Source organism: Mus caroli, unplaced genomic scaffold, assembly GCF_978045245.1.
Source record: "Mus caroli unplaced genomic scaffold, Mus_caroli_1 scaffold_17, whole genome shotgun sequence".
In the NCBI taxonomy this organism is placed as follows: Eukaryota; Metazoa; Chordata; class Mammalia; order Rodentia; family Muridae; genus Mus; species Mus caroli.
This window is the reverse complement of record NW_028227272.1, coordinates 34,552,576-34,840,933: the sequence shown is the minus strand read 5'-3', so window position 1 is coordinate 34,840,933 and position 288,358 is coordinate 34,552,576. Positions and strand designations below refer to the sequence as shown.

At 42.7% G+C, this 288,358-nt stretch overlaps 4 protein-coding genes across 6 annotated transcripts; 2 read left to right on the top strand and 2 right to left on the bottom strand.

The window, feature by feature from the left end:
• Positions 1–108,028: 108,028 nt before the first annotated feature.
• Positions 108,029–114,852, top strand: Ndufb4 (NADH:ubiquinone oxidoreductase subunit B4). The gene is made up of 3 exons (XM_021185167.3): positions 108,029–108,269; positions 113,288–113,434; positions 114,733–114,852. Exons 1-3 carry the CDS (start codon positions 108,090–108,092, stop codon positions 114,793–114,795), a joined length of 390 nt encoding a protein of 129 aa, XP_021040826.1. The 5' UTR covers positions 108,029–108,089; the 3' UTR covers positions 114,796–114,852.
• Positions 114,853–130,113: 15,261 nt separating this feature from the next.
• On the bottom strand, positions 130,114–180,475 carry Hgd (homogentisate 1,2-dioxygenase). The gene is made up of 14 exons (XM_021184741.2): positions 180,353–180,475; positions 172,343–172,414; positions 171,345–171,433; positions 167,505–167,610; positions 150,968–151,027; positions 148,961–149,052; positions 146,948–146,982; positions 146,057–146,136; positions 145,458–145,557; positions 143,319–143,443; positions 140,090–140,194; positions 137,730–137,856; positions 133,537–133,718; positions 130,114–130,457 (listed from the first exon to the last, which is right to left on the bottom strand). The coding sequence occupies exons 1-14, from the start codon at positions 180,365–180,367 to the stop codon at positions 130,308–130,310; spliced, it is 1,338 nt and encodes a 445-aa protein (XP_021040400.1). The 5' UTR covers positions 180,368–180,475; the 3' UTR covers positions 130,114–130,307.
• Positions 180,476–189,482: 9,007 nt separating this feature from the next.
• Rabl3 (RAB, member of RAS oncogene family like 3) lies at positions 189,483–224,682 on the bottom strand. The gene is made up of 8 exons (XM_021184914.2): positions 224,627–224,682; positions 222,657–222,748; positions 206,584–206,713; positions 203,413–203,527; positions 199,760–199,910; positions 196,072–196,143; positions 192,976–193,014; positions 189,483–192,317 (listed from the first exon to the last, which is right to left on the bottom strand). Exons 1-8 carry the CDS (start codon positions 224,670–224,672, stop codon positions 192,252–192,254), a joined length of 711 nt encoding a protein of 236 aa, XP_021040573.1. The 5' UTR covers positions 224,673–224,682; the 3' UTR covers positions 189,483–192,251.
• Positions 224,683–224,818: 136 nt separating this feature from the next.
• On the top strand, positions 224,819–254,673 carry Gtf2e1 (general transcription factor IIE subunit 1). 3 transcript variants are annotated; one of them, XM_085832182.1, is made up of 5 exons: positions 224,819–224,935; positions 228,388–228,860; positions 241,838–242,039; positions 249,038–249,279; positions 253,187–254,673. In XM_085832182.1, the coding sequence occupies exons 2-5, from the start codon at positions 228,413–228,415 to the stop codon at positions 253,615–253,617; spliced, it is 1,323 nt and encodes a 440-aa protein (XP_085688308.1). In that variant the 5' UTR covers positions 224,819–224,935; positions 228,388–228,412; the 3' UTR covers positions 253,618–254,673. The 3 variants fall into 3 exon arrangements, with proteins under 3 accessions (XP_085688308.1, XP_021041227.2, XP_085688309.1); XM_021185568.3 differs by having other exon boundaries at positions 224,819–225,111; XM_085832183.1 differs by lacking the exon at positions 224,819–224,935 and adding an exon at positions 225,609–225,625.
• Positions 254,674–288,358: the final 33,685 nt, after the last annotated feature.

The following is a 288,358-nucleotide window of genomic DNA, read 5'->3' as shown; positions in this document are numbered from 1 at the left end:
CTTGGATGCATTTGTAATAAGGCAAAACTGTGTCCTCTGGTGGCCTTTTTAAATTAATTTATTCTCTTATATATTACACCTGGACCACAGATTCCCCTCCCCGCATCTCCTTCCACACCAGCCTCCCCATCCACTTCTATGTTTTCCTTCCTAGAACAGAACCAAATACAACTTGCAAATAAAATAAAATAAAATAAAATAAGTCAATGAAATGATTCCTAATGATATTCTGCTATACTCATAGATTGGTGCCTAACTCACCTGTCATAATAGGGGCTTCATCCAGCAACTAATGGAAACAGATACAGAGACCCACAGTCAGACATTACACAGAGTTTGGGGAATCCTGCTGAAGAGGAGGAGGAAGGAGTATAGAAGCCAGATGGGTCAAGGACACCACAAAAAAACTTCCAGTGAACTCTTAAGAAATGTCTTCTAGGCCATTTTCTCTCTGGTGATTCTCTACGGCAGGTCCACTCAGGAGCACACAGGCCACAGAAGAGGCAGAGCAGCTGGGAAGGTCCTATGGGCCTACATCTGCATGCAGTCCTCTGTGCATCTTCCCTGCCAGAGGAGAGCTTGCCTTCACCAAGTGTCTGACCCTGGAACTCAGGTGAGATCTCCATTTTCTCTTCGGTGACTCTCTAAGGTGGGTCCAGTCAGGAGTGTACAGGCCTCAGAAGTAGCAGAGGAGCTGGGACAGGGTTCTATAGGCCTAAATCTGCACCCAGGAGGTGGGGCTATTCCACAGCCCTCTGTGCACTGGTCTTGCCAGGAGAGAGTTGGTCTCCCAGGAGTGCTGACACAGGCTTATAGATGCACAGGAGGAACAAGCTCCATCCAGAGACAGCAAGAACATCTAACACCAGAGATTACCAGATGGTGAAAGGCAAATGCAAGAATCTTACCAACAGAATCCAAGACTACTTGGCATCATCAGAACCCAGTTCTCTCACCACAGCAAATCCTGGATACCCCAACACACTGGAAAACAAGATTTGGATTTAAAATTATATGTCATGATGCTGGTAGAGGATTTTAAGAAGGACATAAATAACTCCCTTAAAGAAATACAGGAGAGCACAGGTAAACAGGAAGAAGCCCTTAAAGAGGAAACACAAAAATCCCTTAAAGAATGACAGGAAAACACAACCAAACAGGTGAAGGAATTGAACAAAACCATCCAGGATCTAAAAATGGAGGTAGAAACAATAAAGAAATCACAAAGGGAGACAAGTCTGTAGATAGAAAATCTAGGAAAGAGATCAGGAGCCATAGATGTAAGCATTACCAACAGAATACAAGAGATAGAAGAGAGAATCTCAGGTGCAGAATATTCCATAGAAAACATTGACACAAGAATCAAAGAAAATGTAAAATGCAAAAAGATTCTAACTCAAAACATTCAGGAAATCCAGGACACAATGAGAAGACCAAATCTAAGGATAATAGGTATAGATGAGAATGAAGATTTTCAACTTAAAGGGCCAGTAAATATCTTGTACAAAATTATAGAAGAAAACTTCCCTAACCTAAAGAAAGAGATGCCCATGGACATACAAGAAGCCTACAGAACTCCAAATAGTTTGAACCAAAAAAGAAATTCCTTCCATCACATATTAATCAAAACACCAAATGCACAAAACAAAGAAAGAATATTAAAAGCAGTAATGGACAAATGTCGAGTAACATATAAAGGCAGACCTACTAGAATTACACCAGACTTCTCACCAGAGACGATGAAAGCTAGAAGATCCTGGACAGATGTCATACAGACCCTAAGAGATCACAAATGCCAGCCTAAGCTACTATACCCAGAAAAACTCTCAATTACCATGAGATGGAGAAATCAAAGTATTCCATGACAAAAACAAATTTATACAATATTTTTCAACAAATCCAGCCCTACAAAGGATAATAAAGGGAAAACTCCAACACAAGGAGGGAAACTACATCTTAGAAAAGGCAAGAAAGTAATCTTTCAACAAACCTAAAAGAAGATAGCCACATGAACAGAATCCTAACTCTAACAACAAAAATAACAGGAAGCAACAATTACTTTTCCTTAATATCTCTTAATATCAATGGACTAAATTCCTTTATAAAAAGACATAGACTAACAGACTGGCTACGTAAACAGAACCTGACGTTTTGCTGCATACAGAAAACCTACCTCAGTGACAAAGACAGACACTACCTCAGAGTAAAAGGCTGGAGAACAATTTTCCAAGCAAATGATCCCAAGAAACAAGCTGGAATAGCTACTCTAATATTGAATAAAATAGACTTTCAACTTAAAGTTATCAAAAAAGACAACGAGGGACACTTCATACACATCAAAGGTAAAAATCCACCAAGATGAACTCTCAATTCTGAACATCTATGCTCCAAATGCAAGGGCATCCACATTCATTAAAGAAACTTTACTAAAGCTCAAAGCACACATTGCACTGCACACAATAATAGTGGGAGACTTCAACACCCCACTCTCATCAATGGACAGATCCTGGAAACAGAAACTAAACAGAGACACAGTGAAACTAACAGAAGTTATGAAACAAATGGATTTAACAGATATCTATAAAAAATTTTATCCTAAAACAAAAGGATATACCTTCTTCTTAGGACCTCACAGTAACCTTCTCTAAAATTGACCACATAATCGGTCACAACAGGCCTCAACAAATACAAAAATATTGAAATAATCTCATGCATCCTATCAGATCACCATGGATTAAGGCTGATCTTCAATAACAACATATATAATAGAAAGCCTACATACATGTGGAAGCTGAACAACACTCTACTCAATGATAACTTGGTCAAGGAAGAAATAAAGAAAAAGACTTTTTAGTGTTTAATGAAAATGAAGCACAACATACCCAGACTTATGGGACACAATGAAAGTAGTCCGAAGAGGAAAACTCATAGCTCTGAGTACCTTCAAAAAGAAACTGGAGAGAGCACACACTAGCAGCTTGACAACACACCTAAAAGCTCTAGAACAAAAGGAAGCAAATTCACCCAAGGGGAGTAGACTGCAAGAAATAACCAAACTCGGGGCAAAATCAACCACATGAGAACAAAAAGAATTAACAAAAAGAATACAAAGAATTAACCAAACCAGGAACTGGTTCTTTGAGAAAATCAACAAAACAGGGTTGATCTATTTAGCTACACTAGTTAGAGGGCACAGGGACAGTATCCTAATTAGCAAAATCAGAAGTGAAAAGGGAGACATAACAACAGAATCTGAGGAAATCCAAAAAAAAATCATCAGATCCTACTACAAAAGCCTATACTCAACAAAACTGGAGAACCTGGATGAAATGGACAATTTTCTAGACAGACACCAGGTACCAAAGTTAAATCAGGTTCAGATTAACAATCTAAACAATCTCACATCCCCAAAGAAGTAGAAGTAGAGTAGCCTCCCAACCAAAAATAGCCCAGGACCAGATGGGTTTAGTGTAGAGTTCTATCAGACCTTCAAAGAAGACCTAATACCAACTCTCCTCAAACTATTCCACAAAATAGAAACAGAAGGTACTCTACCCAATTCATTCTATGAAGCCACTATTACTCCAATACCTAAACCAAAGAAAGATCCAACAAAGAAAGAGAACTTTATATGCCCCAGTACAGGGGAATGCCAGGGCCAAAAAGTGGGAATGGGTGGGTAGGGGAGTAGGGGGGAGGGTATGGGGGACTTTTGGGATAGCATTGGAAATGTAATTGAGGAAAATAAGTAATAAAAATATTTTAAAAAATAAAGGCATTTACATCAGAAAAAAAAGAGAACTTCAGACCAATTTCCTTTATGAATATTGATACAAAAATACTCAATAAAATTCTTGCAAACCTAATCCAAGAATACATTAAAACGACCATCCATCATGATCAAGTAAGCTTTATCCCAGGGATGCAGGGATGGTTCAAAATATGAAAATTCATCACTGTAATCCACTATACAAACAAACTCAAAGAAAATAACCATATGATCATCTCATTAGATGCTCAGAAAGTATTTGACAAAATCCAACACCCGTTCATGGTTAAAGTCCCAGAATGATCAGGAATTCAAAGCCCATACCTAAATGTAATAAAAGCAATATATAGCAAACCAGTAGCCAACATCAAACTAAATGGAGAGAAACTTGAAGCAATCCCACTAAAATCAGGGTCTAGAGAAGGTTACCCACTCTCTCCCTACCTTTTCAATATAGTACTTAAAGTCCTAGCCAGAGCAATTAGACTACAAAAGGAGATCAAAGGGCGACAAATGGGAAGGAAGAAATCAAACTATCACTATTTGCAGATGTATACTTAAGTGACCCCAAAAATTCCACCAGACCCAAGGAGCTGAAGGGGTTTGCAGCCCCATAGGAGGAACATCAAATATGGACTAACCAGTACCCCCAGAGCACCTAGGACTAAACCACCAATCAAAGAAAACACATGGTGGGATTTGTGGCTCTAGCTGCATATGTAGCAGAGGATGGCCTAGTCGGTCATCAATGGGAGGAGGGGCCCTAGGTTCTGCGAAGGTTCTATGCCCCAGTATAGGGGAATGCCAGGGCCAGGAATGGGAGTGGGTGGGTTGGGGAGTAGGGGGAGGAGGAGGGGATAGGGGATTTTCAGAGGGGAAACTAGGAAAGGGGATAACATTTAAAATGTAAATAAAGAAAATATCTAAGAAAAAAAAAAGGAAAAAAATTCCACCAGAGAACCCATAAACCTGATAAACAACTTCAGCAAAGTAGCTGGATATAAAATTAACTCAAACAAATCAGTGGCCTTCTTCTACACAAAGAATAAACAGGCTGAGAAAGAAATTAGGGAAACAACACCCTTCACAATAGACACAAATAATATGAAATACCTTGGTATGACTCTAACTAAGCAAGTGAAAGATCTGTATGACAAGAATATCAAGTCTCTGAAGAAAGAAATTGAAGAAGATCTCAGAAGATGGAAAGATCTCACATGTTCTTGGATTGGCAGGATTAATATATTAAAAATGGCTATCTTGCTGAAAGCAATCTACAGATTCAGTGCAATCCCCATCAAAATTCCAACTCAATTCTTCATAGAGTTAGACAGGGCAATTTGCAAATTCATCTGGAATAACAAAAAAACTAGGATAGCAAAAACTATTCTCAACAATAAAAGAACCTCTGGTGGAATCACCATCCCTGACCTCAAGCTGTACTACAGAGCAATTGTGATAAAAACTGCATGGTACTGGTACAGTGACAGACAGGTAGATCAATGGAATAGAATTGAAGACCCAGAAATTAACCAATACATCTATGGTTACTTGATGTTTGACAAAGGAGCTAAAATCATCCAGTGGAAAAAAGCATTTTCAACAAATGGTGCTGGCTCAACTGTCAGTTAGCATGTAGAAGAATGCGAATTGATCTATTCTTATCTCCTTGTGCAAAGCTCAAGTCTAAGTGGATCAAGGACCTCCAAATAAAACCAGAGACACTGAAACTTATAGAGGAGAAAGTGGGGAAAAGCCTAGAACATATGGGCACAGGGGAAAAATTCCTGAACACAACACCAATGACTTGTACTGTAAGATCAATAATTAACAAATGGGACCTCATAATATTGCAAACCTTCTATAAGGCAAAGGACACTGTCAATAAGACAAAAAGGCAACCAACAGATTGTGAAAAGATCTTCACCAATCCTACCAATCCTTCACCAATAATAGATGGCTAATATCCAATATATACAAAGAATTCAAGAAGTTAGACTCCAGAATACCAAATAACCCTATTCAAAAATGGGGTACAAACAAAGAATTCTCAACTGAGGAATGGCCAAGAAACACCTAAAAGAAATGTTCAACATCCTTAGTCATCAAAGAAATGCAAATCAAAACAACCCTGAGATTCCACCTCACATCAGTCAGAATGGCTAAGATCAAAAATTCAGGTGACAGCAGATGCTGGTGAGGATGTGGAGAAAGAGGAACACTCCTCCATTGCTGGTGGGATTGCAAGCTTGTATAACCACTCTGCAAATTAATTTGGTGGTTCCTCAGAAAATTGGACATAGTACTACAGGAGGATCCAGCAATACCACTCCTGGGCATATACCCAGAAGATTCTCTAACATGTAATAAGGACACATACTCCACTATGTTCATAGCAGCCTTATTTATAATAGCCAGAAGCTGGAAACAACCCAGATGTCCCTCAACAGAGGAATGGATACAGAAAATGTGATACATCTACACAATGGAGTACTACACAGCTATTAAAAACACTGAATTTATGAAATTCATAGACAAATGAATGTATCTGGAGAATATCATCCTGAGTGAGGTAATGCAGTCACAAAAGAACACACATGATTAGCACTCACTGATAAGTGGATATTAGCCCAGAAGCTCAGAATACCCAAGATACAATTTGCAAAACACATGAAACTCAAAAAGGAAGACAAATGTGTGGCTACTTTGGACCTTCTTAGAAGGGGGAACAAAATACCCATGGAAGAAGTTACAGAGATCAAGTGTGGAGAAGAGACTGAAGGAATGACCATCTAGAGACTGCCTCACCTGGGAATCCATCCCATAAATAACCAACAAAACCAAACACTATTGTGGATGCCTACAAGTGCTTGCTGACAGGAACCTGCTATAGCTCTCTCCCGAGAGGCTCTACCAGTGCCTGACAAATACAGAAGTGGATGCTCACAGCCATCCATTGGACAAAGCACAGGTTCCCCAATGAAGGAGCTAGAGAAAGTACCCAAGGTGCTGAAGGGGTTTGCAGCCCCATAGGAGGAACAACAATATGAAATAACCAGTACCTCCAGAGCACCTTGGGACTAAACAACCAACCAAAGAAAACACATGGTGGGACTTGTGGCTCTAGCTGCATATGTAGCAGAGGATGGCCTAGTTGGTCATCAATGGGAGAAGGGGCCCTTGGTCCTACGAAGGCTCTATGCCCCAGTATAGGGGAATGCCAGGACCAGGAAGCAGGAGTGGGTGGGTTGGTGGGAGGCAGGTTTCAGAGAGGAAAGTGGGAAAGAGGATAACATTTGAAATGTAAATAAAGAAATTTTCTAACAAAAAAATAAATAAATTGTAAAGAGAGAAGAAAAAAAAGAAATGTCTTGTATTTATTTTCTTAGGCATATGTATAATTTTAAACTCTGAACCATTATGGAAAGAGACATACACAGTATAGAAATTATTATATAACCCAATCTACCTGTTAAAATAGGAACCCAAACTGTACCCCTAAGTTACCAGTCCCTCCTTCTTTTAGATCCCTTATTAAGTTAAAGACCCTATGCAGCTAGATAGACCCTATCTGGGGCCTATGAGTATTTTCAGTCTGTGATCTGCTACTCTGCTGCAGTATATTCTGCTCTCTCTTATAACCTTGCTTCTAATAAACTGTCCTTGCTACTTTGCAATCTGTGTGGGCTTTTATTTCTTTCTTGAATAAGAGGCCAAGGACCTGGAGACACGTGACCCAGACCACAACCAGCAGTAACAACAGTGAAACCTATTTCAAAACTTTGACTTTTAGGACTTCGGGAGGATAAATTTGTATGTTGCTCAAAGCCAGTGAGTTTGTAGCAAATTGCTGTAAACAATTATACAGGAGGAGAAGGCAATGGAAAGATTAATAGTCTCTTTTGTGGGGGGTGGGACAGAAACACTTTTACATTGAAGTAGGGTGGGGTTAACTGTAGGTAACTGAAGGATGTGAAGGATGTTGATTTTGGAGGAAAAACATATTCCAGGTTTGGAATGATGAATGGCACCTCTATGAAGGCCAAGGCAGGACTGTTGGGTGCAGATGGGCTTGGCAAGTGCCTAGTGTATCAAGGAAGAGTGCCTTGGAACCTGCAGTGGAGCATCAGTTAACCAAATCTGCTCACTGCTTTTACACTGGGGGCCAAGCATGCTTGCTTGGAGAAGGCTTCATAGATCTTAACCTTTGATGCATATTAAAACCACTTGAGCCGGGAGGTGGTGACGCACGCCTTTAATCCCAGCATTTGAGAGGCAGAGGCAGGTGGATTTCTGAGTTCGAGGCCAGCCTGGTCTACAAAGTGAGTTCCAGGACAGCCAGGGCTATACAGAGAAACCCTGTCTCGAAACAAAACAAAACAAAAACAAAAACAAAAAACAAAAAACAAAAAACAAAAAAACAAAAAACAAAAACAAAAACAAAAACAAAAACAAAATACCACTTGGGAAGATTTGGAAAATCTTACTTCTGGGTCTGCACCCATAATAAGTCAGAACCTTTCTGTGGTGGTCATGTGAAGCTACCATTCAGAACCTTTGCTGTAGAAGATGGGTAGGTGAGGATGCTGCCCACACTGAATTTAATGCTAATTCACCTGCTTCTGGACTGGCTATATTTGGCACATGGAGGAGGTGCCTACTCTCTTGGAGGAAATGATGTGGGTGGGAAACCATCACCTGATTACCAACAATTAGCATATGGTAGGGCAAGGAGGGAGGTCTTATGTAGACTGGGACCTGTGCTAACTTGGAGTCCTTGTCACCTTGAAAGGACATTGGCTCACTTAGGGAAGGAGCAGCTGTGTAAGCCCAGAGGGATTGTCTTGATTAGGTTAGTGGAAGAAGGAGCACCCAGCCTAAATGTGGGCAGTGCTGCATCATGTTTGGGTCCTGGATTGAATCAAGAGGAAGGGAACTCAGATTCATCTCTCTCTGCTTCCTGACTCTTGGTGGAATGTGGCCGGCTGGCTTCCTGCTCCTGCTGGCATGCCTTTCCTGCCTGCAGCCATGCCTTCCTCACCATGGTAGAATGCTTACACTGAACAGTAAGCTGGAATAAGTTTTTTCCTCAAGTTGATTTTGCCAGGCTGTTTTATCACAGTAACAAGAGAAATAACCAACATAGACCATAGCGATAGTGCAAGAACCACGAAAGAAAAGATGTGGGGACTGTTTAGCTGAGTATAGGCAAGGCTATTTATCTAAATCTGGGCATCTGGAGAAAGTCACAAAATTTGTGCTTTTGCTCGGCTGTGAGCCATGTGATAGGGAAAAAAGGGAGAAATCTTTAGGAAGCTGTGGACGAATGTAGCCCACATCAGATGGATTCCCATGAGTGCTTCAGGACAGATCCTGAGACACTTCTCCCAGTAAGCTTTCCCTACCCCCAAACTTGAGTTAGGCTCTCCCATTAAGTACTCCTCTCCTTTGTTTGCAAATAGGATCTTTCTCTGAGTCTGGGCTGGCCTCACACTCATGATCCCCCTGCCTCAGCTTCCTGCATGCTGATGTTACAGGCACTATGCCTGACCTTCAAGCCTTTTGTAAAACTAGTTTGAGCTCTACTTGGAGATGCCGGTGTTTGGTAAGTTGTGAAGACCAAAAGTGTCTTGAGACTTTGTCATATGAGACAAAGTCATTATGATTTTGTCATATGTTCCTTGGGGACAAGAACTGCCAATATAGAGTAGCACAAAGTGGCAGGGTAGCACACATGCATGCACGGCATGCATGCCAGGCTCTGTAGACCACATGGCAGGTCCCCCTCATTGCCTCATAGCCTTCCTACCTGCTATCCTTTCTCCATCCAAGCACTTGAATGTTAAAAGTTGCAATAAGTCAAAGGAGGACTTGAGTCTCTGTTGCTTAGTGAGAAATTCTTGCTTTCAGTCCTGTAAAACTGACTTCTTTCCTGGGCCTTGCTCTATATAAGAATGTCTCTTTCTGAAGTGACAGCCACTGCCTGCAGGGCTTCATGGCACTGCAGAAATTCTTGTGGCCTTGTAGAATAGCTGAGACTCTACAGAGAGAACAGATCTGTGTGGAACAGAGATGACCCTGGGGAAGTAGTTGGCTCAGATATCATAAAAGAGATCACTTCTAAGTCCCTACACATCAGCGCTTTTTTTTTTTTTTCCACTTTGGAAAGTATAAGCTGAGAGAACCACACAATAGCTCTTGTTAGGCCAGTGAGTGATGTTTTTCAAGATGATCACTGCAATACTATGCATAATTTGAAATCTCAAGATGAATTCTCTGTGCTTTCCAGGTTGTAGAAACCTGGGAAATAAAGCCATTCAAAGAATTTATGTAGTGACTGTGTTAACCTATGACGATGCTGAGAGGACATTTCCAGGGACCTCTTAGGACCCAGGTCAGAGTGCAGAAGGACTGGTTTCATGCCTCGACCCGGAATCTCTTCCATTATTGTGACAATATGGCTTCCTCTGAGTTTAGAAGATTAAGTATCTGGTTTTCAGTAGATAAAGAAGTAATAATTAAGGTCTAGAGAGGTAGTTCAGCAGTTAAGAGTTCTAAGAGCGCTGGCTGTTCTCCCAGAGGACCTGAGTCCAGTTCCCAGCACCCACATGACAGCTCACAAGTGTCTGTAACTCCGGTTCCAGAGAATCTTCCACCCTTGCACAGATCTGCAAACAGAAAACAAATGCACATAAAAATAAATATATCTTAAGAAGTAGTAATTACATCAAAAAGAAGATCACAGATTGAAAGTAGGCAACACGAGGAACCCAGGAGGTTCTATCAGAATAATAGTACAATGCAAATGTATAGATGTGGGATGTATTAGTGAGGGGTCTCTAGAGTCACAGAACTTATGGAATGTCTCTGCATATCAAGGGAAATTATTAGAATGACTTAGAATCTCCAATTCAACTAACCCAACAGTGAGCAGCTGTGAATGGAAAGTCCACGAATCTAGTAGTTGCTCAGTCCCATGAGGCTAGGTATTTCAGCTGGTCTTCTGTGTAAGCTGGAATCCTGAAGAAGTGGATTGCAACAGATGTGCTGGCAAGTAAGTGCAAGCAGGTGAAGAAGATCAAACCCTTCCTTTTTCCATTGTCCTTAGGTAGGTCTTCAGCAGAGCCATGGCCCATATTAAAGATGTGCAACAACACGCATGGCTTTGGATATTGCTCTGTCCCAAGCTGGCCTTGAACTCAGTGATCTGCTTGCCCCTGTCCCCTTGTGTACTCCCTTGCCTGGGCCTAAGTTTTTCATGGCCACTATGCCTCAAGATCTGGATCAAAAGCATATGTCATCTCATATCAAGATCTGGGTCAAAAGTCTGTGTCTTCTAGCCTCATGATCTGGATCACAAGTATGGCCTCCATTTCTGGGTTGTAATTCATTCCAGATGTAGTCAAGTTGGCAACCAGGAATAGCCATTATAATCCATCCCTTGTCAACTTGATACAAATCATATCTCATGCCTAAATTAAAAAACAACAAGGTCATAAATATGCCTAACATGATGTAACTATCCCTCATACAATCACAAATGCATTGTGAATTTAGAATAGGTCAATGTCTCTTAGGAACATCCCTTTAGTATCTCAACATAAATACTGATTGATACTCTCTTAATTGATGTTTAAAAAATTGGAAGAAAGCACAAATATCTATACAAATGTGTTCTTTTAGGTTTGTTTGCTTGTTTGTTTTTTTTTTAAAGATTTATTTATTTTTATTTATATGAGTATACTGAAGCTGTCTTCAGACACACACCAGAAGAGGGCATCAGATCTCATTATAGATGGTTGTGAGCCAGCATGTGGTTGCTGGGATTAAACTCAAGACCTCTAGAAGAGCAGTCAGCGCTCTTAACCACTGAGCCATCTCCAGCCCTACAAATGTGTTCTTAACAACAACAATGATAGCCAGGCATGGTGGCGCACGCCTTTGATCCCAGCTCTCGGGAGGCAGAGGCAAGCGGAGTTCGAGGCCAGCCTGGTCTACAAAGTGAGTTCCAGGACAGCCAAGGCTACACAGAGAAACCCTGTCTCGAAAAGCCAAAAACAGAGGCCAGCCTGGTCTACAAAGTGAGTTCCAGGACAGCCAGGGCTATACAGAGAAACCCTGTCTCAAAAAAAAAAAAAAAAAAAAAACCAGAAAAAAAAACCACAAAAAAACCCAACAATGATGACAATGATAACAACAACAACAACAAAACAGAAGCACTTGTGCCACTTAAAATCCTTATTTCTGCAACTGATTGTGTGACCTTAGACGGTATTTATAACTACCTTCTTCTACTACCCATTCTGTATTTCCTCTACCCTCTGCAAGCACCTCAGCTGGTCTTGGCTCTTTTCCTGGAGGAGTGACCCTCTGAGGGAAACTGTACCCTATATCGGATGCTGATTCAAAGCATATACTGCCTTCTGTAGAACTCTGCCCCAGCCCTCCATGCTGTTGACACCTAGTTGGTGCTGTAATTGTGTCTTCAAAAGGCATTCCATCTTTCTATCAGACCTGCTGCTTCAGGATGGTGGAAAACATGGTAAGACCAGTGGATTCCATGGTCCTGGGCCCACTGTCACACATCTCTGGCTATGAAATGAATTCCTTGGTCAGAAGCAATACTGTGTAGAATACCATGATGATAGATAAGGCACTCTGTGAGTTCACGGATAGTGTTTTTGGCAGAAGCATTACGTGCAGGAAAGGCAAATTCATAACCAGAATAAACATCTACTGCAGTAAGAGTAAAATGTTTTCCTTTTCCTAGAGAAAGTGGTCCAATGTAATCACCTGTCACCGGGTTGTTGACTGGTCACCTTGAGGAATGGCGCCATATCTGAGGCTCAGTGTTGGTCTCTACTGTTGGCAGATCTGGCATTCAACAGCAGCTGTAGCCAGGTCAGCCTTGGTGAGTGGAAGTCCATGTTGTTGTGCCCAAGCATAACTCCCATCTCTGCCACCATGGCTACTCTGTTCATGTGCCCATTGGTCAATGACAGGAATAACTGAGTAAAGAGGTTGCTTCTGTCTTAGTTAGTGTTTTGTTTTGTTTTGTTTTGTTTTGTGTTGTTTTTTGAGACAGGGTTTCTCTGTGTAGCCCTGGCTGCCCTGGAACTCTGTAGACCAGGGTGACCTTGAACTCAGAAATCCGCCTGCCTCTGCCTCCCAAGTGCTGGCATTAAAGGCGTGGGCCACCACTGCCCAGCTTTTGTTAGGGTTTTATTGCTGTGAAGAGTCACCATGATTAAGGCAACTCTTATAAAGAACAACATTTAATTAGGGCTGGCTTACTGGTTCTGTGGTTCAGTCCATTGTCATCATGGCAGGAAGCATGGCAGTATCCAGGCAGGCATGGCACTGGAGGAGCTGAAGGTTCTACATCTTATTCTGAAGGCAAACAGGAGAAGACTGGCTTTCATATGGTTAGGAGGAGGGCCTCAGAGCCTCCCACAGTGACACACTTCTAACAAGACCACACCTACTCCAATAGGACCACACCTACACCAACAAGGCCACACCTCCTAATAGTGCCACTCCCTAGGCCAAGCATATTCAAAACACCACAGGGCACCTGATGTGATGGTTGGTTAAAATGTCAATTTTACAAAACTTTGAATCACTTGGGAATTCTAAGGGATTGTCTGAGTCAGGTTGCCCCTTAGGCATGTCTGTGGGGAGATTGCCTTGATTACCTTAATTAATATGGGAAGAGCATCTATATTTGATATATATATATATATATATATATATACACACACACATATTTTGATTATATGTGTATGTATATATACACATATTTTATATATTTATATATACACACATAGGTATATATATACACACACACATATATATATATATATATATATATATACCTTATATATATACACATGTGTATGTGCATATATATATATATATGGTATATATACACACACACATATATATATATATATACATATATATATATATACACCTTGAATTTTCTGCAATTGGATGGATTGTAAACTGAAATTGTAAGCTAAATAAACCCTTTCTGTCCTCAATTGCTCTTTTGTTAGAGTATTTTATCATAGCAACAGAAGTGAAACTAGAATAAGACCACCATCAACCATCACTTGTGAGACTTCTACCATCCTCCAGACTCTATGCTAAGCACAAAGAATGGAAAGATGTGAGTTGAGCAACATAATCCAGCTGAAACAAAGGATGGGTCTGTGGGCTCTCCCTATATAAATACAGTGTTAAACATTAAACTTTGAGCCTTGATCAGAAACCTTTGTCTTGGCTTCATCCTTCTCTTGCCCACCTGTCCTTTTTTCATTTCCAGCCTCCCTTCCAGGTATACCCAGTTCAACCAAAGCTGCTAGACAGCTACAGGTACGCTCCACAGTTGAGCCATCTCTTTATCCTCACCATCTAGAACTCTTCATAGAAATTCCATCAAATCGCAGAGCTTGGGAGAATCTGCAGAGCATATTTTCAGACCTTTTCACTTAACAACAGAGGAAGCACAGTTTAGAGGTGAGAGCTGTGGGCAGAGGTGAAAACCCTGCAGTATAACACACCTGAAAATGAGACCCAGGGAAAGGAGCAGATGAGAGACTGGAAGACGTTCAGGATCCTGGGTCCTTTTGCTCTTGGAGTTCATCTGCTCCATTGTTCTCAGACTGTACAAGACTGCCCTGTTCCCAGAGACAAGATACAAACTCCCGTTCTTGCTCTTGTGACCAGGATCAGTTTCTGATACTTGACAGATGCAACGAGTAAGTGTTTGGACCTGACCAAGTTGGCTTTATCCCTGAGATTCAGGGGTGGTTTAACATATGCAAGTCAGGAGAGATGATAAAGCACATAAATGGGCTTAAAGACAGAAATCACATGATCATCTCAAGAGATTTAAAAAAAAAAAAAAAAAAGACTAAGAAAACCCAGCATGCCTTCATGATAAAAGTTAGAAAGAGCAGGACTAGAGGGAACACACCTCATTGTAATAGAAGCTATAAACAGGAGACACAGGCAAACAGGGGAGTGCTTAAAGCAATCCCACTGATGTCAGGAACAAGATAGAGGTATCCACCCTCCTCGCTCCTTTTCAACCTTGTGCTTGAAGTTCACACTGTTGGGACAGTCTCCACAGGCGTGCCCAGAGGCCTGTCTCCCAGGTGATCCTAGAACTCAACAAGTTTCTAATTGAGATTCAAAAAAGTATATATTGCACTAAGTCTTCCCTTCCCTCCCCCTCCCCTCCCCTCCCCTCCCCTCCCCTCTCCTTTTCCCCTTCCCCTCCCTTCCCTTCCTTCCCCTCCCTCCCTTGCCTTCCCCTTCTCTACCCTTCCTTTCCCTCCCTTCCCTTCCTTCCCCTCCCTCCCTTGCCTTCCCCTTCTCTACCCTTCCTTTCCCTTTCCTTCCCTTCTCCTTTTCATCTTTTCTTCTCGGTCTCTCTGTGTCTCTGTCTCTCTCTGCCTCTGTGTTACTTTCTGGTTCTCTGTCTTTCTTTCTCTCTCACCCTCTCTCTCTCACTCTCTTTGGTTTTTCATAGCAAGGAGAGACAGTCCCTTGTTACACAGCCTAGGTTGGACTAGAACTCACTGTCTAACCAGGCTGGGCTCAAACTCACAGCAATCCTCTGCCACTGCCTCCTGAATGCTAGGATGACAAACATGTACCACCACACTTGGCTCATGTATCCTTTATTTTTATTTATTTTGTTAACTAATGTGACATCAAATAATAAATACATACAAATATGCAAATAAGTTTGGTCTTTTTTTCCCATGCATGTTCATTGTGTTGCCAAGTCTGAATTCTACATAGAGTTTTTGTATGAAAATGTTTAGGGTTTGTTGGCTGATATTTCTTCCATATTTATAACTTGTGCATTCAAAAACTGATTGAAAAACACTATTAAGCCGTGAAAATGCTTAAGTGGCACAAACAGAAATTGGAATTAGTTACTAAAAAGAGGCTGTTACGAGTTTTTATTATAAAAAGAATTCTTAGAATATATTAGCTTATTTATGAGAAACACAACAGATAATTCATAAGCACTTGAATTTCATAAGCATATTTAAAAATGATTATAGCAACACACTGATATCTTGGAGGCAAACTGTTTGCTTTAACACAGATAACTCTTACACAAGCTTTGAACCAATGCTGTAAATACTTAAGTCACCCCTTGCTCTTTGTAATGCAAATTTTAATCAACTGAACTTTTTTGCTATAATTTCAGAACCAAGAGATCCTTGGTGAAGAAAGGAGGAAGGGAAATAATTGTGATATTGTTCTGAAAACATATTTCATGTGAATCAGAAAAGTGAACCACAAAACCAACCAGGAATCTCTCCCTCTCCCCTCTCCCCTCTCCCCTCTCCCCTCTCCCCTCTCCCCTCTCCCCTCTCCCCTCTCCCCTCTCCCCTCTCCCCTCTCCTCCCCTCTCCCCTCTCCTCCCCTCTCCCCTCTCCTCCCCTCTCCCCTCTCCCCTCTCCCCTCTCCCCTCTCCCCTCTCCCCTCTCCCCTCTCCCCTCTCCCCTCTCCCCTCTCCCCTCTCCCCTCTCCTCCCCTCTCCCCTCTCCCCTCTTCTCCCCTCTCCCCTCTCCCCTCTCCCCTCTCCCCTCTCCCCTCTCCCCTCTCTGTTGCAGGAAATATTTTCAAAAAAGATTGGTATGTCCTTGCACTTGTGCTGGTAACTCTGCTCTGGTGGCCTGGCTGACCATGCACTGATGAGCAATGGATGACCTGTTTTTATCTCATGAAGACTTTCTGGCCTAGAGCTCCTGAAATTTCGCTAAGTTCTCACTGGTGGTTTGCTACCACCCCAAACCTGTGTTTCAAATCCCCCAAGGCCTTTGTGGTGCATCTCAGGCAAACCCACTCTTAGCTGCCATACCTTTCTCTCTTGAAGAGAAACCCATGAAGGAAAACAACACAAAATTATTTCAGAAACAATGGTAACTCAATCACTAGGCACAGCAACTAAAATCCTAACTTGTAAGCCTTATTAAATCTAAATCCTCTGGTGGTGAATCCTGTCATTGAAATGGGGAGACATTCGTAATTACATCTTGTCTTCACCCTCACGCTATCCCCATCCAAAAAGACCTAACTCTCTCCTGCTTCCTCTCTTCCTCCATCCAACTCGTAAGTCCCTCCTACTCGCCCAGTGATTGGCTCCTTTATTCATTAGGGGATTGGTTCACAAGAAGAGCACCAGATCCATTCACAACATTTATGTGTTTGTGTGTGTTTGTGTGTGTGTGTGTGTGTGTGTGTGTGTGTATGTGTGTGTGTGTACAAGGAAGCCTGGGATCAACCTCAGGTATGTTATCCCTCAGGAGCTGTCCACCTTGTTTTTGAAGCAGGGTCTCGCAGTAGAACTTGGGTCTCACCAGTTAATCTAGGCTGACTGGCCAGCAAGCCACAGAAATCTTCTTGTCTCCCATTTCCCAGCACTGGAAGTCCAAGTGCATGTCACTATACCCAGCTTTTCTTTCTTTCTTTTTTAAAAATGATTTATTTCTTTTTATGTGCTTTGGTGTTTTGCCTACATTTATATCTATGTGATGGTGTTGGGTCACCTGGAGCTAAAGTTACAGACAGTTTGTGAGCTGCCATGTGGTTGCTAGGAAGTAAGCCCAGGTCTTCTAGAAGACTATTCAGTGCTGCTAACTGCTAAGCTATCTCTCTAGCTCATACCTAGCATTTTATATGGGTGCTGGTGGGTACTGATCTTATGTCTTCATGCTTTGCATGCAAGTCCTTTCTGGACAGCTGTTTCCCCTGCACCTCCGTTGCATTTGACTAAGGATTTCTGAACCAGCCCTCAGCATGAATGATAACATTCTGGTATTTTCACTGTATCCTTGTTGCTAGGGAACATAGGTCTAATTTTTCATGAACATGATGGTACATGTTTATAAACCAAACACCCAGAAGGCAGAGGCAGGATTGCTGTGAATTTGAGTTTAGCCTGGTTATAGTGAGTCCAGTCTGGCTTAGACTTGTAACAAGGGACTGTCTCACCCTAACCACTCGCTTCAATCACTTCAACACTCCAAGATGGCCAGCAATTGGTATTGGTTAAGAGCAATTGTCTCTTTCCAATTCCCTGGCTACAGATTAGGAGTGTTGGCTCACAGCTCACTCATCTCTGTTGTCCATATGAGAACTAAGAATATGGAAAGATGCCGCAGGCATTTGTGAGGTCCTGTTTAATGTGAGGTGTATACTCCTTAGTGACTGTTTCAAAAATATATACAGACACGCTGGTGATGCAAATTAGTGAACTGTGGATGACCTCCCCCCCCCCCCCAGAGGCTGTCTTGAGTTTTAGTTCAATTTATATTCAGTGTCAGCTGACTGTTACTCTGTACATCAAATGATGATAAATTCCTTATTCTGTACACAGGGAATAGACAGGAAGACTCATGGTTCCCTAATACACATGTTGTAGGATAGACAGAGAGACAGAGACACAGATAGACATAGACAGGCAGACAGACAGACACACACACACACAGTAACATGTTTGAACCAGGATAAGAGGAAAATGAATGAAGCGCCTTGAACATCCAGTATAGGTGAGTGGTTAAAAGGAGTAACACTGAGACAATGTAATCATCTGCCAATTAACTGTATGTACCAGATTCACTTCAAGTGTGATCTACAAATACATAATGTGGTATATAATGTAAGATTTTTAAATACATAGATCTTGTAGAATGATTAAACAGAGATGATTAACATATACAGTACCTTGTGTATTTACGTCTCATCTGTCATGAAGACTCTGAAAATCAACTTTGTAAGCAAGTTGTCACCATTATTCATTGTTATCAGTTAATACAGGAAGTTTCTCAAATCCTTTAATATTTAAAGGTGATATTTTTTATTATTTCATTTTATAATAAATTGAGGCTTACAGTGGTTAAACAAGTTGTTTAGCACCACATTTAATAACTAGCAGAACCCCAATCCAAACCCTATGAGTTGTCAGATTTGAAAGTCAGCTTTGGTCCTTATTTCTCTTGGAAGTGGGGTAGAGCTGGGAGTGGGGAGCCAGACATGAGAGGATCAGCAATAAAGATCCCGTGGTGGCCTCAGAAAGTGGAATGGGGCTGGGGCTTCCGTAATTCTTGATATTCTCACAGCTGTAGTGTGTATAGGCCTTGAATCTGCAGTTTTTCCCTCTTCCCTAAGAAGCACTTTTATTTCAGGGGAGAAAGCTGGTCTGGGTTCTGTTCTCTGCTGGGGTCTGAAGGGAGTTGGCTGGCTCTCCTTCCTGAGTATACATGACTAAGAGAGCTGGGAGGGCTACAGAGAGAGACCGTTGCCAAGAACATCTTGGGTGGAGAGACTTCTGGGACATTTTTTCCACTCTGCATCAGATGGAGTAAAATTGATTAGCATCTAATTGGTTTCAGCTGCACTTAGAGTAGTGCATAGAAAGCTCCACTGTACTTCACTCAATTCAGTTCCTTACGGTTAACAGATCGAAAGAATAATTAAAACACACACACACACACACTCCAAAATAAAGAAACCAGTGCTTTGGGTCACATTTTACCCATTTGGAATTCAGACTACTTTGAGTAAAGTTAGAAGAAAGAAACCAAAGAAAGAAATTTCTGTCCTGGAAGACTCTTGGGTAGTGGGCTGCCTAGAAATCAAAACATCTGTGCTGGGTCTCGACTTTCCCTGAACAGCCTTGTGGTCTGCAAAACCCTTTTCATCTCCCTGCACTGTGCGCTGGTTCCTAGAATTATTGGGAAATTGAGGAGCTTGGTTTTAGCAATCTCCAAAGTTCCTTTCTTTTCACGTTTCATACTTGGTTCCTGTCAATTGTTCTCATGAGCTGGGACAATCCCAGAATAACATTGCAGTGCAACTGCTTTTGTGAATTAAGGGCCAGAGGCAAACAAAGGACTGGGAAATCTGTTTTACTGGGTGTTTTGAGGGGCAAGGATACCTCAGTCCTTGCCCTTCACATCTCCATCCATGAAAAGTGACAGAGGACACTTTATACGAGTGCAAAGCTCTTTGCTAATAGGTTTGACAGTGCTGGGTGTGTACTTCACTGACCAAAGAGTGTGCTTAGCATACCAAAGGCCCTGGCTTCAATCCTAGCATCCCAACCAAAAATAAAATAAAATTTATTTCAAAAGTATGGTACAAACAAGCTATAGGAGGTGCAGCTTGCCAGCTAAACTGCCTCTCCAATCCCCCTTCCTCTTTTTAACTATCATTTGCTTACATTGTTTCCTCTTTTTAACTATCATTTGCTTACATTGTTTCTGCTCTTTCTTTACCCTTTACTCCCTGCCTCCATTTGCTGTTTTTGTTTGGCTAAGTCTCCCCCCACTGGCCTCAGTTTCACTGTCTCCAAGGAAGAAAAGTTGTGTGTTGTAGGGCTGTTCAGATGATTTTGTACTGCTGTCTTCCAGTCGTGAGATATTCAAACATTTGCAACGATAAAAACCAGTGAATGCTATTATTTTCTTGAATACTTACAATATAAACTATGCTAGCTAGTTTCATGTCAACACAAGCAAGAGTCATTTGGGAAGAAGGAGCCTCAGCTGAGGAAACGTCCCCAACAAGACTGACCTGTGGGCAAATTTCTTATATTGGAGGGCTCAGGTTGCTGTTGGTGATGGACTGGTGATGGTTCTGAATTTTATAAGGAAGCAGGCTGAGCAAGCCAGGAAGTGCAAGCCAGGAAGAGCAAGCCAGTAAGCAGCATTCTCTTTTTTTCTGATTCAGTTCCTTCCTCCAAGTTCCTGCCCTGACTTCCCTGGATGATGGAGTAGAAGCTGTAAGATGAAATAAACCCTTTTCTCTACAAGTTGCTTTTGGTCATAGTGTTACATCACAACAATAGAAACCCTAAGACCCACCATGTGTCACTCCAAATGGGATGGTGATCAGACTGCTAGACTCAGGGCTGCTGCATCCAGAGTCCATGGCTTTCAGGACACAGGCTCCCACTGTGGGTATAAGAACAATGCACTGCTCGAGACCCATTATAAAGAGTAACACTGAAGAACTCTTGGCTTTGGCTGCGGTGGATCACTAGGAGGTTCTGTCCTTTGCTGATGGGGTAGGTTTGTGTTAGCAACGCAAGGATTCGTGAGACTGAAGGTGAGGTAAGACTCTGCAAGTCCCAGGGTGCTTATAAACCCAAGCAGCGTTTTCCCAAAGCAAAACTCCCTTCCAATGATAAATCATGCACTGGAAGACCAAGGTGTGGGAGAGTTTGGGTTTAGACATCATCCATTTGACTGACACATGGGCTTGGGGAAGGCAGCCTTATTAGACTGGAAAGTTCCCTCTGGAAATATCATGTGTCTCCCTGCAAAGGGAAGGAAGGCTGGCAGGCGCAAATGCTTCTTAACACTCTTGGCATCTCTTTTCCATCTGGGCTTACAGCGCGCCTATTCATCAGTGGTTCATGAGAACAACACATCTCTCAAGTCTCCCTTTCTCCAGAGTCAGTTACAGATTCTATGTCCCTGTACCCCCCTCCGGGTCCCCAAAACAGAACAGAGCCCACAGAACGAACCCTTCTAATCAGTGAACCCCACAGTACCACACACGCAAAGCCTTCTTCGCTTGTGGCTTTCTTTACTGGGCCCTGAAACTCGGGGACAGTTCTCTCTCTCTCTCTCTCTCTTTCTCTTTCTCAGCCACCGATCCTCTTGAGTTTAGGAACCTGTGTTTAGGAGTATGGTGGACTCCCTGGAACATAAACGAGAAAAGGAATATCAAGCTGGGTTGTCAGCTCTAAGTATCTGTGCCATTTATTACTGCTATGGATGTATAAACGCCCTTGGTTCCATCTCCTATATGCTGGCTCAGAGAATGCGGTCTTATCATCTGGCGATTTATACGCCAGAGGAGCACAGCCCCATTCTTCTAGCCTTGCCACTCTTGGCAATAAGCCCAGACTCACTTTATAAGGTTCTGATCCTGTGCTTTGTCCCTGCAGCTAAAACAGTACCCAGACGCTGACCCTCCAGGCATTTCCCCTAACTTCCCAGCTCCAGTTCGCCTTGAGTGAGCAAATGGATTCTGGAAGGCCACCTAATTTTAAAACTACTGTAACAAAGAGACAGTGAGGGAGGGTCGTCTCTGGCAGCCACTGTTCCTCAAGCACCTCTCGGCATGGCTGTGGAAGAGGAGGGTGTGGTAGGACTTGTGCCCCCTACCACACTCTCAACATGGACTCTGTTTATCCTCCAGGTCCCTCTCTGAGCTCTCTTGAAGGCTGCTCTTTCTTTCTCTGGCATCCTGAGGCTGAACTCCAGTGAGCTATTTAATGAGCTCAGCTAACCTTATCTGACTTTTATAAATCGACTGATAGAAGTTTATGAGAAAACAAGCCAAGACTGCAGCGAGTGCCACAGATAACAAGTTCTGTGCCATTGCTCTTGCACTGACCTTATTAAAAGCTGATTATAATTCGCCTTTTTTAATAAAATAATTCTTCTGAAATCAAGGATACTAAATACATTAGAAATCGACTTGGGCATCCTAGACTTTGAGAGTTTGCCCATTTCAGTTTTATTTTCAGCCAGAAAAGCTGACACATCTTAAGATCTGTTGTTCCTGCCATAGACCATAGACTATTTTTTGTTACTGCCGAGGACTGCTGTTTAGGTGCAGAAGAGATTTGCTTTTAATCGATCAAATCTACATTGTGAGCGATTGGGTCATCTGGCTAAAACTCATATGCACCCCCTTTAAGAGGTGAATAAAATTGTGAAACTCTTATTTATTACAATTCTATATTTATATACCATTCTGCTAGAACATATAAATTAAGAAAACCCTATCCTTCCCTCGCCACCAGTTCAGCTTTGGTTATTTGAGTGTGAACCCCTTCACTGTTGTCCAAGAGGGTTAGAATTCCCCATTTTTGTGAAGAGAGACTCTTAGGCAATCCTCCCTAACTGGAGATTTTGTGTGCTGAGGTCACTGTGTTCTTGGGCTTTAATCCAGAGTGATTTCATTTCTGCCTGCTGGGATTTAAGTGGGACTGTTAATATAAAAGCCATGGTTTGTAAGCCAAGGATGTCTTTGCTTTTGACTCATGCTAAGTAGGACTTCACTGTATGTTAAGACACTCTCAAGTTTCTCCAAAAAGAGTATTGCAGAACTCTACAGAGTCAAACCCAGGTATAATTAAAACACACATCCCATATCTGATAAGGCTTAATGAATAGGACTGGGGATTGGCATTGTGATGGCATAGGCATAGCTATTGAAAGTCCTAAAATAACAGCTCCCGATCTCATGTTAAATGCATCAAAATGGATTTCAGCTGTATCTATCAGTCAACGTGAGAGTCTTGTCAGGGTGTGTTTATAAAACTGGTTTGAAGGAAACAGTAAAACTAGCTCTAGAATTTCAAATGGGAATCCAGTGTCCACTGATCACAAACCTGTCCATTAGGAAGCACAGCAAGCCTTCTTACCCAAGAGCAGCAGGCATTCATGTAACTGATGCTGCTGGGAACCTGAACAGAAAGGCAGCTCAGAGACCTTGAGAAGAAAATTGGCACAAAAATTATTCCCCCAGTTATTCCCTCCAGCCTTCAGGAAACAAAAATAAGTGTTTCAAAATTACTTTAGAAGATTACTGAGATGTGCAGAAGACTGGGATTGCAGAAGAATGGCTTTGGCAACATTTGTTACTGTGAAAATTTGAGCCAGTTAAATTGCCTTAAAATAGGGAATTGGATACACAAATGATGATACATTGTCAAAATGGAATCCTACTAGAACAATGCAATGCTTTCCTTACGTGGCATTTCCCCAGGATTCTATCCCCCTTCTCCCCAGAAAAAAGAGGCCAATGACAACAAAGATACTGGGCTATGCAACCAGCTTTGTAAACCATTGTGGTTCCTTACAGGAACCACAGCAGCTATACCTGCATAGTCTCTTCCTCTCAGTATTTGCTGACTGCTTATTTGTCCTTGAGGAGTCAGGGCAGAGCCTCAGCTGCCTTCTCACTCCTTCCATAAGGGATAGTAGCAACCGCACTTCAAGACAACAATGATCATATCCAGTCTGAGGAAACAGCCACAGACTAGCTTCAGCAACAAAGTTTTTAAGGAAACTGTGATCTAGTATCTCATATATTTTAAGAGAACAAAGCAGGTTGCAAAAAATTGTAGACTCTAAAGCTTAATGCATATAATATTGACTTGCCAAAAAAGACATGCCCTCTGGTGCCATAGTGGCACAGCTGTTATGGCCTAACAAACAACTTTCTGATTGGATGTGAGGCCAGCTCTGCAGGAAGAAATTCACACCTGGTATTGTAAACGTGTTTAAAAACCCATGGCTTGGAGACCAAAGGCTCTAGGGGAAGCCTACTACTCATTTGTTATTTGATTATGTTGTCAAACTGACTTTTCAATATTTATATTTATATATATAGGTTAATGGTTTTCTCAGTCTTTGGTCAGAAACTTCTTTTTGCAGAGGGCAACAGTTAATACAGAATTTCATAACTGTCAAAGGACTTAAATTAAGTGACTGTCCAGTGCTCAGTCTTAAGTCTAACATCTTTTATCAGTGTCACCAAGGCTCCGGCAACATCACAGAAGGGGAGAGCAGAAAGAATGTATGAAATGTCGTCTGCTAGACATGACATGGCTGTTGTACCCATGAACTCTCCACAGCTCTGGTTACTAGCATCATCCCCGTACAAGAACAGATAAAGCATTCTAGTGACCCCAGGCTGAACTTAGGGTACTAACATGAGCTTCAGGTTTAAATACAATGCAAGAAGTCTATATAATTGAGTAGTCCTGATAATGGTGTAGTCCCAGACATCTTGACACTTCACTGTTTCAGCTGTAATTCTACAAGATGGTTCATTCTGCAAGGCAGTGGAATATGTTGTTAAATTGTTAATTTGCTCATTGCTGAGAGAAGAGCCTCACCTTCATGGACAATTGTCCTCATTTAGGGTGATTTGAGAAGAAAGGTTAAGGACAAAGACTTAGTCTTTATATCTTCTGCCAAAGTGTGGACACAAACAAGACAATGATGCCAAGATTTCACGTGGCTTTTAGTCACTCTCCTCGGTTTGCTTTCTGCTGCTGCAATAAAATACCAGCCACAATCTGCTTGCAGAGGGAAGGGTTTATTGGCTGACACTTCTAAGTGACTGCCCATCATTGAGGGAAGCCAGGCCAGGAACTCAAATGGGAACCTGGAGACAGAAACTGAAGCAGAGCCTGTGGAGGAACACTGCAATCTGGCCTGCTCGCCATAGTTTGCATAGCCTGTTTTCTTATACAACCAAGGACCACTTGTCCAGAGGTGATTCTACCCACAGTGCTCTGGGCCCACCAGTATCTATCAGTCATTGTTTTAATTAAGATTTCTATTGCGGTGATGAAACACCATGACCAAAAAGCAAGTTAGGGAGGAAAGGGTTTATTTGGCTTATACTTCCAGATCATAATCCATCATTGGAGGAAGTCAGGACAGGAACTCAAGCAGAATTGGAACCTGGGACAGGAGCTGATGCAGAAGCCATGGAGAGTGCTGCTTACTGACTTGCTCCCTAATGGCTTGCTTAGCCTACTTTCTTATAGAGCCCAGGACCACCAGCCCATGGATGACATCACACATAATGGCCTAGGCCCTTCCCCTTCAATCAAGAAAATGCCCTACAGATATCCCCAAAGGGCATTGTGATGAAGCAATTTTTCTGTTGAGACTCCTTTCTCACGGGCATCTTTAGTTTGTTGACAAAAGTTGACCAGTGTAGTTTACCTTGGAGCCCAAGTGCTGTTGAGTCAAAGCAGCTTCCAAGTGTGTGTTCCAAAGTTGGTCACATATGTCAGTTATCTTTCGTGGTTACTTACACAATAGCTTACTTAGTCATGATCACTTAAATGGTAGCTTACCTAGACATAACTCTTCGTTGCCTCATCCCTTCCGTGCATGGGAAAAAGTTTTCTCCATTGTTTTGTTGCACTCAGCATTCTTGCTGAGAAGCCTATAGCTGTCCTCCTCTTCCCTCCTCCTCCCTTCCCTCCTCCTCCCATCCCTCCTCTTCCTTTTCCTTCTTCTCCTCCCCATCTCCTCTTCTTTCACCACCTCTTTCTCCATTCCTCCCTCTTCTTGCTCCTTCTAAGTTAATCTCTGCTTTCTTTCTGGCACACTTAAGATTTCACTTTATGGCCGGGCGTGGTGGCGCACGCCTTTAATCCCAGCACTCGGGAGGCAGAGACAGGCGGATTTCTGAGTTCGAGGCCAGCCTGGTCTACAAAGTGAGTGCCAGGACAGCCAGGGCTATACAGAGAAACCCTGTCTCGAAAAAAAAACCAAAAAAAAAAAAAAAAAAAAAGATTTCACTTTATGCCTTGTATTTTATTCTTTGTTTCCTTACAGTGTTCTCAAAGGTGTCTGCTCTTATTTGTCTTTTGGAATCAAGAGTGAACTTACAAAGCACACTTTCCTAAAGTCTTTTGCTCTGAGTAATTCTTGACTGATGCTGTTATTTTTAGTGCTTTATGTTGATTTTCTGTGGTCTTTCCCATTCTTTTTTTCCGGAGTGCATACTATATGGGTAGGACAAAACTGGAATATTTAAACTGGTTTTTTATATGTTGCATAAGGAGTGAACTCTTCTCTGGGATCCCTCAAAATCACCCATTTTCTCTTTGGCGGGCTCATACGTCATTCCATTTGTGAGCATCATAAAAATACCTGGGGTTACAGTTTTGCTTCCCAGAATTCCGGTTGGTTATGCTATGTATTCATCTGCTTCTCCTTCATTGTGCCTGTTTTGCCCCACAATGGCTAGTTCTTTTTATTCACCCATAACTTTCATTCTCTTGTCTCTTTGAGCTTTTTTATTTTAAGCAATTTGTCACAGTATATTAAAATTAATTTCCTTTTGCAGTGAATGTATGTTCTGACTTCATGTTTACTGACTGCATATTTTAAGCTTAGGTTTCCTAATTCTGATTTGCAAGCTAATCTGAAGTAGGAACTGTTTTGCGGTTTGTCTGTGGCCTACTTTGTTTCCTTCTTTTCTGCTCTCCTTATATCTGTTTCTCTAAATCTAATTGGCTCTGGGCTGTGGGATTCTGCTTTTTTGGAACCCAGTACTGAAAAGGCAGCTAAGGATTTATGATAGTTAATACTCATTATCATGTTGTGGGTTTTTTTTCTCCTCCCTCATTTGTAGATATAGTGAATTATTTTTTTCTTCAAACATCCTTAGTGTAATGTTTTATGTTTACACATTTACTGTGCATCGGGGGTCAAACAGCAAGGTCACTGTGTGTGTGTGTGTGTTTACTTTTGCTGTGTTGGAGATTGACCCCCAACCCTGTGAACTTCTGTCGAATTTCATCAGACATTCAGCAGTCATGTTTAAAACTTCACTTGCTATGCATTGCTTTCTGCAACAAATTTGACCATCAGTTGGTGCCTGGGCCATCGATTGCCACACTAAAGAACTAAATGGGAATTTTGTATTGACAAAGTGAAGATGACATGCTGCGTTGACACAGAATGGAGCATACACTTCCATCAAATATACATTTATTCCCACTGAAATAAGAGCTTTGGGTCTAAACTGATTTGCAATGTCTGTGATCTCTAAAGTGCAGGAGCATATAAATACATTCTTTAGAGATCTAAGGTGGATATAAAATCATAGGACTTGATAGTTTCAAGGAATACCAAAGATCATGCATTTATAGGTTACTCATTTCTGAGTTTGGAAGAGCAGCTAAGAGAAATTAAAAGTCCTTTTCAAAGTTACATACGAGGCAGGATTTGTGCAATTGGGTCCCCTTACGTTTGTATTTCTGCAACAAAGCTGTCAATAGCATATATCAAAAGTGACAGAAGTAGAAGGCTTGATAAACGATTTCTACTCTGATGGTTAATTATTTACAAAGTGGAGACACTTCACAGAACAAATCACATCCAGGTTTCTTAAGCTCTCAATTCTAATCTACTCTGCGTTTTAAAACGTTGATATGCGCATACCTGCTTTCCTTGCTCCAGACAGAAAGTTGCACTGGTCAGGATGCTTGTCTGTTTGGATAAACACAGGAGAAAAATTAAGAGTAATTGCAAACATAGAAACACTGTATACTTAATGGCCAATGATCATTAAATGAAAATATGACTCTAAATGACTAGGCAGGAGAGTAATTTATCACAGGAACTTTGTGTGCATCAAAAACTTGTTGAGAAGGCTGGAGAACCAGACTGAGGGTGAGTTTCTAAAAGTGTATTCTGCCACTGATCTATTTCCTCTGCCCTCACAACACTTTAGGCCCAGCCTACAATGGTGTGTCACTACTGCCGTAAGCACTGAGCACTAGAGTAAACTAGGAACTCCCAGAGATATGCCTTTACTGAAATAATCATCATCGCCAGCATGACCACCATTGCTGCTGTAGGTAATACCTCAGAGTCCTGGAGTTCAAGATGGGATCTCTGCTGGGACTGAAGTTAGTCAGCTCTCTCACCACTCTCAGCTGCATGAGAATTCTCCCACGCAGAGCTTGCTCCTTCAAGCAAGATTGCTCTGCTTGGCTATCTCTCATCAGTAGGATCTGGCTCACATCCTAACATGCTAACTGCAGATGAGGGGACATCTTAAGTCTTGAAGGGACAGGGTTCAGGTATACCAGGTAATGAACAAGTTTGCAAGTGTTTATCATATTTAAAAAGTCAAAGTTGTCCTCTTGGAAGTAATTGAGGCAATTCTGGTGTTGCATTTAGGGTAAGATGGTCTTTTGCACCAGACAGTCCCATTCACCTCTCTAAACTCATTCCTTATCATCTCCATCCTGCAAGGTCCCCCATAGGCTGTGTATAAGGGTAGCATTAGCTAGTTTCCTTGGGCTCTGCCTTTGGGTGGGTTTGGGCAGTGGGAAAGACTGACAGGAGTTAGGATGACTGAAGCAAGCTGAAGTCTGGGCATGGGCATCCCCCAATCCCTACCTGGATAGGATGCAAGATGTTTTACTCAGGACAGAGAGCCCTGATGGGTGATCCTTTCCCACAGCTGGAGTTCTGACAACCACTCCACCCTTCCTTTTGCCCTTCAGGTCTAGTGGGTCCCAGTAGGAATCCTTGGACCACTTTCCTCCCTTGTGATAGCCTTTATCCTGATAATCTTTTAAAACTCTTCTCAGTGACCCCATTTCCATGTACTACCAAATCTTGCTTAGTTCCTGGAGAATACATCCGTCCTTCTATGATACACACTTGGGTCTAATTTTCTAATCTCACCTGTCAAAGTGCTGAAACACACTGTTTTCTTCTGAAACGTGAGCCTCTGATTAAATGTATTAAGTGAAGAGGACACTTTTTAAATGTGACTGTTGTCAAGGTTTTAACATTTAATTTTGAGACAGCGCTAACAAATTTCTTCTCAATCCTCGACATATATCAGAAAAACATTCCCCAAATTCTGAATTTAGAGGGCCATTCGGACCAAGGGAAACTAAGACCTCTCTCTGTGTGTCTTTCTCTGTGTGTGTGTCTCTCTCTGTTTCTTTCTCTATCTCTCTGCCTCTCTCTGTTTCTGACTCTCTGTCTGTCTCTGTCTCTGTCTCTGTCTCTGTCTCTGTCTCTGTCTCTGTCTCTGTCTCTGTCTCTCTCTCTCTCAGATGCTAGCTAGTTCTGAGGCAAGCCCAGATGTTGAGGAAGATGGAATCATAGACACAACACAAAACCATGGCTATTTACCCTGCCTGTCCACAGATATGAATATTTAGACACACTGCCTCCATTTGGCACAGAGTGCCAACATTACCACTTTGGGTGGATTTTTTTTTAATGCAGAGGAAAATGGTATGTATCTGAATCTTCATAAAACTCTGACTGGCTTCTTGTTCAATAGCTGCTTCCTCTAGTTCCTTTGATTGATGGACAATTTCCTCTTACATTCTAACATATGTCTTAGCCACTCCTGCCATGTGTAACATAAAATACTGTGTGCGTGAAATTCCTACTAATATAATCCAGCAATGAATCAAAGGAAATTTCTATTGAATTCTGCTCTCCACTCCAACCCTTTCCCCACCCCAAATTTTCATAGTAAAGTAACCGTAAATACTGTCAACTAGAGCAGAGGCTTGGTGGGCCCCGACTCATCCTTTTGGAGTTGAATAATGAAATTACCAAGCTTCAGACTGATGAATATAGGAAGGCATTACTTTAGTCTTAAAAATCACATTATTTTTAACGTTTACTAAATGCCTTTAATTTGCTTCTGTTCCTCTCAGAAATGTGGTGTATGGTGGCTGCTCTCAAACAGCTTAAACTTAAATGTGGATGATGGTGAAAATTAATTAAACCTCATTAAATGCCAAGCTGCATAGCATTTGACAGATACATGTTTAGGGACACTGAATGTGTTCTTGCATACTACAGACGCTAATGTTTCTAGCTGGCTCACTGGCTTGCAACAGTGGTCTTGTATATGACTATGTTTGGTAAGTGTGCTCATATCTTAAAAAACAATTAATTAATTCATTTAATTTTTATGTATATTGGTGTTTTGCCATTATGTATTTCTGTAGGACGGTGTTGGATCCCTCAGGATAGGAGTTACAGACAGTTGTGAGCTGCCTTATGGGTGCTGGGAATTGAACCTGGGTCCTCTGAAAGAGCAGCCAGTGCTCTTAACTGCTAAGCCATCTCTCGAGCACCTCAAGCCTTATCTTAATACAGATTGAAATCTTTATTTGTAGCACCTACATTATAAGCAATTTCTAGAACTTTCACTGTAATGACCTAACAAATTTTTACAACCTGTACTTAAAACAAATTTCATTTTTTTGAACCTGCAAATAAGATTCACATACATACCTATTCAGCTATTCTGACCATTTGCAACCCATAAGTCTAATTTATTAAAATAATTTGAACTCTAGTTCTATTATTCAGTCATTAGCTGTTGTCAAATTGATCATTGGAAGCTTCACCCTTTGTAGGCCTTAATTATATAAAAGTTTAGTGTCCTTGGGAGTTGGTGAAATGTTGCTGTCGGTCTTAATTCGTGTCATCACTGATGTCTCAGAGCTGGGAAGATGGTTCAGTCAGTAACCCAGGCACGAGGACCTAGTTCCAATAGAACACACAAAAAGCTAGCCATGGTGGTGTGCCCCTGACTCCCCTGCTGATTAGGCAGAGACAGGAGAATCCTTGGCTAGCCATTTTCTAGCCGGTAGCTCCAGGTTCAATAAGAGTCTCAAAATTTATAAATAATAATAATAATAATAATAGCAGCAGCAATGTGGAGAATGATGATAAAGACACCTGACATCAACTTCTGACCTCCACCAGCGCACATAAGCACAGCCCTCAACATGAGCGTGTAAGAACACACAGAGACACACAAGTAAATAAAGTCTCTGGGCAGTGGTTGCTTCCTTTCTTATGGGTGAGGCCCCAGATGCTCAGGACAATGAGCTGACTTACCAGCAAGTGAAGATCTGAGAGAAGGGACATGTCTTCAGATTGGAGCTGGGGTATATTCTTTCTTTAAACCAAACCAAACAACAACAAAAACAAACACCACCCACCCACCCCCCAAAACCAAAACACCCACATATTTAAGGGGGCCATTTTGTTTATTTTTCATTTTACAAGTATGTGTTAAGGTCATTATTTATAGATGACAGATTTAAAAAAAAAAAAAAAGCAACACCCCCCCCCCCTCCAGCTTCACCTGGAATGCAGCTCTCTCGAACACTTCCTCACGCTTGGAAAGAGTTCATTCTGTGGGATATAATATTGTATTTATTCTGAAGTTTGCCCTTGTTTGAGCAGGATGTGTTTTAGAGTTCTGTGGTGTGTAGTTTTATGCTCTACCTGCCTTTAGCTCTGGGAAGTAACCACGCTAACAGTCCCCACCCAACTTCCCTTGAATTCTTGGACAAAGACACACACACACATAGTTTGTACCTTTTCAGTTTGCCTTAAGACACAATTGATGGGTGCTACTATCTCCCACCTGGAAAAGTATACTCTTAATAATATTTTTATCTCCACTCCTCCCACCTGCCCTAAACTTTACTGGCTAGTCCCAAACATCCCTGCCTGTGGTAGTGGCCATAGGCCTCAGCTCATCAAGAGACCTCACATGGCTGCTGGCTTCTTCTCCCTCCAAAGCATGGCAGAAACTCCTCCCCTCCTTCCTTGCATTTGCCTTTTCCTCCTGGGACCTGGAAGTCCCACCTGTACCTTCTGCCCAGCAATTGGCCCATGGCTTTCTTTACTGACAGATCTAGAACCAACTGGGGAACAGGACCTTAACATCAGCACCACTCCTACATTCTTCCTCTGTCAGAATGTACCTGTGCCATTCAACCCTCTATCTAACGCATGGTGTTCTGCTTTGAAAGTGTATATATGGCTTATGCCTGATGTGTGATGGCTCAATTTACAGCTCCCTAATTAGGATGGTGTGGCTATGCTGAGCACTTAGTAAAACCACATCTGTAGGTTACTTTCTTATTACTGTGACCAGATCCCTGGCAAGAAGCAGCTGAAGGCTGGAGTGATATACTCTGGCTCACGGCTTGGCAGTATAGTCCACTATAGCAGGGAAGGCATGGCAGTAGGAATGGCTTGTAGCTGCGGCAGCAAGGTTGTGGGGCTGCTTTCTCACAACTTAATGGACCAGGACATAGAGAGTCAGGGCAGGATCACAGCCGGGATGTAAATCTCAACACTCTCCTTACACAGATCCACTTCCTCCAGCAAGTCCCCACCTCCTAAATATTCTATAAATTAAAAATCACCCAAAATAGGAAAAATTCCTGAACAGAACAGCAATGGCTTGTTCTGTAAGATCGAGAATCGACAAATGGGACCTCATAAAACTGCAAAACTTCTGCAAGGCAAGTTGTCAATAAGACAAAAGGGTCAAATAATAGGACAAAAGACTGTCAATAAATAAATAGGACAAAAGACTGTCAATAAGACAAAATGGCCACCAACATATTGGGAAAGGATCTTTACCAATCCTAAGTCAGATAGGGGACTAATATCCAATATATATAAAGAACTCAAGAAAGTGGACTCCAGAAAATCAAATAACCCTATTAAAAAATGGAGTACAGAGCTAAGCAAAGAATTCTCAACTGAGGAATACCGAATGGCTGAGAAGCACCTGAAAAAATGTTCAACATCCTTAATCATCAGGGAAATGCAAATCAAAACAACCTATCTCACACCAGTCAGAATGGCTAAGATCAAAAATTCAGGTGACAGCAGATGCTGGGGAGGATGTGGAGAAAGAGGAACACTCCTCCATTGTTGGTGGGATTGCAAGCTTGTACAACCACTCTGGAGATCAGTCTGGCAGTTCCTCAGAAAATTGGACATAGTACTACCGGAAGACCCAACAATACCTCTCCTGGGCATATACCCAGAAGATGTTCCGACTTGTAATAAGGACAAAGCTCCACTATGTTCATAGCAGCCTTATTTATAATAGCCAGAAGCTGGAAAGAACCCAGATGTCCCTCAACAGAGGAATGGATACAGAAAATGTGGTACTACTCAGCAATTAAAAACAATGATTTATGAAATTCTTAGGCAAATGGATGGATCTGGAGCATATCATCCTGAGTGAGGTAACACAATCACAAAAGAAAACACATGGTATGCACTCACTGATAAGTGGATATTAACCCAGAAACTTAGACTACTCAAAATTCAATTTGCAAAATACATGAAAGGAGAAGACCAAAGACGAAGAAGAAGACCAAAGGGTGGATACTTCGTTCCTTCTTAGAATGGAGAACAAAATACCCATGGAAGGAGTTACAAAGACAAAATTTGGAGCTAAGAGGGAAGAAAGGACCATCCAGAGACTGCCCCACCCAGGGATCCATCCCATATACAGCCACCAAACCCAGACACTATTGAATATGCCAGCAAGATTTTGCTGACAGGACCCTGATATAGCTATCTCTTGTGAGGCTATGCCAGTGCCTGGCAATTACAGAAGTGGATGCTCATAGTCATCTATTGGATGGAACGCAGGGCCCCTAAAGAAGGAGCTAGAGAAAATACCCAAGGAGCTAAAGGGGTCTGCAACCCTATAGGAGGATCAACAATATGAACTAACCAGTACCCCCCAGAACTGTGTCTCTAATTGCATATGTAGCAGAGGATGGCCTAGGTGGACATCAATGGGAAGAGAGGCCCTTGGTCTTGTGAAGATCATATATCCCAGTACAGGGGAATGCCAGGGCCAGGAAGAGGGAGTGGGTGGGTTGGAGAGCAGGGTTGGGGGAGGGTATAAGGGACTTTTGGGATAGCATTCGAAATGTAAATGAAGAAAATATCTAATTAAAAAAAAAGAAAAAAATCACCCAAAATAGAACTACCAGAAGGGGACTTTTAAACCCGTGTGTGTGTGACATTTAAACCACTGCCCCATATTTTGAGTTTTGACCTTCCCCTTAGCTGCAGTCAGTATGACTCAGTACTATCTCCTGACTCCAGATGAGCTTCAGCTCCCAATCAGCTAACTGTCAGGAAGACAAGCAGGCTACACTCACCATAATGTCTATTTAGCTATAGAAAGTGTATTTGTGACAAGACATGGTATCTTCAACTTGATAGGTTTATAAGGATGTGGCCCCAGGAAATGAAAGGAGAACTTGTAACGGATTTAACTTTCTGTGGATAGAAGAAAAGTTGCTTTTTAAAAAATATTTATTACTAACAAAGTGTTGTAGTGAAAATCTTGTTCTCAAATTCTTGGATACATGTGATGCATCCCCTAGGCTGGATCCCTGGAAATGGAATGACTCTCTGAAGAAATATAGTCTCTTTTTAATTATTATTAAAACTGTCTTCCAAAGGCCATAGCAATGTGCATGAAGACAACATTTCCCAGTACCCTCAGTGGTATTATTAGCCCTAACTGGAGTTTCTACTAATTTGAACAACTGATTTACTAATGAAGATGAGCCTCATGTATTTTCTAGCAAAAGGACGGCTTGTTTTCTTGATTCTCTCTCTGTGTGCCTGGGCATATAATTCATGTGGGTGCTGAAGCCTGCTGAAGTCAGAAGAGGGCATCAGGTGCCCTGGAACTAGTCCTGCAGATTTATGAGCCACCACGTGGGTGCTTGGGATGGAGCCTGGGTTTCCTAGAAGAATCCTTAATGGACCAGGACATAGAGAGTCAGAGCAGGATCACAGCCGGGCTGTAAATCTCAATGATCTCCTACAGTTAGGGATCTATGCTGCTCCGTGTTCTTATCTTTTGAGTCTTTCCCACTGTGTGGTTTGTTCTCCTCTATATACCCCTATAAAACAGTCCTGAGCTGTGAATAAGCTTTGGGGACATTGTCCTATGATGGACGTGGATCTGCTGACAAAGGGTTGAATCAAGTTATTCAAGTTATTTCTATCAGATGTCCCTAACCAGCAAGCCAACTGAGCAATGCCTCTCTATCTTGTTCAAACGGATATTAGAAGCGTCTTTGTGAAACACTGCGCTGATACAAACAGAAGGTGCACTACAGCTAGCGTTTCCACATTCCGTGCGTCTTCTAGCTTTACTAGAACATGAAGTGAAGGTAATGTAACTTGGTGGTCAGCTTCTAATACGCCTCTCAGAACCCTGCAGAAAGTGATGCTAAGTTCATGCTATGAGTTCCAAAACCCATTTTCTAAAAGAAAAAAAAAAAAAAACTATCTGTATTCTTGGCATCCGCCCCAGTTTCAATTTCTCTGAGAGGGGAGGCTGTAGTTCTGAGGCCTGTAATCTTTCATCTAGTCTGCAAAGCCTGAGCACAGACTTCTCTCTGACTCTCTCCTCACTTCAATTTACTCCCTGCACGATGTGAGTTACTCTGCCCAGCTTGAGGCTTGTGTTCCTTGCTGGAGAAGAAAGGGATGATTGAACAGCTCTGAGTTCTCTGTGTTATCGGGTTAACGGGATCTTCTCCGAGCCCAGCCTCAGCTTATCCACCCCTTCACGCTCTTGCCTCAAGCTGTGTGAGTGTTGTCAAAGCTCCTTCTGGGGTCCTTGGCTCATATTTTGACTTCTGCATTCTGTCACGTTCTTTAGGGATTTGTGGTACTGATTTTTCATCCTCTTGAGCTGTGTCCTCTCCCTCATGTTATGGGTGTGCCATTTCATCAGAAAACATCACAGAGCATCAGTTTGTTTTCTGCATAGACACTCATGTACAACGTTTAATTGTTTAGCTTTACAATTAAAATTAAATTTATTTTTACTGTTTCTGGGCTTTGAGTCATATTTGTATTTTAGTGAATTTATTTCCTGAAGGCTTCAAGCAGACATCTTATTGTATTCAAACCTCTCTCTCTCTCTCTCTCTCTCTCTCTCTCTCTCTCTCTCTCTCTCTCTCTCTCTCTCTCTCCCTGTCCTTTTTCTATTGTAAAATCTGGTATGACATAGCCGAGTTCATCTTCAGGGAGGCAAGGACTACATTTGATTTTATGGGTTTGCTGAAGTGTAAATTTCTATCGTATAAATGTTGCTAACAGGTCCCGCTGATTAAAACTGGGTGTGGAGTAATCTTTCTAGTATTTTTTTAAATTAAAACGTGTCTCTCTCTCTTTCTCTGTCTGTGTGTGTGTGTGTGTGCATATGTTTGAGTGGGCACAAATGCTACAGCATATGTGAAGATTAGAGAATAATTTTTTGGAACTCGTTCTCCCCACCTACTGCTCCTCAGGGGACTGTCCTCAGGTTGTCAAGGGTCACAATTGTCCCTTGAACCTTTTGAGAAATGAAATCATCAGGAAGGCAGTCCCGAATGTATTAGATTCTAAGACCGTTGTAGAGATTTAGAGCAGATGTCTAAAGAGTTGAAGTAACACATCAATATTCCATATTTCCTCTGTGACATTTTTATCACGTGCCTTACAAAGGCATCTCCCGGCGTCTCTATTTAGCCTCGCATTCTTAGCGTGTCCCCACAAATACCAGCACTCCCTTGCTCTGCTTTAATTCTCTCCACATGCTGTAGGCCTGCATTCCATAGTTTAGTTTTGACACATGGTGGTACTGTAGACCATTTTACCCCCATCGGATCTGTCTAATATTGTAAGAAACACACCACTGAATTGATGAAACCAGTTTCATTTTTCTATTTACATAAATCATTTTTATCTGTCTGCTCAATGCTGCAGTGCATCACCTATCGCCCTAAAGCAATTTTTATAAACTTGAGTTACCTTGAGTGGCACTGAGGCTGGACTGTAGGTTCCATTCTCTTTGGAGATGGTCACGGAGAGAGAGAGAGTATCCTCAGCCCCCAAGGCTGGTCCTCATCTGTTAGTTGACTGGTACATGTGAGAGTTTAGACTAGGTGGCCCTCAATTTAGGACAGATCAGCAGAGTCAGTTCCTCAACTGCCTGGAAACTTTATTTCCCCCTCTGCTCAATCCTGCCTCTTCCCTTCCCTCTCTAAGGATCTCCATCCCAAGGCCATTGCCTAACAAATTTACTATATGCAAATCTCTGTCTTGGATCTTACTTCTTAAAGGCTAGGGTTTTAGCCTGGGACAATCCAATTGTTTAAAAAACCAACCAACCAACCAAACCTGTGTTATATATTGCACACTGAAGTATAAATAATTGAGACGTGTACATTACTGCCAACCCAGCTCTCTGCTATTTTCTTAAAATAACTGGGCTTCTCTTTCTCCCTGTGTGAAACCTCCTTCTGTGCCTCTTATGTTAGCTCCCACTTATGGATTTAGAAGTTTCTTCTTGACTTCCTTCTGTCCTTCCTCCAGACTTTGTGGGAAGCCCTTTTATCACTTCCAAACCATCCCCTCCCATCCTTCCTGCCCCATTAATTTTCCTAACATGTAGGAAATTCTTTGCTTTGTCAGGAAAACGTAGGAGCCACATCTTCTGAGCTACCTTTGCATGTCAGAAATCTTCACAGCTTTTATCTAGAAGAGCCGAGAAAACTGGTGCAATTTGTCCCTTACCTGTAATGGTCCTCTGTCTGAGGGGATTCCAAGAGAGTCACCTCCACTCAGGGGAGACCCAGGAGGCTCAATCCTTGGACTGGTTCTTCAGGCAAGGGTGTCCATGAGCCCTGTGTGTCCGTTTGGGCCTTCGGGGAACATGACAGGAAATATTTAGAGATCAAGAGTTAGGGTCAAGGGGAGGAGGAAACAGGCTAAGGCAAAGAAAGTTTTCAAACCTATTTTGAATCCGGCATTAGTGACGAGAAAGTACAAGGGGGATACAGAGCTGGATAGAAGAACTGCCAACCATGCTGGAGTTCTAACAAGGACTTGGTTAACCCAGGGGAGAGTTTGGAGCTTATAGCAGGGATGGCCAGGCCTTTCCATGTCTACTGTGGGCTGCTGGAAAGGGCATGGCCTGGTGTTGAAAGCTGATCTGGAGCCTGACAGCTGATGGACACATTTCCTTGTGGAGAGATGCAAATGGACCATACTTTGGTGTCTGCACTGTCTCTACTCCTACAGCATCGTCCTCAGACACTTTCTAGGTTTCAAATCTTTCCTCATAAAGAGTTTTACTAGTTACAGTAACTAACATTTAAGTAGTGATGAGCATCTGGGGACTGGCCTGAGCATATCATAATTATACATTAGCCCAGTCTACTCCACAGTAATGAGGGAGGTGCTATTTTCTCTCCCTTGCAGATAGTGGTACTGGGGAACAGAGAAATGTGGTGACATTTGTGAGGTCATGTGCCAGTAGGTAGTGATGCGAGGTTGTGTGTTAGTTTCCTCTTACACTAAAACCTTCCATTTGGGGGCGGGGGGGAGAAGATCGTTAAGAACCAGGATGCTAAAGGGGAGGTGAAACAATAGGGTAGTCTGTGGGGATGTAAAACATTTCATCCTGCAGGAAACTTTAAACTTAAGAAAGAAAGGACTCAAAACAGATCCAGGAAGTCCCTGAAACTGACCAGATTTGCTAGGCCCTCCCCATACATATATTGGTACAAAGGACTTAGACCCTCTCAAACCATCCACACAACCTGAAAGATAGAAACTAGCCAATCTAAAAGATTCTCAGACCAGCCAGGCTGCCTAGAAGAAGCAGAGACCGGCTGTACTGCTCAGAAGGGGCTCAGACTACACAAGTCATCTGAAGGAGACACTCTCAAACCAGCTGAGTTGCCTGCAGGTTGTGCAGTGCGTTGTTTCAGGCTCCCAGCCTTGTCACCCATGCCTGGGGTGAACTTTGGTGATGTAGCTGTCTTCATTTCTGCTTCTGTAAGTAACCCATCATCCATATTGCTGTAAGTAACTCCAATACAATTCCTTGGTATACCAATGTGGACTTTGGTGGTCTCCTTACTTTGGTCTGTTGTTGGTTCCCTCTCTGGGGTGAGTAGATACAATTTAAGCCAAAGATGAGTTTTTGATAGGTCGCATCTCCCACTGTCTTCCCCATGGGTAGCTAGTACTGCTATACTCCAGTCCCTGATTGATTCTGTGACCATGAGAAGGTTCCTTGAATTCCATGGGTTGTTTCATACTGGATGTTGCTACTCTCTTATTCTTCTTTCTGAGGAGACTTGGTCTCTTTGCAGAACAATTAATACCTCAATGGATCCCCACCACCAATCTATAAAAATTAATCTCTTCTTTCCACCTGTTTGCCAAGACTATTTCAAGAGCCTCTTGGCCTGGAACTTGAAAGAGGCCTCTTAATTCACTTTCCTCTTTTCTAAATTGTTGTTTTCTACCCTTAGGAAACAAACAGAGTGATGAACACTTAATAATAAATTAAGATGGAAAGCAACTAAAATATTTTAGGGAGATTATTTTTTTCCTGTAAAGTTTTTTCAGTTAACCTTCCACCTCCCACTACCCAGAAAATTAAATTAAAAGGAAGGTTTAATTCCCCAAGCAAGCTGGTCAATCCATATTTCAGTAGAAAACAAGATTAACATTTATGCTCATTAATCTGATCGTTCTCTAGAGAATTTACTCATTTGATTAATGTTTCTCACTCTTTCTCTCCCTCCCTCCCCTCTACCTTGTTAGTCTCTCCAATAATTTTTGTTTGCGGATGGTTTAACTTAAATGCCCTTAGTTTAAGAAAATTGTGACTATCAGATGGTTTCCATGGGAACTTGAAACCTACATTTTTTTTCTCACGGTCTACATTGGGGCAATTGGTCATCTATGAGTTTCTGTTTTGTGTACCAGCACTGTTTGGACAGCTGTTATTTGCCATTCTATTATGAGGCATATTTTGCCAGCCTTTAGAAATAACCATGCCTAATACTATGTCAATCCATCAATGGCAAGTTTATGTGGTCTCACACTCTGGGAGCATTCCAAAACACTGAGGGGTCAAGTTTTTCAGCTTATGTTCTGTGACCACCTGTCTCAGTTAGGGTTTCTATTCCTGCACAAACATCATGACCAAGAAGGAAGTTGGGGGGCGGGGGGAAGGATTTATTCAGCTTACACTTCCAAATTGTTGTTGGGACTGGAACTCAAGAAGGTTAGGGTACAGGAGCTGATGCAGAGGCCATGGAGGGATGTTTCTTACTGGCTTGCTTGCTTCTCCTGGCTTGCTCAGCTTGCTTTCTTATAGAACCCAAGACTACCAACCCAGAGGTGGTACCATCCACTAGGGGCCCTCCCTCCTTGATCACTAATTGAGAAAATTCCCCACAGCTGGATCTCATGGAGACATTTCCTCAACTGAAGCTCCTTTCTCTGTGATAACTCCAGCCTGTGTAAAGTTGACACACAAAACCAGCCAGTACACCACCCGTATCAGATCACTTTAGGAACAGTCTTTAAAATGGGGATGTCACTTCAAGAACTAAGTCATAATATTCACAGCTGAGCCCAGGATCATGCACTTTCATAAATCCTAAATGCATTAAATTTTAAGAACTGTGGCTAGCCAAAATAGTACAAATTAAGAATTGATCAAGAGTAGAAGTTTTTGTAGATAGCCACAAGCTGAATTCAAAATTTATTCAAAAAGGAAAACAAATTAAAATAGTCAAAATAATCTGTAAAAGAATAACAATGTCAGAAGATTGCTATTCCTTGGCTTCAAGACATACTAAAAAGCTATAGTAATCAAAACTGTATGGTTTTAGCAAAAAGAACATATGTGAGTGAAACAAAATAGACTCTAAAAATAATACACACAAATATTGTCTCTTGAATTTTGTAAAAGTACAAATGCAATTCAAAGGAAAAAAAAACACCCTTTCCAACACATGGTACAGACATAATTGGACAACTGATTGTCCTTAAACATGAAAATGAACCTCAAGCCATACCCCAAAATGACATAGTTTGGTCAGGAGTCTAAACATAAAATGTGAAACTATAACACTTTTAAACCTTTGGAGTAAGATGGCATACGTGAGCTGCCTCATGGTGGCTTGGTGAAAAGAGAATGATGAGAGGAGGTGGGAGAGAGAGAGAGAGTAATCAGAAACACTTGTAATGTGTTTTGAGATTACATTTCACTGCATAAGGCAATTACTGAGAAAAGAAACAAAGAATGCTGGGAAGATGTGTACAAAGAGTACCCTTTACCTACGACTAATGGACTCTAAACTGATGCAGCCACTATGGAAATCAGGGGAGAGCTTCCTCAGAGAGATTGAAAATAGAATTACCATGTAATCTAATTGTACCACTCAAGTGAATTCCTCAAGGACTCTAGGAAATGCTTCTGCATCCATGTTTACCACTGAGCTGTAGTGAAGCCCTAACTCAGAACTATATTCCAAAGAGTATGCGTTTTACTTATTTGAATTAAGTTTTTAATCAATTGAGATATATCTGAATCAAAACTACTACAAGAGTCCAGACAACTTTGATTGAACACCTACCATGGTCACAGCCTGGAAATAAAGCCATACACGAGGGTCTCCCTGCTTGTCCTTCTGCCATCTCACTGAAAAATACAAGAAAGTGCCTAAGCTACTGCACTGGCAAGGAGGATGGAGCGCTGCAAAGGTCCAGAGCACTGTGTCTTACAGTGAACGGTGAGCTTTGAAAGTTGGAAGACCAAGACTTAGCAGAAATCAATCCCATTGTAAACCAAGCAAAATAAAACGGGGAATGTAACAAGCATGGGAAAATGTAGTTATTGATCAGGAAAGGCAAAGTAATTACAAGAAAACTCTAAATGTATTAACAGATGGCACCCTGTTTCAAAAAAGGCAAGCCAAGTAATTCCATATTGAATCCCTCACCCAAGGAAGAAACATAAACGGAGAAGAGCATGCAGTTGGGGTGACTTTAGATGCCATGAAAAAGTTCTTTATACCTTTCTCGCCTTCCATAAAAAGAGGTTTCTACTCTGAGAGCTACTGTTGGAAGAAAAAGTAGGTCTGCCGTAGGGAACATGATGGTAACTGTTCAAGGACACCCTTGTTCTTCCTGGATGTGATGGAATCATCTGGTACCATTGGTACCATTATGTGTGCAGGATGACACTTCTCAAATCATGGCCTATGGACCAGCTACAAGGTACCGTTTGCCACCTGAAAAAATGTACAGTCAGAGGCTATTGACACTGCTACTGAATCAGAAGTCCTGGCACTAGTTTGTGCTTTTAGTAAGTCCTCAGGGTAATTCTGAAGAATATTGAGAAAAAGCTATGTACAAAGAGATCAAAACTATTTGTTGTTTTTGATTATTACAGCTAATGAAGGCATGGGGTCAGCTCCAGCTGACCCTCATCAGGCCTGAAGACTCTGCTTAGGAACGAACACCGGGACTTGCTTTGACCAAGTAAGATTTAGTGCCAGAAACATTGGTTTTCTGTGCTTAATTAGAACAGCATAATGAACAGTGCTCCTGAAGATGATACCCAGGCCTGTGCGCATGCAGTCCCTGCACACACACACACACACACACACACACACACACCATACACACCACATTAAAAAAGATAGAACAACTTTGAATCCCCAGCCCCTTTCTAAATCATTTCCAGAATTTATAAGTCCTTTCCTTAGTAAAATAGTCAATGACTTTTGTTTATAATGGCTGTGTCTTCCTTTTGAAGACATGAACTCTTAGGTCCCCCATGACTTGCATGGCTTTGGGTGGAAAACCAGCCTGCCTTCATTCATCTTATACTAAAGTCAAACTAGGTTCATTCTGTCTATGATTAAATGTCTGTCTCTCAAGGATGGGGCTATGCCCAACCTTTGACCTTAACTATAAATGGTGCTGGACTTCCTGTCCCAGGAAATGGCATCCCTCCTTTTGCTTCAGAAGGTTATTATGACCATCTGTTGTTATGACTACCTTATGACCACCTTGCAATCATAAGCATAACTAACTTGCTATGCTTACTTTCTGTTCCTGTAATCCCACCTATTTTGTCCAACAAAGAAAGACTCCATTTGGAAAACCTCTAATCCTGAGCTATAAAAATCTTGCCTTCCTCAAGTCCAAAGCTGAACTCTTAAACACAGTCTTAGGGGGAGGCAGCCCATGTACACTAATTAAAAAAAAAGTTTGATTTAATTAATTGCTTGCTTTAATTAGAGCATGATGATTTGGGTAAGTGGTATTCTTCCTCATATCTTTGGGATTAACATGGAATTGACCTGACTGGAACATGAGAAGGTGAAGAAAGGACAGACACAGATACATAGACTAGTTGGGATAGGGTGGACCATGAGCTGTGATGGAGACTAACCAGCATCCCAGAAACTCAGTGGGTTTTTCTTATACATCTGATTAGAAGAGTTGAGCTTATTGTACACAGCTGAGGACTAGGAGGCAGGCTTAACCTCAGGAAGAAGTCTATCAGGGATTGGTCTCAGGCTACAGACATCAGGGAGGAGGAAGCTATGGTCTATACTTTCAGCACACACATACTGTCATCTTCTGCACAGACCCTGGAAAGTCTTTGCCATTTCTCTGAGCCTAGTCCAGGAATTCACGTCATTCCCATGAGTCTTTAACAGGGTCATACTAATGCCAATAATACACACTCACTGAGCACTTCATCCACTCCCCACACTTGTCTGTTTGACTTTTGGTTTTTTGTTTGTTTGTTTTGTTTTTTGTTTTTTAGTTTTTGGTTTTTCGAGACAGGGTTTCTCTGTATAGCCCTGGCTGTCCTGGAACTCACTTTGTAGACCAAGCTGGCCTTGAACTCAGAAATCTGCCTGCCTCTGCCTCCTGAGTGCTGGGATCAAAGGCGTGTGCCACCACGCCCGGCTTTGGTTTTGTTTTTTTAATGTTAAAAGTCTGGTAGGTTTTGATCTTTTGCAAACAGCACACAGTTAGCAGCTGAGTGTAAGAGATTAAGTACATAAATCTACTTCTTACTCTTGGACAGTTCTTTAGAAGAATTGTAACACTGCCATCCCAAGCCTTGCATTAGTTTGAATTGCCGGGCAGCCTTGAGCAAGCTACAGAGCATCTCTTAGAGTCAGTTCGCAGATGCTAAGAGCAAGGGGCTAATTATCCCTGTCCACACAATGGCTGTGAAGTTAGTCCAGTAGAAAGAGATGCAGCAGGAAGTGTGCTTGCCACTCAATGAGCTTCTCTCAGTAGGTACTCAATAACCTCCACCCCCACCCCCACCCCCACCCCACCCCCATCATCCGAGCACCCCTGGGGAAAGTCTGCAACCTGGGCATGGCCCAGACTCTTCTGGAAACCCAAAAAACAGCACAACCATTATTGTCGGAACCACTCTGGGCCAAGGGAAGATCAGAAAACATTCCAGCCTGGGGGAGAATGGCTAAAACATTAGGTGGTTACAGGAATACATTAAAGACTTTCCATCAAAACTGGGAAATAGCTTTGCAAATTGGTGTCTGATTCCACAATAAAAACTGCTCTAATCCTTGGGGTGAGCAATTGGCTTAGAGCAAATCTTCTTAGCTTTCCCAAATGTCGATCCCATGAAAGCATCCTGCACGCTGAGTATATTATCACCAGCAAGAAACAGATCGGAAGCAGCTGATGTCAACGTCTAACTGTCCTAGGAGATAAACTGCAGCTTCTGGTAAATGGAGGAAATTTATGCCAGAGTATTTGCTGAAGGCCAAATTGGTCCCTGTGGTACGTGCAGCATTTCTGAAGGAAGAAAAAAAATGTTTTTCTCCCTAAATAATTTCCTGACTTAAGGCAATTATTTCTATAATGTATCTGTTATTGGGATGATCCTGACACTCCCCCAGGACCTGCAGGAATAAGAGGATTTTTCCAATGTGTGCCAACACTGAAAGAGAAGGAAGGTATCTTGGCTTCGGTTAAAAGAGGCAAGCAGAGAATAACTTTTATATCAGAGAAAAGGTAATTTGGGGTTTACCTAACACCCACTGTGTGCCAAGTGCCTGGGTAAACGTTACACATGCTAACCTTATCCTTATAGCGGGTCTGTGAAGAGGAAGTTATCCCTCTCATTTGAGCATCCATGGGCCCTATGGCTCTGAGAAGTTCAATGGTATGCAGAGAGCCCTACAGCACACAGTTGACAGCAGCACAGCAGAAAGCTCTCTTCTAGACAGTAGCAGTGATGTCCCGTGCTAGGTATTTCTTATGTCCCTCTATTTCCTCTGCATTTTTCTTCATTATCCTTTGTATCCAGGGAAGCTGGCCCAACTCACCTTCCTTTGCTTTCTGTTGTCTTTGGTGGGTGAGGAGTCTGGGCAGGAAGGCAAGGGGCAGAGGCTCCTGAGACAACAGTGTGAGTGAGTGCTCCCTGCAACTCCTTCCTGCTCCATCTCTTACTGGCCTGTGCTCCCCACACAGAGTATCTACTCTAGGTCTTGAGCACTCTCCTTTCCTCTGAGAGCCCGACACAGCACTCACATCTCCTCAGAGCCTCAGTTTGAGCGTGCCATGGATTTATCTCGAATTTGGGCTGGCCCAGCTTGGAAGATTCTCAAAGCTTAGAAATGAATTCTCCTCCACATTGTTACTAACTTAAGTAAAATTGTTGAAAAACAGACATGTCCTGATTCTCCTTCAGGGTTCCATTCAGCTAGAGCTTGGTTCAGTGTTGGGAGTGTCTCGGTCTCTACTTCCTGCTCACTGAGAGAAGAGGGTTTTAGGACCAGAAGCACACCACTGGGCCATATGTGTTTCCTGAAAGATGACATTCAGAGCTGAGGAAAAAAAAATAACAAGCTGACATTTGTATAACATTCTATAGCTTTACTTTCATTACTTTCTATTTAAGGATATATTACAGGATGGATGCACATCCAGGAAAAAAAAAGCTGAACACAAATCAACAGTAAGGTTATCTTTTAAAAGGCTGAATTCCTACCAAGGCACAGCCGCCGCCCCTGAACTATCTCATACAGCTAGTGAGACAGGTCTACTTTGGCAGAGCCAGCTAAATCCTGCTTTCTGCGTGACTCATCACAAAAGCTGTCAGGACAATGAGTAGGAACTAGAAGCTACATATTAAAAAGGACAGATCAGAAGAGTATTTTTTCACATATTAATTATATCAGAAGGAATACAACCTCTGATGATCAGCAAATAACAGTCCTAACATTGTCATTCTCTCTGGGAAGTCTAATGCCATGTATAAACAGGCAATGATTTTTTTTTTAAAGATCCATTTTGTCGTGCTTCTAAATTTGAGTGACAAGACATTTTGGAACCATCATATTTCCAGAAGGTTGCCATTCTATTATTAGATAATTACAGTACTTAACATGAGAAAGGATGGTAGGAATGATATTTTAAATATATTTCCATGATTATGAGATGTCTCTTTTCATCTCTAGGAAGCTGTCTTACCTCAATGTCTACTTCAGCTGATATTAATTGTACCATGTCAAATTATGTCGTTATCTGTACTGGAAAATAAGCCTTTTATTTTTAACCTTTCGGTTATGTGTAACTGGAGAGACACATATAGGTGGATCTTACTTTTAAATCAGGCTGACAGATTTTTGTCTTTACATTGGATTGCAGATATGTTTAAAGTGATTAAGGATACAGTTAAGCACAGCATCTTGCTCCTGGGTGTGGTTCATTTTTTTCTCTTTTTTTTTTTGCCTTTTTTTTTATTATGAAAGCATTTTTTATTATTCCTTTATTAGCTTTTTGGCTGTACATTCTTACATAATTCTTTCTGTAGTTACCATAGAGATAACAATATGTAATTTTTTCCCCCTATGCCTTGCAGCTTTATCTCCCATGAGCTATTTGGAGCTTCCTGCTTCTTGGCTACAGCAAGGTCCTCTGTAATGATCTTGCTGTTCTCACCCGCTTCTTACAGTTGCCACTACTAAAACACCAGGGACTGAATTTACATGGTGGTCACAGTCAGCTGGCTTCTATGCGAAGTCACATGCTTACCTTTCGAGGCTGCATGTGAGATCCTTCTTCAGCCTGAACAACTCCCTGGTGCTTCCTCTAAGTCTCTGCCGTTGGTATTGGCTCCTGTGAGGTTTCATTTGTCTGAGAACACCTTAAACTTAACCTTTTAACATCTGTACTGTAGGATGACTTGCGTAAAACAAAATTCACCCATGTTAAATGTGAAATCTGATGAGTTTGTGGGTGTTCGCATAGTCTCGTAGCCACCTCCCCATCAGTGAGGCTCACTAATTTCTCATCACTCTGTGTGTAAGTTTGTGTCCACCGTTTTCCTGCCCATCCTTGCCTCAGGGAACCACTGAGCTGAGGTGCAAGGTGCTGTCATCTTGCCACTTTCAGAGCTTCTTTTCACTGGGCATTAGGCTCCCGCCTTCTGTGACTGGTTTCTCTCAGTTGGCATTCAGTTTCTGAGATTCCTTAGCAGTTCATTCTTTAAAGTAGTGAATGGGTGGAAAAGTAGCTCGGGACTAGAGTCCTGCCTAACATCCTCAAGGCATCAACAGCCCCTCAGACAGTCACCACCACTGTGACAAGTTTCCTTTTCATGCATATACTATCTTTTGATTATCCCACTTACTGGATGGCTGACTGTGGTACAGGCCTGGCCTCTCAGTCAAACAGGTCCATCTTGGGGAGTTCAGCTTTGCTCATCTGTGAGACTCGTTGACTGTTTGCCACCAGACAAGAGCAAGGAAGCTCATGAAACCTTCAGTTGAGCACCCAACCACTCCCTACCACCTATGTGTGCAACTCTGTCCTGACTCCCCATGGCCTGGGGTGGGCCTGGAGTGTATAGCCCAAGGAAGACTAGGGGAGGGAACACAATTTAAATGGAGTCATCATGGAAGTGGAAATTTTTGGTTTCTTTGGAAACTCGGTTGTGTCACATGATGTTTTTCTGGAAGCCGTCTCGTGAGAGGATGTTTGGCTGAAGCAGACATGTGGGAGGATGTTTGGCTGAAGCAGACATGTGAGAGGATGTTTGGCTGAAGCAGATATATGAGAGGATGTTTGGCTGAAGCAGACATGTGAGAGGATGTTTGGCTGAAGCAGACATGTGATGTTTTTCTGGAAGTTGTTTTGTGAGAGGGGATGTGATATTTCGCTGGAGCAGATGCTTGTGAGGGTACATGATGTTTAAAGAGAATATAAATATAACCCCACAGAGGGGGAGCTGACACTCTTGTATTGGGTCACCTTGCAAGGCTTTGCTGGTCTTCTCTCATCTTCACTTGTTATGACATCATAGACACACACACACACACACACACACACACACAAAGAGCTTCTTGTGGTATTCTGGCTATTTCTTGCAACTCCCTCAGACTCTGTAGCAGGAACAGGGACACCTCTATGTAAGCGCTGGGGGCCACACAGCCACAAAAAGCATCTCCTACAGAAGAACCTGAATGATTGCCTGAGAGACCAAAGGTTGCTGGTGCTGACCATGCCAGCCAATTGGGAACTGTTGTTTAGAAGAACTGCTTTCTTGGGACCAATGGGAACTCGGGTAGAGGGACTTGAAGGAATTTGAAGCAGTGTTCAGAGAGCTTGCTGCAGTTTTTCTTACCTGCTAAAGGGCAGGTAGAGTCAGGTGGGTGAGCAGTCCAGGACACAGGCACCCAGCGTGGCCAATGGACTACGTCATCCTCCTCATTATTTGTGGCTGCTTGCAAGCAACATTTTCTGGGGGCTCGTTTTTTTTGTTTTTTGTTTTTTTTTTTTTTTTTTGCCTGTTGCTGCACGAACTGTGCTTGTGGTTCGACCTGCTCTGCTCTTCTTCTCCTCGAGGTGCTGCTGTTGTGGCCCCTTCAGTTGCTTCTTCAATGAGTTGGTCCCTTAGTGTTTTATGTCGTGGGTCCTGTGAAGGTGAATTCATGGACCTCATTTCGGTCTTCTTTGTCTTTTCTGTCTGTCCCACCTCACACACACACACACACCCCAACCCCCGAGGGCAGGTAGGGCCGGGCGGGCGAGTAGTCCGGGGCCAGGCAATAGTACTCACACCAGTTCAGCTGTTCCTTCTGGATTGAACCTCTACTACTGAGCCCTGTTTGGTGACTGCCAATTGGACTGGACTGCTGCTACTGATTTGTATTTGATGTTTTGGACTGGACTGCTGGTATCCTGACAACGAAGATTGAAATCATCTTCCAAAAAACTACGTCTAAACAGGCTCACATCCCCCTGGTCCTATTAACTATCTTCTTCTGCTCCCTTTAGTTGGTGGGAGGTTGAAGTGGTTTGTTTTTTTTTTTTAAAACAACAACAACAAAAAACAAAAAAACAAAACAAAAAAAAAAACCCTAATAAAGTAGGTTTTGACAAAAAATCTAAGCGTACAATTATCCCTGCTGGATAAAGACTTTCCAGTGTGGCCTTCGGCTGGGGAGCATCTGCATGCACGCCAGTAAGTAACCCCTCACCTATGCTCATTGGTTTTCCAGAGTAAACTTTGGTGGATTCGTGTTCAGTTTGCAGTTGGGACCTTAAGAGAGGGGAAGACATTGCTTACATCTCCTCCAGGGAAGGGATTTTAGCAATAGTCCATTTTACTATTAAGAATGCTTCTGTTATGGATATTTGCATACAAACTTTCTGTGGACATATTTTTGTTTTTCTTGTGTATTTACCTAGAACGACGAGTGTAAAATCAACACTTAAAGAAGCCCCAAACTGACTTCAAAGTGACTACTATTTTGCATCCCTTCGTGCAGTGAATCAAAGGTTCCAGTTGCTCAGCGTTGGCCAAGGCTTGCATTGCACAGACATTGCCAAAACTTTTCAATGTCAGTCGCTCAGAAGGTCGCTCAGGTAGGCCTGAGTTGCATTTCCTTGAGTAGTAAGGATATCGGGCATTGTTCTATGTGCTTTTGAGCTGTTAATATATCTACGTTGGTAAATGTCTGTTCAAATCTTTTGTCCCTTTTATCTCTGTCAAGTCTTGAGAGTTTTTCATATATTTTGGATATATGAAATGTCCATAAACATTTTTGCTTTGCAAACGATCCCTGTCACTTGTTTGCTTTATAATTTTCTCTGACTGTTATCATTAATATTATTATCATTACTATTGATGTGTCTGTGCATGCATATGTGCTCTGTGTTTATGTGTGTGTGTGCGCGCGCGTGCGTGCGTGTGCGTGAGGGGATACATATATGTGGAATCAGAACAGTATTCAGGAGTCTGTTTTCTCCCTCTACCAGGGAATTTTGACATTGAACTCAGGTCTCCCAGCTTGTACAGCAAACACACTTGACCCTGAATCATCTCCCTCTGGTCTTTTTTTTCCCCCATTAACACTACCTTTGGCTATTAATATGGAATTATGCTCAATGCTTTACAAATATTGAGCCAACATTGCGCTGTATATTATTGCTTTTATGTACAGTGAGGTGAAATTTGCTAACATCTTGTTGGGGATTTTGTATGTTGCCCATGAGGCTTCTTAGTCTCATTTCTCTTCTAGCACCATGTTTAGTTTTGGTAGCAAAACAATGCTTCCCCTAGAATGAGCTAGGAAGTGGTGCACCTATTCTATTTTCTAGAACTTCCTTTCTTTCTTCCCTTCTCTCCTCTCTCTCTCTCTCTCTCTCTCTCTCTCTCTCTCTCTCTCTCTCTCTCTCCTCTCCTCTCCTCTCCTCTCCTCTCCTCTCCTCTCCTCTCTTCTCTCTCTCTCTCTCTCTGTACAGAAATGTGGTCATTTCTTTTTCAAACATTAGGCAATTTGCTACCGAAACTACCTGGGGCTGAATTTTCTCAGGGAAAATGTAAACAACGGCATTGATTGCTTACATGTTTATCTGTAAACAACGGCATTGATTGCTTACATGTTTATCTGTAAACAACGGCATTGATTGCTTACATGTTTATCTGTAAACAACGGCATTGATTGCTTACATGTTTATCTGTTTCTTCTTTGCTGAGTTTTATAGTTTGCGATTTTGAGAAAAGGACACATGTCATCTAAGCTAGTGAAATTTTACCCTATAGTGTTTATCTTAGTTAGGATTTCCATGGCTGTGAAGAGACACCATGACCAAGGCAACTCTTATAAAGGACATTTAGTTGGGGCTGGCTTACAGGTTCTGAGGTTCAGTCCATTATTGTCATGGCAGGAAGCATGGCAATATCTAGGCAGTCATGGTGCTGGAGAAGGAGCTGAGAGTTCTACATCTTGTTCCAAAGGCAAACAGGAGAAGATTGACTTCCAGGAAGCTAGAAGGAGGGTCTCAAAGTACACCCCCACAGTAACACACTTCTTCCAACAAGGCCACACCTACTCCAACAAAGCCACACCTCCTAATAGTGCCACTCCTTGGGTCAAGTATATTCAAACCACTGCAATATTGTTCATGATATTCCTTTATTATTATTCTCATTCCCCCTCATCCCCTCCCTATCTTTCTTTCTGTCTGCCTGAAGCTTTGTCAGTTTTATCAAACCTTGCTTTTATGAATTTTTCTCTCTTGGCTTCCTATTTCTTATGTCACCGACTTTACGCTGCCCTTTTTCTTCCTTTTGCTGGGTTTTGCTTTATTTTGAGCTCCATCTCCAGTTTCTAAAGTGGAAGTGTAGCTTGTTGACTTGAAGAATTGCTTTGTAGCTAATGTGTTTCCTGAGGCAAGGTCTTACCATGTAGCCCAGGCTGGCTTGGAGTTCATGCTCCTATCTGAGCCTCCTGAATGCTAGGATTGCAGTATACACCACCATACTCTGCACATTCACAAATTTTGACATGTTGAAGATTCATTTTTGTTCACGTCTAAATATTTCCTCAGTTTTTGTTTTTGATAGTCAAATACATCTTAAAGAACTCAGAATAAAGAAGTTCATTTCTTTGATATGCCCGGGTATATGCCACTCTGTCCTATGACTTTGTTCTTTTATTTTAAATTTAATTTTATCTGTAATTCATTTTTTACACTCCATATTCCATTCCCTGCCCCTCCCCTCCCACCCTCCAACTGCTCCACATCCCACACCTCCTCCCCACCACATCTCATCTCCACATGGATGCCCCCACCCTCCACCCCATCTGACCTCTAAACTCCCTGGGGCCTCCAGTCTCTTGAGGGTTAGGTGCATCATCTCTGAATGAACACAGACCCGGCAGTCCTCTACTGTACGAGTGTTGGGGCCTCGTATCAACTGGTGTATGCTGTCTGTTTGGTGGTCCAGTGTTTGAAAGATCTCGGAGGTCCAGATTAATTAAGACTGCTAGTCCTCCTATAGGATCACCCTTCTCCTCAAATTCTTTCAGCCTTCCCTAATTCAATAATAGGGAGCAGGTGCTTCTGTCCATTGGTTGGGTGCAAATATCTGCATCTGACTCTTTCAGCTGCTTGTTGGGTTGTTTGGAGGGCAGTTATGATAGATCCCTTTTTGTGAGCACTCCATAGCTTCAGTAATAGTGTCAGGCCTTGGGACCTCCCTTGACCTGGATCCCACTTTGGGTCTGTTGCTGGACCTTCTTTTCCTCAGGCTCCTCTTCATTTCCATCCCTGTAATTCTTTCAGACAGAAACAATTATAGGTCAGAGATGTGACTGTGGGGTGGCAACCCCATCCCTCACTTAATGTCCTGTCTTCCTGCTGGAGGTGGGCTCTATAAGTTCCCTCTCCCTACTGTTAGGCATTTCATCGAAGGTCTCTCTCTGTGAGTCCTGGGAGTCTCTCACCTCCCAGGTCTCTGTTGCACTCTGGGGGATCCCCCAACCTCCTATTTCCTGAGGTTGCCTGATAACATTCTTTTTTTTTTTTTGAGTTTCCAAAGAAACCAGAAATTTTTATTTCATATGCCAAACACAAAATAGAACATAGTAATATTTAAAACAGGATACACGTTGAAAATAAAAATGTTTGTTTTTTGTTTAACTCAAGTGCGTAGAAATTTCTTATAATACATTCTATAAAAGTTTAATCTGAACAACAGCCTAAGTCTTCTTGGATTCTACTTTATTAGAGATGATATGGAAAGAAAGAAGAACTAACACATGCCAGTTCACACTATCCATGTCATCAGAAGCAGGTTGTCTGAGATTGTGTTTTCTTGTGGATCAAAAGTGCTCCATGCAGAAGTATAGCAGACATAATATTCAAACTGGTATGTGTCTTGGGATGGGGAGCAACATCAGAAGCTATGAAGTTCTTAAAATGTTAATGCAAATTCTATATTTTCTTATTTTCATCTGGGCATAGAATGGTTTATCAATTTAAATCAATAAAATATTACCACTCTGGATGAAGTTTTAGCCTTTAGTTATGTACCTGTTGGCTTATACTTTTTAAAAACTAGTTTAATCAGAGTATATAAATGCTGTAACCTCCTGTTTAGCCCATCATCCAACAGAGGTAATAAACTGGGCAAAAGAGGATTTGGGCCTCTTTAGAAACTGTTTAGAAATAGTTCTTTGGGGGCAATTTACAAATCCGCAATGGCAGTTTGATCCACAAGAAAACACAATCTCAGATAACATTCTTTCTGCAGGCCCTCAGGGCTTCAGTCCTTTTCCCTCACCCAATATGCCTTTGTCCTTGATGCCTTCATTTTCCTATTGGTCTTCTATTAGGTCTTCCATTGGCCAGTTTTTTGTTTCTGTTTCTTTTTTTTTTTTTAAACAAATCTATTATCTTTTTCGTTTTTCTTTATCTGGAAATATGTTTACTTTATCTTATTTTTTCCTGGGTATAAATATCTGGCTTTCCTTTCTTACATTTAGAAACTGTTTCTCTGACATTTGTCATATATAGTTCCAGCAGGCATTCTGCACTTGTTGGAACTGTGGTTTGTTTATAAATAATGTCTTTCCCCAGTGATTGACTTTGCTTTCCTTTGTCTTCATCTTGTAAGTTTTCTTTATACTTAATCTGGACATTGAGGTTTTTTGTGGTTTTCTATGGAGGATGGCTCAACTTTCAGTCAAATTTGGAAAATGTCACTGTTATTTTTCTAAATAATTTTCTGGTCCCAAGGCCTGACACTATCACTGAGGTATGGAGCACTCAAAAAAAAAAAAAGGGGGGGGGCCTATCATGACTGTTCTCCGAAATACCCAACAAGCAGCTGAAAGAGTCAGATGCAGATATTTGCACCCAATCAATGGACAGAAGCAGCTGATCCCTGTTGTTGAATCAGGGAAGGTTGAAAGAAGCGGAGGAGAAGGGTGAGCCTTTAGGAGGACCAGCAGTCTCAATTAATCTGGACCCCTGAGATCTCTCAAACACTGGACCACCAAACAGACAGCATCCACCATCCAACTTCCATTACCATAGAATTCTAGATATTTGTTTTGATCAACCAGGCTGGGCGAAGGAGTGATGTCATCTGTTCTTCTGTGATGTAAAATTTTCTGGTCTTAAAGATTATACAGTGTTATTTTAAATCTGTCTTGCATGCATGTATACTACTAGCAACTTGTCTGGGATCTCCACAGTCATCTCTCTATCCTGTATTTCAGTTTTTGATGGTTAATGGCATCCTGTTGAGGGTCAGGATGCCACTTGGAAATGGAGAACAAGAGCAACTCATGAGGCCGCTTTCCCCCACTCCCTGAAACAATCTCCTAAGAATTTTTACTTTTCCTGGGCTTCTTTTTTATCTCCCAGCCTGGAAGTTATTGCTATATTTATCTACCCTCTTGTATATATATTTTTTCAAAGACATGCATGTTCAGGGCCAAGAAGCAGGGAGGCAGATTGAAGAAAACAACAGTAAAAATATGGCTCCATCTACCTTCTTAGGCTAACATCTCCTCTGACTAGAGATCTGTGTAGCGATAATTTTGGAATTTTCTCTTAAAAAATCATAGAAATATTCTAAGAATATGTTTTGTTTTAATCCCAGGTGTGGGATGAGGGGCTGCTTCAGACGGTCACAGCAGCTGACCATGACTTGCTTCTTGCTCTAGCATCATTTGTCATCAACTATATTCTGTCTTTAAAAGAGTTTGGAAATCTGAATTCTACCAAGTATTCCGTGACATTTGGCTTTTCTGTGCTATCTATTTTAATGTACTTCAGTGGACTGTTAGGAACGGCACTGTAGAAGGACTCCGCCCTTACATTTTTATTGGTTGGCAAATGTATCAGTAAGTGGCACTATTTGGGATACATCTCACTTTCATGAGGCGGGTTTTGAAGGAATTGAAGTGAAGTAGAATTCTGCTTTACCAATTTGAGATACAAATTAGGGACATGGGCTTGGGAGATGGCTCAGTCAGCCAAGTGCTTTCTAGGCAAGTGTGGAGTCTGGAGCTCAACATTCAGCACCTATATGGGTCAGCCAGATGCAGTGTCACACACTTGAAATCCCAGTGCTGGGGACATGGAGACAGATGGATCTCTGGGGCAGTCTGGCTAGCTAGCATAGCCTAATCCTCAAGTCCTGCATCCCACCAAGATACCCTGTCTTCAAAGCAAGGTGGATGGTTCCTGAAAAATACTGCTTGGGTTGCCCCTGGTGTCTACATGCATCTCTATGCACATGCATGTGAACATGGACACACATAGGTATACATACACACACACACACACACACACTTGAGAAAATTGTCCCAGCTTTAGAGACTGATGCTGAGACAGAAAGGAGCCTGAAGCTATCTTTCATCTCTTTCTGATATCACCTTTGGCAGAATATGGAAGCACCGATGGGAAACCTCCACCTCCCCAAATTTGGAGATTAGAGGCATGAGGTCACCTTCTGAGTCAAACTCGTGAAATTCAAAGACAGTGAATGCTGTCGACCATTGTTGGATAAATGGAAGGCTGTCTGAAACGGGCCGACCCAATCAATACACCCACAATCAAGGTGGGAGCTTGTAGGAAGCCAACTCTAAGATGGTGCCAGTTTCCGGTGTGCTGTTGTCATAAACAACACCACTGCGCAGGCGTAAGCCCGAGTCTGGCGCCAACCCCTCCCGAGCTGGTACATGCTAATTAGGTGACAGTGGTTCAACCTATCCCAGGAGGAAACGAAGCCTTTCCCTGTGCTGGGGTGCATATAAGCAGACCTCCCTGGGTGCCTGGGGTCCCCATAGCAGCATCGAGGCATTCCTACAATAAAGGCTGTTGAGAAGAATCCAACCGTGTTGTGTCTTCCTTGCCAGCCGAGGTGGGTACAACAGGAGCTCTGGGTGTAATGAGAGGAAAACAGGTCCAGAGTGCTAATGTCCTTTAAAGACTTTAATCAATTGTAATGTCTATATCCTGCTTAGCAGTAGACCGTGTAAACATAGTGGTGGTGGTAGCAGATGGTAAGGGTTGATTACAGAAAATGAAAGTCCAAAGAACTGTACCATGGCAGTGCCTTCCCAAGCACTGTGTGGAAGAGACCCCTGCCTATTCCTTGTGGTTGCTGGAAGAGAATGCTCAGCTGTGAGTCAACAGTGCCTGCACTGGACTCTCCCTGGCACCCAAGTGCCCTGCACAGTATTCATGATCACCCACTGTCGCCCTGCTGTGTGTGCTTTGGACAATGAACATGAGCTTCCAAGACCATAAGAAGAAACATGAACTAATAAATTTGTGAGTTGACTGTGAAATGAGACCCATAGATATTACTCATCTGAGTGGCCCTGGATTCTACTTTGAGAGTTTCTAAGGTCCTAAGAAAGGAACATGTTAGGAAATGGGAAGTGGTCAGTTCTAAAGGTTACAAGTTCTACCACCTATGTGTCCTCTAAGTAAGTAGCATAGCCTTTTCCCATAACACAAAATGCTGTCATGGGTCCTTTGTGATGTCAAGAATGAGCCCTACAGTGTTCACGGAAGTCAATGACTATCAACGCTATCAGGCCCAACTTTTAAATAAATGTTTCAATTACATCCTCTCAACTATGGAAATCCACAAATAATACCACCACCCACTCATTCCTATTTTTAAAAACTCAATACTCTTGAAATACTGGTGAAAAGGAACAATTTGCAATACAATAATATGCATTGAAGTATGTTGATGTGTGGGGGTGGCTAACAAGAAGCACAATTTGAGAACAGAATGAACACAACAGAGAGAAACGTAGATGAGGACAGGTGGGCGGGTAATGAAAGTGCCAAGAGGGGTATTGCTTCCAGGGAAGTCCTTTTCTGACATTGAGGCTGCTTTGCTAGAGTTCTGAATCAAACAAAGTATAACCTCTTGCTTTAAAAATGTTGAAAGGCCATTTGCCTCAAAATTCTATGTTAGAACTTTACAAAACTAATTTACGTGCCCAAATAAAGTGGGATTGAATTTCATACTCAGGAAATTACAAGCGGTATTTTCAGTCAGAGCTGTGTGACGTTTGAGGTTACAGAGGATATGTGCCATCTGTTGACTGTTGTGCCTGTGCTGAACATGACAGCACATCCTTTGTCCCTCAGTAAATGCCATCAGTGTCACTACCAGTGATTGTGATGATCAAATGTCTCTAATTGTCCAGAACTTTCCCACGGGGAGTGGTGCCACCCTGTTTCAGAGGCTCTGAACTGAGCAAGACTCACTTGAGGGTCCCATAAGGCAGACGTGCCATGTCCTACAGTTCTGTCTTTCCATGCCTTGACATAGCAGAAAAATCCAGGCAAGGGGATGGTATAGATGAGATGGGTCAGGTATAATTTGGAGGGAAACACTGAGTCCCAGGTGGGGCACTGAGTTGGAGCTTGAGACGGGGAACCAGGGTATGAACTGATTCTAAGAACTCGAGCCAACATGTGGCAAGCACCAAACTAGAATATGCTATAGCTCTAGGCCACATGGGTACCCAGGTCCTAGACTGGATCTTGAATGTCCCTCCAAAGTCATGTATTGATGTTCTGGTCATGAGCTTATGGTACTACTGGGAAGTAGATGAAAGATTGTGGGTAGAGCCTAGTAGAAGGAAGTTCAGTCATCCATGAAGTGGGTATCAAGGTGGGCTCCCCTTCTTCTCTCTTTACTTCCTGACCACCCACGGCGAGTAGGTCTCTACTGCCATGTATATGATGTACTGCATTTCCAAGGGACTATGTACTGAAACCGTGAACCAAAATAACCTTTTTCTTCTTATATATGGATTCTCTCAGGTATTTGGAACCAGTGACAGAAAACTGACACACCAGGCTTTTCTTTGGTGTCTAGGAGCCCAGATCAAGCAGCAAGGGAAGGATTAAAGTTTCATGGGAGGGCTGGAGAGATGGCTCAGCAGTTAAGAACACTGACTGCTCTTCCAGAGGTCCTGAGTTCAATTCCCAGCAACCACATGATGGCTCACAACCATCTGTAATGGGATCTGATGCCCTCTTCTGGGGTGTCTGAAGACAGCTACAGTGTATTTATATACATAAAAATAAATAATTCTTTAAGAAAAAAAAGTTTCATGGGAACTTGAAAGCATTAGCTTTCTCCCTGGAACTGAGACCCAAACTTCCTAGTTCGTAGCCCCATTAAAGAATGACTCAGTGTAAGGCATGAATTCAAGCTGCTCACATTGCAACTGAGAACACAGGCAACAGCTTCAGTTTATCAACACCAAGCATGAATCTGGATAGGACATGTCTAATCAGCAACATCTTAGTTTCTTACATTATTTTGGCACAACTGATCAAGTCATTATTCCAACAAAATTATGGTTTACAACCAGATTGGAATGTTGCTAGGAGCATCCCTCACCCACCCACACACCAGTTATCTCTTGGTTTCCTCTGGGTGGACATTAAGCAGCTATTTGGAACTCAGATCTGAGGTTACTTCCAACAGCAGGCCAAGGGAGGTGTGGCTATAAACTCAGGTGACGTTTATACGGAATACCGAATACTCTTACAAGAGTAAGCCCATTGCTCTGGGTTCTGCTTGGAATCCAGACTGAGCTCAGCCCTACAATCCATGCTTTGTGACTCCAAAGCCAAATAGCATTCGCACAAACCCGATACTCCCTGTAAGCCATCTGAATGGGAGAATGCATTGCCTCTTGTCATTCTGCTCTCGAACGCCCATCAAAGACAGCTATCTAATCGCTACTTGGTATTGGAATTACTTCACCTTTCTTGCTCCAGTGGGTTTAGTGGGATTCTTTGTACACGCAGCAAGCGCCTGGAAATGATGTTTTTTTAAAGCTCTTATTTCAATTATGACTCTTTGAGAGGTCTTATTACTTCATCTGCCCCATGTTCATTATTGTGGAGGCTCCTATACAGTGGGTAACTGTAGAAAGAACAAACCCATCTTTTATAGTCCTTGATGGGATGTATCAGCAAGATTGAATCACAGTGAGAAGAGAAAAAGCATTTGGGTCGTGAAAAACAAAAGAGATATTTCCATTTTAGCACACAGAAAGAGGGTAAGAAATAAAAAGACATTATCTACAATTACCAAGTAGTCAAAGCAATAATTTTTTTTCTTCCAGAAGCTTAGATTTCGTCCTGCTTGAGACGTTACTGAATTACACACCATGATTTCACCATTGTATGGCTTCTAGCATGGCCTCTCTACTCCCTCCGCTCTCATTCACCTCCTGTCTTTGCATATACAGCATTCTCTAAGCCTGGCCCTGCCCTGCTGCTAAAGCCCCTGTCTGAGTCCCATCAGGGACCTCTTACCTCTCTCAGTAGCTTCCACTCTACCACCAACCAAACACCCGATTCCTTTGCAATTCAGAGCAAGGCGATCTGTATTATATGTTATATATATTATGTGCTAATACATTTCTCTGTGAATGTGTCTTTCAGATTCTTCTCCCTGTGTACACTGAAATTTAATCAAGATTCTACTTCCATGCTTGGGAATTCTTGATAGGTCCTCTAGTGCCCAGCAAATCAAATCCAACTTTATGAATACAGTGTTCAAGATGCTTAACAATTTGCACCCAACAGGTCTCTAACAAGTCATCTTCACTACTCAGGGTGAGAAAGTCCAAGGCAACATGGGCTGTGTCTTCAGCTTTCTTTCTTTTCTTTACATTTTTTTGTTTTTCTTTTTTCTTTTCCACTCTCCCTCCCTCCTTCCCTCCCTCCCTCCCTCCCTCCCTCCCTCCCTCCCTCCCTCCCTCCCTCTCTCCCTCCCTTCTTCCCTCCTCCCTCCTCCTCTTCTTCCTCCTCCTCCACCTCTTCCACCTCCTTTCTTGGAGACAGGGTCTAACCCTGTATCCCTGACTGGCTTGTAGAGGCTGGCCTTGAACTCACAGAGATCCACCTGCCTCTGCCACCCGAGTGCAGGAATTAAAACTCTGTACCTCCATGTCTGGCTCTCCGATAAGTTTTTCAAACTTCCCTGTACCTCAGTGTCCTCAACAGGGGGAGGACAACAATAGTAATACTTTGAGTTGAAAGAGTCAACTAAATGCTAGGATTTGAGATTAGACTGGAGCACCCCCAAGAGCCACCTGCCTCTGTTCTCACCGCTGCCTTCCCATTGGCTTAGATGTTTCCAGCGCTGTGCCTTTCCCCAGTTTCTAACTTCTGAAATACTCTGGCTTTCTCTCTGAGCTTTTCAAAAACAGTCCTCAACAAATTCTTCCTCAGCCGGGCGTGGTGGCGCACGCCTTTAATCCCAGCACTCGGGAGACAGAGGCAGGCGGATTTCTTAGTTCGAGGCCAGCCTGGTCTACAGAGTGAGTTCCAGGACAGTCAGGGCAATACAAAGAAACCCTGTCTCAAAACAAAACAAAACAAAACAAAAAAACAAACAAATTCTTCCTCTTGCACAGGTTTCCCAGGGTGCTCAGCTCCAATCTTCTCTTCTGGTTACGGGTTGTCCTCGGGACCTTCCCTTGAAACTGGGCGAATAGTCATTTACTTACACCTCTGCACTGTGGTAGTCATCACGAGGGCAGTTTTTCCTGGCCTACCCCGATAAGCTTGGGTTTTTTTTTTTTTTTTTTTTGAAGGCAAAAATCCAAGCCTGGTTTTGTCCACAGCTCCCTGCCACATTGCCCTTTCCAAGGGTCGCTCCCTAGGTGTGCATGCATTTGAACTGATTTGATTGACAGGTTGAGCCAAGTGGCAAGTGTTTTCGGAGTGATGAGCTAAAAGTGTGGCAAAGGCTTCTACTGATTGCTTCTGAAGGGGGGTATGACATCTTTGGACAAGAAGGTCCATTTCTGCCTCGCACCTGATGGGGGCATGCTGCCCTCTCCAGGAGGACTTGCCTGGAGCTGACTCTCATAAGGCTAAGCTCAGGAACTGATTTTAGCAGCTGAAGGGTGTTGTTAGCTAGCAACTTAGCCAGCTGCTGAGAGGAAGGGACAGTCCCTAGGGCTGCCTGCAACAGGAAGAGGTGATCTCAAGAGCAGCTGCTTCAGAAGGAGGCATCACGCATTTGTCGCTTGGCCCACCTTGGAAACCTTAGGCATCTAAGGACCAGGGTCAAGTAAGAAATATGGTGTTCAGCTAGGGCTTCTACATTCTAATACAAATTCTTTCACTGCCTTCCAGGGTGTCTGTAACTATGTATCATAACCTGCAGCTCCCTCAACCTGTTCAAGAGGGTGTTACCACAACGTGTAATCTCCTGGTCTTGCTGACGCCTGCATTCTGTATCCCTTCTTTTCTCCTCACAGTAGACTCAGGAGACTCTACAAAGCAGGAGAGATGGGGACCTCCCCAGGCTGGGGCTCACATTCTTCCGAAGAGTGGGATGTAACCAAATCTCTAGCCAAAGGAGGCTATTGAGTCAGCCCCTAGGGCATAGGATGGGATCCTGTTTGTTAGGAGTGGCCCTGCTTACCAGTATCCTGGAATCTTTTCCCTTCTCCACCCGGTCTGGGAAAGTAAGCACTTGGGAAACATGATGGAGGGAGAGCAAGGCGAAAGTGGGCTAAAGACCTGTATTAGAGTCGCTTGTATTTGATCTAGTGTAGGAGGTTTATTGGGGGATGGGAGAGCAAAGGGCTATCTAGGAGTGGGGACATGAAGGAGAGAGGCAGACAGGCAGGCAGGGGTGGGGTGGGGAAGGCGAGAGATGAGAGAGAAAGAGAGACAGAGAGACATGACAGAGGGGACTGAGAAACAGAGATCTGGGTGGCTGGTGTTCCTTTTATGCACAGCGTACACCGGTGCACCAAGCAGCGGCTGGCGGTGATGTACGCCCCTGTTAGATCTCAGCGAGCAGGCCCGTAGGAATGCCTGTTTGTATTTCACATTCCTGCTTTGCTGTTTCACGTCTTGGAAATGCAACAGCCCTGTGAGGTACCGGACTCTGTGGTATGTGCTAGAGGAGACGGAACGGGAAGAGGAAACACATGTCTGGACCTCCAAAGAGCTGGCAATCAGGTCACATTTGCAAATGCTCACGGGAGCAACAGAGTGGGTTTTACCTCTAGAGTCCACAGAGGTTGTGCACGAAGGCAAATTAGGTTGTTTTTCCTGGAAGATTCATAGTTATCTTATTTCAAAGTCATGGTGGACCTCGAGAGTGCATGAAGAATTGAACTCTAGTTACAAGATCCTCACTGAAACCCTGGATTCCCACTTATCTCTGTGATAACAAATTGCCCAACCTCTCTAACCTGTAGGGAGCTGAGGAACCCCTGAGTGTGTGAGGTCTTGCGTGCATGTGTATTTTGTTTGACACGGGCATGGCCTGTCGAGGACTCAAAGACCAATTGGCCTTTGGGAGATTCGCAAAGCAGTTTGGGCCAGACTCAAGAGAAATGAGGAGGCTTTTCTCTAGGATCAGAGTCTGAGGGTTTATGAATGATAGATCAGTGTGTGCAGACTAGAACTGCAGCCTGAGATGGCTTGTGTACAGAGACCGCCTGCTGAGACCAGCCAATCCCCAAAGACCTTCTGCAGAGACCAGCCAATCCCCAGAGACCTCCTACAGAGACCAGCCAATCCCCACCCACACTGTGCTGTAACCAATAAACACACCGAGGTTCTAAGAGGAGGTAGCTGTAAGAGAAACCCTGATCCCAGCCTTATTGCATATGCGTCTGCAGGTCTTTCTTCTCTTTTCGTTGCTGTCTCTAGCCACGGTTCCAGGACCTAGCTGGTCATACCACTAATCCTTCCTTTCTTCACCCCCAGAATGGGGGGGGGGGTATTTTGTTTCTAGAACATAATATCACAACCTGGTGGTGCAGGCTTTTAATTCCAGATTTCCCAGATACTTGAGAGTCAGAGAGACATGAGGATTATGAGTTCGAGGCCCGCCAGTGTTACAAAGTTAGTTCAAGGTCAGCCTGGGTAACTTAAGGAGTCTGAGGAGCGGGTGTGGCCATGTCCCCAAGATGGCGCCCGGGACTGCTGCCAAATCTTATGACTGGCACCTGACTTCCTCATATCCCTCAAGATAGCCACGTACCTTGAGCTGCATTGCGCAGATGCACCACCACGGATGATGAATGTAGTCCTGAGCCAATGAACTGTGCCTACGTGGACTGGGGTGAGGGGGAGTGGACTGGAGGAGAGAAAGGGGAATGGCTGAGAGAGGTGGGGCATTTGCTTTTTCCTACACATTTGTGAAGTTCCTGAATAAACTGCCTTGAGAAGGAAATCAGTTTCGTTGCTTCTTTTCTGCTGGTCAGAGTCAGTAGCGACAAAGGAGACCCTTCCTCAAAATAAAAGCATTTTTAAAGGTCTGAGAGGAGGGAGGAAGGGCTCACAAGCTCCTACCCATACCTGAGGAGTTATTGACTTTCAAGAGCTGCTGAGGAAGGAAGAATCAGGTTTCTTTCAGGGTGTAGCCCCTGGTACCGGAGTCTATCCACAGCCCAAACTGGATCTGGTGGGTTTAAGAAAAATAAGAGGACATGAAGTAGAGAAGGAGTAAAGGGTAGATCTGGGAAGAGCTGGAAAAGGAGTGTGAAATTAATATGATCAAAAAAATAAAAGTAAGCCGGGCAGTGGTGCCGCATGCCTTTAATCCCAGCACTTGGGAGGCAGGTGAATTTCTGAGTTCGAGGCCAGCCTGGTCTACAGAGTGAGTTCCAAGACAGCCAGGGCTACACAGAGAAACCCTGTCTCGAAAAAAAAAAGCAAAAAAAACAAAAAACAAACAAACAAAAATCAAACAAAAATTAAAAAAATAAAACAAAACAAAATTCCATAAAGCAAATGAATATTTGTGCTTATCGGTTTTATTTTTTATTTAGTCAGGTTGACACAAGCTAGGGTCATCTGGAAAGAGGGAACCTCACTTGAAAATGCCTCCATTACACTGGCCTGTAGGTAAGTCCCCGGGGCACTTTAGTAACTAATGATTGATGTGAGAAGGCCCAGCCCACCGTGGGTGGTGCCACCTCTTGGTAGTCCTGAGTTCTGCAAGAAACCAAGCTAAGGAAGTGAAGAGATAGTCTGGCAGTTAAGAAAGCTCTTGAAAGCTATTCTCTCAAAGAACCTTGGTTCAAATCCTGGCACCCACAGGACAGCTAATGACCATCACTAACTCCAGTTTCTTTAAGTATTGTATATGTGTGACTGCAGCCTGTGTAGGTCAAGAGTCCATACACATGAAGTAAAAATTAAAAAAAATTTTTTTTAAAAAAAGAAAGCAGGCTGAACAAGCCACGGAAAGCAACCCAATAAACAGTACCCCTCCATGGTCTCTGCTCTGCTTCCTGCCTCCAGGTTCCTTCCTTCCGGCTGAAGTAAGCCCTTTCCTCCCCAAGCTGCCTTTGGTCTTGGTGTCTGTCACAGCTGTAGAAACCTAGCAAGGACCATGTTTAAAATCAAAACACAAGGCTAGAAAGAATGACAAAGAACAGGGCTTATCTAAACCCCAGAGATGTCTCATATTTTCCACTCACAGACAATGAAATCAAGACTGGGACGAAGTCCAGGATCAGACAGCTAAGCTCAGGGAGAGCCAAGACCAGAGAACGGCCTCTTCAAAACTGTTCTCCTGGCTGTAGGAAAGACAGCCCCTAAGCATGCAGTCTGTCTGTCTGCCTCTGCAAGCCCTCTGTAGCCTCTCCCCTCTGCTCCGTTGCAGCTTCGTTTCTGTTCCGTACCTCCAGCCGACTCCTGTGAAAATGGTTCTCATTTGAAGTTACATCAATACCACAGGATTGGTGACCCTGTGAGAGAGGCCCAGAGATGAGCTGGGGACAGTTTGTGTGGAAAAGTGAGAGTCTCAGTAGTCAGTCTGAACACCGGAAGTGGAGTTTCTGTAAGAAAGAGCTAAGTACAAGCTTGTGAAACAAATGATACAGAGGTAGCTCAGAGAGTATGTGAGCTGGTGGGTGGTGGGCGAGCACATTCTTCCTCTGCCTGTTTCTCTCCAGATGTTGCCTTCTGGGTTCTTTTGCTTTCCAGTCTAGACAGGACCCTGGGAGCTTGCTGCGGTCATGCCTTCTCCCCCCAACACCGCCTGCCTCTCCCTCCATCCCTGCTCTGTGAGAGATGTTACCTTCAGTGTTTCAGAACATGATTCTATTCTTTAATAAGTGCCGGCAGAGCCAGGAAGGTGCCGGGCCACGCTCTGACCTGGAAGGTAGCCTCACTGTTGATCTTTATAACATACGGCACCTGCTCCCCCCCCCCCGCCTCCCCCAGGCAGTTTTTGCTTAGGTCTTCTGGTTTCTACTGATTAGAGGTGGGAAATGGTAGCCCCTCAAGGTTTCCACTTGGCAGTCGCTGATAAAGATTTAACCGTAATGATCCCCCTTGCCCTACCTATACTTGCCCAGACCCCATAATTTTAGAAACACATCTTATCCACTCGCCTGCTTGATTACATCTTTCCCCAACTGCTCCACTACTTGACCACAGTGCTCCTGTCTCCACGGAGCCCCTTCCCCATCTCTTTTCTTAGAGACCCGCCTCTCTTCCGTCTTTGAATTTGAAACAGCATTTGAAACAGCTGTACAAGGACACAATGTTTAATTTAGGAGCTGTGTCTGTAGGAAGCGATGCTTTGTTAGTTTCCAGAGTGATGCAAAGCTTAATTTAGAATGCAATGTAACTTTCATTGTTGTTCTTCTGGAAGTCAGAGCGATTATGGATTGCGCTGCAGAGGCAGCCTGCCTGATGATGCTCCTATTTGGCAGTACTGGGTGTGTGTGTGTGTGGCAGTTTCATCTTTTATTCTCCTTCAGAGATACTGGAGAGGTGTGCGGTATGCAATGGGAGCATTTACTTCAGGGCAGACATGTCTCATTCAGTCTTTGTAGATGGCCAAGGCCTTGCAAAGGGTGCTGTTAATGCTGGATTGAGTCACATTGCCTGTTTGCCCTCTACCTCCTACCTGGATCTTACACGTAGCCCTATTAGCGTCTGGAACTAGGAAGTGAGAGAGAGCAGCCACCTAGTACTAGCAAGGCAAGGACGTGGTTAGACAAGACCTCAGCTTCCTTCCGTTCTTGGCTCCTGGAGAAAGCTAGCATGCCTAACTTGAAGGGTATCATGCCCTATCCAATCTAATTAGTTTCTTCCTTTCAGGGACTCATGTGACTATTAGTGGAATGGGAGGCGGGGCCATGGGATTAGGAGGGCCATCAATTAGGAGAGCCATAAATTAGGAGGCTGCAATAGCCACACCACCACAGCATCAGATTTGAGAGAGAGCATCCCTCCACAGTGCCTCTTTGAGCTTCAGGCCAAGCTGCTTCTGCTAGTTGACTGGCATACAATCAGCCGGCATTTTACAAACATGCTTAGCCACGTTTTCTAGATTCCCTAGGGTCTAAAAGCCCAGGAAGAGAATGTAATCTCTATTTTCTTCAAAGATACACACACACACACACACACACACACACACAAGTAATTGCAAGTTTGAAGAGAAATACAAGGTTTCCCTAAGAGAAATGTTCTGTAAATAAAGGTAGGTACTTGACCTGGGGTGTGGTACATGCCTTTAATCCTAGCACTTAGGAGAAGGCAGAAAAATCAGAAATGCAAGGATAGCCTTGGATACACAGTGAGTTCAAGGAGGCTAACCTGGGCTATATGAGGCCTTATCTCAAAACAAAATGAAAAGGAAAAAGTTCTGGCCCCCACACACTCAGAGAACCTGAACCTCACAAGTCAAGGGAGAATTAGGCAGAGAGCAAAACTGCTTTTCCACTTCTTATCTGGATTACAGCAGCCCCTAACTCTAAAAATCCCATTGTGCTCTGGAACTGTTCAGGAGACTGTTGTTCAAAAATCAGAAATCCCACAACTGGAGTTATCAGCTTTAAGCTGACAGTGCCTTCTCTAAAATACCCAGGTGACCCAGTCCTGGTAGCCAGCCATTGGAAGTTAGAGACAGACCAAAGTCACTGTGTAGCAAAGGGCCGCTTAAGCAAAGGACTTGAAAGATGCGACCGCACGGCCACGTGGTGGCGGGCTTCGCCATTTTTGCTTACCAGCGTGTTTTAGATTTTATTCAAAGTGCCGGGCTTTGATGTATTTGTCTGGGGGTGGGCTCACCCCTTTGCATTTTTCGTAGGTTTTACTAGTGACTCGAGGATAGTGAAGAGAAACAAGAAAGAAACTTAAGACACAAGAAAGTCAGGAAGACAAAAGAAAGGCACGGAGCCCAGGAGAGCCTGGGAAACCGATGAGAGACTTAGGAGGAGGGGGCGGGGGATTTGAGTCTACAGACTCCGGAAAACCCATTAAGGCGTCCTGGGAGAAGGTCGCTGGGTCCTTCAGGGTGGGGATCAAGCTGCCCGGGTTGAAGCTTCTCGGGATTAAGAGCTGAAGAGAAACCACAAAGGCTCATTGTTTTATTTGTGCCTTGACTTGGCTCCTGACCATCGGATCGCTGGAGTTCTGATAAACGCCCTGAGCTCCCCCTACTGGCTGCCCTGAAGAACGTTACCATCTGGATCCCAAGAGAAATAGGATTACGTAACCCCAGCTTTGACCACTTAAGACTTTTATTTTCTTTCCCAAGGTCTTGGCTTTTCCAAATCCTGCTGCCTAATGCCATAGCTTAAATGCCCTGACTGATTGCCAAGGTCCCAAGGCCCAGAGGAGGCAGTTATGAAGGGGCCATGCTAATGGGAGGGCATGCAGGAGAGTAGCTGAACAGACTTTTTTTTTTTTTCTGAATATGTGTCACGCAAATAAAAGTGCTGCAAAAATTCCTAAAAAGGGGGACTTTTTCTGGACTTTCATCTTCTTGCCTCAAATGTGACGCTGGCATTAAACAAGGCCTCTTTGCTTAGGGGTTGGGCCTGCCCGGTCTAGATCGGTCTAGATCAGAAGCCATCCAAAATAAGCCATCCAACTCCGTAGCAGCGAAGACACACCCGGCTCTCCTTTCCTTCCCTCTCCCCTCAGTCTTCAGCTCTGCAAAAGACAGGAAGAACTGAGAACTGCAAGAGCAGAATGTTCTCTGAAAGAGAGAAGGAAAAAAAAATCTCTCTCTCTCTCTCTCTCTCTGTGTGTGTCTGTCTGTCTGTCTGTCTGTCTGTCTGTCTGTCTGTCTCTCCTCCCTCCTTTCCTCCCTTCCTTCTTCCCTCTCCCCATTATCTCTTCCATTCTCTCCCCTCCCCCTCTTTGTCTCTGTCTCCCCCTCTTCTCTCGTCTCCTCTCCTTAAGGTTGATATTAAACAAGGTAGAAGCCCTGTCCTTCCTAAAGGACACACAGGCTAGCCTTCTGTATGAGAAATGCCAAGTCCAGAGGCCGCGGGCAGCGGTTGAGGGGGAGACAAAGAAGGACCTCCAGCGGTGAAGCAACAGGAACTGAATATAGGAGCTTGCCACTGGGGCAGCCACACCCCTGGGGAGTGGTCCTGGGTTAGCAAGGAAGACCCCTGGGCAATAGGCAGAGGGTATGAGCATCACGTGAAGGAGGGGCAGATTTTCAGATGTGTGACTAGGATGCTTGTTCCCTAGAAAGGACCGTCTTATGCCCCCTCCCCTTCTCTTCAAAACCTCCTCTTCACAAATTAGCAATTTACCGGGAGAGGCACAGTGGCAGAGGCCAGCCTGGTCTGCAAAGTGAGAACCAGTCTCAAAACAAAACAAGCAACTTTCCTTTCATAAAAGAGCTATGCCTCTTTCAGGGCCCCTAAATGTCCCTAAAACATTGTTCAGGGCGGTAGCATGAGGTTATTTTCAAAGGCTCTGGGCACACATCCAAAGGATTCCTTTTCTTTTGTTAACCCGAAGGCAAACAACCATTGGTCCCCAACCTTGCAGGGAGCAGTGCAGCTCTCGGGAAATGGCCACTTGCTCTTTCCTTCCCTCAGGACGAGGTAGCCGCCTTTCCTTTGTCCTTCTTCTTCTGCCAACCTCCACGTTTTCCTCTCACCATCCAGCTGGTTGACACTGGCTCCTCTTCTCTCCAGGGCTGACTTTGTGCTCTGGGTCTGCTTGCAGGGTGTTGATGTAGGAGGAGAAAAAAAAAAAAGAAAAGAAAAGAAAAGTGTTGTCATGTGCTCGTGGGATCCCAACACATCTGACACTCTGCAGGGATCTGGCTAAGCTAAGCATATTTCACAGAAGTCAAGGGGACCCTTTATTCCATCTGCAAGACACCTTTGCAAAATTCCTGGCAAATTGACAGCCTCTAAATTATACCTCCCGTTTTGAACAGCCCTTGCTTATTGTCACCGTTGAAGAGGATTTGGGGGACTTGTGAGACAGACCATGGGAGCAGAATGGCCTTGACAGACACTGCAAAATACAAATAATATTTATTGCCAATGAAAGATTCACAACCGAAACTAGTCAAGCTTTGCTTCTGTTGAAAGGGGGGGGGGGGAGGGGGGCAAAACAGGCAAAAGATAAATGCTCTGAGCATGATGAAATGTCTGTGTTGCAATAGCTGAACTGATTGTAACATTTTCTAACTTGTTAGTCTTAGGGTAGAAGAAACCTACTCAACTGCCCCTGCTATGGGTGCCTGCCGATCATGGCCAGCAGGAGGCAGGTTTCAGTCAGAGATGGGAAATTATGGAGCACACAGCCCTGTTCCAAGGTTGTAGACTGTTTATTTGGTACTATAAATTTCCGCTCTCAGTGTCTGATTCACACACCACCCCCAGGAACCATAATCCAAGGTTCTTCATAGGTTTGGGGAGACTATCGTTCAAGTAACCAGGTCCTTAACATAAAATTGTCTCTGTATATATTAAGAGCTTGGTGAAAAAACAAAAAGGGTGGTTCTGTATCCCCCCACCCCCCACTGGGTGCCACAAGCTGCTGTTACAGTCACTGCAGTGGTTTGTCTCCTGGGTCTAACAATGCCACCCAAAGCCTGTATGTTTGTGCTGGAGTGTTTGACTCAGAAACGGTAGCGCCAGTGTCACAGACCCAGTGGAAGCCTCTTGTGTCGTTCCCTTTGGAAAAATCCTGGGACTGGAGAGAAGGGAAATGTTTCCTTAAGGTCTGGGCCAGCCTCATGCTTCAATCCTAGGTATATATGCTGGAGAACTAAAACTAAAACAAAAACATGTCCACCCAAATATCTCTAAACACAGATGTTCACGGCACCATTGTTCATCATGACCCCAAAGCAGAAATATCCCATCTGTCCCTGGGCCAGTTGCTTATCAGGACAATGAATGTCTCAGTCACAAAAATGGAGTATTGAGCTGTTAACAAGGATGGCCCTTTAACTCTTTAAGCTAATTGAAAGAAGCGAATTAAGACATGTTGTATTGTGTGATTCCATTTATACTTCATAGAAACAGAAACTAAATGTGTGAGTGTCCGGTGAGTGCTTGAGGAAGGGAGAGGGAGACATGGGGAGGAACTCAATGAGAAAAGCAGACTTCTTTCGGGGATGCTGACAATGAAATGACAAAGTGCTGATGCTCGTGAATGTATTAAAAACGGCTGGATTATGCTGTTTAAGAGAGAGAATTCTCCATATAAAAATATTATTTCAGGACCAGGCATGGTGACACACACCTTTAATCCCAGCACTCAGGAGGCAGAGGCAGGCGGATTTCTGAGTTCGAGGCCAGCCTGGTCTACAGAGTGAGTTCCAGGACAGCCAGGGCTACACAGAGAAACCCTGTCTCAAAACACACACACACACACACACACACACACACACACACACACACACACAAATTTTCAGGAAATTAGTAACTTAAAAGAAATGTTTGAACCATAACAGACATTACAGGAGGGAACTCAGAGGAGAAAGCAAGGAGACTACAGAGAGGATATTTGGTGTGGTAGTTTGAATGAGAGTGGCCCCTATAGTGTCATATGTGTACACAACTGGTCCCCAGTTGGTGAACTTCCTGGGAAGGATTGGGAGGTGTGACCTTGTGGGAGGAGGTGTGTCATTTGGGGTGGGCCTTGAGGTTTCAAAAGCTTATACTAGGTCCAGTCTCCCTCTCTCCCTCCCCCTCTCCCTCCCCCTCCCCCTCCTACCTCCCCCTCTCTCCCTCTGCCTTCTCTTTGCTTTACAAAGCGCTCAGCTACTTCTCCAGCACCACACCTGCCTGCCTCTCACCTCGTTCCCTGCCATGATGATAATAGACAAACCCTCTAAAGCTGTAACCAAGTCTTCCAATTAGATGCTTTCTTGTACAAATTGCCTTGGTGGTGGTGTCTCTTTACAGCAATAGAACAGTGACTAAGACATCCGGCTTCTGGGAGAGCCAGGCCCGCTCTCAATTAATTATATAGTTTGGCTGAGAACAGGGTGCAGTTAATGCAGGTTGAAGACAGAAGTGGGCAAACATGGAACAGGAGGCAAGGAAATTGTCCACCATGCTGACTTACGCTGTCTCTTCAGTAATGTAGCTGACTCAAACGCAAAGGGTTTGCAGTCCAATCATGCTGCCTGTGGTGAAGGTACTGTGCCACTCAAGACAGGAGGTCTGCGAATGGGTAATGTCACGGTGTCTTCCCTGTGCAGAGGGAAATAAGGGAGAATCACCCCTCAGGCTCCAGTAACAAGAAAGGCTTTCCAGATCTCAGGACTTGACAAGGAGGGAGGGAGGGAGGGAGGGAGGGAGGGAGGGAGGGAGGGAGGGAGGGAGGGAGGGAGGGAGGGAGGGAAAGAGATAATAAGCCACCAACTCAGCTGCCAGGATCCTTACTGACACACAGTTCCAGCTTTTTCACCACCAAAGGGGTGTGTGGTGATGCTCACCCTGTATCATAGCAACTGGGGAGGCTGGGGAAAGAGAGTTTGAGGTTGCCCTTTGCTACATACTGAGACCTTGTCTCAAAACCAATAATAATAGGAACCCATCCAGACAGATCAGTGGGCAATGGTGCTTGCTGTCCAGCCTGGGCTCCCGTGGTGGAAGGAGAGAAGTGACGCCTACAAGCTGTCCCCTGACCTCCACATGTGTTCTGTGGCCTATGCTTGCCTCCTCCAGCCATGCCAGATAAATAAACAAATGAGAAAACTAATAATGAACTCCTCAGGTATCCCTGTAGCAACAAAGAAATAGGGCAAGGCCTGGGAAGCACCCCAGGCTGTCTGAGTCACAGGCAGGAACACAACAGAAAGAAGTTGGAAGAAGCTGGGAAAAAAGGAATTTTCCCATTTGCTTGCTCTTTGTGAGATCCACCCACCGGACCTGCCTTACTATGTCCAGAGGCATTATCGGGGCTGTGTCTCAGGCACACAAGAAAACATCTTTCCCCTGTAGGATACCCATCTTTCTTACATTCATTCAATTGCTCGATAGAAACAGCAATACATTGATCTCACCATGTACTATCAAATCAATTTTGTTGTTGTTGTTTCTAAAGCACATTGTGAAGAAATTCTGGATAAGATCAGACCTCTGAAAATTCGTGTTTAATTGATTAAAATGAAAAAAAAATCTTGTTTTGTAATTGTGTATGTTGGCTAGGGAGAAAAACCACTTTTAAAGCATGATAAAATATTTTCCAGGCCTGTGTTTTTCTGCAAGTCTTGCCCTCTGGGTAAATGTTGCGCATTCTAGGGACCAAGGGAATATGTCTAACTGTGTCTTACAAACTTGCTTAATTACAGATTCATCCAGGAGACTGGAACTTGGTAGCTAATTATGCAGCTAGATGTTCAAGTGGCTGTTGGCCCTGAGACCCAGCACATTCTCAGCCTTGTATTGAGCTACAAGCAACTGTCCCAATAGCAATTGTTCTGAATAAATTAAGTAGTGGCAAGATTGATCTGGGAGGAGGACAGATCTGGATTTAAACCTGGACTACCCTAAGTCACCATTTTCAGTGACTCTGAGTAAACATGTATTGATCATCCACTGCGGACCAGAGATGACCTCAGGCACAACACTATGTACCTGTTCCTTTAAAAAGTTACTAAACCTCTCTGCATCTAGGTCAATAAAATACAAAATAAAAGAACTTTAAAGGTCATTATAAGGAATGAACCAAGTCCTTTAAACACAGTGCCTGGAACATTGAATTCTAAAATGTTCCTCTCTCCTGTACGTAAGGCACTGGCTTGGAGTCTGGCGCCTAAGAGGGGCTTGGTGAAGGTTGTTGTGTTATTTTTACTTATATAAGATCAGTTTTCAGCGTTATTACCGGCCTTGATTAGTATCGTGGTGGTCAGCATCCCACATTATAAATGAGGAAACTGAAATCCAAAGTACTTGGGCACAGCATTAGCCAGTGTAGAAAGAGGAATCTTGGATTCTTATCGATGTTTCCTGTTTGTCCTTCACATCCCCAAGTGGTTTGACTGGGACATTGCTTACGATGTATTAAGTAAGTGGGTATAGAGAGGAAGCCATATTCCGAGCATCCTGGCAGGCGTAGAGATGCTATAATGGTAGGTGATGCTCTAATGGTAGGTGCTTGTGCACGTCCCTCAAGCTGCGGAAAGCTTGGATCCTGGTGGCAGCCATAGAGGGAGCCTGAGATGCCACATGGTGCTGCCTCACAGAGCAGACCATGGAGCTAGTAGCTGAGAGGATGAATCAGCGATGGATAGGCCTTCATCAGGAATACTTGGTTGTGTATACGTATGTTCCTCTACTTAAACCTAAACTTCATGTTAGGACTTCTTGCGCGCGTCCGACTCGACCAGCAAGAACGACGCTGCAACAGGATCCTTCTACACGCGTTTATTGGGAGAGCTTGATTGCAGAGGCGAAAGACCTTTTGCCCAGCCCTGGTGCTGCTTTATATAGGCCTAGGAGAGGCGTGTCTCACACCCGGATTGTGTTGTGTTTGGTTGATACTTACAACCTCATTTGCATTCTTACATCTGATTGGTTACTTTCTCTCTTATCTGATTGGTTACTTTCTCTCTCTTCTGATTGGTTACTTTCTCTCTCTTCTGATTGGTTACTTTCTCTCTCTTCTGATTGGTTACTTTCTCTCTCTTCTGATTGGTTACTTTCTCTCTCTTCTGATTGGTTACTTTTGGTCAATTCTCAAAACCTCATCTTGGCAAAAAACTTTCCTGCCTATGTATGGTGGCCAGCAGAAGCCTGTGCCACTTTGCAACGGCACATGTGGCTTCCCACATCTCCCCCTTTCTGTTTTAATAAAATGAGACTGGACTAGGCCTGTGCAATTATGTCCATCTGCTGTGGCTCCTGTTTTAGGTCGTTCCTCCAATGTCACAGTCTTTTCCCGTCGTAGGGTAACCCTATCGCCACCGGGCCCCGTGCCTTAGGTTGGTCTGTGCATGAGGAAAGTTGCCCGTCTCTGGATACCCCAGTGCTGTGTGACAGTAACTGCTAAGTGACCTAGGGCGAACTCTGCAAAAGAGGCCAGCCAAAAAATGAATTAGTGGGGAAATCATGATCACCCTGTCGTATGCATCAATGTGCAAGGGCTGATCAATGATTGTTGAGTCTCTCTCATGCGCAAAGGCAGAGAACTCAGATGCCGACTAATTCTTGAGCATAGATAACCAAACTTTGGGGGAGGCGCCGTTTTCAATAGCCAATAGTGCCTGAGATATAATCACCTTGTCACGTTTTTGTTGTGTTCTAAATTTGCATACCAACCAGAGCATGAGCGCCAGTCCACAGCATATGGCAGCACCAAACAAAATCACTCCCACCCATTCCTTAAAGTAAGAGAAAGCAGAGGAAAGCCAAGAGGTAAAGTCTCCAAAGGTCACAGGTTCCACTCTGGTTCCATTAAGGTTCAGGATCTGTATCTGCAGCCTCTTCTGCAGCCTGTCCAGCTCCTGCGACCAGTTTCCCTTCAGATAATTCGATAGGTCTGTACTTTTAATAAAAGAATTATTAATATACCTATTGGGAGTAATGCATACATGCGGAGTGGATGCCACACAACTCATTTGAATGACATCCATCATCTGTTCCATGTTATGCTGTAAAATATCCACTCTCTGATTCACTAACATTAATCCTGAGGCGAGATGGGAATCCACCCTTTGCAGAGTGAGCAATGCCTCAGACGTTTTTTCTGCTATCTGACTTATGGTATCAGCACTATTAACTTGATTGGCCATAGCAATTCCTGCGGTAACTGCTGATGCTGCAGACACTACAATGGCAGTGACAATGGCAGCTGTGATTCCAAAATCTCTCTTCTGTCTAATTAGACTCATTATTGGGAACTTCTCTGGATCTGCCTCAACAGGTACAGGGACCAAGATTGGTAGCTGTACCACTAAGGCTAAGGATTTGGTTCCATTCCAGCATTGCGTCAAAAAACAAGTGATATTTGTACAATCTAACCAATCTGTATCATTTTGAAATTCAGCCAATATAAAGAAAAATGGAGGACTAACACAAACTTCTACTGGAGAGGAAGTCATATTTCTGATAACTCTATTAGTTGTCACATTATCTAAATGAGCAGAGGTATTGGAAAGTGTGGCAGAAACATTAAGTATCTCATGAAAGGTGCCAGTCAGCAGTGCAAAGGCTGACAGACTGGTACTAGCACCTGCCTCATTACTTAAAATCCATTGGTAATATGGCCAAATATTTTCTTTTCCTGTAGCATCTTCCTTATCATTCATTACAGAAAAATCTAAAGGAGGTGACAAAGCAAAACCCTTTGCTATTTCTTTTCGAGGAAAAATTTTTGATTGACAAGGTGAAAAAACTATAGGAAATGTGAGGTCCGGATGACACCAGGGCACGCTGCGTTTAGCAGTAGCATTGCCAACAGGCCATCGTGATCTTTTGGGAATAGTCACCTTTCCCTTTATCATAATAGTGGTGATGTTTATAGGTGAAGTTATATTATTTCCAACATCACCTGAGCCTAATTGCTCTCCTTGGACGACTTGCGTTAAAGCATTAAGTAACACTTCAGAGCTCACTTTATTTTGGATAATGGGGTCTGCCCAATTAGAGATAACCTTTTTCTTTAAAAATATACAGGGTGTAAAAGGTCTATCCACATCATGTACAAAGCATAGTGTATAATTTAAATGAAAACTCGTACTATTATACACCCGTGGCTCTTGAGGTGTTTGTCGTGCACAAGGCGCATCCAGAAAACATTCTGTTGCATAAAACAAAGGCAAGGTGGAAGAATTGGAATGTACCGGTAAAGGTACTGGCCATGATCTTACTATGGCCCACAAAGGTATACTTATCCCGGTCTCAATCATCAGGAGCAGGAATAGCAGGATCATCTTGGGATTCATCTTGCTCTTTCACGGTCCTTGTCAGTCGCGTCGGGACCCAAAGTGGATTTTCTTCACCCTGTGGAAAAACACAAATAGCTCCCCGGGATCTGATTAAGATAGGATCCGGGCCATACCATTTATTATCAAGGACATTTTTCCATTTGACCATTTCATTGGGCGATTGAGGCCATTGTCCGTGCCTTTCGGCTGGTGATCTTCCAGCATCATCCAATTTTAAAAAATTAAGAGTAAATATTGTAAGGGATAGAGCCATCTTTGGCGTCATAGCCTCTATTCCCCCTTTCTGTTTTTGCAAATATTGTTTCAAAGTACGATGAGCTCTCTCAATGATGCCTTGGCCCTGTGGATTATAGGGCAGTCCAGTAATATGTTTCACTTGCATTTGTTTGCAAAATTGGCTAAATTTAGAAGAAGTATATGCAGGACCATTATCTGTCTTTAGCACTAGGGGCTTACCCCATGCAGCCCAAGCCTCTAAGCAGTGAGATATGACATGAACTGCTTTTTCCCCTGACAAGGGAGAGGCATGTAGGACACCAGAACTGGTATCGATGGACACATGTACATATTGTAATTTCCCAAAAGCTGGGATATGTGTGACGTCCATTTGCCAAACATCTAGGGGTCGCAATCCGCGAGGATTAACGCCCACGGAAGGTGCATTAATGAATTCTACACACCTACCACACTGTAGGACAATATCTCGAGCTTCTGTTCGTGTGAGTTTAAACTTTTGTCGTAATGTAGAAGCAGGGACATGATAAAGTTGATGAAAATTTTTTGCACTTTCTATAGAATTTTGTGATAGGAAAACCGTATCTCTGGTGGCTGAATCAGCAATTGCATTACCCTTAACCATAGGTCCAGGTAATGATGTATGTGCTCTAATATGTTGAATATAAAAGGGATGCTCACGCATCAAAATACAATTTTGTATTTTCCTCAAAGTTTCAGTTACTGGACTAGACTGCTTAAAATTTCCAACAGTCTCTAACATTAGTACAGCATTAACCACATAAACAGAATCAGAGATAATATTTATGGGCATAAGAAATCTTTTAAAGACTTCTAAAACCACCAAACATTCTACCAATTGAGGGGCTCCTGGTGTAAATTGCAACCTTACAGCCTTTTCATTAATCACATAACTTCCAATCCCTGTTTTGGATCCATCTGTATAAATATCAATGGCTCCCTTTATAGGAGTGTTAGCCGTTACCTTTGGAAATATAACTGGATGTAATAACAGAAAATGTAATAAAGGATGTTTAGGATAATGATTATCAATTAAACCAGAATAACTGCATCTAAGAATAGCCCATTCATCTATAGTCGCACACAACGTCTGCATTTGTGCAGCAGTATAGGGGACAATTATGCTATCTGGCATTTTTCCAAAGTGAGTGATTGAACTTTTTATGCCTTTATGGGCCATATTTGCCACCATGGTGGGATAATGCTCTATAGTCTTATTAGGGGATATATGTGGATGTATCCATACCAGAGGACCATCTTGCCATAATACAGCAGTTGGCAAGTTTATGGTTCGTAATATGCATAGGCAAAAAGGTTTTTGCTCATTTATACGATTTAGCTGTGCTGTTTGGATTGCTTCTTCTACCTTCCTAAGAACATCAGAAGCCTCAGGTGTTAATTGTCTCAATGAGGTAATATGTGATTCACCTTCTAAAATTTGAAATAGAGGTTTTAATTCCGAAGTAGGGATCCTTAAATAAGGTCGAATCCAATTTATATCTCCTAATAATTTTTGAAAATCATTTAATGTCTTTAGATGATCTTTTCTTATACTAATCTTTTGTGGGGTAACACACTGTAAAGTAATAGTGGCTCCTAAAAATTGACTAACATTAGACTGCTGCACCTTTTCTGGCGCAATAATCAAGCCATTATTTTTTAAAGTTTCATTAAGAAAGCCATAAGCTCGCTGTATACTTTCTTCTTCAGGTCCACAAATCACAATGTCGTCCATATAATGACAAATTTTTAAGGAGGGGAAACCATCTCTAACTGGTTGTAAAGCTTTTCCTACATATATTTGACATATGGTAGGGCTATTTGCCATTCCTTGGGGTAACACTCGCCATTGATACCTTTTATCAGGCTCCATATGATTAACAGAAGGTAGGGTAAATGCAAATCTAGGTTTATCTTTCTCGTTTAACGGAATGGAAAAGAAACAATCCTTAATATCTACTACTATAATTTTCCAATCTTTAGGTAGGGCTGAAAGTAGGGGGAGTCCTCTTTGTACAGGACCCATAACTTGCATTTGTGCATTAATGGCTCTGAGGTCATGTAACAATCTCCATTTACCTGACTTTTTCTTTACAACAAAAATAGGGGTGTTCCAGGGTGATTGTGTGGGTTCTACATGTCCCAAGTCCAATTGTTCTTGTACTAATTCTTTAGCTGCTTTTAATTTCTCAGAGGATAAAGACCACTGAGGCACCCACACCGTGTCCTCTGTACACCACGGAATGGGCAAAGGCTCCTCAGCGGCCCCTAGAAAAAACCCAGCCCTTTCTTATCTGCTTTTACTGTGGCTTTAACTGGTGAAATTCTACCTTGTAAACTTTTTCCTAGACCTAGTCCAGGTATATATCCCATTCCTTTCATCATTTCCTTGCTTTTCTGAGAATAATCATTTGTCAGTATAAAGTTCATGGCTGACATCACATCTCTTCCCCATAGGTTTACAGGTAAAGGGAGTACATAAGGTTGAAAAAACCCTGTCCTTCCTTCTTTATCTTTCCATTGTAAGGATTTTGCACTTATAGTTGGTGTAGCCTCATATCCTAATCCTTGTAAGCTATGTGATGATTGATTAACAGGCCAAGAAGCAGGCCACCAATTACTAGATATAATGCTTTTATCTGCTCCTGTATCCATTATACCTTGAAAGGTTTTTCCTTCTATTTGTAATGGTAAAGTGGGACGATTATCCAAATCTAAAGATATGTATGCCACATTAGTTCCTGTAGAACCAAGTCCCTTATCTCCTCGGGAATCCTGGCTACTAGGGAACATGTTATGCAAACTAGGAAGAATCAGCAGTTGAGCAATGCGATCTCCAGGAGAAATGGCTACGATACCTCGGGGTGCAGAACACATAATCTTAACTTGTCCCTCATAATCTGAATCTATAACTCCAGGGTGTATCATTAATCCTTTCAAAGCAGAAGAGGACCTACCCAACAGTAGGCCCACTGTATCCTTTGGTAAGGGACCTCTAAAATCTGATGAAATAGGTTGGCATCCCATTTGAGGTGTAAGAATTACTCTGGAGGTGGCACAGATGTCCAATCCTGCTGAACCCGGAGTGGCTCTCCTCGGTCTCTGGGTGGTCTCATAGACACTGTGGTCTGGAGTGCCCCATACATTTGGGGGCCCTGGGGACGGGGGCCCCTTACTCCGTTTTTTGGCTGTTGTACTTTAAACTGAGGTATTGGCCTTCCTTTTATATCTCTGACTGATCTACATTCATTTGCCCAATGTTTTCCTTTCCCACATTTTGGACAAATACCTGGTCCTGTCTTTTCAAACCTACTCTTCCTACCCTTTGTACACTGCTTTTGCATATGACCTGTTTGTCCACAATTATAGCAGGTTATTTCTTTTGTTTTTGCCATTAAAACTGCGGCAGCCAGCCCTGCATTTGAAAGTGGACCTCCTATTTCTCTACATGCTTTCATCCACGCCTGTAGTCCTTTCCCTTTCCAAGGCGTGATAGCATTTCTGCATTCTTTGGTACATTGCTCATAAACTAATTGTTCAATAAGCGGCAATGCGGTCTCAGAATCACCAAATATGCGCCCTGCTGCTTCCATCATGCGAGCCACAAATTCAGAGAATGGCTCATTAATTCCCTGAATAATTTTTGTCAAATTACCAGATACCTCTCCTCGATTAGGCAATGCTTTCCAAGCTTTCACTGCTGCCTGATTAATTTGATCATAGACCTGCACTGGGTATCCTAATTGATTGTTTGTCCACATACCCTGACCTGTAAGCATTTCAAAGCTCCATGCTGGTTGCCCTGCAGTAGCATTAGCACGGGCCTGACTCAAACACAGATCATGCCATATAGACTTCCAATCTAGATACTGTCCCATCGTAAGACATGCCTTTACCACACTCATCCAATCCGAGGGAGTCATGGCATTGTGAGCCAGTCTTTCGATCTGGGACTGAGTAAATGAGGCATTAACTCCATAGGTCCTTACTGACTCTACTAACTCTTTCAATTGTTTATGCGATATTGGCTCATAATACCGCTGTTGAGCTTGATCCTGAAAAACAGGAAAAGCCTGACATATTTTTCGCAACCCTCTAGGAGTGCAAAAAGAGTGCCCATTGCCAGTTGCTTTCTTATCTGTATAAGGTGGAGGTGGTGGGGGAGCACCAAAACTCCTCCCTATTGTACCATATCTTTCTACTTCACACTCTGCAGCAGCCTCCTCCAAATCTTCCTCCTCCCCTGCTGATAATTCCGAGTCCTCTGAGCAAGATAATTCTAATGACTCAAAGTCCTCAAGAGGAGGGTAAATTGACTTAATTTTCTGTTCTTTATTTTTTATACTATCTTTTATATCTTTGCTTTTTGGTTTCTTTTCCTTTTCTCCTTTTCTTTCTTTCCCTTTACTTATCTTTCTGCGCGCGCTTTCTTTTTCATACCTCTCTGTCTCTGACATACTTTCCTGTTGCTCCTGTAAAAGTCGCTGCCCTTCCTTAACAGCTAGCTCACATTTCTTATCCTGAATACAAGCCTTAATTAATTTCCATAACGGCCTTGTTCCTGCCTTCACTTTCCCTTCTGCTTCCTCTCTTGCTATATCTCTCCCTAACTTTTCCCAACTAGGTAGCGTCAGCGACCCAGTGGGGGCAAACCAAGGAGCGAGTCTGTCTATCTCTTTTAAAAACCCGCTCACTGTGCTTTCTGAAATCTTTAAACCTCTCTCTTTAAGCAAGGCTTGCACCGGCCCTACTAAAGGAATAGACTGGCCAGTACCCATAATCGTCCTGGACTAAGCGTTATCTGCATGAAATTATTCCCAGCAGATACACTCGTGCCCTGGGCGGTGACAGTTAAGGCAAAGGCAAACTATCAAGGCAAGAAAAAAAGCGAGCAGCACAACCCCAGCTACAACTATCGGATCTATTCCATAGGAAAGCATACCTCTCAGAGACTCATATCAATTTCTTTATACTTACCGGTACCACCGTTCCTCAGCTGAAGAGTTCTGAACCCGTGCAGTCGAATCCTTCTCAGCAGCCTGTTTTGCAGGAACACTTTATTAACACCGCTCCCCAGCTGAAGAGTTCTGAACCCACGCCGGATCCTTCTCAGCAGCCTGTTTTACGGGAACCTTTATTAACCGCTCCTTCCCCGCGATGCAGTTCTGGATCCTCCCTGTAGCAGGGGGTCTTCGCTCGTGCCTGAAGATGTTTCGTCCCGGGTTTCGGCACCACTTCTTGCGCGCGTCCGACTCGACCAGCAAGAACGACGCTGCAACAGGATCCTTCTACACGCGTTTATTGGGAGAGCTTGATTGCAGAGGCGAAAGACCTTTTGCCCAGCCCTGGTGCTGCTTTATATAGGCCTAGGAGAGGCGTGTCTCACACCCGGATTGTGTTGTGTTTGGTTGATACTTACAACCTCATTTGCATTCTTACATCTGATTGGTTACTTTCTCTCTTATCTGATTGGTTACTTTCTCTCTCTTCTGATTGGTTACTTTCTCTCTCTTCTGATTGGTTACTTTTGGTCAATTCTCAAAACCTCATCTTGGCAAAAAACTTTCCTGCCTATGTATGGTGGCCAGCAGAAGCCTGTGCCACTTTGCAACGGCACATGTGGCTTCCCACAAGGACTGAAAAGTAACTCGGGGGTCATCACTGTCCCTCTTCCCCACGTGGGTTCATGGACTAAATCGACCTTCACTCTTCTTCACTGGTGGTTGTCTGTCTCTTTGATTGATCCATAAGGGATCGGTATCCAAGCCTAAGTTATTAGCTCCAGCTCCCCTTTAAGACCTGCAGTAACGATTCCTTTTTCTGGGTCATTCTCTTTATGTACGGGGGGAGTTGGGTAACTGGTTCTAGTCGAGGCATTCTGCCTTCCTTGGGTACATAACTGACCATAACAACCTCATCTGTCCCTTGCCGGTTGTATGTTTTTACCTAGGTCAAGAATATGTACAAACATCTGTGGGGCCCCCCTCTGTGCCTTTTATTACAAGACAACTAACTGTGTCTAAACTTACAGCTTGATGCTCTTTCAGGCTGTACGTTGAAACCTGTTAGGGAGTCTTGAAACTATTTTTAGTGGGTCAACAAATGAAATAAAAGCAACTTTAAAATATCAAAGTGCATTGCAAGAAGTAACAAATATGACTTTGTGAAGTTGACATATATATCATATATGTGTAAATTGATTTATGTACTGTGATAGCACAATTTTAAAAATATTTTTTTAGTGTGAGTTGTTGGAGGCAAAAGACCAACAGTTGCTGTTTTGAGATGAGATCTTTGTGACCTGCATCTGAATCCCCCCCCCTCCCGCCCCCCTATTTTTAACATACCTGTTGATTTGACAAGTATCTGTTGAACACCTACCTACGTGATGCCGGACACTGTTCTAGGCAGTTGAAACGCAGACACAAACAAGACAAGTTTCCTCTGCTATAGGGGGCTTATCTTTCAGCAAGGGTAACACAAGTAAGGCCAAGGTTTGCTCCACTGATCTGGAACTGTGAATAAGGAGAAAGAAAAGGCAGGGGGGGCATTCCTGATCAACAGTACAGAAGAAGCACTGTTAATATTTAGGTTTACCTCCTTGCAGATTTTCTCACACCGACGCTATTTATCTTGCAGTTTCAGGACCTTTGGGACTAAGTGTCACATAAACAAATGTGCAGGGTGACTGAGAACCACCATCTTGCCTTCTTCTTCTGACTCTTGCTTCTCTCTGATTCTGCTTCCTTCTTCCTTCAACTCACCCCAGGGTGCCGTCCGTCTGTCCTGGCCTCTTCTTCCTCTCCTAAGTAATAGGGAACCAGTTTCTCAGCCTTAGGGACTGAGTCCCCTACTGTGCATTGAACGGGCACAGTGGCGGTTTGGCGTTGCTTGCTAGAAAGGTGGGCATCAGGGTTCTATAGAATACTGATCGTTAATGCCTTAGTTGTTCATTATTATTGTATGTAGTTGTATAGTGCAGGCCTGGAAATCCCCAACCTCCAGCCTTAGTCTCTGGAGAGCTGAGATTACAGGGTTGTTGGCAATACCTGGTAACTTTAGAGATTTAATCATTTTACAGATTAATGTGTGCGCGAACACACACATACACACCTCTTCCCCTTGTGTTTTCTGCTGATTTTTTTTTTCTATGTATAGACCTCTTTGCATACCCATCAGCCACACCTACGATATGGATATTTTCTCCATTGACTACTGCTTAACATACATTGTGCCACCTGTAAATCTTCTGGAAAAGGCTCGTTCTACTAATCCTGTCCTGATCCTGTGATCCTGTGTCAGCTGGAAGGGACCATTTGCAGCGGCGCTTTTTGTTGAGCAGGATTAGATTTTTCTTTTTTTTTTTTTTAACTTGCATACTTGCATACTTGCAGGTGTTTGGGTGGGGACGCAATTCCAAAACTGTGGCCTGCTCAGGGCAGCAGGGCAGCAAACCTCAGGCTCCTGCTTTTGTTTCCTGTGGGGAGAAACAGCATGAACTGCACTTCTTAACTGCTCTGCATCCTGCATTCTTTCCTGTACTGTGTGTGTGTGTGTGTGTGTGTGTGTGTGTGTGTGTGTGTGTGTGTGTGTGTGTATGTGTGTGTGAAAAACCATTGCTCTTGGACAGCCACTGCAGTCTGGGCTGCTCCAGCATGTGCCATCATAAGCCCCTCCCCCCTACAGCCTGGCTCTGCTGGCACCGATAACTTTTGCATGCAAAGTATCTGCTTTGCCCAAGGGGAATGGGAAAGAGCAGTGTTCCTTGACAAAGAACTCGTTCGGACCTCGGTCTAAAATTCACGGATGCTAAAAGCAGAGATAAATCAGAGAATATAGCACTCAGCTGGAGGTCAGTGAGTCGAACAACAAGCTGTTGGAGGTCACAGGGATGCGGAAGGGAAAGGGAACGGGAACACTGTGTCTCAGAGTCTCATTTCATCTTTATACAGACCCAGGTGTGACAAAGGAAGACAGGCTAGGAGAGGTGGAACTGCTTGTCTAGACTCCGGGGACAGCAGATGCAGGAATTGAAACTGTGTTCTCGGCACCAAACGCCCCGTTTTTCCCACTGCACTGTACCCATCTTGATGTCTTGATGAACACGCTGACTCACTGGGGCGTTATATAAGCCTGTAAATCACTCTGGGAATCCTAAAGAATGTGTCTCTGTCAAAACCAAGGCATGCCACCAGCTCTAGTGCAGTGGCCAAAGGTTCCAGGCCAGCCTCAGTGTCTTAGAGAGACTGGAGAACAACCGAAGGGACAGGGCTGCACCTTTGGGGCCTATCTAAGCCAGAAGCCACTTCCTGTTTGCCCCTTCCCTTCCTAGCCTGTTGGATCAATAGACAAGATTTTAATTAAAAACACAGGAATCATTCTCAATTAGTTAAAGTCCATTCTAAATTCTAAATGTTGGCCACTTACAGAAGTTGTGTCAAGGCATGTAGGGGCGGGCAAATGCCTTGACAGTCACCAATCAACTGAATAAACAAGGCTGGCCTGAACATCATTCACAGATCTTTATCATTGACTAGGGGAGTGTCATAGTCTGGTTTGCATTGAGAAGGCTATTTCTCAGCCTAGCCCCATGTGGGAGAAAGGGAACGTGGTGGGTGTGGTCAGGGCCCACCCATGTCCCCTTTGAATTTAACCACTCAACTCAGGCAGCTTGTGCCCAGCCACTACCCATCACTGGCAGGAGTGCTGGAATCAGCCTGGAGGCTCTGAAGCACTGATGGGTTGAAGTGTGAATCCCCAGCTTTTGGACATGTTGGGTAGGGGGCTCTGAGGTGTGCTCTAGGGTGACTTTGGAGACAGTGATGGTGCCCAGGGTACCATGTCCTACTTTTCTTTGACCTTGTCCCACCTTCTGATGCAGGCTCCAGGTTTTCTCTCAATCTCTCAGATCATCTTTTAGTCAAGCGCTTGTTTCCAACAAATAAAGACCAATTAATATCACAGTATAGAGACAGGGAATGAGTTAAACTAGAGGAAGCAGATGTGGGAATGGGAAAGAACCGGTGAAAAGAGGACTTCTTATCTTGAAATCTAGGACTTCAAAATGAGAAACTACAGTTGGGTGGGGTGGCTTATTTTATAATAGTATCTTTTATTCTGCTGTAATTTTTGTCTTGGAAGTTTACTGTCTCTGTCTGCTAACCTAGACCCAGTCCTGGAAGCTTCTAGCTTCTATACAATCTTATTTAGGCCTAGAATGTTTTTAGACTCTGAGAATTCTTGCTGCAGAATAAGCTCACCCTTCTAGCTCTTTCTGAATTCTGGCTGCCTGGTCAACTCAGCTGTTAAATCTCCAAACTGATTCAATCTGGCTTCTCACTTAACCTCTGACTTTTTGCTCTGCTTGGCCTCAAACTAACTCTGACAATCTATTCTAATCTTCTGGCTCCTTCTCATTCTCTGGCTCACTCTGTTTTCACCTTTGTCTAGCTTGTTCTCTCTTCAACCTGCTTGTTCTCTCTTCAACCTGTCTCTGTAAAACTCTCCTGGTAAGCTGCCTCCCCTGGCCTCTCTCTCTCGCGCGTGTGTGTGTGTGTGTGTGTGTGTGTGTGTGTGTGTGTGTTTGCTGTTCTCTTTCCTCTCTGTTCTCCTGAGAGTTGAGTACATCCTATTCTGCCAAGTCTTTCTCTGATTCGACAGGGTTAGGGTTACTTTGTCTGCCACTCAATTAGACATCACTTTCAAACATGGGTGCTTCCTTCCACAAACTAACTTTATCTTCATTATTTGGGATTACAGGTATGTATTAAAGGCGAGTCTCTATTCCAGCCAGAGGGATTAAAGATATATGCTAAGGTTGAGCCATACCACAACTAGAAATAGGTTTTTCCAGTAAACAACACAATCTCAGGGTTCACAATATGACCCAATATCCTGTAACATTATGTCTCTAAATTCAGCACTTAGGAGGTTAAAGCAGGAGGATTCCCATAAGACTGGGCTACATTGTGAGTACCAGGTGAGCCTAGGCTAAGGAAAGAGAACAGATCTCAAACACACACACACACACACACACACACACACACACACCAGTAGTGAAAAAAGGAAAAAGAAGAAAGAAAAAAGAAAAAAGTAAAGAAAAGAAAGGAAAGAAAAAAGGAATGGCCGGGCGTGGTGGCGCATGCCTTTAATCCCAGCATTTAGGAGGCAGAGGCAGGCGGATTTCTGAGTTCGAGGCCAGCCTGGTCTACAAAGTGAGTGCCAGGACAGCCAGGGCTACAGAGAAACCCTATCTTGAAAAACCAAAAAAAAGAAAGAAAGAAAAGGAAAGAAAGAAAGAAAGAGAAAGAAAAACTTAACTGAAAAAAATAGACTAGGTGTTTGAACAGATAGTTCTCAAAAAAAAAAGCTCAATATATGTATTTAAAAATGTTCAAATGTAGCCAGCATAGTGTTGGCTTTAATCCTAGCACTCAGGAGGCAAAGGAGGTGAATCTCTGAGTTCAAAGCCAGCCTTCACTACAATGTGAGTTCCAGGACAGGCAGACCTACATAGAGATACCCTGCTTCAAACAAAACCAGACCAGAAAAAAAAAACAAAAAACAAAAAACAAAAAACAAAAAAAAAACAAACCAACAACACAACAAAAGTTTTATATTATGACTAATTACCAGACAAATACAAATTGAAACCACAATGACACATCATGTCACTCTTTTCAGGATGACTATTTTTAAAAACAACAATAACAAAAAACAAACACTACAACAAAAACCCAACCAAACAAGCAGTTCTCCAAAGACTGGAGAGGATGCAGGGGAATCCAGAGTCCTCGCTGCTGTTGGTGGGAATGCAAAATGGTACAGCTGCTATGGAAACAGCCACAGACATTCCTCCAAGAAAATTAAAAAACTGGGAGTGCCATTTGACCTGATAATCCCACTTCTGAATATTCATCCACAAGCACTTTCCAGATCCTGAGTTGATACTCCCAAGGTATGAAAAAAGTTAACTGTCCCTCAGCAGACAAATGGACCACATGTGCACTGTGTACACAGACATGTTGGAATAGGACAGAACTTGACAGAGAAAGGGGATTGTGTAATGTGTAGCAACAGGAGAATGCTTGAAGACATTATGCTAAGTGAAATAAGCCAAACATGGAAAGACATACTGTGTAGATCCATTTACGTGACTATCTAAATAGCCAAGTGTGAAGACCTTGGGTGCCAGGGCCTGATGGAAGGGGTTTATGGGGAATTCCTAACAAGGGGAATGAGTAAATTCATTCTACATCTGATGGAGCATGTTGTAACTATCTGAGATAGTGAAAAGTAATGCTTTGTACACCTGGACTTGTGCCGAGTGCAGATTTTGTTCCCAATACTTTTAGTTTTGACAAAAGCAAATAAAACGGAGCAGTTGCATGGAGTGGTGAGGGAGGAGATGAGAGGGAGGACTCTGTAAGGACTCTGGGTCTCTCTAATCGTCTGGGAAGATGCTGATGCCTTAATCCGACCTAGGGAACACATTTTGAGGTTAAGAATGTAATTCCAATTTCGAATGTGTGGGAAAGTGCCTCTGGGCTGTGATGTCATTTGTCAAAGTGAAGCACCCTGTTTGCTGAAAGCATCTTCCTGAAGCTCTCACCATAGCACAAACCTCTGTATTACTCATTCGTTCAGCTTGCTTTTTCCAGAATCCTATTTTTAAAGTGCTCCTGAGATCATCGGTGCTTTTGTTGTGTGGGATAATGGCATTCGGCGATGCATAAAACGAACCTTCCTAAGTGTCAGAAGTACAGGCCAAGATAGTCAATAAAATGGAATGCTGGCAAGGCTTGATTTCAGAAAAGAGATATCGGATAAGAAATATAGCGTGCATATGTGCACATGTATATGTGGAGACTGATTTTTAAAAAATTTTAATAATTCTCAAAATATTGAAAACTTGAAAAGTTGAGGGTCATGAGTTCGTTATACCATTTCCTGTATTTTTATTATGTTTGAAATGTTTCACAATCAAGAAATAATAGAAATTAGTCAGATATTTTTGCAATGCTTCCAGGAAGATATATTTGCTGTTGCCTTTAACATCTGCGATTAAAAAAACAGCCCTGGGCTAGTGAGATGGCTCAGTGGGTAAGAGCACCCGACTGCTCTTCCGAAGGTCCAGAGTTCAAATCCCAGCAACCACATGGTGGCTCACAACCATCCGTAACAAGATCTGGCGCCCTCTCCTGGAGTTTCTGAAGACAGCTACAGTGTACTTACATATAATAAATAAATAAATCTTTAAAAAAAAAAAAAAAAAAAACCAGCCCTGAGCCGGGCGGTGGTAGTACACACCTTTAGTCCCAGCACTTGGGAGGCAGAGGCAGGGTAGATTTCTGAGTTCGAGGCCAGCCTGGTCTACAAAGTGAGTTCCAGGACAGCCAGGGCTATACAGAGAAACCCTGTCTTGAAAAAACAAAAACAAACAAACAAACAAAAATCAGCCGTGAAGGTGTGTTTTCAAATTGGTTGGGGAGTCTGGGGAGGAGACAAGGACACTTGTGGCATCCTTGTGGGATGCTGGGCTTTCCTTCGATGTTCAGAAGAGGCTGGGCATTAACCTACGAGGTCACTTGACAGTCCAGGAGTCCTCCTTGATGCCATGCTTTTTAAAGAGTAAAGGATAAGATGCTCACATGGAAACAGTGGTGCATGATAGAAAGTGAAGACTATTGTAGAATGTTTTTTTTTTTTTTTTTTCTGCAGCACAAAAACTACAAAGCTCGTGAGTGTCATGGAGAGGCCATGGAATGAGCTAATCAAGGAGAGTGTGCACACTCCTCCACCTCACCTCTTGGGCCAGGGGGAGCCAGGCCCTGCGCAGAGCCTGTGTGCATGGCTGGAGGTTGCTGTTCATGCTGTTTTCTACTAGAAAGAATGTCTAACGACAACATCTTTGTCTAGGTGTATAAAAATAAAGAATGACTTAAGTCCTACGAAAAGCAATGACAATGTGGTTGGGAAACATATATCCAATGGGACTGTGCTCAGCTGTAAAGAAAAATGAAGTTGTGACATTTTTAAGAACTGCGAATCATTATGTTGAGCAAAATAAGCCAGACTCGGAAACACAGATGCTGCACACTTTCAGTCACATGTACAACCTAGATTTAAATTTGTGAACGAGTGTGTATAGGTCATGACAATAGGAAGAGGGGGCCAAAGGAGGAGGGTGGGGGAAGGTAAGGGGACTCCTGTGACATGAAAGCAGAAGAGAGGGGACAGGGTGAGGTGCCGAGGGCCATGCAGAAGGAATGACAAATGCTTAAGAACTCATGGAATGTGGCCCACAGGTTACCATGGCCACATGGGTGAGCCTTGGTGTGGCACAGCCCTGAGAACCACTTGTCCTGAGACTTCATGCTGTTATGGAGCTCTGTTCTGCTTGCTGCCCTCATTATATGAAAACTTTAAGGGGGCTTCTAGCCCCTCACTGGACAGTATCTCTGGCATTCACAATAATAGTGCTTGATCTCCTTCAGGCACTGCTGCTGGAGCAGATGAGTGATTCAGTCACCACCCCAGAGAAGAACTTAGTGACTCAGAGAGTCAGCAATGACCACCACCCTTAAGAAAACATCTGGAAAAATAAAATTGTTAGTGAAGCTAGGTTGAGACGTTTTTACTGCTGGCTCTGAAGTAGAAAATCGTAGGGAACAATATGAAGTTCAGAAAGGCACACTCTTAATAGATAAGCTAGGGACCTTTTTATGGTCAGGGACCAAGAACAATGGCAGCACTGGCTGACGCGACTCTCACTGAGGCTGGGCTGTGATGACTGATTTCTTACACCCATTTTTGCCCTCGGCTTCCTGATATGATCTATTAAGAGTTGCTGATGAATAGATATGCATTCTGAGGATTTAAGATAGATCTGAGTGATTTTTATAAAAAAGTTTAGACTTGCGATTCTTTTAAGATTCTTACAAGATTAAGGATTATATTTTTAAAGACAAATAATAAATAGTTACTCCCTTCTTTGTAACAGCAGATTGCTGCCTGCCAGTAAGAGAAACTGGCTGAGAAAACTACCTTGCTTTCTTACACTTTTTAAAATCTATTTAACAAGTTGCTTAGTTACGAATGTATGTGGGTTTGGGGGAATAATTTTGTTTTCTTTACCTGTATTACATAATGCTATTTCTTGTAGAGGTATTGGAGAACACACTGTTTTTTAATAATAATTTACTAGAAAAAAATAGAACATAATCACATTGTAATTGTATACTGCTTGAAAGATTTTGCTGGGATTTAAACGCTATGAAGGAAGAATAAAGGGTGAAGGGCTGGAACACTGTTCCTTCCATCAGTCGACTATGTGTATATATGTATATATGTAAAGCTTATCTGGGTGTATGTTGGAGCTTGTTCCATCCACCAACTGTGTGTGTGAAATTCTTAGAGCCTGCTTGCTGGAGCTTTGCCCTAACCATTCTATGTGTGAATGTGTCTGTCTATAGTTATGTATGTATGCATGTATATATGCACATATGTATATATGTATATATTTGTGTGTACAAAGTTATTGAACTCTGCCCTTTGCTTTATCCACTCAGTGGTGTGTGTGTGTGTGTGTGTGTGTGTGTGTGTGTGTGTGTGTGTGAATTTTCTCTTTCCTTCTCTTTTTCGCCGGCCCCAAGAAGTTAAAAGAGTTCATAGTTTTCCTGTTGGCTACAGGGAGTGCCAGTCATAGTAAATTAAGCTTTGTTCTCTCAGAGAAAAGTCAGCCGAATCACTTTTCTAAGCACTGGCTTCCATTGGCAGTAGCCCCTGTAGGCATTTGAATCCACCACTGTCAGCGGCTCTAAGCACTGACCCCCAACGACTGTCTGCCTCAGTTTACCCACCACATGGATGTCGAAGCCGGTCGTTGGCAGTGGGGGAGGTGGATGTGTCCTTATAAAATGCTATAATGAAACCCATCACTTTATACAAATGCTAAGTTACAAATCAGTCTTTAGAACCCCCATTTAGATCTAAGCGTGTGTGGCTGGGTTTTAGGTGTTGATAGAGAAAGTTCGTTAGGAGTTGAGTTTTGAAACAGAAGAAATACGGATCATTTTGATATCGCCCTACTCCATGAGAAAGCATAGATGTCCTGCTATGATGTCTTCCATAGCCCCGCATTAGGGACTCTGCAGACATGACCTCACTTTTCTCTCCAAAGCTCTGTCCATAGATGAGGAGTCAGAGGCTGCTGGATGGTCCCATTGTTTGTCAGCTGCCAGTGATTTTAAACTGCAGGGGGATTGAGAAAATAACAATATTCCAAACTCTACATCTCTACATGTTTGTCCCCGATTCTGGTATATTCCACGGTCTTCATACCAAGTCAGAGGGTTGCCCATGGCAGTTTGCCGATCCAAGAAGACGCCATTTATAGACTTCCCCTCACTGAAAGGGTTCCCTGAACACAAGCCTTGCCTAGGTCAATCCTAAACTAAGAGAGGTTAAGAGCAGATGACAGCTCACAGACCAAGTGAGGACTCTGCGGGTAGCATGCAGCCTGCTTAGCCACAGCCTCAAGTGGGTGGGCAGCCCAGAAGGCTGAGGTAGACACGCCTGGCTGAGAAGCACATGAAAAGTGCTTTTAAAAAAGTATCTGTATTTTTCTGTTTTTGAAAAAAAAATAAACTGTAAGGACAAGTAGAGGATTTGGTTAAATAAATAAATTATAATTATTTTCATATATTTCCATATATGTATATTTAAACACAATTATTTTATTTCATTTAATTGTTATTTTTACTGTTTTGAGGATGGAACCCAGGGCTTGGGACATGTGAGAAAACCATTTTACCATGGCGAAATCCCTCAATCTTGGTTGTGATTTTCTAAGACATCTTTTAAAGTGCCATTTTTTAAAACATTTTTCAAAAAGTCTTAAAAAAAAACATTGAAAGAGAAAAATATGATTGCCCACAAGACAAAAATAAAATATTTTTAAATACTTTAATTTTTCATTTTGTTTAAAAATTTTCCTATAATGAAACGCATCACTTTAGGAATATGAATAAAATATTAGCAATATCTTCAAAATAAACCCACGTGACTTCATTTTATTTTTTAGTTCTCATTTGATTTGAATAATGAAGATGTGTACAGAAATAAAAGAAGTTACAGATATTTACAATCCATGTCGGGAACTCAGGCATCATTTGGTAGGAAACTTGAATAAGTCAATAAGACCGACCAACAGTTAACACCCTCCGCCACAGACACATAAGACAAACTTCTCATTGGCTCTCCACCCCTCTGCTTAATCAGGTGGAATAAAACACCAAGGTCTGTTCACCTGAAACCCAAGCACACCCCTAAGAGCAAATAGCTCTCTAGTCATGCTTCTTCCAGCTAGACCTCAGGAGCTTTAATGCATACTCTGTTCTATTGTTGTGAAGGGACACCATGACCACGACGACTTTTATAAAGGAAACGGGTTTTATTTGGTTGGTTTTGGTTTGGTTTGGTTTGGGTTTTTCTGTTTGTTTGTTTGTTTTTTGTTTTGTTTGTTTTGTTTTTTTGTTTTTTATTTTGTTTGTTTGTTTGGTTGGTTTTTTGTTTTTGGTTTTGGTTTTTTGAGACAGGGTTTCTCTGTATAGCCCTGGCTATCCTGGAACTCACTTTGTAGACCAGGCTGGCTTGGAACTCAGAGATCTGCCTGCCTCTGCCTCCCGAGTGCTGGGATTAAAGGCGTGCGCCACCACACCTGGCTCAAGGGCTGGTTGACAGTTTCAGAGGTTTGGTCTATTATCATCATGGTGGTGTCATGGTTTGGATATGCTTGGCCCAGGAAGTGGCAGTATTTGGAGGTGTGACCCTGTTGGAATAGGGTGTAACTGTGGGTGTGGGCTTTAAGACCCTCATCCTATGGGCTAGAGAGATGGCTCAGCAGTTAAGAGCACTGATTGCTCTTCCGAAAGTCCTGAGTTCAAATCCCAGCAACCACATGGTGGCTCACAACTATCTGATCAACCATGAGATGTGATGCCTTCTTCTGGGGTGTCTGAAAACAGATACAATGTACTTACATACATACAATAAATAAAGAATTCTTTGGGCCAGAGCGAGCGGGACCAGGGAGAGAGAGGAAAAAAAAAAAAAGACCCTCATACTAGCTGCCTGGATTCTGCTACGAACCTTCAGATGAAGATGTAGAACTCTCAGCTCTGCCTGCATCATGCCTGCCTAGATGCTGCTCTGCTCCCACTTTGATGATGATGATGGACTGAACCTCTGAACCTGTAAGCCAACCCAATTAAATATTGTCCTTTATAAGACTTGCTTTGGTCATGGTGTCTGTTCACAGCAGTAAAACCCTAACTAAGACAGGTGGGAAGCATGGTGGCATTCAGGGAGACATGGTGCTGGAGAGGAGCTGCCAGTTCTACATCTGGATCAGTGAGCAGCAAGAAAAGAGAGCCACTGGGCCTGGCTTGGACATTTGAAACCCCAAAGCTCAAGCCCAGTGACACACTTCCTCCAACAAGGTCATACCTACTCCAACAAGGCCATACCTCCTAATGCCACTCCCTAGTAAGCACTCAAATATGTCTGTGGGGTCTATTATTCAATATATATTATATACATTATATATACACATTATATAAATTATATTAGTATATGTGGTAACATCTACTAATATTTTTAATTAGCCTTCTTCTTAGTCATTATGATAATAATATGTAATAATTTATTAATTTGAGGGAGGTTACATTTATTTCTTTATTTAGTATATGTGGTTCACTCCTTCTAACATGTGGGCTACAGGGCTCAGAATCAGGCCATCAGGCTTGGTAGCAAGTACCTTTACACACTGCCTGGCCTGATTTTTGTTTTCTGAGGAAGGATATCATTTAGCCCAGGCTGGCCTTGTACTTACTACAGAGGATGGTGGTGAACTCTTGATTCTTTGGCCTCCACCACATAATGGGTTACAGAAAATTGCCACTGCATCCAAGTCCCCTTTATTCTAGTTAACAAAGCCAAACACTGTATACATGATAGTCCCTCAACTGTGATACGTTTAGAAAGCCAGAGTTATTCTAGGAGAACCCTTGAGCTTACTTGGCCAAAGAACTGTTTCCTAAGACTATTAAGCAAGTTGAGCTATACCATATTCAGCCACAGTATATACCCAGCACCCTCAGAGGGAGAGTGGTTTCTTTCTGGCTGACACTAAATGGAAGTGCTGGTGTGTTAGTAAGGGTTTTACTGCTGTGAACAGACACCATGACCAAGGCAACTCTAATAAGAACAACCAACAGTTAATTTGCGCTGGCTTACAGGTTCAGAGATTCAGTACATTATTATCTAGGTGGGAGCATGGCAGCATCCAGGCAGGCATGGTGCAGGAGGAGCTGAGAGTTCTGCATCTTCATCTGAAGGCTGCTAGCAGAACACTGGCTTCCAGGAAGCTAGGATGAGGGTCTTAAAGCCCACATCCACAGAGACACACCTACTCCAACAGGGCCACACCTTCTAATAGTGACACTCCCTGGGCCAAGCATATACAAACCATTACAGCTGATCTTTAGAATCTGATATCCAGTAGAGAGAGAGAGAGAGAGAGAGAGAGAGAGAGAGAGAGAGAGAGAGAGAGAGAGAGAGAGTGTGTGTGTGTGTGCATCTAAGTACCTACATCCATCCTTGTTTATACACATGTAGTGAGTGTGTATAAACTCACTGGTATAAACACCAGCTGGTCCTGTGCAATTACTGTCCATCTCATTCATTTGAAACAGAGTCTCTTACTAAACCTGAGCTAGTCCCAGCAATCCTCCTGTCTCTACCCACACAGAGCTGGGGTTACAGTGAAGTAAAGCTAAGGTCAATCAATGTCTCTTAAGTGTTGTGTTTTTGTCATTCTTTTATTTTACTTGATTATATTCTCCCCTCTATCAGTGGCATCCTATGCCCTCTGTGCTATTTGTGCTGACTAAGATATAAGGGCACTCAGGTGCACTTGAGTGGACAAATACCCTAGAAACCTTTTCATTAAGCACCCAAATGGAGACATTATTTTTTCCCAAGTACGCATCTTATTTCTATTGTCTTACTTGGAATTACAGACAATTTATTATTGCTTCCCTCACCCCCGCCTTCTGTTTAAGAACAGGTTTTGTTTCATGGTAGGCATTCTCCCTAGAATGCAGCCAGGGATGCAGAGGACATGAGAGGCCCTAATGCAGGTTGTATTAGAGAGAAATTCATGTGGACCTGCAAGAGGAGGCAGCTTGGCTGGAGAAAACCCCAGGGCAGACTTGTGGGAACAGAGGTGGTCAGGGTGGGTGTCAGATGAGATCGTTCCCAATGTTATAGAAATAAGAGCCAAGGGGCAGGAGCTGAAGAAGTAGCTCAGAGGTTAAGAGCACTGGTTGCTCTTCCAGAGGACCCAAGTTCAATTCCCAGCACCCGCATGATAGCTCACAACTGCTTATAACTCAGTTCCAGGGAATTTAATGGCCTTTTCTGGCCTATGTAAGCACCGAGCATGTGCATGGTACACATGCACAGACACACATGCAGGCTGAAACACCCATACACATAAAATAACACAAGGAACTCGAGGGAAAAAGAGATTTATCCTTGAAATGTGGAGGCATTTGTTCTGTGATGATTGCCCCCTTCTGTATTCACATCAAATTCTACATTGCCTAGATGCCGCTTGAGACGTAGATTCTGAATTGTGCTCAGAAAGCAGTACTGACAGGAGGGGAGTACTGCTAGGAGTGTATTGGAGAAAGGGGTGGAGGTGGAGGCAGAAATGGAATAGGGGTGCAGAAGCATTAGTTTCGTACTCTCACCTTGAGGCGAGGGAGGGCTCCTCACCCATTCACCACTGCTGAGATGCACTACACACTGTGCTGCTGTTGAGATGTTTGATGTCGTCCCAGTCTCCAAAAAGCCTACATTCTGATGGAGGCTGGTGTGTGTGTGTGTGTGTGTGTGTGTGTGTGTGTGTGTGTATTAACTAAATAACCAAAAATGTCCAAATTGGGGTAATAATTACTATTATGGGGATTGGTCTACAATGCTATGAAAGGTCAGACTGCGACTTGACCTTGTTGGTTGGTTAAGGGACCTCAGAACGGAGTTATGAAGGAAGGGCAGAAGTATGTTATAGAATGTAGGGTTTGAGGCAGAGTGAAGAATCAGAGCAAACAGTTAAAGAAAAATAAGCCAAAGGGCCTGTGGAATGAGTTAGCCGAAGAAAGGCTGGTGAGGATGGAGTAGACAGTGCTGAGAAGTGTGGAGTTAAGTGCAGTGAAGAAGTAGGCAGCAGACTGAACTGAGAGCCATAAATCATAGAAGGGTTTAATTAGAGGCGACAGGATCATGTATATTTAAAAAGGTCACCCTGGCTGAAGCATGGAAAAGAATCAGGGGATATGGCCAATAGATGTATGTGAACATACCAGCTGGGAGACTGTCCCCAAGCAAAGTAGATACTAGGCAATTCTTTATCTCCAAAAAGAAAGCAGGACATAGCCTGAGCTAAGAGGATTAACCTTATTGTATGTTAAGTCGATGACTTGCAAGAAAATGTCATCTTTGGTTGTGTAGGAAAAGCAGTGTTCCTTTCAAGCACAAATATGTGCTCATGTAAGTGACTTTAGTAATAAGAACAGATACATGCTAACACCGAGAAGAGAGGCTGTCTGTGGGAAAAAAGGAATGCAGGATGTAATATTCATAAGCTCTGGGATATGTCTACATGACAGATGTGCTTCCAAGTGTGCTGTATATTTTCGGCAGAAACCTCCTCCCATCCCTGTTGGTTTGTATACAGCACACTAAATGGATAGAGCTAGCAAGCCATTATGTACGAGTTTCTTTTTCTTGTGACAAAAGCAACCTACAGAAACATGCATATTAAAATATTCCATCACCTCTGGTTCACCCCAGGCATGTTAATTTTGCTCAAGGAAAAATTAACAAGCCGCCATTGCATGGAGAGGTTATAATAAAAGTCCATATTGGAAATAGATCTAGTAAACAAAAAACGAATCCAGATGTGAGAGGGCTGAAGAACACAGCACTCAGTCTAACCTTGAAATCAATGAACATAGATGCATATGTGTTCTTTAAAATTCACATGGAACTAATTATTATTGAAATGGAACATATCCGTGACTCCTCAATAACTCATTGAACAGACTATGATTCACACATTTTCTGTCTGTAAATTCTACAGCAAGGCTCTGTCTCAAAAACATGCAGCCAGTCAAAACCCCAACCACCGCCATAACAAAAACAAGCTGAACCAAATCAGACTGAACAAAAGCTAACCACGTATCACTGAGTCTCAGCAAATGTTAAAGGATGGAGTTCTTTAACAGCAATGCAATTAAACTAGAAATTAACAACAAAACCTAATTAGAAGAAAACGTATTTTGAAAAGTAAATAGTGCATATCTGGAGGCCAGTGAGATGCCTCTGTGGGTAAAGGCTCTGGCTGTACATTCTGGTAACCTAAGTTCAATCCTGGGTCCCACGTGGTCAAAGGAGAGACCTGACTCCTGCAAGTTGTCCTCTATCTTTCGCACATCCTTCTGTAACTCTACTTCCAGTGACTCTCATGCTCTCTTCTTGAGGGTACCAGGCATGCAAGTGGTGCAGAGATATACATGTAGGCAAAACTCACACACATATATTAAAAAAAATAGGTGAAAGGAGAATTACTGATAAGGCACAATGAAAACAGAATCCCAATCAAAATCCCAGTATTTGTGTTGTAGGTATTAATAAACTGATTTTTAAGCTCATTTGGAGAGGTTAGGAACAAACTCAGAATACCCACTCTATCATCAGAAGGGAAGAAAGATGACTGATGGTTTCAGCCTTCAAAACTGCATGGTATTGATAGACAGACAGGCCAGTGGGAGATCAATGGAGCAAGATAGGAAGCTCAGGAGCAGCCCTGTATAAATAAAGCCAACTGACCTTTGACAAAGGTGCAAATACAATGTTCAATGGAGCAGGGATGATCTTTTCAACAAAAAGCACAGAAACAGCTAAACATCTTTAAGCAAAGCACAAATCTCCAAAGAGACCACACATCTTTCACAAAAGCACATTGGAAATGAATCTATGTTTAAAACTCAGAGCTGAGCTAGGCATGATGGCACACACCTTTAATCCCAGCATTTCAGAGACAGAGGCAGAGACAGGTGGATCTCTGTGAATTCCAAGCCAGTCTGGCCTATATAGCCAGTTATAGGAGAGTATGGTGACACAGAGACCCTGTCTCAAAAATCAATCAACAAACACACACAAAACTATTAAGTGCTAGAAGATATGTGTAGGAAAAAGATAAAATGCCCTTGGGTATGCAATGGCTGTTTTCATACAATATCAGATATTACATACATATCAGATATTACACTTGAAAGAAGGAACTGATGAGATAGATTCCATTTAACACAAATTTCTGCTCTCAAAAAGACTATTCCAATAGAATAAAAAGACAACCCCAGGGCTGTGAGAAAAAAATATTTGAAAAAGGTATGTCTGTTATTAGAATATACAAACTTATTAAAACTCTGCCAGAAAGATCTCAGTCTGGTTGAAAATGGGCCCTAGAAAGGGGAAGTTAGTGGGATGGTGGGAGTCATGTATGCTCGTGTCATATTGCATGAAAATAGCTTTGCATGACTTAGTATGATATATAAAAAATAAAATCTAAAACTGAGCCCAAAGCCTTAACATATATCTCATTAGAGAAGACACCCAGGTGGGGAAAAAAATGAGTAGATGAGAACCTGCTCCACCCCATGCCACCAGGAAAGTGCAAGTGAAAACAATGTACTGCCCCCCCTCCCCCCCACACACACTTACACAGGAGACTGACAATGCTTAACACCAACAAGGGCTTGGCACCATGGGAGAGAACACTGATGGCTGATGGGAAACTGACGTGGTCCAGACACATTGAAAGACAGCTTGACAGCATCTTACAAAACTAAGCATATATATATATATATATATATATATATATATATATATATATGTATATATACATATATATATATTCAACTCATTTTATGTAAATATACTCAAAAGTAGCAAGAACCAAATAAGACAAAGCTATATATAACTCTATAATATATATTAAATATATAAGATATAAAATATATTATATAATACATTACATATTATATATAATATATTGCATATGAAATATATTATATAATATATTGCATATTATATATTATATATAAAATATATATTATATTACACATTATATATTATATTATATCATATTATATTATACATATAATATATATTCTATAATATATATTATATATATAATATATAAAACTCTATAATATAGAGTCAACTCATCTGTGAACGTGAATGGTAAAGTTAAAAGTAAAATGTTAATTTAATTTATACATATATCAAGAAACACACAGAATGCCCCATGGAGTGAGCTTAACTCTGGAATAAAAAGAAAGTTTCACCTTGGAACTGAAGGACCCCCGAAGAGAGACCCTCACTCAAGTCTCGGGAATAGCACACACCCAGTGAGACACTGAAACCGAACTTGCTGTAATCACACGAGGAAGTTTATTAACAGCGAGAAGACAGGACAAGAGCTCAAACCAGCATGCTGAGGCCGAGACTCATACACCACGCAGGGGTAGAGGAGTTCGACCCTGACCCTATTTTTCAGCAGGCTTATAAAGGCAAAAACCACAAACCAGGGGGAGGATCGGGGAGGAAATAGGGGAAGTCTGGGGGACATTGAAACATTCTGCGGTTGTTTTTCTCAAAAGTTCCGGGTAATTAGGCCATCTGGCAGGGGGCCGGGGCCCATGTTCTCAGGGCAGTCAGTATTTTTCTACACTTCAGAACAACCAAAAGGATTTTTTTCTGTCTTTTTTTTTTAACAGACTAATATAGAGAAAACAGATGATAATGTATCAAAAATATACAAATAGCAAATAACCAACTATATGTTCATTAATGATTTAAAAGGCCATTTTGGCAAGAAATACAAAAGAAATTTCTTAACTCGACAATGGGCTCTGTAAAACCCTACTGGAGAAAATAACATTTAATGATGAAACACCCAAGGACCCTATTAGATCTGGGAACGAGATGGGAGACGATTTCTGCTACTTCACAGCATTACACCGGAAGACATGGCTGATGCAACAGATGAGAGAAGAAAAAAAGTACTGTTTTGGGAATAAAAAGACAATGCTTCCACATGCATAAGGAATGAATGACTTATGTAAAAACTCAGAACAAGGCATAGAATGTGGGAAGCCACAATCGCCATTACAAGATGGCACTGGTTTCAGTAAGCCGACGTCCATGAATATGGGTAAACAACCAATGTGCGCATGTGCCATAGAGTTTTTTGCCGAGTCACTGCCTGGCCCGAGGCATATTAATGAGGTACTGGTAGCATAACCAATCAGGTATGGACACGTCACTCCTAGGCCTATATAAGCAGCGCCATTTCTGGGGCTTGGGGTCTTTCACCTACACAGTCCATGCTCTCCCAATAAATGTGTTGCAGAAGGATCCTGTTGTGGCGTCTTACTTGCTGGCGAGTGGGCGTCTACAATAGAAAAAGGAGTAGGACTTTTTAAAACTGTTATACTGGAACAGCATATGAATTAGTAATATTTCTTCATTCTAGTAAGAAACAGTGAGATAGAAACAAAAGCATTCGTAATAAAATACAACATGGACTGGAGAGATGGCTCAGCTGTTAAGAGCACTGGCTACACTTCTAGAGGTCCTGAGTTCAATTCCCAGGAACCACAGGTTGGGTCACAATCATCTGTAATGGGATCCAATGCCCTCTTCTGGTGTGTCTGAAGACAGGTAAAGTGTATGCACATACACAAAATAAATAAATAAATATTTTTTAAAACCCTACAATGTAACAGGAATGACTCTAATAACAGAGGTGACAGGAGCTGTCACAAGGCAGCATTTAAAGAACATCATGGTGACACGGGACATAAATGAGGAGGGGTGGGAAGATACTCTGTAGGAATGGATTCATGAAGCTCACTTTCTTTTTGTAGAACTTGGCAACTCATCTCTAAAATCCATCCAAAAGAGAAGAAAAACAAAAGCAGATGAAACAGTCTTGGACAATGATACAAGAGTAGCAGCTCTTAGGGAGGAAACAGCCCCAGGGCCTGTAAAGGTGATATCTGGAGAAATAATAAAGTTGTCCTAGTATGGTTTCTGAGTGTTCATCACAGTTTCTGAACACAAAAAAGGGAACAGCATCACTTGCTAAAACATAAGTGAATTTTAATTTTTTCCAGGTCTGGATTCCAAATCTTGGAAGATACGAAGGAGGGAATTTTCAGGTCTCTCTGAAATCTAGTGTTCAAGATAAAATGGGCATTTTATACTCATCTCTTTGTGCCCCAAGCACACAAGATTTTATAAGAACCCTTCTAGGAAACTGGGGTGAATTCTGCCTCCTAAGTTCCTCTACCACAGCAATTTTGAATCTCCAAAAGCAGGAGCTTAGAAACGTGTGTGTGTGTGTGTGTGTGTGTGTGTAAAAGTGGCCACAGAGGCCCATGAGAATCGCTAAACAACACAGACTATGGCTATTGCTCTTGGTGCTTATGATAACTAGATGGCAAGACCCCACAGCACATACTTTGGTTGTAGGACATAGAGCAGTCGAGCTAGACCTGGGCCAGAAGCTTTTCACGGTGCTATATCAATAGTCTTACCCAGCTATGGACCTTGTGTGCTACAATACTGGACTATTTGGAAATATATGCCCACTGGCACACTACGGGATCAACTGTTACAAACTTGAGGTGTGGTATTGTAAACCTAGTCAAAAGGTTGTGACTTGGCGAGTCATGTGTCCTACTGAGGAAGCTACCACTGTTGTTAGTAAACGGACCTGCTGTGCTAGGCAACATGCCTTTGCAATTCATTCTTTGTGTTCATGCCCATAGAGCAGTGCTGTGCTCAGTGTTGGCTGGAGAGGCTTCTTCTTCTCTTTCTCCTCCTCCCCCTCCTCCTTCTTTTTCTTCTCCTCCTCTTCTCTTCTTCCTTCTCCTCTTTCTTTCTCTCCCCTAACCCCCAGTGGCAGAAACATGTAAATCATCAAAGGGCTGATAACTAGTGACTGTCAAATGCTCATCACTAAATGGGACATCTAAATCACTCCCTTAAAGGTTCAGGGAACATCTCAGAGGAGAGAGTGGAAAGAAGGTAAGAGCTAGAGAAAGGTCTGGAGGTGTTGTGGAGCACCGTCTTCTGGGAATAAAAGAGCAATTGCTCTCATGAGTTGGCAGAAGCCGTGATTACCAGCACAAGGCTTGTACAAGATTGGGTCCTTCAGCATTCTAGTATGGTATGGAGAAAGACTCCTCAAGCCCTCGCTCTTCCTAGGGATTTATAGGTGGTCAACTATTGCTGGGGGAGGAGTCAACTCATGAGGCCCCATTTTTCTCAGATGAGCTAATGGCTGCTCATTTTCTGAGCATTCCATTCTGAAAATGGAAGACATTTTCTCCAATGATGTGGCTACTGGTTGTCCATGCTTTTCTAAATAACTCCTCACCCATACTCCTGTATGTAACTCTAATTAGACTCTCTGGACCACCAGTTAAAAAGGACATGAGAGCAGGGGGAGGAGGAGCTGGGAAAAGGGCGGGAATCAGTGGGAGCAGAGGGGCACAAGAGAGTAACAGTGGATGAATACGATCAACATACATTAGACATGTGGATGAGAATGCCCCAGTGAAACCCATTATCATGGAAACTGACAGTGAGAAACTGAAAAGGCATCCCATCATTACTCCAGTGGGAATAATCGGTATTTGAGGACTTGAAATACATAAAACAGAATAGCATGTGATACACAGTAAGCACTCAGTGAATTGTATGTCCCTGCAAAACAAAGCAAAATCCCAGGCCTTTAACAGTCATCTTGAGTCATGGTTATGAGAACTCAAAAGAACAGGAATAACCCCTTAAACTCATGCAAATATTTCACTTTAATAATGCTTCTCTTTCACAAATACATCCCTTTTCAACTTTGTAAATGGGCTTATACTCACATACTCCCTGACTTTCTTTATTCTTTTGACCTTCTCTTCCCATATCAATGTCTTAAAAGGGTTTTTTTTTATCTTATTTATTATTAGAAATTTACATCCTGAACCTGCATCTTTGAGAACAACTTTCTTCCCCCCCGCCCCCGCCCACCTCCTCTTTCCCCTCTCCTCCCCTTCTCCATCCCCGTCCCTCCCGCCCCCTGCTTTAAATTGAGTGTAATAATTTTTTCTACTGCCCTGAAGCAGGCTTTCTTATGAGTCGATTTGGCTTCATATTCATTTGGACATGGAACTACTTTGCAGATAATCCTGCTCTGCCTGTTCACTGCATGATTGTCAGCTACTGGGGGAAAAAAAATAACAAGGATCCAGCTTCCATTTCTTGTGTAATTTCTCTACTGAGCCCAGAAGATTGACTAAGACGGAATGGTGTAAGGTATGCTTCATGCAGGGGTGCTTAATAAATATTTTAAAACAGTATTAAAGTGTTGAATAAATTTGACAGCAGTGCTGTTGCTCATCACTTCAGTGCCAACACTTTCTAGGCCCTGTCACTGCCTAGCAACCATTCCCCCCACATACCTACATGTCCCCGAAGTTTGAGCCAAGTTGAAGCTCCTTTTTTGATCTAGCTTTCCTTGTTGGTGTTATTGTTTCCATTGTTGCCTCCTGAGGAGTGTTTTCTGGGAAGCTAAGGATCCTGCTGTGTGCCTTGAAGTTGATCTTTCCCCTTAGTGATAGTGTGTGGGGGTGAGGGTGGGGGAGAAAGGAGTGTGAGGGGGAGGGGGTAAGGAGGGGTGGTGACAGAGGGTGGAGCATTGGAGGGGGGATGGGAGCAGGAGGTGCAGAGATGCTGAGAGCTGCATGTTACCTTCATTTACTCTACAAATCATCTTTCCTGTTCTTATTCTCTTGAAACAGAGGTTTGTGGTGTACCCCAGGCCGGCCTTGAGCTCAAAGCTCCTGCCTCAGCCTCCCAAGGGTTTGCAGGAATGCACTGTTCTTCTGCTCCTTACTTTCCTATCTGAAAGGATGTCTTTTACTTTCAGCACCTGAGGAGTGCTGAGGATTTAAGAGAGGTGTTTTTGTTTTGTTTTGTTTGCATTTTCACTAAGGTATTTATTCAGGAGTTTCATTCTTTATTATTTTCTGATCTACTACAGCCAGGTAAAACTTGCTCTGTAACCCCACTCTCCTTTTAAACAGTATTTTATGTCTTCAAAAGATAAGCTTATGCTTAGGTGGCATACTGGCTAGTTTTGTGTCAACTTGACACAGCTGGAGTTATCACAGAGAAAGGACCTTCAGTTGAGGATATGCCTCCATGAGATCCAACTGTAAGGCATTTTCTCAATTAGTGATCAAGGGGGAAAGGCCCCTTGTGGGTGGTGCCATCTCTCCGCTGGTAGTCTTGGGTTCTATAAGAGATCAGGCTGAGCAAGCCAGGGGAGGCAAGCCAATAAAGAACATCCCTCCATGGTCTCTGCATCAGCTCCTGCTTCCTGACCTGCTTGAGTTCCAGTCCTGACTTCCTTTGGTGATGAACAGCAGCATGGAAGTGTAAGCCAAATAAACCGTTTCCTCCCCAACTTGCTTCTTGGTCATGATGTTTGTGCAGGAATCGAAACCCTGACAAAGACAAATTGGTACTGGGAGTGGGGTATTCCTGTGACAACCTGACCATGTTTTGGGGAGGACTGTGGAAGGACTTTGGAACTTTGGGCTTGAAGATCCATTCGTTGTTAAGAGCTCTGTCAGATGATGTGTAGGAGCTTGAAAGATAATGTTGAGAACAGTGCAGAAGATGGAGGTCTGGTTTGTGAAATTTCAGAGGGAAAATTAAAGACTATTTTCAGGGCATTGCTGTTTTGATTGTGAAGATTTTGTAGTTCTGGTTAGCTGGGGCTGAAGAATCAGCTGTGGTTAACAAGATACCAGAACTACTAAAGCAAAACTTTGCATTACTGGGACTATTGATGCTGGTTAGCTGGAGCTAAGAAATAAGCGGTGATTAAGAAGAGACCAGCATCATTGAGGTGACATCTTCTGGGAAGTGTTTTCTGAAAGCACAAAGAGGCTGTGTTCCAGAGAGAGCCAAGGTTGTACTCCTGCTGCAGCGGGACTTGGTAATATGTAAGGGTCACCCAGGTGGTACTGATTTTGAAGGCATGAAGGGATCACGCAGAGCAGCTGAGGCTCAGCACTGTGAGAGGCCATGGAAGGCTATTGGTGAAGGTGCAGCCTCAGTTGCAATTGAAGGCCCAGGACTGAAGGGGTCATGCAGTGTTTTGGAGATGCCAGTACCATGAGATGACCACCAAGAGCAGCAGCAGCAGTGGAGTACAGGCATCTGGAGCCCAGAGGGCGACACATGTGCTACAAAGGGCATGGCTGGAGAAGTGACACAAGCCCTTGGAGGAGCCCAGAAGATCGTGAGTTGGATCCCAGACATTGGAAGGTTGGAGATTGATTTTTGCTTTGATTGTGACTGTGCCCTGATATTTTCCCTCTTGAAGGAAGAAACTGTTTTAGTGGAGCCCACAGTTAAGAGAATTTTAATTGTAAAAAGACTTTGGATTTTTAAAGAGATGGATATTTTAAAGAGATTGAAATTTTAAGAATATGTAAAGACTGTGGGTCTTTTAAAGTTATTTAGATCTTGGGGATGAATAAGAATGTAAGGGTTGAGGCTTACTAGTGATGTGTTTGTGTGTCAAGTTGACAAGGGGTCAATTGTACTGGCTAGTTTTGTGTCAACTTGGCACAGCTGGAGTTATCACAGAGAAAGGAGCTTCAGTTGAGGAAATGCCTCCATGAGATCCAACTGTAAGGCATTTTCTCAATTAGTGATCAAGGGGGAAGACCCCTTGTGGGTGGTGCCATCTCTCCGCTGGTAGTCTTGGGTTCTATAAGAGATCAGGCTGAGCAAGCCAGGGGAGGCAAGCCAATAAAGAACATCCTTCCATGGCCTCTGCATCAGCTCCTGCTTCCTAACCTGCTTGAGTTCCAGTCCTGACTTCTTTGGTGATGAACAGCAGCATGGAAGTGTAAGCCAAATAAACCGTTTCCTCCCCAACTTGCTTCTTGGTCATGATGTTTGTGCAGGAATCGAAACCCTGACTAAGACAGGTGGTGAAGAACCAGTCTGCCTCCAGCTTAGGTTTAAAAGCCATCTGATAGTAAAGACAAACTAAGTTAAACAAATTAACTTGATGAATTAAAGCTGTTAATTAATCAAAGATTGGGCTATGCCCCACCTGTAACCTTAACTACAAATGGTTCTGTACTGCCTGTTCCAGGAATAGCAATCGCATTTTGTTTCAAAAAGTTAATGTTTATCTTGCAAAAGGTTTGTATGGGTATCTTGTATGACTACCTGCTGTTATGACTGCCTTTGTGTCTTTGTTTGAGGAGACTAACTTATTATGCCTATATTCTGCTCCTGTAACTCCACCTATTTTGCCACAAATCCCCCATTTAGAACCCCTCTACCTCTGAGCTATAAAAGTCTTCCTCACATCCAATCAACCTTGCCTTAGGAGGAGGCAGGGGGAGGCAGCTCGTGTACACGAATAAAAACCTGACTTTAATTAATCTGGACGAGATGATGTGAGTTGGTGGTCTTTCTCCTCCCATCTTTGGGTTTAACAGTGGATTGGTCCTAAAGTGGTAACCTTTAGAAAGCTTATTCTCTTTTTTTGTTTGGGGTGGGGCGAAGCTAGGGAAATGTTTGAAAAGCAATTTCATTGTTTTCAATGTCTCATTTAACTCCAACAACCTTGCTAGGAGTGCAGAGTCAAGGTCATTTCTTCAGGGTAAGAAAAAGGAAATTTGGGAGACACTAATGACCTTCTACAAGGTCACCCAGGTTGGAAGAACCCACCCTGGACTGTAGGACTTCAGGAGTCACAGACAGCCCAGTTTCCCAGTCTCGTCTAGTCTGCTCAACTTCAGGAAATCAGTTCTGCAAACAAGCAGTAGCACAGAGAGAAAAGGAGTTTACCACCAGACAAGAGGAGGCAAACCGAGAAGCAGTGCGCACGCGCAGAATACGCGGGACGAGGGCGTGAAGGATTGGCAAAGGCTCCACCCAGCCTCGAACTCCACCCCTCTCCCGCCCCTTCCTGCCAGAGCGTCGTGTGTGCGCGCGCAGGCGTACTTCCTGAGCCTGAAGGTCAAACTAGACAGGGCAGCCCTCATATCCGCGCAGGCGCAGATGTGCGCCGGGAGTCAAGATGTCGGGTTCCAAGTATAAGCCTGCGCCCCTGGCCACTCTCCCCAGTACCCTCGACCCTGCCGAGTATGACGTGTCTCCGGAGACCAGAAGGGCGCAGGTCGAGCGCTTGAGCATAAGGGCCCGGCTTAAACGGGAGTATCTGCTTCAGTACAACGACCCCAAACGCGTGTCGCACATCGTGAGTGGGGCCGGGCGGGACTGTGGGCCGGGGCAGCCGCATCTCGCGTGGGCACACGCGGGGCCGCCCAGCTCCATCCGTGTGCTGGACACCGGCCCCGAGCCGCACAGCCCTTGACCCTTCAACTTCGGCCTTCGGCTCAGTGGTCAAAGGGATCGGACGGCTTCCCCCCTGGTTTAGAGAAACTTGTTCCACTCTGCATAGTCTCGGCTTTCTTGTCTGAAACATGGCCATGATATGGTCCTTCATATCTTTTGAGGCAGATTAACACATGACTGACTAATCTAGCACAGTATCTTCCTCGAAAAGGGCGTGCTCAGGCCCGGTACTCCCCAGTGTACAGCATAAAAAGCTGTTGTGTGCCATTCAGCTCCTAACTCTCATGGACACTTCTTTCTTTCTCTTGAGAATAGGGGTTGTTCAAATGAAGTGTGTTACAGAAGCGGAGGCTTGATGGATTCGGCTTTGGAAGCAGACCTCATGGCCCCATATAATAACCAACTATGATCCCTGGGCAATTTACATAATCCCTCTCAAACCATAGCTTTTTTGTGTTCTCGTGGAAAATGGTGTGCATTCGTCATAGATTTGTGAAATCAAACGAGAAAGTATGTAGCATTACTATGTATGTAACATACATCACTAAAAAGATATTTTGGCAAGTGTGCTTTTAGACAGTTTCTTCTGTAAAAGCTGTCTAAATATCTCAAATGGGATTTTTTTTAAATGAAGATTTTCCAACAATTGCATACATGTTCTCTATCATTTTTGAAAGTTAGAATAACCAAGGGAAAGTTACACTAAGTGGTCAGGTACAGTGCTAGTCTCCAGGTGGCTCAGAATGCCAGGTCCTCCAGCCACAGCCTCACATACTGGGGTTACTGCCACTTGAAACCCATGCCTGGTCTGAAAGACATTTAAAAAATTAAATGTCACAATCATTCACAGAGGTTACTGTGTTAGTCTCTTGGCTTTCTAGATGAGGCAGTATGGACAGTGACACCCAGAAACAGGTCACCCACCCTAGTCTGTGTGACTTATATTACCTTCTGCACAAATATAGTATCCTCAAGCAGACCTTTGTTTACAGGGTGAAAGAGATACACCTTGTTCTATACTATGAGCTAGATAGTATGGGATTGTTATTAATAATTTATTTATTTATTTTTTCAGACAGGGTCTGAATATACAGCCCTGGCTGTCCTGGAAATCAGTATGTAGAACAGGCTAGCCTTGAACTCACAGAGATCAACCTGCCTCTGCTTTGTGAGTGCTCACATTAAAGGCATGAACCACAACACGGGGCCCGTTTGTTTGTTTAATTTTTTTAAAGTAACTAGAGTAAGACCTCAGTCAGATGTGAAGTTTGAACTCCCAGTCGTCTGTTTTTTGATCTCTGTAACCCAGGGAAGTTTCCATTTCGAATCTCTAATAGAAATAGAGATACCTTCCTCCTTAGCTGTCCCATTAATCGTTTACCAGCCAAAACTTGTGCACCCTTTGTCTAGTCTTTAGGGGTAACTAATTAGGTCAAAAATAACTGCTCAGGACCTATTATGAGATGAAGATGCTGAGTTAAGAGTACAAAGCCAGCTAGAAGTCCCTGGCCTTGTAGAGCTAGCTGTGTTTGGAATGGGGATGACAAATACTAAGTGCGTTAGAAATCTGAATCATTTGGTGTGTGAGCGGTGGTGGATGGTACAGAAAATAAGGGTGGGGTCAACCCTGCGTGCACCAGGGAAGGAAGCACCTGTTTGGAACAGGGCTTTGGGCATCTTGTTTTTGTTTGTTTGTTTTGTAGTGTTTGGGATCAAATCCATGGTCTCACATGGGAGGGAAGTGCTCTACCACTGAGCCACAATCCCATTCTTGGAGCATGACATTTAAGTAAGGATCTGAAAGGAGTTAGCTTGAGGGAGAGGGAAAGAGCGTGCCAATTAGAAGACACTGTAGGTACAAGGCCAGCTCTAGCATTTAATATATCTCAAACTATACCAGAGAGCTATTTCAAAATATGTTAGCAGACCTAGTACTTTGGAGGTGGAGCCAAGTTTTATTTTATGTCCTTTTAACATGATTGCCTTTTTAAAAATAACATCTTTATTAATTGTATTATTTTATTTTATATTAGATGCATTGGTGAGAATTACATACAATGTATTTCGATGATGAAGTTTTGTTTCTTATGAGACTGTTATGGATAAAATAGTGGGGGTACAGTGACCAACCGAAGTCAAAGAGATCTCTGCGATTTGATCGCATGGACCTTGTAAGACATTGTAAAGATCTCTACTGAGGAGGCAGTCACGTAACGGAGACTTATGTCTTAACAAAATCTCTCAAGTTTGTTTCCTCAAGAATTGTCTGTGACGGGGGAGTGAGGGCAGAGAGGGAGGAGCTAGGAGGCCTCTGGAGCAGTTAAATCTCTGTAGCATTAAATCTCGCGGTTAATGGGCTCTGTGACAGTAGTTGTGAGATGGCAAGGTGTGGTGAGTATAGGATGGGCGGTATTAAAAGCAGATCCAGCGCGCTTCAGCAGGGTGCAACTGTCTGGTGTAGGAGACAAGGGGAGGATGGTTTCCAAGGTCAACAGGAATGTGACAGGAACATGTGGTGGTGGACTGAAAGGAATATTGGCAGATCAGTTTATGGTACTTTTAGGATGTCTGGGTAGATGTTGTGTTTAACATGGAGTTCTAGGGCTAGAGGTAGGCTGTTGGTAGCCATGCCCATATGGGCTTAAAGTCATGTGACCTGATGACCTCTTTCATGGAGTGAACTTATGTAAGAGAGCCCAGCAAAAGCTATAGCCCAATGTTAAAACACTGAAAAACAACAGAAGGAAAAGAGCAAAAGAGATAAAGAGAGAATGGGCAGAGAGGAAGGAAACCAAACAGAGATGGACTCGGGAAGTACAGAGGAAAGTGTGAGGCTTCCCCACACCAGAGGCTGCTGGCATTTCACTGGACATTGAGTGGTGTCATGGAAAACTGCCTCAACCCCCTCCCCCATTTACTTAATTCATTTGTTTGTTTTGTTTTTTTAAACAAGTTTTTTTTTAATGTTTATGTTTGGCTTTTAAAATTTTTATTTATTTAATGTATGAGTGCTCTGCTGCATATACATCCGCAGACCAGGAGAGGGCATCAGATCCCTTTAAAGATGGTTGTGAGCCACCATGTGGTTGCTGGGAATTGAACTCAGGACCTTTGGAAGAGCAGTTGGTGCTCTTAACTGCTGAGCCGTGTCACCAGCCCTACTTAATTCATTTGTATGAGTGTTTTGTCTACATTTCTGTATGTGTACCACATATGTGCCTGATGCCAGAAGAGGCAAGAAGTAGACATTAGATCATTTGGAACTAGATTTAGGGATGGTGGTGAGCCACTGGGTGGGCTCTGAGAACTGAACCCAGGTCCTCTTCAAGAGCAACAACTAACCGCTCTTAACCACTGAGCCATCTCTTCAGCCTCTTTCCCCTGGTTTTGGTCATGAAGTTACTGGTATTTTGTGAAATGAAATGTCTATTCCACAGACAGATCTGGAAGCTGTGAAAGTGCAGAGCAGTGAGTGACTGGTGACTTGAGAGGTCTCATTGTGTGGCATTCAGATGCATTTCATCTCTGGCCTTGCTCTGCTTGTCCGGTTACTATTATGCGACCATACTGTTCATTTCTAGAGCAGCAGGAGGTTAGGTTTAGACTTCTCTGACTGGTAGTGAGCTGATCACTGTTGCAGTTGAGGGATTTCAACCTGATTGAAAGGCTGACTGCATCTCCATCAAGGCTCCCTTACCTTCTGAGCTATAGCTGGTCACCTCAGGGTCGAATTGCTGTAATTCAGCTTAGTTTGAAATGTAAATGTCGAAGTTATTTCAGTCTTGCCAATCATGGCTGCTTGGTGTTGGTTAAGACCTTAGATGTTCATGCTGCATACTGAAGACTAAAGCTGATTTTATTTGCTTATTTTAATCTGCCAGTTAATTGGCGAGAATAATTTTGTAAAATCATTTGGGGATTTAGCTAATTAAGTTTAATTATGTGTTTGGGGTAGATTTTCTATTCTTAGGAGATTATTTTAGTATAAATATATTAAATTACTTTTTTCTTAGCCAAGATAAGCTGATTTTTTTTGACAGTTTTGACCTTTTGACCTTTTTTTTCAAGACTTTAGTAGTATGGAAGGAAACAGTTTGCTTTTCAAACACCAGCCAAGTTAGTTTAGAAACTTAGGGTTCATGGCGAGAGGTATAGCTCAGTGTTAAGGCTCATGCCTTGTTTACATAATGCCCCTGGTTTGATCTTCTGAACCAAAAGAAAGCAAAATCATATAATTCAGGGTTAGGGTAAGCCTGCTTTCATCTTCCTGCAACTGACTTAGCAGGGAAGGCCGCTGTGACAGCGTTAGAAAGGATGTAGAAGCAAAATAGGAAGCTTGATAGAGCATCTGAGGTCTCTCTTCATCAGGGCTGTGGGGTGGGTCTCATGGCCACTTCCAAGAGAGATAGGAGGTTAAGTCTGAGGGACACTTGAAAGTGATGAAGCGAGAGAGGTGGCTTCTCAGACAGTTTAAAGTTAGGAATCTTACATTGGAAATAGAAAGCTAGAGGGGAGAAAAGAATCTTTAAATCATGCAGAATTAGAACAGGATCATCAGAGAGTTGTGCACACCTGTGATCCCAGCACTTGGGAAGCTGAGACACAAGAGGGTTGTCATGAGTTTGAGGCCAGCTTGAGCTATAGGTTAGCCAAGGCTACAGAGCAAGACTGTATTTAATAAAAACCAAAACCAAAAGAAAAGGGAAAAAAAGGAGTGGGGGAGAAAATAAAGTTTCTGAATAGTAGAACCAATCAGGTGAGAGTCATGGCACAGCCCTGTGATTCCAGACTTGGGAGGGAGAGATCAAAAAGCCTGAGTTCAAGGTTGGTGTGCTCCTTCACAGCAGCACCGGTGAATTCTCCCTCTCCCTCAGTGTGACCTCCTTAAAGCTGACGAGTCTTTGTTTGTGTTCCTTTCAGGAGGATCCTGCCTTGATTCGCTGGACCTATGCAAGATCGGCAAATATTTATCCTAATTTCAGACCCACTCCCAAGAACTCACTTTTAGGAGCTGTGGCAGGGTTTGGGCCCCTCATCTTCTGGTATTATGTTTTCAAAACAGACAGGGTAAGTATTAGGGCTAGATGTTTGACTGGTTTGAGAAGTCCCTCCTAGGTGCCCCCAGCAGTTCCTAGTGGTGATGGCTCCCAGTGTCTCTTTTGGTCACATGTCTTTACTCCTTTCTGGGAAGAGTTGGAGTTTTCATTTGGTTTGATACTTTGTTTAAAAAAAACAACAACATGGCAGCCTATGGGTCTTTCAGGTTTAATTTAATGGTGACTTTGCAGTTTAAAAAAAGTAACAGAAGGGTCAGTTTAAAATTTATGAGAGTAGAGTTCAGTTCATGAAAGTCTTCCTGGGTTTTTTTCCCAGATAATATAAGAAATTGTAATGTGATGACTAAGCAAGTAAATACCATAACAACTTTTTAAAAGTTAATTTTCTCATTAGAGGGTATATAGAAACTTGATTTTACTAAGACAGGATTGAGAAGATCTCCCTATGTCACCCAGGCCAGTCTAAAATTTCCAGCCTCCTGAGCACTGGGATTACAAGAATGAGTGAGCCTGTCTGGGTTAAAGCTGAACTTGTTTTGGGTCTGACCTTCGGATACCCTGGAGAAGTCCTTTCGCTTTGCTGGGGCATTTGTTAGAGATGGTGTGTATTGGATGAGCGTTAGCAGAACATACGGCTGGCTCACTTAGCTCTGGTGCTGAGCTCTGCATGTTAGTTACTCTTCAAACACATGAAACCCCAACAACGGAAGCAGAGGTCACATGCCAGTCGCTGTCTTCAGAGGCCTGGCTGCGTGGTCCCAGAGAAGGCTGCTCCATTCCCGTTCCTGGCACAGTCCAGCGCTTGTGTAGCCATGTAGACTAGAGGCCAGCCGCCTCCTCTTCGTGAGCTCTTATCTTTTGATTGCTACATCAGCATGCGTTTCCAGAAGTTGTTTGCATTTACTTTTGCTGTCTGCTTTTGAAGCTAGGCATGGTAGCTCATACCTGTAATCCTAGCCCTGGGGAGCCTGAGGCTGGTGGAACACCATGAGTTTGAGGCCAGCTATGTTAACAACTGAGTTCCAGGCTAGCCTTGGCTATAGGTTGGGATTCTGCCTCAAAACAAAACAGAAATGATTTCTGCTTAAGAATGGGGAAGTTCCTTTCTGACCACTAAAGAATAGGTACTTTTGAATGATGCAGTTTCTTACTGTCCTAACTTTGGCTCCTTATTACTTCCTCGAAGTCCTTGGGCTTTAGGGGATGGGCTTACAGTTACGTTTTTATTCCTGATTTGCCGTTATTCCGTGTACTCATAAGGATGACTTGCTTGTTAATATTTTATCTCTTTTTGTTTTCATCCAACAGGACAGAAAGGAAAGACTTATCCAGGAAGGAAAACTGGACAGAAAATTTAACATCTCCTACTAAGTTTGGCAAGGATGACTATTCTTGCATAAATAAATCTCCTATTAATTAATCACTGAACAGTTTCTTTTTCTTGGATTTATTGCTGAAGCATGTTAATACCTTAGAAAACAGAAGCAAAGGTCAGCTTGTGCTGGGAACCTGTGTGTCAGAATAATGGTCAGTGAAGACACATCTGTTTATTCATTGCATCTGTTAGCAGGCAACTGAGTGTTACCTGTGGCCAGCTGGGGTGCGCCCTGAGGGGACAGTAGTCCGAGTCGGAAAGCACAGCTCGGAGAACCCTGAGCAGCTCAGTGTCTGCACCTTTCCTGCCTGAGTCCTTGCGTGTCTCCAGCCTTCTGTGTGAGCACAGCAGAAGGTGGCAGCGAGCGTGACACACATTGCAGATCCTTGGGAATGTGAGCTGCTGCTGAGGTGCTAGCTCTCTCTGAGAGGCTCGGAGCCGACAGACATTCAGTTTGGTCTCTGAAGTCCCCGAGGCTGACAGGCCAAGCTGGAACGGGAAAGAGCAAGGCCTGCCGGGTTTGTCTGACCCTGCTGCCTCTGGAGTAAGAAAGTGAGGATGGCGAGATCACGCTGAGGAACAGAAGGACGACAGCTAAGGGCACAGGCTGGAAAGCTGGCCTGCAGTAAAAGCTAGCTGGGAGTTAGCAGCTAGGATTCTGGTCTCCATTTTCTTTTTATAGCATGGAGATAGCAATGCCTTTCATCTCATAAAGCCATGAGGATAAAAATGAAATAGTATGAACCAATAAAAACCACCGCCACCCTTCCTGTGGTTCCGTTTGGAACTGGTGCGTTTCATCCACAGCGACAGTAAAGTTGAGCCACCCAGGCAATACCTGTGTGCATCCCAGGTGCCTCAGAATGACTGGCTGAGTCCTTCCTACACGGCGGAGGAAGACATTAGGGCATCCAGCAAGGGCAGTATGGTGCTAAGCCAAGTATTAGCAGCAGTGGGGCTGAGGATGTGGAGGTGGCTCAAGAAGTGTATCATTTCATCGTCAGCACTGTGCCGATCTCTAACCTGCGCACATTAAACAGCATAAAACTACCAAACAGTACAGGAGGGGTAGCCATCGTCCACGCTCCTACAAGCTGGCTGTGGGGCTATGGTCGTCTCAGTCCTGCTTTCTAGATGTCCCTTCGTTGGCCATCACTTTAAATGGCGATTACTTGACTGATGGAATCACTGGCACCTTTGTTTCTAAAGCCAGGGCTATACAGAGAAACCCTGTCTCGAAAAACAAAACAAACAAACAACAAAAAAAAGACAGTCTTAGATACTCTAGATCACTGTCATTGCCATCAAATGGCTACAGGTGCTTTGAGATGGAAGCACCAAGATATTCTAGTGAGTGCCCTGGGCTCCCAACAACCCTCAGTTGTATGGCAATACCGCTAGTGCCCTTGTGGCCACATACCAGTGTTGCCAGTCATGAATCAGGCTGGCAAAGTGCAAACCTTTTTGGTTGACTGACTCCCAGGTACAAAAGCCCAAGTAACCTGAATATAGGTGAAGTGTCTATCAGATTACAGTTTCCCTGGAGGAATGCTTTTCCCTGTCCCCCACGGTGGATCAGGGTATCTTACTCATCAAAGCCTAGATTGGGCCAGTGGGGGCAGTGGGGATGGAGTGGGTAAGGCACTTGCCACCAAGACTGAGACCCATATGGTTGAAGGAGAAAACTGAGTCCGACAAATTTTCGATACGTGTGAGGTGCAGCACACCACTTGCCTACAAGCACACAAATTTAAAAGAGAAACCTAAATTTGGGGATCAAGGATATAGCTCAGTGGTAGAACGCTTGCCCAGCATATGAGAGGCACTGGGTTTGATGCCCAGCTCTAGAAAGGAGAAAAGTAAACCCAATTTATAGGGAAAGAACACGTGTTCCATCCCATCGCTAGGAGGGCAGAAAGGACCAGTCCTACTGCTGGTCGCTCCACCCAGGAAGGCTAGCTGTGGCACTGTTTCCGACCTCTGCTTCACCGGATTACTACAGCATTGATTGTGTGCGTCAACCTCTGGGATTTTGTCGGCAAGCTGACATGGTAGCTAACCTTTAATAGGCCTTGCTGCTGTTCACTTGCATCCTAGCTCTGTGGTGGGCACCTCCCCACACACCTCAGTCCTTCTACCTTTGCAGATCACAACGGGCAGCTCTGAGTAGATTTGGTTTCTCAGTGAAGCCAGCTGCTTTGGGAGCAGAATTGTTCTCTGTCGCAGAAGGTTCTGCCACATTCTCGAGCCTTGGGAGTCTTCATTGCAGTCATTACCAGAGTCCTGCAGAGGAACCCAAGCTCCACTCTTATGTGTCATATATACATAGGATGTTGGCTCAATTGAGTTAGAGATGTAACTGACAGCTGCTACCCTGTAGGCCGAATCTGCTGCAGAGTTCTCTGGGCTTGAGCTTTACAAAGCATCCCATAGTGGGTGAGAATAGCATTCCCAAGGAGGGTTCTTAATCCAGGAAGATTCACCAACCAGGAAAGGGTGTTCAATGAAACAACTTGCTCTTTGTTTTTAAGGGCTGCCCCGGCATGCTGACTATCACAGGGGCCCCACAGTCATTGACAATGAAAGGCTCTGCATCTCGTATGGAGATGATCTTACCCTATCATTTCTCACAGCCTAGAATACCTGACAGTGTAAGGGAGGGAAGATGTATTTTGGCTCATGTTTCACTCCACGGGGGAGGGGTGCTCAGAACAGCCTAGAGCAGGTCATGTCATGGCAGCCAGGACACAAAGCAAGATGATGCACCTAGTGGGTTTTTTTTTTTTTTCCTGTTCCTCTTGTACTGCATCTAGACCCCAGCCTGAGAGGCGGCTGCCATTCCTGCTCAGGGCAGGTCTTCCCACTTTATTAATCTGGGAACATCTTCACAGGCACACCTGTGTATGCTTTACTAGTGTGCACACTTCTCAAACAATCAAGATGACACAATCAAAATCAATCATTGCAAGGCTGGAGAGTGAGTTCAGTCAATAACAAGCATACTGTGTAGGCATGAGGACCTGGGTTCGATCCCTGAACCCACTTAGAAAGCCAGAGGTGGTGCAATGTTTGTAATCCCTGCTCTGGGGAGGCAGAGACAGGTCCCTGTAGCTTACCACCCAGCCACCCTGACCTAACCTAATCAGGACCTCGGGCTGGTGAGAGACCCTGACTCCAAAGCCAAGGTGGTTAGCGCCTGAAGAACAACACCCAAGGTTCTCTGGCCTCATCCATGCACACTCTAGTGCATGTGCATCTGTGCACAAATATGTGTGCATGTGAACACACACACATATACATATACACACGGGGATATTATGGGACTTGGAATAATAAGGAGTCCAATCAATTAGCAAACAGTTTGGGGTCAGAAGTCACCGAAGGTGTGAGAAATGATTCAGAGGGTCAAGCCTGGAAGACATAAGAAGTAGCTGTTGTGATGGAAGAAAGCTCGCTTGAAGAATGCGATTCTGCAAACATGGGCCTGTAAGCCGCTTTAGACCTACAGATGCAAGTAGGGATTGTTTGACTCATGTGATGCTTATTCTCAATTTACATGTCATTCCTAACTTGTCCCTTCTCCCCCCCCCTCCCCCCAACAGCTCTCTGTCCCTACCTCCCCTTAATGTTCCTCCCTCCATTTTCCTTCAGTGCTGGGAACTGAACCTAGGGTCTTTGCACATGCTAAGCAAGAATCTAACATTAACTTCTATCTACAGCCCCACCGCTTTTTTACTTCTTATGAGACAGGGGGTCTCATTAAATTGCCCAGGTTAACCTTGAATTTGCAGTCACCCAGCTCAGCCTCTTGAGTAGTCTGGATTACAGGCCTGAGCTATATTAGATCAGGCTACTGTTCTTGATTTTTGTTTTGGTGGTTCTGAACTTGAACCCAGAGGCCAAGCATGCTAGGAATACACAGAACTACATTACCAGCCTGAAGGTATTCCCTTCCTTATGACCTCCTTTCTCTTTGACAGAGTCTTACTATGTAGTTCATTCTGGACTCAAACTTGAAATCTCCTTGCCTAAGGCTTCCAAGTGATGGGATTAACACCATGCCCTTGGCCACTAAAGGCTATTGTAATTGTTCTCCAGATTATAATGGGCTATGCAGTCTTGTTCTCATCATTTTGTTTTGTTTTGTTTTTGTGTGTGTCTTGACTAAAGTCAGTTATTTTTTTTCCTTTTTTAAAAATTTTAATTAGGTGTTTTCTTCATTTACATTTCCAATGTTACCCCAAAAGTCCCCCATACCCCCCCCCCACTCCCACTTCTTGGCCCTGGCATTTCCCTGTACTGAGGCAGATAAAGTTTGCACAACCAATGGGCCTCTCTTTCCAATGATGGCCAACTAGGCCATCTTCTGATACATATGCAGCTAGGGTCAAGAGCTCCGGGGGGTACTGGTTAGTTCATATTGTTGTTCCACCTATAGGGTTGCAGCTTCAGCTCCTTGGGTACTTTCTCTAGCTCCTCCATCGGGGGCCCTGTGATCCATTCAATAGCTGACTGTGGGCATCCACTTCTGTGTTTGCTAGGCCCGGGCATAGCCTCACAAAAGACAGCTATATCAAGGTCCTTTCGGCAAAATCTTGCTAGTGTGTGCAATGGTGTCAGCGTTTGGAGGCTGATTATGGGATGGATCCCCGGGTATGGCAGTCTCTAGATGGTTCATCCTTTCGTCACAGCTCCAAACTTTGTCTCTGTAACTCCTTCCATGGGTGTTTTGTTCCCAATTCTAAGAAGGGGAAAAGTGTCCACACTTTGGTCTTCGTTCTTCTTCAGTTTCATGTGTTTTCCAAATTGTATCTTGTATCTTGGGTATTCTAAGTTTCGGTCTTGTTCTCATCTTATTGGGCAGCAAAAATAGAAGAAACTCTACTTCTTAGTTAGGGTTTCCATTGTGTTTTAGTCAGGGTTTCTATTCCTGCACAAACATCACGACCAAGAAGCAAGTTGGGGAGGAAAGGGTTTATTCAGCTTACACTGCCATGTTACTTACTGTTCATTACCAAAGGAAGTCGGGACTGGAACTCAAACAGGTCAGGAAGCAGGAGCTGATGCAGAGGCCATGGAGGGCTGTTCTTTACTGGCTTGCTTCCCCTGGCTTACTTAGCCTGCTCTCTTAAAGAATCAAGACTACCAGCCCAGAGATTGTCCCACCCACAAGGGGCCTTTCCCCCTTGATCACTAAATGAGAAAATGCCTTACAGTTGGATCTCATGGAGGCATTTCCTCAACTGAAGCTCCTTTCTCTGTGATAACTCCAGCTGTGTCAAGTTGACACAAAACTAGCCAGTACACATTGCTATGAAAAGTCACCATGACTAAGGCAACTTTTATAAAGAAAAGCATTTGATTGGGGCTGGTTTACAATTTCAGTTCATTATTATCATGGTGGGAAGCATGGCAGAGTGCAGGTAGACACAGTGCTAGAGGTGTAGAGGTTTCTACATCTTGATTCAAAGGCAGCTAGAAGGAGGCCCTCTTCGCCAGACAGTCAGGAAGAGGGTCTCCTCCACACTGGGCAGAGCTCTAGCATAGGACCTCAAAGTCCACCCCCACAGTGACAAACTTCCTCCAACAAAGCCACATCCACTCCAACAAGGACACACTTCTTAGTAGTGCCACTGCCCATGGGCCAAGCATACTCAAACCACTACATCTACCTTGATCCTTAGTTTTCTTTCAACGATAATTTTAGTGTGTTATTTGAGGATGCAGATGTACCAGTCTATTATAAGATAATTAAAAATTACTTAAGTAAAAGAATAAAAACAACCCATCCATTCCATGTAATGATTTTGGGTGTGCATCTGCCATAGTGTTTTCCCCCTCTCTCTGCTTATGCATCTTTTTTTTTTTCTCAAGGAAATGAGAGCCACTGTGTATATAATGATTTGAAAACCTGGGCCCAGTGATTTGTCATGAACATCTTTCCATGTCAAAAAAATGGTATTAGTTACTTTCCTGTTGCTGTAATAAAAGACCATGACCAACACAACTTATGGAAGAAAGATTTTTATCTTGGCTTCTAGTTCCAGAGAGTAAAAGTCCATTATGGCTGGGAGACATGTCAGTAAGCAAACACTGTAGCAAGAGCAGGAAGCTGAGAGATTACACCTTTAGTTGCAAGAGACAGAGAGAGAGAGAGAGAGAGAGAGAGAGAGAGAGAGAGAGAGAGAGAGAGAGAGAGAGAGAGAGAGAACTGGAAGTGGGTGGTGCTAGGAACTCCCAAAACCCCACCCCATCAGCCAGTGATGTCCTTCCTCCTCCAGCAATATTGTATCACTTCCCCAAGCAGTAGTGCCAGTTGTGCAGTAAATGTTCAGATAGGAGCCAATGGGAAATGTTTCTAATTCAAACCACCATGAATTTCCAGCCACGTTTTTAAAGTGACTGTTGATAGCATTCTGTAGTGTGTGTTTATCTCAACCTACTTAATCCTTCTTATAAATGAATACTCCATTTGTCTTTTCATTTTCTCCTTTTATGATGAATGTGATAGTCACCTGTTAGAGAATCTTTGTGTTTGTCCTTAACTCTTTTCATGGGTTACATTTCTAAGAGTGCTGGGCATGGTGCTACACACCTTTAAATCCATACGTATACTATAATAATAAAGGAAAACCAGAGTCTTAAATGAATGTTTATTACAATCATTTTTAAACCCAATGAATAAAAACTATCTTAAATCTACATTTAATTTATTATTGAGACTCAATATTTTCATGTATTTTTGTCCATTTGTCTATTTGCTTACTCAAATTCACTTACTGTCCTTCATATAGAGGCTTTTTCTTAATGATTTTAAGGCTTAAACAAGATAAACTAAAAACTGATCTTGATCATACCAATCAGGATTTATCCTAGCATCCCTTCACATTGGAAAAACACCACATACTCTTGGTGTCTAAATGTTAAAAGAAGACAGTACCCAGAGGAATTTTTGCATAATTTCTTAGCATTGAGAATTATTGAGCAATGTGTTCTTGAGACTTTAATCATTCCACAAGATTTTTTTTTTAACCAGTCAGGAACAATGTCCTAAATCAAACCAAGAAGCAGTCTGATGAGGACACCAATTGCCACTTCCTCTGAGCTCAAATGTGCCATCTGTCTGACTGGTGATGCTAGATCTGGGCATTGGAGCCCACACTGTGGTACTGCTGAGCACAGAGAGAGAGAGAGAGAGAGAGAGAGAGAGAGAGAGAGAGAGAGAGAGAGAGAGAGAGAGAGAGGGAGAGAGAGAGAAGAAGAAGAAGAAGAAGAAGAAGAAGAAGAAGAAGAAGAAGAAGAAGAAGAAGAAGAAGAAGAAGAAGAAGAAGACAACGACAAGGATTTGGATCTTAAGGCTTTTGCTCAGACTTTAGCATGCAGAAAGGTGACAGCAAAGGTCACGGGTGGTGTTAAGGAGGACCAGCCTGTTTATGTTGCATTCCTGGAGATCATGTTGGTTCCTGGGTGGAGCGTGATCACAGGGCAAGAGAGGCTGCAGAAGGACCAGTAATCAGCCTGCTGATTTTTAGTTTTTGAGACAGCCCTCAGCGCAGAATAAAGCAGCCTCTGCCAGTCGCAGGGTGACTTGTATGGATAGGACTCTGTCAGAGCTGTATGGAAGACTATCCATCATTGCTATTAGTTCTCCTTCTGCACACATTGACAGTGCCAGTCTTAACAATGCCTTAGTATTGTCAGTTCCCCTCCTCTGGCACAGTGCACTTCCATCACAGGTTGTTACTGTTTTAGTGCATGATATATTCTCTCACCCTTTTTGTTTGGCTCTTGCTGCAAGATGATGCCTCTGCTCTCTGATTGAGATCCCATTGGGTCGAATCTTTGATTATGTTTTCTGATCCCTAGTGTTCCCCAATGATCTTCTCCTATCTTGGGGTCAAGTAGAGTATTCGTAACCCATCTCTATGCTCCTCAGGATAATTCGTAGATTATTTGAAGAAAGAATTATGTGTAAGAATCTGTTAATGGTTAAATGTGCATGATTGCAGAATATGAACAGGACTTTAAGATGTCTAGAAACACACTCCCGACCCCCACCCCCACCCCCCAGAGACAGGCTTTCCTTGTGTAACCCTGGCTGTCCTGTGTATGAAAAGATAGGGTTTTCAAACTCCTATCTGTATTTTCTGCATCTGTGGAAAGTTTATTGTGTCTACATTTCTCTTTCAGAGTGTCTATTTCTTCCTCTAAGCATGATAGCAACACTTCCATTCACTGCCCTCTTGGTTGCCTGGCAGAGTCAGATGTCTCATCTTGGTACCATGGCCAAGAGAAACACCCACCAAGCCACATCATCTACTTGTAGACCCTTCGTTGGCAGCCATCCCAGAAGTGCTCTGTGAACCTGGACCTCACAGTTAAGCTTCAGACCCTGAGGGTTAAAGAGGGCTCATCTGATTTGTGACTTCCAGGTTTCTCTTGGACATGGGTGACTGGTACAGTGCCAGTTATCTCGAGCAAACCTCACACTGGAGGTCAAGTTCAAGTTTCCACACTGTCATAAGGAGTACTGCCTTAGTTCTGAATCTGTCCCGGCTCATCCTCGTGGTTTGTGTGTGGGCTCCTTTGAGTGCGTGAGTAATTGTGGGTGAGAGTATGTATACAATGTATGTGTGGATGCATGCAAGGCAGAGGGCAACTTGGTGCTCCTGCTTAGGGAGCATCTACATTGCAGTTTGAGACAGTCTCTCCCTGAGTCCTAGCGTTCACTGACTAGGCTAGGCTGGCTAGCCAAGGAGTCCCAGGGACCTACCTGTCTGTGCTGGGTGATCATTTCTGGCTTTTTCATGTTGAGGCTGGGCATTAAACTCAGGTTCTCATGCTTGCACAGCATGTCCATTACCAATGGAGCTATCTTCCCTGCCCTCCAGCCCCCCTCTTTCTTTTCTTTTTTTGAGGCGGGGTTTTGCTATGCATCCTAGGTTGGCTCTGAACTCATGGGCCTCCAACCTCTGTCACTCCCAAGGACTAGGATTAGAGGTATGTTGTCTTACTTGGCTAATTTTGAGTTACTTCTTTGCTTTGTCTCTTATTAGGTTCTAGAAGAATCTTGGACCTTGGAGAAGCTGGGAACAGCCAAGGCCATTTGAGGAATCTGTCTAGGCGGGTCTTGAGGGCTGCCATCTAATATGAAATTATTGAGGTGAAGCTGAAAAAGAGACAAGGCGATAAGCTACTCTTGAAAATTTGCACAAAGACTTAAAAATCATATATAGTTTTTTTTCAAAAATTAAAAACACTGTTTTCTAAAGAGGGTCTTATCAACATTTTCCATAAAATATTGAAAGCAGCAAAGAGTGTGGAAAGAGTGCAGAGTGCCTTGAATGTTTGGTTTTACATCATCATTCTATAGGAAATGTTTGGCCTGCAGAAATTACTTCTCCAATTCTTCAGCACACCCTGCTCATCTGCAGATGAAGATTGCTAGGAACTGTTGCTGCTTGATTTCCTTTTGTCATCTATTTGTGATCACAAGGGACACTGTCAGGACTAGACAATTGCCAGCCAATTTTCTGACCTCATACAAAGAGAAATTTGAGAAGCTGTTTGTAGGTTGGGAGTTGTCTGTCTGCTTGTTGTTTGTGCAAAACCAATATTGACAGATTCATCCCGTACCCCCAATCCTGGAAAAGGAAGGTATTCAAACCCTACTTCTTATTGTCTTGCTGCCCCCTGTCAAGTGAAAGTACCCATGGTAGGCTCTAAGGGTTGCATGTTAGTATCCCTACCCACTTTCTTCTCTTCAAATAGAAGCCTGGTTTCTCAGGAAGCTGTTGGATTAAGCTTCACATCAGACAAGATAAGATAACCCTTGTCTCAGATCAAGATTGCTAGAGGTCGGTGTGGACATGTGCCTGTCTGCTCAGGAAACCAAAGGTGAAGTCTGCAGAAGGTTTCCCTTCCTGAATAGAAAGACAGTATTTCCCCAGGTAAGAGGCCTACCTTTACTCTGTCCACACGCCCTTTCGTCTTCTTCTCTTTGCTGTGTCCTAAATGTAGATGCAAAGGTCAAGAACAAAGATGTCTTAGTCAGGGTTTTATTGCTGTGGATAGGCTCTATGATCACAGCAACTCTTATAAAGGGAAACTTTTAACTGGAGCTGGCTCACATTTCAGAGGTTTAGTCCATTATTGTCATGGTGGCACATGGCAGACATGGTGCTGGAGATGTAGGTGATCCAAAGGAGCAGGAGGAGAGAGTGAGCCACTAGGCCTGGCTTGAGCTTCTGAAACCTCAAAGCACCCCTCCCTGGTAGCACACTTCCTCCAATAAGGCTACACCTACTCCAACAAGGCTATTGCCTCCTAATAGTGCCACTCCCTATGGGCCTATGGGAACCATTTTCATTCAAACCACCACAGAAAAGAACAACATAACATGCCAAGAATAGGGAGCAGAAAAATCAGGAAGGCTATAGGTCCAGGACTCCTCTCTACAGCCATTTTCCCCACCCTGAACTACGAACTTTAGACATCTTCAATAAGAGAAAACAGTAGCTGCTAAACTAATCTTAATTTTCAGATTCTTGAGTTGAGTAAACTCTTAATCAAATCATAATCTTTTATTAAGAGAAACAGAGCATCCTTCGGACGTTTCACAGACTCTAAAATAAATGCTAACGAATGAACAAAATGCCCCCATTTGTCAAATTTCTGTTGCTGGGGTGCTGTGGAATTACACGTGGTTGGCCCCCGATAAGGCATTGCTGTTAATCATGCTGTCGTGGTTTGTACTGAAGCTCTGATATGACTTTCGATTTTAAAAATCTGGATTAGCCTAATGAAACTCCCAAGGGTCTCATGATTAGGCAAGAGTCCCCTGGGAAATGCTCTCAGACACTCACATGGAAACTGCTTTTTATCCAAATCGCTTTAAATCCTTGTCTTCCCTTCCACTTCACTTGATCTATTATTATACCCTGTTGAGTTCTTAAATTAAACCATATGATTTCTTTGCTCTTAGACCTAAAGAAAACAAGGTGTCAACACTCCTGTGCTTGATACATCTGTTTCTCATGGCATCAGAAGTGCACACTTGCCTCTTCAGCCAGATGCTAGTTTATTTAGGCACAAGGACCTCCGCTTAGTCATTCGGGCAGCTCCTACAGCAGAGGGCACCAGAGTCTCCCGGAGGCAGGAGCTGAATACACTCTGAGTCATAAGGGTAACACTAGACGGTGCACATCATGTGGGTGGTTTCACAGCATCATCTCATTTAACCCCCACAAAATCCTAGGGAAATAAATCACTCATTCCTTTTAAGTAAGAACACAAGGTTTAGAGAGGTTGTCACATGCTCAGGTTCATTTGGCTATGAAAGTACAAACTGGATTGCAGAACCTATATTCTTAATGACCTTTCTGAAGCTGAAATGCATATATACTGTTACTAATATCTACCTAATAATTATATTGAAAGCTAGCATATTAAAATCAGCAGTGTCCCCAAGCCCCACTTGTTATACAGTGCTTGTACCGTGATAGGCTTCATTCTGGTATTACAGTTTGTTATGAGTCCCTCACATGGGTGCTGGGAACTGAACTCAGGACCTCTGGTAGAGCAGTCAGTTCTCTTACCACTGAGTGATCTCTCCAGTCCTTCAGTAATTTACTGGTTTTGACTTATATATCTACCTTGGCTGGTGCTGAGAGGTAGATGCTGCCTAAACACTAACGAGTTTCTTACTTCCCAGGTAAACCCTCAACCCATGCCACTGCCTTCATGCCCATTAACATTTACTGGAAAATGAAACTTTATGGTCCATTTCCAAATCTTTTTTTTTTTTAGTTGACCCTGAAAACCTGGTACCAGGATCTCTAGAAACAGAGCTATCTTCATTGCTGATTTTAACTTTCTAAAAACAGTGGACTTCAGCCTGAGGCTCAAGTTCCCATAGTCTTGTTTTATCACTGGTGTTTCTAGTTGGTTGGTCTGAGGTATAACCTGGGCACTGGAAATTAAAGATATGTGAATGATCAAATACACACTTGATGCTGAGACCCAGTGTTTGTTCATGTTTAGCATCTTTGTTGGGTGGGACTGTCCCATGCACTACAATGTACTTATCAGTGGGCCAGAAGCTGATGGTTTTTTTGGATGGGTTGTATTGAGGGTAAAGGAACAAGGTGACCTATTGAGAATCACTAGTCTAGGGACATTTCTGGTAGCCTAGACAGTGAGAAGTCCTTTAGGAAGAAAAATGAGAAGGGTAACTGGTATCACACTCTCTTTTAAATGACAAAATATACAGAAATGCCAAGGAGGTCTTGCTGGAAATCCTCCTTTCACTAGAAGAAATTTAATCAGGGTGCTTTTTTGTTCTTTTGGGGTTTTTCATTCCAAGCAAAAAGACGACAATATTATTTTTGGAGAATTAAGGAAATGACACAAATTTTCCTAGTTGATCTGAGGCACACAGAAGGAAAGCAAATCTTTTTTTATTTTTTAAATTAGTGTGAACAGTCTGGCCTGGGTGAGATCTCGTCTCAGGTTGGGGAGTCGCTGCTGTATGTGGAGAGATAAAGTACAGAGTCCTAGGTGCTAAGTGTATGTATGGAAACCCACGCCATGCATCTGGCTTCAGGAGGAGCTCCGTGCCCAGCTGATATCAGAGCATCGAGTGAGTCAGAGCTGAGGTGCTGGCCGTACAGCGTAGGGTTAAAACCACGTGGGGTTCATAACTCCTTGGAAGAAAGGCTGGGGCTTGTCAGTAGAGGATGTTGGTGGTGGACTTAGTTTGGGACTGGAAGTACTATGAAAATTGGAGAGTGGAGGGGGGATGGGGAATGGGTGCAGTAGTGAGAAGTGCCTCTGTGCCTCTGGGAGGAGCTTATCCTTTCAAGAGTTGCAGGGAACCAACCAGCGCTGACCGCAAACCTCAGAGGTACAGAGCAAGAGCCTCTCCATCTTTATTCACAAAATCCCATTCGTCAGTTGCTTGACTGCTATACCCAAACAGCCATTCTTTTGCTGTGTTCTGATTTGACACCAGCAAGAGTGGCGGGTAACCATGAGCTGAGCAGCCGTCCCAGCCCTGCTCGCAACTCCGCTTTCCAGAAGTCCTCTCAGGTCCACTCAAGACCAGACGTTCTCCGTTCTCTGTTGCTACCTCACTAGTTCAGGACAGTGTCAGGATTTTCGATAGCGTTTATGTTGTTGCTTATTTTTGTTTTGTTTTGTTTTTTGTTGTGTTGGGTTTTTTTGTTTTTGTTTGTTTTTTGTTTTTGTTTTTGCTTCTCTTCTTCTGCCTATAGGCATCTCATTCCGATTCTGCTTTCAGCTCTTTGAACCCAGAAGGTGTTTAGTTGTCATATTTTCCTTCTCATCCCTGCCCCTACCCCCAGTGGCTTCCTGCTTCCTCTTTAGATCTAGCTAAAGGTCACTTCTCCACTGAAGACCTCACATTCTAAAGAAAGGCTTCCTCCAATAGGGGGAAGGATTGAAAGCCAGGAAGGAGATAAGAACTCTGAAGAAAGATCAACTGAGTCTTCTAACCTGGACCCTTGGGGCTCTCAGAGATTGAAGCACCAACCAAAGAACATACATACATTGGCTGGACCTAGGCTCCCTGTACATATTGTAGCAGATGTGCAGCTCACTCTTCATGTGGTTCTGAACAACTGGAGCGAGGGCTATCCCAAAAGCTTTTGCCTGTATGTTGGATATGTTCTTCCAGCTGGGCTGCCCTGTTTGGCCTCAGTGGGAGAGGAAGCACATAGCCTCACAGAAACTTTAAGTGCCTCCGGTGGGGGGAAATAACCAGTGGGGCCCATCTACTCAGAGGAGAAGAGGAGAGGGGATGGAGAGAAGGATTGTGAAAGGGAGTAACTGGGAGGGGGCAGTGAATAGGTTGTAAAGTGAATAAGTAGAAAGAGAGAGAAAGAAAGAAAGAAAGAAAGAAAGAAAGAAAGAAAGAAAGAAAGAAAGAAAGAAAGAAAGGAAAGGGAGAAAGAAGGAAAGAAAGAAAGAGAGACGGAAAGATGGAAGGAAAGTCTTCCATGGTCCAGCTTAGCTGTTGTTATATTTCAATCTCCTTTTTTTTTTTTTTTTTTGGTCTGGCATGCTTTTAATTTTTTATGTCTATTTTCTCTGATTCCCTCACTAGAATACAACCTTTCTACAGGCCAGAATTATGTCCATGTCTTTAATAGCTCTAGTAAGTTTGCCAGATTTAGCAAAGGGAAATATTAGTTTCCTAGTTAATTTTGAAGACAAGATGAACCATGAGTAACTTTTTGGTATAAGGCTGTTCTTGATTACCACGAAAATTATTTATGATTCATCAGAAACTCAAATTTCACTGGGCATCTTGTAATTCATCTGGCAATCTAGCCCCTGGGTCCTCATAGCCCCTGAGTCTTACCAAATATTACTAGAAGAAAACTTAGTGGTAACCAATTTAAGCTGTTGCCATGGCAACAAACCAGAGAGGGTATGCTAATCCTAGAACAATCATGACAGCTATCACTTTCCATATTTCTGTTCTGGTTTGGGTATCTTTTCAACCCAGGCGGACACAGTCAACCTACTTCCAAAGTCTTGGTGAGCCCCATACCAGGAGGGACATAGACCTTATAAAAGAAGTTGTTGGGTTCAGCTTGCGATACAGTTGTGCCTTGTTTTTAGTGTGGCCTCCTCCTTGGGTATAATTTCTATTGTCTCTGTCTTTCAAGACTGAGAGCTCCCTAAGGAGGACTCTGATTCTCCCATTCCAACCATTCATTCCTAGCACCCCTCTCTAGGGCTGATAGTAGGGATTACACACAGGATTATCAAATGAATTGATAAATGAATGAATAGAGGAATGAGCAACTGTCCCAGCTCAAGGAGGCTGATGGGTTTCCTAGAATACAGGACCTTTTCTGTATAAGGACCAGAGCAACCCACATCTGGGCATTCCCAGACAGCTGCTCCGCTGAAGAAGGTGGATTTCAACTTGTCCTTTGTGGCTGGAGTTCTTGTCTCATATCATTGTGCACTGCTACCAGAATTAGATGCCTAGTGTTCTGGATATCCACAGTTTACACTAATGGCTGGTTCTTTGGAGCTCCTTCTCAACTTCCCCATCCCTGGAGTGACCCTAGGCTTGGCTTCAGATTCTACTTCAGCTCATAGTTCTAATGGACCCTTCCTTGTCTGTAGTCTCTGGCAGATACATGGCCTTGTACTCTTTGAGTTAAGGCCCAAGCCCAAGCACATGGGAAATGCCCCCCCAGTACCCCCCCACCCTCAGCTATGGGCTTATCTGGCCTACCAGTTCTGGACACCGAGATCTGAAAATGACCATCTGCAGCTTCCACAGAACACAGATTTATTGAGTAATTAGAAAGCCATAGGCATTTCTGAATGCATATCCACAAACATTCTGAGTTTCTTGACTATGACAAGTGAGCTCTCATTTCAATCGCTGTCCCTGTAGCATCAGAGCTGTGAGGATCTCAAGGAAGCCATGCAAGTCTGTTCTCAATTACAGTAGAGGGCTCCAGTCTCACTTAGGCTCTGTCGGGCTCCTGGAATTGGGGGTGAAGTGGCTCCGGAGAGGCTCCCAACATTTGTAGTAGTTGTCATCCAAACAGCTACAGGTCTTGAGTCCCCACTTGGTGACTGCCAAACTTAAAGAAGATTCAAACATAAACGCCTATAGGAAATAAGAAGGAGACGAGAAAAAAGAAGTAAGGTGACCAAAAAAAGCATGTTAAACTTGATGCCTAAAAGGTATGGGTAGACAAAACATAGGACTTATGTTTATATGTACTGCCGTGATGAAGAAATGAAGCCCAAGCCCTGGGTTCTGGATCTGACTCAACCATAAGCAGACGAAGCTGTGTGCAAGGCTTCTTTCTATCTATACTCAGGGCCCTGAGGTTCACTCTGTGGGGTGGAATTGGGCAGGTAGGACTAACATTGCTCATAGCATTCCAGAGGCAATATTATTTCCAAGGGCAGATGTGAGAGAATCCTGGGATCTTCTTAAGGGCCACCACTTGTGGTGATGTTCTTATATGTGATGAAAGGACCGGACTTAGCACAAGACACCCCAAGACCAAATTCTCAGCACAAAGGAGACTTATTTGCCCCAGAGGGACAAAGGGCATTGAATAAGAAATAAAGACCGGAGACAGAAGAATAAGGGAAAGGAGGAACGGAACAAAGGAAAAGGGGAAGGGATATTTGCCCCAGAGGAACAAAGGACTGCCTCTGGATAGATGAGACAGATGTGGTCCAAAGGCAAATAGCGGTTTGTAATGGGAAAGGGGGAAACTGTGTTAGGATGAGCTGGCTAATTTTACTGGGCATGTTAATTATGTGAACCAAAATGGGGGAGGGACTTTTGATTATTATACTTTAATACTTTGATAGCTGGGCCTTGGTGGTCAGCCTCAGGAGGAGGAAGTGGCCAAAGAAGGAAACAGAGCTTGGTGGCTGGTTTTAGTAAGGTAATCTGATGGCTTTTAGCATGAAGGAGAAGCGTAAAAGGTAAAATCTGTCTGTCAGTGCCGTGTTTACCAGGCTAGAGCCTGTTAGAGCTCATGTGTGACATACTCTTTTCACAAAGTAAGAAGCAAAGTTCAGAGCTAGAAAGTGGCTCATCTATGGTGGTAAGTGATGGCAGATCGGAACTCTTAGCTTCTTCAGGAGCCTGACAAGAGCTCAGCTCAGCAAAGGGAAAGGAAGAGAGAAGAGAAAATGGAGCCGACGCTGCACACCCCACTGTGTTCTGAATGCTTCTGGTACAGTAAAGCGAAGCTGAAAACTATTCTGTCTATCTTAGCCATTTCCACTTCTTACCAGTTGTTGATGTTTCTATCTATAGTGTCTCCTATGAAATAATGATAGCCAACAACGCAAACCTTACAGTTCTTTTTGTTCTCATTAGGAAATCCAAACCACTACAGACAGGCCAAGGGAAATTATGCAATTCTTCCGTGGCACCACACAGAACACCTGTGTTCATGTTTGGGGTGGGTCTCACATACATTAATTTCTCTTTGTCTGTATCAGGGAGTCGTGTGCCTTTGCCTGAATTCTATGTCAGGCTTTGAGGCAGTGTTTTGGATGAGATGCGCGGTACAACGCCCTCTTCACACACGAGGGCAAGTGTCACAGCCATTATTGTTGTTGTCGTCTGCTGACTGCTTCTTAAAAGCTTCTTGGATGTGAGGCTGAGCTGTGAAGGGTCACATGACATTAACCACTTCACACTGGAATAAGGACAGGACAGATTGATCTGCGTCTAAGTTACATAACGGAGGATGTTAAAGGAGACACAAAGTTAAGTCTAGGCAGTTTCCATCTATGTCTGTGTATGAGTATGCGTACGTGCATGCAAGTGCCTGTCCAGGGTGCCCCCAAGATACTCTGGGCCTTCGGATACTGAGTCTCCTACCATCCCAATCCTTTTTCCAGGACAGCTTCATCTCACTAGCAATCCAGGTCTTAGACATTATTCAAGTTCTTACTGTGTGTCAAAACAGCCCTATGCCTTGCTTTGTAGAATACTGCTCCATGGTAGCACAGCTTTCAAAGCCCCATTTGGAGACCCAAGGGTAATTCCGGAACAACATGATGGCGGATTGTGCTTTTTCAAGGGCCGTCAGAGGCAGTAGGCTGAGATTGCCAAACTGTGCCTCGCAGAGGTGTAGGTTCCTATAGATACTTGGAGCAGATTCTTTTAAAGGATTAACAGAGCCAAGGCTAAGGACTAAGGGACTCCATGAAAAGCAACTCTGGCTCTGGACTTGAACTAAAAGCAAAGCCCGGTGGACAAGTGAGCCACCAGTGCTAGGGGATTGACAAGCTAGGCTTTGGGTTAAGCAGGTCTGTGTTATGAGTTTTAAACTACGCAGCACTGAAGGCATTTGTTTTAAAATGTGAAGTAAGTTTGCATGATGCCTCAGCATAAAATTATTTCTTGCGGTTCATTGAGTCTATTTCCAAGAATGCAGAAATAAATAAATAAATAAATAAATAAATAAATAAATAAATAAATAAAAATAAAATAAAAGCAAGTACCGCAGCCAACTGCAATTGTGTTCCGCCTCAGTGTTTACAGCCTGACACAAGAGGAATACAAAATAGGGTCTAAATCCCATCAGCTTCATCCCATGCCAAAGGAGAACAAAGAAAAGGAAAAAGCAGCTGAGAATTGCTGCTCACAAGTCCCAGCTATGGGGAGGCAAAGGCTGCTTGACTCTCCTTGGCTTTAGAAACTGGCTAAAGGTGACATTCTGCCTCCTCCGGGACTGTGGTCCTCAGGATCACTTCCCACACAGAATTCTCTGAGATAGAACACACACACACACACACACACACACACACACACACAGTGCTGCATTTAGATACAGCAAGACCCTTTTAAGTGAATCGACAATGTTTCCTTGAATTTGAAGTTAGTGAACACTCCATAAGGAGTTAAAACTCTGACTGGATAGTGTACCCATTCTACAGATGGGAAAAATGAAACATGGAGATACTGCATAGGAGCTAAGTTAGGATTTGAACTGGTTTCACTCTCAGTTCAATCTCCTTCTACACTGTCACACCAGAAGTGTAGCATGTGCACAATGCTCTATGTATTCATACTTACAACATGCTCATGCAGGCACAAATTTTCTCCTCACTCCACCTCTGTGACTGTGGAGAGTAAAAACTAACCGCTTTTCTCTATGGACATTTGGGGAGCCCAGAGGCAGCCCCTGGAGTATTCACTTGCTTACCATGGTGCCATCAGCTATCCTCTCCGGCTCGAGTTTGGCCTTGCTGGCCTTTTCAAAGCAGTCTGCATCGGGGCCGTGAGGGGTCATGGCACTGTGCAGGCTGCCGCCCCCTGGCAGGAATCCACCTTGCTTTGCCTCATAGTGACCTTTGATGAGTCCCATGAACTCACTCATGCAGTTCCCTGGGAAAGTAGGATAGGCATTATTTTTATTATCCAAGGCAAGACCCATAAAAACATCAGTACCTCCCAAAGAGTATTTCTTCTAGGCCTTCATGTTCCAAATTCATCAACTATTCCACAATAGCACATGATTTCATTACAGGTTCCCAGTCTAGAAAGTAAAGCTCTGTGTGTGTGTGTGTGTGTGTGTGTGTGTGTGTGTGTGTGTGTGTGTAATGATACAGGACAAAACTCCAGACTCACGGTGCATTAATAAGTGATAATCAACAGATAGTTGGTCTCTACCGAAACATAGTTCTTAAATATTTTTTATCATAACAGATAACTGAACACGGCAGGATCTTCTTCTCTTCTCCTGGAACCCTAAGTCTGAACGCTGGAAACGACCCTCACGTCTGCTTCGTACAGAAGACTCTTCCTCAGTTCTTATGGGTGACTCCCCAAGGTCTGCTTGCATACTTTCATGGATGGGCATGCTCTACAGAGCAACCTATCCTGCTACTGAATACCTTATAATATTAAATGGACAGGTTCACATAGCTTTCAAGAGTCCCACCAACTCTGACAAAGCCCGCCACACTTAACATTCTTTTGGTATTTTGTTTCTATTGAAATAAAGCTCTCTATCAACATAGCAATGCCATAAGAGCAAGAAATAAAGAAATCGGACACATGGGTAATTCAGGTACCCTTCCAGCGCCGTCTATCCGTTCACCTGTCTGTTTTCCATCCACTCACTTTCCCATCCATCCATCTACCCATGTATATTCAAAACAGACAATTAGACACCATTCTAACTACTGTGGTATACAAAGGAATAGGGGATAAAAGCTGCTTATTGTCTCTCCTGTGGGAAGATGAGAGTGTTCAGAACATGTGACAACACAGTGACAGCCTCTGTAAAGTCAAACACTTGACAGGCCAGGACCGTGCTCTGCTTCCCTCCTTATGGAATATAAGCAGGTACCCTAATGTTTCTATAACCAACCGAACAGCCACCCTTCCCCCAACACAGCACACTGCACCAGGCCCTAGGAAGTGAACATGCAGAGACCCTGAGAAGTGTGGCCCCGATCATAGCCCCACGTGCATCTCATGAAGCAGATAAAGGAAAGTAAGCAAATGGGAGCCCCAAAAATCTGCATTTTAAGAACAGTTCCTCACATAGCTTCAATCTACAGTCACAATTCTTGCTGCAGTACATGTCACCAAGGTCACCTTCACAGCTTAATTTTAAGAGGAGAGCAAGACGGAATTTGGTTTTGATCTGAATGTGAATTTAGTTAGCAATGAGTTTGGTGCAGATATTCTACATCACTTTTGATATTTCAAAGGACAGCGGGAAGGTAGACTTTGCCTTTCTGATTAAACCTGGACCTTGTTGACTAAGGTGCATTAAAATGACTAGAGGCAATATTTCTACAGAAATAATTCCCCAATTCCCCTTAAAGTCACATCAAAGTAACAAAGATTTTGAGTATTGCTGAAGCAATATTTTTATATCTCCAATAAAACTAATTTCTAACTTGGGGTTCTGTGCTTTTGCTCCAAATCAACTCAGGGTACCATTTCTCTATGAGATGTTATTTGGGGACGAGTCATTAGACACATCATAGGAGGCGCTTCACAAAGCTCACTGTACAGGCAGTCTGCAGTACAAACAGATTAAGGAGTGGGTTGAGAGCTGGGAGCACAGCAGTGCTCTTATTGTCTCTCTTCCCAGGAGGGGAGACAAGCCCTTCACCACTGTTCTCAACATAGAGTCTGTAGACCTTCTGGGTCAGAAGCCTTTGGCTCCCTAGTTCAAAGTGCAGGCACTCAGAGTTTCTACTTTAAAGCCAATGAATTAAATTCTGGGAGAGGGAAGCTGGAGAACAAACTTAAAAGAGAAAGGGTACTCTTGATGGTGACCTCAAAGGGGCAGGCTGGCCGTCACCTGACTGTGAAGTGGCCTTCTTTCATCCTGACAGCCTCAAATCCCCACCCTCTCAAAGCTTACACTGCCTTTTCAATGTGACCATCCACCATTAAGCTCTGGTACCTGGGAACCGTTACAGAAGGTTCTGTAGTGAACTGTGGGAAATGATTTGTTTTCTAAAATGTTCCAGCTGGAAATGCGTGATAGAGGCTTTCCAGACTTCTATGCTCAAAATTGTAAAATTCTCCTGGAAACAGAATTGTACCTTGACCCTCTTTAATTTGCACAATTAAAAATGTGCAAGCTCATTAAATACAGCTGCAATGTACCTTATTCACTCTTGGTGATGTATTCACCAACTGAATCAATATTTCCAGATGTGGATTATGTACAGGTCATGGCACTAGCCATGTCAATTAGTGGTCGCACGTGCCTGCTTTGGCATCAGACAATCTGCAATTAAATCCTGACCCTGCACTTAACTTATCTGTGAGACCTGGAGACCTGCTATCTCCCGGTGCCAGTCTCATCTTCTGGGAAACAGAAAGGGAGACAATTGATATTAGCTCCCTCTTGCTGCTGCTCTAAGACCTGAATAAATTAATACCTTAAAAAAAAACTTATAAAAGGATCTTAGAAACTAGCCAACAATCATTAATCATAATAATACAAATAAAATAAAACCTGATTTGTTCACACTACCTTCTGTGATGTGCTGTTTGGCTGACGGAGAAAAGCCATCGAATGGTCTTACCCATAAGTGAATTCCACCAATTCTACCAACTCTGCAACATCAACCTGTCAGCAAGATATGCCTACATATGCAGTAGTGGCGTGACTATCACAGGGTAGCCAACTGCTCTCTAGACTTAAGGCCTGTGACATGATCTTACGCTTGGTTTTGAAATTCTAATCTTGGGAGGTCAAAGGCCCTGCAAGGCAAATTACTACTGATAATTAGCTACATACACATGATATAACATTTCCTTCTAAACACCTATCCTCATTTCTTAGACAGAAGCTACTTTCTACCTCATTCAAAGAGGTTTCTACTTGCAGTGGACACTGGTGAATTCAGAGTCTCATGGCTGCCCAAAATGAATACGTATAATGTCCCCTCTAAGGTGATGTTGTGGGAAGACAATGAAATAACATAGATGCTCACACATAGGAAGAAGGGCAGCAAACACCATCCTCTAGGTATACCACAGCCAATGTAATTATGAACTCATAGACACTTTGATTAGTTGTGCAGGGACCGCACATGACAGACCCTTCCCTTGGCCAGTGATGGTGGGGGAGGGGCTAACGGGAACTTTCCCCTTGCCATTGAACCTATAGGCCACGTATAGGGGATGCAAGGAAAGGGAGCCATCTATGATGGGCAGCCATTGTCTTTGGTGTGTAGCAACTGGTGTACCTGCCAGACTCCAGTGAACAGTTTTAATCACAAGGCCATAAAGGCAGTCTTGGTCAAACTCAGAGGGATACAAACTAAACAAAAGGAAAGGGATGTGGGAAGGGGCTCCATAGAAATGAAGGGGAATGTGCAGGGCATGGGTGAGAATGAGAAAGGGTAGGGATGAGAGCAACCAGAATGCATTATATATCTACATGCATTCTATATATCTACATGTATATATATGAAATTGTCAAAGAATACATTTAATGAATAACACCTTCATCTTCCAGAATAGTCTATCTCCTAGTTTAGATTGTAATCTGCTTTGTTTTGCCAAAATAATCAAAGAAAGAACATTTTACTTGTTCTTGAAACAGATTTTTGTTTCTCTAAACAAATCAAAAAACACCTTTACTCTCACTACTCCTCACCCTTTTAAAAAAATATCTGAAACGCGTTCTTCCTTCACACTCTCCCAACCTGTCTGGCTCTCTTTAGGCCCAGAGGAAAAGGAGGCAGGTTTAGTCGCTGCATCCCCTGCAGACTCTTAAAGCCCAAGAGCACTGAGAGGCAGGACTTCAAACTCAAGGCAAGGCAGGGGGGTCCAAGAAAAACCCAGCCATTGTCCTCAGAGCCTGGCTGCTTTGCTATTTCTCATTCCCAGGTGTGCTCTGGTGAAAGAGAGACTTACTGTGGTAATAAGGAGGTCTGAAGGTTTTATCTGCAACTCCCCACCGAGGTGGGAAGATGACAAAGTCAGCAATGGCCACCCCAGGTCGGAGGGATTTGGCAGTCAGCACGGTGAAAATGGAAGGATCCTGTGAATACACAAGGGGAGACTGAATGTAGGACAGGATGGGAGGTGACTGAAGAGTGACAGTGTGTCACCTGCACAGGAGGGTGCTTTCAAGTGACAGTTTCTGATTAAGTGACCCGGGTTGGCTTAGATATCTGGGCTCTGGTTGAGGTGCAGTAATCACTCCTGTGACAGTCCTCTTGCTGTGCTTGAAGCAAAATGCATTCACACCAGATCAGAGGACGGATAAGAGGCTGCATCTTTAGCCTACTTGAGTTTACATCAGCGCTGCTTTATTACCCTAAGGCTCTGAGAGCCAGAGTCCTACTTATACTCCCAGACTGAGTGGCAGGGAGGTTGGTGCTGCTCAGAGAATGCTGGGGAACAAGCAAAATACCATCCGCAGCCTGGTGTAGAGGAAGCCAGTGCCTCTTAGGAGGCAGAGCGTCAGAGGTGATGGCCACAGGCAGGAAAAGTCCGAGAGCTGCCTGGCTAATTCTGACTCTTGATTGACTCCTTGATTGACTTCTAGATTCTGAGTATTGCGTTTACATGACGGTAGTGCAGAGGGGGATATGCCGAGGGATGAGATTATGCGGTTTCAAGAACTTTAGATTCTGAGACGGAAAACCCAAGATTCAATTTAATTGATATCCGAGTTCACTTTCAGACGTGGTGCTGACATCTGGAGATTCAAAGATTGGGAATCTATTCTCCACTCCTTTAACTTTAATTGGGGAAAGGAGAGCATAGCTATTTCTTTTTCAAACTAACTCTCTGTTGAATTTGTTGCTCGACAGTTCCCTACTTTATATAGTGCATTCGGCCTACAGCAACCCTTCTCCCTGCCATCACCCATTCTCATCTTCTCTGACAGGACCAGGGAAAGCGTCAAAGAACTATGAATTGAGATAAACCTTTAAAAGTGAACAAAAGAAAGGAGGGGGAGGGTAGAAGAGAAAAGAGAAAGACAGGCCAGGGATTTTATCAGAGAAAATAGAAAAGATATGGGGATACATAGAGACTTTGTAAAGGCATGATAAGGTTAATCTCTGTGGTTGTTTCACACACTCAGTCAGCAGTGCAGTGAAGGACAAAGGAGAGGCAAGATGTGGTCCTGGAGAAAGGAGCCCGGGGACAGATGGAGAAGAGTATCAAATGCCACGCTTCAGAGCTCAGACCTAATCCTAAACCATGGGGAGCCTGCAAAGGGTTTCTAAAGCAATGGTGGGATGATCAGATCTGAATCTGGAGGCAGATAACTACAGTAGTAGTAAGGAGAAGATTGTACATCTGCAAAAAAAAAAAAAAAAAAAAAAAAAGCCCAAAACAAAACAAAAAACCAACCCAGCCTTTCTTGCTGGGAGAATTACCATTTTTTTTTTCATCTGTCATGGGACATGGTCTGAGACTATTAAAAGAAAGAAAACTTAGGAAGGCTCAAATAGAGCTTTACCAAGGTCTCAGGGTGCTTCTTCGTGATGCTTTGGGCTTGGCATCTTGATTTTCTTTTCCCCCTTTTGGTTTTATTAAGATTCGAGGTTGTTCAGAAAGGTAGTTTTGCCCCCCTAGAGAGAAGCTGAATTGGCTCAGAATAATCCTTCTATTTCTGATTCTCTGGCTTCTGCCCCAATTATCCCTCAGCTTGTGGGTTAACTTAATCTATTATGAAGTACACTGCAAAATGAACTCGCCCTCGAGGTCTCAGGCCTAGCACTTTATCAAGCATGTGGGCTCACGGGAGCCTGTACCATAGACCAGGGACCTATTTGTGGCCCCCTAATTGACTGAAAAATATGACCAAGTTCAAACATTAGGCTTTAAAAAAAATCAAGCATTCAACCTTTGAGTGACTTTAGAAGAAGACTCCCTTGCCCTTTGGCCACAAGCTGAGGCTGGTGAGCAGGTGGGCAGCCAGAGCAAGCAGAGTCATGCCCTGGCTTGCAAGGTGCCCAGACCTTCTCCAGACCTGTAAATGAGTTTCCTCCAGACTTCGTTATTATCATTAGCAGCTTTCCCCTTGCCCATGCATGAGAGCTGTGATTACTCTGGAGAGAAGTAAATTGGCTTGAGGATTTCTTGGCTTCCTCATTTGCCAAGTAAAGTACTCCTTCACCAAAGGACACATGATCCGGTTGAGGCTTTGCACGGATGACCTTGCAAACCTTAGATGTGTGCATGCCACAGGTATACACTAGTTCCTTCCCATTCAAGGGTTGTCCCATCCCCACGGTCCCTTCATGGTCTGGACTTACCGCATGGTCAAAGGCCACCGCATTGATGACCATGAAGTTCTCTAGGTTGTATTTGTAGGGTGTGTAGTTTCCATGCCAGGCCACGACATTGAATGGAGAGACATCCTAATCACAGAATCCAGGAAAGCATGCTCTTAGAATGTAATGGTTTTGTAGCTGTGAAGTTATAATACATACTGACATAACCCCTTTTATATGATGTTGTTCTAATTTTTTTTCCTTTTTTTTTTTTTTTTTTAGATAGGGTTTCTCTGTGTAGCTCTAGCTGTCCTGGAACTCACTTTGTAGACCAGGCTGGCCTTGAACTCAGAAATCCGCCTGCCTCTGCCTCCTGAGTGCTGGGATTAAAGGTGTGTGCCACCACGCCCGGCGTTGTTCTAAATTTAATCATAGCATCCTTTGGGAGAATCATAGCTCAACTTGATCTCTCTGTGGTTGCTTTACACACCATCTCTTAGGTCCTGGTTTTGCCACTAACCCCCTTTTCTAGTTCATAAGCTGCAGCCATCCGTCTCATCCCATGAAGAGAAGAAGCCTAGCACACACCCGTCAAGCAGTCCTTTTTCAATGTTTAACGTAACTGTGGGAATCTGTAGAGGCCAGCAATTCTCAAACAATCTGTTTCCTGGTGTAGCAGGCACTTACAGTGATATTTCTCCAGGGCTTTGCAGCCTAAAGGAACTTCTCATAGACACAGTGTCTGCTGTGAAGTTCAGGAAAGAAGACATCTCGAAGAAGAGATCCAGCCTAAATGTTTGAGATTTCAGGATGACGGTAACATCCTTCCTGGTTTTGTCTTGGATAGATCACTTTGCTGCTTTACAGGACTGTGATCTTCCTCACTGATGCTGTGTGTCTAGTCAAGAAAAAGGATCCAGCACAGAATATTCTAAAGCCCAAGGTGCATAGCTGGTCAAACTGCTAAGAATAAGAGAGTTGAGTGCTCAGCCCTGGATGGGATATCTATATCCATCTCCAGTAAGCCAGTCTAAGTCTCAAAGATATCTATATTCATCCCCACCCAGCCAGCCTAAGGCTCAAGGACCATCTTGAAAAAAGAAGAGGCAGAAAGAATGTAAGAGCTGAACTATGGGAAGGAATGCATTATCTTCTACACATGACAGGGCTGTTAAACTACCACACTCACAGCAGCTGAGGTTCCTAGCACATAACGTGCACAAGATCAGGAGAGCCAAAACTCTGGTATAAATAGCATAGATGATTTCTAGGCCTCCAGGAACTGAAGATGTACCCCTGGTAGGATTCCCATGTTCCTGAGGATGGTCCTACACCCCTGCACATGTAGGTAGCACTAACTGTTGAAGGTGGATATGAGAAGAGGAAGGCAGGAAAATGGGGATGTGATATGATCTGTGTCATTGTATTTGTGATATTCTCAAGAGTAAAGGGAAAAGACTTGAGGGAAATGACTACCCACAAGGCATTGTTAAAGCTAAGAGGAATGCCTAGGAGTGTTGAGGTATCTGAGTAACAGGGGGAACACATTGGCATTCCTGGGCCTGAGAAAGAAGAGGGGAAATGCTTCTATAGGACTCCAGCAAGATCTAGAACCATGAAAAAGCCTACATCTGTGAATGTCTATAGCGAGTTCTCTGGAGAAACAATGCTCTGATTTACAGTGTTTGCTGATATCTGGGGTATGAATACTCTCAACTATATTTTATCTTTCTCTCCAATAATAACTTTTTTTTCTGGTAAGAGATACATTGAGTGCCTTCTCTTGGATACTGCGATCTGGCTTTGAGGCTATTATTCAGCAGGAGCCACATCAAGTCAGAAGCACTGAATAGAGAGGGAGAGAAATGCCTCACTATCATCCCCCTCTATTAATTTCCTTCAGGTTGAACCCAACAAAAGATAAAAAACTGGGGAGCTAGGCTACTTTGCAGATAAATTCCTGCCTCCCATGGCACAGACTTAAGCAGAGGAGAATGGACCCCTGTGACCATCACAGGGTCCCATGGGAAGTGGAAAGCTGCTGGTGCTACTGCCAAAATGGATGTTCTCTGTCGATTGTATGCAGAATAACAATAACCTGGGGAACACACTTAACATTTATGTAAATATCTACTTCTAATACCCCAGAGGTTATCTTTTTGCCAGGTGAGAGTATTATTATGGGTAGGAGCATTTTGAACAAGGCTGTCCAAAGGTTTCTAAGATTAATGGTCCCTAAACAACTGTTGAAAAATTCTGACCCAGAGAATATGAAGATAGCACATTGCTGTTTGTTCCAAGGTTTAAGTATAAGTTTCAGACTGGTCTGTCTTTGCTGGCTGGCATGGACTTTTGATGGTGTGCAAGGAAAATAATGAGTGCTAGGCTAATACAGACAGTAAACCAGGCAAATAAAAAAATTAAACAAATAATAGTAACAGAAGGACTATTGGGTGGCATTTATTACATGATTAATCTGTTCTGACATTACACACGCAATATGTTAAATAGTGAGACATAGTAATAACCTGGCCTGATGGTACACAGCTATAATCCTTTCTCTTGGGAGATAGAAACAGAAAGATGAGGGATTCAAGGACAATCTAGCTACAAAGCAAGTTCAAGGTCAGCCTGGGCTTCATGAGACATTGTCTCAAAAAATAAACAAAAGAAGCATATAGTATTATAGCATAGGTTATATATTATATTATTATTTTTATGTGACAGGCCTTCTGTGAAGGGACAAAACGTTGTCATGTCTTAAAATTAATTTTATATTATTGCCTGTGATTTCAAGTCCTCAGTTTACCAGGCCTCTGGTATAGTTGAAGCTAATCAACTAAATTCTTTTCATTTTGTGACAACGATCAATCATCTGTATCTGAAATAAGGTGGTCATTGAGGGATATCAATCTTGGCTTCTCCTTGTGATGAGTCATCTTCTTTTTCAGATCATATTAGGAGGCCTCTATGTTATGTTTCCCACGTCACTCTTAGAGACCCGGACAATGTTAAATTTCCATTGCTAGCTGAGGAGGTGCACAATCTCGAGAGAGTCAAACACTTGGGGGGTTTTAACCCTGGTTCTGCCACATAGCACCATGAAGTAACTATCACCATCTGACCTGTTCCCGTACTATGTAATTGGCAGTACCTTAGTGTATAATAAAGACAAAGGGGTGTATGCAATGTACCTAAGGCTAGCCTTGGCTATCAGCTGGTGCTCCATAACTCTACACTCACTCCCTGGCTACCAACAATCTTACTGTACCTGTTTGCAAGCAAACAGCTTGCCCTGGTATTTATTAATCACAGTGTAACCACCCGGCACTCGACGATCTTCATACCAGGCAACGGGGATCAAGAAATCTCGAGGATTGGCCAAGCCATTTGCTCCTAGAAAACACAGGAACCCAAACTCCACTGAGGTATTTCCAAAGTCAAAGGAAAGAGGCCCACAAAGAGAATCTTCTTTTGTGTCACAAGCCGTTCCACAGATTCCTCTTTTCACCAAAATCCTTGCTAGATTCCCAGGCAGGGCTCTATAGCTCAGTGCCTGTCTAGTGTATGTGAAGTCCTAGGTTCAACCCCAAACACTACGGAATCTGTTGGATTCCAGTTTGGTAGATGTGTAGGAAGAGCTAAGAGATTTGGTTGAAAAAAAGAAAATTTCAAAAGTCCTCATAAGCAGTGTCATGTCCTGGAACTGTAGAGTGATTATGTTCATATGGCTTTTGTAGGTGTGTTACAGGTGAGGAAAAGGGAGAGGGAGAGAGGGGGGATCCAAGGAAACTGCAGACATCCGTCCAAGGAAGCCCTGGGGACTCTCCTACATATCTTCAGACCCTGATCTCATACAGAAAGGTGATTAGCTACTGTCCCAGGCAGGCCTCTGTCAGCGAGCCAGAACTCAAAAGCCAGAACTATAAAGCTGCTGTCCAGCCTAAAAAAGTATCTGCTTGCCATTCAGGGAGGAAGAACTGACGACCTGCCTGCTTAGCTTTGTTCAGGAGCGAGTGTTCCCTCCAGAGAAAGGAAATAAATCAAAAAGACAAAATATGAAAAAGTGTAAGTGCAAAAACATAATTTAACTCAGAGAGGAAAGGCCTGGGGAGTGTTTTATCATTTCCAGCTCCTGGGGTTAAAAAAAAAAAAAGCGCCCAGCTGGTTAGTAAATTATATATATTTTCCAGAGGGTACATGCTCTGTGGAACCTGGAGGCTCTGCTGCCTGCACAGCAGCAGGAAGCTAGACCAAAGTGGGAAGAGTGGGTGGCAAGCAGGATGACAGACGGCCCACCATGGCTCCAGCTGCCTCTCTGCTGCCTCCCACCTTCCTCTGAATATTTGGATCCCCAGGGGAGTGACCAGAAGGCACATGCTGGCCTGTCCTTGTTGCTCTGAAAAGCTGCTGACAGGGAAAGAAAGAACTGGAAGGTATGGCTCAAGCAGAAACCAGTGGCCGATTTCTCCAGCTCTCCTCAAGCGAGGCTTGAGAAAAAGTGCCTCTAAGTTCATCCCTTCCCTCCTGAGTGTCCTCCCTTCAGCTGCTGGAAGACTCGGAACTGGGAGAGCGTGTCTGGAAGTTTTAATCTGTCGCACAGAGACTGTTGTCTGCAGCTCCCTCACAGAATGTAGGAATAAGCTTGTTGCTGTTAAGTGTATGGATTTTGTGAAGTGTGCTCAGAAGGAACGTGATGTTCAAAGGTCATGTGTCACCCAGTTCATTTCATATTTCCAAGGTAATAGACTCCATGACATTTTTTTTTTATGGATGGAAACACACAGCTCATTGACTTAAGAAAACATTATTCACAAAGCTTATTCTTATTTGATACATTTGCTAAGCTGTTCCCTTTCCTCTTTACTTCTCTTTAATAGGCCATCAACAATTAATTGAATCTCAGGGCCAAGGAGCTCAGATGGTAAAGTGCTTGAGTAGCAGGGAGCCCTGGGTTCAGTGCCCTGCACCGCATGGGGCTGGGCATGGTAGCAAACACCTATAATCCCAGCACCCAGGAAGAAGTTCAAGGCTGTTCTTATCTATACAGAGAATTAGAGGTCAGCCTGGACTATAAGAGACTCTGACTTAAAAAAAACAAAAAAGAATTTAATCAAGTCTCAAATCTCATCTTTGGTAAAGCTATTTTTGTGACCCCCTTTTGCATCCCTTATAATATAAACATCTAACCAGAAACCCATTAAATGACTTTATTGCCATTGTTCTATATTATTGTTTTAGAGGAACGTATAATAGATTGGTTTGGACCATTTTCTATTGTTCATATATTTTGTAGGCAGGCATTTTGTCTAAGGAAGTTGTCTGAAGGGGGAAGTTGAAGTTTGAGTGTGAGAGCCAGGAAGAGATGGAAGGAGATGAATCTCAAGCAAGGCTTGAGGTGAAGATTTACCGATGGGTCCCAGGTCAGGTAACTCAAAGTGGACACCATAGACCTCCAGGATGTAGCCCCTGGTCTCCTCGAAGACATCGACGCTGAATCGCATTCCTCTCTGGAGGACAGAAGCATGGCATCATGAATCGTATTCTTGCAGTTATATGCAGAAATAAAGTGCTTGTGTTTCCAAGGATGCTGTTCCAGGTGACCAGATTAAAGATGAGTCACAAAGGAAAAAAAAAAATCTAATTCCTAATCATACCAATAATTAATGTCTTATTGGGTCCAGAGATAACAGCAGCCCCCAGTTAGCCACAACTCAATATATTTGTGAATACCTTCACCATCTCTTGTCTCTGATGCAGCCTGAAGCAGACTACTCACATTTAGGGAAAGGAAGTGGTAACCACTCTCTGCTTGGTGATTGTGCGCTATATTAAACAAAGCAGGCACCAAGCCCGCTTAACCCAAAGCCTTCTGTTTAACTCTGACTCCTCCCTGTGGTCGCCCAGACATGACAGAGACATTTTAGGGTTAGAAATAGCAGCAGCTGAAACATCTGATTGCTCCCAAATTAGGGAGAAGTGGTGGGGAGAGAGGGGCTCAGAACCAACCTGAATGACGCAGATTTCATTGGGCTGCAGGGACATCTTGCCAAACTCGGTGTAAATGAGAAGTTTCCCTTTCTGGGGAACTGGGGGGGGGGGGGGGAGAGGGGAAAAGACCGTGTAATAGTGAGCAATCCTGTTCAAAGGAGAACCCGAAAGCTTAATGCTTGCATTTGCTTGTTATTGCGAATGAGGAGGCCTTCGTTGGGTCTCTTAGGGGTGAACTGTATTCTGACAATGTCAGTTAGCTATTTTACTGTCTACAAGATTTTGAAAATTCTTCAAAATCTCTGTCTTCTTTCCCACTTTGAGGAGCCTGTATATATACACTTTTGTGAATTGACCCAAAAGGGTCCTAGAACTAGCACAGAAAACTACTCTTTTCTGACATTTCAGCCAGAATGCATGTCTGCTGACTACCCGGGAATGTTCACTCCTGAATACTAAAACTAAATGCCACAAAACCTCTCACGGCTCTTATGCTTTAGATGGCCTCATAAAATTTGTACCCGAACTGTGCGTGGTTGTTGATGACAAATGGGCTTTCCTTCAGAGAGTTTAAAAGCAAATAGAAATTTCCTAATAAGTTAGTCACGTTAGGAATGCCATTTCATTCCATTGCCAAGATCTCCCACACGGGAGATGCCCAGCAGAGACAGCCACAGGCAGAAAGCCCAGAACATACATTGGACACTTTGAGGTACACTAGGAATCTTTTCCAGACCACCAGTGGTGTCTGGACCTCACTCTTGTAGGTGGTACTTCATTTCATGAAACAGATGGGGGAATGCAGGCAAACAAGATACAAAAACAAAACAAAACAAAGCAAAACAAAAAACCAACTGGAATATAGCTTGGGGCTAGGTAATCAGTCAGTCTTACCAACCAGGAACTTACCAATCAGGAAATCCCCATCTGAGTTGTAAAAGCATCTGAAATTTACAGAGTACTTTCTGTGATTTTCAGCTTTAACACATTCTGGACAAGTTTATTCATTCCGCAAATTATTATTTAGTGCCTACCACGAACCAGGTGCTGAGTATAAAGTGATCAGCAGAAGCTTCCCTGTGGAGCTTAGAGTCTGACAGACAACGACAGGAAGCACACAATTACGGACTGCCCCAAGGGCAAAGCGCAATGATGCTGCGAAAGTCAAGTTCAGGGGCATGAAGGAATAGGGACCTGAACTGGTTTGGGGAGACAACAAAGGCCTCCTGCCCACTGATGAGGCTTTGGACAAGAGATCTGTTATCATCTAGGCAAGAGGAGAAACTCCTGGCAAAAGAAGCATGTTCAGGCACTCTAGAGCAATGAGGCTAATGGGGCCGCTAGAAAGAAATAAAGGGAAGCCAATGTGGCTTATGTGGAGTTCGTGCGTGCGTGCGTGCGTGCGTGCGTGCGTGCGTGCGTGGGGGATGACCTCATACAAGGCTAGACCCAAAGGGAGGTCTCCAATGCTTCCTATCGGGCTGCGATCTTGGCCTTGATTAATGACTCAAAAGTGGAATAGCTAAGGGAGGAGAGATGGATCTTCAGTTAAGAGCATTTGTTTGTTGTCTAAAGGAGCCAAGTTCTATTCCTAGCACTCCCATGGTTGCTCACAACCGCCCCTATCCCCAGTGCCAGGGGATTCAACTCCCTCTTCTGGTCTCTACAGGCACCAGGCACACATGGTACACAGATATATATGCAGGCAAAATATCGATATGCATAAAGTGAAATATAAATAAAAACAATCTTTTAAAAGTTGAATAGTTCGCCTACGTTCATTAAGTCAGCAAGATCAGAATCCAGCTTGAAAAACAAAAGTGTAGTTCGAGGGCAGTGGTTCTCAACCTTCCTCACGCTGTGACCCTTCAGTAAGTACAGTTCCTCATGTTGTGGTGACCACCAACCATGAAATGATTTCGATGCTGCTTTATAACAGTCATTTTGCTACTGTCATGAATCGTAATGTAATGTATATCCTATATGCAAGGTATCTGATATGCGACCCTCAAAGGGGTCTCAACACATATGTTCACAATCCCTGTCCTAGAGGTTGCATGCAAAGCCGCCATGATGGTCTGCTTCCCAAAGAAAAGGCAGGGGTATCATTTACTTTTTAAAAGAAAACAAAACAGAATAGAAAGGCCAGTGGCACAGCCGGCCATGTAAAGGCATCTGCCACCAAGGCTGAGAATCTGAGTTTGATCCCTGGGACTCACATGGTAGAAGGAGAGACGTGATTCCCCAAGCTGTCCTAGTTTGTGCACATAGGTGCTGTGACATGTGTCCTCCTTAAAGACCTCAGGATATGAACTGACTAGTATGCAGTGCATTAAGCTTGCGCCGAGCTACCAGCTATTAGCAAAAGCCAAGGCTGTTACTTAGCCTTCAGAACTGCTCGTGCAGCGTGGCTTTGGACTTGAACCCTAGGGATCCTTAGACATTAACTCTATTTGTCCCCAACCTGCCTACGTGAGCCGCTCCTTCATCACAAGGCCCTAACCTTTCCTTTTCTGCCTACATGGTTCTTGACGGTCTTGTATATATCACAAGAGTCTGTCAAAATAGAAATTCTTATTTAAAAAAATTTTATTTATTTTATGTATATGAGTACAATGTAGCTGTCTTCAGACACAACGAAGAGGGCATCAGATCCCATCACAGATGGTTGTGAGCCACGATGGGGTTGCTGGGAATTGAACTCAGGACCTTAGGAAGAAGAGTCAGTGCTCTTAACCCATTGAGCCACTTCTCTAGCCCCCTCTTATTTGTTGTTATCAATGAATACATATCGACATTTCTCTGAGAGGGGAATAATTATAAAAGAACTGTGTTTGCACACGAGTTTACTAGGTCTTCACTCTCTGGCTAATAGGTACTTAGGGGATGAGTATGTCATGCCCCAACAGTTGAGCCTCTTACCTGTTCTCCATGGAGGAGTTACACAGAAAAATGTGCACAGCAAGGCCGTTGTTAGACTTGATGTCTCCTGCTCCACATAAGGTGTACAAACCCTGGGAGAGGGGAAACAGAATGACTAGTGCTTCGTAGGCTCAGGCCTGCCCCTAACCCCTGAAGCCTGGTTTTGTATTCTTCCCTTTGAGAATGCCCTAGGGGCCATTTGGAATCAAGGCTGCCTGTCAATAACTTATACTTGGTAGACTGTGTCCCATTGGAGATGATAGCCGAGACCTCTTAACGGCCACATCAGAAGAACTTAGAGAGCATGATATCATTTCTTTAAATGCATTCAAAATGGACATTTCATTATGATTAAGAGAACCCTTCAGGAAAGAGGAGATATCTGGTAGAAGGATTTTGTGGGGAGAGGGCCTGAAGCTTCCCTTGACATTTAGGGCCCCCTCAAGTCCACACTTCCCTGGGAGCAGCCCTCTCTCATGAGGAAGGCCAGGCTACTTTCCCCAGAACAAAGCAGGGGAAGACTTTGTAACTGACTACAAGTCCTTCTGCTCTGGGACCAGATGATACAGTGCAGGGAGGCCTGACATGAGGGTGGGGGTGGGGGAGCAGAGACTTCTTACAACACCACTCTGCCCCAAACCTGCAGGCAGGATGCAAAACCAGAGAGGGTTCTGCTCCTCAGATATCCATATCTCTCAGGAAGCAAGTTTCTTCTTCTTCTTCTGTCCCTTAATGGATCAGTTTGAGGTTTACTGAAGTGAGTCTTCACAAGGTACGGGGAGACTTGTAGGGATAAAGGCTTCAAGGTGATTTAAACAGTTTGGGCTATCACTGGGCACCTGGAGGGCCCCTAAGTAAAACATGAGCCAAGTTGGCCTGCAGAATCTTCCTCTGTCCTCTTGGAGCACTTCTCCCTGACAGCTCCAGTCCCTTCACCCACACACTTCTTGCTGTGGGTGCAGGTGTCCCTGTACTGCCAGCATTTGCAGCTATGGAGAGGGCCTGCCAGTTAGCCCTGTGCTCCTCTGCCTGCCGTCTGAGGTGATGCATCTGACTCCTGGTATCCCTTTCAGGGTCTTCAAGCTCTTGGATGGGGACATTTATTTTTGTATTTATTTTTACTAATCTGTGTGGACATGTATCACTTCCTTCAAGTATTATGAATGCAGGTAGCAAGCCACAGCAGCAGCAAAGGTGCCTGTCACTTTGTCAGTGACTGGGACATTTTTATGTCATACATCATAAGTATCTCAAAATATCATTTGTGCTCATGCTATAGTGGTTGGATTTTCACATAGGTCTTACGATCTAGTATATTAACTAGGAGGCATGTTTCTAACTACAAAACAAATACTATTGATTTTTTTGAAATATTTTTATCATTGCATTTCAACGTAATTGTCTGTGTAATTTGATGTAGTTTATTTTACACAGTCAAAACCACATGCATGGTGGCTCATGGCAGTAGTTCCAGTGCCTGGGTTTGAGGCAAAGGGGACTCTTAGGAGTTCAAGGTCAACATGAGCTGCAGGAGGAGAGCCTATCTCAATTAAACCAAACCAACCCAACCCAGTCAACCCAACCCAACCCAACCAACCAACCAATCAATCAACCAAACACCTGCCCCCACACACCCAGTAATAAAAAAATTTAGCAAAATAAATGAGTGCATAAGTAAACAGGTCTCACCAAACCATCAAAGGCATCATGGGTCAAAGTGGTTGAGACTCGTTCTACCCAGAGAAGAGGCACTTGGGGGAAGGAAGATTTACCCTCATTGGCCTTTCTGTGAGGTAGAAAGCTCCTGGGTGCCCTTTGGTGTCAGGAGCCATATGGTGCCTGTATGGAAGGCATCCCTCAGCCAGCCCCCATGCTACACACAGGTGGCTTTGTCTCTGCCGCCTCCACCTCCGGTTTAGGCTGCTCAGTGTTCAGATCGCAGATGGCTAGATCACTCACCACAGGACAGAGGAGGGCAGTGGGAAATCATGGAGGATATTGACTTACACTCACAAAGTCCACTTTCTTCTCAGACGCTTTTGGAATCTCAAATGGTTTCCATCTTAGCTGGGGGGAAAAAAACCATACAGGGAAATGATTTCACAGGAGGAAACCATAAGTTTATTAAATAGATTCAGTTACACAGGAGAAAATGGACAACTGCTCTCTCTGTGAGGTTCTGGCCATTGGTGATTTTGTTATATTAGAACTAATGATTATTTATCATTTCTCTCTCTGTGTGTGTGTGTGTGTGTGTGTGTGTGTGTGTGTGTGTGTGTACACTAGGGGTGTATGACTCTGTGTATATGTGCTATAAGAGTGTGTATGTACACTGTGGGGGTGTGTATGTGTGTATGCTGTAGGGCTATGTCCCTCTCCTTTTCTCTTTCTTCCCCTCTTTCTTCATCTTTCTCTGTCTCTGTTTCTCTCTCCATCTCTGTCTCTGTCTCTGTGTATGTGTCTGTCTCTGTCTCTGTCTCTCTCTCTCTATCTCTCTCTGTGTGTGTGTGTGTGTGTGCATGCGCGAGAGTGTGCTGTAGGGGTGTGTGTTTAATATGAATATGAAGTGTCTTTGTTCCTAGTCCTTTCAATTATAAAAATGAAGTCAAGCCGCCGCTCCCTCTCTCAGAAGGTGTTTCTTTTAACATTTTGCTCAGGCACATCTGTGAGTTTTGACTGATGCCGCTTTCATGCTATTTATAATCAGCTCCCTTTCCTGGCAAGCCGGCTTCGCTGTGTGGGCTCCTGACACTGCAGGGGAAGGTTCTCCTTCTCCTTCCAGCCCTTGGAGTTTTGAATTATTTCCTTAAGAGAGAGAGAAACGCATCCCGCTGAGACTGGATTTGGTAAATGCAGTGCCAGCCTTGGTTTCTTCCCCAAACCTAGCGTTTGTCCCCAGGCTGCCCAATGGTTCACTCTAAATCGCAATGGTCTTTAATTCAATAATGAACTGATCTAAGGAAGTGGGGAGAAAACTCAGCAGGTGCAGGCCGTGCTCAAAGCACCAGTGCAGTGTCTATTAATCAATGTAGTACCGGGCCTGCCACAGCCAGTCAGAGAGCTCCTCTGCCCAAGAAGCCCAGTGCACATCTGGAGTGACCTGCATCCTGGGGCTAGCTCCATTGGCTGTTATGCCTGGTGAAGGTTGGATGGGCAGACGCTCCATCCAGGTGCTGGAGTCTGCTCATTCTGTGTTTTGAGAAGGCAGCCAGACAGGAAAAGAAGAGCAAATAGGAAGGGCTCTGCTGGGTGTATCACACAGTCAGACAGCTCCCATCATTTCCTAAAGACAAAGACGATGATGACATTCTGAGACCACTACAAAATGATACAAAATGTGTGCTTGAAAAGGACCACTGAAATTGAGCTTCAGAGTGCAGCAAATACTTCAGGACTGATTCTATTCGTGATGAATAGAATCACAAGGGGTTCTATTGGGTCACAAGGGGCAAGGGTCTGGAAAGGGTTTCCAACCCTTGACATACATATGGGACAGTTTGTACTGGGTAATTCTTTGTTGTAAGGCTTATGCATAGAGAGATGCTTAGCACTGCCCCTGGCTCCTGCCCACAAGATACCTGTTATATTCCTTCATGCTATAGCTATCCACCCCCACCCCATTGTCAAAACATTCCTCTATTTCTTTAAGTCAGTATCCTGCTGAGAACTAAAGACCTAGCAGCAAATTCACTTTACAGCAGGAAGGGCCATAGCTCAGCACTGAGCATGTAGGATAGTATGTGTGCTGGCAACCAAACTCAGAACTCTGCATGCACAACACATGCTCTACCATAGAGCTACATCCCCACCCAGGTACTGCTGCAGCTTCAAGGGGTGGCCATGGTCTATTACTAATCACTGCCTACTGTCCCCGTCGCCATAACAGTGGAGAAAAATCACCTGAAAAAGAGTCATCATTGTAGATTTCCCAGAGGAAGATATTTAAGTATCAGATCAATTGTTTCCTTGGCAACCATTCAGGGCTAACCAGAGATTCTCAACCCTGGATACCCATGAGAATCAACTGGATGGCCTTTGAATCCAAGACCAAATTAAATCAGAATCTTTGGAAATGGGACCTAGACATCAGCATTTTCTAAACACTCCAGCACTCAGAGATTCAGTGACTACTGTGTTGCTGAACCAAGCAAGCGTCATGCTTAGAAAATTCTATGCAGTCAATCAAGCAATGAACCACGCAGCCAAACCAAATTGTGGCATCTCAAGCTAGACATGGGGGTTGCAATGCCAACTTCCAGATAGCATTGATTTTTAAATAATACAGGCTTAAGAGTTAGTAAATCTAAGAGGAAAAAATGGCAAGGAGATATTAAGGAAGAAAATCTTCCTTTCTCCGTGTGTCTCTTTCTCTCTCTCACACATAGACTCTCACATAGAGGGAAAGGGAGGGAAGAAGAGAAGTGGGGGAAGAGCGCACATTGGGGCAGGGAGACATCATAGTTGCAAGTGAATTACTACTGGCTACCTAGCTGTTGCTCTAGGACACCGGTGCAATCTGCCTAAAGATTAGATATCTGTTGTGCGTAGCAGTGAAGCCCTGCCTCGGAGAAAAGAGGCTCTTCTGTGAGAGGGAAAAACTGAACCAGAGGCCTGGTGGGTTGTCAAGGTCTGCTGTTCACTCCAACTCTCAAGCCACAAGGAGAGAGAGGTTGAGGTGGTGGGTGAAAATACATCCACATGCTGACATAGGAAAACTGCCATCAATGGGGCCTGCATTCCAGGTGAAGCAATGGCCCTAGGGAGCCTTTCTTCACCAGTGTAAAAAGGATTGCCTTCAAATGACAGATGATACAGGGAGAAGAATAATGTCTCCATTGGGTTGGATGGCACTGGATTGCACAGAGTTCATGTTCAGAATGTAAAAGTGCCTATCTCAAAAGGAATGATAAAGATGCTGAAATTGTTCTGATAAACCCTGAATCCACAAGAGGAATTCAACTTTGGATTCTCAGGCAAGAGATTTTGGTCAAGGAGCTCTGATGTGATGTTTTGGTGAATGTGAAGGGGGCAGACAGGCATTGCCCTTAGAGTGTGGTACAGAACATTCCCTGCTGAGACCAGAAGCTCAGCCTGAAAGACCAAATCTTTTGGGTTCAAACTCCATCTTACAGAACCTGACCTAAGGTTGAACTTGAGTTAACTAACAAACTGGAACCTAGCACCAATTTCCAGGCTACCCACCCCCATAAGACCTGCGTCTGGCACCAGTTTCTAGCTTATTCCCCCTAAAATCTGTACCTCCAGTTTACAAGCCTGCCCCTGACACTTCACTTCCTAACAACCACCAATGAGGAGGAAAACAGAAGTTAAGTTCATGGTTTGGCTCCCAGCACCAGCCAATTATGTTAAAGGCCATAATGACCCCCACCCCCAATCAGATGTGTACCAGGCTAGATACCCCCTTCTTGCCTCTATAAATGCTTACCTAAAACTAGGCAGGGGGCTCCTTCCAGTTCTGCTGTATCAGAGATGGTGATGTGGCCCAAGTTTGAGCATAAATAAAGAGACCCTATAGGCTCCTTGGTGGACTTTTTGGGGGTTCACGAACATTTCCTGGCACAAGCCTAGTACATTTGCTGCAGAAAAGTCACTGTGGTAAGCCCAGGCCAAGAGGGCCATGCATGAGCAAACTGGAAGACTTGACTTTTGTGGGTAAATCATTTCCCCTGTTGGGTTGCTTTTCTTATTGTAACAATGGGGTCTTGGGGGCGGGGCAGGGGTGGGGGTCCTGGAATCCCACGAGCTCTTAGAGAAGAGCATCTGACAGTGAAAGAACACTTTATGACTGAAGAAAACCTCTTGAACTGACCACCCCCACCCCAACACACACACACCAACTCATATACTGAAGCCCTAACTTCCAGTGAAATTGCTTGGGAGATTTCAATGGTAAATATGGTTAAATTAAATAATACAATTTGTGTTTTAGGAGTGGTAGCCTAAGAAGAGTTAGAAAGTTAGAATTCAGGCACTTGGGAGACTGAGGCAGGAGGATTGAAGGTTTTACAGCCCTGGGATATAGACAAAGGTCTTTTGAAAGAAAAAAGAATTGAAACCAGAGTACCAAGACAACAAATCAAACAATTACCTCATTTCCAACAAATAGTCAGAGGAAAGGTTGTGTGAGGACAAGAGGGAAGATGACCCAGATATAGATCCAAGAGAAAGCCATTATCAGACATCACCCTTTTCACCCCTTAATCCTGGACTCTCAGTCTCCTAGCTTTGAAGGTACTGATCCTGTTATTTAGGTGGCTCAGCAATGGCGTAACATAATGTTACAATTTCATAACCATTTATTTTATTCATACTGTATACAATCACTGAATAGCTCCTCCCATCTGGAATTTAATTAAGACGTTAAGACACGATGACATAGATTGCAGTGTCTAATGCAATATCTAGACTATTGTATGCACCAGTGCATATTTATTGAATGGTTGAAGAGATGAATAACTGTAAGCCTGGAGAACATTGCTTATAAAAGTCCAAATGTTACTTCCAAAGTGTAAACCAATTGCTTTTTATTTTTTGCAAATTCTATTGGAGAATAAACTTTTATTCACTAAAAGTGAGGTGGTAAAAGAGTTTGAAAAGTGTTTCTAAGGATGTTCAATGTTTAAATTAAAAATTCTTTAACATTTCCAAAGGAGGGAGACAGAGAATCCTTGTTAACATTTAATGAAAGAGATTCGAAATTCATGCCCAGAGATAAAAAGGAAACAGAAAGAAAAAAACCTCAATATGTCTATAGTTAGGAGGCTGAGATTTGCCTGGATGCTGTGAAGATCTTTCAACATTGAGATGCCTTGATTCATTGACAACATCCAAATCTGCTGTGGACTCAGCTACTCTGGGTGACCTGCATACTCTTCACACTGGCTGGCTGGAGGTGGACAAATTATTACAAGTTGGTAACATCATCCAAGAATGTTAAAGTCACTTGTGGGTAATACTACTTAAGCCAGTGCCAGCCACAGCTCTGGTTGGAGCAGGTTCAGGATGTTCAGTAGTGTTGACTCTTAAACCAAGGAGGGAAGCAGGAGGTGGATGAACTAAAGAGTGAATCACAGAAGTCTTCAGCCAATCTAGCAATCTCAGGAGAGAAGGAACTATAGTTTATGTGGGGATGAACTAGGCTTTGATGGATCCACTGGAGATCCTTGGAGTAATGGGGCTAGAGTGCCATTAAAGAGGATCCAAGGCACGATATACTTAGACTTTCTAAAGTCTTTCATGGGACTTTAAAAAAGAAAGAGTCACTGTGTATGGGAACTTAGATTCCCAATGTGACTTTGCTCCTGAATGCAAGGCTGAGAATTTTATGTTCGTTACCCAGAGTTCTGGTTCAATGTGTTAGTCAGCCTTCCATGCGGTAACGAAATCCCTGAGTCACTTAACTTACAAAGAGAAAAGGTTTCTTTTGGCTCATAGTTTTGGAGGTTCCAGTGTAAGACTGAGAAGCCCCAAGCTTTGGGCCACTGCCATGGGTGGAATATCAAGACAAATTTGAGACTAGACCCCCTCCCACTGACCTAAAGACCCCACTGCCTAAAAGTTCACTACTATGTATCAGTGCCTCTCTGGGAAACAATTCATTTTATACGGTCCTTATCCAAACCAAAGAAAGTGTGTCCTTTAAAAGTTCACATGTGTGGGAAACTTAACCCCATGATTCACATGTCAATGAAGTAAGGATTTAGGTAAATAAGAGGACATGAAGTCATGCAAATGGGGGCTCCATGATGGTATTAGGAGGAGAGAGCCAGGCGTACATAGCCTGTCTCCCCATGAAATATCCTTCACATTATGGTGCAACAAGAAAGAGCTCGCCATATACTCTCACCATGCTTAGGCTTCCCAGCCCCTAGACTTCGTATTAAGCAATCTTCCATTCTTTATAAATTACCTCATCTCTGTGATTTTGTTACAGTAATAGAAAATGGGCTAAGTAAATTGAGAGTTACTTAATAGTAGGACATTTGAATAGTTTGTGTGAGGTTCTGGGTTCAATTCTTAACCCTGGAAAGGTGGAATATGATATTTAGCATCTTGAATAAACTTGAACACAGTTTACCATAAATGTTAGTGGGTGACTTAATTCTCACAGCTCTCTGAAATGCTTATAATTATTGTCTTTTTATTTCCTTTAGGTTGGCACACACAAATGGAGTTTGTTGTGATATTTGCATACATATTTATTATACTTACACCCTCCATCACTACCCTTTAAGCGCTCATCACCATCCTGCTGGTGCTTGCCTCTTGTCTTGCTTCTTCTGTAGCCATGAGAACATGAATAGCTTAGAGAAGTTCAATTTTCCCCATTAAAATTGGCACTGATATTTTACTTCTTAAGTTACACCTTTAGTATTTTATTATCAGCCCCTGTTTTGATTTGCTTTCCAAAGTATTCCTTATCTCCTTGGTCCTAAACCCAAGTCTTTCCCATTTAATAGTCTTTCAAGTTGACCCTTATTTCTGCTCCTCTGATGCTGGGCCACTGTGTCTCAGTCTGACTCCTAGAACACTAACCTAGCTAAAGACCTTCAGTCTCGGTATCCCTGCCCAATCCCCTGAAGTTAATTCACGCATACAATATTTATCAAACATGATTTTATGCTAGGCTTGGAGGTAATAACTCTCTGTACTCAAGGAACGCATTACAGAAGACCCCGAAGCGTGAAGCTTCACCAAGTAGGAAAATAAACAGATAGTGGAAATGACTTTGAAAGGGATCTGTAAACAGAAGCATTCCTTCAGGAATACATCCTGGCACAAGGCCCATTGGACATCCATATACATGGAAATAAGAGATACAAGCAGTGAAATCACTTGGTTTGCAGACAGCTTCAATATCTTTCCAAGGAGTGAAATGTAAGTTGATGGAGATGAACTGTATAAAAGATCAAGCAAGCTGTCCAAAAAAGGGCTGCACAAGGCAATGTGCACTGCAGTGCTGGCCACTGCCAGCAGATGCATTTAGAGAAATGCAATCCTGTCTATTTATAGGATGGTGAGATCTGAGCTACCAGGGAATACATTCAACAAATATTCGCAGTTTTTGGAAATAGGTATGTGCTAGGTGCTGCAGACCAGAGAGAGACCCTAGAGACAGAAGATCCTCTCAGACACCCTAAGAAATGCTCAAGAGTTCAATGGAAGAAAACAGTGTTTTCATTTAAGACCAGCTTTAAATTATTTGTGAGATTTTGATAAATTGATGTTTATTTAAAAATAAAGAGAAAATTCCAGGAAGACAAGAAAGCATGAAATACTCGGGAGGCAGAGGCAGGCAGATTTCTGAGTTTGAGGCCAGCCTGGTCTACAGAGTGAGTTTTGGGACAGCCAGGGCTATACAGAGAAACCCTATCTCGAAAAACCAAAAAAGAGAGAGAGAGAGAGAGAAAAGAAAGCATAAAATGTCAAAGCAAAACAACTTAGCACATTTTCCTGGACTGGAAAGCAGGAGACATAGGAAGTAGAGCTGTGGTTTGCAGCTTGTGGGTCGCAACCCCATTGGCAAACCCTTGTCTTGAGAAAATAGCTAAATTATGATTCATAACAGTAGCAAAGTTGCAGTTATGAAGTAGCAACAAAAATGTTCTGGTTGGGGGTGGGGAGTCACCACAACATCAGGAACTGCATTAAAGGGTTAAGGGAAAAAAAAAAGAGAAAAACCAGAGATAGCTCAGAAGAAATTTCTAGAGGATTTCCTAAAGTGTGATCCATTCTTCAATTTTTTTTAAAGCAAGCTTAGAAAATTCCCCCATTGTTCAAGGAATTCTTCCTGTTGGCTCATCTGACTCAGGCATTTTTCATTCCTTATGTATGTGTGGCAAAGAGAATCCATCATAGGAGCAATTCACTGGTTGATATTTGGAAGGTAAGGATGAGGAAGAATATTATGGTCTGGATTGCCCTCCCTCATTCATAGGTCCTTATCCCCTAGAAAGTGCTAGACTCATTTGTCTATTTGTTTGTCATTTACTTACTTCTTTTGTTTGTTTGTTTGTTTATGAGGCAGAGTCTCATGAAGCTGGCTTCAAACTCAGCATCCTCCTGTCTCTGTGTCTTGAATGCTGGGATTGTGAGCATGTACCACCATGACCAGCTTGGGTAGAATCTTGACAGAGTACATAAATTCCAGTGAGGTCTTGGGGGGTGGGGTGGGATTGGTAATTGAATATGATTTGAGCTCTTACAAGAACAGGCACAAAACAGAAGTGAGAAGACCAAGGAACAAGCTAACCTCTGCAAGCACAGTAGAAGAAACCCGCCTCAGTCTCTAGAGCAGAGCTCTGAGAAAGGAATGCCACAAGATCTGCCTTGGTTTTGTTATAGCACCCTCAGCAAACAACTGTAGAGAGGAAAGGGAAGACAATGAGAAAGGAAAGAGAAGAAGAGAGGTGGGTAGGGAAGGCAGGGAAAGAGGAACCTCCTAGTTCCAGGAGATGGCCACAATGAGGAGGTGATAGTTTAGTTCAGGACCTGGAAACCATTGATTTTTGTGGGTTTTGAGTCACTGTAATGTCATGGTACCCATGGAAGGACAGAGGTTCAGAAGCAAAAAGGGCAGATCAGCATTCATGCTTTGAAGTGCTGGGAAGACGCACACACACATAAGCACTTGTGTGCATACACACACATACACTAGGTAACTTTTATTTTTTAAAAAAACATATCTACCAACAGGAGTATAAGATATGGAAAAGGACACAAAATACAGTTTTAAAAGACTAAAAATAAAACTATTATACCATAGCTAATTGCAGTAGATATAAACAAACAATGTTTTAAAATTATGAATATTCACAGCGTCCCTGCTCAACAATACTCCACGGAGAGTAATCCTGACTTGGATATTCTCACTGGATATCCCTGAACTTCAGTCTCACCATGGGAAGGTATGTGACTAATGCCATTGTCTAGATGCAGGGGATAGAGTGTAGAAACGTTGAATCAAGAACAAGTGGAAATAACGCAAAAATCTAGGGCCAGCTGAGAGAAGGAGAGAAAAGATCTCAGCTCAGAAAGTTAGATGCTGGGTAAAATTGAGGAAGAGGATGTTCACAGAGTGGTGCTTCAGGGCATGTATTAGATAGTTGTTAATGTTTTCAGGAGATCGGGTAAGGATTGACATGGTTTTCAACTACTTTTGGTACCTAGTTGTGTGGGACTTGGGAATTACCTCCTTATGCATACGTACAAGGAACACAGCGAAAGGGATAACCCAAAGCGTTAGATGTGGTTGATTCAGAATCGATGCTTTTATGAAAATTTTAAATAAAAACCTGCTATTTTGGGGGATAAGGCCTAACATAGGGATATAGTTCTATCCGCTTAAGAAACTGAGGCAGAGGATTGCCTGAGCCCAAACTGGGCAAATATAATTGGTCTTCAACTCAAGGACACATGGGAAAAATGGGTGGGGAATATTTCTTTTCCTTATCATCTCTCTCTCTCTTCCTTCTTTCCTTCCTTCCTTCCTTTCTTTTTCTGTTTTTTTTTTTTTTTTTTTTTTTGGTTTTTATTTGTTTTGTTAGGTATATTGCCCATAATGGACTTAAACTCACAATCATGCTTTCTCAGCTTCCTGAGTACAAGGGTAAACTATAGTCAGGACAGGCAACTTACATGGGATGAAGGAGTTAACAGGGGGCAAATTGGATGTGAGGGGTAAATTGCTTTCTTAAAATGTCTGTCAGGACTGGGGATATGACACACATTTAGAATGAATGAGATTCAGGTTCATTGTGCGAAGAGGAGGAGGAGGGTAGGGGAGATGATGGCACCTGATTGTAAAGAAAGAGTTGGATAAAAGAAGGAGGAAGGCCTAAGGTATTCTTGGAGTAAAGAGACTGTCAATATGGCAAGATCTGGGGATTTGGACAAGTTGGACAGCAAAGGTTCTGGGAGGATTTACTGTTTGGCAGCATTTCTGATAATTTGCATGTTCTGGGACAGAATGATGTGACCTTTAATTAATTTGGAAATAATTCCCACATGGCCCAAATCATAGTAGTTGAAAAACAAGTGGTAATTCCCGTAGCCCAAGTTTTAACTGTGTCAAGCATCTGACAATCAAGTTAGGGATCGTAATAAGAAAAATAAATACTGAAAGTTAGGGATGATAAAAAGAAAAATAAATACTGAAAGACTGACTTCTAAAGGGAACTGCTGGCTCAGAATGTGAGTAGGAATCTGTAAACTTGAATTGGATTTAGATTTGCTCATGAAATTATGAGATTTCATAAGTTAGGGGGAAAGACACAATAAACAAAATTAGGCATACTTCTTATATGAGATATCAATGGACTTGAACTAACATCCAAAGGCTGAATTTAAGAACACCCAAGAGGTCCCATTAATTCTGAGATGTAGGATCAAATATAAATTAAAGAATGTGAGGACTGGTCTTCAGCAGAGTATCAAGATGACTGTCATGACTGCCTATCCCATGGTGCTCTCTGTAGGACTGGGGTTAGATTAGAGGCAGTATCTTCAAAGTCTCAAAGATCTTTAATGCGGGAAGTTGGTGAAGTTACTGAAGTATTATACTTGGGCTTTGACAGGTAAAGACACACCTATCACAGAGGCTTCAGCCAGTAAGGGCTGTCAGATAGAAACCTAAATATAATGTTCCCAGACTTCCTTCAAGGGAGCCTGGAGTACATATTTGGAAAAGGTTATGAAGGGGAAGTGATGAATGCAGAATGCTGTGGTTAATTAATGAAGCATAAAATTGGAAAGAGATATTAACTTGTCAAGGAGTAAATGAAGACAAAAGGCTAGATATGTACAAGAATAGCCAGAGTGTATATCAGGCAAGGGGAGCAGATGGCAGGTGACATAGGTCAAGACAATGGTTAGCTGCTATTTCTATGACGCCGGTGTCACAAAGGTACTGTGGAGTTTTAGGGCACATCTCTCCCAGTGTGTGAACAGAGGAGACACTAGAGGAGAAGGCTGTTTGGTCACTGCCATATTCAAAGTGTTCCAGGAATGCAAACCAAGGACAAGGAAACAAGTTCAAGAAGGAAAAAACTACAATGTCAAGCCAGGTGTGATGGTGACACATGCCTTTAATCCCAGCACTTGGGAGGCAGAGGCAGGAAAATCTCTGAGTTCAAAGCCAGCCTGGACTACAGAGTGAGTTCCAAGACAGCCAGGACTACACACAGAAACCTTGTCTCAAAAACAAACCACCACCACCACCACCACCACCACCACCAAAAACAAACAAAAAACAAAGAGGAGAAAGAAAAGCAACAATGTGGTGTTAGAATGGAAAACAAGGGGGGGGGGGAGGTGAGTCAGTGAGTTGGGAGTAAGGAAGTGGCCATCAAATTCCAACACATCTGTTCTGGTTTCTCACCATTGACTCAAGCTTTTAAACATAGTAGCCAGAACTTCTTTGTAAAATGTATGCTAACTAATTATGAAATCATGACTTAGCATAGGCAGCGGAAACCCACATGATTCTTGACTAGGACAAGAGGAATCCACTTTCTATTTTATTAATTCCTACATCAGTTGAGGTTTTAGTATTTAAATACTTGTAAAGGAAGACAAGGCCAGGTGTGGCAGCACCTGCCTATACGCTTAGCATTGAGAGGCAGGGGCAGTAGATTCATGAGTTTGAAACTGTCCTGAGAGAAACACACACACACACACACACACACACACACACACACACACACACACAGAGAGAGAGAGAGAGAGAGAGAGAGAGAGAGAGAAACAGAGATAGAGAGGAGATAGGGAGGGAGAGAGGATCTAATTAGAAGAATTCTACTGACATAAGGTTAATTTTAAAATTCTGATATGTGCCAAATTTAATGACAGTGGTAATCAAAGTGGTAAGAGATAGGAGAATTTAATTCAGAACCAAGAAAATAACCAATAAAAACCATGACTTAAATCCAGTCACAGTGGTGACCAGGAAATCCTATTTTACACACCAATTTTTGTAACCTCAGTCAATCCAAACATGACCACGGCTCTCCATATGGACTGTCTTTCTGACTCAAGAGATTCTCATTAGGTGTCATATTTGACCCCTCCCCATCTATAGCCAGTGAAATGCATTTCTTCCCCTATGTTTATTTAGGAATACCCTCAGCTCTCCTATGCAGGCTGCAGGTGTCTGTGGGAACTTGTCCCGGAACTTCGTCTCTTGTTTTTATGGCTATCGCCTGTTATGGATCCGCAAACATTTTATGGCAGAGATCTATTAGTCTTTACAGCTGTGGCTTCACAGGTTCTATGACACGTGACCTGTATTCCAAAATAACCTTAAGAAGGGATGTAATCACATGAAGTAAAGTGCAGCGCCGTAGTCATGGCAACGACAGGTAGTAAGAGTTGGTTCCCAAGTACCTTATACCTCACACTTGCAGAAGGTTGCACTATCTACGTTCCTTAAAGGTCAGATTTAAAACCTACCCTGCCCCTAGTAAGGTCATACAGAAAAAGTAATGGCCCCACTGATGCCCACACGATGATGATGATGCACTGAAGGTTGATGAAGCTGCTTCTGTGTAATGTGCGCATGTGAGGACCCTGGAGCTCCCAGCCCACCCCATGTACCACAAGTTATGTACTATGATCTATCTTCAGAGACACACTGCTCCAGGCTGCCCAGAAAACATGCCGTGTATACCTTCACTTAGCCTAGCTCAGTGGTTTTCAATTTAGTTTACATAGGAACTTCGTCTTATGGGTAGCATACACAGTACAATATATCCTATACTTTATAGGTGATTAAAGAGACTTTCAGGGATAATTTCATTTGTGCTCAATTTTCTTCATATTTGGTCATTTCATAGCCGCTTTGTTCCTTTGCGTGATAGGAGATTTGGCTCTATTAGAGAAAACTGTCAGAGATATAATTGAGGATTTCCTGTGCCACCTGAAGAAAGAACTGGAAAACTCTCTGTGGGCCAAATACCCTCTCAATCCTCCCACGCTGGCATATAATAAGCACCACACTGGCATTTACAAAACCCATAGGTGCCATGCTTCCTATTTTCCTGGAGAAAATAGAGTCTTGTTGCTAAGCAGACCAGCAACTTGAGGAGAGAACTGGAGATTCTGAAATTTAACTCTAGGGGCTCAGGAAGAGAAACCCCCGAAGTGATGCTTGGGCAGATAAAGTGACTATCGGAGAATCAAGGTTAGCCTCAACCTTGCTTCTTCCTTTCACAGAGAGGGGCTGAAATGCCCTTAATCTGTCTGGGAAGCCATCTTGCTCAAGCAATGCCTCACAGTGTCATCAAAGGAACAGTGAACTGTAGAGAGAGGGAAGAGCTAAGAGTCTTTGTCCTGATCTAGTGCCCGGAGGTTACCTGGGAGAGGTTAGCTACTTGCTAGGAATCTCTGTCTGCAATGAAGTTCCTCATCGCCCGTTCTGCTTTCGCTAACTTGTGATGACGATTTCTAAGCACTGGAACCTGTTGGCTTGTTAAGTAATCATTCCGCCATGACTCCTCCCTCCACACCAACGTTAATCAGCTTGCTTCCCTTTCTCCTGATCCCTGTCTCTTGCTGGTCTTGCTTTCACTTTGCCCATGTCACCCATTTAGAGGTCAAACAGGATCTCAGAGAATGAACGCGGATTTTTGCGGCCCTTTGTCAGATAAGTGGGAAATTGATTACGTGAGGATGTTCTGCGGTGGTTAATTCTCAAATGCTAGAGACAGGGGGAAGCATGAGTGAGGTAAGGAGGATCAGGTAAAGGCAGGATGCTCTGAGTGTGTGTGTGTGTAAATGAAATTGTGTGCTTCATGAGTCTGTCTCTCTTAAGGATGAGGCAGGGGCAAGCCAAAAGTCCTTAATTACGTGGGGCCCTAATCTGAGGGGTTTGGGTTAGAGAGCTGGATCAGGGCCTGACTTTTTCTCCAGTTGTCTGAAAGGAGACGCACAGTAGCAGGGCAGGGAGGACATTTGCTAGACCACTAAACTTCACAAAAAGCCTGGCTTGTGGCACAGGTCCCCAGTTCTAGCTACACAGCATGCTGATGCGGAAAGTTCCCAAGTTCAAGATATGCCCAGGCTTCAGAGTAAGTTCAAGGCCACCCTAGGCAACTTAGTGAGACTGTCTCAAAATAGAAAATAAGAAGAGGGCTGGAAAGATAGTTTAGTGTTAGTTCCCATACCTAGCACATGTGGAATCTTTAAAAAAGAAAATCACACAAGGTTAAGGGTCAGGGACTGCAGCAGCCTGTAAGTGACTGCATCAGGATGGCATATCAGAGTCACGGTTTTTCCTGTCACCTGCCAGGCACCTTGTAAACATGTTTACACCCAGTCTCCTGAACCCTTCCCAGCTCGGCACAGCTCACGGTTTGTTTGTTTATCTAGTTATTTTTGCCTGGCAATAAATATTTTAATTTTTTTTTGCTTTATTCTTAAGATGACAAATACGTTTCAAGTTTATTTCCTTTTTTGTTTGCTATTTAAATACAAAGTTACACCACAAACAGGTACAACCAAGACATTTTTATCTCACAGTTACACCCTCCTGTCAGATCCTCCTCCAAGCCTGACCACTGACAGGGCTAGCAGAGGGTTCAGGGGAGACTTTCTTAGGTAGCACCATCATGAGCCTGGGAGATGGGGGTGTTGGGAACAAGGGTAGGTTCTTATACCTGGCTCCTGAACCCCAGGCTCCTGGACTGAAGGTGAATGGTGAGTCCTCCCCAGGGAGGGAGAAGGAAGTCACTTACTCTTGTTCTCACAGGTCAAAACTGAAGTAGCATTCTGGTTTTCTGCCAGCTGCCAAGTACCCTAGTGCCAAACACATCTGGTGCCTGATGCTCGAAGGGGTCCTAGACTGACAGCTGACAGCATCTTCATGGGAGACCAGGAGTTCTGCCTTGACAGCAGGTAGAGGACTTCCCATGCAGCAGAATTGGGGTTGGGGAGGGGGTATGGGCTTAGTAATTTCTGGTCCCACTACAAAACCTCACTTTTGATTAGAATGGGGGACCATCTCAAATCTTCTCTATGCAAACCAACTGGCCAGGTTCACATTTTTAAGTGAGGCATTATGGCTCAAGGGTAAGTCATGGGGCTTGGCATGCAAACCCAGCCTGTTTTCCTCTGTAGAATTTCACACCTGGGAGCAGCAGAGGCTTGTACCTAAACTCAGACACAAAGGAAATCCTCCCACCTTTCCTTTAAAGGGTCCTGTCCATTATAGTATTGGATCATTGCTACGAACTGAGTTTAAACAACGCTGATCGGATGTACCTGTGTGGGGCAGTGGACCGTGCCACTAAACAGAAGAACTGGTAAGCTTGTAGCTAAGTTCAGAACCCTGATAAAACTTAAAATTGAGAACAGCAGGAGTCCTGACCAGAATCCTGTCCCTGAGCACATGACCATGACACCCCACTAAGGGGACCATGACAACCGGTCGTGTCATATAGTATAGAGCCTAGAGTTCTCCATGCTAATGAGGTGTCTAGCTCCAAGTACAGCCAATGAGCTTCCCTTCCTAGGCATCCCTTCCTGTGAAAGGTATTTCATCTCTGGTTCAACCTGAGTAAGTGGTATGTATCCTCATCTGCCATGAATAAATAAACAGCTTGGACAAGCAAGGACTATCTCCTTCATCAAGGACCTGGGTGGGGGCAGGGGGATCTTTATTATACCTAACCTTGCCTAAGTCTCTGGCAGAAAGTCTCTCTTGACACTCACCCTGAGCTAAGCCTGATTCCCCGCCCCTGGCTCATCTCAGCCCTGCAGCTCCCCCTGCCTTGTTTCCACAGGTTCCAAGTGGGCATCTGGGTGTCCAGGAGGATAGAAACCCCTGCTCTCAACTCTTCACGATTCTTAGTGGTGTCTGGAAGCCTTGGAGTTTGAGAACCACAGCCTCTGTCCCAGCCCCCGCTGTCTCTCACCTGGAGAAACATGGACTGGGACCCCTATCTTAGACTGAGTTTCACCTCCCCTGAGCAGTGTGTTGGTGTCCCACAAGCCTGACACCCCAGCATTGAAGAAGGAATGCAGACCTCCATTCCTGAGGTGGCCGAGAATATGACTGAGGTCACCATGAGACTTAACAGGCAATTCTCTCATTCCTATACCAGACATCAGAAGCCGCTCTTTAAGGATGTCAGTATTGAAGCTGTTGTCTGTATTCTGTGATAAGTGGAGGTTAACAAAAACCTGTGTGCATACAAGTAGTTTGACAGCACATAACTATGTCTGAACCACATCCCTGCCTATCTACATGGTGTTAAAACGAAAAAGGAATATGCTTTGCTCTCCTTGTTCTCTCTCTCTCTCTCTCTCTCTCTCTCTCTCTCTCTCTCTCTCTCTCTCTCTGTCTCACACACTCTCACACACACAACCAATCAAAGCATTTCAAGATCCCTAATATGAGTGACAAACAGATATTTCAGCACTGACTTTTAAAAGCATTCTAAGTTTTCAATAACTTTGGCCCCAGTGTAAGCCCTTCTGTTGAAGGCTCTGACTACACTGTGTGTTTCAGTTTAGAGGGGCAGGTTACCTGGTTAGGATCAGGGCCAACTTCATCCCAGTTGTGAGTGACATGGCCTTGGTCGATGGACTCAAAGGGCTTGTGAGAAACTGAAGGAAGAATCCTATACAGCCAGCTAGGGGGAACAAGAAAAACAGAAAGACACAGCTTTAGGTAATGTTCTGAGGGACACAGACTGGCTCTGGAGGTGCCATCAAGAAGTCACTCAGCAACCATCTGTGGGCTTGGGTGTAAGAGGCAATGTCTCCTGGCTGTAACTCTGGTCTGTTCACTCCTTCCATGATGCCCATTGCTCTTCAGACTGAGGTTCTGGCTCCTACCTACTCACATAGTGCCAAAAAGGGAAGGCTTGCTTTTCCTAACACTGGAAGGGAAAAGGAAACACTATGGGGAATATGTACATGGAGATCCACAGAAGCGCATCACGGGATACTAATTCTTGCTTTCCACATCAGGACAGCACATCCTAGAGAGCCTGAGCGCATACAAGGAGTGCCTTCGTTATTTGTTAAAAATACAAATCAACTTTGTCCTATAAAATGACAAAGTGATTTATGGTAATGGAGAAATAATTTCATAAGTTCAGACAGTCCTGGAGATGATCAGTTTTTCCACAACTTTTTCTATGCTATTAGAGGTCCAGCGCTTAACACTTCTCTCATACATTTCCTCGGATATCTCTAATGCATATATAAGCAAGATTGGCACACTGTCGGCCTACTCTCTTTTCCCATTAGTGATGGAGGAGGGAACACATCTCACATCTTCCCCAGTAAAGGATGGTATTATAATTTCACTTTTTAGAAATATATTTATTTGTTTTTAATTTTCTACATGAGTGTGGTATATATGTGTGAAGTATTGGCATTGTATGTGTACACAGGTACACACGTCTGTGTGCATTCGGAGCCCGGAGAAGGACATTGCTGTCTTGTTCTACTAGTCTCCTTGTGCCTATGAGACAGGGTCTCTCACTGAACCCGGAGTTAGGTTGGCAGCTCGAAAGCTCTGGCAATCCTCCTGTCTCTGTGCTCCACAGATGTGTGCAGCTATACTGGCTTTTTATGTAGGTGATGGGGATTTGAACTCAGGCCCTCATGATTATAGTGTAAGTGCTTTTGCCTATTAAGCCATCTCTCAAGCTCCAATTACTTTAGACTTAAAAGTGAAAAATAGAATCTAATTTTTGAATGTGTCCTTTATTTTGAATAAGGTTGAGTAAGTTTTGCTTATTTATTAGTCATTTGCAATTTTTTTTATAAATTACTTGTATAGTCCCATATTAATTGGGTTTTATTTGGTCTTTTTGGCATTAATTGTGAGAACTTTAAGAATTTTCAGTTCTCTACTATGTAGTTATAAAAGTATATGGCCATGCTTTAATATAGTATATTATGGTTTACTTCAGCTTTTCTAGTCTTTGTTAAGTTTTGCTGTCTATGTATGTCAAGGCCTTAGCTAAAGATCTCTTTTCCAGGATCAGATCTGCCTCAAGGAAGGGAAAAAGAGCCTGTGGAGGTAAGAGGAACACTGTGTCACTAAATCTTTCCAGAGGTTGACAGGGTGAGGAGGGATAAGGACCCTTCTGTGATAAGGGAAGACCTGTTGTGTTCAACAAGCTCCGGTCCGAACTCAAGAGTAAAAATTGCTTGGATAGACAGTATCTGAGCCATAAATAGGCTAGATTTGTTCCATGCTTGTCTGATTCCTCCAGCTCTTGATGCAATGACTTCAGACGCTGGACTCACTAAGCCCTTCCAACTCCCAAGAATCTGTGGACTGAGCACGGATGTATGTCTTAGCATTGGCTGTATGATTCAACTTCCCAGGCCAATTCTCTTCATCTTTATCTCCTAGGATTGTTAGGACTGCAAGCCACCTACCTAAGATGCCAGGCACATAGTAGGCACTCACTTACTGGACAATTATTGAACTGCTCATTCTTTTTGTTTGTTTGTTTGTTTGTTTTTGAGACAGGATTTCTCTGTGTAGCCCTGGCTGTCCTGGAACTCACTCTGTAGACCAGGCTGGCCTCGAACTCAGAAATCCGCCTGCCTCTGCCTCCCAAGTGCTGGGATTAAAGGCATGCACCACCATGCCTGGCTGAACTGCTCATTCTTAATCATTTGGGTTTTTACCACAATTTAAACGTTTCCACATCTGCTGTCTCAGGGATAGGTGGCACCTCTAGTACTCCTAGTGCTTTGGGGCAGTGAGGAGTGACTAGCTGAGAACTTCAAGCTGACCCGCCCATAAATGGGGCGGGACATACTTTTCTGTTAGAGGTCTGAATGTTTTTAGAAAACTCTTGTGCATACCTTTAGGGAGAGTTGTAAGCAGATGGGTGAGCCATGCCTAGTGTCCCTTATTTTTCAACTGAGCTTATAAAACTCCCCAGGCTACACTACATTGCCCTGGACAGAGATTTAATTCTGTTGCAGGGAATGTTGCCAGTTCCTTAATGAAATGCCAGCAACTCCTTTTCAGCCTCCTGGAACAGAGCTCAGCTCCTGCTGGCTGAAGAGACTGCTGAATAATGGGGGCAGGCAGCAGATTCCAGAGACCAGGTGGCCTGTGTATAGATAAACCATGGAGTCAGAAACATAGTCATTAAGGCCAGGCGGTCATAAATTAGAATAGTTTGTAGGTTACCTTATCTTGTCTAGAGGAAGTGATTAAATAACAGTAGAAGCAATCTCTGATTACCTGTCTGATTTTGTTTTGTGTCTTGTTTGCTTGGTTGGTTTGGTGATTTGAGACACAGTACCAGGGTGGCCTCAGATTCTTCATTCTCCCACGTCAGCCTTCCAAGTACTGGGATTACAGGTGTTCACCACAATAACTAGCTTAATCCTTGCTTTTTGGACAAATATAAGATTGTATCTCTTCCTTCACCTACATTGTCTCTCAGGATCCAATTGACCAATGAAGGGGATCTGAAAGGGTAGACGCCGTGTTCAATACCATACAACTATAGAAGAAGAAGCAAGGGCTTAATTGCAGGGGACCTGCTGCCTGTGAAGTGGAATCCTTTCATTATGAAGGGAAGCAAGGTTTAGCACCTATGGGGATCTTTGCGCTGTTGTGCTCACTGGCCCATCTGCTTCTCAGGAAGATCCCATTCAGTGGAGATAAACCCACTTCCTCCTTCTATCTAGGCAGCATAAGGCCCACTCCAACTCTCCTTCAAACCCCCTAAGCCAGCAGCATCGTTCTTTGTACAGACCTGCCCTGAAAGCCCTACAATTAGATGTGATTAATTCAAATCACAACACTTAACTGCCTCCTGGGTCTTCTGCATCTGCATTCAACCTGCTCCATAGAAGTTGATTAGCGAGCAAGTTCACTGAGGCAGCTTGTAGGATTAGGGAGAGCACAGGACATGCCACACTATTCGATGACTGTGCTGGTTTCCAGGAAAGGCAAATTCCAAAGAGGAAAATCCTTATTAATTCAAGCCACAAGGGGCCATACTACATGACCTTTCAAGCACGTCAGCTTGGATTATCAGTTTTCAGGCAAAGAACATAATGTTTCTAGCCCGCCAGGAAAAGAATGTCTGAATCTTCTCTGACTATAATTTGAAGCTATAGAATCCTTAGAGGAAAGTCAGACTGTGGGGAACATTTCCTGTGGCGTTCTAGAGAACCTTTGTAATGGAACTGGACGTGCATGCTTTTGGCCCCTGTACAGCTGTTCCTTAGCTTTTCTCTGCCAACCACTCATTGGGAACAAGCCTGGATGCCCCTGATGTGACTCAGAACGCAGCTCACAAGGAGGACCTTGGGGAGACTGTGGCCGGGGAACAGTTCCCACAGACTGTAAGCCATAGCTTATGTCGCCGACTACCTTCTCTTATTGGTGTTCCGTGGACAAGTGAAGGCTGATCCCGAGAGCTGCTCAGCGTAGAGGTTGTAGGGGCAGACCTGAGGATTATTCTAAAACAGAGGAGGCAACATATGGTATCATTGCAATGCCCAAAGCAGCTTATCTTCCCATTAACCAGTATAGTTGGGGGGGGAGGGGTCTCAGCCTGAATAGGGGAGGCTCTGAACCACTACATGTTACTATCCCTTGCAACCCATGTATAGTTGGAATACCTTTGTGACTTCCCCCAGTTAGAGGAGTAACACAGGCTTATCGTGGAAAATTTATAATATAAATGATGACCCATTACTTTGCCAAACAAAGAAACTCAATATTAATGTCTGTATATTTCTTTCTGTTCTAACCTCAAAAAATATGAGGATCCTATGAGACATACAGGCTTAGAATAACCAGGATTTTTTTTTCTCTTGAAAAGGACATGATGTATCATGAGCATGTCTTTTCTTTGGTTTTGAGAGAGGTCTTGGTATGTAGCTCAACTTGCTCTCAAATTTGAGCTTCCCCTGTTTCTGCCTCTGGAGTGCTGGGATTATTGGTGTAGGCCACTTCGCTCAGTCTATAAGTACTTTTCATATCATGAAATAACCACCCAAAAGTTTTGAAACTAAACCTTTTTAGTGTATTTTTTTTACTACTACAACTGTGCATATATTTCTCAAGAAATTTAGTTTCTCATGTGAAGTTCCCAGAGCTCCCAGAAAAAAAAAATCCTAAACTTTGGGGTATAGCCTTGTAGTTAATCTCACTAATTTGGATTGGATCCTTTGCTGTGACTAATTGCCAATATAAATCCAGTTTTAATATTTTTATTGCTATTATGCTGTAACTCCGTTTTCCTAATGATCTTGGAAATGGGACAGTTCACCTGCTAAATTTGAAGAGAGGTATTGGGTGGAGTGATTGGGCCTAGAGGCGTGTCTTCTGGTTTGAAGCATACCACGTGTTCTGCTCATTCTTACCTGTCCTTTGGGCAGGGAACCTGGACAGCGAGGGTCCTCTGAAGCACACTCATTCCCAAATCCAGAAATGTACTATGTGGGACAGAGATACAAATTTCATTGTTACCGAGCTGTACTTATTTATTTGTGTAGGTGTGTGTGCACACTTGTGTTCACGAATACATGTTTACGTTTGTGGGGTGTGTGTGTGGGTGAAGATGTGGTGTATGTGGAAGACCACAGTGATGTTGGGTATCTTCATTAGCTGCTCTCTACCCTCGAAACTGGAGGCTCACCACCAGGCTGACTAGCCAGTTTGCTCCAGGATTCGCTGACTCTACCTCTTCCAAGTTAGTGCTTCCTGAGAATCCAAACTCTGATCCTGACACCTGAGCTGCAAGTGATCAAGCCATATCCCCAGCCTTTTATAGGATTTAGAGAGCATTTTTACAACACTGGCATTCTACAAAGGCAAGAATAGCCACAAGGGCATATATCTGTGTATGATGTTCTCTGTATGTAATATCTGCTGGGTCTTGGCTGGTGAACCATTTAGGAAGTAAATATGTGTTGTGTGCATTTTAAATATTTGCAGTTAAACCAGAGGAATGCTGGGTATTTCACAGACTGTTCTACCCTTAACTGTTCCTGTCTGGTTTTATAAGCTTGCTTTTAATGATCCCATTTCAAGAATAAGCTCTTTAATTTTGGTTCTGTCTGGAAATTCCTGGGAGGGACATGGATTGGTCATCATTTTGACTCCAAATTAGCAGTAACTTGCTGGGTGTACATTGCAGCGCCTTTTCCTTTGCACGCCCTAAAATAAAGAAATAAACAAGAAACTAAAACCGCAGACTGGAAGGAGGTATGGGGATTTAAAGCAACAGGATCATGTTTGTTAGAAAACTCCTTCCACAGGAGCCAACATCATCTGGGTTATCTATAGTGTGTGTGTGTGTGGGGGGGGTGGCCATTAGGCTATACACAGACAGTCTGGTCTCCAGTTGAGCTGAGGTCTGAACCCTGGAGTGGTGATAATTCACCTACATGGCACGGTAGGCATTCCCTCATGCTCCTGGAACTCAAGGCTCCTGTTACTGCCCCCACAGCCCCCACAGGAGAAGTGTGGCTAGTAGTCATGTAGACAATGTCCCAAGCTTCTGACCTTCAGGCTAGACTTCTCCCAGTTACCTAGCAACAGTAAAGATAACAGCCCACCATAAGAGGGGCTGCTTGGCCTCACCTCGCTCTCTTACTCTCTTATTCTCCTCATCCCCTCCTCACTCTCTCTTTCTCTCTAACCCCTTACTCTAGTCTTTCTTCTCTCTCTCCTTTCTCAACTTCTCTCCTCTTGGTCATGGCCAGTCTCTCTCTCTCTTTTACCTTTTCTCTTTCCCCCTGCCTTTCTACAATAAAGCTCTAAAACCATAGACTGTCTCTGTTCATCAAGGCCTGCTGTGCTTGGATGATGGGATAGGCTTTCCTCTAATGAGTCTCCCAATGGAAGGCCGTCCTGTGCTCCAATCAAGGCATGAACTAAGGACTCTCCCTCTTCCTGGGAACCCCTCTCCCTCAGCCCTTTCTCCCATAATCCTGGGGGCTGAGGGTGTCACCCTAGGGCCCCCAATTGGGGGCTGCTCCTTGTCCATCCTTACCCCCACCCCCGTTGAGTGGGGTCAGTGGTTTAGATGCCCACCTGGGCCGAGTGGAAAGCATCTGGCAGCCCTCCCATGTCTGCCTGCCCAGAGCATAGGAGGAACTCTGGCTGGACATGGGCTATCCTCCCTCCCCCCTCTTCCCCTATGACCCCCTTAGTTCCCAACATGTGTGTGTGTGTGTGTGTGTGAGATGTGTGATGTGTGTATTTGCATTTGTGTGGATACAAGAAAAGAAGGGTTGAGTTAAGGACAGATGGAGAGGCTTTCAGGAGATGTTACAGCCTCCAGTCTTTTCAGAAAAATTCAATGGAGTCTATTGTGGCTGCCATTTCTTAGGTTTAGAACACAGAGGGGGAAATTAAGTTTCTCAACAAGATAACTTACAGCATCCCTTGAAAATTTTAAAACTTCTACGGTAAAGACTGCTTTATTGATGGTAATTGGTAAAGATCTCAGTTATCGGGTTAATGGTCCATAGACCACCGAACTAGGGACCATGTAACTGCTAGTTTGAGTGAAGTCATTCCTGTTTCTTGGGAAATGAGTGCACAGCTGACATTTATATGCTGGCCTACAAACTGTGAGAGCCATGGTGGCTCGATACTTCAGTTGCCCCAAGCCTTAGATGCATCAGAATCCCATTAGCCTCCTTGAACATCTTAATTCCCTCTCTGGAAATTTATTTACGAAATGGTTGCATGAAATCATGCTTCTGATCCTTTGGGTGATTTGAGGATGAGCGGCAGATTCCATAGTCTTGACCCAGTTACTGCTCATCCATCGTGACCCAAGACTCATTCCTGCAATGCTTAGCATACCGGACTGTCACCTGACTGGTGTGTGTCTGTCACTGTCTCTCTTCTTTGTCCTTCCATGCTTCCTGGGTCTGTGCCAGTTTTATTTACCCCTGTGTACCTTGTGTCTCCGCCCATGGAAGTTATCCAGTGAGCATCTGTTGAGAGTTTCTCACACAGGAGGTGTGCATGATTGCCATGGTGGCTGGGACTCGACCTCCCTTTGCTCTAACTTAAACAGGAGTTGATTTTAGCCTAGGATAAGGAGAGCGCAGCCTTACTGGGTGAGTGAAATATCACCATATGAGCACAGTTCTTTAAGAGATATAAGGAGGATGGGTGTGGGTGGAGGGTAGGCCCTTCAAAGTTCTCAGCAGCAAGCGGAAGAATGAGCTGGATGTAAGGGACTTGGCTGTGTGAGCGACGATCAGGCCAGCAGTGTCTATATTTGGAAAGACTATGAAATGTTATGACCTAGAAAGTAATGGGAGTGAAATTATTCATTTGCCATCAGACACAGTTTGGGGGTGGGGTGGGGAAGGGGGGTGTTGCTTGGGGTTGAACTTGAGGCCTCATATGCATACATGCTTTGCCACTGAGCAATACCTCTCAACCCCCACGTTTTTTTTTTAATCTCTCTGAAAATTTATCAGACCCCCCCCCCAACCGCGAGTTCTATTATAATGAGATTTGTTCCAAGCTGCATGCAGTTTGGAATTATAGCTTTGGGGTAATGGCAGAGACCATCCGCTACCCTGAACCTCCACTGAGTACAATTTTCTTCTCTCAAAATGAGCCTCATGCTCACCACCAACAGGACTGAATTCGAGCTGCTGAGACTCAGTAATGACCTCAAATTATCTTCAGTTCTGTGAACAGAATTGTAGATCAGCCGGCGACAGAAGCCGCGGAGGATGACAGAGCCCTCTCTTTTGTTGGGCGGCGGCTTTGTTCCTATCTGCAGGGAGGAAGGGAGGTTTGAGCGCTGTCCGGGCCAGCTGAGCTTTCTGGCAGGCAGGGGTGGATTTTACTGATTAACCTTGCCTGCTCTTTGGAACCGCTGGCCTCTGAACAGAGGTTAGAGGCGCGTTCGAAACGAAGAAAACGAGAGTTAGTGATTCTAAAGCATTTGATTAAGGCTGTCCTCTAAGGAAAAAGGAAAAGAATGCAGAAAGAACAGCTGTCTGTTGGGAAGGCAGCCACCCAAAGCTCTGAGGGGAAGAGTTTAGGGGAGGGAGGAAGGGTGGGACGGAGCAATTTTGAATCCTTTTTTCCCCCCACCTCCTGGAAGTGCACTAGCTTAAAAAGCAGGTGGCAGCTGCTGAGTCACCATTAGCTGGTCGGTCTTCCTAACCCTCCAGGAGCAAAATTAGAGAGGCGTCTGTAAGAGCTTTTAGATAAGGATTTTCGCCGCCGGTGGCTTCGCAGTGGAGAGAGCTGTGTTTTGCAGCTGCTGTCTCAAGGCTTCGGAGTCCAAGGACAGAATCTGAACTCTGGGTTTATCAGCTGTGAAACCCAAGTTGCACTCTAGCTGCCTCTGGGCTTATGTAAAGATGCACTTTCCGAAACAAAACAAAACAAAACAAAACAAAACAAAACAAAACAAAACCCTGACATTAAGCGAGCGTGTTTATGTTTCCTTCAGCTCAGATTCCTGAATAATTTGATGCTATATAAAAATACGATCTTCTTTCTTTCCAAGAGAATCATATGCATACTTGCTAAATGAAAGAATGCATTTCAGGGGCCCATGTGGCTTGGGTACATTCACTTCTTTAGCAGTTCACTGACACACAGCTTTTCCATTCTCCCCTGGTCCCCAGGATGCGATTTACTTAGCAGAGTCATTTAAAGAGGTTCGAAGTCAGGTTCCAGATAACACCTGATGGGGGGAGCTCATGAGCACCTTGTTTCCTTTTACTGGGTGTTATGGAAATAGAGACAAGCTTGGGGGGTAGAGAGGAGGGGGGCAGGCCTAGGGCTCCTCTTAAAAAAAAAAAAAAACCGGAAAGGATCTATGTCTTCGGCTAACTAGGTTCTTAGGGAAATTTGAATGTTGCTGTTGCAGGCTGAGTAATGGTCTGAAATGATCATTGTGTCTTATTTTTTAATGTCTGGAACTAAGAGTCAGGCTTTGAGTAGACATATTTAAATAGGCCTAGAACTTTGAAACCTCAACCTCCTGACAAACCATCCTCAAGCTTAGTTAACAATGAACCAGGAGCCAAGTGGGTGGCTCAGCCCTTGATCTCTGTATTTGGGAGATGCAAGAAGAAGAGGTCCCGGTCGGTCATTCCTCTCCATAATGAGCTCAAGGCCATCCTGCGCTACCCAATACCTTGTTTGGGAGAGACTAAAGACAAAAAATGAGACAGAAGGACCAGCGAAGGGACTTGGGGCTCACAATTGTCAGGTAAAGGAATCAAAGCAGAGTTTAAACTGGTCAGAAAGCTAAGAGGTCAATTAGTGACAATAAAATCAAGTACCCGCCCCTTCCTGTCCCAAAGCAAACAAAAGCTAAAAGGAAAATTCATGGTCAAAGATGCAGTTAGTCGTTTCATCTCAAATACCTTTCCCTGAGTGTGGGGCTGCGCAGAACAGCCTTTGAGTGTGCAGTTTAGAAAGTATCCTATCACAGCTAATTCTATCTTCCTGGGTTGACGTGAGGAAGAAGAGCAGACATTTTTCCCTGGAGGCTCATGTCATGGGGTCAAATGCAGTTTTCAATGCCCATCTTAATAAGAACCTGTCTAGAGGCAGCCAGTTCTTCCTCTGCTCTCTGTCACCCTTGTTACTCTGTCTTCTCTGGTCTCCATTCTTTGAGAAGGAGTCTAAGGAAGGTCTCCCTAACCTCTGGCTGCCTCACCCAAGGCCTGAGGTAGTTTTCCAGTTGTTCCAACATAACTTGGAATGAACTTGGAAACGTGAACAGATATATTCCTTTTGTAGATAGGAATACAGAAGCAGCTTTGGGGGTGGTGAGATTCTAGATTGAGTGAACTCTAAATGTAATCTCACATGTTTTGTTAGGACCAAGGTAGAAGGTAATCTGCAGAGATCTGAAGATAAAGGAGGGGCTTTGAAGATAAAGGAGGGGCTGAGAGCCAAGAAATGTGGACTCTTTAGAAACTGAAACCAGAGAAATCTTCAGAGCCCCCCCAGACAAGCACAACCATGCTCACAGTTTGAGGCTGGCCCCGGTGGGACTGATTTCAAATATCTGTTTTCCCAAAGTGCAGGAGAACGAGTGTGCTGTTTTAACCTGGTAAGTTTATGGCAATTTGGTGTAACCCAATAGGAAACCATAGGTCAATGGGTCCTCTCACAGTAAGAATCATTTCAGACCCAATCTAGTGAGTCAAGGGTTTGCTGGTGGAGCCCGAAGTCCACATGTGAAACCAGCTTTTTATTTGAGGAATGGTCAAACAGAAGTAATGTAGTCCAGAATGTAACAAATTCATCTTAAACATGATGCAATTGTTTTAGCTTTTGACTTTTCTTTCTCTAGCTGTGATTTTATGTAAATATGATTTCGAGGGAGGTTGACATAGCCATTGAAATGATGGAAGGAATGAAAGATGCTAAATTTTTATAATGTTTATTGATTGGGATGGGTCTGCTTTGATCTGGCTTTCTGTGTTTAGATTTCTGACCTCTGAAATAACCTTTCCTTATGGAGATTAGACAGCAGGCTGGGCAAGCCTTTGAAACTGAGAACAAAGGCCAGCATGCCATTTGCATGTGGTAGCGTTTGCATAATAAGTTGCTTAAAAATTGCAGCAGGACAGGATTTTAGATATGATTTATTTATAAATGGTAAGGATGTTTCCTCCCTTGATGAACTTCCTCTTAGGATTTCCATCAGAAAACAAAAACTATTATGAATTCTTCTTCCTCCACATCTTCAACTGGCATAATGGTCCCCATTATCTATGCCCACTCCCCCCTCAATTCTCATCTACATATTGGTCCCCTCTTGGGCACCTCCATCCGTGCAGCAGCTCCAAGACAGCTCTAATACTAGGTTTCTGGGATTCACAGATCTTTCTGTGTATTATGCATCTTCACACAAGACCTTTCCTCTGGTCTAACTAATCCTTTGTCACTTCACCCAGTAATAGCTTCTTTTGAGAAGTTTCTCCCTTCCCAGGCTGGGTTGACTGATGTGTCACAAACTAATACTAAATGAAAGCTAACTCTAAATCTGATGTGAAAACAAAGGAGAAAAACTCCTTATTTGGGAGTTTAGCACCTTCATGGTGTCTACTAATTAGGGACCCTCTAGGTTTACCATCCCAGCCTTTACTGAAAGGCTTCCTGGCCAGATTCAATTCCTGCCTGCCCTACTCAGCTTGAGCCAATGTGCCAGGGCATTCTAGTTATGGTTGTATGCATTGAGCACTAGGACGAGTTTTAGAAACTGGGGACACACTTCTTTTCCCTGACCCAAAGGTCCAACCTAGCAGGTGCCACCAACCCTCTTTTGGGGGCCTGCAATTCAAACTCTTGACTTCTACTACGGCCTCTACCATTTACCAGCAGGGACCTTGGATGAATCCCCTTGTCTCTATGAACCTTGCTTTCCTTATTGGTTTAAAATAGAAAAAAAAAAAAAAGAGCATGTACTCACTAGGTTTAGAATGCTAATGCACCCTTAAAGCACCTAGCACGTGCAGCATGTGACCTACTAATTCTTCTCAATGGCACGCTAAATAAAAAGTACTGTCCAAAGCTGAGTCTGGACTACCAAATGGCTAAGTAGATGAAGCACACTGAGCTGGTGCCATGAAGCAGTCTAGGAGGGTGCAGCCACAAGGATGATAGAGAGCAGTGGGCATGGAGACCCAAGGAGAAATGCATGCATCCATTTAGAAGGTGAGCTCTTAACAGGTCCTCCGATCCACAGGACAATATTAGGAATTAACAAAGGCAAGGATGCTACTGCTTTTTGTCACCTCTTGCTTGTCAACTCAGCTCAGTCACATCTACTACCATTGTGGTGCAGTATCTGATCACGGAGTTTAGGCTGAGCTCTTTCGTGTGTGTGTGTGTGTGTGTGTGTGTGTGTGTGTTTGTGTGTGTGTGTGTATGTGTTGGTGGGGGTAATTTGAGTCCTTCAAGTGTGTGTATGTGTGTGTGTGTGTGTGTGGTGTGTCTTTATGTGTGTGTGTGTGTGGGGGGGGTATTTGAGTCCTTCAAGTGTGTGTGTACATTCACATGAGCCTACAGAAGCCACAGGACCTGGAGTGGGAACTGCTGAATGGGTTCTGGGAACTAAACTCGGGTCTTCTGGAAGAGCAGAGAGTATTTCAACCACTAAGCCATCTCTATAGCCCCCAACCCAAGTCTTTTTCAACTCAGACACCAGGAAACCCCACACATTCTTGCTGAAGAAGGCCAATAGACCTATCAGACATCTCTTCATTCCAGCTCTTCCATCCTCCCTTCCTTTCTCCCCATTTCTTTTCTGTCCTTTCTTTTTCTAGTGTTGGGGCTTGATGTACCATCCAGGTTAAGTGACAGCCCTCCCCTAGAACACTCTCCTGTCTTAATCCAAATCCAGCCAGATGGTTTCTTACCTTTAACTCTGCCATTTCCCTTCTGCTGGAGGGAGACCCAGGCCAAGGAGTTTGTGAGGTACCAATGTTCCCGTGTCTCTTTAAAACTACTCTCCGGACGGATGTTGTTGATTTTACCAGTTCTCTGTGTTTCCTTGGTCAAGAGGTCACTCAGGGCAGAGTTGCTTAATTGACACGCTAGTTAGAAAGTCCAACGTGCTTACATCGAAATTCTTGCACAACCTTTTTTGTTTTTCTTTTCTTTTTTTTAACCCCAGGTCATTTCTGAGAGCTCCCTCCCCCCCAGGAACTGGTCTCTTTCACCTGATATAAACATTGACCAATTATTTGTTCCACTTTAAGGAAGTCTCTTTTTCCCCAAAGGCAGAGGATGTAAAGCTATCTAAGAGTTACTTAAAGCACCTGCCAGATGTAACAGAGAATTCTTTCTTAGTCCTGACTCAGGTCAGGAAGGTGCAGGGCCAGTATCCAGTGCCCATGGAAAAAAACCTGCAATGTGCTTTGACCTGGTGCAAGCAGCCCGAAGAAGGGCACAAGGACTGGATGCTCTCTGCCACTGTCTCCTGTGCATGAGCTCAGCTCCCAGATCATGAACTGCTGACAGCCTCGTGTTGGTTGCATTTAAAGTAAACTGGGATGTTTGCTGTCATTTGTTTTGACTTCTTAAAATGTGTTCATTTAATGCTTACAATTCTTTAGCCATTTGTTTGCTCATGCGTTTACTCCTCTGAAAGCAGAGGAGTCCAGCTGTCTTCTGGACTCCCTTGTCCCTTATCTTAGCCATTCATGGCTATCACTGGATGGTAGCAACTTTATGACTGGTGGTGTTCAGGAAGGAACCATATACGGAGAGACTAGTCTATGCCAGATTTCCCCCACAGACATTACCTCATTTAATTCCACAAAAACAATTTTGAAAAGTAGGTTTTATTATTCCAAACTCAGATGCGACAGCACAGGAAGGAAATACAGCTGAGTCAGTCAACTGAGCTGATTCTCCAGCAGCTAAATCCTAATTTGTAAACCAATGGGCAAAAAGAAGGGAATGATAAATCAGACTTTTGCAAGTAGAGGGTTCTGACAGCAAAGGGCTTATTGATCTGTAAGAGGTAAAGGACCCATCTTGGAACAGAGTCCCCAGTACAGGAATGACACCACTAGAGAGTAGCTAGAGCATTGTTCCTGCCTTACAATAAAATCTGGGGTTAAAGAAATATGAAACATTCACACTGAGCCTATAGATAAGAAGGGCGGGACATACAAGGCCGCAGAGACTACCAATTGGTTGATTGGTTAGTTCCAAAAATCAGATGTAGCGTGCCACTGAAGGCCAGTCTTCAGCATACAGAAGGGGAGTATGAAAGTGGTTTTCTTTGCTGATTAATCTTGAAGTTTGAGCTTCAATGGCCTCCTCTTACTTCTTTACTTTTCTGTTCTCTGGCATGTAACTTCTTACTGTAGGACATCTCAGGATGGAGGGAAGGAAGAAAGAGAGAGAAGGAAGGAAGGAGGGAGGGAGGGAGGGAGGGAAGAGAGGAAGGAGTAAAGGAGGGGGTGGAGCGAGAAACCATCATAGTAACTGCAAACATTGCCTAGATTCTCCCTTATGTGCCCCTTGAACACAACTTTACTGTTCCCTCTGTCAATAGCATCTTTAGCTGGCCACAGTGGCATACACCTGCCACCCCAGCACTTGGGAGGCTGAAGCAAGAAGATTTTGAGTTCAAGGCCAGCCTGAACAACACAGTGAGACTCACTATAAAAAGAGTCAAGAGATGGAGCCTTTTTCTTCTCTGCATCTTGGTAAACATGATGTTGAAAAACATAACACAGTGACTTGAAAAATTGCCCACAGATATGTGTATATTTCCTGCTGCCTCAGACTAAAATGTAAAGAGGTAGAACTAGCTTCCAGGGGCCAGGCAGCAGCTCCACAGCCCATCCTAACTGCCATGTGTGTGGATGAGGCAATCCCGGTACCAGATGGCTGCAGACATGTAATTGATCCCAGGTGAGACCAAAAGAACCATGAGATAAACCCAGCCCAGCTCGGTGGCTGAAAGACTTGGGAGGAAACAGAATGGCATACCCTACATTAATGAGTTTGGGAGTGGTTGGTTAACAGTATAGATAGATAATTTAACCATACAGCTAAAAATTATATGTTCAGGTCCAAAATGGATCCAGACTGCCTATCTGAGTTCATGTCTTTAGATTGTGGGACTAAGCAACCTTCAGAGCTCAGGACTGTGGCATACTGTAGTTGCACTGCAATGGTTTGCTTGTGAATGAGGTTTTCCACACGGAGGGCCAGCCCCGTGGGCATGTTAATAGAAATAAGGGATGTAGGTACAAACTCGTGGACTAATTTCTGGCAGGCAGCTTACAGGGAACCGCAGTGCACGGATATACGACATTATATGGCATATAAACTCTGGGTTTTATATACAAACTTAGTAGTTGATGGAGACCCCTGTATTATTGAGGCTAATTGTACAGTACGCAGACTTGAAACAGAAAGAAGATTCAAGGAAAGGAACTCTTGCATGCCTGAGTTTATGAGAACCTTGGAGCTTCATTACCTACTGCTAACTTGCTCTGGTGGTTAAAAAGACAACACACAGGAGCCTGTGAGTGACAGGGAACAGCCTCAGTGCTGTGCTTTTCTACAGTGCCTGCTTGAAGGCAGGTTTATGTGTTTCACAGCCGAGTGTGGTGGCGCACGCCTTTTAATCCCAGCACTTGGGAGGCAGAGGCAGGCAGATTTCTGAGTTCAAGGCCAGCCTGGTCTACAGAGTGAGTTCCAGGACAGCCAGGGCTACACAGAGAAACTCTGTCGAAAAACCCTATATAAATATTAATAAATAAAATAGAAAAATAAGTGTTTTCCTGTGTGAAAGACAAAAGGAATCAGAAAAGACTGTCTGATAAGATTTGCTTTAGGATGCTGGAAATGTTTAAATCAAAATTAACCTATTAATATGATTTAGGAAGTCCTCCTATGTAGGCTAACTTCATTTCCTGCCTTTTCTACTTTTATAACAATGACTCAATAAATTAAGTATTTGCTTTGCAATTACTATGTCAGGTATTGTGAGGTAAACATCCAGCGGATGAGAATAATGAAAACAAAACAAAACAAAACACAGGTATGGATGGCCTTGATTCTTTGTGTAATGGCTTGCCATTTTAATTAACCGAGAAATGGAGGGCCAGTACACTGTATGTGGGGCAGTGTGGCTGAACTTAGGAGTGGGTTGTGTCTCCTACTGAGAAGCCTTCCAGGAACAGGAGTGTTTGGGCAGACTCTTGAAGCAGAGGATACAGAGGTTAGCTGTATAGGAGAGCCACTTTTAATAACACACCCAGCGGAAGGATGACACTGTCAGTGTTGGGGATATGTGAGCCAAGAAGCAAGATTTGAAGCTTGCAGGCATTCCCTTGCTTTCTCATCTGGCAGGTTGGAGCGTCACTCTCTCTGGAAGCTCCTCAAGACAAGGTCTAAAGGAAAGCACCAAAAGCAAGCATTCTAAATGGTGCTGAGGATGTCATCCTAGGGACTTGGGAGACTGAGCCAGGTGGTTCGCTTTAACCTAGGCTCCAGAGGCTGGCTTTGGGCAACACAGTGTGACCCCTGACCCAGAAAAACAACAAAAACCAAACCCCAAACCCTCAGCCTTCTCCCCTGCCCCCAACTGCACTTTCAGAATCTTCACAGCATGCATTCCTCTTTAGATCCGAGACTGTAAGGTTCTTCTTTAGGTTAGTGGCCAGAAATATGACCTCTTTGGATAACTTGTTAAATATGAGGCACACAATTTCCAGAAATATTCAGTGTATTTTATTTTATTTTATTTTTTTGCTGAGGTGGGGGTGATGGTGGTTGTCACAAGTGCAGCTATGGAGTCTAAGGACACCCTAAGGAGGTGGTTCTCAACCTGGGGTAGTGACCCACTTGGGGGGTCATAGGACCCTTTCACAAGGGGTCTCATATTAGATATCCTGCATATCAGATATTTACATTATGATCTTAACAGTAGCAACATTACAGTGAAATAGCAATGAAATAATTTTGTGTTTGGGGGTCACCACAACATGAGGAACTGTATTAAAGGGTCACAGCATTAGGAAGGTTAAAAAGCACTGGCCTAAGGCATTGGTTCTCTCCTTCTACCATGTGGGTCCTGAAATCAAATTCCATTGTCAGGCTTGGCAGCAAGAACCTTTACCTGTTAAGCCATCGTAGCAGCTCTGAAAATACTTACCCTTACATCTGAAATTGCAAGATTGTATCATTTAATCTTGTTTTCTTTTGTGCTTTTACACATTAAAAATTTTGCTCACATGAAAATAGATATTAATGCAAGAAATTTTTTTATTCACTTCTGAACTCAAAAATCAGTCATTTACCATTAAGTATTACCTCTAATGATCTATAATTCAACACCTTAGGTTTTTGTGTGTGTGTTGAAAGGGAATAATTGGAGGCTTGATTAGAAAGGCTTCATTTCCCAGCTACTGGAAACATGTACTTTACTGAATATTACACATTGTCTGTTTATAGCCAATTTTTAAATACTTTGTTATGTGCTTTGATAGACTAAGAGAAAATCTTTGTCATGAAAGAATGTGACAAAGTCTTGGTTATTTTTTTCCCTTTGTGTTGACATATTAATTATACATAATAATGGGCTTCACTGTGTTATCTTCATACATGAATGTAGCGTGTCCTAATCATATTCATTTCTTGCCTTTACCCTCTGTTCTCCTCCCACCTCTTCTTCCCAACTGGTTTTTCTTCCTCTTTTATGGCTCTGGCTCTGGTTTTTTTTTTTTTTTTGTGCTCCAACCAAAGTTACTTAAAGGAGCACAGGGGAAAGCCTGTTTATAGGTACAAGGACATCTTACTAGAGATGCTGTGACTGTGTAAAAGACCTGGGTTGGGTCTGTGCTCTCTGGCCAAGGAAAGATTTCAAAGTCAGAAAATAAACCAGTCACAGCAAACAAACACGTTTTATTAAAAGCAAAGAGTAAATAAAATTTAAAAAAAAAAAAAAAAAAAAAGCAAAGAGCATGTGTTCACCTGACTGGAATTAGACTACTTCCCATGAGCAGGAAGAGAAGCCAGGTGGAATTTATTTATTTATTTATTTAGTCCTGGAAGGCTGGGGTTTTAAAGGTGGCCTAGGAGGGGCCTCCTGGCCCTCACTTTGGATTGGTCATCGTCCACAGAGAAGAGTGGGCTCTCTGGCACACGGCCCAGTCTGGACCTGCCTAGGACACAGGGAGTTTAGACAGGTCAGTTGAAAGGTGCTTCTCAGGGGTAGGAGCTTCTCAAGGGGAGGAGCTTCTCAGAGGGAGGAGCTTCTCAAGGGGAGGAGCTTCTCAAGAGGCGGTGGTGAAGCCTGTCAAATTTTTGTCCTGGGAGAAGAAGCCAGCGCATGTCATCTTTCTTATTTATGTTTTCTCTGCCTGTCAGAGTGCTGCCTCCCCTCCCCCATCAACCATTAACTGCCAAAATCCTTGGTGGGGGCATGGGTTCATCTCACAAAGAGACAAGGGCGTTGATGGCTTCTGTCTTGTGCAGATCTTATGTAGGCAATCACAGCAGTTGAATTCAAGAGTGTAACCGTCATGTCAAGCTAGAAGCCGGCATCCATCACCACCTCAACTCGTCTCTGTTTTCCCCTCCTATTCCTTCTAGAATGTTCTGTGAGCCTTGGAGGGGATGATATACAGACATTTCATTTATGGCTGAACATCTAGTTGTCTTTTCTTCTCAGCGGTCTGACTAGTTAGACCCTACTGAGTCCCTACAGTAACTGATGACCACTACCAAAGGGTTCTCTGAAGAAAGCTAACAGCAACTGGCTGGCTATTTTTCGCTTTGTTTTTTTATTTTCTTGGCTTTGTTTCCAGGAATTCCACATATACAAAAAAAAAAAAAAAAATACGTTGTTTTAAAGAAACGGTTGATAGTCACTTAACATTTTCAAATTTCATTATTGCATTGTTTTCAAGAGTTCCAAATGTAGAAAATATTTTTTTTAAAGAAACTATTAAAAGTTATTTATCTTGTCTTTGGTTGATTTCTGCTTTTCATTAGTATACATCAATTGTACAAAATAGTGAGTTTCAATGCACATTTTTACAATATGTATTAGGTTTAAATAAGATAGGCTTTTATATTTTAATGTTCACTAGGGAGTAGAACTCTGATAGGGTTAGAAGGATGTGCAGGTGTGGTCTTGTTAGATGAAGTGTGTCACTGGGAGTGAGTGGGCTTTGAGGTTTCGAGAGCCCACGGTAGGCCCAGGTTGTCAGTCTGCCCGAGGATCAGGAATGTTGCTCTCAGCTACATCTCCAGCACTGTGCTTGCCATGCTCGCCGCCCTCCCCACTGTGTTACTAATAAACTACACCTCTGAGACTGTGTAAAAAAGCCACCAATAAAATGCTTCCTTTCATAAGAGTTGCCTTGGTCATGGTGTCTCTTCATAGCAACAGAACAATGACTGCGTCACCTAAGACAGGCATATTAAAAAAAAAAAAGTGGATTGGTAGAGGCCAAGTCCTTAAATAAACTATATAGAATTGTCCCCCCCCCCCACTTTTTTTTTTTTTTTTGGCACCTGGACGATGCGTGCACCTTGGAGAGACGTACCACAGTGCTTTGTTTTCAGGGATTCCACAGACGCAAAAAAAGAAAATTTGTTTTAAAGAAACTGTTGTTAGTTACTTAGCAAGTGAGTTCTTCCTTTGCCAGAGAGGACAAAGGTGGCAATGAAAGCTAAGGTGAGAAGAACTAGCTAAGGGTCACATTCCCAAGCAGCTCATCCTGTTAAAGGTATACACATGGAAATTGAAGATCTGGAAAATGGGTCCCTTAAAATGATCTGCGCCTGCACATCTATGGGATGTGTGTGCTCTTTCATCTTAAGACCACTGATGCCCTTGCCTCACCCTCAAAAAAATGGAAAAAAACCTTCCAGGAAGTTGGGATAATGAGAAGAGCAGTGTGACAGACCCACATAGTCACCACTCCAGGATGGCTGTCACAGCAGAGGGGGCTCAGGGCAGGTGATCCCAAATGAAAGACTGTTCTGAGCAAGTTGTTACATCTTGGTTAGAGGCTACATTTTCTACCTACTGTTTGGAAAAGCTAAGCTGTTAGTTAGCTGAGAAAACAAAACATTGTCAAGAGAAGTGGTGTGCCAGCATGATAGCCAGCAGAGCCCTAGCTAGAAACAGCTGTACCTGGATTAGAAACAGGTATCTCTAGGAAATTAGCATCACCAAGAACGCTCACCATATACCAAAGACAAGTATCTCTTGGTTTACCAGGAGGTGGCATGGCTCTGAGAGGTAAAGAAATGGACTAGATCACTATGGTGAGATGAAAATTGCATGATGGTATAACTTTGTTACAGTGGTACTCATAGAGCACACAATTTATATTCTATGTACTCCACACTTTCTAGTCCAGCTGTCTTCCTGAAATGCTAGGTCCTCACCACCTGCATTAGGATCACATGGACCTGTTAAATATGTAACATGGGGAGGCTGCAGAGATGCTTAGCACTTTAGAACACCTCTGGCAGGCAGCTTACAGCTGTCTGTAATTCCAGCTCCAGTGTATTCAATGTTCTCTTCTGGCCTCTGCAGACAGACACACACAAACACACACACACCACACGAACATTAAAAATGCCAAAAATATAAAATAGATATCTTATTACATATAGAATTAAGGGATGGGAAGGAAAGCAGATGCCACTCTGGAATCTGAATTTAGATCCAGTATTGAAGGGGATTTTCATGCACTTCTGAGTTTGAATGCAACTGAGGGGAGTTCTGTGGATTCATTCTAACTGAAAAGCCATAACCTTTCAATCCTATGGAACAGCCCTGGCAAACTCTGTGTATACACACTGTGCAGAGGCAAGCATACACTGGAATAGTTGGGGTTCAGGGTTGGACTTCCTGGGACACCTCTTTTTCCTGTGAAGTGATTTAGCTGTCTTTCAACTATGACAAAATACATGTTTAATTTCTTCTACTTCTTCCCTCCCAGTGTTTTCTAAATTTTAAGGTAGCAAATCAATGCAGAAATCTCATTGAACCATTAGCTCTCTTAGAACCAAGGAAACCACCATCTATTAAGTATCTATTCACATTTCTACCTATGTTAGCTGCTCTAATGCACACCATTGAAGTGAAGGTAACGGCAGAAATCAGGAATAATTGACCCTAGCCCGATGGCAGAGGATGTCTCAAGAAGTCTATTTTCAAAATGGACAGAAAAATAATAGTAACTACAGAGATGAGTGCCCCAGGGAAGGGAAGACTTTTCTTTTCTCACTCATGGTGAAGGCACTGACAACAGGTGGATTACCAAGAGAAAAGCATACTGATTGATTGAACCTCAAACAGGCAGGGCGTGTCTGGTGGTGAGGCGCACTTACAGACTCTGCTTGGTGTCTCCATCTTTGAGGATAAAGATGTTCCTTTCCTTCTGGGGTGAAGAGCGGGCATGTGGAATAACGGTTTTTGTGACCAGGTTCGGGAAAAGGCAGCTAGGTTCTATAATCCGCTTTGGGGAAGAAGAGATAGGACGAGGGAGTGGAGGTACCCTCTTGGGTTTTGCCTGTTCTACAATGCCAAGGTACTGTAAGAAGGAGTAGTGTGTTTGCATCCCAGCGGCACTGAGATGGAGAGACCATTTAAATCCTCAACTAGGTTCCAAGTAACCATCCTGTCCATGCAAGGGTCAGATGGGTGTCTCCATGCTTTTACATCTGCTTGCCTCTACACCGAGGGAGAATACTGGTCAAAACCTCTAAATTATATAGGGAAAAAACACACACAAAAAGGCCAGAAAATTTGGGAGGCAGAGGCAGGCGAATTTCTGAGTTCGAGGCCAGCCTGGTCTACAGAGTGAGTTCCAGGACAGCCAGGACTACACAGAGAAACACTGTCTCGAAAAAACCAAAAGAAAAAAAAACAAAAAACAAAACAAAAAAAAAAGGCCAGAAAACAATGGCTAACAGCTATCACTAGCAACTTATGCTACCAAGAAGGTAAGATAAGTAAGATTCAATACATTAAACAATAATCCTGGTAGTTGTAATATTTTATTTTTTATATTGTATTAAATTATCATTTACATGTAGCATATATGACTAAGTCTTTAAAAATCATGCTTCAAGAACATTCTTTTGAGGATGTCTACAAATAACACTCATTTGGTAAACAGCTTTATTTGCCGCTATATATACTTGCAATGAATTGACTTTAGATGATAATATTAAAATTTGTTTTTTAGAAACCTATTGGTCAACAAAAGTACACACACACACACACATACACACACACACTTGACTGTAAAAGCATTACACCCACTGTGAAGCCCTAACTGTACAGAAGTTCACTGAGATGATAGACTTGGGTGGGGTTAATTTGGTTGTGTGATGTTTAGTTTGTGTGCCAGCTTTTGCTTTTGTTTAAATAAAAAAGTTTATAAAATTGTAAAGAAAGGCTACAGTTCAAGGAATCAAGCAGGTAGAAAAAAAAAAGAAATGGAATTGAGGGATATTATTAATTTATCAAATCTGACCCTATAGCCATCACTGATAGGTTTTTAGATTTTTAATCCCCTTACACTTCAAATATTTGTATTTTATATGTAGGAGTGCCTTTGCCTTTACGCATGACAAAACACACTGTGTATGCATGTGCTCACGGAGGCCACAAAGGGGGTACTAGGTTCCCTGGAAGTGGAGCTACTGATGGCTGTGGACTGCCCATGTGGGGTGCTGGGAACCAAACCCAGGTTCTCTGCAAGAGCATCAAGTGCTCTTACCTACTAACCTTTTGCTCTGCCGTCCCCCCTTTCCTCCCCCCTCTTCCCCCGCTATTTTTAGAGACATGGTTTCTCTGTATAGGCCTGGTTGTCCTGGGGCTCAGTCTGCAGACCAGGCTGGCTTCAAACTTAAGAGATCTGCCTGGCTCCGCCTCCTAAGCGCTGGGTTTAAATGTGTATGCTACCACACCTGGCCCTTTTATTTCTTAATAAGAAAGAAATGATAGAAATTGGGATGGGCTTCTTAATTACAAAGGAAGGAGAGAAAAGGGAGTGGGTTTTAATGTATGTATTTTTTATTAAAATTTTGATGTTGGGAATCAACCCTAACACCTTGCTCGTGCTAGGTAAGTGCTTACCACTGAGCCACACAGTCCACGCCCCTCTGTGTAACTGAAGAGAAACATGGAGAGGTTAGACACTACTAGCGCTCTGTGTAGCATTTGGGTTCTACCTTCCCAGCCAGGCCTCTGCCACAATACACTTGTGCTAAATTCCACGTGGACAATGGTTTGCATAACACTAATTACATCAGAGAACAAACAAATCAGCTAGCAAAATGAAACAGGGCCTAGGTCCCACCAGTGAGGAAGTGAAGCTAGAGGGCAGCCCAGCTCAGGAGATGCACTTCTCATATCCCCAAGACAGCCTTTCTGAGTTTCTAGCCTTTCTGAGTTTCTAAGTGTCCAGCATACCCTGACTTCTGGAGCCCTTCTGAAGTTTAATTAAAATGGAACAGAAATGTAGTTTTCACCTGGTTTTAAAAGAAATGACACTGTGTATATTCATACCATGATTTTTTAATTAGGTACAAAGCCAGGGAGCGGGGAGCGGGAAGCGGGGCGCTGCTGCAGACAGGAGCATCTGGAAACAAGGTGTTGAACACAGCAGCCAATTACAGCCGTTTTTGGCAACCAATTTTATAAACTAAGGAATTGAGATTAAACCAGCAAAAAAGATGGGCTAAGAAACAATGACGACCAATTATGCAAACAAAGACATACACACCACCGCCAAAAATGCTGCAGCATATGATGAAATCTCAAACACGGGCTCATAATGTATATGAGTTCGTTACTCTGGAACTTAATTGACTTTCTCATAAATACATTGCTAAGACAAGGATAATAGTCTTAGTTTACTGTTCATCGTATTAAGGGACATTCCAGGAATTGGATTTCCTTACAAATAAACAGAACAATAACCAACCAAACTGGGAAAAGAAAATTAAAAAAACAAAACAAAACAAAAACCCACCAAAGAGGCAATAATCTGTCTTACTGGCCTTGTAAGGTCTCAGATTTCACCCAATTTCCAAACAGAAAGCAGAAAGAGCCTTCCGACAGCTGCAACCTTAGAGCAGAGGAGCTGTTGGAGTCTCACAGACCCTTCTCTTCTGGTCTGTTCGCCATGTATTATTAATTTGTATTTCTATTTAACTCCAGCTATTAGTCCATCGCTCTTCCCAGACACTAAGCTTTTTCCCAGAGAGACCAGAGGAGATGGGGTTGCTATTCTTAGGCATCCCTGTGTGTAATGAGGACGGAGAAAATGAAATAACACCATTTGGCTTCTTTAAAATGACAGAGATGGTTTGGGGTGGATAACTCAGGGCTGATTAACATGACCTTTCCCCCCAGGAAGGTAAAACAACACAGATATGTTTCTGAAGTACTTCATTAAGCCTTCAGCAGCTTCAGAGTGTAGGAAAATCGCAGGCCTGTAAAACCCGCTGGTTCCAAATAAGAGTCAGCCTTCGCTGCAGCCCTTGTCTCCAGTTCTTTACTGCATGGGTTTGACAAGCCCTTATGTCGTCACAAGGCTTTTACATAAGCTATAAACAGGGACAGGTGAGGATACAGAGAATGGGCAGAGCTAGGACCTTCCATGCCGCTGTTTCCTTTCAATTTTCCATGAGAGGGTGAGGTAGCATTTTGAGATGTTTTTACCAAAGCCTGAGAAGTTAATGTCCCTACACAGCAAGAGGAAGCTGTGGACACTGCTGCTGTTCCCTTGCTCTTCCAGGGCTGAGGGCCACTCAGTCACAGTGGAAGTTCTTCAGTGCCCCTCCTCCAAACCTCTTCCGATCAGAAAAGCCTGGAATCTGTAGGCAAGAAAGAATCCTGTTATGTTGTAGCAGAAAGAGTCATGTGTTAAAACTAAACTCCTGCTTCACGTTCCTGCACGCCAGCCTGATGCTCTCTGAGCTTCCAATCAGAAAATCACAGAATGATAAATAATAAAAAGAAACTCTACAAATACAGAAAATATTTGCCAACAAATCGGTGGCAGGGCCATCTAGAAAGAATGGATTTCCTGGAATCACCAACTGGACTTTATACGCAGTGTCTGTTATGGAGGACTCTAGACAAAAAGGCTTGAAGCCCCCTTGAGGAAATGGGCTTCTTTACTTAGGTCAGAGCCTCTCCTCATCCCTGGGTTCTTCTTGTCCTGCAGATCCTCATGTTGCCTGTGCCTATAGAGAGCTTTTCCTAATTAAACAAACAAAATCCCGGCTGGAGGAAAAAATAGAAACCATGTTTTTTAAAAGGTTTTTTTTTTTTTTTTTTCCCCCCGAGACAGGGTTTCTCTGTATAACCCTAGCTGTCCTGGAACTCACTCTGTAGACCAGGCTGGCCTAGAACTAAGAAATCTGCCTGCCTCTGCCTCCCCAGTGCTGGGATTAAAGGTGTGTGCCACCACGCCCGGCTGTTTTTCAAAACTTAAGATGTCACTTTATCAAGAAAAAGATAGATACCAACCTGATTACCTTCTCTAAAAAAATATCTCTTCTCTATAACCTGCAAAACACAGACGAAGACTTTAGGGCTCGGCATACTTCCCCAGAAATAGCAATTAATTTATAACTTTCATTAATGCAACATATTGCCAAATTAAAACCGTTTTCAACAGCTCTGGACATTTAATACAGTGAGTTAAGACTCTGATGCTGGAGTTAGAGGGAGGGCTCTGCAGCTGAGCACTTGTGGCTTTTTGAGAGGACTGGAATTTGGTTTCCACCACATACACTGGGCAGCTCACAACCACCTGCAAGTAGCTTCAGGGGATCCCACACCGTCTTGTGGCTTCTGCAGGTACTTGTGGTATATGTCGCACGTGCACGAGTGCATACACACACATACACAGGCACACTTGCATGCATGCAGACAATCTTTAAAACCTGGTGCTAACGGGATTGAAAGAGTGAGATTATTTCCATTACTACCTACTCATTTCTAAAGGAAGGAAGGATTCACCAATGAACAGGATACGGTGTACACTCTGTCCTTAGGAGACTTTGTAGTCAATCCCAGCATGCAGGAAGCAGAGTCAGGGGGAGTAGGAGTTCAAGGCAAGCCTGGGCAACTTGGTGAGTTTCAGACCATTCTGGTTTATGAAGTAAGACTTTGCTTCAAAAGTAAACAAAACTCAGAAATAAGTAACACATGGAAACTAAATAAGGACAGAATAATGTCCCAACAGGTTCCTAGCATATGGCAGCAATTAGGCCAACTTTCCCACCAGTTGGCTCCTAAAGGATCCCTACAGCACTGCTGCAATCCTCAAGATGGGTCTGCATGAAGCAGCGAGGAATTCTGTGCATCCTGCCTGTGGACAAGGACACAGCATCAAGCAGTTAGTGGGGTTTCCCTCACAGGCTTCGCTGCTATTCTTATGCAGTCGTTTCAGGGCTTGCTGAATTTGTCAGGGGGAAGACAGGCTAAAGCAGTGGATGTATCTTATAAAACATCACAGCTCGTGTGAAGAAGCTCATACGACACACGTCCTAACACAATGGGTTTGAGAACCATGCTTTCAGATGATGAAGGAGATTATAAAAAATACTGATTTCCAGTCTATCCCTGTAGACATTGCTCTGGTTGCAGAGGTGCTGCTGCAAGAGAAACACCAAGTAAGTTACAGATTAGGTGCAGATGGACTAAGACAGTTGCATCTGGAGGGATGAAGCTGGGAAGCCTTCTGACACAGAGCACAACCTGTCCTTTCAGGCCTGGGAAGCTTGCCTCACAAATGCCTACGAGACAAATTATTCTGGTTTTCTCTCCTGGAGACTGTGTCTCAGTTAGTATTTGTAGTCATATGAGACCAGGACAAAGATGCATTCACTGGCCTTTGAGGTAGAAAACCTGGTTTCTGGTTAGTATACACCTTGAAAAACTGAGTCCCTGAAGCCCCCAAAGGACTGATGCCTTTCCTCGTTCTCAGCAGGACAGAGTCACGTTATCACGCTGGCATAGACTTATCACCAGCTAGGAAAATCTGGAGGACCCAGCCCACCTCTGGTTGATGCAGCCTTGGCATTCTGAAAGGTTTTCTCTACAGAAAATGGGCCAGACCTGTATTGCCACGTATTTTGCTTTCATATTCAGTACACGTTGTGAAAAACCAGCCAATCGTTTTACTGATGCATTCTTTACTGAGACTTAGACAACAAAGCTAGCTTACTCTTTTGCTGAGAGTTGTTCACCCCCAACTCATGAAGTCCTCTCTTATGCATATTACTCCTTTCTTAAAACCAACCAACCTATTTATTTATTTATTTATTTATTTATTTATTTATTTATGAAGCTTTGCTGATAACTTAGGCTATGCTGGTCTAAAATCCATTGTTTCTCTAGGATGTGACTTAAGAGTTTTTATCTTAAAAACACTTAAAACACGTAAACGTATACTATGTGACCTTTCCAGATCAAACCCAGATCTATAGGATGCTGTTTTAAGGGACAGGGTTTTGTATTAGATGGGGACACGGATCTAAACCAAGCAGATGCTGCAACATTTTAGATTTGAAAACAATATGGAGAGAATATATAGTTCCTTGTACCACTTCCCAAGAAAATGCTAATGTCTGTGCAGCCTAGCAAGGGAGAACAGAGACTGTCACTTTCCTAGGCCCTAGCTAGAGGGTAGGCCATCTGAGAACCATGGGAATCAGTGCCTGTGTAATCTGTCCCTTCTTACCACACTGGATCTATATATTTATATCTATATCTGTATCTATATCTATATTTATATATTCCATAAGGAACATCTATAATTTTAAAACTTTATTTATTTTATGTTTATTTATATGTATATGTGCAGTGTGTGTACCTGCTTGCTTGCACGTGCACCACAGAGGCCAGAAAAGGGTAGTGGATCGCTGGTGCTAGAGTCACAGGTGGTTGTGAGCAGCTCTCTGTGGGTTTGGGGACCTAAATCTGAGTCCTTTGAAGGAGTAGCAACTGCTCTTAACCATTGAGCAATTTTTCCAGCATTGACTAGATCTAACACAGAGATGATTTTTTTCAGTAATTCATGCAGAACAAAGTCCTATATTGCGCTGCTATGCGAAATGAGCAGGAGGTAAGGCAGCTGCATAGCCTGGATGCAGATGAGCAGGGCTCCAGCTCAGTGTCAGGAGGGTGCAGATGCTCCTCACAGGGAAACAACATACTCCAGGAGACAGCTTAGCTTTACAAAGTAATAGCAACATTTACATGGAAAATATTCATAGCTGAGAGAATAAAGGGCTTTAACCTCTGTTCGGTGCCTCTGGAGAGATGTAATTACACAAAGCACTAAAAAACAGGTAACTATAAACTGTTTTGAGGAAGACTCATATCTTTTTAAGAACCCCCACTCAATCCAATAGCCTTTACTCTTTGCTTAGAGAGCGCTAGTGATGGAGTAAGTACGTCAGCAGGCCTTGAGCAATTATTCCAATAGATAAGAGAGATCAAAACAGGTATTCAGGCTGTGAAGTTTTGGGCAAAGGAACAAAAGGACACAGCATTCTACAAAGAGTTTAAGCTATCATATGTTAAGTTTAAAAATAACTTAATTGAAGCCATTACCTTATCAAAAAATCTACTGAGCTTGACAGCATTGGAGGAGCCTGCAGCTGAGGACCGTGGGTTTGTGCAATCCTGGAAGACAAAGGTGCACAGAGAAAAGCCAGAAGTGAGGCTCCAGTGTCATTCTGTATAAGTCATCAGAATGCTCACAAAATACAAAGCAATACTCAGATTATGATACGTGAGCAGGAAGGCAAAGAAAGTGCAGCCATTTAGTCCTGTCATCTGAGCAATATTGGAGGATACTAAGTCAACACACCCATCATTAATTACTAGCATATTGTTAGCAAAACCAAGGGACTGATCAGGTGACCTTCATATGTTAACAAAATCACATAAACAGGATTTATGTAAACACGTATTGCAGACCAGGGACTAAGTGTTCAACGAGTTAAGAACTATGCAGTCTGTATAATAGTTGGAAACATGAAAATAAGATTTAGCCAAAGAACAAACAGTTGTAACGAATTTCTCCCTTTCTTCATATAACACAAAGGCACACTGGTTCTGATAATAATAAACAGATATATTATCTAGGAAGATTCTTCACACAGGAAAGCACAGAGCTCAGAGGAGGCTGCATAGTCTGGGACACTAAGTCATCACAACACCTTGTAAATAACAGTACTGCCATCTTTGTCACCAGTGCTGGCCCTCTCAAGAGACAGAGTCAGCTTTGATCTTTACCTCAAATGCCACCAAGACCAAATTGTACAGGCATCATTCAGACTCCTTGGTAAAGATAAGTGTCTTGCATGCATCTGTGGGCCCTCTGTGTCTCTTGAGCAATCTCTGAAATAATTCTTGCTGTAACAGCCAGGCCCACATGTTTCCTTCTAATACATTTAGTAACAATGTCAACACAGCATTTCAAGGAACGCCCTTTAAACAATGGCAGCAACTATAACAGTTCTCAACACACCCCCTCCATACACACACAGGAGGGGGGAGGTGGGAAAGGGGGTTAACTGCTTCTAATTACAATAGTTTCCAAAGACCATAAAATACTAGGGGAATCAGCATCTTGGAAGCCAGTAATCTCTGTCTTCAAATATCTGTGCCAATGTTTCCAGATTGTGTACCCTGCTTAAGTCATTATGGCTCTAAAGTTGGGCTTACTCATTTATGAAACAGAGATGATTCTATTCAGTTTTGTGAAATGCAAAGAGGTACTGCATGCCTGTCACACAGCAGGCACCAGGGCATCAGTTCTCTTTCTCATTGTTACAAATGCTATCAGACTGAATTTTCAAGCACAGAAACATTTAATTTAATACAGATAATCCCATGTGTGGATTAACTACCCGGGTATCTGACTGTGTACACACTGCTGAATTTGCAATAATGTTTGAACACATTTCTGTACCAGTTGGGACAGATGAGAAATCAACCTTAGACCTGAATTAGATGGTTTTGCGAAATGGTTATTGATCACCTCATCAGAACGTTTAATGACGACTCTAAGTAAGAGTTAAAATTACTAAATAAAAGAAAAAACCCTAAATCAAATGCCAATCAAACAAGTTGCCATCTCCCCCATAAAATTAACTACTGGGCTCCACAATTTAGGTTGAGCAGGAAATCTGAAACTACATCCTTTTTTAGGACAAAAATTTTGGAGCTGAAAAAGCCATCTGCCACTGATCATGGCTGAGGGAGAGCCTGAAAATCAGTAGCTCTAAACAGCTTGTGTGAATGTGGAAAACGACCAGAAACTAAATAAACACACGTGAGAAAATAGACTATATACGTAATAACCCTAGTGCCTACTTTTAGTTAAATAATTTGCATTTACAAAGGCAGAGAGAAATCCTGACTCCACTCTTGATACATGTGTGTTGGATTCAGGCTTCTCTGTAGGCGTAATGGTGAGCTAGCACTAATGCTACCACCATATTAGTCTCAGTCTGAGGTTCTGCGTTTGCTTGTCTGACTCTATTTTCAATTCTCATATTCATCTGCCCTCCTACACTTTAATTTCTTATATCCTCATTAGCCACTTCTAGTATTGTTTCTGTTGTGTTGTGAAAGGACACACTGACAAACTAAAGACATGTCATATGTAAGTCCTTGGGAGACTGTCCTACTGCTTATCTTTTGGTTTTGCTAACAGCTGAAGCTGGCCTAGCCTCTGTAAGATAAGGACAAATAATGTGTCTAGCTGGTTGTCACAGACACCAGTAGGCACTAGTCAAGGATACATTCAGAAACATATTCAAGTTACTACTGGAACTAATCATACATATTTAATGGCAAATAATGTGCACATAAAGCAACAGCAGCACTAGTCTACAGAGAGAGCACACTTTATAATCTATATGGTAGGGATCCTCTTGAGCACCATGGTCCAACACTGACTACCAGGGTATTTAAATTGACCATTCCATGATGGTAAATGCAAACAGGGGGCACATTCCAATGTACAATAAACTATAAAAAACAATGGAGGGCAGGCAGAGACTGAACCAGACAGGTAGGGTCAATCTTTACAGATGTTAATTCACTGAGCAAAAGGTATCAGACTCACCTGAATGATCTGTAGGCTAAAAGTTCTGGCGGAGGCTACAGCTCAGCGGTAAAGTGTTTCTCATGTGTAAGGCTCAGCACCACATTACAAAACAAAGCATTAACAGTGGGCTCCTGCCAGCATTCTGAGCACAAAGCTCTGACTTGAAGAACAGTCATTATAGACATTCATAGGTGCTCTTGGTAATATAACTATGCAGTGAGCTTTGGGTAACTGTTGATATAAATGATTTCAAAGCACCTTCATTTTAAATCTTAGTTGAAGGATAATCAAGTGGGAAAGGGACTTAAGTTGTATAGTCGGAGTGCCTTATTTGACTTCATCTTTAAAATGGAGCTAGAAGTACCTACATTACGTGTGATGTGATACCTGTAAACCTTACAACTGCATCTGGTGAACAGCTGCCCTCCAAGTGCTGGCCACTGGCTCTTGGTCAGCACTGCACACCTGAACAACAGTGTCCTGACAGTGTGGCAATCCTGCCTATGAGCAATGATAACTCATCTCCACCTCCGAGGCTGCGGGCGAGGTCTTGTTCTAGGGAATGGGAATTGGTTTATATGCGTTGTTTCCTAGCTCGCTAGCATTCTGTTCTAATTAAACTAGCTATCACAGAGTTTCTATATGTAAGACTTTATATACATTAGTCCTTATGATACATTCCTAGTTTACAGTTTGCAACTTCCTCATACATCTGTTTGTGTGCCCTTTAAGATAAGCAGTTGTTGTAAGCAGTTAAGAGGTTCTTTCTTTCATTTTACTTATTTTATTTTATTTTGGTTTTCTGAGACAGGCTTTCTCTGTCTCCTAAAGCTCACTCAGAGATCCATCTGCCTCTGCCTCCTGAGTGCTGGGATTAAGAGCTTTTTTTTTTTTCTTCCAAAAACAACAATAACCAATGTATACCTTAATTGATATGATTATTTTGAATTTGGTATGCTTTTTAAGTTTTTTCAAGAAAGAGTCTATGATTTATACTATTAACAGAATATAGTTTGAGGATTCCAACAGCCCAGTGTACAAGTTCAAAGTGAAAGAGACCTTCATGTGATAGTCTAGACAGGCTGTTCTGATTTGTTTTGGATTGGTGAGCTGCTGATTTGAGAATAAAGCTTCTTTGCCTAGGATGTAGCCTAGACACACATTAGTGAAAGTACATACCAAATTAATCTCTTCAGCATTGAAGTCCTCAGCCAAGAAAGCAGTCCTGATTAAAACTTCATGGCGCTTGGTTTCATGAATCTGGTCCAGTTTAGTCCCTATTACCAACAGTGGGATTTGGTTATCAGCAAACTGTTCTCGGTCATAATCCCTGTGATGAATAACCATGAAGAGGAGAATAGAATTTACCTTTCCAATGTAGATGTGTATTCTTTAAATGCAAGGTGCTTACACAACGTTAGTGATATTAACTTACTGCTGCTCATCATCACCTATACATCTTTTTTCTCCTGATATCTTTAATGTATCTTCATGATCAGTCCATCATCTGTTGAATTCCAACTATTCATCTTATTATTCAGTCTGTTTCTGTGTCTCTTTATAGCAGATAACTCTGATAGCTGAGGGCCTACCAAGTACACCATGATCATGTGACTCAAGTGTCCATAATGCACTGTCTTCAGTAGGTAACAGCTTCAAAATTTTTCAGTGTGAAAGAAGGAAGTAGATTTAAAGCTCAGTGTGTGGAAAACCCAGGAGCCTAGCACAGAATGCAGGCACTTCATGCACAAATCCTCCAGCTTGCATATGTATTCCTGGTTATGAGTAATTAAAAAAACCTTTTCAGAGTGAAAAGAGCTGGGGAAGTGGCGCCTGAGTGAGACACAGCTTGGATGGAAGTGGAGAAAAACTGCTGAAATGTTAAAAGCATGATTCTAAAAGGCAAGACGACTAGTACCAAAGAATTATCCTTACATGACAGTCCTAAGAGACAGAGGATCGGCCATCAGAATCTCTTAGTGTTAGAAGGGGGTCTATTATAATTCAGTTTCTTCCCATTTTTACCCAAAAGATTGAGTAGCAATACAAATTATAGTTCTCATTACTGAAAGGAACATAAAGTCCACTGTTGTCAATTAATTGAAATTCTATTTGCCTATTAGAAGCAAAGTAGATCTAGACTTCTAACACGTTATAAGTTCAATTTACAGCAGTCAGCAAACCTGCTTTTGAACAATCAATGCTGTATAATCCAATCAATAAAACCCACTGGAGCACGGCTACTTTTCTGTCTTAGCACTCCTCTGTCTTTTGGAGCACTCTAACTGAGCTGGGCAGAGAGGGTCACTTACTACGTCTCCCCACCTTTCACACTCATCTTGCAGAGCCTCAGCTGTAGTTGTGTCTCAGAACAGAGTTGTTTTGAATTTACATATCTGTTTTATTTGTATGGAAACCAACACAAGTTCAAGGCCTATGAACTAGCACCTGGTTACCTACATACTCCTCACTTGGGAGACATGGTTTGGATTGAAATTTAAATTATAGAGAATGAGGTTTTCAGGGTACCATCCTTCAGGATTATTTCTTTTTCTTATATTCACAAATTCTTTCATGAAAAGTTTTGTGTTTTCTATCAAATACTATCTTTAATATACATAATCTCTGCTATTTAAAATTGTATATACTCTTTTGTAGATTACCATGTAAGTATATATATACCTTGATCTTTCATTTTTCTTTTTAGCTTTTCATTTTTTCAAGAACTATATTCATTGAAACACAGATGTATATAATGACTCACCTCTTAAATATTAATTTTAAAAGAAAATTATACCACATTGTCTCTTATGTTTCTTATCACCTCTTTCACTAAAAATCATACATCCAATTGAAATTAGACCTGGATATAATCCTTATATGAAAAACTGATGGAGAATTTTTATTATGGACAGCTATGGCTAGAACTCTAAAAAACACATAGTTTTATATGCACAATAATTCTCTGAGAAACGAAAACAGCAGCTATGCATACTTTTAATATTATAACTAAAATAAAGAAGGTTTAAGATGCAAGAAATAAACTTAAAAGATACAATAGGGCTTTCGATTTGCTGTTTTATTACTTTTTAAAGTGGTGCTAAGGATGAACCTAGGTCCTTATGTATGCTAGGGAAATGCTCTACTGAGCTAGAGCTACGGCCCTTTTCATGGCTGCTGTATGCAAATACATGCACACGCCTTTACACGCTCTCTTGCACATTACAAGGGAGATGATATATATTCTCTGCACCTTGTTTTGCATTCTCTGTAGATCTCTATTTTCCTACATAGAAACATTCCTGATGCTTTCTTAAATAGAGTATTCCAGAATATAACTAGACCATTATTTATTTAACAGACTTTCTTTTGGACCTCAGAGTTGCTTCCAGATCATTTGCTGTTAAAATAATGCAGCAATAAAGAACCAATGCACTGTTGTTTAATGCGTGTGCAGGTGCAGCTAGAGGACCAAATGAAGCTACAGAGTCAAAGTACAGTTTCTGTATCTGTAACAATTACGCCATCTTGAATTCCTGAACATTGATGTGAATATTTTCTGGTATAAATAAACCATCTCTTACTTGTAATTTAAGAATAAGTTTCTTGAGGAGTAAAAATCAGTGAAACTAAAATATCTTTGAAAAGATTAGAACATCAACAAACTAGTAGCATGTCTAAAAGGGAAGCAAAAAGAAAACACAGGTTAGCAAGATCAGGGATGAAAATGCGCATGTCATTACAGACTCCAGGAAGATAACGAATAATATTACAAACAACCCTGCTCACAGATGTTCAGTAACTTAAAGGAAATGCATGAATCCTCTACAGCTCGAATTTGCCAAATTCACTTGAGACAAAACAAAATACATGTACCATTCGGCAACTATTAAAAAAAGAAATAGAATCTGACATTGAAAACCTTTCAAAATGAAATATGCAAGCCCCAAACTTTCACTGGTAAATTCAAGCAATCATCCAAAGAAGAAATAACATCAAATACATATAATATCTTTCCCCAAACAGGACATAGAGGGACATTGAGGCCAATATTATCCTCAAATCAAACAGGCCAAAGACATTATAGAACAGAAAGTATAACCAATATTCCATATGAACACAGGTTAAAAAAAACCAAAACTGCAAGACAACATTCAATCAAAACCAGCAACATCTAAAATGAAAGAATGAATTCACTGTAACCATGGGATGAAAGGGTGGTTCAGTTTCTGAAAATCAGTCAGGATCTACCACACTAGCAATTTTTGGGTAGCTGCGACCAAGTACCTGACAGAAACTCTAAAATGTCTATGTTAGCTCACAGTTTCAAGGGAGCAGATGCAAACATCAACAGAACAGAGTAAAGAAGTTGGCCTGTACTGTCACTATGTTCAACTGACTTTGTCAAAAGAATGAAGATGATTCAATGGAGAGAATATACTATTGTTACCAAATGATGCTGGGACAGGTGAACATTCAAATTTAAAATTAAGCCCAAATCACATTATTTATATAAAATTAAAGCAGATCATAAATCTAATATAAACCCCATATTATAAAACTTATAGAAGGAAACGCAGGAGAAAACCTGTATGAGATTAAGCAAACAGCTCTTAGATAGGATACCAAGGGAAAATGCAGTAGGAAAACTAGGTAATGAGATTCCATCAAAATAAACACCACTGCCAGGAAAGATGCCATTCAGATAATGGAAAGACCAAGTAGAGGCTAAAACAGGACTCATCACACACCTTCAGAGGAATATTTCATAAAGAGCATTCTCAGGATTGCAATCACACTTAAAACCAATTGTAGAGTAATTCCAGGCTTACCCATTTGTCACGAGGACTCCGGTTGGAACTGCATCCCGATTGAGAACTTCCAAGGACCAGCGATATAAGTTTTGAGATGACTTCTTATTTGTTAAGTCATGTACTAAAATGATGCCTAAAAGAATCAGGTAATGTGATGCCATTAGCGCCTCTTTATAGTCAGCAAGGGCAAGTTTAGCAAGCACACATCTTCGGGGCTTAGTGATCTGTACTCAAGTATGCCTAACAAAGTCAGACAAGCATTCCAAACTGTCCTCATAAATGCTCACAAATAACTAACTAGAAAGCTTTGCCACTAATATACTTTTAAAATGTTCTTTTCTTTCAAAGGCTATCAGAATGTCATAAAATATTCAGAATGTCTTTTTACTCTGCATCTCGAAGCCCCTGAGTGCCTACTTTGTGCTTGGAACTGCTTATAGAAGCACTTCACCAATAAAGAACATTATTTATTAACAGATTACATTACTCAAAAGTTGTACCGTTTCTGCACTGGTGAAATGTATTAAAATGGCACCACTTTAATTTTTATAACTGCTACTTTTCCTTTAAAAAACAAACAAAAGCAGGGTCTTCCTACAAGAGGATATTGGCTTTGCTGACTGTGTAGTGTGCTCTGGCCTAGAATTCGTAACACTCGTGCCTCCTCCTCTCAGATAGGAGATCCAGGCATGTGCCACACGTTCAGCTCAATTGCTATTCTATTCTTAAGTGTGCATTTTTATGCATGTGCATGTGTGTCTCTGCACACGTGTGCAGGTGCCTGTGGAGGCAGAGAGGATATTAGAGCTCCTGGAACAGGGATTACAGACAGTGGGGAGCTACCATGTGGGTGCTGAGAATCAGAGCTGGGTCCTCGCCCAGAGCAGCTAGTGCTCTGAACTGCTGAGCTATCTCTCAGCCTCTTGGTTGTTGTTCTTTAATAGAAAAACACTGTCCTGTAGGTCTTTTGAATGCCATCAACTCAAGAGTTTAACTTCGTTGTTCTTTAAATTCATTGTTCTTTAAATTCATTGCTAGCTACTTTAAGAGATTTGGTTAGCTCACTGCAGTGACACATGCTTTATAAGTCTACACTAGGGAAGCTGAGGCAGGAGAGCTTGAGTTTGGTGCTAGCCAAAGCAATACAGCAAGACACTGCCTTAAAGTGCAAATAAAGGGGGGTGTAGTAGGGGGAAGGGAGGGACAGAGGACAATGAGGGAGGAAAATGAACTGATTTAGGGAAAAGAGTCTGCAGCCATGCTACTGTGAAGATGCCCAATCTCATGTCGATTAGCAAAAAGAGTCTACTAGAGAAGAATAAGAAAAGGGAGGCAAGGGTACATATAGGCTGGAGAGACGGCTCAGCAGTTAGGAGCACTGCCCACTCTTCCAGAAGATCCAGGTTCAATTCCCAGCACCCACATGGCAGCTCACAACTAGCTGTAACTTCAGTTCCAGGCGACCAGATGCCCTCTTCTGGCCTCTGCAGACATCAAGTACACACATGGTGCATCGACATACATACAAGCAAAACACCAATAAACATAAAATAATAAAAAACTATATACAAATAAAAAATAGAAATAAATTTGTAAAAAAAAGAAGTATGAATAGTAGGAAAGATGGGTTTTTTTGAGACTAAAGGATAACAAAATATAAGATGGCTCAAAATCAACTAATATCATGTACAGATAAGCAAAATAGATAATTACATAATAAAATGGACATAAAACAACTTCAATGCCTGTTGGAATTTAGAATATCATCTTGAGATACAAGGGCCAAAGATTTTCAAACTCTTTTCAATTTTTAATTTCTGTTTTTGATTTTTTGAGGTAGGCTTTCTATGTATGTATGGTTGTCCAGGACTCACTTTGAAGACCAGGCCGCTTCCGGAGTGTGGGACTAAAGGCAGGCACCACTATGCCCAGGCCTGAACTCTCTTTTAAGATTAAAATTACTTAAAAATTTCATAATGAGTACATTTATATAATTTCCACCCCTTCTGCTATCCCTTCCAACTTCTCCTGGGTCTCCACTCCCTCTCAACTTCATGGCTCTTCTTTAGTTATTGTTACACATATGCATTTATTGTTACAGCCTGCAGAGTGTATTTAGTGCTGCTTGTATGTTTCCGTGTTTAGGGCTGACCCCTTGAGGTTGAACAACCTAGACAGATCCCTAGAGGAGACTGTTTCTCTTTTGTGGCCTTCAGTCACCGTGTAGCTCGTCACCCAGAGTCAGGGCCTTGTGAGATTTATCCCATCCTCGTCAGAATGCTTCCTGATATTGCTGTTGTGCATGTCTTGCTTAGGTGAGCATACTTTTACAGTCAAGTGTTCTGATAGCACAAGATTAGAGGAAAGCAAAATAAAATCTCACCAGGTCAAAGAATGGAATGTCATGCTGTCACTCACGCTGGCTATTAGATGAACAACAGAAAAATTTAAATTTTATCTTTTGAGGCTTTGTAGGGAAGGTTTTGAGCTCTTAAGGGTGTTTGGGCATTCTTTTTTCTAATTCTTCTTTTTTCCTTTAGGCTGAAGTGTTTTGTTTTGTTTTGTTTTGTTTTTTTAATAGACTATGAGCTAGAAAAGTCAACTGAGCGCCAGATGAAAGCCTGACAGCTGTGAGAATGTATTCTAAGGGGCCACAGACACTTCATCGGCTTTCTGCTGAGATCAGTAGCCTGGGTCATCAGGGTGGGAAGAGGAAAGGGAATTTACTTTCAGGTATATTTCATGTGGGATGCCTACAGAGGCCAGAGAACTATGGAGGGGTGGGTCATGGAGAGGGGGTTTAGAGGGAGATGACATAAGATGAACTGGTTCGAGGGTAAAGGGTGTAATGGGACATGAAAGGTTAAGTCTGGATTGAGGTGGAAGAGCAGGGTTGAGGAGTATGGAGAGGGAGAAATGTCACTAAAGACCTTTGAAAAATATATGGAAGCCTACTACAGCTGAGCTTCTAAAACGGATATATATTACATACGTATAAATAAAAAGTAAGAACGGAATAACCCTGAAACAAGGCAACCATGCCCTGGTTGGCACCAGAGGGTAACACATGGGACTGTGGAATTCAGATTTAAATCTCACGGTAAGATGAGCCCAGCATGTGGTGGCACTTCGTACCAGGTGATCAGTACTTCTAGACCATTAAAACATGGGAGAAATAAGCACACTTACCGTTTACAGAGTTGTAGAACACCGCTCTCGTGCTTTTCACACTGCTGGCACTGCCCACAGAGCCTCCAACATCCCATAGTTCTATATAGTATGTCTTCTCTTCAGGGGTCCCTTCTTTGTAGTCATGAACCTAACAGATTAATTAAAATTGTTATTAAAGCCACGGGACAAACTGGTGAGCACCCACCTTAATCCAGTTAAGCAAGAGCCCTTCCTGTCCCAGCCTGCTCTCTGACTCTGATGGCCATAGCTGAGCTTTCCTGCTTACTCTACAGTTCCAACGCTAACGCTACTCTAGTCTTTCACCCTATGTCAAGTGACCCACACTAGATGTGAATATCTTTATCTCCTCCTAGTTCTGAAGCTTTGGTTCCGTCCCTACTAAGCACAAGTCCCATGACCCAATCTTACATTCTCTATGACTCTCAACCTTTTCTAACACGACATACATCTGACAACACTCCATCTTGGCAATAGCCTCTTCTTTTTCCATTATGAATCCAAAATTCAGCATCCTGAATGTGGAGTTCAGAAAATTACATCCTAGTAGACTGAACTGAATCTCAAATCTAAGTGTGCTCCTGGACATAACTTTCCTTTCCCTGATAATTTCATAGCTTCTCTTCTTCTTGAAATTTCCAGTATCTCTTCTCTAGACTCAAAAAAAAAAAAAAAAAACAAAAAAAACCAAAAAACAAACAAAAAAAACCCACCAAAAACCAAAACAAATAAAAAACCCAAAAGAAAAAACAAAACAAAACAAAACTTTGTTTCCTAGGACAAAATAATGATAATGACTGTGACAATGATAGTGATAGTGACAGAAACAGTGCCAATAGTGATGACAGTGACAATGGCAGCAAGTGTGATTATGATGATAGTGACAGTGAACGTGATGATAGTGACACTGACAATAACAGTGACAGTAATAGTAAGAACTTCCTCCACCTGCTCTTTCTACGTCCTTGAACACTTTCCTGTCTATGCCCCTAAGGCTAAGTTTGAATGCTCTGCACAGTAAACCCCATTCCATTTCCTCATGCAAAGCTGCAGTTACACCAGTTCTTCCTGCTCTCAAGCACTGTATCTCCTCTGCTGGATAATTTTCAACAACATACAATGCACTTTGTTTTCCTCAGCCTCCGTGCTGTTTCTCTGTTCATTTCCATAGAGAAGGCTCCCTAGGTTCTCTATCTCCAGCTCTATTTCCTTACTCTTTTCAATGTAATTTTTTGAGAGTTCAGTCCATGAGTAGCATACTTACATTTCCATCCTTCCCTCTCTGCCTCTCCAATTGCTATTGTGTCTGTCCCCCGACTATTGTTCCCATAAGTAGATCTGAGTAGAGCTGACCACTTGGGGTTGGCTATCCTGCCAGGGGGACTCCCTTCCTTAGCAGCAACTGATTACTTGTAGCTCTTCATCTAGAGGTGGGACCTTGTAAAATTCCCTCCACCCACATTGGCATGTCATGGTAGTATAATGTAGGTCTTGTTTAGGTAACAATATTGAGATTTCACGAGTGCAGCTTATGACTAGAAGATATGACACTTTTTAATACATATGGATATAGCAATTATTATTTGGGAGACACATACCATGATGTACATGTGACAGTCAGAGATCAACTTGTGCAAGAGTGGGTTCCAGAGATCAAACTCAGGTCATCAGATTTAGTAGCAAGCACCTTTCCACACTGAACAATATTACTGGGCCTCACATTCTCTTTCAAATATTTCTTTATTTTTATTTTGTGGGCCTAAGTGTTCTGCCTCTGTGTATGTGTGTACTGTGTACATGCCGGGTAGCCACACAGGTCAGAAGAGGGCATCAGATCCCCTGCCACCACATACTCTTCAGAATTCTTTTCTATTTGGCTTTGCATGATCTCTCTATTAAAGTGCTTCTGATCAAGATCACCAACTATCTCCACATTGCTAACACCAGGGCCAAATGAGTTCATTTTATCTGACCATTTACTTACCCCGAGCTTTGCAATCTTTCTTAGCTTCAATGACACCCCACTCCGTGGGGCCCCTCCCACTCCACTGAAGCAGTATGTTTCAGAGTCCTTAGGTCCCCTTATTCTGTCACTAGAGTGTCCTCCTACTGAGCAGTCTGTTTCAGAGTCCCTTCCCCCCCATCCCCATTCTGTCACTACAGTGCCTTCTTCTAGTTCGTCTGTCAGTCGCTGCTCTTTGGCAATTCCATCTACTCTTGTGATTTCAATGTCATCTGTATGTTGATGAATCTAAAATTTATATGAATCCTGAGAATTTTAGACCATCATATTAACTGGGTTACCATTAGGAATGTTTAATGGCACTTCAGAGTTAATCTATCAAAACTGATATTCTTTTTTTATAAAAAGATTTATTTACTTATTTTATGTATATGAGTGCACTGTATTTGTACAGATGGTTGTAAGCCTTCATGTAGTTGCTGGGAATTGAATTTAGGACCTCTGCTTGCTCTGGTCAGCCCTGCTCTCTCTGGCCCTGTTCACTCCGGCCCAAAGATTTATTTATTATTATTAATAAGTACACTGTAGCTGTCTTCAGATACACCAGAAGAGGGCGTCAGATCTCACTACAGATGGTTGTGAGCCACCATGTGGTTGCTGGGATTTGAACTCAGGACCTTCAGAAGAGCAGTCAATGCCTTTAACTGCTGAGCCATCGCTCCAGCCCCCAAACTGATATTCTTGTCTTCTTCCTAAACCCATTCCCCTCCCAGTTTTCTCATCTTAACAAAGGCAATCCTTTGGTTGAGATATCCTTGATATCTTTTTAGTAACTTAGGTCAAAACCTTAGGATTGAAGTTTGACTCCTTCCCTGTTACATGTCTGATCTGTCCACAAATTCTGTTCCTTTCATCTTTAAAAACATACCCAAGGTTTCATTTGTCACCTCTGAAGCTGTTATCATTTAGATAGATGTGTCTGGTTACTCCTTTTTCTGAATAAATTAACATACAGTCCCTTGGACAGTCTCCCTACTTCGAAGCGTCCCAACCTCATTTGTGTTTTACACAGCTGTGAGAGGGGATTATTTTACAATCTGAGTGAGATCATCTCAACCTTTGGCTCAAACCATCCAGTGGCTTTCTCAGTCATATTACACTTCAGGGTCATTGTTTATCCCTCATGATATAGGCTTTTTTTTTTTTTTTTTTTGTTTTTTTGTTTTTTTTGAGACAGGGTTTCTCTGTGTAGCCCTGGCTGTTCTGGAACTCACTTTGTAGACCAGGCTGGTATCGAACTCAGAAATCCGCCTGTCCCTGCCTCCCAAGTGCTAAAAGGTGTGTGCCACCACCACCTGTTGATCTAGGCTTTTGTTGCCCATTTAGCTATTCAAATATTTAACTATTTAGAAAGATTCTTATATACAATAACCATATGTATGATGATTCAAAGGTATACACCAGAATTTTCTAAGGACCTTAAAAAGTGAGTATCTAGAGGCAGGTAGGTTGAGCACATTTGTAATCTTGGCACTAGAGACATCGAAGCAGGAGGACCATGCATTTGAAGTTGGCCTTGTCTGTACAGAGGGGGCAAGATTCACCACACCTCAGTCCCTCCCTTCCAAAAAGACAAATATACATGCCAGGCTGGCAGAATCGGTTTCTTTGGGGCGAGCACTAGGCATATAAATCTCCACATGATTCTGCTGTAGCTCTGTAGTGGAGAAGGATGATTTTATAGAATGGAGCTATTCTGGGATTAGGCTTAGATGTTCAGACTGCCATGACCTAGCCCCGAATCGCTGAGCCTCTGATGAGGGAGATGCACTGTACAGTTCTAAAGCATCTACTGGCTTTAAGTAATGGTGATGGCAAAGGCAAACTCCATTGTTAAAGAGATGTTGTGAAACCCACTAAACCTCACATATCACACTCAACAGAATGCTTTGTATTTTGCTGTATTCACTTGTTTAGTTCTAAATCTGTTGGACAGGAAAACACTTAAGTACATGTGGTACTCTATAGATAGTCACACTGACATTAAGAAGGTAAGGAACAGACTAAACCAAAGACAACAAGATAGGAAGTGATAATAGCAAGTCACAGAAGTTGAGCACTCTTTTCGAGAATGGAAATTAGCACTGAACACTGCAATTAAAAAACCTGTTAGTGTGCTCCATGACATAAATAACTGACAACATGTGGCTATGTCAGATCATCAAAATAAGAAAGCAGGAGTATATATATGTGAATTACAGACAACTGGAACCCGCCTACGTTCTGCTCCCTCTCACATTTCTATTGAACAACAAATCACGATTAAACATGGGGTCATTTAAATTAAGCACGTCAGTGTAATGTTTAAAAGGAAATAAATTCAATAGGAATAATAATACACATTAAACAAGAATGGATGTTAACAAGTTAGGCTTAGTAACTGTACCTATAAAGTCACCCCTAGAAAGAAGGGGCAGGAGGAATTTTTAGGACAGAGTTTGAAGAAAATGAGAGTTGGGAGACTCTGAACAACTAAGAGATGCAACAGGTGTCCTGGACATCTCAATTAATGGGGTAAAGGTCACTGTCGATTGCTCTCTTTCCACGACTTCTCACTTGCTTTCAGTTGGACTCATTCCTCCATAAAGTAGGTCTTTCCTGTGTTCTGCACCATTCGCTCCTTTTCCCCAGCCTCCAGCCTCCAGCCTTCATAAAAGCCTGGCTTATGATCTAAGCCTGTGTGTATCTTTTCCTGGCTGCCCAGTCACTCACTCCATTTGGTTTTATCACTAACATGAAATCACTGATCCATAGGTAGTGCCTCCTCATTAGAACCCAACGGTTGCATTTTCGTCTCCTCCCCCATCTCAGGCGTTTTCTGGTGAAGTCCAGTACTACCCCTGTTCAGACGCTTCCCATGTTTGCTCATGCAGTAGTTCATTCTTTTGGCTATATCCTACTTTGATCAATCTTTCTCTGACCCTTCTTTTAGGAACTTTAACTCTTTAAAAACAACCTCCCCCAAGGTTTTCTTTTATTTCTCTTTTAAACTCATTGGTTGTCATCATTTTGATCTCTATACACACAGGCAGCAATTCCAAATTATCTGGAACTTAAGCACCTCATTAGCAAATGCTTTCTGGTCGACTTCAGTTAGACAGCTCATAGATACATCGCTTTGCCATGTTTAGAACTTAATTTCTTATCATCTTTTCTACCTATGATGGAACCCTTTGGGAGGAGGGGCAAGTCTGTCTATATGGTAACTCAGGCCACTTGATCATCAGCATCTAGTAGAATCCCGTTTTGCACACACAGCTCATGCTCTTTAAACAGCTATCATCTTCTGCACTAGTGCCACCCTGTTGTGCTGTCATCAGTGATGGGCATGCCCAGGAGCAGCATGTAACTACTAAGGCACTGAGATATGGCTCATGCAATTCAAGTCTGTCACCACACGAAGCCAGTTGTTACCATACTGGGTGCCATCACAGTATTCATTTCCTTACATTCTGGGTCCATTTATTCTATGCAGTAAATAAGAGGTGGTAACACCATGACTAAGAACTACAGACTTATAGGTCAGGCTGTTTGGACTTGAATCCCAAGTCTATCCAATTGTTAGTAACACGACCTTGACAAATCACATAGCACCTCTGTGCCTCACATGCCTCCTGTGCTGAGCAGGGAGGGGCACCACCAACACCCATGTCACAGAATTGTTGTGTGAAATAATCAATGAAGTCCTGTGTATGTGGGCTCCTAGCCACAGCGAGCTCTCAAGAGGTGGTAGCTATCATTGTTCCTATCACTTTAAAGACCATGATATACAAACCTTATCCCTCTAAGTAAATCCACTTCATATCCCTAGTGAGGATAAAAACTATACCTTTTTATTTTTCCCCAGTGCCTGCACATTGTTTCCTTACCCAAAGAGAAATTCAATAAGTATTGATTGTATGCAATGTACAAGTTAGAGAGTTAAAATCCCATTAAAGTGAACTTGAAATGACAAATCAATTTCCTTATTTATAATCTGTGAGAAGATTAAGCTCGAAGCATCTTGTCATTATTAGGAGCAGCCGTGCGCTCGCTCATCAGGCCATTCGATTTGAGGTGACAAAGTCGGAAACCAGGAGAGAGTCAAGAATGCCACAAAATAAAACCCCCTCGTCAATCCAGCTGCGGGCGCTGCGTGGAATCAATGGGCCCAGAGGGTTATAATTATTGAGAAGATTCATTAACTTCACGCAGCACTTGACACCATGCTTTTCTCACCTTCATCTTCTCTATTTTTAGTTGGCTCTTATGATATCTAAACTGAGCTAAAGAGGGCAACTGTGTACAAGAGTTCTGAAGAGCAGGTATTCAGGAATCCACTTTAGTCCTAGAGATCTCCCTCTGGCAGGCTCAGTAACACAGACACTGCAGCTGTACTATAAACAGTGCTTCAGAAGTCAGGGTTCTCCCAAGACATTCATCAGGCCTTTATACGCTTTAATCAGTTTTCTATGGGGAACAATGGCTCACTCTAGTATAATAGTCATGATTTATGTTTCTATGACAAGTTTAGATTATACTTTCAAAATGCCTTTTACCTATGTTTCACTCAGGAAACAGGTTCCTCTTGGATAAGGACGGCAGAAATCAACAATGCGCAGTAATACAAGTTAGGCCTCTTTCAGCCCTACAAGCCTTATTCTTGAAGAACATAATTCAAGTCAGACTGGCTTTATCCAGCACCATAATGATTCCAGTAAGGCAGCCACACTACTACATACGCTCTGTCTACTATAGCCTTTATTCTGGTCTCCCTTTGCACAGTTTCATGCTATCCAGAGGTCTTAGAACTATCTTATAGATTAAACAAAACAAAGCCAAGCCCTTATGGTTCAGCATGACTACAAGGGAACTCTTCTTATCTTGGTAATGCCCAAAACAGAGATGTTTCTCAGAGAATTGCTGTTACTTCAGTAGGTCAGAGGTTTGAGAATTATCGAGTTTGGCTGACATGCTCTAGGACTGACTCCAAATCATCAGCATCCCTCCACATGAAGGGCCCTGCAGAGACAATGCCTGTTTTGGGATCTTTGCTGCTAGTTATACTCAGGACACTGTTTTCTTCCTTGAACACACATAGAGGAGGGGCTTGCCTGGATTCTTGTCCTCTTATCCTTTGTCTTCTTATTTCCTCCCTCCAAGAATTTCCACTTTCCTTCTGGAGTCTGACCTTATAATTACAAAAACCTGTTCCATCTCAGCCTCACTTTTCTGTATAAACAATAACTATCTCTATCCTGAAGAAACGACTCTATGCCTGCTCACATTCTGAAGAAATGACTCTGTATGCCCTCTTAGATTCTGAAGAAATGACTCTGTATGCCCACTTAGATTCTGAAGAAATGACTCTGTATGCCCTCTTAGATTCTGAAGAAATGACTCTGTATGCCCTCTTAGATTCTGAAGAAATGACTCTGTATGCCCACTTAGATTCTGAAGAAATGACTCTGTATGCCCACTTAGATTCTGAAGAAATGACTCTGTATGCCCTCTTAGATTCTGAAGAAATGACTCTGTATGCCCTCTTAGATTCTGAAGAAATGACTCTGTATGCCCTCTTAGATTCTGAAGAAATGACTCTGTATGCCCACTTAGATTCTGAAGAAATGACTCTGTATGCCCTCTTAGATTCTGAAGAAATGACTCTGTATGCCCTCTTAGATTCTGAAGAAATGACTCTGTATGCCCTCTTAGATTCTGAAGAAATGACTCTGTATGCCCTCTTAGATTCTGAAGAAATGACTCTGTATGCCCTCTTAGATTCTGAAGAAATGACTCTGTATGCCGACTTAGATTCTGAAGAAATGACTCTGTATGCCCACTTAGATTCTGAAGAAATGACTCTGTATGCCCACTTAGATTCTGAAGAAATGACTCTGTATGCCCACTTAGATTCTGAAGAAATGACTCTGTATGCCCACTTAGATTCTGAAGAAATGACTCTGTATGCCCTCTTAGATTCTGAAGAAATGACTCTGTATGCCGACTTAGATTCTGAAGAAATGACTCTGTATGCCCACTTAGATTCTGAAGAAATGACTCTGTATGCCCACTTCAGATTCTGAAGAAATGACTCTGTATGCCTGCTCACATTCTGAAGAAATGACTCTGTATGCCCACTTAGATTCTGAAGAAATGACTCTGTATGCCCTCTTAGATTCTGAAGAAATGACTCTGTATGCCCACTTAGATTCTGAAGAAATGACTCTGTATGCCCACTTAGATTCTGAAGAAATGACTCTGTATGCCCTCTTAGATTCTGAAGAAATGACTCTGTATGCCGACTTAGATTCTGAAGAAATGACTCTGTATGCCCACTTAGATTCTGAAGAAATGACTCTGTATGCCCACTTCAGATTCTGAAGAAATGACTCTGTATGCCGACTTAGATTCTGAAGAAATGACTCTGTATGCCCTCTTAGATTCTGAAGAAATGACTCTGTATGCCCACTTAGATTCTGAAGAAATGACTCTGTATGCCCTCTTAGATTCTGAAGAAATGACTCTGTATGCCCTCTTAGATTCTGAAGAAATGACTCTGTATGCCCTCTTGGATTCTGAAGAAACAACTCTACGCCTGCTTAGATGCTGTTTATTCTTTGACGATCTTATTTCTGTGTTGAAAATATGAAATGCTTTGCTTATCTCCAAAACTGCTTCAGTTAATTACTCTACCATTACCTAAGAGATTTGTGTCCTTTGGAGTCTGGACTGCTATTTATACTCCCTTCTCTCTGTTATTATTGCCAGTTGCTAGCAGGTTTTTGGTGAGCATCTAGGGTAGCCATTGCACCTCTACATTCATCTGGAAAACTGATTTAGCATCCCACTTATCTCTACTTAAGTCATCTTAGATGGTTCTTAAAATGCAGATTCCTCAGGGCCAGGTATATCTCTAGATTAGAATATCCAGAACAAGATCTATTGAAAGGACAAAATCTACCGGTCTGACCATTAAAATAAAATTTGTCTCTGTCCTACCTAGCAGGAGACACATTAGAAAGACATGACATTTAAACAGTTAAATGAAAGATGGAAAAAGATGCAGTACAGAAACACTAAAAATAGTTGTTTAAACCATTTCAGGATCAGAGAACTTAAACTTCAAGAAACAAACACTGCCAGACAGAAAACAGACACATTGCAGTGATAGAAAGTTAAATCCAGGGGCCAGTAAGACTGCTCAGTAGGTAAAAGTGCTTGTTGCATAGGTCTGAAAACTTGAGTTCAAACGCCCTGAAATCCTTCAGGCAAAATAAACAATCTCAGGGGCTGGAGAGATGGCTCTACAGATTCAATGCAATCCCCATCAAAATTCAACTCAATTCTTCATAGTTAGAAAGAGCTGCCTAGCAAACACAGAAGTGTATGCTCACAGTCAGCTATTGGATGGATCACAGGGCCCCCAATGGAGGAGCTAGAGAAAGTACCCAAGGAGCTAAAGGGATCTGCAACCCTATAGGTGGAACAACATTATGAACTAACCAGTACCCCGGAGCTCTTGACTCTAGCTGCATATGTATCAAAAGATGGCCTAGTTGGCCATCACTGGAAAGAGGCCCATTGGACTTGCAAACTTTATATGCCTCAGTACAGGGGAACACCAGGGCCAAAAAGTGGGTGTGGGTGGGTAGGGGAGTGGGGGGGGGGGAGGGTGTGGGGGACTTTTGGGATAGCATTGGAAATGTAAATGAGGAAATTACCTAATAAAATAATTTAAAAAAAAAAATAAATAAAAAAGAAAGAGCAATTTGCAAATTCATTTGGAATTAAAAAAAACCAAAAAACCAAAAAAACAAAACAAAACAACAACCCAGGATACCGAAAACTATACTCAACAATAAAAGAATTTCTGGGGGAATCACCATTCCTGACCTCAAGCTGTATTGCAGAGCAATAGTGATAAAAACTGCATGGTATTGGTACAGAGACAGGCAGGTAGATCAATGGAATAGAATTGGAGACCCAGAAATGAACCCGCACATCTATGACCACTTGATCTTTGACAAAGGAGCTAAAACTATCCAGTAGAAAAAAGACAGCATTTTCAACAAATGGTGCTGGTTCAACTGTCAGTCAGCATGTGGAAGAATGCAGATCGATCCATTCTTATCTCCTTGTACAAAGCTTGAGTCCAAGTGGATCAAGGACCTCCACATAAAACCAGATACACTGAAACTAATAGAAGAGAAAGTGGGGAAGAGCCTTGAACACATGGGCACAGGGGAAAATTTCCTGAACAGACCACAAATGCTCTAAGATCAACAATCGACAAATAAGACCTCATAAAATTCCAACGCTTCTGTAAGGCAAAGGACACTGTCAATAAGAAAATGGCAACCAAGAGATTGGGAAAAAAGTCTTTACCAATCCTATATCTGATAGAGGGCTAATATCCAATATATACAAAGAACTCAAGAAGTTACACTCCAGAAAACCAAATAACCCTAATAAAAATATCAGGGAAATGCAACTCAAAACAACCCTGAGATTCCACCTCACACCAGTCAGAATGGCTAAGATCAAAAACTCAGGTGACAGCAGATGCTGGCAAGGATATGGAGAAAGAGGAACACTCCTCCATTGCTGGTAGGATTGCAAGCTTGTACAACCACTCTGGAAATCAGTCTGGTAGTTCCTCATAGAAGCAGGAGGAGGGGGTTTCTGGAGGGGAAACTGGGAAAGGGGATAACATTTGAAATGTAAATAAAGAAACTATCTAATAAAGCAAAATTCAAAAAACAAAAATTAAAAAAACCAAAAACCAATCTCAAACTAGCATATAATATCAAAACAGGCAGAATTAAACAACAACAAAAGACAAATTGACATAGTGAAAGATTTTAACATTTATTCCTTAAAAATGATGAAACGGATTAAAAAAAAGTAATCCAGCAGAGATAATTAAACAAAATGCTTACTAAGCTTGATGTAATGGTCAGAACACTGCACACAGTAATGACAGAGAACGCATGTGTGCTTACTTTCTGACTTAGAAATGAGCTACTTAACAAATAATTAACAAAACCGACCCTAAAACAAGACATAAGGAAATCTCAGTCAAGGAATTATTAAAGGAAGGAATTATATAGTAGATATTCTCCGAGCACAGTGAATGTAAACTAGAAACCAGCAATTACAAGATCATCAACACTGTCAAATGTTTGGAAATTGGAAGCACATTTGAAATAACAAATGAGCCAAAGGAGAAATCACAATGGAAATTAGACAATATTTTGAATTGAATGGTAACGAGGCAGCTGACACTGTGTTTAGACAGCCGTTTGGGTGCCTCAGAGCTCTATAAGAAGATTGAAAGAAATCAATGAAGCAACTACTCATTTCAAGGAGGAGCTTGAAAAGGAGAGTAAATTAAATCTAAAGAGGCATGGGCTTTACTGTGAAAGTCAAAACAAATACAGGGATGGAGAGACTGCTCAGCCGGTGAAGTCCTCGATGGGCAAGCATGAGGGCCGGAGTTCCCTCTCCCAGCACCTGTGTTTTCAAAGCTGGGTGTGGTTGCATGCCCTCATAATCCCAAAGTAGGGTAGGCAGAGACTGATGGCTTCCTGGGGTTTGCTGGCCAGACAGCCTAGCCCACTTGGTGAGCTCCAGGCCAAAGAGAGACCCCGTCTTAAAAGACAAGATGGATGGTTCCTGAGGAATGCCACGCAAGGTTAACTTCTGGCTTCCACATATAAGTTCCCATTTTCCCACGCCACCTTGCATATGTGCCTACACACATGTGCACATATACCCCCACCCCCTAAAAAACACAAAGCATAGAAAGAAAACAACAAAACTGAAACTTGTCTTTGCTAGACCATGGCAAAAGTGATCAAGAGAATACAACTCACTCTGGCTTGCTACTAACTCTAAGAACCTGAGTTCAATTTCCAGATCCCATAGGGGGGGGGAAGAAGAAAACACTCCGGCAACTGGTTCTCTGCCCTCCACATGTGTGCCATGTTACATATGCCCCATATATAAATATACATTTTAAAAGCAAGGCCATCAGTTACTTATACCAGAATAAAAAGAAAGAAAAAGAGAAAATCATCTATACTATAGATACTAACTGGCCTATAGATTTTATAGGATTTGCAGTAGTGGTTGTATTGTTGAATTGTCTCATTAAAAGCAACTAAGGCAGAGAAACAATGTTTAGCAATTTGCTTGATATGAACAAATTCTTTTCCAAACACAAATCTCCAAAATTGACATGGGAAGAAATGCCATCAATTTCTTGTTTTCTTTATTGAACTTAAAAACTTCTCACATAGAATATTAGTTAGTTTCACTTATTATTTAACTCACATAGTTAGTTTCACTTGTAAATTCAAATGATAAATAGCATCAATCTTATAAAGCTCTTTGGAAGAACAGGTTAGCACAGTATCAAAACCCCACAAAGAAACAGAAAAAGGTCACGTAATACTTCTCATGAATTTGGGTGCAAATATCTGAAAAAATCCTAGATAACTGATTCTAGATACTAGAAAACTGTTCTAGACTAATATGTCAAGACCAGCTTGGAGAGGACAGGGCTGGAGAGATGGCTCAGGGTTAAAAGCTCACACTAGCTGCTCTCCCAAAGGACCTGGGTTTGGTTCTCAGTACCCACAGGGCCGAGGACAGCAGGCTGTAACTCCAGTTCATGTGCTACATAGCTATAAAAAATAGGTAAAACACCCTAGACAAATAAAAGTAAGTGTATAAAAGAATCTAAGAGAGACACATGCACACACAGAGAGACAAAGACAGACAGACAGACAGAGAGAAAGGCTTGGAGTTAGTACAGGATGGCAAGGTGTGTTTAATGTATAAAATCAAGAAACAGAGTAAAGCAGGAAAATAATGATTATTATGAAGGCAGAATAAATAAAATTCAATAGCCATTTAGGATACAAACTCTCATCAAAAAACTAGCACAGGAAACTTTTAAAATAATATATATATGTACAAGAAATTCTACATCTGGGCTAGGATATAACTCCGTGGTAAAGTGCTCTTTGGTATGCACAAATCCCTAACACCACAAACCAATATAAATCCTATATAGACTCTGTGCTTACTGTTGTATACTAAAAACCTCCCCTGGGATTGGGAATGAAATACAGGTAATTCTTACAGGCACACCTATTCTAAAACGTCCTGGATTTTAGCCACTTTAATAAGACATAGTCAAAGTGCAGAAGACAGAAGATGATCTCATGAACCTACCTGGCCCTGGGTGGGGACAGGAATACAGGCTGGGCTAGGATAGAAGGAGGGGGCAGAAAACTATGTCAAAGCTAGGTACGATGTAATTTTCTTCTCTCTTATAAATGATATAAGTAGGCCTCAGGAGGTATATTGATTAGTTTAAGGTAACTCTTTAAGTAGAAAGGTAATTGATCCAGGATCTAAGTTTCTTTCTAATGTGCTGTGATCTTTCACAGGAAGGGAGTTAGTAAAGTCTAAAGAAAGGGCTGTCAGAACCTGTCACTGGGTCTCTCAAACCTAAACAAAACTGCATTTGAATTCATTGCTTAGAACCTGGTTTTCTTGCGTAGCTGAGAATGTAAGAACACAGTAAGCTAAAATGATACTGTCCATTTCTACTTCAAACTCAAAGAAATGCTATAGAAGTATTTTGAGAGGGAGGAAGGAGAAAGGGAGAGAGAGAGAACATAAACTAGTGAGAGAGAAAGAGAAAGGAAGGGAAATGTCTAGATGCTGGAAATGAAGAAACACTGTGGAGAGGACATGGATACAGACAGCTTCAAGCAAGTGCCTGGAGTCTCACTGCTGTACAGGAATAGCGAACTCATTTTCCAGCTTTTAAGGATGTGGGGGGGAGTGATAAGGACCCTACTGCCATTTTCATCTTGAAATGGGAACCCTTGATGAGCTCCTCAGTTAGGGGAGGAGGAGGCTATAAGAACTGTCCCCAGAGGTCAGGGACTGTGGGTGGGCTGCTGCAGAATAGATAGAAGATATGCATAAAGTGGAAGCCTCAGGCCTGGGTGGTGGGAAGCCATGAGGCTCAGATGCCACAGGGATGCTGAGATAGAAACTCAGTGCCACTGAAATTGCTAGAGCTCTGGCAGCAACAAAGGCAAAAGGAAACAAGGATCCTTGCACAGAATAGCACACAAGGCTTCCATAAAGAGGCACGTGGGTTCCTTAGAAAAATGTGGACATAGAGCTGGGAAGATGGCTACTGGTTAAGAGCACCGGCTAGTCTTTCAAAGGACCTGGGTTCTCTTCACAGAATCCACACAGGGCAGCTCCATGGTAACTCCAGTCCCAGGGGATCTAGTATCTTCTTCTAGCCTCTGTAGGCACTGCACACATGTGGTACACAGACATACATTTGAGCAAATGTTGATGCTTATAAAAAAAAATCTATAAAGGATAGAACATTTTCCAAGAATTACAAATCATACAAGATGTATTTCTGTATAAAGTAGAATAACTTATATAACAGATAGGATGTTTACCCTAAAAAACCAAACTATAATCTAAAAGAAACTACAAAATGACTGTGAAAAACACATTAATTAAAAATGAAATCCACAAGGAAAACTAAGATTTTGAAAAACTTGAATACTGATAAAAAAGTTGTTATTGAATTTAACGTATATTATTTGAAAAACAGAGTCTATATATTAATATTATATTAAGCACAGTTGAGAGATGTTTAGTCAACTGGAAGGCAGGTATGAATGCATATTCCAGAAGGCAGTGAAAAAAATGAAGAAAAAAAAGGATATATGAGGATGGAGCTCAAAGTTAAAAACAACAAATCTACTAGAAAATGGGTAGAGGGAATGAAGACAGACAGACAGACAGACAGACAGAGGAGAGGGCATCCTGAGCAGGACTTCTGAGTAGAAAACTGAGGTAGACCAAGACATAAGTTAGGTTAGCATTACGGCAAAACAGTACACACACACACACACACACACACACACAATCTCTTAAAAGCAGCTGGAGAAAAGAAATTCCCTTAAGAAGGAATAATAACTAATTGAATAGAAAAATTTTAATCAGTATGTCAGAGACTACACCACACAGCATCAAAGAACAGAGGAAAACAGCTAGTAATATAACTATCACTTCTTAATTTGTTCCCGGGGCTGGAGAGATGGCTCAGCAGGTAAGAGCACTGACTGCTTTTCCGAAGGTCCTGAGTTCAAATCCCAGCAACCACATGGTGACTTGTAACCCTCTTCTGGGGTTTCTGAAGACAGCTATGGTGTCCTTACACATAATAAGTAAATAAATCTTTAAAAAAGAAAAAAAAATGTTCCCATTTCCTTTGTTTACTGTGTGTATGTTTGTGGGAGTGCATGTGCCAGGGCATATATGTGAAAGCCAGAGGACAGCTTGCTGGAGTTGGTTCTTGTTTCCACCATGTGAATCGGTGGGAACTGAACTTGGGTCCTTAGCCTCAACAGCAAGGGTGTTGGCCTGGTGAGGTGTTGTAACAAGGCCCTGTACTTGTTCTTAATTCAATGGTAACAAAACGTGCCAACAGATGACAGACTTCCCCAGAATTAAACATTATGACTTAATTTAGTGGAAACTGTATCGAGTACCTAACTGTGACACAGAACAGACAGTCTGCTCAAGGCTCTGGAAGCTTTTGCCTTTACATGGTGTGACTAGGTCCAAATGTGCAGTGTTAAGAGTTATAGCTTTAGGCAGAACTATTTATGGAAAATACTAACTTTATTATTTATGGAGGATATTAACATTATCACTCCAAATCTAGTGATTAAAATAAAAGCCTGTGCAATCAGACAACTGGGCTCACGTGTTACTTTTGCTTCTCATGAGTTGAATGAATTTGGTTGTTGTTTACTCCTTTATGACTGAGTTTCTGTGTTTGTATTTCATAGTTTGAGAAAGATGAAATAAGGAATGACAGTACTGACACACAGTGGGAGCTAAATCAATCCCAGTTATTAGTGTTAATTGTAATTAAATCCTATAATTTAATCACGGGGTCTGAAGGACTTATGCTTAGTATGATAAAGAAAAACTAAACAAGAACACGTACTCTGATATCCACCGAGCAGCCCACAGTCCATGACGGATTTCCTAACACTTGATTGTGGCACAGAAGATGGACGAGTGAAGATTTCCCAACACCTGTAAAGATACAAGGTCTCTAGTCAACTGAACATAGAACCCTAAATGGGGCATTTATACCACCTCTTCCAAGCCAGGGAACATCTAACAAATTGTTTGAATACCTCCCGTGACAGGATCCATGATGCCATGATACCACACTCATAGGACTTTAGTGCCTACATATAAGTTTGAAAAAAAGCAGCTAACCACATGGTCCCAGACTTATCCTCTGAATGACGATGATGATAATTCCACTATCTTTACTTCATCATGCCTATTACTTTTGAAGCAATGCTTCACCTCCTATTAGATCTCTTGGGCTCAGGCAATCTTTCCATTAACACTAAAGGGCACCACTTCAAGAGCTAGGTGGAGAGGAAAGAGACGAGTCTTCTACTTACATGGCTACGAGTCTTTTATTTATGGGTGTGGCGCCACTCATTCATTTACCTGGCTGTTGTTAATTGTATCAAAAACTTGGGAAATCTCTTTGTTGTGCAATGTTATATATAGACCTATCATTCATATTTAGTTTTTATTATAAAAACTCTATTACCAAAAACTGAGAAAATATAAAAAACAAACAAACAACAACATCACCTTAGACCACTATTGCCAGCCATATGGCTTTTTCTATTACCATGTTGTTATTGTGATCATATACAAAGTGTACTTAAAAACAAACAAACAAAAGAACCGCATGGGGCTCAGTGCTTGCCCTACAAGCATGAGAACCCAAGTTGTGTCCACACACAGCAGCCAGGCAAAGAGGCACACATCTCTAATGTCAGTGCTGGGGAGGCAGAGAGAGGCATTCCCTGATGTTTGCTGGCCTGACAGCCTTAGCCTAGGGGCTCTAGGCCAAGGGGAGAGCTTGTCTTAAAGAAGGTTGGCGGCTGTAGTGGCTATTCCTGGTTGTCAGCTGGACTATATCTGGAATGAACTACAATCCAGAATTGGAGGGTTCACTGTGATCCTGATTTCGAGGCTGAGAGATTCAAGTTTCTGACCTGGATCTTGAGGCATAGTGGCTATGAATCCCAGGAGACTAAGGTAAGGAGATCTCTGAGTTCAATCAAGGTCATCTGGGACAAAGCAAGTCCCAGCACCAGACAGGGTGGCACACACCTTTAATCTGGGCTACACCTTCTGCTGGAGACCTACTTAAGGACATTGGAAGGAGGAAGACTCTTATTCGTTTGCTTGCCTTGTGGGACTGAGCAACTGCTAGATCCTTGGACTTCCATTCACAGCTGCTGCTGACCATTGTTGGGGAGTTGGGCTACAGACCGTAGGTCATCAACAAACTCCCTTACTATAAGAAACTACCCATAAGTTCTGTGACTCTAGAGAACCCTGACTAATACAGTGGCAAAGGCAGGTGTATCTCTTCATTTTAGGCCTGCCTTGTTTATATAGTGAGTTTTAGACCAGCCTGATATACATAGCTAGTTCTACGTTAGTCAGGACTACTTAGTGTGACCAAGTCTTACCCCGCACCCCACTCCCCAGCAACAAAGCTTGCAGTGGAAGGGCTGAAATGTTTCTTGTGGCTCCTGGTAGGAGCACTCCCCTCTCTGGAACCAAAACTTCTAGGCTAGTAGAGCCTAGGGTTGTGGGGACAGGAAGCAAAATTCTTCCTAGAGGGTCACTAGGAGTGATAGTGAGTGGAACTATTCCCTTTTCCACCCCTGGACTCCGCGCCCCCCACCTCCCGCCACGCCACCACGTCGACAAAAGGAGCAAAGTCCTCTGGGAAGTGTAGTTTTAAGGTCTTGAAAGGAATTTCAGCCGTCGACCTAAGCGCTAGGCAGCTTGGGGGTAAACAGCGAAGAGAGAGGGGTGTTGGGAAGCTCGGGCGTGTTGGTTGTCCCAGACGTGGGTTAAGCCGCTCACCTGAGTCTCCCAACACCAGAACCTTCACCCGATCCAGGGACGCCATCTTGCCACGATTTCCTTGAGGTTGACGCCCGTTCCTGGATTCTCACCAATCAGCGCAGGGCTTGTGGGCAGGGCAAATCATCTCATTGGTCGGTCAGAGCATGACTGATCGAAAGCTTCGCGGTGCGGATTAGCGGGCGGTTTCCAAACCGGTCGCAGGAATTAGGCGTTCGTCCTTGTCTCGCAAGTGGCGTGGGCGGGCTGAAGCCGGTAGTTGAGGTGCTGAGGGCGGCTGTAGTGGGAGTGTTCCGAGCATCCACTTGGGTAAACCTCATTCCCCGGTCCTTGTTCCCGGTTTCTGACCCGGCGTGGCATTTCATGGTTTCTTCTATCCGTCCCCTTCCTTGGCTAGTCCCCTCTCCTCGGCCACCTCTTGCTTTGGTCCTCTTCTTAGTCTTCTAAAGAACCATTGCCCCGGAGCGGCCCATGTGCGACCTCGGGTAGGACGGGCTTGGCGGCGTCGAGTGTGGCCCGGGAAGCCCCTGGGCGCGTCTGAGGGACTGTGGGGTCTCGGGGTCTGGACATGTCTGAACACAGCTGGTGGAGGCCACCTAGGTCCGGAGCTGTCTCCGTCGTGGGCCCCTTAAAGGACGAAGGGATGGAGAGTTCGTAAAATACAATAACAGAAAACTGTAGAGGCTCTGTAGGATCCACGTTCTTCTAGAACTTGGGAAGTAGTATTTAAAAATAGTCTAACTAAAAGGGCTTCCTGCACCCACTTTGTTTTTTTTTTTTTAATCCCTTTTCATCCAGCATAGTTTTTTCAAAAATCACAAGTTTAATGTAGTAGCTCCTTGCTTAAAGCAATTACAAGTTAAATTTAAAAAAAAAAAAAAAAGATGGCTTATAGCGCTCATTATTGGGATGCAGGTGTGAAACAAGTGATTTGTGTGGAAGCTGGCAGGATGGATGTGCTACAAGAACACGTGCCCAGAGGATGTATTGAAAGTTCAGGTATCTGAGTAGAATATGCTAGGCGCTAGCATTGATGAACAAGAGGCCATCGAAGTAGAAACTGTACAAATTCTGAGGAAATGAGAGGGAGAGTGTTAGATGCCACTGTTGGGGTTTTGAGAAGGCCAGGAAACATTACCCAAAGCCTAACTACAGTAGGAGAAAGGTTTGGGCTTAGCTTTGAGGGCTGAGGGTGGATATGAGGATGACTTTGCTAAAAAAGCAGAGTGATTTTGATTTTGATTCTCCCAGTTCCACCTCAGGGGCACAGTAGTCCTTAAACGTTTTTACAATTAGAATCTAGATCTGGACTGGGTAAGGTGAAGTTGGGAGATGCCTGACTACTGTGAAGAGAAGAAGATAAATGAAGACCACTAGCTACCACACCAAGAAGCCTCCATAGACAGAGCAGTTACTTAAGTGTCACCTGCCATAGAAACTAGCTAATATAGGAACGTGGGCTTACTTTGGTCATTTACTTCCAATCTGCAAGAGGAATGGGCAGTTGGGATTTATAGGCACCCAAGATTTTAAAAGGTCGACAACCAATTCATAAAGTTGTTGAAAACATTCTGTATGGGCTGTCAGTTTTAGAACTTGATTTAAGGAGCTTTAAGAAGCCCAGAGATTGAATACTCTTGATTTATCTTAATTGGGGATGTGGTGAAGGAGCAAAGGCCCTGTGTGAGAAAGGCTCTTTAAATTATATGTGAAGAAACGAAGGCTGTGGATTTTCTGGGGCTGACACTAAGAAACTGACCTGGGATTTCCAAGCTTCAAACTATTGGCTGGAAGAGTATTGATAACGTTCCTTTGTACTGATTTTCAGGACACCCAGAGGAGTATCAGACAGAGGAAACAGGCTGAATAGCAAGTACTAGTCGTCTCCATGCAGGATGTTCATTCGAAGGATACAAAATGGCCATGGCCATGGGACAGATTAGAGCAATGATCAGGGACTTGTTGCACATTAGAGTAATCTAAAGGGATTTTAAAAGTAGCTGCGTTCCTAATCTGGCCCTTCTATAGTAGCTGAATCAGAACTCTTGGGAATGGGGCCCAGTGTTAGTAAACTTAAAAATGTTGCCTAGGTGATTGCTTTACAGTCAGGGTTGAGAACCAATGGTCTGGAGCATACAGTGTCTGAGGTGGGACAGAGGAGAGCAAAGCAATGGAAAGGAAGTCAGAAAACAATAGGCTGTGCATCTGTCCTTCGGCCTTTTGCGTGTTTCTGAGGCCGTTATGTCCTATTCTGTCAGCTGCTGAGCATGCAGAAAGCAAAACGTGGTTCTTAGTAAGTACACTGTGTAGGTGAAATTGGAAAGGCGGTCAAAGTGTATCTGGTGCTGTGCTTGGGATTCGAGGTGGCAGTGAACCCAGACCTATTTAAATATCTAGGGTGACAAAGACTTTGAGGTTGCCAGGTTTAGACTAGTAAATCCAGGTGTTGCCTTGTTTTCTCTGTGTGTATGTACAGTGCTGTGTCTACAATGCTCTGCCTGGTGTTGTATATGTTGTAACTAACTTTATTTTTCCTTTATTATAGATATGACCTTATAACATACTTGTGTACACTGATTATTTAGGATGTATTGCAGATATTACAACATTTCTTACAGAATAAAGCATTACATCTGATAGGGTTGGTTACTTCAGAGTTCAAATTAAAAGTTCAGTTGAAACTGATATTAATGACAATATAACTTCTTAGAAATAGTTCAGGGGGATGTCTATTAAAATTTTCCTATATCTTAGAGAAATCTGAAGCATAGTCAGTGTGAATAGGCTGGCTAGTTTCAATATGGGTCATACTGAAGTTACATGAAAGCTAGCCTAGTTAATAAGTTCTTTTAGGCCCCCACTGAACATGTTCACTAATCACAAGCACCATGTTTCCTTTTGAGAGTAAAGCGTAGCTTGAACTTGTTTAAGGACTTTTCAGGCTCCTACAGCACCCAAACTGCTCGTCTGACTGGGGTCCAAGTGCTGTGCTGTGTGAGAGACTTGAGAGAACAACTCAGGCCTATGGCCTAGACCTTCTATGTAGTCCGCTTCTGCTGTGCTCTTCAAGGGACCCACTATTTAAGGGTGTCTTACTTCTTCAACTCCCTCCATTTTTTAAAATATAAAAGGTGCTTACTTGATCAGATATGACTTAAAAGTTGGTAATGCACTTTGATCTTAGCATTAATTTCTTTCAGTTATGGCAGTCCTTAATTTTGTTAGACACCCCTCCTGGCTGGCAGTTACTTATGTATTTATTAGTGTGTGTGTCTGTGTGTGTGTCTGTGTGTGTGGTGTGTGAGATCATTGTGAAAGTTGTGAATATGAAAAACATTCTTGAATCTTAGCAGGAAAGTTTTACTGAAGAGAAATGAAATCTAGTGTAATTGCTAGGACCCTCTGGATTTCCAGCCATTTTTAGAGAACATGCCATTAAGAACTGTGAGCACTCCCAGAGCTTTCTTTGTTTCTCTTTGTGAAATAAAGTGGGGTTGATATATAATTGTCAGAAATAACAGATAGATATTTTGGAATCAAGCATATTGTTGAACCTTAAAATAACTATGTCAAGTATTTTAGGTGTACTATAGAGGAAAATCCTGAATTTCTGTTAAATGCTTATGTGCTAGAAGTCTTTTAAAGCCATGTTTGAATGCTTTTGTGGCACTTTAAAAATAATGACAGTAGGAGACTGTTGTAGAATTGTAAATTATTATGTCCTCATGCCTACTAATCCCCTTCCCCTCAATCCAATGTAGTTGAAGGTGAAGCTTACTGTTTAAGATGGCAGACCCAGATGTTCTCACTGAAGTTCCAGCGGCATTGAAGCGGCTAGCCAAGTATGTCATCCGGGGCTTTTATGGCATTGAGCATGTGTTGGCCTTGGACATCTTGATACGGAACCCCTGTGTAAAAGAAGAGGACATGCTGGAGCTGCTCAAGTTTGATCGGAAGCAACTTCGATCCGTTTTGAATAATTTAAAGGGAGACAAGTTCATCAAATGCAGAATGAGGGTAGAGACTGCTGCAGATGGGAAGACCACCCGCCATAACTACTACTTCATCAATTACCGCACTCTTGTTAACGTAGTGAAATATAAGCTGGACCACATGAGAAGGAGGATTGAAACAGATGAGAGAAATTCCACCAATCGGGCTTCCTTCAAATGTCCTGTCTGCTGCAGCACTTTCACTGACCTAGAAGCCAATCAACTGTTTGATCCCATGACAGGTGAGACCTTCCCACATGATGAATCAAAGTAAGCTGTGTACCCTTTTTTAATTTCAGTTGTTCTAAATTGTAAGCCAATCGTAGACTTTCTAGGAGTAAATAGGTTAGTGCGACTCGGCATGCAGTCTTTTGCAGTGCCGTTTTCCTTCAGAAGGTTACTTTTCCATGGAGTTTTCTCACTAATGGCTCTCCTGAGCTCCTCCCTCCCCCATCCCAGATTTTATTTACTGTGGCAGCCTGATCTGAAAGATTGAGTTCTCTACTTCTTTGTGGTTATTCTGACTTTACTTGTGACCTCATTCTTAAGCATATTCTTTTGGTGTCTGTCTATTTATGTCCGTCACTGACAGAGCAGCTCATGAGCATATCACACATAATGAGCTTGAGAGTTGCTCGTGGACATGCATTGTGCTGTTAGGAGTGTGTAACTAGGATGTGTGATCTGCGTGTGGGGAAGGTCTCTAGAAGAAGGACTAGCTGAGACGCAAAAGATTAAATGAGAATTAGCCAGATCAAATAAGAGGGGAACCCTTTTTAACTTAACAAATGGATCAGTAGTACCAATCAATTAGTGGAAAAGAATTGTTAACAACATACATAATTTGCCTCATTTAGACAGATACTTTATTTTTAAGAATTTTCATTACAAGTTTTGAACAGTGTTTTCCAAAAATACAGAATATATGACATTAACACAAGAAACATAAAGTGCTGGGTTAAATGGTTAATTTCAAACTAAGCATGAGGCAAGTTTTGTCATATCCTTGGTGGGACAGTTTTGTCTTATGACCTTGCTTTATCTAGGAGAGGGGTTTTGTTTTTGGTTTGGTTGTTGTCCTTTGCTTTTTGAGACATGGTCTCTCCCTGTTACTCAGACTGGAACGTACTTGAACTCAGTGTTGACCTTGAACTCCTATTGATCCTTCTGCTCAAAGTCTCCAGAATGCTATGATTATGGCTCCCCTGCCTTGCCTAGTACATTGGTTATTTTTGTTACTGTGGTAAAACAGCATGTCCAGTACTGATGAAAGGAAAAGTTTATTTTGGTTGACAGTTCGAGAGGGAGAGCCCATAATGGTGGAGAAGGCATGGTGGCAGGCGGTTGGAATGGCAAGCTAAGATATATCTTCATTTACATGAAACTGGGGCAATTAGCTATAGGTGGACTGATAATATAAACTCTCAAAAGTCTCACCCCAGAGACATCCTTCTCTGGCAAGGTTTCACGTCTTAAAGATTAACCTCCCCAAATTATACTGTCAACAGCCTATGGGGAACATTTCTCATTCAAAGGCCCACACCTAATTAGGAGAAATCTTATTTATTTATTTATTTTTTGTTTTTTTTTTCCAAGCTAGAGTCTACACTATAGTCCAAGATGACCAAGAGCCAATTATGTTATTCAGGCTGGCCTTGAACTCTTGGTAATCAATTCTACCTCAGGCCCCCTAGTATTTATAAGTATGAAGTAGGGTACTTGGCTGCGAGATCTTGACCATAAAGAAAATCTTAATTACCAGGCTGGATGTAACCATTGTTTGATTATACCAAAGGAATTAGAGTGAGGAACTAGTTATAATCAACAGATAGCCTTTGGAAAGGTTGGCCTGCTTTACATGGAGAGATAGAGTTTATTAGAACCAAGGCCTTGAGATAGGGTAAAGGCATGAAAAGATTTTTCTCAGAAAGCAGTCTGAAGCTGAAGCAAGTGTGTTGTAGTCAGTCTGAACAAAGACTGCATTTTCAGTATGAAGTTGATAGTCAGCATGAGTGTGGGAAGAGCGGGTGTGGGAGCGCAAGAAAAGTCACTCACTTAACCGACGGTGTCATCCAGAGCAAGCGCTCTGAAGCTCAGTTGGGACCATTTTGCTCGTGGTGCAGCCTGACTTATCATAGCTGGAAATCTGTAATCAGTTAAAGACTCAAGTTTTTGAGTGCACTTGCCATCTGATAGTAACGTGGCTTTTATTGGGCTTTACCAAAGGACAAGATTGTGCTGATTGGCTGATAGTAGGCCCCAGTCTACTCGTTAATTCACAGATAATAAGCATTTTTTAATCCTTAAACTATTAGTACCCCCCACCCCCATTCTTCCTTTCTCTGTATATCCTCTTTAGAAATTCTTGGTCCCACCCCACCTCCTTCCTGTTTTGCTTACTTTTATCTCTTCTACTTCTCTTATGGAGAAAAGGGGAAGTAAATGTTAGCAGATTGCAGTGTCCTTATTCTGATAATGTTTATGCACTGTTTAAATTTGAATACCGCTTTCAGTCTTCTGCACAGCTCAAAGTTATCCTATTTTCAAGTTGATACTGGAGGGTCTTGATGCCTCTAGTATCGTGATAGGTCTAGTGATAGATATAATCAAAGACCTTCTTTTGTTTGTTTGTGTTTTGAGAAAGGGACTCAGGTAGCTCTGTCTGGCCTTGAACTTGCTATGTAGCTGAGGATGACCTTGAATTCCTGATCCTTCTGCCTCCACCTAGGTCCTAGGTCAGAGGTTCTCAATCTTCCTAAAGCTGTGACCCTATAATCAGCTCCTTATGTTGTGGTGACCCCCAACCATGAAATTTTGTTACTACTTCATAACTGTGATTTTGCTACTGTTATGAATCATAATGTAAATATCTGATCTGCAGGATGTCTGCAGCCTTGGGTGGGCTCGTGACCCACGGGTTGAGAAGCACTGTTTTAGTCCTGTGTCATTCACTAGCCAAGCGAGGGACATGCTGAGCTTCTGTTTCTGTTTCTTCCTCAGAGGCTCTTAGGTTGAACCGTGGTCTATTTTAGCCATCAGGGAACCCTCAGTAGTTGGATTTGGAGCCTCCCATATTGCTTTACTTTTGATAAAAAGTTCTTAACTCAAAATGTATGGGCAGCTGTTTGCCAGTGAACAAAAGGATGAACTCCTAGGTGAACTCCCCAGGAGCATGGGGAGGTCTGGACTCAGTGAGTGGTAGGATTATTTTATTAAGTCACGTATAGGCCAATGATCCTACTCCAGTATCGTTTTTCTCTACCCCTCTCCCCCTTTCCTACAGGTTTGTAGATCCACTTATGCTTTGCCTTTGGTCTTTCTGACTCCACTGTACCTGTGGATGTTTGGTATATGTAGACCTTTTTTTTTTTTTTTTTAATTTCATTTGGAGTAGCTTTCAATATGGCCAACAATTAACTGGCAACACAACTTGGTCATCACAGGGTTCATTGTAGTGCAGTTGCCAAAAAAAAAAAAAAGGGGAAAAAAAAACCCAATCCCAAAAACCAAAACCCTAAAGATGTTTTAAGTAAATTTATGATTTTTTTTTTTGGACTGCATTCATAGTTAGCATATGGCTAGTGGGCTGCAGATTGGACAAGCCTCAGTAGTCTTTGCCCACCAGTTCTGGGTTTCAGAAGTTTAATCAGACAAAAATAGCTGTTTCAGTTCCAGAAATATGGGGAGGTTATATAATTAAAACAGACATGACATGAAATCCCTCAGAGCAGCAGAATAGCATCTTGTGGTTCCTAAGTGCATGGTTCAGATTTAGCAAGCTTTCTAACAATGTAAGTAGACTTAGTATTTCCATCCTGACACTCTCTGCCACATGTGATGCAGCTAATGGCACTTCTGAGTTAAGTTTAGCAATGTGTGTTAGTCTGTTTTTATATGTTAGGGTTAGATGGAGTGGAAATAGCTTTCTGTTTTCCATTTTAATTTAAAAATATGCACCCATAATTTCAGAGAAAAATTTTCAAGGAGAAAAAAAGAAATCACCAACAAAACCACTGGCCTTTTTATATATTACCTATATTTATTATTGTAGCTTAGAATATTTTTGGTCCCTTGGTTCCTTAAGGTACCATATTCTTGGTTCTTTTGATAGTGTTCAGATATAGTTAATAGTCTGGCTTCCCTGCTATATGAGAGTTTCCCCCTACCCTTTGTAAATATGATGCATTGTATTCTTTTGTATATATTGTGTTTTATTCTTTTTTTTTTAAAGAATTATTTATTTTATGTATGTGAGTACACTATAGCTGTCTTCAGACACACAAGAAGAGGGCATCAGATTCCATTACAGATGGTTGTGAGCCACTATGTGGTTGCTGGGATTTGAACTCAGGACCTTCGCAAGAGCAGTCAGTGCTCTTAACCGCTGAGCCATCTCTCCAGCCCCCTTGTGTTTTATTCTTGCTTAAATTTTTTTCATTAAGATTATTGCTAATAGAATGTAGTTTGTGGCTTCTAAAATGTGTATGTGGCACTGTGGTTTTCCTGTAAGTGGAATAAAATTCTCTAGTGTTAGAATGAGAAATGTGTTGGAAGCCTTGATTCCTGATTATTACAATAGTATTACTGATTGGCAGAGACCACCAAAAACCCATTTTAAATTAACTTTGAGATGGGGGTATTGGAAATTCTTAAAGGAATACATATATGTAATAAGATCTTTTTTTGTTTGGTTGGTTTTTTCGAGACAGGGTTTCTCTGTGTAGCCCTGGCTGTCCTGTCCTGGTCTACTCTCTAGACCAGGCTGGCCTCTAACTCAGAAATCCACTTGCCTCTGCCTTCCAAGTGCCGGGATTAAAGGTGTGCGCTACCACCGCCCAGCATGTAATAAGATCTTAACATCAGCAATTAGAGATGATATAGTTAAGTCATCAAATGATGTGCATCTAGGTACCACACATGCATATGTTGTACTGTTGGAGGTGGAAGATCTACAAAGGAATATCACAAGTTTAGGGATGAAAAGACTGCTAGGATGTTCTACACAAAATATCAGAGAGGTGTGTCGTTACCTTTTGTGGGAGTTAGCTTATTTTCTGTGCTTCCCTGGAAAAATATAGTCGATTTTAAAATTAGCATGAAGTGTTTACTAGCTAAATAAAATCTTTAGTTATATAACTCAAAATAGCCAACAGTAATTGAGGATAGAGGTTCACACTTGTAATCTTGGATCTCAGAAGGCCAAGATAGGATGATGGTTGTAAGTTCAAGGCTAGCCTGAACTAGTAAGTTCCAGGCCATCCTAGGCTAAAGAGTAAGAGTCTGTCTCAAAGTCAGCAATGGGAATAGACCTCTCTTGATGAGTTAGGAGTAATTTAGAATGTTCAAGTAAACTTGACATCTAAACTGTTAGGGTTCGGCATTTGTGAAACTTGCTGATGTGTTAATGTTTGCCTTAACACATTAGATGGGACAGGTTACTTTTCCCTGTCTTCATCTCTTACTGCTTGGAGCAGGAGATGGATGTTTTGTAATCAGTGTTTGCTGTCCCTGTCATGAAAGCACAAACTCAGAAGACATCTAGGATTATTTGCTTAATTCCCGAGTCCTTCTTAGAAATCATCCCCAAGTGGTATTAATTAGAGAATTATGTCAAAAAGCTACCGATTGGAAGAAGGGAAGGGATGGGAGAGAATATTTGCTGCAGTGTGAGGACTTGTGTTCAAATCCCAGGTACCCTTGTGAAAGCTGGTGCTGGCTGCACATGTTTGTAGCTTCAACTAGTGTGGTAGGGCAAAGTCCAGGGAACTTGCAGGCCAGCCGGCCAGCATAGCCAAAACAGCAAACTGTTGGTTCAGTAATAGCGCCTCAAGGGAATAAAGCCGTGACAGAGAGGACTATCCAGTGACCTTTTCTCTCATCAGTGTAAATGTGGGTGTGTCTGCCTGCACATACGCACATGCACACATGTACGTACACCATGTACATAAGCACAACACAAAAGTTATGGAAATATGGTAAACAGCAATATTCTAAACTTTACATTTTTTATTTTAAAATTCTGTTCTATTTTTAAAATGATTTATTTATTTTTAATTCTCTCTCTCTCTCTTGCTCACTTGCTCTAACTCTGTGTGTGTGTGTCTCTCGGAGGATATGTGCAAAAGGAGCTATCAGTGCCTCCAGAGTTGGAGTTACAGGGGGTTCTAAGCTACCTAGCGGTATGGAAGCTGGCAACCCACAGTAGCCTCTCAGAAGCAGCAACTGCTCTTAAGCGCTGAACCATCATCCCAGCCCCTCAACTCTACCTTTGATCTTTTGTTGTCTTGTCTGCCTGTTTGTTTTGAGACAGGGTCTCACTATGTAGCTTTGGCTGACCTGCTGTGTAGACCAGGCCTGCCTCTACCTATTGAGAGCCGAGATTGAAGTCATACATGACCACACCTGGCTTTTGATCTTGACAGTTTGAGAGCTCTGTTTAGGTTTTTTTTTTTTTTTTTTTTTGTATGTTGATAACTAACATGTGAAGAGGTGCCTTTTGGTTTTGATTCTGACATAATATTCAGTTGATTATTGTCTTTCAAATATGCCAAAACCTCAGACTTTGTGCCTGCCTACTACATTTTGAGATGAATTTGATTGAGCCTAATTTAGAAACGTGTTGGGAGCTTTGGCAGTCATCTAAGTACCATCGTTTATGTTGTCAGTCTTTTAATTTGTCCTCCAGGCATGCTGCATTTCCCCCTCTTTATAATGAGTTCCAGAACCTAGGAATAATTGTTGGTGAGACTAGCTAAATGTCCATTTGAGGGAGGACCAAAGCCGGCTTCCTTGATAAAATCACTCTGCTGGTAGGCATTGTATTTTGTATATCATCAGTATATTTAATATCTCCTCGGTTTTTAAAAAAAAAAAAGCTAAACCTGTCTTATCTTGGCCTTTTATATATACATTTATTTCTTCAGTGTTGTACAATGAATTGTTAAGGGATGGACTAATTTATTTTTATGATAGGTACAATCATGAAATATATAACTGTTGCTGTCATGTTTGTTAGATATCATCTATTTTCCGATATCCAGTTAAACTGAAACCATTTGCATTAGGAAAGTAGTTTGAAAATTGGACAGAATAAAAGGTGACTTTTTGAGATTTCAATATTTACTTAATATTTTGATATATGTATCCTCCTAAGTGAACTCTTGAATTTAAAGCCTGTAACTGTGACGAAGTGAGAGGGTAAGCGCTATGAAGAAGTAGGTGGTAGCTGATGACTCTTAAAGAGCACATCAGGTCATGGCAATTGTCCTTTCAGAATGCTCCCGATCTTCCATACTCAGAAAAGTCAGTCCTACACAGAGGTCTTGCAGATTTGGGACTATTTCTCCCTCTGTCCCATATTCACAGCAGCCATCTTATTTTAATCTTATGAGTAGTGGGGATGGGCTTGCTTGCCTTTTTGTAAGAGCCATCCTTACTGCCCAAATACCTATGTGACTTTCTCCCCTTTTTTACTTCTTTGAAGTGTCCAGACATGACTCCCTTGAATTCCTTGTATAAGAAATGAAATAATATCCTAGTTCCTTCACTGTTTTTTCTCTATCCTCCTTCCTTTTTTCATAATACTTACGTTATTCCAATAATATATGTTATCTATCTATCTATCTATCTATCTATCTATCTATCTATCTATCTATCTATTTGATCTTGAGTGCCAGGAATAGTGCGGAATAGGATTGGGTAGATTAAGAAAGCATAGTGTGGAAAGGTGTGAGGACCTCAGACCTACTGTTTTTGGTTGAAGTTTATGTGCAGTAGTTATGTGATCTTCTTGTCCAGCCTTGAGGATGTGGGCTGTGTAATGAATGACTCATGACAGCACTGCATTTTATCAAAGCAGCTGGACCTATTTTGATTTTTTAATTTAATCTCTTATTTTATTATTTTTTAATTTAACCTACGAGGTGGGAAGATGGTTAAGTGCTATCCATGTTTGATGGAAACGTTTGATAGATCTTGGACAGTGAGTCCTGGCCAGGGGCAGGTACCCTTTGATTGTCTATACTTGGAGGAAGAGAGAAGATGGTAATCTTCAATAATTAGCTGTCTGAGATTTGACTCTTATTATCTGTCTTGTACCCCTAAGTGTCATCATCTGATATCTCTGCCCCTTTTCTTAATTTTGTATGTCCCAAGCACTTCACTGTCAAAGGAAGGATGGCAAACAGTCTTTTCACTTTGGGTTTGTTTGTGCTTAGTGTTTCCTTGGCTGATTCCTCACTTGATGGGTAGCATTAGTTAAAATGATAATGTGGCACAGCACAGGCCAGCATCACCCTCAGCAGTTGTCTTCTGTTTCCTAGCTTTCGGAGACCTTTTGATTGTTTTTCCTTTACTCCTTTGTTCCAAGTCTCCTGTCTTCTTCACTCCGAATTCAGTTTTGTTCTTATATTTGGAAATTTAAAATGGTATAGATATATCTCTTCCCTTCCTTTCTCACTCCCTTTGAAGTGTGACTTGCCTTCATTACAGAGCTGGGGCATTGCTGTACTATCAAATAGATGGCCCTAAAATCGTTTTGAAATGCCTATTGGTACAAGGATCTTTTTCTCCCTGCTTCAAATGTGTATTTGCAATTGGATTTACTTTGATCCTTCTAGCAAACGTAATAGGTTAATGGTCAGCTAAGTAAATGCCAGCCATGTGACGGGCACTTAATGCTTGTTAAATCGTTTAATACAAGATCTCCTCTTTTCTCTTCCTTCTTAAGAAGAGAGGACTTCATAGCTACATGGGAAAAATTTGTTGGATTAGAGCCGCTAGAGATTGTAAGTTGGAGAAAAGATGCATGGTTCAGATGGAATCCAGGGTTAGTGTAATACTGTTAACTTAGTATCTATAAGTCTTTATTCCCATATATGTCAAACATGGACAGTATTATTATGCAGACTTGTCTCTGGTGAATACATAGGAATATTTATTAAGCCGCTTTCTTCTTTAATAGTTAGTGAGAATAGATACCCCATCTTTTTTTGACAATGTCAGTTCCATCATTGTCCAGCTTTGCCCACAGAATTTGTACAGCTTTCCTTTTCTCTCTGCTCCCACATTGTAAGATCTGTCTTGCATGTTCTCTCTGACATGGCTTTGCTTCAGTAGTTTTGCCTTGGTTTTATATGTGGAAAGATGGAATGGGGCACTGGGTTTCAATTCTAATCTCTTCTCTCGTACTTGGCAGTCTGAACAGCTTAGTACAGAGTGGTTTAGTCATAGCAGTTCTCACTTGATGTCTTTTATCAAAAAAGAGATGTGGGCAAGTAAAGGTATGCTTGTTGAGTTGATTATTCTGGTGGGTTTTGTTGCATGCCTGTTGGTTTGTATGCAGGAAAGTACAACCTCTAGTGTTGGTTCCTCAGATGCAGTATTTTGTTTGTTTGTTTGTTTGTTTTTTTAAGTCCTATGTTTCCCTGGCATGGGACTTGCCTAGGGGATAGGCAGGCTGGTCATTGAGCCTCAGGGATCTGCCGATCTTGCCAGTACTGGAATTAGAGGACATGCTCCATGCCCTGCTTGTTCTTCTGTAAACCTGGGTTATAGAATGGGGCTCTCAGGTCCTCAGACTCTCACTGCAAGCGTTCTGCCTACTGTCTGAGCTCTCCTCCCAGCCCTGCCTACTGCAGTCTTTATGTTGTTCATCAGTCAGATGTGTATATAGCAAACAAACTTATGTTTATGCGTGCTTCTTTAGCAAGAGGAGTTACAGGTCAGGAGGTGTGTTCCCTTTTTTCAGTACATGATGCTTGAAGGACTTAGAGGATATGGGCTTTTATTTGGTAATTTTCTAGAGGATTTAAAAAAAAAATGGGCTTCTCTGTTTGTTGCAAGGCCTAGTGGATAAAAGCACCTGCCTCCAAGCCTGAGAACACTAGTTTGACCCATGGGACCTACATTCTGGGTGGGAAGAGAGAATGGACTTCTCTGTACTCTCACACTCTGGCATGTACGTGTGGATTCACATGTGACTGTACATACACACACATTAAAATAAACCTCATTTACAGTTTTTGAAGAAAAATGGGGGTAATACTCTGATTGGGTATTTTAATAAATTTTATATCTATGGCTAGAAGAGTAAAAGGCTGAAACTAATCAGTAAAGACTCAGTCGTAGTAGCTCATGTTCACTGGGAAATTGGCATGGTTTTACAATGTCCATGCTGTTGTTGTTTCTCAGGTAGGATTCTATGAGGCTCAGTCCTGACTCACTTCCATGATGGTAACATCTGATGTGAGTTTTTTTTTTTTTTTTTTTTTTTCTGACACAAACAACAACAAAACCCACAGCCTAGCTGTAAGTACTGGACCACAACCTCCTAGCTTTGAGGGGCTCCCTGCCTCTCTCCCCAATCTGGGATAGATACAGAAAATCAGGAAGAGTGATGCATGACCAAAGTACTCACTTATTCTTGGATATGGGGCTGGAGGCATGGAAATATATTCAACTGGAACATGTCTGTAGGATTTGGTGTCACATTGAAGTAGAAATGCCTAGTTTGTTTACTCTGTTGCTGGGAAAGAGAGGAGAGGAGGGGCTGGTCCTTGCTATGTGTCCTGCACTAGTACTTAATTATCTTTCTTAATCCCTCAGGTAAATTCTGTAGAAAAGGAAGAATTCATATCCCTGGGAATAAGGCCAAACTGGAAATGCATTTATATTAGTGTGTAGACTGTAAGACAGTAGTTTTAGCATAATAGTTGATCTGATTTGATTCTTCCCCATCACCCACCTTGTTATGTAACCTTGACCCAAAACTGCTGAGGCTGTCAGAACTTGCGTATTTTACACCTTTATCTGGACATAGTAATGCAAATGCCAAAGGTTAATGTTACCCAGTACTTTGTAAACACTCAAGGTACAGTAGTTAAAGGTGCTGTTGTTTTCTTGTATTGCTGTATGACTTTGTATAAATCATAAATCTCTTGAGAGCCTTAGTTCTGCTAGCCCTTCCCAGAATTAGTGAACAGCTCAAAAAGTGCGCGATTGTGCCTCAGAAGCAGCTCTGTTTAAATAATTGTTAATCAGAGCTGTTTGTGGTTGGATTACAGTGTTTTGGGACCAACATTCTGCAGTGTTTGAGTGTAAGTTTAATGTAAGGTGAGAAGTTTAGATATTATTCTGAGGGTGTTAGAGACCAAGCTTTCAGATAGACTTCACTTTAGAGCAGAAGGATAGGGCAATATCAAGGGTGGTACAGGGTCCTGGGCCTGGGGAGGGAGAACCGAAAGATCAAGGAGCACGCTTATGAAGGCTACAGTGGAGCCCACGCTTAGTTAACAGTAGTGATGAAAACTAGGGCACAGTTCTTTGACATCACTCTTCTGTGTTGAATGTAAGGGGTATGGAAACAAAAAATAAGTTCCTCGAACTTTAAGTTTGACACGGAATACATTTCTTTAAATATCAATGGTTTGTAGACATGGAACAGTAGTCCGCAGAGAGGTGGTTCACTGCTTAAGAGGACTTGCTGCCCTTGCAGAGAATCGGAATTTTGTTTCCAGCGCCTGTATCAGCAGGTACAACCTCCTGTAACTTAGGCTTCAGAACCCATTACTGTCTTCTGACTTTGAAGGCACCTGCACATACATATATATGTGTGCATACACAAACACACAGTTAAAAAATAAATTCTAAAAAAGAAGAAAAGTAGAAGAAATAGTACTTTAACAATATGTAGGACCACTAAAAGCTTTTAGTTTTAGCTATTTATTTGGCTTTTTCCAAAATAATAATTAACCAAATGTGCAATGTATGAAGAAAGCTGTTAGAAAGGCATACAAATTGTAGCATGAAATAGTAAAGGCAATCCACACTACGCTGGCAGTGAGTGCCTGGCCGGCCTACTCTCATCTCAGCAAACTCTCTGACCTGGTGCTCCAAAATCTCTCCACCGGCTCGCTAAGTTCCTATTGGCAGGTTGCTACCACGCCAGCCCCATGCTTCTAAATTCTCTCAGCCTTTTGGGGTGCACTTCTTGCAGACCTATGCTTTGCCTCTATACTTTTCTCTCTGGAACCCAAACTGGGCAGCTTGAAGGGCAATATGTAGATCGTCACCAGAGGATTTTTATTTAATATGGTTTATAAGATTAGGATGCTAGTTGTTACGCCCAGAGATTGAGTTACCTGTTGATTCTGAACTAAGTTTGTGTGGTGTTTTCCTTCACGTGGCAGCTCAACTGGGTTCCAGAGAGAAAGGTATGGCGGCAAAGTATGAATTTTCAAGAAGTGCACTCCAAAAGGCTGAGAGAATTTAGAAGTGTGGGGCTGACATGGTAGCGAGCTGCATGGAGAGATTTTGGAGTACCGGGTCAGAGAGTCTGCTGTGATGAGAGCAGGCCAGCCAGGCACTGCCAGCGTAGCATGTATTGCCTTTACTATTTCACGCTGAAAGACCCATAACATGAGGACTCCCCCACGTTCTGACTCATGAGAGGTGACGATACCCCAAATCATTCACTAGAAACAGTCTTGATGCAAACCACAAGAGGACTTTTATTCCAGGTGTGCTCTGGGGCCCACAGTCATACATGACACAGGGTTAGAGGACCGTGGGCCCAGAGTATCTGGGAAAGTGGGTATTTAAAGGAAGAAACCACAACTCAAGGGAGTGGGGAGGGTGTTGTTGGAAAATACCAAAAATACCAGTTAAGAGTCATGAAGATGTGGAAGTTATTTCTCAAGGCAGTTTCTATGAGCCTCTAACAATAGCACATTTGCATAGTGGGTTCCATGACCTGTCAGGGTGACCTTCTTTTGAACAAACACTCCTGAACCCAGGAAGTGGGTGGGTGGAGGAATGTTGCTATCTGTTTTATGATTAGCATGCCTTGGAGCATTGAGTCACAAAGGTCACATTCTCAAGCCTGGACCTAGAGGCCTAGAATTTTTGTTTTTATGTTATACTTTTTCAATGCTATACAAATTCAACAGTAAGGTGTGCATAATTTGCTGTAAGCTAAATGTAAACATGTTAGAAATGTGATTTTCAAAAACTTATTTGTGAGATTTCAGCATAAAATGATGGACATATATAGAGATGGACAGATCTATGATGAATATGACAGAAAATTATAGAATCTTGAAGAAAATCAGTTCTTCTGACCTGTTTGTGTTTGGAGGTTTTACTCAAACATTGGAGGCGTGGAGCTTGGGCTTATCTTGAACATTTCCCTCTTCTGACCTGAGACTTGACTTTTCTGTAGGAACTTTCCGCTGCACCTTTTGCCATACAGAGGTAGAAGAAGATGAATCAGCAATGCCCAAAAAAGATGCTCGCACGCTTTTGGCAAGATTTAATGAACAAATTGAGCCCATTTATGCATTGCTTCGGGAGACAGAGGATGTAAACTTGGCCTATGAAATACTTGAACCAGAACCCACGGAAATCCCAGCACTGAAGCAAAGGTAAGTGGAACCCTTGCACTTTACCAAGAGCCTTTTAAAACCTGTGCTGGCTTTAACTTTGGAGGCTAGAATGAGTATTTACCAGGAGACTGCAGACTCAGATGTCACAGAGGTTCCAGGTTCTGCCGTGCCTGTCTTATTAACTCCTGCCTGTACTCACATTAGTTCGTACTGAATGCAGTGGAAAGTAGGCCTGTGGCAAGAATCTTTAAATAGTCGTTTTCACCTCAGCCACTGCTCTGCTGCCGCCTGCAGCACTTAGCCAATTCATAGCTGGTTCTAAATTAGTTGTGCCTCATGAGAATATTTGAATTTTCCTATTTAACCCACCCTCCTTTCTACTCCTACTCCATCACGGTAGGGCTTCTCTGAGTAGCCCTGGCTACTCTGGAACCAGTTTTGTAGACCAGGGTGACCTTGAACTCAGAGATCAATCTGCCTCTACCTCCTGAGTACTGTGATTAAAGGCATGTGACACCACTGCTGGCTTCTAGTCAACTCTCAAAGGCCAAAACTCTTTCGAGAATTTAGCGTCTTCCTATAGATTTTTGTTTGTTTTTAAATTAGCATGTAAGTTTTGTTGTGGTCTTTGCATGCATACCTTGTATTTTGTTGATCTTCCTCCCTGACCCTGCCTCCAGCACCCACACATATATTCTCACACATACACATATTTAAAAATTAAAAGCTAGGGTTCGTGTATGAGTGTGAATATGCAACATTTTATTCTTTTCTTTTTTTTTTTTTTTTTTTTTTGGTCTTTTGAGACAGGGATTCTCTGCAGCCCTGGCTGACCTGGAACTCACTCTGTAGACCAGGCTGGCCTCGAACTCAGAAATTCGCCTGCCTCTGCCTCCCAAGTCCTGGGATTAAAGGCATGCGCTACCATGACTGGCTTTTCTTTTCTTTTCTTTTCTTTTCTTTTCTTTTCTTTTTTTTTTTGAACATTTTATTCTTGTGAACTATCTTCAACACAAACTTGTTGTCATAGTGTTAAATGCACCTTTGTGGAGGTGCGGTGTTACCTATGGGTTAGGACTGCTTTCCTCCTTCCTTTTCTCCCCAGTGTGTTCTAGTGTTTGAATTAATTGCTAGGCAGGCTTAGTTCTACCATGCCGTAAAAAGTCATTATGTATTTTTAAAAAAAGATTTATTTGCTTTTTCAGTTCATGTCTGTGAGTGTTTTGCCTGCAAGTATGTATGTGCACTGTATGTGTGGCTGGTGCCCACAGAGGCCAGGAGAAGGGGTCAGATTCCCTAGAACTGAAATCATGAATTGTGAGCCACCTTATGAGTGCTGAGAAGTGAATCCAGATCCCCTGTAAGAACAACGCCTTTAACCTCTGAGCTGTCTCCAGCCCACACAGGTTATTCTATTATTTTTTTGGAAAGCATAAAGCCGGGCGTGGTGGCGCACGCCTTTAATCCCAGCACTCGGGAGGCAGAGGCAGGCGGATTTCTGAGTTCGAGGCCAGCCTGGTCTACAAAGTGAGTGCCAGGACAGCCAGGGCTACACAGAGAAACCCTGTCTCGAAAAAACCAAAAACCAAAAACCAAAAAAAAAAAAAAAAAAAGAAAAGCATAAGTGAGAACTGCTTCCTTCTTTCCAATACCACGGTGAGGTCACACCCATCAGCCTCCTCCTGACTATCCCAGGTGTATTTGTGTGGACTTTCGGAGTTTCTATTTTATTTTTTTTACTGAAAATAGATCTTTGTTCATAACAATGTATTGACGCCATTTCCCCTCCCCCATGTTCTTTTAAATTCTTCCTACTTCCTCCCCCAAGTTCTTTTAAATCCTTCCTACTTCCTCTCACAAAAATGCAGACCCTTTCTCTCATTAGGAAACACAGGGATCAAAATAATAACAACAACAATAATAATATAAGATAAAATAAAATCAAACCAGAATAGGACAAACTCGCCAAAGAAAAAGTACAAGAAGCAAACAGATGCTGAGACACATATTTACACACACAGAAAATTCATGAAGCAAAATTGGAAACCACAATATATAAGCAAAAGATTTGTAAGATTAAAAAAAAAAACCCTCCAAAACTATCATTGACTTGGTTTGACCATCTACTGCTGGGCGATGGCTGCCCTAAGATGTGCTTTCCATACCCAGTGAGACTCCGTTGGAGAAAACACATTTTCCTTTGTGAGTGATTATCATTTGGAAATAGTTTCTGGGTTAGGGATATGTCTGCTTGTCCTCTCAGCACTGGGACCCCATCTGCTTGGACCCATGTAGGTTCTGTTCTGTGGGTGTTGCCACAGTCTCTGAGTTCATGTGTGTATCAGACCAGCTGTGTTTAGAAGACAGTTTCCTTTGGTATCTTTCATCTACATTGGCTCTTAAAAATTTTCTGCCTCCTGTTCCACCAAATTTCTTGATCACAGAAGGGAGGGGGTCTGATGGACACATCTCATCTAGGACTGAGTATTCCAAGGTCTCTCACTCTCTGCACTTTGTCTAATGGTGGGTCTTAGTATTTGTTCATTCCATCTGCTGCAGGGAGAAGCTTTTCTGGTGCTGACTGAGCAAACACTGGTTTATGAGTACAGCAGACTATCATTAGGAATCATTTTATTGGTACAATTCTTTAGCAGTTCCCCTAGGTCCATGGCCTATCTAGTCTCAGATTCACCTGGGCAGTGTCACTCATGGGTTCTGTCTCCTAGAATGAGTCTCTGTTCAATCAGAAAGTAGTTGTCTTAGTTTGGGTTTTCTTGCTGTGAACAGACACCATGACCAAGGCAACTCTTAGAAAGACAACATTTCATTGGGGCTGGCTTACAGTTTCAGAGGTTTAGTCCATTATCATCACGGTGGGAAGCATTGCAGCGTCCTGGCAGGCATGGCACTGGAGGAGGTGACAGTTCTACATCTTGATCCACAGGCAGCCAGGGGGAGACTGGCTTTTGTTTCACACGGGGTAGAGCTTGAGCATATAAGACTTCAAAACCCTGCTCCAACAGTGACAAGTCTGCCCTCCTCCAGTAAGGCCACACCTCCGGTAGTGCCACTCCCCGTGGGCCAAGCATTCAAACCCAGGAGTCTGTGGGGCATACCTCTTCACACCACCACAGTGGTTGATTACCTTCACCAACTTTTATACCACCATTGGACCCACGTGTCTTAGGTCACCATTGCAGATTGCTGCATTTGTAGTTGGGTTGGTATTTATCTGTCTTCACTGGTAGTGTACATGGGTTGGTGTTTATCTGTCTTTGCTGGTAGTGTACATAGTTCCTTCCAGGACCATCAACATTGGTAAGTAGTGGTCAGAGTTCTAAGTAAGTACCAGCCTGACTGCTCTGTGGTCAGTGAGTTGTGTGGGTATTGTCTTCAGCAATAGGGCTTTACTGTCAGTTTGTGGAGAACAACCAGTAGCCTTGGGAATAGCCTAGGTTGTTAGGGGGTTTCTATGGGATCCACTTGGCCAACAACTCAATTAAATGTACCTCATTCTCAGTGCTGTAGGTTTCATTTGGTGGCAAGAGATGTCTACTTGGGGCTCTGTCTTCCCTGTTATTTGGTGACTCCATTTAGATTTCTTTTATAAATGTTTATGTTTTAAGAAGCTGCCAGGTGGTGGTACACATTTAATCCCAGTACTCAGAAGGCAGAGGCAGGTGGATCTCTTGGGTTTGAAGCCAGCCTGGTCTACAGAGTGAGTTCTAGGACAGCCAAGGATACACAGAGAAACCCTGTCTCAAAACAAACAAACGAAATCCAAACAAACCAAAAAACAAAACGGAAAAGCTGTCCCTCTCTGTATGTCTTCCTTACCTCTTTTTCCCTTGCTCTCCCCACTTGATCTTCCCATTCAGTCCATCCACAACTATATTCTATTTCCCCTTCCCAGGAAGATCATACTCCACCTCCAAGTCCCTTACTCTATACATAATTCCTTTGGCTATATGGACTGTAGCCTGCTTGTCAAAGACTTAATAGTTAACTTCTGCATGTAAATGAATACGTACTGTATTTATCTTTTTGAGTTTGGATTATCTCACTCAGCATGATTTTTTTTCTAGTGGCACTTTTATTTTTTTTAAATTCCCTCTGGTATTTACTGTTTAAGAATAGCAAGTCCTGAGCTAATAGTATTTCTTCCCAGTTGTACAGAGAATTTTGTAACTTTATCAGTTACTGTGCACTTACCTCCTAACACCATGAGTCAGTTAGAGTGTCTTTCTGATAATTTGTCTTCCATGCCCAGAGGCTCTGACTTAGTACAGTTCACAGCTCAGTTGCATCCTGAAGGGTCTAGATTTCTTCCTTCTCTGTTCTCTCCTGTTGTGTTGGCTTCTTAGGACTGTGAGGGGAACTGCCCTAGGGTAGCCATCTGGGTCTTAAATATTACCTGCAGATGAAAATATCCAAATGTAGAGAGAATAGATAGCATCCTTTCCTTGTGTCTTATTTAAAAATATGACTAAAGAAACGTTCTAGAAAACATACTTTATCCTATCTGTCTGCCAGTGTCTTACTGGCTAGAATTACTCTGTATATTTATTTTAAACCAATATCAGATCATGAGAATGAGATTACATGGTTGGTACTCAGAGCAGCTAGGTGTTACTTTGGCGGGGAACGTTCTTAGAGTTCTTTGGAGCAACTAGCCATCAATATTTAAAGAAAAATGATAAACAAAAACAGAGGAGTCGTGACTAATAGGGAAACTTTGCCATCCACATCACAGGCAGCTTCATGTTTAACTCAGTAAATTAACTCACTGCTGAGACATAAACAGTTCCTGTCATTACTTGATGCCCCAAATAAAATCTACCTTGAATTTCTCAACAACAACAACAAAAAAAACCCCCAAAAAACAAAAGTAAGATTTTACGAGTGGTCTTCTTTATTCATTCTGATTGTCATTTCTGTTTTTCTTGTCTTTCTTCAAAGTACCTCTTATGACTTCTTGAGATAGTCTTCACAGTTAACCCCATGAGTCGATGAGTGCAGGATTATGTGTAGAGAGAAATTGTCTCAGAGAGTCTTGTTGTAAAGACATCATCATAATAAAGTAAATGTAGGTCCGCACTAGAGCACCGCACCTTTCTTCTCTCCTCACTGGAGTTAGCCAACTCAGGAAGGCACATCTGCCCAACAGATGTAAAAAGCAGGCTGAGTCCATCAAGATGAAGATGTTGGCTGAGGAAAGACAAAGCACTGACAGGGTGTTGGGAGAAGACAAGATGAGAATGGAGAATTCAACATGTGATAGATGCACAAAACCAAGGATGGAGCCAGATGAGAAAACAAAAGGAACACGAGTGCTAAGGGTGAAAAGAGTTCACAAAGCCAAGCTACATTGTAGGCAGCCGCACAGGGAGAAAGGTCGAATGTCTAGGGACAGATAATGGCCGAACTGAGTAAACGATGCAAAAAGTGATAGTAAGTGAATGTGGAAAGGAACAGAAGGTAGAGAGAAATCAAGTGCTTGCAATTGTAGCATGAGACATCAAAAAAGCAAGCATAAAGATGGTATGGATATATTTGGACATATCTAGAGCAGGAGCAAGGAGACAAGTAGGGAGGAGGAAAAGAAATGACTAAGACCAGGTAGAACTGGTGCCAGGGAGGAAACTGTGGGCATGAATGGTATAGAATAGCCTTAGGCACAGGTAGGATAATGAAAAGAATGCAGAGGCAGTAACTGGAATACACATTCACCAAGTAGCTGGAAAGAGCTTGTTGCTTGGTTTCAAAAGTATAACCAAAAGCAGGGCAGGGGGATGAGATAAGCCCAAGACTACCTCTAGAGGATGGTCAGAATGGTGTTCTAAGAGACAGGTAGCTTAGACACGGGCACAGCAGGGGAGCCTCAGCTCAGCAAGTGGTGGAAAACCCAAGGAGCTGTGAGGTGGTCTCAGAAAGAAAGGAAGAATGGAAAAAGGAAAAAAAAAGGAAAAAAGGAAGAAAGGGCAAAGCAGCAAACAGAAAAACGAGGACAGGGCCTCCTAGTTGCTCAGGAGGGAAGAGGATTAACAGAAAGTCCGTTAGATTTAGGATGACATGGTTTCCAAACGAACCAACAGATATGGAAGTGCAGGGAGACATTTAGAAAAGTGTGAGAGAAGTCAGGGAAGTCATAAGATGTGAGCACCTGTGGGCTCTGCAAACACTCACAAGCACGGAGGGAGCAGACAGTTGAGGAAACCTCACAGGGCGTTTGGAGCCTCTAAACAGGCACATTAAAGACAGCTTGATAGAGATCAAGATTGAAAATGTTAAAGTGGGGATAATAGGAAGCAGCAGCGAGAAGGAAAACTTGGCTTAGCTCAAAGAAATGGCAAAGCCTAGTGATTGGAGAAAGAGGAGGATTGATTGGGCCTGAAGTAGGCTGACAGGCAAGGAAAGCCACAGAGGTCAAGAGCAGACCCGACCAGGAAATATCTGCACCCCTGCTGTGGGCACAGAGAGTCAGTATAGCTGTAAACAGAAGGATGCAGCTAGGGAGAAGAGCCTGCCTTCTGAAGAGGGATGTGCCCTGGTCAGTGAGGGGCAGGAAGAGAGATTAATTCTACCTTGAGGTCTAGCCCGTGGAGTAATTTCCTAACTTCTTCTATGGTCACATACAAAACCACCCTAGTTTAAAGTTGAATTTAAAAAATATTAAGATACAATACTTTTTATTTTGTTTTAAACAAAATTCTCATGGAAGATAGAGGGAGGGGGTTACCAGACTGGTCTTTTTAAGTAGATTGTCACTGTGTCCTTCCCCTCCCCCGTGCCAGTTAATGGTCACATATCAATCTCTAAAATGCTAGGTGTTCATATATGCGAAAGGGTCCAGTGTTTGAAGAACTTAAATATGATGTAAGCCATATAGCTTTCACGTTGTGTTCTCGAAGAGTTGTTGAGGTATGCCTGCTTCATTGCTAGATAACTTTTGTTCAAACTCCTAATGTATTAGGCCTCTCGCCAGCTGTCCTTCATGTTACATAACTTTCCTCCTTGTTCGTCTCTCTTTTCTACAGCAAGGACCGAGCAGCAACTGCTGCTGGAGCTGCTGGCCTGGCAGGTGGGCACCACCGAGAGGCGTGGACCAACAAAGGCCCCTCGTATGAGGACTTGTATACTCAGAATGTTGTCATTAACATGGATGATCAAGATGATGTGCATCGCCCCTCGCTGGAAGGGAAAGCTGCCAAAGAGAGACCTATTTGGTTGAGAGAGAGCACTGTCCAAGGGGCGTACAGTTCTGAAGAGATGAAGGAAGGTAAGAGTGGGAAGGGGGATAGGTCACGGAGCTGCTGGAAGGTAACTCGGCTTAGAAGGAGAATGCCTGGGTAATTCATTCTTGGTTTGTTGAAAATTCACTGTAGGAGACTGAGCACTAAGCGTTAACACCAACTGTGTTCCGTTGTCTTTCAGCGTAGTCAAGTTAACAGATACGTTTTTAAAGATTTATTTATATTTTTATATGTATTAGTATTTGCCTGTACATTTGTATTTGCACTACATGATTCCTAGTGCCCAAGAAAGTAAGAAGATGGTATTAGATTCTCTGGAACTAGAGTCACAGATATTTTAATGCTTCCACGAGGATGCTGGGAACTGAACTTAGGTCCTCTGGAAGAGTGACAAGTGCTCTTAAACACTACTCCATCTTTCCAGTCCCAGATGTCTGTTTTCAGATTTGAAATACTGCCATATTTTAATTTTTTATTAAAGTACTATAGTGTTGTTTTATTTTCTCATAAGTAACAAGGAACCTTTTGCTGGCTGAAGTGTATAGGAAGATACCACATGATAAAGGATTGAGAGAATCTGTCCAGGAAAATTGATAGAACCTTATTTTGGACAATTTTGTAAGTCTCTGAGCCCCAAAAGGTTAGCAGTTGGTAATCATTTTCTCAAGTTTAAGAAGTGCAGGGTTTTACTTGTAAGTTCAGCTCAGGTACTGGATTCAGCCTTGGCAGATGACAGGGAAAACAGCAGCTGAGATTGAGCAGGCTGGGGGTGGCCTGGAAAGCCGAGGCCACAGGAGTGGACTGTCTGCCCTGCTAGGTTTTGTTATTAGCTTGTCACGTGAATGGGCTCTTCCGTGCAGAAGCAGCTCAGTTACGGAAAGCCCCTCCTATTTTAACCTTCCCCTACCTTCATTCCTAAGATTTGCATCAGTATGCTGGATATACCGGCAGTCGGAGAGGGAGGTGCTGTGGCTGCAGGTAGTAGCTCTCCTGTAATTGACTCCCTTTGAGAGTCCAGTTCCAGTCAGAAAATATTTCTGTGACAACCATATTTTCTTTCTTCCTCACTGATTAACCTGCAATGTTCAGTTATTTGGGTTGAAGTTGTTCTGGGTTATGTAGTAGTTAGGTTATGTAGTAGTAGTATTCAATAGGCTTATTTTCCTCAACTTGGCTTTTTCCCTGTTCTTGAAGCAATCAAATCTTTTTTTTTTTTATGAACTTAGAAATTAAATTAACTCAGATAAAATTATTAACTAACATAATATGCAATTAAGGCAGTAAGTTTAACTTTGAACATTTATAATTCGTAGGATAGTAGAATATGAGTGAGTCATGGGCTTAAATAAGCTAGTCTACCCAAGTTTTCTGTGTGAGATGGATAGTATTTACATCTGTCCTTGCTTGTCATGACATGGGCTGCTCATTGAATTAGTAACAGAGTCGTGTTTGTCCTGAACCGAATTTTCCTCAAACGTGAATTATTTTGTGTCTGCCTGAATTTTTACAGGCCTCGGTCGTGTCTTCATTACACCACCAAAGCTCTGATTGATTCCCTGTGCCCCTGCTTTCCTTCACAGTGACCTCTTTCCCAAAGTCATTTGCAGTCAGAGTTTTTTGTTTTGCTTTATCCAGTCCATCTCTAGTTCTACTATGCATTCTTGAGACCCACTCACCAGAATGGTACCTGTAGCTTATACACAGATCACTAAAGACTGAAGTTTCATTTTCAGTACCGTTTGGTTTTTACCTGACATTTTGTTTGTTACTTTGGTTCTGGAAGCATGCTAAGGCTAGTGTTAGAAACATGGACAGTGTTCTTTAGGACAGATGTTGTCCAACCTTGTATTTAATAACTTAGACTGTGTCATTCAACATAGTTTACATTATTTTCTATATGTAGGTGTTCTTTCTCTTTGACTATGTAAATATCTTTTTGGTGACTTAGGCAAACTTTAGCTTTTCAGTTTTTTTTTTCTACATCTTGGCTATAAAGCCCCCAAATTGCGTAGCAGCATCAGTGACTTTGACAGACAGCATGTGCCTTCTTTGTAACTTTTAGCTGTTACATAGGACTTCCTGGAAGTATTGCCTCTACTTTCTCACCCAGAAACAGGCATATTCATGTTTGTTTTTGTCTTCGGTTTTAATCTGTTAACAAACCAATTCCTTCCCCCCAGACTGTGTCGTCAGACTCTATCCACCATGTGTATGTTTACTTTTATTTTACAAAGTGTATTTCCATTTCCTCATATTTTGTACTTTGAACATTAAAATACCATGTTGGTAAAAGTAAAGTATTTGAAAAAAGCACCCTTTAGAACAGCTTGCCCAGAGCCCCACGAGCCTTTCCTGTCCTTCTTGCTCTGTGCTGCTTCGGCAGTGAGCACTCTGGAAGGAGCGTCTGCCTTCAGCAGCGTTTAGCTTGGATTCTGATGTCCGTGTTATGCAAAGTCTCTTTTCTGTAGTTCTTTTCTCTTTGCCCGGTATCTCACGTAGGATTTCTGGTCTTTCCAAAATACCTAGCTCCAGCTGTGTGCTCAGGGTAGTACAAGGTGATTGTAATTGCACTTTACTCATGGGCAGAATCCATCGTTTCTGAGCCTTGTCATGATGATGGTTGGTAATTTTCCTATATATCAGACCCATTCTGAGTACTTCACATTCCCTGGGGCTCCACAGGAATTCAGTGAAGCAAATACTATTATTTTCTTTCCAATGTTATACTTGGGGAAATTGGAGAAAAGAAAAATAGTGTAACTTTACCCAAACCACATAGCCAATATGTGTTAATATTTGAATCAAGGAGACAGGTTCCAAGTGACTTTGAGTCCTTTTATAATATTTAAAAGGGTGCTCTGTTTGAGTCTAACTAAATGTAAAATACCAACAAATGTGTCACCATAGTGTATCAGTCAAGATGTGTGTATAAAGTGTATATGTGCGTATATGTGATAAGAGAAATTTTATTTCTTAAATTAATGACCTTTTTATAGTGAGTTCAAAGTTTGTATAATTTGCTTCAGGAAGATGACACTGCCATTTATTTACTCACTCAGTAAATTCTTACTCACTGCCTAACTCATGGCAGGTATTGTCCTACTGCTGGGGGCACAGTGAATAAGAGATAGAATTTGTTGTGGCAGATTCTACATCCTTAGAAAGGAACAAAGGCAATAAGCCTAAGTCGCTATGTTGGAAAATGAGCACTGTGAGGAAAAACACAGCCTTGCTAAAGTGACATTTGAGTAAAGACATAAAGACAAAGGGAAGTTAGTTGCATAAAGATCTAGACAAAAAATAATTCCATCAGGGCAAACAGGCAATCCAAATACCTTGAGGGAGTGTGTGTGTTGGAATGTGCTCAGGAGTAGCAACTATAGCCGGCACAGAATGAATAAGCGGGGAGAATGGGTAAGAGGTTGGTGGGCAGGAGGAGTTTGGGATGAGGTAGCACCTTTGGGCATCGGTAGGCCTCTGGCTTTTACTCTGAATGAGGTGAAAGCCATGTTTTCAATCTGTTATACCGGCTGCTGTGCTGGTGCTATCTTGGCACCATCTCACAGGTTCTTGCCCGGAGTCTTAGCGGGTGCACCTTCTCTCACTTTCCTAATGTTTAGAAATTGAAATTTTTGCTTAAAATAAAATAGTACAGCTTGCCTGGGGAAGGGGGAGAACTCACCACTCACAGTCACGTAAGCTTCTGTAAACCTGTAAATTCCATGTGCTTAGTCACTGTGCTACTTAAACTTTAGTTTCTAAGAAACATTTTAGATGTTTTGTAGACCAGCAGCTCAGAAAATGGAAGCAGTGAGCTCTGCGTTGTTGTATTTGTGAACATAAACATAAGGCATTAAAGCCTTTTTTTGCATTAGTTATAAATGAATGGTCTTAGAATTTAAGGATCTTGACTTTCTGGCTTTTAACTTCCAGGTGGCATCGATGTGGACACATTTCAGGATCGAGAGGAAGCCCGTGCGGGGCCTGATGACAATGAGGAAGTCATGCGAGCTCTACTCATTCATGAGAAGAAGACTTCCTCGGCGACAGCTGGCTCTGTGGGAGCAGCCGCTCCGGTGACAGCTGCTAATGGCAGTGACTCTGAGAGTGAGACCAGCGAGTCAGATGACGACTCCCCACCCCGGCCAGCAGCTGCGGCTCCTCCTCCTCATCATCGTGATGAAGATGAGGAAGACGAGGAGTTTGAGGAAGTAGCAGATGACCCCATTGTTATGGTGGCTGGCTGTCCATTCTCCTACAGTGAAGTTAGCCAGCGGCCGGAGCTGGTGGCCCAGATGACCCCAGAAGAGAAGGAAGCATACATAGCCATGGGCCAGCGTATGTTTGAGGATCTCTTTGAGTGAGCTTTCCCTGCTCTCCCTGCTGCTAGCCCATTGCAGAGAAACTTCACATCAGGTGCTTAAGGGCCTTCCCTCCCGTGTAAGAAAAGCACCTGTTAATCTAGCACAGAAGCATAGTAGGAGAGCAAATTTGATTTTTTTTTTTTTAGTGTAAGAAACTTCCCAGAAAGGTAGGTAGGTTATAAGTATTCAGTTCCCTCTTACTATTAAAGTATTAATATTTTTCTCTATTTCCTTATCTAATTTTTTCCTTTCCTTTTTAAGACATACTTTTCTCACTCTGACTAAAATGTTCCTGTCTACGTTCAGAACCCCACTAGGGATAAGTGTTCCTGGTATTGCAGCTGCACTGTGGTCAGGCATTTGAGACAGTTCCTTATATTCCTGCCAACCAAAGCAGCTTACCAAGACGCAGATCACTGCTTAGGGGAATGGAATATCCAAGCACTTCATCTTCCTCAAAATTGAGTGTGGGGCCAATCTGTAAACGGAGTGAGAGAGTACAGGAGAGAGGGGTGCCTGAACCCTCGTCTGTAGAACCGATAAGGCTGGTAGATTGTTTCCTTTTCATAGACCTTTTGGGTTGTACTTTAGGTGACAGATAAACAAAGCAGGTTAGGTCTACCCTTATGGAGAAATTCAAGGAGCACATGCATGAAGGGAAGGAGTCTGCGTCCAGGGTTGAAGATTGGAGAATGCTGGGAACTGTGCCTTAGAGCTGCCTCAGTGTGATTTGGAAATCTCAGATGTAAAGCTGAGACTGGCCCCACTTCCCTCACTTGTTCAATAGACCTGTGCCAGTGCTCTGAATTCAGGAGCCTTTCCAGTACTGAGCAGTGTAGAAGTGCTGATTCCCCCACTCTCCTCACTCTTCCAGAGGTCATCAAAGCCTTTATTTTATTTGTCTCTCCTTTGAGCCTCATCAGATATCGAATTCAGTGCCTCTACTGTGTTGTTGAGCATTGTAACCTCAAGGAACATAGTCATTAGCATGGTGTTATTCCCGAAGGCAGAACTTTCAAAATAAAGGACTTTCATATAAGGTCTACAACAATTAAACTTTTATAGTGTTTTCCCTTGCATTGTGACTTTTAGTTGTCATTTTGTAGTATATGTGTGAAGCTAAGAACGTTTTAGAGAATCTGAGCCTTGTGTAAAGTGATGACATGGTCAACTGGTTGACTGAATATTGACAGTCGACTTACTACAGGGTAAAGCTGGTTAATTTCTGGCTCTGACTTCTTGGAGCATACCTACCATGCGCACTCTTTCCATTTAAAGATGTTAGAGGCTCCTCATTGGTCATCGTCTTAAGAGCATAGGTGCAATTTGATGCGATTTAAACTTTTGGCAATGAATTGCCTTAAAAAACCTTTTTATGTATTTATCTTAAATACATGAACTGTTCAACTTTAAAATTTTGATTTTTAAACCTTCATGGTTGTAGAAAGATGTTAATTTGTAAAACATTAATTTTTAAACTATATGTTCTTTGTTTCGTTTTATATGAGATTGTGTAAGTGTACATTTTAGTAGTGGAAAATGTACTAATAAAGGCGCTCATTAAAGCTGCATTTGAAATAGACTAAAGAGGTGGCTGCACTCACTAACGCACACTGATGAGGAACTAAATATTTTCCAAGGAAAATACAGCCATTCCTAAGAAGACATTGGGAAGAAATGTTATCCATATTGTGTTACATGTAAAAGGATTCACTTTCCCTATAGAGGGCATATAAGGTACTGTTTGCAAGAACTCTTGGCTGTTCTAGTTGACTGATTATCTAGAACAAACACGAAGCAGGGATGGTGTGTGTGAGTGAGGGGTGGCATTTACAGTGATCCAGTGCTTTATACAACAGAAAGAGATGCCCATATTATAAAATACACATAGATGGTGGGTTACATGGAGAAATGGGGAACGACAAAAGCAAATTCTATGCTAATGCCAGGGTTATTAGGTGTATTCTTTTTATATTTGAATCCCAGGTTAGTCAAATTAAAATAGTACAACAGTAAAATTTAATATATAGGGTTTTGACTGTTGCCTCTGTATTTCAATAACACGTGTAACAAACCACAGGAGAGCTTGCTCTTATTTTATCAGACAGGTATGCTTGTCGCAAGCTGCTCAGTAAGCCTAATTAGTGACAGGAAAACCAAAAATGGAAGCAGTGCCAATTGTTAGCCTTGGAAGCTCTAGCAGGGGCAGATCTATTCCCAAAGGTGGTAACTGCATGCAGTGACCATGTAAAGAGGGGTCCCAGGGTACCACTGCCCACTGCGTACAGCAGGGGGGACAGGCAGGGAGCAGTTTCCCTAATTTTGTTGGCTCTCTTGTTTGAGCTGCCCACATAGCCCAGATTTGCCACTGTCCTTAAGATTTTAATGGACCTCAACCTAGAAGACGACTTCTAGTAGCATTTCTTTGGGAAACTACTGCTCCTTTGTAGGGAGAGAAGCAAGGGTCTACACCACCTGAATGGATTCTCCCCAGTACCTTTAATAGCAGTCTGGGGGGAGGGGGTAGGCATCAATAGTTTATCTCCTTTTCTGTAAGAATCTCCCAGCCGTTCTCTGGGGTTCTGCCATGAAATTTGACTAAAATTTCAGCTTCCCCTTTTCTTTTCCATGTCATCCCCCCCGCCCTCCCGCAAAGGCCTTGGAAAGTTTTCGTGTTCAAAGATCTTCCTGTTCCTTTCAAATAGCTGTCTTTCCAAATAGTTGTAGCTTCTACAGGCAAAGGCAGGGCCTGTCAAGATGGCTCCATCTCCCTGTCTCTAGGAGCCAGCATGGGAGGTTAACCATGGCTTCTTTTTCCTTCAGGCAGTCATTGGTTTGTCTCACTAGAATACATCCCTGGATATGAATCACTTTCACTTACACCGTTTCTCCAAAACCCTGGGCAGCAAGCTACTGTAGCTCTGGGCTGGCCAGCTGTGTCTGTGTTGTTACATTTGGTCTGCCCTTGAAGTCAGTGCTTTTTGTTTATTTTGAAGCCTCTTCCTCCCCACACCTCATCCCCTTTTACAAAACACCTTAAGGGAAATTACATTTAAATGACCTTTAAAATCCATTGAGCACATCCCGGGAGAAGTCAGGGGACCAGGTACTAGTCCCACACTAGCTGACCAGACAGACACTATTACCTCTGATGCTCTTATCTAGTGTAACATTTCCTGGCCGCATTCTCAACATCTAGGTATGAAATGATTGTGCTAGGGTCCCCAGGTTTATTTTAGCCAATATTTTATGGAGGCAAGTGGTCACATTTTTAAAAATAAAGCCAAGCAACACCAACAAAAAATGCTTTGTGACTTGCTAAAGGAAGTCAAAACCAGGCATGGGGTGTTTTAATTGAGAGACTAAGGTAGAAGGCAGCTTTGGAATTAGCAGTGTCACAGGTCACAAAAAGAATGGCAGCGAATTGGGCTTTTGTTTCCCATCTTACTGTGGTATTTAGCTCTAGTCATCTGCATGACTAAGGGAGGAATAATTGAGTATTTTATAATTGTAGGTATTCTAAGAGGTTGGGTACCAGCAGGTGATGAGAACAGCAAAGGTGAGTTTACTTTGTTCAGTTGGCCCCATGCCAGGATTTCTAGCCAGGACCACAGGAAAAAAGGTTTCCATGTGGAGCTTTCTTTTTCTTTTTCTTTTTTTTTTTTTCCTTTTTATTCCCAAGTTGTAAAAAAAGGAGGTATAAAATAACAGTTTCTTATTCTCAACTGCCGAAAGTCCTATGAGGCCTGGGAGTGGCACTCAGTGCTCCAGAGAGCTCCGTGGTACAAGGCCTTGGGCTGGGTCCCCCTCACTGGGAATAAAGAGAAAGCCTTCAGATTCTTGAGGTCGGCATGGCTCTCTTTGTATTTGTTTTGTGCTCTGTCTTCATCAAAGCTGTGTTGCCTTTAATAGCTCAGTTGCTGTCACTTTTTTAATAGCTTAAAATTCCCTCCCAGAAAATGAAGACTTTTTAGAAAGAAGCCGGAACTGTGGTAAACTCGCTGTCTATTTGTGTGTGTGTGTGTGTTTTAAACCCTGCCACAGAGAAAATAAACTGAACAGGATTAATGCAGACACTCTTAGGACCTGACAAGCCAAAGTGGGTTGAGAAAGGGGAAGATAATGAAATCTTCCTTTGGAGAGCTAAAGGGGTGAAGCACTTCCTGCACGCCTTTAAGTGCAGGAGCAGATAAACCGGTCTCTTCAGAATGCGCCTTTATGTCCTGAGAACCAGAGGCAGCTTTCCAATTCCCTTAGAAAGCTGCCAGGCCTAGTGCATGCCCCAGTTTCAGCAGTCAGCCCACGGTTCCCATCATACGAAAGTACATTATCGCCTACCCGATGTAAATAAGTCTGTGAAATTAAGCTAGGAAGAGGACAAGCGCCAGGTTCCTGAATCATGTGAAGACATACAAGATGGTTGTCTCGTCTCATTGTTACATAAATGTATCTGATGCTTTAAAAATCACCCAACTAGGAATATATGTATTGTAAAATCTGAGAACTCAGACCACCCCCATTTCACTATTCTGAGAGAACCATTGGTGAGAGTCTGCTTATCAGTCCATCCGTCTTCTATGTAAATGGGATTATACACACTGTCATTCAGTTTTGTAAACATTAGAGCTGTATAGGATTTTAAAATACTGTATGATGGTTTATGCGACCTCCTTTATTAATGACTGGGCCTACTCTTACACTTTCTTTGTTTTTTTTTTTTTTTTTTAGTTATTTATATAACATAGAATCATAAGACAAATAGGCAAAAAGTGTGTTGGTCTGTCTTATGTTACTGTAAGGAATAGCTGAAGCTGGTTCCTCTCTAAGGAACAGAAATTGTGTTTAATGAGGTTTCTGAGACTGAAAGTCCCAAGATCAGACATCTCTGTGTGTTTGGCTGCAGCTGAGGGCCCACTTGGCTGTAACAAAAGGGTGGAGAAGGAAATGGCCGTTTACAGAAGAGGCCAGGTGGATGGACTTGCTGTGTTACAACATGCTCTTAGAAGAGCCCTCCCACTCTGAGAAGCAGCGTTGGCAGTGATGTGACCCCATCAGCCCTAACTCTCCCATGCTCCTCCATCTCAGCACTCCTGTACCATGGACCAGCCTAGCACATGAGACCTTGGACACACTGATCCAGATCAACAGGACGTGTCCATTTACACTTCAGTGAACACTGCCAAATTATCCTCTTAAAAAAATGGTTGAGCTGGGCATGGTGGCGCACACCTTTAATCCAAGCACTTGGGAGGTGGAGGCAGAGGCAGGCGGATTTCTGAGTTCGAGGCCAGCCTGGTCTACAAAGTGAGTTCCAGGACAGCCAGGGCTACACTGAGAAACCCTGTCTCGAGAAACAAACAAACAAACAAACAAACAAATGGTTGGATGATATTGAGCCAGAGAACAAGGTAAAGTATTGGCCGTGGATTGATTGGTGTTTATGCAGAGAGAATAGTAAGTGTCCAAGTCTGTGTTGGTAGGAAGATGGGGACATTCCTGAAAGGTGGTGAAGAGATAGAAATTGTACATTTGCTGACTTTGGATAAGGTGGTTTTCTCGGATGAATCTGAAGTTTCTGCATGAATGGTGTCTCTGCTCATTAGGACCAGAAACAGAAGGGGCACAGGGTTTTTCATGTTCAGCAGATTAGCTCTGCCATTTTATCTACAAGGTGAACCTAAAAGTTAAGAGTTGACTGCTTTTTCTTTTGTCACCCAACATCAAATGCATCATCTAGTCCTGTCAGACTCAAAATATAGTCAATGTTATATAACCCAACTCTGAGCGTAGAGCTGACAGGATGCACCAATGAGCTGGAGACGTGGTGTAAATCTGATCTAGTGGCTTCCACCACTGCCGTTCTCAGCCATGCTAGTCACCTTGGTGACTGCAGCCACCCCTGAGTCTTCTCCCTGTTTCCACAACACACACACACACACACACACACACACACACACACACACACAATTTTAACCATTCACCCACACAGGAATTTTAAAAAAAAATCATAGATTTATTTTTAAATAACATCCAGATCTCTTATCCCTTCCAACAGTTCTGTTATTCTCTGGCCTTCAACTACCTGCTTCTTCTTATTGCTGGAAACTCTTAGCTTGAATAGACCATCTTTTTGCCTGCCTTGGGTCACTGTCAAGTGACAGTCTCTGTGTAAGACACTTGGCCATTCTTGCCTGATACTTCTTTCTTAAGCACAGTCAGCACCGCTGAGAAGCTGGCTCTCTGTTCTCCTGTGTAGTCTGTATTTTCCCGTCTTGTTTGTTTCTTGCAATTTAGAGCTTGAATTAAATGTCTTATTTATGCCCATCACCCCCTCCCCCCAAAAAAAGAGTATAAGCCACCAGAGGGCAGGCTGCTAGCATGTAGAATTAATTCTACAGCAGAGTAGACTCAGTAAGCGTTGAATGGAGAGAGAGAGATGGGCAGATGAGTTAGCAGTAGGAGAGTATGACCTTTTCTGCACCAAGGCTGATCATTTTGTTCCTGACTGAATTGCAAATTAAGTTAATTATGTTCTTAATCAGATAATTATGCTCACTTGTGATTCATGGTGCCTAGGGCTCTGTCTCCAAGACTATCAGTAGGGGGTGCTGGAATATAGCTTCTGGGGCACAGCTAGACATCTTGAAGCTTCAGTTCTGGGAGCCATTAGCTTTAATGTTTGTGGGAAGGGACATTTATTGACTATTGGGGCAGCATTGTCTATATATGTTAGCCACTGGCTAAGTATGGCTGCCGAATACTTGAGGTGTATCCGACCCAAATGAAAGTGTGCTGTAACTGAGTGGTACATACTCATGGTTGGAAGGCTCAGCATGGGAATTATTATGCAAGATGATTTTTATATTGGCTATATTTTTAAAAATACTATAAATGTGTTGGGTTAAAGAAAAATACTATTAAAATAATCTTAACTGTTTCCCCTCCTTTTAAAGTGGCTATTAGAGCTTTGAAAACTCTACAAGAGGTCACATTTGTAGCTTGCTTTGTGGAGTTCTGTGGATAGACATTGTCAAGGGTATCTTTTTAAAATTTAGTTTCACAGGCAAGTCAGCTTCAGTTTTGTGTGTTGACTCGGTATTCTTGGAAACCATAACGGACTTTGCTTCTGATTTTCCCTTTGGGGTGAGACGAGGAGGTTGGTGTGGGGTTCTTTGTTTCTTTCCTGAGGGAAGCTGCTAGAACTGTTGATAAAAACCTAACAAGTTTAACTAGTCCACTGGCACAGTAGTAGGCAAGGGACTGAGTTCTTGGAAGTAAAGGAAGCCACACCAGGAGTAGAGAAGCCGAGAGGCAGGAACTAAGCTGAGGCAGCTGGAAGTCCCGTGTGCTGATGTGCTTGTGTTAGTCTAGTCCATACTGTAAGTTAAATTGTTCCTGGGCTTACCATGAACCTTCACCCCACTCCACGAGAGTCAAGGCCACCTGCTGGCTTACTGTAGTGCCTGGTTCTCTTCCCAGGCTTCCGGCCTGGCTCGGAGATAGTAGCCATCAGTGTGTATTAGCTGAACAAGTATATGGCCGTGTCTCCAGACCACAAATAAGCTATGAAAGGGACATTTTTTTTCTTCTGTCATCATTCTTCTGTCTGTATAACTAATGTCTGTGATACTAATTTGTGGTTTCTATCTACAGCTTTGTTTTTTTTTTAAAAAAGAACATTTTTACAAAGGACATTTTTCCCAGCAACTATTTAAACTACCTAGCCAAAAGTCCCTCAAAGCAATGCATCTAACCTAAGCCTTGCCCATGAATTTATTTCATGCATGTTAACATCATTCTTTAAGGAGAAAAATGTGTAAAGAACAAAGGGTGGGCTATTTCTTCCTTCACGTTTGTGCTTTATTTAGTGTTTGTACTTTTTTTACGGCACTGGGGGATTGCCGCCTGGGCCTGATGCATGTTAGACCATTATTCTATCGCTGACCTGCTCAGCCCTTCCTTTCAATCTCCTTAGGTTTTTTTTTTTTTTTTTAAGATTTATTTATTATTATATGTGAGTACACTGTACCTGACCTCAGACACTCCAGAAGAGGGCATCAGATCTCATTATGGGTGGTTGTGAGCCACCATGTGGTTGCTGGGATTTGAACTCAGGACCTTCAGAAGAGCAGTCAGTGTTCTTACCCACTGAGCCATCTCACCAGCCCCCCAGTCTCCTTAGTTTTAAAAAACTCCACTAAGAATTTAAGTTTTCTTACAATGAAGTGGGTGGTTCATGTACTGGTCTTCATGGTGTCCAAGATGCAGATCCTTCTGTCTGGATACTTGCCTTGCCTTGTCTTGGCGCATAGTTTCTGCAGATGCTCATGGCTGATCCTCCCTTCCATCGGTTACAAGGAAGGGAAGGAGAAAGAGCAGCATGGCAGTCAGCTGAGTCACGGGGTCAGCGTAATTTTTTTTTTTTTAATGGTAAAATTCCCCTGGCATTAGTTGTTGGAGAGTGAGCATTTCAGTGGTGTCTGATATATTGAGAGTCGTTGTAACCACCACTACTCGGGTTTGTTGTGCTGTTCCTGTCCAAAAGGAAGGCCAGGACTTAGCAGGCTTTTCTTGTTCTGCCTTCCCACCAACCCCTGCATCTTCTAGTGTATGGATTTACTTTCTCTAAACATTCCTCTTCTTCTTCTTCTTTTTATTGAAAATAGATTTTCTTCATACCATTCGTACAATATATCCTGGTTATGGTCCCCCCTCCCCCAACTCCTCCAAGCCCTTTCACACCTCCCCTGCCATCTTGATCCACACCCTTTCTTTCTCTCATTAGAAAACAAATAGGCATCTAAAGAATAATAATAAAATAAGATAAAACAGAAACAAGCTGGGTAGGACAAGGCAACAGAACAACTGGAGCCAAAGTAAAAGTACAGCTAAATGCAGGGCGGGCACGCAGGTTCATATGCACTGGACTCCAGAAAAGCAAAACTGGGAGTCAGAATATATATGCAAAGGGCCTGTGAGGTTAAAAAGATAATAATACTTTTTTTAAAGCCCTGAAAAGCATTATGAGACAAACAGCCTCCTAAGATGCCATTGAGTTCATTCTGGGTCAGCCATCCACTGCTGGACGTGGGACCTGCCCTCAGGATGGTTAAATCCCCAGGAGACTTAGTCACCTTACTCAGGAGGATTTTTTTTTTTTTTTTTTTTTTTTTAGTTTCATCCATTTACCTGTGGATTTTGTGATTTTATATTTTTTAAAAGATTTTATTTATTTTATATATATGACGAGTACACTGTAGCTGTCTTCAGACGCACCAGAAGAGGACATTGGATCCCATTACAGATGGTTGTGAGCCACCCTGTGGTTGCTGGGAATTGAACTCGGGACCTCTGGAAGAACAGTTAGTGCTCTTAACTGCTGAGCCATCTCTCCAGCCCATGATTTCATATTTTTAATGACTGTGTAATATTCCATTGTGTAACTATATGACATTTTCTTTATCTACCAGCTGATGCCGATAGAGATATAGGTTGTCCCCAGTTTTTGTGTATTATGAACTGAGCAGCAGTGGACATGATTATGCAAGTGTCCCTATAGGAGAATTCTGAAATGTCCTTTGGATATATGCTCAACAGTGGTATAGCTGGATCTTGAGGTAGATACGTTCTCAGCTTTGTGAGGTACTGCCACACTGTTTTCAATAATAGCTGTACAATTTTGCACTCCAACCAAGAATGCATAAGTGTTCCCCTTATATCAACAGCATGAGCTGCTATTTGTTTTATTGTTCTTGAACACTCTGATGGGCATAAGATGGTACCTCAGAGTACTTGTGAATTGCAGCTCCCTGATGACTGTGGATATTAATAATTTTCTTCATGTGTCTCTCAGCCATTGGTTATTTTTTCTTTTGAGAATTCTCTGTTTAGATCTTTAACCCAGTTTTAAATTTGGTGGTTTTCCTGATGTCCAGCCTTTTTTTTTTTAAAGTTCTTTATATATTTTAGGTATTAGCCCTTTATTGGATATATAGTTTGAGAACAATATTTTTCCATTCTATACCTGCCACCTTGTCTGAATCATGGTGTCTTTTGCTGCAGAGAAATCTTTCGGTTTTGTGAGGTTGCATTTATTAATTGTTGTTCTTAGTGCCTGTGCTATCGGTGTTCTGTTCAGGAAGTCTTTCCCTGTGCCAGTGAGTTCAAGAATATTTTATATACACAGGACTAAACTGTATATGATTTGTTATATTTAGTCTCTCAGTATAATATTCTTACAACTTTCACACATTGAAGGATGTGTCAAAACCTCATTCTCTTTATGACTGAATGATATTAATATTGTGACTGTTTATTTTTGTTTCTGTATTCAGCTGTAGGACAGCTAGACTGCCTCCCTATTTTGAACTCCCTCCTATGAATACTGCTGCCTTGCATTTGTGTATCAATATTAAGTACCTGTAGGTACCTAGGTACATGGGTAGCCTGGGCGTGTGGTCTTGTATTCAGAAGATAGCTGAGAAGGAGCAAGGAAGCAAGTCACTAGGTGTTTCTCCATGGGATCTGCTTCAGTTCCTGCCTCTGGGTTCCTGATTGAACTCCTTCCTACCTTGGCTTCTCTCCATGATGGGCTGCAACCCAGGAACTGTAAGATGAAACAAACCCTTTCTTCACTGAGTTGCTTTTGGTCATGGTGATCGATCAGAGGAATAGGAAGCAAACTAGGATAGATACTAAAGCTATGAATTGCTGGTTTACACAATAATCCTATTTTGTATGCTATTTCTTTTTAAAATAGTCTCTCTTCCTACACTCTGTGCGACAATTACTGTCGATCAGTGGGGACTAAGTAGTCCGGGAATAGGAGCCAAGATGTCTATTTTGGCTGTGGTGGTCCCAAGAGAACACCATCGCTTGCTGGCAGTAGCTGCAGAGGACAGATTAGGAGACGGAGATTCATCTGAACTTTGAATTTCTCTTCCCTCAAAGGAATTAGCTTTTCTACTTTGTCCACTATCACTCCTAGGACTCAGACCATAAGTTAAAATCTTGACTTCTCCTGGCTTTCCAGGGCCTTTACCTAGAACTTCGATGTCTGTGCTCTTAATTCAGACATATTGAACCTTCAAGTCCAGGCTCAAAGGTGGCCTAGCATCGCTCTTCCTTTGGTTAAGCATGGAGGCTCTTCTGTCTGAACATGCTTGGAACGACACCAGTATCAAGGGAGGTAGTGATGGCGGTTGTTAGCATCCAGAAGATGGATCCAGAGCTAAATTGCCTCTCACAGTATTTGCTCAGTATGGAGTCAGCTTTAATCAGCCCTCTTCTGCTGGCTTCCAAAGGGGGAGGCTGGCAGCTTTTCATTTCAAGGTAGTGACCTACCTGGGAGGTCTGAAGAATGATTCTGACAGCATTCCAAGAGAAGCCTTCCCTGCTGCTCCAGGCCTGTGTGCAGACTTTATGTACACGCAGGGAGTTGGGGGCAAAGGCGAGACAGAATGAGCCTTTATGTTTAGTGTGTGGGTGGAGAGGACCAACGGGGGAGGTGCGTGTCAATCCCATGTCACATCTTTTTGACAGGCTGTAACTTTTAGCAACTTCAGCAATCATTTACTTTCATGGCGATTCATTAAGCTGTGAAATGACTGAGGCACTGTGGGCATCTCTGTCCACATCTCCAGCATCAGCTAGTTTTCTGGATCCTATTGATGCAGCCTTTAGGGGCTCTCCCCACCCGCTCAGTGCATCTTACAGTAGAATACCAGCCAAGCAAAGAGTTAAATGGATGTGTGTGATAGTGACAGCCTTTCTCCCTCCTAAGCTGAGGTCTTAGACTATATGTTAAGCCACCATGGCAGTGGTGGCGCACGCCTTTAATCCCAGCACTTGGGAGGCAGAGGCAGGCAGATTTCTGAGTTCCAGGCCAGCCTGGTCTACAGAGTGAGTTCCAGGACAGCCAGGGCTACACAGAGAAACCCTGTCTCGAAAAACCAAAAAAAAAAAAAAAAAAAAAAAAAAAAAAAAAGCCACCTTGGAAGTTCTTAAATATGTTGCTATTCTCCCCTTCTTTCACTGGTGGACTGGCTTCACATGTGTTGCATACGCCCTGGCCCTCGCCTCACAAAATGCTGTTTCTAAGTCCCCTCTTGAACTTTCCTAACTGAAACTTCCTCTGCCTCCAATCTTCCCTTGCCATTTCCCTCCTCTCTCGAATCTTCCACCGTAGTCATGCCCGCCAGTCAGCTCCTGACACCCGCTCCTGTATGGGTGCTTTGTACTTACTCCCCAAGGTGTACATTCCCTCCCCATTCTTCAACCACGTGGCGCGGCTCATCTCGGTGCCTGTCACAGTAACCGTGCCAGACACGGGTGTGATCCAAGCCCAAGAGCGAGAGCTCCCTGGGGAATACTTGTTGGAATGAGACCCCCCCCCCCTTTTTTTTTCTACAAGGGCTGCTACATTGGTGGAGCATAATCAGTAGCTGCTAAGGGCAATCTCTACTCCTAATTGAGGACAATGTGCCTGAAAATAAAGCCGATCAGACAGAAAGGCGGCAGTTCAGTGTGGAGAAAGACGAGTTAAACTGTTTAATACCGCAGTCCCTTGCCACGCTCGTGGGCATTTTTAGCTTTGCAAGTTCTTCTAGAATGCGACCCAATACATTTGTATTTTATTCTCAGGCGAATTTGAGTGGGCCTCTCTCTGATGAAGATACTATCACCTATCACCCTGTGCATATGCTAAGCTTTTTACTGCGCCACGGGGGCTTTCTCGGCTCCTTAGATGTTAGGAGCTGCCATCCCCTTTCTTCAGCTGCGGGAACAAGCTGAGAGAAAGTTTTCATGACTTGCCCGCGTCATGGTAATTCTAGTCACTGCTGAGACTTACACCTAAGATTCCTGGCTGTGGAGCGAGTCACTGTTTCCACGCAGTGTTGCCTCCCCTGGGTAGAAACAGGACTCTGGTGGAAACTCACACTGTCTTCTCCCATGGGGACCTCTTTGCTCTCTAACTCTTGTGGATCCACTAAGATAGAAGTTTTGTCTTTGTCTCAGGATCTCTCTGACTGGCTGTTTTTCCCTTCCATCATCTGGATTCTGTCTCATTGGTCTGTACCAACCACCTCAAGTTTTATGTTTTAATGGACATACCCTCTCTCGAGACAGTGATTTTTGCCTCCAGGTGATAATAGCTTTGGCCTTGCTGCTCATTTGACTCACGTTCTTCAACTCTGCCATTGATTTCCCAACAATCTGAGATCCCTGAAAGTTGTCAGCCCTGAGTCCCACGCATTCCTGATGTAGCTTCCTCATCCCCATCCTGTATTAGGGTGCTCAGCAGCAGAGGTGTAAAACACACCACTGGTCTCACTGATTTCCATCTGGCCCTTTCAGCCGTGCAGATCTCTCTCAGTGGTTCCTCCCACAGTTGATTCTCTTCTCTTTGGCCTTAGCCAATCTGTTCATAATCTTGGTATCCTTGTGCCTTTAATATCTGAGTTCAATTTGCCCTCATGAAACTTCTGTAGTAAACGTTTCCAACTGTCTATCCACCCTCTCTGTTTCCTTTCTAATAATGCCATGTTTTTTCCCTAAGGATAGCTTTCCCAGGAAAGTGTGCATTCTCCCAGAGCGGTATAGCTCAGTGGTTGAAGTTAGCGGTGGTCATGTAACTTGTTTTAACCAATTGTGGAGAGAAACAACATATCACTAATGCACGATTTATCTTCCTCCCTGCTGTAGTAATTACTAAACCCTACATCAAGATGAAGCCTCCGTTGTCCTGTATCCCAGGATGACTATAATGGTTGAGCACCCCACCCCCCATCAGGTCAATTTACCCTGTCACATCAGGAGACCAAGAAATGTATATCTCCTGGGTTTAAGCCACTGGGTTTTAGAGGTTGCATTACCGTTGCATAAGAAGGCTGGCCTAACAGAGCAATCTTGTTTTTTTTTTTTGACAGTGCCTGGGATCAGGAACTTGGCCAAAGTGAGCAGGCAGTCTACAGTGTTTAGTGGCCAAGGAGTTGGTTAAGAAAAATGCTTATGGGTCGGTTGTTACACTAAGACAATAAGGAAAGGTTCCTGTGGCTTCAAGGAAGGAAGTCTTTTCACTTTTATAGACTCATGGGTGTTAGATCTCAAACCCAGGACAATGGCTAACTGAGGTGCATCTCATCATCCAATCCTACCACGGCCTCCAGGTTCTCCCAGCATCCCTCAGTCTCTCTACCTGTTACAGGGTCCTGTTGACTGGCATACCCTACCCCTACCCTAACCATCTTCAGCCCAGGGGCTGGGGTGCCCTTCCCTCAGCTGCCCTCCCCTATACGCTTGAGCCATCTGGGTCACCTGGCTCTTTAGGTTTACTGTTTACCCTGTCAATCAGTCTCTCGGCTCAGGCCGCCCCACCCCTCTTGGTTGGGTGCTCCTCCCCTCTTTCCCTTTTACCCTCATGGCCGACTCGGGGTCATGGTCACTCTGGACTCTCCCAGATGCCTCTGCCTCTGACTATGCCCCCCTTTTTTTCGACACTAAACCTTCATCATACCAGGAGCGGCCATGTCCTTCCTTTAGACCTTTCTTCATCTGACCATGAAAGACGAATTCCCATTTCCCCGGATCTTATGTGTGAACGTGAAGTCTGGGATTATTAGGAAAGCCATCTCAGTACCAGCCTTCGGGTAAAGCCATCATACAGGAAATATGTTTTTCAGTTAGGAAAGCCAATAATCCCCTTTTTTGTTTAAGCCACCTGGGTTGGGTTTGCTGTAAACTTCAAAAATATTGAAACAGGTTACTTCCCTCCTGTTATTTCTACTTCTCCCTAGCCCATAGGTCTCGGAGAAGCAATAAGTACCAACAACATCCATTTGCAAAGACCTGCTGCGCACAAGCCACCATATTGATCTTCAGAAGGAAAACAAATATATTCCATATCAGGGTAGCAAATATATGTGTGAGCTCCTTGAGAGAATCTTTTCCTATGTATATTTGTTTCCCTGGCAAATAACACATAAGTGGGTGCTGGGCAAATATTCTATTAACTGAACAGACATAAATTGATATTTACCCTACAATATTGTTGAGTCTTCCGAGCTTGAAAGATTCAAGAATGATACAAGATAGTGTGTGCTCTTCGTTCCAAGCCTGAACACCCAACGTATGCAGTATGAACAACGTGAGGGGAACAGTGCATCCTTGCCTGAGGGTTGGAAGCAGGAACACAAGCTTTTCTGGAGAAAGCCAAGTTTAATCTTAAAGCAGGGCTGGGTGGGTCAGGGTTAGAGGCGGGCAGAGTGGAATCAGCATGGTAGAGTTGGGGTAGAGTTTAGATACTATCTGTGGTTAGGGAATCACCGAAGCATTGCTATACGATCAGGCTACCCTGGGAGCGTTCCCTCCATCCATTTGATGCTCACTATTTGGTGCAGGCACCCACCTTGACTCTTGCTAACTCACGTGTTCAGATTATCCCCACCTAGTAGGTCATTACAAATGCTTATAAAATTGCAGATGTCTGTCTACCTGCCATTTCTCCCCGGAGAAAGTATAAATTCCCAAGGGCATGTGGCAAGCATTCTGCCTCTTCTCTGGCTCTCAACTTACTGCTGAGTGTGTTCACACACAGTAGGCCCCCAGTTAAGTGCCTACTGTGTTTGTTGAGTTGCTGCCGGATTTGGTTTTGGGGGATGATGTTATTTGCCTCCTGAGCCTGGTTTTCAACACATCAGTGCTTCATCAAAGCCCTGTCAGATCAGATTCTCAATAGGGTATCTTAAATACATGCTATTAAAATACCTAAATAGATGTGCCATCTGTTTCAATAGACTGAGCCTGGTGAATCAGCAGGAGAGGTGGGAGGCTGATCCAGCCAGACATGAACCAGTTGGGTGGGGAACAAGCAGCTAGCTCTCTCTGTGTCTTTACCACTCTAGAGTGCTCTCATCAGAATCTACAGATTTATAGGGAAAAACAAGATCAAGCAGCTAGCAAAATGCGAAGACTTGGGCGGCATCTGAGCTAGTTAACAGCCATTTCTGCCTGGAGCCCTGCATCCTGCTATGGATAGTGCTGAAACCTATGTCAGAGCAGGAGAAAGAAGAGCCGAGGGACATGCCCTTTCCCTGTTCTGGGCCTCCAAATTCTAGATCTTTGGTTTCGTGCAAGTTTATAAAGCATTAAGAAAAAAGGAAAAAGAAAAGAAAAGAAAAAGTCAATTCATTTTGGGAACTGTCACTAGTGAAGTCACCCAGGACTTAAATCACTAAAGTTGAATGCAATGGTGGGAAAGGGGGTCAGAAGACATTTTTTTGTACATTTCCCCTGGTGATATGCCATCAAGCCTGAGTGTCTAAATGCTCTAGGCTGCCAGGAGCCTGACCACAGTTAACTTGTTTCTCCCATTGCCCTTGTGATGCTGTGGCAGAGCTGGCCACTCTTGATGCTACCATTAAAGAAAGAAACAGATTCTTGGGTCACTCATCACCTCCCAAATCATGTTGAGAATGTTCTCTGTCTCTGTCTGTCTGTCCGTCCCTCCCTCCATCCCTCCCTCCCTCCATTACTTCTTTTCCTTTCCATCCTCTAGGATTATATCAGACAAGCTAATACATAAGAAAAGGCTTTACTTAAAAGGCATGCTAATCAGAGACTCACTGACCTCCCTAGTTCAGGCTCCCAAGAAAGCAGGTATAAAGATCCTTTCCATCACCCTTCTCCTGGAGAGGCTAACTGCCTGGTTCCTGAGGCCCAAAGGGAGCACATTTGTCTGATCAATTCACTGGGGTCCAGGGTCAAGCCCTTGTCTTTGCAGCATCGGGAACTTGGTCTTGGCAGAGGCTCTGAGTTGATCAGACGCAGGACTGCTGACTCATGCTAACCCACAAGAGACTGATCTATAACCAGCATGGCAGTTTATTAATTTACAGTGGGAAACATTTGGCCCTATCTGCCCCTTCTATCCCTGTAGGCCAGTTGCATGGGAAGAGAGTTCATCAGAAGGTTGCTCGGCGAGCAGGAAACATTGACAAGGCAAGCTGGAGGATTGAAATGCTCAGCATCGCCAGGCAATGCCTATCCAGGGTCCCCGGCTCCTCCATGCAGACTAGGATTTCAGGTACCTCAGTGGGGAACTTTGTTCTAGAACTGGGCTTGCACAGGTCATAGTCTGTGCCAAGACTCCCTGTTTCCCCGCATTGCTTCTTCTGGCTATTCTCCCCACAGCACAGTACACTGGTCTTTCTATACACTGTTCCTCATCAGACTTCCTGCAGTGGAACCGCGAAGTATCTGCTGGTTACCACAGCAGCACCTGCATCCATGAGAGAAACACAGACTTCTGTAGTATATGTCAAATTCTAATTTATTAAGTTCAGGGAAGGATCAAGGAAGCTAAATGTTTATGGGGTTCCCAGTGATGTTAAGGCCAGGGAACAACTCCTGTGAAAATATTGTTTCAGAATCTCTTACATCACCTTAAGATGACTGTGCATATTTTCATTGGATCCCCTTTAGAGTGATTGTATATACTAATTTTCAGGGCAAAAAAGTGTTATTTTGTAGTTCCTGTGTGTGTTGGGAGGACAATCACCATTGCCTCTTTGAGCTTTCCTTCCTCTAATCCTCCCTTTTCTTCAGCCCCACCCCCCACTTCCCTTTCATAAATATTTATCAATACCTAACGCGTAAGGTAACTTCAGAGGATGTTATGGCAGCTGATGCTCCAAGTGCCAAAAGCAAAAGCTGCTTTAAGGTGATTATGGACTTTGGGGATTTGGATGTACAAGCCTAGTGCAGACTGTACTGAGGCCAGCCAATTAAGTAGAGATCTGATATGAACAGCCTAGAAAGGGGTAGCAAGTACCAGTGGTCCATGAGTTGATAGATTCTAGAACATACCCTTATACTTCCAAGTTGTCTTAAGGGACACTCCAGGTACTAAGGCCCATCCCACCTCTAACTAGGAAAACAGCGTCTCCTCTTCCCCAGCCTGGTTCCTACCTTGCCAGCTCCTGGTGGTGCCTGGCTTCTACTGGAGCACTGAAATCAGGGAAGCAAAGGACTCCAGTAAGCATTGTTTTATACCCAGGCATTATGTTCCCTAAATGGATTCCACCAAAACAGATTTTGAAATCCTCATTTTCCAGAAGAAATTGAGGCTCAGAAAGGTTAAGCACTTTGCTAAAGGTCAGAGGTGAGCTGTGGGATTGAATTCCAGGTTTACTCATTTTTAAGTCTCGTCTCGTCTCGTCATTTTTTTGCCATTCTATACTGTTCATAGATGGGGGCAGTGCATGCAGGAATTTTTGAGCATGAGCTTCACAGTGCTGTGCATATGTATTTATAGATAATTCTCATAATTTCTCTCTGCAAAATGACATATATAAATACACATCTTCTAAATATATGCTGTAATGATGACTATCATATTCCCACATATAAAATATACTAACGTCGAAATCTGCATTTGCTTATATAGCTAGTTCTGATTTATTTATAGAGAAGAATAAAGGCTCCAGTGGAACAGGGTGGGAATTGGGGTACCTGGCCATTCACTTACTGTTTTCAGAAAGGACTCCATTTCCTCCTGAGACTCATTTCTGCCATCTGAAGAGAGGTTTGATTAGGTCCCTAACATGCTAGGTTTCAAAGGACCCAGTGACAACTGTTACTATGTTTTAGATCAAAGCATAGAACCGGTATGCTAGATTAAAAATAAAGTGAACAATGGGGATGTAGAGATGGCTTAGCATACAGGAGCCCTTGTTGCTTTATAGATGAGATAAACTGAGCTTAAGCTTGGTCCCCAGGACCCACACTGAGCCACTCACATCCATCCATCTGTAACTCCAATTCCAGGGGCATCCAGTATTCTCCTTTGGCCTCCATAGGCACCTCCATAGACAAACAGGCATGCACATGTGCTCTCTCTCTCTCTCTCTCTCTCTCTCTCTCTCTCTCTCTGTCCCTCAAATAAATCTTTTTGAAAAGAAAGCTGAGCCCATATTAAAAGGCTATTTCATAACAACTAATACTATATAATATTGCAATTAACTCTTATCCCATTGTATCAGTTACTTTTCTATTGCTATGATAAAACACCATAACCAAGGGAACTTACAGAAGAAAGAGTTTATTTGGACTTGTGGTTAAGGGATAAGAGACCAGTTCTCAACAGCAAGCAGGAAGCCTAGAGAGTAAGCTGGGAATGGCACGTGGCTTTGAAACTTGAATACCTGATCTTTGTGCTTCAGTTCCTCCAGTAAGGCCACACCCAAGCCTCCCCAAACAGTACCACTAACCAAGGATCATGTATTCAAACCTCTGAATCTGCAGGGGAGATTTCCATTCAAATCACCACATACTTGAGAGAGGTAAATGGTTTGCCCAAGGTTATAGGACTGTTAAGTAGAGAGGCCACCAATAGTGAGGCCAGGCCCAGTTCTAGAGCCATTTGCTTTCTATACAGCTTTAGCATTCACTTTCTTGTTTATGGATCTTACTCAAAATAGCTATGTAGGATATTTATTAAAATTCAACTTGAGAGGATATGATTCATGGACTATAAGGCAGGAGATAATAGCCCATATACCCACATCAGCCCATGTACTCACATCAGCTGGTATAAATGGGTTTTCCTGGTCAGTATCATTCGGTCTCCCTTGGAGAAGAGAGCTTGAAAGGCGTCCAGTGAGAGAAACTATAAACACATCCACCATACCCATCACAAAGAGGTGAAGCCTGGACTGCATCCCACAACTGCCCAGTCCTGGAGAACACCTAGAAAAGAGCAGGAGACGGAGGTGGGGCCTCTGCTTCCTTGTTCTCTTCCTTTCTCACTACCCACGTGCAATCAGCGATCCTTTCTTCTCTGTGTGCTTCCTATTCCGTGTTGTGCAGGTGGGTTGAAGAGAATTGAAAGAGGCTGCCTATAAATTGCTCTAGCTAATTTTGAAGTCATTCTGCATCACATCCCCAAGCCTATACTTTCAATAATGTCAGAAAAGTTTGCTTTGGTTTTGCAATGCTTCGATGGATTAAGTAGCTTTTTTTTTTTTTTTTTTTAACTAAACCTACAGGTGACACATAGCTGGAAAAGGCAGCCACTGAGCTAAATCAGAATTCAAAACTGTCTAGACAGCCCAGAGTGTCTTGTCTAACTCAAGACGATGAAATATCTCAGAAATAATTGCAGAACTCTATGTTTAGAGTAAGAGGAAAACCAGACACATACATTCTAGTTTGAGGGGAGTTTGTTCATATGAAAGAATTGGAGACTGTAATTACCCACAGGTTGAATGTTTGCCAACATTAGGATTCAATGTTCTGCTGGGAAAGAAAAAGAGCATGCTGATCTTTAACTACATGAAGGGACTTGAGGTGCAGATCACAGGCACCTCTGGCCTTGTTGCAATGGGCTGTGGTCAGACCATACCTGGGGTATTGGCTTCTGTGGTAGTTATCACATTACTTGGGGCTATTGACCAACCAGTAAGGTTAATAGAATGGTGAGGATAGGGAAGCCAAGATGGTTGGTAGAAGTGGTCTCATTTACCTTAGAGACAGACAGAGGGGAAGACAGTTCATCCATCAGAGGAATACTACCTCCTTGTCTTCAAATACTTAGGACACTGTCCAGTGACAGGCAGAATAAATGTGTTCAGTTCTTTCAGGATGTGAAGCTAGACTGGAGAGCTGAGGCTAAAGAAGGCAGATTTCAGTTCCGCCTTAGTAAGAGCTCTCAAGTCGCTGAGCCGTTGTCCTTCAGAGAAAGGGAGAGAGGGCTCTGAGCATCTGGCAGTTTTTCAGCACTCTCTCTGCCTTGGAGGAAGCCTTGACATGGGGCAGAGGTGAGCTGAGATGCAAAGAAGCATCGTCAGTCTGATTTCAATCCCTTGGACCAAATGATATATCAGATGGTCTGTTTTGCACTAGATGGATTCATGGCTATAGCTTCACCTGATATCTTATGCAAATTGTGTCCTGAATTGGATGTTGCTAACTATCGGAAGAAACAAGCCTGGGCTCCCAGCCACTTTCTGCGGCACCTAGGAACACCTGATCCTGTAACCCAGGCGTACATAGGAATTCTCCCTCAGTGGAACCGCACTTGTGCACTCATCCGTTTGCCACACAACAGAAGGACTCACTTGGCTTCTTGAACATCTATTAGGTAATTACTGTTTCTGCCACAGAAATCTTTCTGTTATTCCAAACATTGTATTTATTCTTTGTATTCTGTTTGGTAATCCCTAAATGCTATTTTTCTGCTTTTAAGAACAATGAACAAGCCTTTATTAAGCTGAAAGAAAAGATGGACATTTCTGCTCTGAGATTTGTCTGTGCTGATGACTGTGGCACCAGGAGACTTCCCCTGGTATGCCTAGCCATCAAAAGCTGAGCACAGTGTCTCAGATCTCCCTCACCTCGACACTCCCCCACTGGGAAAGCAGGTTGTGTTATTCTTGAAATCCTTATCCAGGAACTTAAGAAAGTCACATCTCACTTCTTTTTCAGGAGATATAGGAGACAAGGAAAACTTACTTTGACATACTCAACACTTGTGATGCCAGATGTGTGCAGCACCACAACACACCACATACCGTTCTGCAGTAGGCAACACCTGGATGTCCTATTACTAAGCTCTCACATAGTCAAGCCAGTGGTAGATCTCACAGGTTGGGGCCTCAGCCCCTCAAGATTGTCTCTTGGGGCTGGAGAGATGGCTCAGTGGTTAAGAGCACTGACTGCTCTTCCAGAGGTCCTGAGTTCAATTCCTAGCACCCACGTGGTGACTCACAATCATCTGTAATGAGAACTGATGCCCTCTCCTGATGTGTCTGAAGATAGCTTAAGTGTACTCAAATACATAAAATAAATAAATCTTAAAGAAGAAGAGACTTGTCTCTCATTTCAAATGACAGTTGTTGCAAACTCCCAGTTGTAGCATTTGCTTCTGACCCACTGGGTGCGGTTGGAGTTCCTGTGACTAACCACTCTTGATTCAACAAGTTTCCTAGAGCAGCTCTCAGAACATACATTTACCCCAGTTCTTACTTTCCCTTTAGTTAAATAGGATTGTAATTATTATTTCATACATTATAATTCATTTAATCTTTACAATAATCCAATGGTAGGTGTCATTATCATTTCTATTTTATAGATGCAGAAAATTTGACATGGAGAAGTTATCTAACTTGCTTAAGGTCACAGGGGTAGCAGGACAGAAAACTGGGTTTTAGGCTTGTGATTTCTGACTCTAGAAACCAGGTTCCTAGATACTATATGCTACTGCATACATATCAACATACATGACTGCATATATACCACATGTACTATATATGTGTGTGTGTGTATATATATATATATACCTCCATATACTACTATACATATAGCACCATATATTATTGCATTTATACCACTGTATACACATATACCAGGGGCCAGAGAAATGGCTCAGTGGTTAAAGAGCACTCTCTGTTCTTTCAGAGGACATGGGTTCAATTCCCAGCACTCACATGGCGGCTCACAAATGTCTGTAACTCCATTTCCAGGGGATCTGAAGCCCTTACACCAATGCATATAAAATAAAATTAAATATAAATACATTAAATATAAATATATTAAAATAAAATATTTAAAAAATATACCACCATATACTACTGTACATATACCACCATACCATCTTTCTTTCCTTTCTTTACAATTCAGTTCTCTGAGTTAAATCTATGGTGTGCAAGTTTCTAATTTAAATATCTTAAGGTATTTCTAAATGTATATGTGTATATATGAATTCATTTATTTTCAAGATGGAGTCTGGGTCTGCATTCAAACTCAACATCTTCCTGACTCAGCCTTTTGAAATTCTAGGATTGCAAGCATGTGCTACCACACCTAGGTCAAAATGTGCATTATGTTAGAAAAACCAAGATAGTAGCCAATAGTTCTGACTCCAATGTCAGATATACCTGGAGTTATATGGAAGTTCCTCACTGAGAAGTTAAGTTTTTGGTTTTCTTATATGTAAATTTTTAAAAAATGCTAAAGCAGATTAAGAGACATAAAATATGTAATGTGCTTAGCAAAGTGCCTGGCCCAGAGTCTGTGCAGGAAATGTTTGCACTCATTAATATGTATTAGAATCACATAAAATATGGGAAGACTGAGAATTGGAAGAAAAAAAATCACAGGGTTCTAACACTTACACAGGTTCTGATGTTTTCTTTTATTTATGTGTGTGGTAAAGTATTCTTTGGATGTCTAGGACCTGAGAAGAGGTCTTTTGATTGCCAAATCATCACTGTTGGTGGGGCAAAGTACAGTGGTAATTCTGGTGAGTAAAAGCAGAATCGTTCAGTATAATAAACAGAAAGGGCAATGGGAGTCTAGGGGAGAAATGACCTGGTTTGGCTTTCCAAATAGTCTCAACAGAGGTTATTGGTGGCCCCAACTCTTAGAATGGTTCCTGTAAGGGATAGATTTAATCTGTGATATCTTTTATTTGAGTTTGTATTTTTTTTTCTAGACTGATGATGAATATGAGAGCTGAGCCTACGTTAAGTTACTTTTCTCTGGTCCACTACTCCCGGGGTTGCCATGGTGATCTCATCCAGGGTAGCCATGGTGATCTCAACCAGGGTAGCAGTGGTGGGCCCACTCAGGGTTACCATGGTGATCTCATCCAGTGTAGCCATTGCGAGCTCATTCAGGGTAGCCATGGTGATCTTGTTGATGTTTCTGTCTCGTACTCTTAGAAAATTGGGAGCACCATAACACAACTTAAAATGTTATCCATGGGAACTATCAATGCCTTATTAATAGAAAACCCACACCAAAAAGATTTATTTCCTATGCACCTGGCTTAAAAACAGCAACTAGAACACAACGAGAAAATGCTTGACCAAACTTATTTCTGACCACCAATGGATATTGCTATGGTTCCTCCACAGCCAGCCACTCCAGATGTCGGAACTGTGAACCATGCTGTGAGTTCTGAAATGCTTATATCATTACATGTTAATCTAACACCTTGTTAAGACAGAATCTGAGTAAGCCTGTCTTCCACTTTGCTAGCCCAGGTCACCAGTACTTCTAACTATTAGTACATGAAAATACAACCAAGCCATGTTCAACTGTTGTGTCTGGATCCCTGTTCAGATCATTAGCTCCCTGAGAGGAAAAAGAGGTCCTGACCAACTGGGCTAGTGAACAATGGCCTGCATGTAGTGTACTAATGTCCTCCACAGCAGAAGCGGGGACAGGTTATAACTGCGTACATCCAAGGAGCTGATTCCAGACCATGCATTACAACCATAGCTCCAAGATGTTCAATGGTAGCTCATGGAGTTCCTGCAAAATGCCAACACCAGTGAACTGTCTCAAAGCCAGAGTGACAACTGATCCTTTAGATGTGAGAAGAGAACACCAAGAAGGAAGAAATGGAACTCTCCTCTCACGTTCCTTGGATCTCATGGCCAGCTTCACAACCTTAGCTGACAAAATTCAGGGTCATCTCAATGTCCTGACCTCTCTTGAATGACAGTCAGGTCAAGCAGAGTTTCTGGCTTTTCTCTGCCATGACCCATGAGTACCAGTCCTTCACAGGAATCTTGGTCTTTGTTTTGTTTTGGTTTTTTTGTTTGTTTGTTTGTTTGTTTGTTTTTTGTTTTCTTCCTGGATATGCTGTTGGTAGTGGCTGAAGAGGTCAGTGCCCTGTGAGGAGCTTCCCTGCAAGCCATCAGCTGAAGCACAGGTCACACAACACAGGTCACACTCATACTTCATGTCCTTGCCAGCTTCTGCTTGAAGCTCATGGTTATGGTGGAGACAGTGGCCTCTCCTGGATTCTCTTAAGTAAATCTGGACCCAGCCTTAGAGAAGTTAAAAGGTAAAGGGAATGAAATAAAACGGGGCCCCTGTATTTCTATGACTAACCTTCAGGCAAACGTGTTTTACAGAATCAAAGACTTTTGCATTGGTTGCCAGTGGGCAGGTTTTGGGCTGATTTTAATCAGATATGATGAGCCCAGGCTGAAACTGGAAGGGATAATGTTTGATAGACACGATTGGTATAGAAGAAAGAACTCCAGAAATTTTAGATAAAAAAAAATCTTGAGAATGTTCTGTGAAAAAAAAAATTACCTGTTAAGCCTTGGATAGAAAACTGACCAAAAGGACCTTTATCAAGCACACAGAACAACTTGGTGTTGAGATTGGAGTGAAATTCAGAAGCATCAGCAGAGTCTTATTGGAAAAATTAGGACTTTGGGGTGGATGTGCAATTGGAAATAAGGGCAGAGTAAGGAGAAAGGACTTCCACCCTAAGACTCGAGGGAGCCCAGTCTGAAGAGTCTAAGGGCTGAAGTTCTGGCTTGACCAACATATTGATGTGTGAAGTAGAGGCATACAGAAAGGACTGAGAAATCTCAAACCCAAGGACCCAGACCCAATTCTCCCAAAGAGTGTTCCAGGGAAGCTCTTCTTAAGAACATTTCAGAGTTGTTTCTGTCCCACATCAAGTGGTTATTTTCAAGTATGGGAAAGGATAATTAACATGAATGACATTTAGAAAAAGTTATGGAAACATGTTAATGTAGAAGCAGCCAACACATGTGAGTATGTGCACACATACATACAAACACACACACACACACACACACACACACACACACACACAGAGTTGAAGTTACCTTATAGCAGAATGCCCCTACCAGACACAAATAAGAGCCCCATGCCAGGAATGGGTTATCTCTTTTGGAGTTATTGGTCAGTGAGGTCCCATAGAACCTCAAAGATTATAGGTAATATATTGCTAATGCTATTTGTTACATTTCAGAACTTGAAGGGAAGACTATTTCTGAAGATATTACATATTGAGTTCTAGAACATGAAGAAATCAAACTAGACACTTCATCACTATTGGCCAACTTTCACAGTGCAGGGAGGTGCTTCACACGCAGCTGGAAGAAGAAAGTATCCGTCTTACGAAGCTGGGCATCCTCTGAGCTGTTGGCCTGGTAAGACATGTCTATTGGTGCAAAAGTGGCATGAATGTCATGGAAGTAACTGACCACTTTCCAATTGGATTTCAAGTCCCACTCCACAAGATGAAACCCATACCTAGCACCATTATCAATCTAAGAGCCTTTAGCTAGACAGGTTATAGGCCCTAGGGGAGAACACATTACTATTATTCTGCTAAATGGACATAGTATTAAATTGATTCCTAATGACTGATTGCCATACTATAGATTAACATTTCTCAGCTCTCCTCAGAGAATATTTGCAGTAGATGGTGATTAATATATAGAGAGACTCACAGCTGGTTAAAGTGCAATGAATAAGAGACTGAAGAATGCTCAGGTCTAAATGAGACATTTTATCACACACCCTCTCCTCCATAGGTTCAGGGATCAATGTGGAAGTCAGGATGGGGAGAGTTTAAGAGTCAGAGGTGGTGGATGGTCACAGGAAACAGTGTCTTGTGGACACAGAAGGACAGCTGCATAGCAGTTGTGACAGCATGAACAAGGCCTGCGCAGGTTCAAACCAGACTAAACGCCAGAATGGAGAAGGGAGGTTGGCACTATGGTTCCCCTAGCCAAGGAACTATTGGAAACCAAAAACTGCTGAGGGGTGGGGGGAGGGACAATCACTTTGTTTTAAGAGTGTAACTTTTGATTAAATCAACCATGCCCAGTGGAAGGCCACACATCTAAGAGTATATAGGCAGCACAAATTGAACTTGATAGTGGTTTTGATTACAGAAGAATCACATCATTTACCCACTTCTCTTTCCTTCCTCTAACTCCTCCCAGGTATTCCTTCCCTACCTCAAATACATGGCCTCTGGCCTCATTTTCTTTGAATTAGTATATATATATATATATATATATATATATATATATATGTGTGTGTGTGTGTGTGTGTGTGTGTGTGTGTATACACACACATATACACACACATGCACACACATACACACACACATATATACATTCACACATTTATTCACACATATACATTGATTATATATACATGCACATATATGTATATATATTATGAATATGCACATATATTTCTAAATATATGAATGAAATCTCAGTCTCTGTCCTGCTACTTGCTAAGTATATGATTTCAGGGCTGACCACTTGGTGCTGGATAGCCCACTGTGGGAGAGGTTCTTTCCCGAGAAAGACAATTTTCTCCCAATCTCAGCATTCCTTGGCTGCCTGTAGTTCTCTGTCTAGGGTTGGACCACATGAGGTCTCTCTCTTCCATGTTAGCATGTTTACGGCTGTCATCTCCATTCAGGTTTTATTTAGGCAGCCGTGTTGTTGACTATTCATGATGTATTTTCTCTGACATTTCTAGGAGATGCAGTCTCAGAGCAGACACCCTTTGACTCTCACCAATATCTCTGCCCCCTTTTCTACAATGTTCCCTGAACCTTGAGTGCAGGAGTTGTATTGTAAATGGGCCAGTTGGGCCTGGTCACCACATGGTCACTTGGTCCCTGCAATTGTGGGTTTTGGTAATGGGCTCTGTCGCAGAGAGAAGTCTCTTGTTGAGGGGCTGATAGGTACACTTATCTGTGGGTAGGAGGCTAAATCTTTAGAATACAGTGCAACCTGTGGAAGGCAACCAAGGACAACAGTAATATCCTGCAATGGCTGGAGAAAGTCTCACGCCCTTCTGTCTCATGCCTGGCATTGGTGTTTCTGTTAGGTAGTCTACGACTCTTAGGAGTAGCACTGCCAACCCAGATGAAAAAAAAATTCATTTAAAAGATTTATGTCTATATATGCACATAGACTTATAGGTATTATATGTAATTTTAGGTAAATAACAATATGATTCCTTATGATTTTTAAAAGATACTTTTACTGTTATTTCACCTTCTTTCCCCCACTTCTGTGTTGCTCCTGCTAAGAGGACCCAAAGTTGGCTGGGTAAAGAAGGGATGGTGGGCCTGGGGGGAATTGGAAAAGGAGTGAATAAAAACAAACCACATTGAACAACATTTTCAAAGAACTGACAAAGTTGTTGTTGTTGTTTTTAAGAGGGATTTAAAGAAGATAGAACAACATGAAATTGGGAAGGTGATAGTCTAGAGCCAACATGGTAGCACTATGGAGTAATTAGTCTTTCAGTTCCCACCATGTGTGTGCATTTATGTACTCATGTGTGAGTGCACACATGTGTGCAGGTGTGGTTTTCTACAGAAGCTTGAGGTTGCTGTTCAGTGGCTCTTTCATCACTCTCTACCTTAATTTGTGTTTGTTTTTGTTGTTGCTGTTGTTGTTTGAGACAGGGCTTCTCTGTGTAGCCCTGGCTGTCCTGGTACTCACTCTGTAGACCAGGCTGGCTTCAAACTCACAGAAATCCTCCTGCTTCTGCCTCCTGAGTGTTAGGATTAAAGACTCACACCACCACACTTGGCCCCACCTTAATTTTTGAATCAGGATCTCTTACTATACTTGGACTCCGCTGTTTTGGATAGATGGGCTGGTCAGTGGGCCTTCATCGGTGTATCTCCACCTCATCCTCAGAGCTAAGGTCACAGATGTGTGCTGCTGTGCCCTTTTGTTTGTGTGCATGTTTCATGTGGCTGCTGGGGATCTAAATTCCAGTCCTCATATTTACACAGCAAGCCCTTTAGTCAGGGAGCCATTTCTCCCAGGTCCCTATAAACTTACTTTTTTAATGCCAACATCTTTAGCTTGTGTTTTCCACCTTCCAAATCACTGCACCTATAACAACCACACCCACCACGGAGGCAGGAGGAAGAAAGGATGGGCCTATGCTTATTCCCTGACTCAGTCGACCTCCTTGAAAGAGCAATCCTTGTAGCATCTTGCCTTATAATGCCTACTTACACTTTTTTTCAGCGTTTCTGCTTAATGGGAGAAATCCTAGATGAAAGATTACTGAAATATAATTTTTAGGCTTGGCACTAGATTGTGTGTGTGTGTCTGTGTGCATGCATGGCATGCATGTAAAGACCCAAGGACAAGCCACATGGTCTACAGGGACTGAACTCACATCAGCTTCTGTGGCAAGCCTGTACTGGTTGAACCATTTTACCCAGCCCCATCTGGCTTTAAATTAAAGTTCTCTTAAGATAAATGAGAATTAACAATACTAAATAGTCAAGTAGCCACCTATGCCATATGTCTCTAATGACAGATTGATGAAACAGTTTTCCAAGCCTGGGTTATATGTTGGATAGAGCTCTATATGTATCCACACTCTCAGTATGACTTTCTATGGGTTCCAAGGAAGGCCAAGACAGTTTATAGACAATTTCCAATGCCAGAACATTGGGTTTAAGCTAACTTGGATAAATCAAAGATAAGAATGATGTTTAAAGGGGACACTTGTGGAAGAATCCAGAATTAAGCATAAGACAATTACAGTAGTGGGTACAGAAATGGGTTCATAAATATCTTTGTGTGCATTGTGTTGGGATAGAAATTGTACCTTGAACGTGGTAGACAAACACTGTATCTACACCTCTATCCTTGGATGGTAACTTTAAATTTTTCTGTTGTGTGCTTGTATTACCTAAAACCTGTTTTTTAAAAAAGAGTAGATGGTTCCTAGTGAGTTCCTTTCTTCCATGTTAAGCTTCTTTGTAGAGGGAAGGCATTTGGCCCAATAGCTTACTTACAGTGAGACATATGCCCAATGTACAAACTAGGCCAAAAGGCCACAAAATGTGTTAGGAAACAAACCAGGGCATATGAGATTGCACTTGTACAAACATATTGTGTGTGTACTATTGATCTCCATGTCGTAGGGGAACTGTAATGAGCTGGCAGAAGCTCCCAGGAGGGAAAATTAGAAGACAGAGAAAGCTGTTCTCTGAGGGCCATTGAAGAACAAACAGCACAGCAGATCTTCAGAGGTAGAGGGGTGTGCCCTGCTGCTGGGCACAGCAGCTGGGGAGGTGAAACACTGGGACTTTGACTGTGCTTGTCCCTTGCTGCTGCTGGGCGGGTAGGGAAGCACCGAGATACTGCTCCAGAGGTGGGAAAGTGGAATCTGAGATGTGAGAAAGCCAAAGCTGGTATTCCCTAACAACTGGCATCTAGTTGCCACTAGAAACTACTCAGAGAAGTAGGGAAAGAAGTTGGGGGGTCTGAGGCCCTCGATGAGGCCAGGACCTGGTACTCCCAAACTCCTGAACATTCAGGTGCTGCTGAGTATGAGAAGTTGAGAGCAGGGTGGGGGGAAGGGGGGGCGGTGCAGCAAGGGCTGAGGTGACTAGCCCGGGCCGAAGGGCGGGGTGGGGTGGGGGCGGCAATGGGAGCTCTGGCTTTGCTCATTGATGAAGGTCCTTAGCTTGGCTGTGGTTGTGGCTACGGGTGCAGATGGGCCTTCTACAGGAGATATAGGCCGTGGCTCTGTAGATGAAGGCCTGCTCCGTGCTCCCCATGGCAGTTCTTGATGAAAGAGACTGTCCTTGGCTCCAAACTGTTTATTGACTCTTCATCATGGAAAATGGATACTTACCAACTTCTCAGGGTGGCCCTGATAGTAAATACCTTTTGCAGGAAGGAATATCTGGGAGGGGAAGCTTATTGGATAAACCCTCAGGGCCTCTAAAAACCTCATTCGCATGGAGAACTCTGTTCTTGGCCTATGTGACCACAGGTCATGCTTCCTTATATGGGAAGTGTGGCACGCGTTCCAGGCCAGGTATTTGGCAGAGAGCAGGTATTGTCTCAGGTGTGTACCCGAGTTTCCAGAGTCTCAGACCTGCTCTACCCACCAAGCTTCCTGGCGTGGTATACTGTCCCATATAGGGGTCTAGGGGTTCTAGGCCTATCTGTATCTGGCCCTACCCAGGCGGCATGGCTCTAGCGAAGGCAAGCAATTTAATTTAATAATAATAATAATAATAATAATAATAATAATAATAATAATAATAATGGATTATGTACTAGCTAATTTCTTTTTCTTTCTTCTCTCTTTCTCCTTTCTCTCTTTCTCCTTTCTCTCTTTCTCCTTTCTTTCTTTCTTTCTTTCTTTCTTTCTTTCTTTCTTTCTTTCTTTCTTTCTTTCTTTCTTTCTTCCTTCCTTCCTTCCTTCCTTCCTTCCTTCCTTCCTTCCTTCTTTCTTTCTTTCTTTCTTTCTTTCTTTCTTTCTTTCTTTCTTTCTTTCTCTCTTAAAATTGACATAGCTAGAGCCATCTGGGAGAAATTGGGGAAATGCCTCTATGAGATCAAGCTGTACCCTAGCCTGTAGTGCATTTTTTAAATTAGTGATTGATGTGGGAGTGTCCACTCCATGGTGGGTGATGCCACCCTTGAGCTGATGTCCTGGGTGCTATAAGAAAACAGGCTGAGCAAGCCATGATGAGCAAGCCAGTAAGCAGCAATTCTCCATGGCCCCTGCATCGGCTCCTGCCTCTAAGTTACTGCCCCGCTTGAGTTGAGTTCCTGCCCTGACTTCCCTTTAGTGCTGGTCTGGTACCTAGAAGTGTAAATGAAATAAACCATTTCCTTCTGAAGTTATTTTTGGCCATGGTGTTTTATCACAGCAATAGAAACCCTAAGGCAGACAGTACTCAAAAATCTTTTGCAATCTAGGTAGTCCCATGCCTATAAATATGTGAAAGTATTTGAAGACTGAGGGAGAATGGAAATGGACAAGTAGCCTAATATGAAGGGGTTTTGTGAGAATCAAAAACCCTAGTAGAGAAACATGAAGCCATGGCAAAGGAGCCATTTGGGACTGGTTTTTTATATAGTAGGACACAAAATCCTTTTTAATGAATTCTTAAAGGTTTATTTTATTTTATGTGTACTAGTGCTTTGCTTGCTTACATGTCTGCACCATACATGTTTGCACCACATGCATGCCTGCTGCCCACAGAGCTCAGAAAAGAGGTGGAACCCCTGGAACTGGAGTAATGGATAGACTTAAGCTGATATCTCAGCGCTGGGAATCAATCATGGGTCTTCTGCAAGAACAAGTCTTCTTAACCACTGACCCATTTCCGAGGTCCCCATGTGGAGTCCTTTAAATTGGAGGATTTATCCAGCTGATGAATTGAACGCCACTGCTGTATTGAACACGCTGATTAAAATTTTAGTAGCCAGCAACGATGCCTTGTGTGCATGTGATTATAAGCACCTAATTAAAAAGCGTAAAATGGGAGCAGCTTCTATAATTACCCAAGTCAATGAAATGCACTAGTTCCCATCAGGAAGGTTTTAATGCAACTACTTTTAAATAGCATTAATTCTACCATTGCCTAGCCTTCTATACAGCTCTTTCTAATATCTGTTCCTCCGGCTGCTGGTCCTTTTCTTTTTAATCCTCCACACGACTTTCCTCCTTTAGAAAGCTCTAGTGATCAATCTATTGGTCTTTAATTGAAAAGGTACGCATGTGCTTTTTATTGGAACATTAAAAGTATGTATCTTCCTCTGGGTGTGCATGCACATGAGAGCTTGCTATAGTTCTAAAATATTTTCTTGGAGAATATCTTATAATCTAATATGCTCCCCTAATGAGATTGTTTTTCAAATGCAAATAAGGCTCTGAATTCTGCAGCAGAAACAGAGCTTCTCTCACGCAGCGCTCACACTCCTTGCATTATTTTGTTCTAACAACTCCTCTCAGAACAAAGCCCTGCTGCTCTCTACCACCAGCGACTCCAGACAAGGGAGCTAGGTCTGATTCCTGCACTCATGGACAAGTCAAGGCGCAGGATGTTAAGAGGGAGAGTGGTGGAGCTTTGGTCTGGGTCAGACTCTCCTCTGTACTGCAGTCTCACTGCAGCCTCTACGCCTGTATCCTTAAATCTCAGCCGTATGTTATTTTTGATAAACTTCAGGATTCTAAGGTCTCTTGTTTAGGGTCTTGTTTCCATTTTCAGCAAATAGCTCTGATGTCGTTCCGGGCAAGTCGGAATCTTCTTCCTCTGACCCACAGGAAAAATCCCCATCTTTCCAACTTCCTTCCCTCATTGTAGCAGCTACCTTTAGGAAAAGAGATGAGAAACACCCTCCCCCCCCCCCCCCCCCGAATCTAACACCTGTAAGGTATACTCCTCTAACATACTGAAAAGCCATGTGTGGTACACACGCCTCTAATCCCAGTATTTTGGAGGCTGCAGCAGGAAGATTGTGAGTCTGAGTCCAGCCTGTTCTAAATAGTGAGACCCCCGTATCAACAAGACAAGAATTCTGGGAAACTACTTGTGTGACTAGGCCTGATTGAGCTTGGGTCTCCAATTTTTATTTCAGGTCTCAGTTGAGCATGCCATCAGAGACTAAAGGAAACCAAAGCAGGAAATTCTAAAGATCAATGCAGGCCCTTGCAGAAGTTTCTTAAGGAGACGGAGAAGGCACACGGAGAAATTCCTTAGCCTGCCCTGTAGATTCTCCTAACCCTCCCCCTTGTTTTTAACCTGCACCCCCTTCCACTTTTTGCTGCTCAATTTCCCTGGGCCTGGAAGCCACTTTTCTGCTCACTGTGGCTTAGTGAGTCTCTTGACTTTTCTTTCAGTCTCTGTTCACATGACTTTGTCTGGGAAGCCTAGCCTACATTAGGTTTTTCCTTAACCTGTTTTGTGGTTTCTTTTGTAATGTTGGCAGCTACAGGGATACAGTGAATGGACCTCCCTCTAAGACACTGCCATGCAATTTCAAGGATCACCATGACTGACTGACTACAGCTGTTAATGTCTTTCAAATTGCCTTAGCTTTTCACCATGGCTAAACTTATTTAATTTCAATCTAATGAGTGAGCATAAGAGAGAGGAGAGGTATGATGGTCTGTATATACTCGGCCCAGGGAGTGGCACTATTAGAAGGTGTGGCCCTCTTGGTGTAGGTGTGGCTTTGTTGGAGTAGGCGTGTCACTGTGGGCATGAGCTTTAAGACCCCCATCCTAGCTGCCTGGAAGCCAGTATTCTGCTAATAGCCTTCAGATGAAGATGTAGAACTCTCAGTTCTTCCTGCATCATGCCTGCCTGGATACTGCCATGTTCCTGCCTTGATAATGATAATGGGCTGAACCTCTGAACCTGTAAGTCAGCCCCAATTAAATTTTGTCCTTATAAGAGTTGCCTTGGTCATGGTGTCTGTTCACAGTAATAAAACCTTAAATAAGACAGAAGTTGGTACCAGGGATTGGGGGGGGGGGTATTGCTCTGATAGGCCTGACCATGCTTTTGTTTGGAAGAATGTAGATTTGGGGACTTTGGGTTTGGAAAACAGTGAAATGCTTTAAATGGGGCTTAATGGGCTATCTTAATAGGAATATGGAAGACTTTGTTACTAAGAGTGATTTGAACTGTGCAGACCTGGCCCAAGAGGTTTCAGAGGAGAATCTCAATATGTGGCCTAGAGATTGTTTTTGTGGTATTTTGGTGAAGAATGTGGCTTATTTTTGCCCTTGTCTGAAGAATCTGCATGAGTCTAAGATAAAGAGATTTATATTAATTGCATTGAAAAGGGAATTCTCAAAAAAGCCCAGCAGATACTTTGTTCTCTGCTTAAGTCTCATGAAGAGTGTTTTTGAACAAGTGTAGCAAGCACAGAAAGGAAAAACAAAACAAAGCACCAGGAAGTGAAATGGAGCTGAATCCTATGTTCTAGGAGATAATAGATTAAGGAATTTTGGGGCAACTAAGTTTAGATCCAGGCATGATGGTACACAACTTTAACCCCAGGAGACGAAGCCAAACAGATCTCTTAAATTCAAGGCCATCCTGGGACAAAGCAGGTTCTAGGTGAAGAAAAGCTTAAATCCATGCATG

What these genes read in the sequence shown, in the direction of transcription:
- Ndufb4 (XM_021185167.3), top strand. Translation starts at nt 108,090, where the DNA reads ATGTCGGGTTCCAAGTATAAGCCTGCGCCCCTGGCCACTCTCCCCAGT. An exon ending in CCAAACGCGTGTCGCACATC is followed by an intron (nt 108,270 to 113,287) that starts GTGAGTGGGGCC and finishes TGTTCCTTTCAG; the next exon opens with GAGGATCCTGCCTTGATTCG. An exon ending in ATGTTTTCAAAACAGACAGG is followed by an intron (nt 113,435 to 114,732) that starts GTAAGTATTAGG and finishes TTCATCCAACAG; the next exon opens with GACAGAAAGGAAAGACTTAT.
- Hgd (XM_021184741.2), bottom strand. An exon ending in AGAAAGTGGACTTTGTGAGT is followed by an intron (nt 149,053 to 150,967) that starts GTAAGTCAATAT and finishes CCCCTCTCCCAG; the next exon opens with GGTTTGTACACCTTATGTGG. An exon ending in CGGTGGCCTTTGACCATGCG is followed by an intron (nt 137,857 to 140,089) that starts GTAAGTCCAGAC and finishes GTGTATTCACAG; the next exon opens with GATCCTTCCATTTTCACCGT.
- Rabl3 (XM_021184914.2), bottom strand. Translation starts at nt 224,672, where the DNA reads ATGGCGTCCCTGGATCGGGTGAAGGTTCTGGTGTTGGGAGACTCAG. An exon ending in GTTCTACAACTCTGTAAACG is followed by an intron (nt 203,528 to 206,583) that starts GTAAGTGTGCTT and finishes TGATTCTTTTAG; the next exon opens with GCATCATTTTAGTACATGAC. An exon ending in ATGCTGAAGAGATTAATTTG is followed by an intron (nt 196,144 to 199,759) that starts GTATGTACTTTC and finishes TTTGTCTTCCAG; the next exon opens with GATTGCACAAACCCACGGTC.
- Gtf2e1 (XM_085832182.1), top strand. Translation starts at nt 228,413, where the DNA reads ATGGCAGACCCAGATGTTCTCACTGAAGTTCCAGCGGCATTGAAGCGG. An exon ending in ACTGTTTGATCCCATGACAG is followed by an intron (nt 228,861 to 241,837) that starts GTGAGACCTTCC and finishes ACTTTTCTGTAG; the next exon opens with GAACTTTCCGCTGCACCTTT. An exon ending in TTCTGAAGAGATGAAGGAAG is followed by an intron (nt 249,280 to 253,186) that starts GTAAGAGTGGGA and finishes TTTAACTTCCAG; the next exon opens with GTGGCATCGATGTGGACACA.